At 41.4% G+C, this 288,358-nt stretch overlaps 1 protein-coding gene and 1 non-coding gene across 4 annotated transcripts; both read right to left on the bottom strand.

Annotated features, from left to right (window-relative positions):
- Nucleotides 1–123,367: 123,367 nt before the first annotated feature.
- On the bottom strand, nt 123,368–123,442 carry Trnat-ugu. The gene has a single exon. It is a non-coding gene; the product is annotated as a tRNA-Thr (tRNA).
- Nucleotides 123,443–149,846: 26,404 nt separating this feature from the next.
- LOC124799289 (caspase-8) lies at nt 149,847–279,944 on the bottom strand. Of its 3 annotated transcripts, none has more exons than XM_047262873.1 (11): nt 279,701–279,944; nt 274,344–274,436; nt 246,237–246,384; nt 244,422–244,634; nt 216,572–216,735; nt 195,283–195,495; nt 173,543–173,858; nt 170,239–170,452; nt 158,148–158,288; nt 156,277–156,395; nt 149,847–150,364 (listed from the first exon to the last, which is right to left on the bottom strand). In XM_047262873.1, the coding sequence occupies exons 1-11, from the start codon at nt 279,730–279,732 to the stop codon at nt 150,053–150,055; spliced, it is 1,965 nt and encodes a 654-aa protein (XP_047118829.1). In that variant the 5' UTR covers nt 279,733–279,944; the 3' UTR covers nt 149,847–150,052. The 3 variants fall into 3 exon arrangements, with proteins under 3 accessions (XP_047118829.1, XP_047118843.1, XP_047118836.1); XM_047262887.1 differs by having other exon boundaries at nt 279,790–279,944; XM_047262880.1 differs by lacking the exon at nt 279,701–279,944 and adding an exon at nt 279,375–279,527.
- Between the last annotated feature and the right edge of the window lie 8,414 nt (nt 279,945–288,358).

Here is a 288,358-nt window from a genome sequence, read left to right as displayed (position 1 = left end):
TCTTCCGTTTTCCCTGCATGGTGCACAAATCTTCGTTAGGGTGTCTCAAGAGACACCAAATTCTTCAGCTGTCTTGGTTACTAAGCACTCACTGTACGGTCCCCGAGAATTTACTGTCCTTTGAAATCGCGTAGCTCCCATATAATGCACTCACTACTACACAGAACACTGCTATGACCACGACTGACACTTGCAGTGTATTAAAAGTAAAGTCGTAGTGCGAGAACCCGGAGGGCAGGTTTGGGTGCCTAATTGGAAAGATTTTTTTTTCTATCCCTCGATCCTGCAGGCACCTTCATTTCGCGAAATATGATAGCTGTGTTTGTAAGCGTATCTTTTGAGTGTAGGTGACTGTAATAGGTGTGTTTGTAGTGTAGTGTCAAGTTCGAGTTGGAGACGATGAGAGAAGGAAGGGGGTGAAACCCGATATAAGCACATAGCCTGATCCTCACGAACACAAGGGCACCGTCGGTCTTAACGTCCCCATCCGACGAACGGGTCACCATTAGCAGTGCCAAATGCCCTCACTTCATGAGACACTGCATTGAATCCAGGACATTGGCGCAAAGACTACTGCTGAGAGACTTTACCCCTCTTGCCCCTCTGCTATAAAGGCTCAGGGAAAACAGCACGCGGCTTATTGAGACGGTCACCCGTCCAAGTACTAGCGTCTTTAACATCGGTGATCTGATGGGAAACGCTGTATCCACGTCGGTAAGGCTGTCCAACTGCAGCGTATTGAGGACACGCCACTGGTGCTGTTCATAATCAAAGACAACCGCGCAGCCTCCAGGCTTGGCTAGCACCTGCATTTATGTTCAAGCAAGCATTTCTGGTCGTGTTTCCATATTTCGTCCAACCTCTGTATACTAAGTAAGTTACACAGTAAGTAGATCCTAATGCTTTAAAGAAAATAGTGTGGTAAAATTGGTGGACGGATCTCCTCGCACTAGGCTGTGTGTCATATGTTTTGAAGGGATATCGAGCGACGTGCTGCAGTTGTTAGGCAAGGTAACCGCATTCGAGATCATGGTGGTTTCAGTCCCCATCGGCCATCCATATTTAGTTTTCCCGTGGTTTCCCTAAATCGCTTAAGGTAAATGCTTCCTTCCCCATTCAAGAACTTGTGATCCGTCTCTAATGACTTCGTTGTCAGTGGAACGTTTAATCCTAATATTCCACCCTTCCTTCCGTCCTTCCTTCGAAAGGAGGCAGGCTCACCGCTGGGAACCGGGAAATCTGGACCATGTTCCGCATGCTATGTACAGTTTCTGCTCTTTACTCTTTAAAACAATTTATATATACGAAGCGCTACAATTCTTCTTTGTTCTTGTCAGATTTCTTGTATTTCTTTTATGCTACCCTCAAAGAACCAGAGATCGGCGACATAACACCGCCTATATTTCACTAAAACCAAACGCAGCCCTTGAAGCCTAATGTGCGTCTAGTGGCACCTACGACAGGCAGCAGAGTGGCGCTATTGGCTGATGTGTTACATCGTAAGCTCACCGAAGAAAATATTAGTATCCTTATTAAAAGACCCCAGTGGTAAATGCAGGTGGAATGAAACTGGTACCAAGCGGTCACGTGAGCCTCCGCCGCTAAGGTCGTCATGACACTGAAATTGTTATTACGTGGCAGTAAGTTGTGCGGAATAAAGGCAATAAGGGGGGTTGACGTGCATACGTGACAGAATGGCAGAAAGCAGTTAGCTTGTTTGCATGCAAACACGATCACATGGCCAGTGAAGTTACCCGATTTGCTACTGTATCAGTGTGGACTGTCCTCCGTGTTTACAAGGAATGGTGAACCACACTCGGTTTCTGTCCAGATATAAACTGATAAATTGCTGCTCAATCAACGTCCGAGCGGCAGTTCTGAAGGCAAATGCAGTCAATGGACATTCAGAGTTGGACGCCACGCAAAAGGTCATTGCATACAACGGCACATAAATTCGTAAGTCTTCATTGGCCTAAACCATACATAAAGTGGACAGTTACTAACTGGAGGGCCGCAGTGTAGTTCAGTGAGTCGCGACTTAGCAAATTATCAGATGATGCAAGCCGTGAAGCGTACTGGCGGCCCAATGAGGCGCTTGATCCACAGTATTCTACATCTACATCTACATTTATACTCCGCAAGCCACCCAACGGTGTGTGGCGGAGGGCACTTTACGTGCCACTGTCATTACCTCCCTTTCCTGTTCCAGTCGCGTATGGTTCGCGGGAAGAACGACTGTCTGAAAGCCTCCGTGCGCGCTCTAATCTCTCTAATTTTACATTCGTGATCTCCTCGGGAGGTATAAGTAGGGGGAAGCAAAATCGATACCTCATCCAGAAACGCACCCTCTCGAAAGCTGGACAGCAAGCTACACCGCGATGCAGAGCGCCTCTCTTGCAGAGTCTGCCACTTGAGTTCGTTAAACATCTCCGTAACGCTATCACGGTTACCAAATAACCCTGTGACGAAACGCGCCGCTCTTCTTTGGATCTTCTCTATCTCCTCCGTCAACCCGATCTGGTACGGATCCCACACTGATGAGCAATACTCAAGTACAGGTCGAACGAGTGTTTTGTAAGCCACCTCCTTTGTTGATGGACTACATTTTCTAAGGACTCTCCCAATGAATCTCAACCCGGTACCCGCCTTACCAACAATTAATTTTATATGATCATTCCACTTCAAATCGTTCCGCACGCATACTCCCAGATATTATACAGAAGTAACTGCTACCAGTGTTTGTTCCGCTATCATATAATCATACAATAAAGGATCCTTCTTTCTATGTATTCGCAATACATTACATTTGTCTATGTTAAGGGTCAGTTGCCACTCCCTGCACCAAGTGCCTATCCGCTGCAGATCTTCCTGCATTTCGCTACAATTTTCTAATGCTGCAACTTCTCTGTATACTACAGCATCATCCGCGAAAAGCCGCATGGGATTTCCGACACTATCTACTAGGTCATTTTTATATATAGTGAAAAGCAATGGTCCCATAACACTCCCCTGTGGCACGCCAGAGGTTACTTTAACGTTTGTAGACGTCTCTCCATTGATAACAACATGTTGTGTTCTGTTTGCTAAAAACTCTTCAATCCAGCCACACAGCTGGTCTGATATTCCGTAGGCTCTTACTTTGTTTATCAGGCGACAGTGCGGAACTGTATCGAACACCTTCCGGAAGTCAAGAAAAATAGCATCTACCTGGGAGCCTGTATCTAATATTTTCTGGGTCTCATGAACAAATAAAGCGAGTTGGGTCTCACACGATCGCTGTTTCCGACATCCATGTTGATTCCTACATAGTAGATTCTGGGTTTCCAAAAACGACATGATACTCGAGCAAAAAACATGTTCTAAAATCTACAACAGATCGACGTCAGAGATATAGGTCTATAGTTTTGCGCATCTGCTCGACGACCCTTCTTGAAGACTGGGACTACCTGTGCTCTTTTCCAATCATTTGAAACCTTCCGTTCCTCTAGAGACTTGCGGTACACGGCTGTTAGAAGGGGGGCAAGTTCTTTCGCGTACTCTGTGTAGAATCGAATTGGTATCCCGTCAGGTCCAGTGGACTTTCCTCTGTTGAGTGATTCCAGTTGCTTTTCTATTCCTTGGACACTTATTTAGATGTCAGCCATTTTTTCGTTTGTGTGAGGATTTAGAGAAGGAACTGCAGTGCGGTCTTCCTCTGTGAAACAGCTTTGGAAAAAGGTGTTTAGTATTTCAGCTTTACGCGTGTCATGTAGTTAATGTCGGAGGTTATTTTTCTGTGCCATGGCCTGGGCTCACTTATTCAGATTACAGTGGACGTAAATAAGGATATTCAGTTCTACATTCTCAATGACCAGTTGTCAGCAAGTCTTCCTCGCCGGTTAGAGTGGCCGAGCGGTTCTAGGCGCTACAGTCCGGAACCGCGGGACCGCTACGGTCGCAGGTTCGAATCCTGCCTCGGGCATGGATGTGTGTGATGTCCTTAGGTTAGTTAGGTTTAAGTAGTTCCAAGTTCTAGGGGACTGATGACCTCAGAAGTTAAGTCCCATAGTGCTCAGAGCCAGCCTTCTACTTCCTCATGATTAGTATGCTGCGAACACTCTCGTCTTCCAAGATGACAACAGTCGTGTTCACAGGGCTACGCACGTACTTTTCTGACCTGACGAATGCTCAGGCACTCTATTAATCCTTGACTGACTCGCTATATCACCCGATATAGTCCCATATGCGTGCATGGGACTAACTGCGGAAGTGGATGAAATGTAGCAATCAGTATCGCCACGATCATCAATGAGTGGCTTCAGCTGGACGTTGTATACCTGAAGACACTTATAAACTCTATTCCTTTCTGAACTGAGGCCATTATCACGGCAGGAGGTGGTGATGCACTACGTTAGCGTGGTGTCTTCCAGGAGGGAACAACTTTTTTTTCGAGTGTGCGTATATCCTCTCCTGCAACATAATACCAGAGCATTATCTGAATACGTGCCTCCTTGGGTGCTCACCCTCTAGTTCAGTGGGAGAATGGATCATACATCCCATAGATGTAAATGAAAAATAATTTCTTCTGGCTCCAGATGTCTGTACACCTTTAGAGATTCGTTCAACATTCTGTGAAAATGAAGATCTATAATGCAGTTATACACCCCGATATCCTCTATGGTTCAGAAAGCTGGGAGCTATCTAAAAGGGAGGTGCAAATGCTTCTTGCATTTGAAACAACGGCCCAGTGAGAGACGGAGATACTTGGAAGAGCAAGAAAGAATAATGAAATTTATGAGGTCATGAATCAGCCAGACGTTTTACAATATCAAAAGGACAGACGTGTCCAATGGACAGGTCACATAATCCGTATCCCAGAGACATTACTTCCTCAGCAAGCTTTCTTTGGCCACACTAGTAGGCAAGGAAACAAACGGGAGGACGACAAAAAGAGATGCCGAAATTTTGAATGTGGTCAAGTGGGACGAAAGAGCAACGGACAGAATGCAGTGAAGAATAGTTGTTGATCCAGGGCATGGTCTACAGGGCTGGTGACTGCTGGATAACTAAGTAAGTAATTAAGTAAATAAATAAATAAGTAAAGGAAACTTAAATTTACATTCCTGCTAGTCTAGAGTGCAACGTACCATCCCAAGCCTGTTGAGACTAGTAACAATTCTCCGATGCGAATGTGATATCCATGTTTCGATCAACTTGCGAGTTTAAAGACATTTTTCGGTTAAGACACTAAATAAGTCACGGTTATATGGCAACCTGACTGAGAAAATCCGCGAAGTTGCCTGTGTCTGTCGGTCGGCGGACAATTTGTGCCAGATATAAACCTTATTATGTCTTCAGCGCACCAAAAATAATTAAACAATACTAAAAATTTTGTTCAGAAATATGAAACATGAAACAAAGCTGCATACTACACGTGGCACTTTTCAGACAGACAGCGTGTCAAGATTAGAGAGGAAAGTGTGCACTCGGGAGAGACAGATTGGCATTCGTCTACAAGCGGCAAATTTGAAAAGAGTTCTTACCTGTCCCTGAATTAAACCCTGAGTGCTGTCAGAACCTGCGAAGCTGGCTTAATAGCCAGAGATCCTCCCACAGTCAGAATTTTTAAAGCAAATTTTAAGTTGGGAATAAATTTGTGAGAAATCCTAGCACGAAGCAGCACTCTCCAGAGAACTGCTATTAGCGGGAGAAGGGGATAACTTTGCTGCGAGAGTCATTTCCCTACGTAGGTTGGTTTTATTTTTAAAATAATCACTTTTTTTCATGATTTTGCTGTGTGCTAATTTCGCCACCTGGTCATTTTCAAACAGTATGATATTACAATAACATCAAAACTTACAGGAGCTTGAAGAACAGAAGAAATAAAATAAAAATATACATACATCAAAAATTTACACACGTCTGTTACTTGCATCACTGTAAAAATTGTTATCATACAGGATCTTACATTCCACATATCTGTGTGGAGGAAGCAACGTCTGATGGGATCCATAATAACGGTTTCTTATGTTCATGACAGTCACGGGCACAACCTGTATATACATCACTATAAAGCACAATTGACAACAAAAACGCAAAATATGGAATTCTTATGGGCTTACCGCCAAATTCTGTTGTGGCCTACTGTGACAGACGTGAATGCCGTATGAAAAAAGGGAAAAACGGGACCGTTAAGTAGCTTTCATCACTGCACCAGCGTACAACGTATTTAAACGTGTTATTGTCACATTTCAAATAAAACTGCAGATGGTGCGGTCAAATTCTTAGAATTAAATCGAGTTCATGTCAACGAATTTAACAGTGCGACTGTGTCATCAAACATGCAAAAAACTTAAAGAAAAAGAAATACAGTTTTGGCCACACACATTAGGGCAAAGGGGTTAAAAAGAATGGGATATAATGGTCGAGCAGCTCCTCACAAGCCATACATTTCTGTAGTCACTGCTAAGCAACGCTGGACAGTGGATGACTGGAAATGAATGATTTGGAGTGATAAACGCTGTGACAATCTGATGGAAAGATTTGGGCTCGGCGAATGTTTGGACAACGTTATATGTCATTATGTGTAGAGCCGAAAGTGAAATACAGAAGAGATGTTGTTACGGTATGAGAGTATTTTCCGTAGTTAGGATGTGGTCTCCTTACTGCGCTCAAGCAAAGAGGATGATTGTATCAGCTTGACAATGCACCCTCTCATAATGCAGGATTTGCAGGAAATGGCTTGTGGACAATAACATTCGCCGCGCGGAGTGGCAGTCAGGTTTGAGGCGCTATGTCACGGATTGCGCGGCCCGTCCCACCGGAAGTTCGACTCCTCCCTCGGGCATGGGTGTGCGTGTGTTGATCTTAGCACATAAGTTAGCTTAAGTAGTGTGTAAGTCTAGGGATCGCTGACCTCAGCAGTTTGGTCCCTTAGCAATTCACACACACACAATAACATTCCTGAAATGGACTGACCTGCCAAGATCCCGACCTGAGCCCAATAGAACGCCATGGGATGACTTAGAAAGTATACTTCGTTTCAGATCCCATCATCCAACACCAGTTCAAATGGATCAAATGGCTCCGAGCACTATGGGACTTAACATCTGAAGCCATCAGTCCCCTAGAACTGAGAACTACTTAAACCTTACTAACCTAAGCACGTCACACAAATCCATGCCCGAGGCAGGATTCGAGCCTGCGACCATAGCGGTAAATAAAGGGCTGCCGTTCCTCCACAGACATACAGACACTTTATTGAAAGTATCTCTAACGGAGTTTAAGCCGAAAAGTGGACACACGCAGTATCAACATCTAAGTCATACGTCTCTGGATGCGTTTGATCAGACAGTATACTCTACTCGCACTCATCATAGTTATCCACTCGAGGACGGCGGTTCAAAACCCGCGTCCGGCCATCCTGATTCAGGTTTTCCGTGATTTCCCTAAATCGCTTCAGGCAAATGCCAGGATGGTTCCTTTACAAGGGCACGGCCGACTTCCTTCCCCAACCTTTCATAATCCGACGGGACGGATGACCTCGCTGCTTGGTCTCTTTCACCAAATCAACCATCCAACCTACTATCCACTCGAACGAAGCGACTGAATCCTCCCTGCTATTATGTCAGAGTTTATTTAGCCCGTGTGCCGTGTCAGGTGATTATGTTTTCGACGAGACACTAGTCTGTCACTTTCGGTCTCGATATCACGGCAATTTCGTTGTCACAAGCGAGCCACAGGCAGAGTTCGCTACGTACAAGGCTGGTGGCAGGCTAGCAGGCAGATCGCTGCCGCAGCCTCGCGGCATTTCCCCATGCAAATTGCCCCGGCCCAGTCACCCTCTCACTGCTCCGCCGCGGAATGCAGCCTTGGATCCGCGTCACGATAGCGTAGCCTAGCGCACATCCGCATCTCACTCGTGGTTGCCCTGTCTCCCAGCCTCTCCTTCCATTCACAAATCGCGTCCAGCGAGATCTTGTGAAAGTAAACAAGGTATGGAACTAATGAGTCTAGAAATATCTGTAACTTCTTTGTCCTATCATCTTTACTTGCGTGCTTTATTATGCTTATAATTATCACTTTAGGTATGTCTAATTACAACTGTGACATGTGCATTTCGCCTTCATTATGTGAACGGTATCATCAGATGACTGAAGTATGTACATATTTGTGTTTGTACTATGTTACTTCACATAATGGAAACTGGGCACCGGATATTCAGTTTATAATCAATAAGGCACATTCCGATTTTCTATGACGTAATGATAATTTAAATTTCTGTTTACAAAAAATGGTTCAAATGGCTCTGAGCACTATGGGACATAACTTCTAAGGTCATCAGTCCCCTAGAACTAAGAACTACTTAAACCTAGCTAATCTAAGAACATCACACACATCCGTGCCCGAGGCAGGATTCGAACCTGCGACCGTAGCGGTCGCGCGGTTCCAGACTGTAGCGCCTAGAACCGCTCGGCCACCCGGCCGGCTTCTGTTTACAAATTTCGTATGTACTGCTGCATATTTACTCTTGTTCCGGTATTAGACCTGTTCTTAGAAATTTCATTTCTAAAATGAACACTCATGTTCTTGATTATGTATTTTGGTGCTGACGCTAACTGTTGTCCACTGTCAAATAGTTCAAATGGCTCTAAGCACTATGGGACTTAACATCTGAGGGCATCAGTCCCCTAGACTTAGGACTACTTAAACCTAACTAACCTAAGGACATCACACACATCTATGCTCGAGGCAGGATTCGAACCTGCGACCGTAGCAGCAGCGCAGTTCCGGACTGAAGTGCCTAGAACCGCTCGGTCACAGCGGCCGGCTGTCCACTATCAAATGCGAATTTGTGGTACCTATGATCCTTCGTGTGTGTGTTTGTGTGTGTGTGTGTGTGTGTGTGTGTGTGTGTGGCAGAGACAGAGACAAAGAATTTGAGCCAGAGACAAAGAATTTGTATTTGATTTAGTATGGTCAGGCTTGTGTACCCATACGTCTCTTTATTTTCTTTTTTTCAAATGGCCTTAAGCAGAAGTACAACTCCAATACCGGAACCAAACACATGTAGATCACCATCCATGAAATTTGTAAGTGGATATGCAAATTACTATCACGTTGAAACTTACTGGCAGATTAAAACTATCACGTTATAAAAAATCGTAAAGTGCCAGAACTGTTTATAACCTCAGTGTACAATACTCATTATGCGAAACCAAATATTATAAACACGAATATGTACATATTTCAGGCTACTAGTGATACCTTTCGAATAATACGTACGGCGCGAAAAAATCGTTTTACGCTGTTCTAATTAGACGGACATAAAGTGATGATTATCAATATAAAAATGATTCCAGAACTTCTCTGTCCACGGTGTAAATAAAAACTTAAAGATGCAGAATAATCCTCTTTCTGAGTTTATAAACTTCTGTTTCTGGTTTTCCGGGTTTGCAAATTATGTTTTATTTCGAAAAACTCCACTTCTTGCAAGAACAGAGTACTTTCAATTTCTTATTCTTTATGCCTATGTATCGTCTTCAAGGTGTTTCGTTGTATTTCTGGAAAATATTATGAAAACTTTTGGTTGATTCTCTATTTTAGGCCTGAAAATTATAAGGGATTCATTTTTTTTATTTTTATTACTACTCACCTGAAACTGTGTTAATTTGAGTTATTGTATTGTACAAATTAGCCTGGTCTCATGCGTTTTATGGCGTGCCAGCATCTCGTATGTAAAATAGCCGGAGAAACACAGTGATCAGTCAGAACATCATGCCCACCAATCTACTATCGATATAATCCCATCCAGGCGATAGCAGTGTCAGCTGGCGAGGAATGACTACTATTCAGATATACACACGGTGCATGTAGTATCAGAGAGCATGCTGTCCGCGTGTAGAATGAGGAAGCCGTGCGATCTATCTAAGTTTGATCAAGGGCAGATTTACATGGCCCGGAGGCTTGGCACGAGTATTTCGGAAACTGCACGACTTGTCAGGTGTTCGAGAAGTACTGTGGTGAGAGTCTTCAACACGTGGCAAAACCAAGGTGAAAGCACGAAAGACGTCGTGGGGTTGGGCGGTCATCCCTCATTACAGACGTCAGACTTCGTATGCTGGGCAGACTGGTAAAACGGGACAGACGGCGAACTGTGGCGGAATTAACATAAGATTTAAATGCTGGGCAGAGTAAAAGTGTGTCTAAACACACAGTGCAACGAACACTCCCGGCTATGGGCCTCCGCAGCCGACGACTCATTCATGTGCCAATGTTCAGCACCACGACATCGGCAGCTACGCCTGAAATGGGCATGTGACTGTCGGCACTGGACGTTGGCGTATTGTCAGAGCGTTGCATGGTCTGATGAATCCCGATACCTTTTGGTTCAAAATGGTTCAAATGGCTCTGAGCATTATGGGACTTAGCATCTATGGTCATCAGTCCCCTAGAACTTAGAACTACTCAAACCTAACTAACCTAAGGACATCACACAACACCCAGTCATCACGGATACCTTTTGCATCATGCCGATGGGAGGGGCGCGAATTCGCCGTCTTCCAGGGAAAAGGTTCCTTGGCATAAGGATTGCGGGACGAAGACAAGCTGGCGGCAGCTCCGTTATGCTCTGGGGAACATTCACGTGGACAGCTTTGTGTCCAGAGAAGCTCGTGCAAGGCACTATGACGGCCAAGGAGTATTGTACACTGGTTTCAGACCACGTACAACCCTTCAGGACGATCATGTTACCCAACGGCAGTGGTATTTTTCAACAAGACAATGCGCGATGCCACAAGGCAAGGAGTGCGATAGAGTGGTTCGAGGGACACAGTGGCAAGCTCCAATTGATGTGCTGCCACCCCAACTCGCCAGATCTGAACCCGATCGAACACATCTGGAATGTGGCGTCAGAGTTCATCTCCCTCTTCCCGAAATTCTTGGGAATTTGGTGATTTGTGTGTGCAGATGTGGCGCCAACTCACTCCAGCGACCTACCAAGGCCTCAATGGTTCCCTGCCACGACGTGTCGCCGCTGTTATCCGTGCCAAAGGTGGACACACAGGTTATTACGTAGGTGGTCATAATGTTCTGGCTGATGAGGGTATATTTCTTTGCTCAATAAGATATTGTTTTCGATATTATCCCGGGGATAACAGTGCTGGTGGTTCCTTGCTTACATCTTTCGTCACGTTGTGCGTCCTTTGTGTATTTTACAAGTTCTGCATAAGAACAACATTCCTTTCTGCAGAAGACGTAGTTTTTAAAAACCGAAGGAATTTCACAATTCACTGTGCTTATTTACAGAATTTATGTAAGCAACACACTAGACAAACGTTCACGAAAGAAATAAAATAATTTTAGAAGTAAATAAAATAAACTCTCGGTTGTAACTTTTGATGTTCCTCAGACAGTATTTCTATTTTTCTTTTTTTCTCTTTTATGGCCCACACTGACTGCTTCACGATGTTACGTCGGTATGTGTTAGACTTGGTAGTCCAGCATTCCACTCTGTCCAACAAGTCAGAAGTGCCTGATTTTCATGGAAGAAGTACTGGTGGAGTTCTTGGAAGGTGTACCACTGAATATGGAAGGTGTACCACTGAATATTCGTGATTAAACACGACGGAGCGCCAGATAAATTCACGGTTCACTACAACTTCGACGCAACATTCGGGAAAATGTGAAAATGTCAAAGTGGATGATATCGCCAGCAGCCAAAATGTTCTAAATTTAGTTACCCAAGACCTTTTCTGGTCAGGATACATTAGGAGATTTTTTTTTACAACGCTACTTCACGTACTAGGACTTTATACAGGATGAACAGTAATAAATCCGACAAAATTCAGGATGGATTCCTGACTGTAAATGGAGGGAAAAAAGTCCTATGAACATGTTTTTGGAAATACATCGTTGCCACGGTAGATGGCGCTGACGAATGATAGTTCATCTGACCATATGCCACGTGTTCCTTGTGTGTTGCAGGCTGTGTGATTGACGCAGCGTGGTTTAAGCAGCAGAATGGTCTGGTATTCATGTCGGGAACAAGCCGAGATAGTGATTCTGTACGGACGGCCAAGCAGATGGAAACAGTCGAAAGGCAACACGGCAATACAAAAACATGTAGCCTCACAGACTCCAACCATATCTCACAACATTTCACTTTTTGAGCATTTGTGTGATCATAGATTCTTTCAGACACACGGACGTGCAAGGAGCTGGCGGATTGTGCGTACACCAGATTTGGAGGATCGGGTTCTACAGGATATGCAGACGAATCCTAGTAGAAGCTCCAGGCAAGTGGCCCGCCAACATGTTAAACCCAAAATACGATTATGTACATACTGCATGACAACCGCTACTATCCCTATCACCTGCAATGAGTGCAAGGATTATAATCAGCGGATTTCCCTCAACGGGACGGATTTTATCGATGAATTTTGCACCAAACCATCGTAATTATGGGATTCCTGTCATTAGTCCTCTTTGACGACGAAGCAACCTTTACCAGAAATGACATCATCAATCTGCATAATCTCCATCTGTGGACTGCAGACAATCCTCGAGGAATGCTTGAGGCGTCTCATCAGCGTCGGTTCAGCATCAAACTCTGAGCTAGGATTTTTGGCGACGATATCCGTGGACCGTTTATTACTCCACAATGCCTCGACGAAGGAACGTACCTGCTCTGCCTGGGCTGCTTGAGAATGATCCTTTGGCAATGTGACGTATTATGTCGTTTCCACATGACGGAGAACCACCCCACTCCCTCATTACAGTTCGACGGTACCTCAACAACTTCTTCCCCGGGAGCTGGAGAGAACGCAGACGCCCTGCTAGATCACCAGATTTAAGCCCCTTGGATTTTTATCTATTGGGGCAACTGGAAAGCATCGTGAGTGCTGAACCAGTTCCTGACGTACAGGCCCTTCAACAGCGTGTTCACGACGCCTGTGGCGCTATTCGGAGAGAGACTAGAATGTGCGAAAGTGTGTGACTATCCATGAAGTGACGTGTGAACGCGTGCATTGCATCCCATGGAGGCCACATTGAACATCTGTTGTAACGTGGATGCGATGCAGCTCTGTACTGTGTTCTGGTATTGGCAGCAAGGCGTCCGCCTCCATAGCTGCGTGGTCAGCGCTTTTCCCTGTCATGCGTAGAATTTTCGACACTGCCAGGGATTTTTCTTTGGTGGGAGGTATAGAATGGGACGCACTTCGTCTCATGAAACCAATTGATGACAAGATAATTAAAAGAAAAGTAGCGGTGCAAAGATCTGAAAAGCTGGTAACGGCGAAGAGAATAATGGGCTGAAATGGTCCCAACCACATCGCATACATATGACGTCATATGAAAGAGGATGACAAGGCGGCCAGTCGGCATCACGATGGAGTGAGGGCCTGATCGCGGCGTTATCCTTCACTGGGCCAGCGCAGGATCTGTGTGACGATCCGTTTTCACCTCGTTTTTCCTTTGTTAAAGTAATCATACCAACAAAGAGATAAGTGAATTTTGCTAAAGATGTGTGCCCACATTAGCTGCGCCAGGGCATACAAAATCCACTACACGCGCTGTCATGTGTGCACAGAACATTAAAAGGAGCATCGATACGTGTCTCGAGAAGGAGAAAAGCCTGGGCAACTTGGATAAAATGGCAGTAACAGAGCTTTCGACTGGGACCTGGGGACTACAGATTACTATGTCACACCAAAGAAGAGACTGAAACTCTATTAACACGAGAACAACGACAAAACAACACAGAAAAAAGTATTTAAACTAGACAGATCCTTTTCTTGCCATCGGAATCGTGGCTAGTAAGTCATTTTGTACAAGATACTGAGCAAGCTGAAGCAACAAATTGACACTAGTATCACCAATATTCTCGCATTAGAAACTGCATCTACTTACCGCAAGATCATGGACGTTTGAGTGATCAGTACCTGTAACTAAGTTTTTGTGTGCACGTACAGCTTCTGTACCATCCCTGGTATTTTGCAGGTGATAGGGCCATATCTACGTGCTGTTAAATCTTTATCTTATGGAGAGCGTTTTATGATTCAGATGTTATGTAATAATTTCACGCCGAAAAAAAATTAGTTCAGTTGATCTATTCTCTACACTTTTCAATTCTAAATAAAATTAGAATTGTGTTGATTGGCAGTTACCATGAACTCTTATCAGCTACGTATTATAGGCCCTGTATATCTTTACACAATTTGTTTGAAAAGGTCATCGTACGTTTCCCCTATGTAAACAAGAGGTGACTGTAAAGTAGGTAAACCAAAAACACACATATCAAAAAAAGTTTTGCATCACCCCGGTTCCCAGAATTCCTGACGTTGACTGTGGTTATTGTATCACAGACACAGTCCGTTTGGCTGTTCAGAGATGTCACTAAACCTCCAGAAAGATGTAAACAACTACGCATGAACAGCGCCTACTAGACGGAGGGGGTCCGGTATCCGATCAGTTCCAGTCATACCACCAGAAAGAAGGTATGCGGCTCGTGTTGTCTGTAGTTCAGCCATGCCTAGACAGTCAATACCGCGCTTCGATAGCCTCCGAATTGTTACTTTGGTCCAGAAAGGGCTCTCAACAAGGAAAGTGTCCAGGCATCTCGGAGTGAACCAAAGCGATGTTGTTCGGACATGGAAGAGAAACAGAGAGACAGGAACTGTCGATGAAGTGCCTAGTTCAAGCCGCCCAAGGGCTACTACTGCAGTGGATGACCGTTACCTACAGATTATGGATCGGAAGAAACCTGACAGTAACGCCACCATGTTAAATAATGCTTTTCGTGCAGCCACAGGACGTCGTGTTACGACTCAAACTGTGCGCAATAGGCTGCATGACGCGCAACTTCACTCCCGACGTCCATGGCGAGGTCCATCTTTGCTACCACGACACCTCGCAGCGCGGTACAGATAGGCCCAACAACATGCCGAATGGACTGCTCAGGATTTGTATCACGTTCTCTTCACCGATGAGTGTCGCATATGCCTCAAACCAGACAATCGTCGGAGACGTGTTGGGGGGCAACACGATCAGGCTGAAGCCTTAGACACAATGTCCAGCGAGTGCAGCAAGGTGGAGGTTTCCTAATGTTTTGGGGTGGCATTATGTGTGGCCGACGTACGCTGCTAGTGGTCATGGAAGGCGCCTTAAAGGCTGTACGATACGTGAATGCCATCCTCCGACCGATAGTGCAACCATATCGACATCATATTGGTGAGGCATTCGTCTTCATGGACGACAATTCGTGCCCCATCCTGCACATCTTGTGATTGACTTCCTTCAGGATAACGACATCGCTCGACTAGAGTGGCCAGCATGTTCTCCAGATATGAACCCTATCGAACATTCCTGGGATAGATTGAAAAGGGCTGTTTATGGACGACGTGAACCACCAACCACTCTGAGGGATCTACGCCGAATCGCTGTTGGGGAGTGGGACAGTCTGGACCAACAGAGCCTTGATGAACTTGTGGATAGTATGCCACGACGAATACAGGCTTGCATCAATGCAAGAGGACGTGCTACTGGGTATTAGAGGAACCGGTGTGTACAGAAATCTGCACCACCATCTCCGAAGGTCTCGCTGTATGGTGGTACAACATGCAATGAGTGGTCTTCATGAGCAATTAAAAGGGCGGAAATGATGTTTATGTTGATCTCTATTCCAATTTTCAGTACAGGTTCCGGAACTCTCGGAAACGAGGTGATGCAAAACTTCTTTTGATGTGTGTAAATTACAAAAAGAGACTTTGTCGCCGAATACGACATACGGCGGCGCAGCACAATTATTTTCTCATGTAATATTCGATGATGTCATCTCACTACGTCCATTGCGAGGGTACGAATTATCAATTCAGCTGTTTTATTTTTAATGTGTGGACAGCAGCTGAAACGTCTGACAGAAATATTTGCCTTGGTCCACCAACAATAGCAAAAAAAAAGATAGTTGTCAATTAGAATATAAATACGCGGCTTTGAAAACCTGAACTCTAGAAACGTTGTTAGATATTCTTCAGCCATTCTTCTTACAGCTTTCAAGAACTTGCGTGACTAAAACTGCATGGCCTTGGACAGGATCAGTGGATGAGACGCAGGATCATGTAAAGTGTCCACGTCAGCGATGGTGTGACCTAACAAGCGTCTATAAATACCCCGATACCCGTACTGCTGAATCTTCTTGACTAACCCATCGCTCTTTAAGGTTGCGCAGTAGGACTTGTGCTCTCATCAAACATAAATGATTCATTAGATAATGTGAGCGGAAGTATGAGGCTATACGCTGACGAAAGTATCGTCGGTGGACGGTCGTAAGTCAATAAGGATTGCGTAAAGGCTTGAACAAAATTTCCATCTGCGCTGAAGAACGGCAAATTCCTTTAACTTTCATTAAATACAAAAAAATGACTATAGTGTAGAAAAACAACCCTGCAGTATCTGATTCCCGGATAAATAGAGAAAAATAAATGGAGAAAACCAGGTGTCACTTCGTGTAACTGTTTATGGATAATAATAAGCATCGATATGAAATGGAGTGAAGACGTAAAATTAGTAGTAGGGAAGTGGAATGGAAGACAGTGTTGTTGCAAGAGTTCTGGGATACTGCAGTGCAGCGGTGAAATGCAGCCGCGTACTATATGCCACGATGGTCGATTCTAGACTGCTGTTGCAGTGTTTTGGGTCCTTATCACTTAGGAATGACCACATCCATCGAATGACTTTCCAGATGCTCTCCTAGGATTGTAAAAGATCGGCATTATCTGTATACAACTACAGGGGTGGGGAAAAAACAAGTAAACACCGCGAGATATGCCTGCTTCAACATTAAAACAGTTGCTAGCCAAGTCTACAGGCTGCGCTGTTATAGGAAAATTGGAAATTTGTGGTAAGGTCTTATGGGACCAAACTGCTGAGGTTATCTGTCCCTAAGCTTACACACTACGTACGCTAACACAAACTAACTTACGCTAAGGACAACACAAACAACCATGCTCGAGGGAGGACTCGAACCTCCGACGCGAGGAGCCGCGCGAACCGTGACAAGGCGCCTCAGACAGCGCTGTTATATTTGACAACGAACGACACCTGTACAATGGTCTCAATAAGTTATTAGTGTCATTCGTGTTCAGAACAGTGTTGTGAGTAGCTGTGAGTGTATTATATCGGAGCGCAATGCAGTAGAACACGGACAAATTATTGGTGCTAGTGTAGATGAGTGCGTCGGCAACGAAGATAGCCGATATGTTTGGTGTTGCGAGATGGACCTTATCGAAGATTTATATCGCATGCGAGGAAAGCGGGGAAACATCATTCCCCATGCCACAACGTGGACGAAAGTGTTTTGAGTGATCGTAGCAGACGCTCATTGAGGAGGACTGTGACGAAAAATAATAGGACGACAGCTGCAAAAATCACTAAATAACTGAACGTTGCACTAGCGAACACTGTCAGCATCAAAAGACAGAAGGAAGCTCCAGAAGCAGGGAACTGCAGAGCGAGCTGGAATTCCAACACCAGTCATCAGTGATGAAAATGACTGTAAAAGGAAAACGTTACGCCGAAGTCAAAATTCCTGGACTATGGAGAAGTGGAGGAAAGTCATTTGGTCGGATGAGTCTTGGCGGTGATTCGTGGATGGCCTGACAGTCATATTGTTGTATTCCATGGGTGCCATGCCTACTTTGCAAGATCGCATTACTGCCATGGATTAACTGACCATTTTTTCTGATCAGGTCCATCCCTTGGTAAAATGTTTGTTCCAGAATGAGGAAGCTGTGTTCCAAGACGACAAGGTCTCCGTTCGTACAGGACACATATTCCAGGACTCGTTTAGTGAGCACAGCGATGAATTGTCGCATCTCCTCTTGTTACAATAGTCAACTTATCTTCAATATGATTGAGCCTTTGTCGTCTAGTTTGGAGAGAAGGGGGTGTGACCACTAACCACCTACATCATCATTACCCGAACTTGCCACTAGTCAGCAGGCTGGCTCTGAGCACTATGGGACTTAACATCTGAGGTCATCAGTCCCCTAGAACGTAGAACTACTTAAACTTGACTAACCTAAGGACATCATACACATCCATGCCCGAGGCAAGATTCGAACCTACGACCGTAGCGGTATCGCGGTTCCGGACTGAAGCGCCTAGAACCGCATGGCCAACGCGGCCGGCCTAGTCAGCAGGAAAGATGGCGCAAGATTCCCTTCAAAACCATACGGGATCTGCGTTTATCCATTCCTAGACGACTAGAAGCTGTTTTTAATGCCAACGATTTTCCTAAACCATATTAGGATATTAGGCCTTTTAATGTGTTTGTGGTGTTTCATTATTTTGGTTCAACCTCTGTACAAAAGAAATGCTCAGGAAAATTAAATAGGAATCCTTGTAAGAAAGTCGGCGTTGTTCTCGCGATAACATGTTGGGGAATTTAGAGAATCGACAGAGTAAATATGTAGGAATCAATTGAACATTGTGTACTGTCACGCGAGGCGTAGAAAATGGGATGCTGCCCCGTCACACATAACGCACATTCGTTGTATTTCAGCAGTGGTACAGTTCTCCAGTAGCATGAGTGGTTTGTCGCTCAGAAATTCTTGATAAATTACACATCCCAACGTGTTCGGTAAAAATAAATAAATAAATAAAAAAGGCAGAAGTATTTATTTTTATGCTTTTAGAAGGAAAATGCCTGCATCATCAGAAACGTATTAACATAAGAATCTCCACTGTATAGAAAGCGTTGCAGGGATGAACTTTCGTCATAGTTTTATTATTAATTTTGTAATTTTGTTATTAATTTATATTATACACTTCGTTTCCAAAATTACTTCTTAAAAAACCACTTCAACTCCCGAACAAATCTAGTGTTTCTAACTATCGCCCAGTACCTACAAACAGAAACAGAGTTCTTAGAAAGTGGATCATCTGGAAAATGTAGGTTTAGCCTCCCAACATAAAAGCAAAAATTTTGCGAGTTTATAAGCTACATACAATCACAGAATTACCTTGGCACATGAATCTGTATTACATGGAAAGCGCTGGCGAAAGTTTATCCGTATAAAGCTTTGCATGTAATGCAGATTCACGTGCTAAGGCAATTCTCTGACTATATGTAAGTTATAAACTCGTAAAAATTTATGCCTTTGAATTTTGGGTGGCTGAACCTACATTTTAACTTACAAGCTTTCCACATGTTACACTTTCTAACTAATGCTGTTTCTGTTTGTTGGTACGGAGCGATAGTTAGACACTTAAATCGTTCGAGAGGAGAAGGGTCTTCTTTTTTATTTCTTTAAAGAAATAATTTTGGAGACCAAGTCTATAATGACACTCAGATTGGTTACAACTGCTACCATTAATACTTTTAAAAATCCGGATACACGCTTGCTTGTGAACAGTACAAGAGATTCTACAGTACATTGATACAGGCTTAGGTACTATTACCTAATTTCGATACTCTGTAATGCAAATAACACAATGTTTTCTACCATACGTCAATTTCAACGTTACTTAAATGATTCTTCATTGTTTTGTAATCAGAGTTATCAGACTAGTTGTTAGTCCAAAATCCAAGTTTATGAGCGTTTCCCTGTCTACGTATTATCATTGATATTCGCTGTGATTTTCCTAAAGCGCTTCAGGCATGGTTACTTTCAAAAGGATACGGCCGATTTACTTCCCTAATCTTGTTCAATTTGAGCTCGTGCTCTGTCTCTAACGAACATGACGTTGACGGAACATTCCTCTCTAACATTCCTTCCTTCCACTTCTGTGTGGCCTCTATCCTCGTGTGCGGCTGACAAACATGGCTATTTCCAATACGTTTGTGTGTCACTTGGAAAATATTCCGTTGTCAGCATTCCCTATTTCGCTGAAGTACGTGCTCGGATTTAGACATAACTGTCCGGCATTCGCCGCTGTTCGGCCGTGGCCAATGGACTCCACGGTTCTGAATTGCAGCCGACTTCGAAAGCTCTATTGGCGAACTGGTTGAAAGCCCTACAGTAAATAAATACCCGTATCTTTCATAATGTATTGCGAGGTGGCGCAGTGGTTAGCACACTGGACTCGCATTCGGGAGAACGACGGTTCAATCCCGTCTCCGGCCATCTTGATTTAGGTTTTCCGTGATTTCCCTAAATCGCTTCAGGCAAATGCCGGGATGGTTCCTTTGAAAGGGCACGGCCGATTTCCTTCCCCATCCTTCCCTCACTCGAGCTTGCGCTCCGTCTCTAATGACTTCGTTGTCGACGGGACGTTAAACACTAATCTCCTCCCCCTCCCTCCTCCATCATTTTATCATCATCAGCAGCATCTCGAAAGGAGATCAAAATCATTGGTGAAGAAGACTGTGACATGATGGGAAAATTTGTTTACCTCGTGTACTTGTAAGAACATTTATAACTCGTCTTCTGCAACGGACCTTTATATTCTTTCTTAGCCATACATGTTTCGCACAATTATTTTAGAAACCTTCAGTTTTACTTCTCCTATGTAACATGATTCGAAGTCCACGTTAAACTTAAGTCCCTCCCAAAAATAGCTGTGTAAACCATTTCAGACGTCGGATGAAGCTAACGGTATACCACCTCCAACGGACAAAGTCTGTGGCGTTCAAACCTGTCTATGAATTGACAGTAGTTTTACTATATTTTATGTGTTGAACCAGGAAATGAGGAAAAACGGCAACAAAGACTACCGACTGAACAGATATGTTGAGGCTCTGATCGGCCTCGTACCATACCGCAGTGAGATAGGTTTTCCAGTGAGACACGCTTCACCCAAAAACGTTGAGTATGCAAGTTAAATCCGAATCTCTTCTCGAAATATAAATAGATTTCGGTGCCTTCAGCTCAAGTTCTCTTAGCATTTGCACCATCAGAAGTGGATAAAATAGCGTGTACACACGTTAATACAAGGTGAACAAGTTCGAGTAAAGAAAACTGGCAGTTCGGTTTTTACAAGTATCGTCTGTTATCCGACGACTGGCGTTTCATTATCTTATATAAAAAAAATCGTAACATCAAGAGGAGTTGGTAGGCGTTTCTCTATATCCGAAAAATGATGGCTATTCAAATCTCGCAGCAGGCGCATAAGAGTGGCGCTAGCAGCGCCACGAGGATACAAACCAGGTTTCCTGTAAATAAACGCTGCTCGTCGTGACACCTCTCTTGAATTGATACTAGTCAAGAAAGCCTTTAAGACGACAAAGACGCCATTATCAACACCTCACTGAGTTTGAAGGAGGTCGTGTAACAGAGCTACAAGAAGATGGATGTTCCTTCTGCGATACTGCAGAAATACTTGGCAGGAATGTAGCCGCTGCAAGTGATTGCTAGCAGCGGTAGTCACGAGAATGTACAGTCACAAGAAGACCGGGATGGCACTACCGAGAGAGAAGACCATGGCTTTCGGCGTATGTCTCTGGCGTATAGTACTGCGTCTTCAGCAACAATTTGAATACCAGTTGATACCAAAGTGACTCAATGCATTGTTACATATCGATTACTTCAATGAGAGCTCTGAGTCAGTCGCCATATAGCGTGCATTCCACCGACCCCAAACCGACGCCATTTTCGACTTCAGTGGTGTCAAGCGAGAGCTCATTGGAGGGCACGGCGGAGGTCTCTTTCTCGGTTCTGCGTCGGTGCCAGTGATGGCCGTGTTGGTTAGGAGCAGACCAGTTGAGGGCCTGCAACCAACCTGTGTCCGTGCTAGACACGCTGGACCTGCACCTGTAGTTACGGTCTGGAGTGCTATTTCGTATGGCAGCAAGAGCACTCTCCTAGCTATCCCACGCCCCCTGACTGCAGATTTGTACGTCAATCTGATGCTTCGACCTGTTGAGTTGTCATTCATGAACAACATTCCAGGAGGTGTTTTCTGCTCGATCACCAGATCTTTCTCCAATCGAGCACATATGGGACATCATCGGACGACGAAACGGCATTAACCGTCACTGTATTGACAGAGCAAGTGCAGCAGGGACGGAACTGCATCCTACCAACTGACATCCGGCACCTGTACAACACAATGCACGGCAGTTTTTATGCTTGCATTCAACATTCTGTCTGCTAGACTTGTTATTAACGTCCAAGCATTTCACATTTGCATTGGCTTATCTCGTACTTACATTAACCTGTGATCTTGCAGTGTTAGTGACTTAAATAAGTTATCTAGACAAAAATATTCCCAAAATTTCGTTACCGTACAGTAATTATTATGTGGTGTTGCGATTTTTCCCGCCAGTGTATTTCACTACATTTGTTTTGGGAAGAAATATAAAAAAAGAATATGTTACTTCATTATTTACACGAGCAAAAATTATTTTATTGTCACCATTATTACTTTAACTGTTACTATTACTATTATTATAACTATTATTATCATTATCACTCACCGTGCCACTTTCCTATCTAAACGGCACTGGGAACAGATCCGATTATTCAGCTGTGATCCCCAAAATATTTGCAAAATATCGTCAGCTATGAAAGAACAAAATCGGTACTCTTTTTGCTATTTGAAATGTAAGACACTCAAGGTTCGTATTACATTATGTGGAAACGGATGCACCATTTACTTATCACAAGCTGTCGCTCCCACGACTCATATGCCTGTAATCATTCTTTTAAGTTTTATTTCCACTGACGTTCCCTTCAGAGGAAACTAATTGAATGCCACGAATTTTAAACCTGCTGTATTAAATTTATTGTAATTACTTTTGAGCATACACAATGAGCTCTCATTTATCGTCATAGTAAGTTACTTATATGTTGTCATTTCATGTCCTTTCCGGAAGGCAATAACATTATGCTATGATTTTAAACTTATTTCGATTTTAATTGATAAGTAATTTAAACGTGATGCAGGAGATTAGAAATCATCTGTCGAATATTAGAACTCGGGAAACTCATGGAAGTGAGAAAGAAGCTAAACTAAGGTTTGTTACATAAATCTCTGCACTCGCTACCTAATTCAACTTTCTTGCAGGAAAGCCAATAGAAACGAAGAAAGCGGAAAGAAATAATATTGTGACAGACAAATAAATTGCACGAGATTTTCTAATGATCTGAAATTGTACCTGAGCAAATTCCGAAAAGTGTGAATTATATGTTAGACTAGATGGGATACACGGCTTCGCTCAGGGAGTTGATATGTGATTGTGTGGTAGTTGGAATAAAAGGATAAACTTTAAAGTATATGAGTTAAAAAAAATATTGAAGACATATTCTAATTATTAACAATACTTGTTTAAGTATAAGGGGTAACAAAAAATTATTGAAAACTTATTCTATCTATTTGCTATACTTGACTATAAACAAAATTTTTCATTTTGTTATCCTGGCTATAGATGTACAAATTTTTCGAATTTCCTGTTGGAGAGCAAGCTACGTGTAATTCACCGTGAGAGAAGCAGGAGGCTTTGAGATTTATGCCACAATATTTCAAAGTTTTTCCTTGCGCTTTGTTAATTGTAAAACTGTAAGCTAATTTGATTGGAAATTGTACTCTTTTAGATTGGAACGGCAGTTCAGTAGAGATCCGTGGTGTCTGGGATTAAATAGTATGTGGACTTCGTACTTTCCAGTCATAACTTCGGTTTCGATGATGTTATTCGATAGCTGTTTGACGATCATTCTTGTTACATTACATAGCTTTGGTGAGGTGAGATTTCTGGGTAGTATGATCGTAAATCCAACTTTAAGTCGACGGCAGAGTACTAGCATTCCTGGTACTTGCAAAGAGTTAAGAAATTCTGTAGGGAAGTTCACAATTTCTTCAACGTTAACATCGTGTCGATGTTCTCTCTTCACCGGGTATTTTCTTTTGAATATTAAAGTTGATATCGTCCACAATATTATTTTTAATTTGCAAAAGTGCTCTTCCAAATAGCCAGTCCAGATTGACATATTTGTAGACTATGTATGGATAAATTTGGTCGATGAGTTCGTTTTCAGCAGTGGCTATGTTTTCAGCAGTGGCTGTTGAGTTTAGTGAGGTCGGTCGTCTGGTCAGTAGGATATGTGCCTTCGCCTACTTGTAAAAGTTGTTGAGCAAAATGTACTGTTGTTTCGTCTTTCGAGAGCTCAACTATCGTATTTTTTGTTGATCGCAGTATTTCTATGTGGGAACAGAGATGTGACTTTTTGAAGCATGCGTTGATCTCGTCTGCTGGTGTTGACTTGGGGATAACTGGAAGTGTTTGTAGAAAATGTCCTGAGAGTATGAGTAGAGCTCCTTCCACCACTTCAGAGTTTCCTTGCAAGTCTTGTAATGTTCTGTCCATGCCTTCGAGTGATTTTTTATGTGCCATTGTGCATTCGTCCCAGAAGATAATTTCAGCTTTAGAAGTTCACCTCGTCCAGATGCTCTTGAAATTTTACATACCAGGAATTGTTCTTCGGTTATATTCAACGGCAGTTGTAGGGCGGAATGGGCAGTTCGTCCTCCTTGCGCAAGTGTGGCTGCAAAACGGATGATTCCAGTGCAAATGCGATGTGTTGTTCAGCACGTGTTTCCGCCAGCAACAGATTTATTAGAAACGCTTTCCCAGTGCAGCCTGGTGCCTCCATGAAAATAATTCCGCCAGTGTTGTTGTCGATACGGTCTATGACAATGTTGTAAATTTCCTTTTGACTGTCATTGAGGAGTGGTTTGTTGTGAGCAATGCATAGAAATAGTTCGTAAATATCGTAGCTTTTTTCATTTTTAATTTGCAAGTTTAGTACACAGATGGCATCTTTTCGTGGTGCTTGCATTCCACGATATACTAAGATCTGGTTGTTTATAGTTAAACATTTATCTTCTAGACGAATAAATGTTTCATTGACGATGTCAGTGGTCCTTTCAGGATGATCTGTCGGATTTGGTACAGTATGCCACCACTCATAGACTCTTTGAAGGAGTCCCTTAGCTGTTTTGGATTCGATGGATTACATGTTGCTAGAATTGTGGCGAATAAGGCTCTCATTTGTTCTGCTGAGGCTGTGAGTCAGGCTTCTTGTAATATTAATTCCCAGTTGTTGTCGTTTCCAAGTTGTCCTAAGCGTTGGCGTGTTTCTCTGGCATGGGTAACCGTCGTCAACAATCTTGAGATCTCTGAAACTTGTTGGTCCCCGTATTTCGTGCAGCAACATCTGGAGATAGAAACATTCGGAGTTGTTCGGATGTGTGGTGTATATTCGGCGTAGTACTCCAGATTTCATGATTCCTCGATGATCTTCTACTGGAATTCCTTGTTTTTGTCGTCGAAGGATTTTTCTTGTGTTGCACGTATATTAGGTAGGGACGTCGACATATAGTAATGTTTTCGCGAATGGATCCGTTTGGCACAGTTTGTAAAACACTGTTAATGTTGTGGGGTAGTTCGCTTGAATTTTTTCTCGCGGTGTCTTTTGTGAAGTAAACTCTCTGTCCTTCTCCGTATGTTGCACAGTTGGTTCATGTTCGTGTAAAGGAAAACCGAAAATCCGCCACGCTGCTTCTTTACTGTTGATGCATCATCCTATTTCGTACATGAGGATCTCTAATCGTTTCTGTTTAGTTCGCTGTCTTTGGCTATTTGAATCACTGCCTTGTCACGGCCTTTGTTCACATACTTACAGACATATTTGATGGATTTCATTGAATTGCAATATTCTACGTTTATGTGTACTTGGAACCCTTTAGAAAGTAGTGTTTTATATGGTACTATCCATCGATTATCTGTTTCCAGTTCATCACTGCCGTCCGCAGCTCGTGGTCTGGTGGGTAGCGTTGCTGCCTCCGGACCAGGGTTCGCGGGTTCGATTCGCGACAGGGACGGGAATTTTTCTCTGCAAGGACTGTGTTTGTGTTGTCATCATTTCATCATCACTAGTGAAAGAGGTGGGACTGGACCATGAGAAGATAGGGGATCGCTCCACAAATCAAGTAACATCATCATCATCATCGTCGTCGTCGCTGCCTCTTATTCGTATTACTGCTGTGAAGCCGCCGTTTTTAGGTGATCTTCTACTGTATTTCAGATGGCTATCAACTCCGATTTGTGTGTCACCCAAGTATGGTTTTGGGCACTTTCTTGTAGACTGTCCATCACATCATACGTGGCGAATTGGGCTTTACTGACCCGCATGATCCGCGAATCACGTTTTTCTTTACTATGTTGTACAGTTTCGGAACTCCTTGTAGATTGGGAAATTCAGTTTAGATGATTTTGCCGATATCCGTTGGGTGAATTCTGTCATGTAGCCACATGAGGTTGTGTGTGTGAGGCAGTCCTCGTTTATGCCGTTCGATTGTGCACAACCAGCATCTAACGGTTCCATAGATGAGGTATTTTGTGATGACTTTAATAAATCTCGTTTGGCTTTGCCGGAAAACGCAGGCTATTACGTCGTGTCGATGCATTGCGGATTGTCCGTATCTCAGTTGTTCTTTGATTCCTGCCACGACGACTTGCATATGAATGTCACGAAAACGTCAGGTGTCATGGCACCTTGAGTCTATTCGTGCACATGTCTCTGACTTCCTATGTATGATGAAGTAAAGATTACCATTGTTCCAAATTCGTCAATGTTTCCGTCATTTATGATTGCGTCTCGAAGGTGGGTGTATTCATCCGTGCGTAGTTTCTTCTGATTAAGTCGTAAGTAAAGCATCCATTCCGCTTCTGCTTTTCCATACATATCTACCAAATTTTCAAAACAGAAAACGCGTCTCTAAATAAAATGAATTCTGCTACTTCGATAATTCAGTGAAAAGTGAACATTAAGAAAGAAACTGAAACTTGAGACAAAACTACGATTTTAAAAGGAACTACGCAAGCCTAAAATTAAGAAAGAAATGTGTCAAGACGTTTGTTAGAGAGTTACTAACTTATGCATAGTCTCTTGGAATGCTGTTGTTGTTGTTGTGGTCTTCAGTCCTGAGACTGGTTTTATACAGCTCTCCGTGCTACTCTATCCTGTGCATTTTTCTGTAGCACCACATTTCGAAAGCTTCTATTCTCTTCGTGTCCTAACTATTTATCGTCCACGTTTCACTTCCATACATGGCTACACTCCATACAAATACTCTCAGAAACGACGAAACGAGTTCCTGACACTTAAATTTATACTCGATGTTAACAAATTTCTCTTCCTCAGAAACGCTTTCCTTGCCATTGCCAGTCTACATTTTATATCTTCTCTATTTCTACCATCATGAATTATTTTGCTCCCCAAATAGCAAAACTCCTTTACTACTTTAAGTGTCTTGGAATACAGAAGACAAAAAAAATTGTTTTAGTAAAGTGCAACGAAGAAAAATGAAAGAAATATCTTCGTAGAACAATACTTCGATTGGCAAGTACTGAAATGTATAAATGAACAATTTTAGGAAAGAGATAAATAAAAATTATTGTACATCTCATTCAGGGGTACAGTTTCTTCATATTATGCGTTCTTAGACGGAGTAGCCGAGGGCAGTAAGACAACGAGTAAATCCAAAAGATCATTTTGAGAGCACCACAAGCTACTATGTAAAAATATCTGTATTGTGACAGTTATGAGGGGCGACCATAAAGTTTCCGTTCGAAAATGGTTCAAATGGCTCTGAGCACTATGGGACTTAACATCTGATTTCATCAGTCCCCTAGAACTTAGAACGATTTAAACCTAACTAACCTAAGGACACCACACACATCCATGCCCGAGGCAGGATTCGAACCTGCGACCGTAGCGGTCGCGCGGTTGCAGACTGAAGCGCCTAGAACCGCTCGGCCACAGCGACCGGCTTTCCGTTCGAAGGCCGTACAGTGCAGAGTCCATAATTTCCTGCTTCACATCCTTGTCTGACAATATTCGTCGATCTTTCAAGGCCTTGTTTAAGGTACCGAAGACGTGATAGTCGCATGGGGAGAGATCTGGAATATAGGACGGGTCCTCCCAATTGAGCTGGTGAGCGTTACAGTGAATCAGTACCTCCCCTTGTCGCAGTTTTTCACAACGATCGTTTTCGACAGACAAGCTGCCCCATACACATTCTTCATTCTCTGATGGATGTCTATCGCAGTGTGTCCTTCTGCAGCTAAGAAAAGAACAGCAGCACGATGTACGGATTTGGTAATAGGTCACATTTCCGCATTTACCATCTTTCCGCATCTACCACACGCACGTCAGAAAGACTCGAATGTCCCACTAACCCCATGGCTACATCTCGGTGCTTAAATACCCGCATCGGAGTCGCGCTACTACGCTTATACGCTTGAGCAATGCCCCCAAAGGAAACTTTTTGATTGCCTGTTGTACTTTCGATTTATACTGGTCATCATCTGGTAGATTTTAGTTACAGCAAAGGAACATGTAACAAAGTACATAGGTCTGAAGAGTCATGTATATGTTCGAGCGGAAGAGTACCTACAATCTCATAACATAAAAGATATAACTACGAAACATCGCAAAAATATGGAACAGACATTTCGATATTGGAGATGTGGGGATGGGGTACATAAAACAGAATGTCAGATAATGCGTATAACACTGAAAGCAATATTGAAACGTAATAGTTTATATAGTTCGAGTTATAACTTGCTGACTGTGGAAGTCGCTTACTGGTACTAATCGATTCTTTTATCCTCTTTCAGTTTCTCAACTTGAAGTGTTACGCTTTTATACCTACCCACGTAACCAACTGTAGCAGACCTTGGCTATCAATGCCACTGAAGATCCTTAAGTTCCTGTGCTTTGGAATTAAATAGTCCACGATTATCCTAAGTCTTTGCTCATTCTAGAACATAAACAAATAACAGCCATTTCTAAAATTAGTTGGCAGTGGAAGTTCGACGGTGTGGCAGCATTATGGCTCATGTTCGTAACAACAGTTGGTTGCACGAATTGTAAATAGAGCACTGATATGCTCGAACATATGTGGTATTACGTGTCTATTCGATATTTTCGTGACGTTTCGTGATTATAGTCTGGATATCAATAGGTAAGCAAATGATATTGCTATGTTCTTGCAAATACTGTTTCATTAGTACATATGTCTGACACCCCAAACGTGTACTGTTTCTGCTCATTCTTTTACAACTTGCGTTTACGTTGACAAGATGATGGCCAATACAGGTCGAAATTAATTCTCATAAGAAATCAGCTCACGATGCTCCTGAAATGTAGTCTTTAAATTTCTTAAAGCTTTGGAGTACCGTCTATATGAGACGTCCTGAAAGCTTATGACACGCATTTGAACTATATATTATATTCGTAGCTTAGTAACAATAACCTATTGAAAACAACTTTCACTTGTAAAAAGCCAATAGTGAAACAACTCCTTAACCCTGTAGTGCAAAGAAATACGAGTCACAGAAAAATCTACTGATTTCAACACTTTGCGAAACGTGCACTATGTTAAAGTAGTTATAAAGCACAACAACGATCACATGGCCACAATCGCGTGCAGTCACAACCATGTAAATAATGGACAATTGCTGCTTATATCTGAATTCCATTGATGTCCGAGAGTGGAAATGGAGGCACGACAAAGACTTCCAAGTGGTTCGAGAAAAGTGTAAGACATTCCCACTCACGCACATCTGTTGCATAATTATCGAGCACGTTTCACGCTCGCGGATTACGACCGTTTTGGAGAAGAGAAACCTTCTGCGTAGAAATCAGTTTGGGTTTTGCAAACAAGGATCTTACGACTCAGCTCACTCTGTTTGCCTGTGAAATCCAGAGCGCAGTAGATAACGGTGAATCCGTAGTGATTCGATGAAGTTACGCTATGTCATTTAGTGACCAAAATACAACATATCGGAATACAGAACTTCCTAGCAGATGGAACTTAACACGTCGTTCTTAGCGGGCAAAGTCGTCCACATGTGAAAGTGACTTATTTTGACTATCCCAAATGATTGTTATGAGGCCGTTACTGTTATAATGCTGTTGTATACAGAAAAGTTACAACTCCAAAAAGCAGCTGCGAAATGCTGGAAGATCGGCAGTTGACATTCAACGTAAGTAAATATATATTACTGCGCATAAACTTGAGGAAAGACCCATTACTATTGGATTACGCTATAGGATTCGATCGCTTGAAATAGTACTAATCAGAAAATATCTAAGAGTGTCCGTTCAGAGCGAACTGGAGTGGATCGGTCACTTAAAATTAGTTGTGTGAAAATCAGATACCAGGCTTAGGTTCACAGAAAGAATATTAAACAACGTAATTTATACACAAAAGGAGTAGCTTACAAACCCCCCGATTACCGATTTTTGAGTATTGTTTACTTTTCTGGAATTTTTTTCAGAAAAGGGCAACAGAGAGGACAGAGAAGACCAAAAGGAAAATCTTGTTTCGTTACGGATTCGTTTAGGAAGGTGAGAGCGTTAGGAAGATGCTAATGAAACTACAGTGAATGACACTGTAAGAATGGACATTTTCCCCCTTCATCTCAGAGCAGCAGATCCACCTCACGTCCTCAATTATTTGTTGGATGTATTACAGTCTCTGCCTTCCCTTACGGCTTTTGCCCTCTACAGTTCTCTCTAGTACCATGGAAGGTATTCCCAGATGTCCTAATACGTACTCTATTATCCTGTCCCTTATTCTTGTCAATATTTTCTATATAGTCCATACTTTGCCGATTTTGCGGGAAACTTCCTCATTTTTTATTTTATCAGTCCAGCTAATTTTCAGCAACCTTCTATAGCACCACTTTTAAAACGCATTTATTACTTTCTTTTCCGGTTTTCCCATAGTCTATGATTCGCTATCGTACAATGCTGTGCTCCAAGTATACATTTCCAGATATTAGACAGATTATAACTAATGTGAAGGCATACCGATAATCATTTTTTCCACGCACCTTTCGTGTAAAGCTCGAGAAAGATACTAGACTGAAGAGTCAAAGAAATTGTTACACCTGCCTAATATCGTGTATGGCCCCCGAGAGCACGCAGAAGTGCCGCAGCACGACGTGGCGTGGACCCGACTAATGTCTGAAGCAGTACTGGAGGGAGCTGACATCATGAATATTGCAGGGCTGTCCGTAAATCTGTGGGAGTACGAGGGAGTGGAGACCTCTTCAGAACAGCACATTGCAAGGCCTCCCAGATATGCTCAATGATCTACATGTCTGGGGAGTTTGGTGGCCAGCGGAAGCGTTTAAAGTCATGAGAGTATTCCTGGAGCCACTCCATAGCAATGCTGGACAAGTGCGGTGTCGCATTGTCCTGCTGGAATTGCCCAAGTCCGTGGTAATGCATAATGGGTACGAATGGATACAGGTGATCAGGCAGGACGCTTACGTACGTGTCACCTGTCAGAGTCGTATCTAGACGCATCAGGAGTGCCATATCACTCCAACAGCAAACGCCGCACATCATTACAGAGCCTTCACCAGCTTGAACAGTCCCCTTCTAACATGAAGGGGCTATGGATTCATAAGGTTGCCTCCGTACCTGGCTCCGAAAGCCGATATCGATGATGTTTCGTTGAATGGTTCGCACACTGACTCTTGTTGATGGCCCAGCATTGACATCTGCAGCAATTTGAGAAATAGTTGCAATTCTGTCTCTTCAGTCGTAGTTGGTCCCGTACTTGCAGTATCTTTTTCCGGTGGCAGCGGTGACGGAGATTTGAGGTCTTACCAGATTCCTCATGTTCATGGTACACTCGTGAAATGGTCGTAAAGGAAAATCTCCACTTCATCGCTACCTCGGACATGCTGTGTCCCATCGCTAGTGCGCCGACTATAACACTAGATTCAAACTCACTTTAATCTTGATAACCTGCCATTGTAGCAGCAGTAACCGATCTAACAACTGAGCTGACACTTGTTGTCTTATATAGGCGTTGCTGATCGCAGCGCCACATTCTGACTGTTTACATATATCTGTATTTGAATACGCATGCCTATACCAGTTTCTTTGGCGCTTCACTGTATAAGGTGGACACTGTCTAATCTTAGGATAACGTTCTCAAAATGGTTCAAATGGTTCAAATGGCTCTGAGCACTATAGGACTTAACATCTGAGATCATCAGTTCCCTAGAACCTAGAACTGCTTAAAGCTAACTAACCTAAGGACATCACACACATCCATGCCCGAGGCAGGATTCGAAACTGCTACCGTAGCGGTCGCGCTGTTCCCGACTGAAGCGCCCACAACCGCTCGGCCACCCCGGCCGGCTAACGTTCTCAGATTGTGAGTAAATTTGCTACTGTATTCGGGACACAAAGCGAGGAATTTGAAGAAACTTCTATTAAAATTCACTATGTGCTACATCGTTATGATTTACGATGGTCATTTCCGCGAACCAGCACGCCATAAGTATTATTCCTTTCAGATTCAGTTTTACACCTTTCAAAAGGGCGACAGAATTTAGTAAACAAGGCATACTATTTCAATTAAAGCCTTAGGAAATGAGAAATACAGTTCGGCTACTCATAGTATAGCTACAGGATAAACAAGATATAAACTATTGAACGGCTGATGAGAGAATAGCAATAGACTAAGTAACAAAGGTGTAGAAAATGCAAACGGAGGCAAGGTAGTGGAAGGAAATAAAAGCTTTTCGTGTCTTTGATGGTGGTTTTATTAGTTTCGGAGCAGGATCTCTCATACACTTTGTAGTGTTAAAAAACAGTATTAGCATTTTTATGAACAATCCTGACATTCAACTCTATTGTTTTAAGCTGACAAGAAGTAGCGAATCAATAGGGTATTTGACTGTTTTCTAGAAATCGTCTTAAATGGTTAACTATACCATTTTATGCTCATAACATGCTTATTTCCTCTTCAATTACAGTATTTAAAAAAGCCGAAATGAATTTCAAATAGTTTAGAAGCTCGATAAAACGCTCCATCTGAGTCATGTGATGCCTGTGTCGTCACTGGCCGGCTCGCTGCTCCTACTGTTGTGAAGCTTATTCACAGCGATATCTTGTTTCGGAATTTAATTTTCGGAAAATGGATTATAAATGGTGTACATTGTACAAAAACATCTATAAAAATTTCTGAAGTATTGTTTCTGAATATTCCAAAGAAAGATAAGATACATAAAATTTGATTTCACTGTACCGACAATATTCTATCACGTCGATGCACAAGGTCACTAACATAATTATAAATGTCTCTCACTCTGAATCTGATATTAATTTACCTCCAAGATATGTTTTCCTTCTCTTGCTAGGAAGGATAGCATCATTCAATGAAATTAAACTCGCAGTGAAAATTGGGAGAACTGAGTACTGAACTGTAATGGGGTGTATGTAGATGTTGATAGGTCGGTGATATAAATCGGGCCCGGACGAATATTTTAACTTATTTATAAGCGACTCGACAGTTCTCTCATATGGAAGCCAAATCACAATTACAAAAGTGCACCAGACCGATCAGAAACATAGTATTGTTGAGTTTTCCTTCAGATTATATGCGCTTACATTTGCAATCGCTGTTCAAACACATCACCTTCAGGAATTTAGTCAACGTGACCACACACTTTTTAGTTTATTGGAAATAATCCTTTTTCTATTGGTACTGTGCAACTAGGATCCTTATTGTTTAAAGTTTCATCATCTTACATAAAGATGAAATAAGTCTGCTTCAGACAGTGACGTTATTTTCCACTCAAAAACTTAACAGCCCTCACATTTGTGTTATCAGCATATTGTAGATGCTTTATATTTCCCCGCATACAAAACATCATCGTCCTACTCGTAGTTGTACTGCTGGCGTGTGGTGAAACCTTCACCACAAGCAATGCTTTCAAATAATTTAACTTTGTGTACGCAAATTAAATGCATTTACTCTCGGTTGTCCGTTTCTCCGACAAAGATTAATGTGAAGCTATATATAATATATCCCACCGTGTAAACAACTGCCACAAGGAGTTCTTGCTAACGCTATTTTCGTATTTCGTGTAACACTTTCAAAACTTTACGACGCTGCCAGGGTTCAAACCTGGGAGCTGCTGATCCGTTATCCGTTTGTGTCACAGAGCCCATGCACGCTGCGTTATCTCAAGTGATTGCCTTGTATACGAGGATATCATCACTATGTTTTGCCAAGCATTGCATTGTGCTTTGGGTAGTACTTCATGACTAATACTCGACGTCCTAGATGCAAGATACGGACCCAGTTGCAAAACGTCCTAAAATTCCTTAGTTTTGAGCGAGTTTAATGATGTTGCAGGGAGCGGGGAAAAGAATGTCCATCCTTGCACATATCGCCGCTCTAAATCGGTGGAGCGTAAACGCATCAACTTACGAAACGCATCAACTTACGGAAGGTTTCTAGTATCAGCATTCACAAATTTCCTTTCTATTGTTACGTAAAAGTTGTAAAGTCGTTTTCCATCGTTAAGTAGCTGAGCTTGAGCCAATAGGCGTTTTCGACCACGTGATCCACAAATCTTCAAATTTAAACATTTTTAAGCTTTAATTACATTGACCGAAAATGCTGTTCAAATATTATAATCATTCAGAATAACAACAGTCCGAACCATATTTTTAACACAGCCTATTGTAATCAGTGGAAAGTGAGATTCGACAATATCATCAAAATCAGGAAGTTTGAAGTAACAGATTGGCATAGTGACAAATTGTTCTTCAATAAGACTATAGAGGACGCAACAAAATCTAGGCAAAAGCTTCTGAAACTATGTTTGGACCACAATGTGAAAGTAGAACATAGGCTGTGAAGAAAAGGAAGGACGTAGATGGTTCAAATAGTTCAAATGGCTCTGAGCACTATGGGACATAACTGCTGAGGTCATCAGTCCTGTAGAACTTAGAACTACTTAAACCTAACTAACCTAGGGACATCACACACATCGATGCCCAAGGCAGGATTTTAACCTGCGACCGTAGCGGCAGCTCGGTTCCAGACTGTAGCGCCTAGAACCGCTCGGCCACTCCGGCCGGCCGGAAGGAGATGGAAGTACTGTACGTGAAACGCTACAGAATGGTGATAAAGACGTGAACAGGTAAGCTTCGATATAAAGAGGTATATAAGAGAATAAACTAGGAGAGAAATATGTGGACAGAATTTAATAGAAAAAGATACAAGTTGGCGATTTATATCCCAAAGCGTCCAGGAATTGTTCTCCTGGAAGTGCAGGAAATGATAAAAGGAAATAATAGGAAGCGCTGATGGCGATTGCAATATGCATTGCGAGTGAATTGTAGCCATGACGTTATTCCACCGCGATTTTTACTGCAAATGAAAAATTCTCTTACACATCTTGTACTAGCAACAGAGTTGACATACCATAGATAGACAGATAGATAAAAGACATCTACGATACATAGAAATAAATAAAATGCGACATCTAAAATTAGAAATGAAATAATTGTCGCACAATGTACTCTTTACGATAATGTTGAACAATTACACAATGAAATTTCTAAAAACTCTGCCTGTTCAACGAATAAGTAGCACCAGATGATCTTAGCCTCATTGGGAATGGAGCGAAGACTCAACATCGCAACGTGAGGCGCAAACGAAAACCCACTGTCTTTTATTGGTGATATAAAAATGTCAAACAATGGAAACTTAGAGCACATGAATTTGCTGCTTGTGACTCGCTCACTAAAGGCACTCCACATTCTGACGATAGTGGCGAAAACGTGAAACAACCAGCTGAACGCCTACTGTTTTACGTGATTTCGCAAAGCAAGTATCTCGCACAGAGCGAGGTGGCGTGGCGTAGAGTCGGTACACTGCACTCTGGGTCGGTAGGAGCGGGGGTCCTAACCTTGGCACAATCGAAATTTAAAGTTTTCGTGTTTTCCTAAATCATTCAAGAGGAATATAGGATGGCTCGTTTGAAAAAAAACACGGCCGATTCCCCTTTCCCCGACCCCTAAATGTCCCTAACGACCTCATTGTCGTCGGGAGGTTTTGATCTTATCCTCTATTCTATCCACTGTTTGGCTGGTTCCGTTCTCCCGATCAGAAAATATAGACTGCAGAGAACAGTGCTAATCCTCAGCTGATAAAACCGATACAAATGAAGGGAGGGGGGTTGGGGGGCGGCGGTCTTAAGAGCATCTGAATGTTGGTCCGATTGAAGGAAGAGGGTTCCAGAAAATTGTAATTGTACAGTTGAAACACCAATAGGAAGAACATTTAAACATAATACAGAGGTCACAGTTCGTAGTAATTGACGGAAAGTCATGCAAAGTCATGGAAAGTCATGCATGCTGACGTTCTCCGAGGTAGTGCTATAGGCCCTTTGCTGTTCTTTATCTATATAAACGATTTAGGAGACAATCTGAGCAGCCGTCTTAGGTTGTTTGCAGATGATGCTATCGTTTATCGACTAGTAATGTCATCAGAAGATCAAAACAAATTGCAAAACGATTTAGAAATGATATCTGTACAGTGCAAAAATTGGCAAGTGGCCTTAAATAACGAAAAGTGTGAGGTCATCCACATGAGTGCTAAAAGGAATCGGTTAAACTTCGGTTACACGATAAATCACACAAATCTAAATGCTGTAAACTCAACTAAACACTTAGTGATAGCGATTAGGAATAACTTAAATTGGAACGATCACCTACATAAAGTTGCGGGGAAAGCAAACCAAATCTTCCTTTTATGTGCAGAACACTTAGAAAATGGAAGGTGTCAACTAAAGAGACTGCTTACACGCCGCTTGTGCTTCTTCTTCTGAAGTATTGCTGCGCGGTGTGTGACTCGCATCAGATAGAACTGATAGAGTACATCGAAAAAGGTCAAAGCAGGGCAGCGTCTTTTGTATTCTTGAGAAATAGGGAAGAGAGTGTCACAGACATGATACAGGATTTGGGGTGGACATCATGATATATGGTTTGGGGTACACATCATTACAACAAAGGCGTTTCTCGTTGCGGCGGGATCTTCTCACGAAATTTCAGTTACCAAATTTCTCCTCCGACTGTGAAAATATTTTGTTGACGCCAATCTACACATGGTGAAACGATCATCAAAATAAAATGAGGGAAATCGTAAATGACACGGGAAGACATAGGTGTGAGTTTTTTCCGTGAGCTGTTCGAGAGTGGAATAAGAAAGAATGATTGTGAAGGTGGTTCGATGAACCCTCTACCAGGACTTAAGGGGGGTAGGACGTCAAACGGGACGACTTGGAGCAGGAGAGACACCACAGGACATTTTAATTCCTTCTGTCTATACTTTTACAAATAAATTCATAAAACTTTTTCAGCATGACCAGGAAGGATTCAGGATTCACACTCATAGCAGTGGAAGATCGGAAACATAACGAAATGATTTTTTTACATGTGAAATTTCATCATTTCTTTCACTTACTAATGGCAGTATTTGTTGCTATAGGTACACTTTTCTTCATAAGTAAGAGAGATTCTTCGATGAATTTTGCACAGCATACAAACCACACTTAAAGGTAGATGAAACTCTGGAATTTTCCAAATCTATCAAAAACTGTGGTAAAAATTGAAGTAATTAACTACAAGATTTGTGTTTTTTCTAAACATGAAGTTTAAAATATAAGAGCTCATTCGTTTTTTCATAAATTAAATAAATTCAAGAGTTTCATACACTTGTAAGTATGGTATATATGCTGTGCAAAATTCATCGAAGAATCTCTCTAACTTATGAAGAAAAGTGTACCTACAGCAACAAATACAGCCATTAGTAAGTGAAAAAATGATGAAATTTCGCACGTAAAAAAAATTATTTTGTTATGTTTTCGAACTTCCACTGCAATGAGTGTGAATCCTGAATCCTTCCTGCTGATGCTGACAAACTTTTATGAATTTATTTATAGAAATGTCTTGTGATGCCTCTCCTGCTCCTAGTCGGCCCGTCTGACGTCCTACCCCGCATAAGTATGATTTGCAAAGCAGCTATGTAGATGTAGATCTGTAGCGTAGTCCGACGTCTAGATTACGTTGAAAGGTCACAGTCTGGTTGTGAGTTGCCGATGCCAACGAATGTGGATACTAAATAATGGTTACGGTAACAGACTGACGTGTAGCGTAGCGTATGATGTTGGCGCCATATTTAGCTGATGTGTTTGAGCCTAACGTCAGCTGTACGGTTGTCGTTTTAGTTTCTCGTGGCTATCAGGAGGAGGAACGTGCGAGTGGGACGGCGGTATCCCGCGGAGTGCTGTGAGGCAGGGCAGCGCAGGCGAAGCTAGCGGCCGTGGGCAGCGGGTACTCACGCAGCGCATTCTCCGGCAGCCGCTGATGTCTGGGCCGCGAGCCGCGCGCAGACTGCGGAGAACCGCGAGCCCAGCACTCGCTGCCCTCGGAAGGGGGGAGGGGGGGGGGGGCGGCGCAAGAACTGGAGCTGGAGCGGCCACCCCCGGACAACACAGGTGAGGCCAGGACGCTGAACTTGCCGCCCAGCCGGCAACGTGGGCCCCGCGAGGGGCTTCCGGCGAAGGCGACCTCACATCCGTCCGCTAGGCCCCGTCTCGGCACTAACACACTATCACTCATTTTGAACCCTTCGCCTCTCAGTTTTTTGGCAACCGCGTTCGCACTGCCTGCTGGCGATTACAGTTGCAACACCATAAAAGCGGCAAGCAACAAACCGCGAATTTCCATGAAGTATATACACTACTGGCCATTAAAATTGCTACACCATGAAGATGACGTGCTACAGACGCGAAATTCAACCGACAGGAAGAACATGCTGTGATACGCACATGATTAGCTTTTCAGAGCATTCACACAAGGTTGGCGCCGGTGGCGACACCTACAACGTACTGACATGAGGAAACTTTCCAACCGATTTCTCATACACAAACAGTAGTTGACCGGCGTTGCCTGGTGAAACGTTGTTGTGATGCCTCGTGTAAGGAGGAGAAATGCATACCATCACGTTTCCGATTTTGATAAAGGTCGGATTGTAGCCTATCGCGATTGCGGTTTATCGTATCGCGACATTACCGCTCGCGTTGGTCGATATCCTATGACTGTTAGCAGAATGTGGAATCGGTGGGTTCAGGAGGGTAATACGGAACGCCGTGCTGGATCCCAACGGCCTCGTATCACTAGCAGTCGAGATGACAGGCATCTTATCCGCATGGCTGTAACGGATCGTGCAGCCACGTCTCGATCCCTGAGACAACAGATGGGGACGTACGCAAGACAACAACCATCTGCACGAACAGTTCGACGACGTTTGCAGCAGCATGGACTATCAGCTCGGAGAACGTGGTTGCGGTTATCCTTGACGCTGCATCACAGACAGGAGCGCCTGCCATGGTGTACTCAACGGCGAACCTGGGTGCACGAATGGCAAAACGTCATTTTTTCGGATGAATCCACGTTCTGTTTACAGCATCATGGTGGTAGCATCGCGGTGAACGCTCATTGGAAGCGTGTATTCGTCATCGCCATACTGGCGTATCACCCGGCGTGATGGTATGGGGTGCCATTGGTTACACGTCTCGGTCACCTCTTGTTCGCACTGATGGCACTTTGAACAGTGGACGTTACATTTCAGTTGTGTCACGACCCGTGGCTCTACCCTTCATTCGATCCCTGCGAAACCCTACATTTCAGCAGGATGATGCACGACCGCATGTTGCAGGTCCTGTGCGGGCCTTTCTGGATACAGAAAATGTTCGACTGCTGCCCTGGCCAGCACATTCTCCAGATCTCTCTCCAATTGAAAACGTCTGGTCAATGGTGGCCGAGCAACTGGCTCGTCACAATACGCCAGTCACTACTCTTGATGAACTGTGGTATCGTGTTGACGCTGCATGGGCAGTTGTACCTGTCCACGCCATCCAAGCTCTGTTTGACTCAATGCCCAGGCGTATGAAGCCCGATTACCGCCAGAGGTGGCTGTTCTGGGTATTGATTTCTCAGGATCTATGCATCCAAATTACGTGAAAATTTAATCACCTGTCAGTTCTAGTACAATATATGTTTCCAATGAATACCCGTTTATCATCTGCATTTCTTTTTGGTGTAGCAGTTTTAATGACCAGTAGTGTACTACATACGCTACCTGTCCAAAAAATTAGAAGCACCCAGAAGGCGACGAGGAAAGGCAATGAAATTTAACGGATTAAGATGCGATTTGCTGTTACTTCAGTGATCACAATATCGAGTGAAATTTCAAGAACTTGGCAGTATGAGCCCACTCAGCATGAAGTTCAAATGGTTCAAATGGCTCTGAGCACTATGGGACTTAACATCTGAGGTCATCAGTCCCCTAGACTTAGAACTACTTAAACCTAACTAACCTAAGGACATCACATACATCCATGCCAGCGGCAGGATTCGAACCTGCGACCGTAGGAGTCGTGCGGTTCCGGACGGAAGCGCTTAGAACCGCTCGGCCACTGCGGCGGGCACAGCATGAAGTTTCAGCCCCTCTGCCCTGCTTCCCGCATTGATAATCTGAGAGGGTGTTGTAACGTTGTTGTAGATATTCCTGAGGTAACATCTCCCACACTACACTGAAGTGACAAAAGTCATTGAATACCTCTTAGTAACGTGTCGGATCTCCTTATGCCTGGCATAGTACAGAAAATTGGCGTGGCACTGACTCAACAATTCGTTGGAAGTACGCTGCAGAAATATTGAGCCATGCTGCCCATCTAGCCGTCCATAATTGCGACAATTTTGCCACTGCAGAATTTTGTGCGCTAACTGACCTCTCGATCATATCTCATAAATGTTCGATGGGTATCATGTCGAGTCATCTGGGTGGAATAAGTATTCGTTCGAACTGTCGAAAATGTTCTTCAGACCAATCGCGAACAATTATGGCCCCCTGATACGACGCATTGTCATCAATAAAAATTCCACCGTTGTTTTGGAACATCAAGCCCGTGAATGACTGAAAATGGTCTCCAAGCAACCGAACATAACCATCTGCAGTCAATGATCGGTTCCATTGGACCAGAGGACCCAATCCATTCCATGTAAAAACAGCCCAGCGCATTATGGAGCCACCGCCAAATTGCACAGTGCCTTATTGACAACTTCGGACCATTGCTTTGTGGAGTCTGCGCCACACTCGAACACTACCATCAGCTCTTACTATCTGAAATCGGGACTCATCTGTCCAGGCCACGATTTGCCAATCGCCTAGGGTCCAACCGGTAAGGTCACGAGCTCAGGAGTGGCGCTACAGGCGACGTCGTGCTGTTAGCAGAGGCACTCGAGTCGGCCGCGTGGTGCCACAGCCCATTAACGGCATATTGGTCGCACTGTCCTAATGGTTACGTTCGTCATACATCCCACATCGATTACTGCGGTTATTTCAGGCTGTCTTTCTTGTCTCTTAGCACTGACTATTCTACGCAAACGCCACTGCTCTCGGTTGTTAAGTGAAGAACGACGGACATCGTGTTGTCTGTGGTGAGACGTAATGTCTGAAATTTGGTGTTCTCGGCACTCTCTTGAGACTTTGGATTTCGGAATATTGAATTCCCTAACGATTTCCGAAATGAAATGTCCCGTGCATTTTCCTGTAACTACCATTGCGCGTTTAAAGACTGTTAATTCCCATCGTGAGGCCTTAATCACATCAGAAATCTTTTCAAAAATGTCTCCAAGCACTGTGGGACTTAACATCTGCGGTGATCAGTCCCCTAGACTTAGAACTACTAAAACCTTACTAACTTAAAGACGTCACAGAAATCCATGCCCAAGGTAGGATTCGAACCGTAGCAGCAGCGCGGTTCCGGACTGAAGCGCCTAGAACCGCTCGGCCACAGAGGCCGACAGAAATCTTTTCACGTGAATGACCTTAGTACTAATGATAGCACCGCCAAAGCACTGCCCTTTTATGTCTTGTCTAAGCGCTACTACCGCCATCTCTATATGTGCATATCGCTATCCCATGACTTCTGTCACCTCAGTAGTTTGTCATTGGTTCTTGATAACCTCCATACCAGCACCATATTGGAGCTGACGTCCGACATGGTCTTACAGCTGTTGTGTCGCTGCCAGATGTGGGCATATTTTTGGGCGCTGAAGTATCTCAACATCACACACGCAGTTCACACAGACACAGGTCACGTGTGGACGAACGTTGTCCTGTTGAAAAATGGCACCACGATACAGCCGCAAGAAAAGTAACACATGAGGAAGTGGAATGTCCTTGACGTTCCGATGTGCGGTCAGAGCTCCCTGAATCATTACTATCCGTGTGACCTTCCGTAACACCAAATGGCCCTCACCACGACGCTAGTAATAACACTGCTTTACCTCTCCAAACATTCAAAGAATGTGACCAGCCACCCAGGTCGCCGCCAGGGTACTGCGGAACCGTGATTATTCGCTGAACACGATGCAATGTCATTCATCAGCAGTACGCGCTTTCCAATCACAGCACCACTCCGAATGCCGTGGTGCTTACGGCATCCTGTGCGTTGGACGATAATTAACTAGTCTAGCTGTTACTAGTCTTTAACCAATAGTACAGGATGACACAGAATATCCAGAGAGTCCATAACTTGTTTTCGGATGGCATGTGAAGATGTGAAGGGGTTACAATGTGCAAGGTGCATAATCGATCGTTCCTTGTGGTACACACATAGTTGACCGGAACCTTGACGACATATATGCTTACTCTCACATTCCTATGCAGTCCTAGATTGGGCGACTGCACGTCCAAATGCCTCACAAATCTGGATGTTGGAGGATTCGACTACCTGACAAAATGGAGACACATAATCAAGCCCTTTCAAACTCTGTTAGGTGCTGATAACGCTACCTCAAATGAGTACGCAGCATCTCCCTGTCCTCCACTGTGATGACTCAAAATCTGACACTGATGACGCACTTAATATACTCTCCCAGGCCAGGTTACAACACTAAACACAAACAACACTGATGGACCCTCGTGATCTTTCTACTTGTCAGAGAACAGCAACTCTTATTAATCATTTACATTCTTGCTGATGGTGTATACATGTACAATGTCACACTGACATCTGATAATGTCTCCTGGAAGCTTCACTTTCTTTCTCAGGGAGTGTACTTGGATATTTTATTTATTTATTTATTTATTTATTTCCTATTTTCTTTTAGACTGTTATCTAGATCAAATATTGCATATGAATTATTATGTGTGAATATAGCTCATAATATTTTAATATAAAATTTTAAATATATTACTATAACTCAGGATTCTGGTGTTTAAGAAAAAGAGAAATATCTACATTTTAAGAAAATCTACCACTACCCTAGTGCAGATATGTGCTCATCGGAATCCAGAAGACACATTTTACTGCTCTACTGTACTAGAGCCCATGGTTACATCACATATTTTGTAATTTCTAATTTTAGACTAGACACTACTCTATATGATACAACACTACACTGTACAGCACCCTATTACTGCACTTCGTACTAGAAGAAAAAGTGGACTTCCTCATTTTCTCTACATTGCTAGCCATTAGCTAAGATATAAACCGCTTTGTGTGCTGCTGTGCAGCAATTTCTAAGCTTTCAAGAACTTCCCTATTACTTTCGTCTAATTTTGCCCTTGTGCTGGTAGACACTATAACTAGCAGATTATTTGCATAGGAGATGGAGTCCTTCATATTGTGAAGGTGGATCAGAGGCGGCTCTACGCCAAAATCTCAGAACTTTGGAGCACAAATCAACAAAATTTTCTTCCCTGGGCATCGTTATTGGTCGTAGGTGTTGTGGTATTGAAGCGATACTACGAGGGCGGCCCAGAAAGTAATGCACTGCATTTTTTTTCTCAGCCGAAAACAGGGCTACGAATGCGAAACGTTACGTATGTATTATTTGAAGTCTCCTGAGTGAACACGCCAAGTTTCCGTCACTTCCAACAGATAACGTAGGTGAAGTACGTGCCGTCATTGAATTTCTCACCACAGAGAAAGAAGCTATGGCGAAATTCACAAACGCTTGTGCAAGACCTATGGAATATCTGCTGTCGACAGAAGTACACTTAGTTGCTGGGCACGGAGGGTGTGGTCATCAGAAGGCGGTTTGGCGGCGATCCACGATTTGCAGTGGTCGGGTAGACCGTCCACGGCTGTCATACCTGACATGTTGCAACGAGTTGATGTTGTCATTCACGAAGACAGACGCATTACGTGGAAGACATTTTTAGGACGATGAGGAGGTGATTCACACAGTGAAGCAGTGGCTCCGCCACCAGTGCATGGATTTGTACCGACAGGGCATAAATGGTTCAAATGGCTCTGACCACTATGGGACTTAACATATGAGGTCATCAGTCCCCTAGAACTTAGAACTACTTAAACCTAACTAACCTAAGGACATCAGACACATCCATGCCCAAGGCAAGATTCGAACCTGCGAACGTAACGGTTGCGCGGTTCCACACTGAAACGCCAAGAACCGCTCGGCCACACCGGCCGGCGACAGGGCATAGCGCCCTTGTTTCACACTGGAGGAAGGCCATAGAACAGGATGGAGATTACGTGGAAAAATCCGGTGTGTAGATAAAACCCGAATCTTTCGTGTGTTAAATATCATTATTTTCAGTAAAAAATTGTTGCAGAAAAAAATGCGATGCGTTACTTTCTGGGCAACCCTCGTAGTAGTACGTTTTATTGACGAAACTCACTTGTGAGCAACATGAATGACAGATGCGGATAGATAATGAATTATTTTGTTAATTGCAAGTTACTATTAACGTAACACCAGTCTTTATGTTTATTTCCTTATTCGCATACTTTAGTTTTTGGACATAGGAATGGAACAAACCAGTGTTTTAATTCAATAAAAGTCGTGCTGGGTCACATTTCTCGATCCTTTCTATGACCTCCTACTATGTGTGAGAGAGTAATGATGTGTGAAAGAAATAAGAACTAGAAGGGTGTATGTAGCTTCAAAGATAGGTAGTAGGGCAGTAGGCTTCTCAATGCAGAAACTAGCAAGGCTCAAAGCAGGAATGGCCTGGGATGCTTGAGAGAGATCAGTTTGGTTAGAGGAGAGAAGGCACCGGTCGGCCCTCACCCAATGAGAACGAGAGATTCGAGCAAGGGAGGTTGGGTCCGGCCAGGATCCCTCTGGGGTGACGGTTAGTCTAGCTGGAGCGCGCTAGACAGAGGACAAGCCACGGAGGCGCTGCGGCTGCGGTATCGTAAGATGTCGTAAATATGCAATATTCTACTCGAGTCGTTTCTGGGCATTGCAGTTAGGTTCAGTCTGCTTGTAGAAGTACTGAACGTTCCAAGTTTGGCAGATTGAGGGCTTTTCTAGATCATAGTCATTACGGCTTTGTACTAGAGCTTCAGGGGCGTTAAGACGAACGGCAGATAACGGTACGATTCTTTTTCGTTACAATATAAATGATTTCAATTATTGGTATAAATTTTGTGGGGAGAAATTAATATTTTATGGTATTTCCTTTGTGATGTGTATCGGGGCGCACGTTGGCTCGCTTTTCCACGTGGAACCTTCAGTGTCCAGAGGAATGCATTCTGTGAGCAAATAAGGATAGGAAGTGGTGTAGGTCAAGGATAGGAACTGTGTTGCGGTAAGTTTTACGTAATTATTGTGTGAATTTTGATGTGTTTCTTTACGCGTTGTGTTCGCGCCACGTGTCGTTCAGACAGGGAATGACCGCGGCAGTAGTAACAGTATTTCGCTTTTCTAATGTTTTTTCGTGTTAAACCATTAAAATAAACTTTATGAAATGAGAGGGACGCGTTTTCTGCAAGTTTTGTAAATTTCGAGCAGATTTTCTTTGTGCGGACATCGACGGTTATTACTCATACACCACGTGGCATGTGAGCGTGGCTCTGGCTTAGTAGAGACATGAGCATTATACTTAACGTCTCCGAGAACTCGTTAGTGCAAGTCTTAGTGTAACCATTTTATCGTCTCTCGTAGTTTTTGGAAATTTTGTGATAGTTTTGTGTCCGAGTCGGCCACGTTTACGATACTGGACGTTCTGACCGAATGATTATGGCCTTCAGCCATCCATGTCGTGTTCAATCCAGAGCTTTTGCCATAATATTTCCGATGAGAGAAGCGTCTTTGTTCGTTTATGCTAACTTGCGCTGAAATCGACTAAGCCGCGACGGCACAGATTACGGCAGTTGCTGTAGAAACGCACTTTAATTCGGTTTACTGACTTATAACGTGTAATTCTTTTGGTCCGGTCTTTGATTATGCTTGTGGAACTCTCAACTTGCAGCCCATTGCGTAGCCTATCTGGGTTTTTTGCATTTGCGCTTTGCTAGGCAAATAGAATACCGGCGCTGTGAGTAAATTTATGTGTGTGTATGTGTGTGCGTGTGTGTGTGCGGTTGGGGGGGGGGCGGCGGGGGGGGGGCATGTTTCAAATGAAGTTATCTGGTTGGTTAGAAAGAGATCAGAATGTTCATCCCACCAACTTCCGCATAATGTGACCCACAGTAGTATTAAATAAGAGACTATTTCTATAGTTCATTTAGATTTGTGTGTTGAATCAAACGAACGAGAGTTTTGTTTAGACAATAAATATCAGATCTTTCACAGTCAAATTTATGAAATAGTAACCGAAAATGATACCCCCTTACTTATCAAATCCACTTAATAACCAACAGTAAGCAATGACAGATCGTTACTGCCCCTATAAAGGATGTTCAATGATAGTAATTGTCATAGACAGTATTCTCATCATGTTCAGACAGTAGTTATATCCCCAGCTAAGGCATGCTTATAGCATGCGATTACCACCTCCCCCACGTATGCGCCGGCTTGGTGTGTAAGGATAGTTATCCGTTGCGCACATTGTTTCCTTTAAAAGTTATCAGATTCATTTGGAATTTAAATAAATTGCCTTGCACCCGTAACCTCAGTATAGGGTACGAGAGACACTTGGTAGCACAGTATCATAATTAAAGAGAATTAGAACCATCCAATGAAGGCACAAGCTTTTGCTGTGCGGCAAATTTAAATTTCAGAACCACCCGCATGGACGTGCAATATTTCAACATTAAGTAAGGTACAACAAGAAATTCGAATACTTTAATGAGAAACAAGAGTCGCTAATAGCATGCTTTGGTGCATTTTAGGTCATACATTGCGCATGGGAAATTTAGCTAACATACTGAATTTTTTTTATTGTTTTTTAAGCTTGAGACGAGATCTACATCCATCTCCAGTCCCGAGACAATAGATTACAAGTAGTGCGATATTCATAATATCCCTCATACCACATTAACTAATTAAGTTATCGAAACGAACTTTTGACAAATGATGGCACACATACCAAAGAGTATTCTGGCACATGTTTAACAGGCGAAACTTTGTCTACCGCGACATACGAGCAACTACAGAATTTTTCGAATAGTGTAATTACTTTGAGGGCCATCGGTACCTGCTGCAAATAGAATTAGTAAGGGTATGCAACAACGTTAAGTTAAGAAATTAGACGTTTATTTTTATACCGAGGCTAAGTTTTTCATGAGCTACTAACCTGACGTTTCTTCAGTTGTTTGTTTAACACTTACTAAGCGGAATTATTGAACAATCAAGGAACATGCACATTATGTCTGATATCAGTAATTCAGAAAACAGATGTAAGGGATGATTCACAGGTAGCAAATATATGTAACAACCATTCCTGAAATGTAGTAGAAAATAGAGAGACAAACAGTCCAACAGAAAAAACGCAGCAGTATGTGTAAAAAGCAACTCTCACAAAATTCATATGAATGTATCAACAACTTCTCTCTCTCTGAAATTAAGAAAATTATATATTCTTTTAAAAAGTAAAAGCTCATATGGTTATGATGGTATTTCTAACAGAGTACTAAACAGTTGTTCCCATACAACAAGCCCTGTCTTATTTGAAATACGTAATGCATCACTTACTCAAGACATTTTTCCAGACAGATTAAAGTACACCACTGTTAAACCCTTCTATAAGAAAGGTGATAGAAGAGATGTCAATAACTACCGATCTGTTTCACGACTGACGTCATTTTCCAAAGGTGATGTGTTCTAGAATAGTATCCAACCTGAGCAACAATAATATCCTCAGTAAATCGCAGTTTGGGTTTCAGCAGAATTTTTGCAGAGTATGTTATTTACATACTTACCTAGCAAATTTTACAAGCATTAAATAAGAAAATAGCAACGTTTGGAATCTCCTGTGAAGGCATTTGACTGTGAACCATGTCGTCCTCCTAGATAAACTGAGATTTCACGGAACTGATGGTACAACCAACCACTAGATGTCATATCTAACCAAAAGAATGCTAGAAGTTATACTTAGTAATTCAACCAATGTGAGCATGGGGGATTTGTCTGATTTGGGAGAAATCACGTATGGAATTCCACAGGGCTCAATATAAGGTCCATGACCGATCCTCATATATGCAAACGGTCTTCTGTCTAATATGCAACTAGCAGCATTAGTTCTCTTTCCGAATGACACTACGACTGTACTCAGCCTAGGCATGTATAAAGCAATAGAAGAAATGGTAAAAAATGTTCTTAAGAGGGTCATTGACTAGTTTATGCGTACGGTCTCACACTCAATTTTAAAAAGACACAACATATTCAGTTCTGCACATCCAGAGGCACTATACCAATGACAAGTGTAGCACACGGCGAGGAAGTAATAAACTGGGTGAAAATTTCAAAATGTTTAGGCATCCATACTGATGAGAATTTAAACTGAAAAACACATTTTGGAACTCCTAAAACAATTTAGTTTAGCTACATTTACATTTAGAATCATTGCAAATTTTAGCGACAGGCAAATCAGTAAGCTGTCATATTTTGCGTATTTTCATTCAATTTGTCATATAGAATAATGTTCTGGGGTAACTCATCTTTAAGCAAGAAAGTCTTCATTGCTCAAAAACGTGCTGTAAGTATATTATGTGGTGCTTATCCGTGATTATCTCGTAGACATCTGTTTGAGGAGTTGGACATTCCTACTACTGCTTCACGGTATATTAATGTCCTCATGAAGTTTTTGTAAGTTATCCACTACGATTCAAAAGGGACAATGATGTTCATTACAGTAGCAGAAGAAAAAATTACATTGATTAAGCCACATTATGATTTTCTTTAGAATAAAAAGGGGTGCACAATGCTGCTACTAAAATTTTTGACAGCAAAATAAAATTGAAAAGAAACTGAAAAAGTATCACTTTGACAATTCCTTATGTTCCATGCACGAATCTCTGTTATTGTATTGTATAAAAGGTTGTGGCTTTGAATTACTAACTCACATCTGTATACATAATAATGATAATAATAGAAAACAAGAAAGAACAAAAAAGTTATAAACGTTGAGCTTGTAGCCATAGCTACAAATTAATTAGATGTGTGAATGTAAAATGGCTCATTCCATATTATCATGATTTACCGAGCAAATGATCCATGCAACAAGAAACTAATTAACTAACTAACAGACTGTTTCAAGATTCTGTCACAACTGCAACTGTATTTTCGTGACAGTAAACCTCACTGTTTTTTGGCAAAGGAAGCTAATTTTAACATGGCAACAAGAGAAACAAAAAAAGGTCTACAAGCCAGGCGAAAATAAATCGCTGCTTTTGTTGCAGTTTCAGTATAACCCCGTAACCATTGCGTTTTTTGTAATTGGTTGACTTGTAGAATTATTGTTCGTAGTGGCATAACATGTTAAAACGATCGTTCGCGGGCTCGCTAGCTGTAGCGTAGAAGTTCCCTGAGATAGGCGTTCGTGTGAAGGCTTCAGTTGTAGAATTACGCCACCGCTAAAGCGCCGCACGTCCGCAACGGAACCGCCATCACTACCGTTTTCCCTCTTCTAAAGCGTCATCTGCACAGCTAGCAGCCAAGTAATTTTGGACATATTCTGCCTGCTTGTACATGCAGTAATCTCATAGACACACTTAGATATGCAAATGATTGTCATTGCTATGCAACCATGCAAAATAGATAATAGTTACAGCATCTACATTCAGCATAAAACGAAAGATTATACAGTGAGTTTTTATTCTGACTCCCCATTTTTATGTCAGTTGTTTGTGAAAATATAGCATTACGCCTCATGTATGAAGGAGAAATGTGTACTAGACCATGTAGGAATTTGGTAGCGGCAGGAGCGTGGCTCATCGAGGCTGTTGCTTATCGTTCAGCGATACTGCTGTTTGCGTTGGCCAGGATCTCGGTACTGCCACACGAATATGGAATCAAAAGATTCAAGAGGCTACAGTTAACATCATGCAGTTTTTCAATGCCCCCCTTGCATATAGCGCATGAGGCGACAGTCATATTGCTCTTTTGGTGGAGCAGTGTCGCAAAGTCACGTCACATAGATTGAGTCTAGAAATAGGCTTCTTTGCAGCAAAACAAGTACTCACCGACAGTGCGACATGGTTTGGGGCGCCAGCCAGTGATGGTATACTAATATAACGAAAGTCATACGTTACCAATGTACAGCCGGCCGCGGTGGTCTAGCGGTTCTAGGCGCGCAGTCCGGAACCGCGCGACTGCTACGGTCGCAGGTTCGAATCCTGCCTCGGACATGGATGTGTGTGATGTCCTTAGGTTAGTTAGGTTTAAGTAGTTCTAAGTTCTAGGGGACTGATGACCACAGATGTTGTCCCATAGTGCTCAGAACCATTTGAACCAATGTACAGTAGATATGCAGATGGCGGTAGTATCGTGTACACGAGGTATAAAAGGGCAATGCGTTGGCGGAGCTGTCATTTGTACTCGGGTGATTCATATGGAAGGGTTTCCGACATGATTATGGCCGCACGACGGACTTTGAACAGGGAATGGTAGTTGGAGCTAGACGCAAGGGACATTCCATTTCGTAAATCGTTAGAGAATTCAGTATTCCGAGATTCACAGTGTCAAGAGTGTGCCGAGAATACCAAATTTCAGGCGTTACTTCTCACCACCGACAACACAGCCGCCGTCGGCCTTCACTTAACGACCGAGAGAAGCTGAGTTTGCGTAGAGATGTCAGTGTTAACAGACAAGCAACACTGCGGGAAATAACCGCAGAAATCAGTGTCATACGTACGACGAACGTACCCGTTAGGACAGAGACACAGAATTTGGTGTTAATGGGCTATGGCAGCAGACGACCTACGCGAAAGCCTTTAGCTAACACCACGACATCGTCTGCAGCTCCTCTCCTGCGCTCGTGACCACGTCGGTTGGACCCTAGACGACTGGCAAATCGTGGCCTCATCAGATGGGTCCCCATTTCAGATAATAATAATAATAATAATGGCGTGTGACGAGGGCCTCTCGTCGGGTAGACCGCTCGCCTGGTGCAAGTCTTTCCATTTGACGCCACTCGGCAACTTGCGCGTCGATGGGGATGAAATGATGATGATTAGGACAACACAACATCCAGTCCCTGAGCGGAGAAACTTTCCGACGCAGCCGGGAATCGAACCCGTGCTCCTAGGATTGACAGTCCGTCGCGCTGACGACTCAGCTACCGGGGGCGGACCCTATTTCAGATGGTAAGAGCTGATGGTAGGGACCGAGTGTGGCGCAGACCCCAATAAGCAATCAACCCGCAGCTGTCGATTCAACTCGAAGCCCAGTAAAGTCAGAGCCATTGTTGGCACCAGAAGAACGGATTCTTGTATACTACATTCCATATACTCTATAACCCCAAACTACTTGCAGCTTTAATAATGTAAGTAAAATTTCGTCGTTTGTTATCCTTTCCGGTGTTACAGTTTCGAATGCCAACAGTATATTAATATTAGTAGAGATCTCGAAAACCTGGAGCCGAGAAAATACTTGGTTGTACAATGGGCTTTTGCCTTGCAGTCTCCGGTAAAACATTCACGTAATTTTTCCTTTTAACTTGGAGCCATGTTCAGTATTAGGCCAAGGTAGTCCTAATGCTGAATTTAGTTGATGAAAGAAGAAAATATAAAAGTGCTGCAAATGAAGCAGGTGAAAGGGAATACAACCGCCAAAAAAATGAGACTGACAGGTAGTCGATATGGTTAAAAAGGGATGGCTAGAGAACAAATGTGGAGACATAGAAACATACACAGGGTGTGGCGCAGACCCCAATAAGCAATCAACCCGCAGCTGTCGATTCAACTCGAAGCCCAGTAAAGTCAGAGCCATTGTTGGCACCAGAAGAACGGATTCTTGTATACTACATTCCATATACTCTATAACCCCAAACTACTTGCAGCTTTAATAATGTAAGTAAAATTTCGTCGTTTGTTATCCTTTCCGGTGTTACAGTTTCGAATGCCAACAGTATATTAATATTAGTAGAGATCTCGAAAACCTGGAGCCGAGAAAATACTTGGTTGTACAATGGGCTTTTGCCTTGCAGTCTCCGGTAAAACATTCACGTAATTTTTCCTTTTAACTTGGAGCCATGTTCAGTATTAGGCCAAGGTAGTCCTAATGCTGAATTTAGTTGATGAAAGAAGAAAATATAAAAGTGCTGCAAATGAAGCAGGTGAAAGGGAATACAACCGCCAAAAAAATGAGACTGACAGGTAGTCGATATGGTTAAAAAGGGATGGCTAGAGAACAAATGTGGAGACATAGAAACATACACAGGGTGTTATAAACAGAAAAAACGTTAACATTACGGACAGGTACCTTACACCAAAACAAGAAAAAACGTCTAGCAAACAATGGCTCTGAAGCGCATACCTTAAGAGATGTGAGCACTTGTTCATCTTCGATACTACGAAACACATCTCTTCTATTGGAATCTCTTTGCTTTTCGTATTTTGGAAGGTGGTAGCATGGACCACAACAAAAGAAAGAGAGCAAGAAAAATGTCTAGAAAACATGGGCTCCAAAATGCGTAACGTAAGAGCTATGAACACTTGTTCAATAGAAGGGATGTTTCACATTAGCGCAGATGAACAAGTGCTCATAGCTCTTACAGTATGCATTTTAGACCGCTTGTTTACTAGACTCCTTTCCTTATTTTGGTTAATACTTCCTCCTCCCAAAATACCGAAAGCAAAGACCTCGCAGTAGAAGAGATCTGTTCATAGCACCGAAGATTAACAAGCGCTCATACCTCTTAAGGTATGCACTTAAGAGTCCCTGTTTACTACATATTTTTTACTTGTTTCTGTGTAAGGAACCCGTCCCTAAAGTTTGTCGACGTCTTTTTGGGTCACCCTGTATAACTAAGGGTAAGATAGATACTGGCTATAGCAAAACAAGAAAAGCAGTGGTATGAATATCAAGAGCTCTGATTGAAAACTAGTACTAAGCAATGAAGGCAAATGTGACAGATGGAAAGAATATATACAAGAGCTCTGCAAGCTAAGTGAACTTGAGGGAAATGTTATAGAAAAAAAATACGACGTAGGAAAAGATGAGATAGAAGATTTGATACTCAGAGAAGAATTCAAGAGATCACTCAAAGACGTAAGTCGAAAGAAGGCCCCAGGAGTACACAAAATTCCGTCAGAACTGCTGATATCCTCGGGAGAGTCAACCAAACAAAACTATTTCATCTCGTATGAAAGATGTATACGACAAGCAAAATACCCTCAGACTTCAAGAAGAGCGCAACAATTCCAGCTCCAAACAAAGCAGATTCTGACAGGTGTGAATATTACAAAACTATCAGTTTAATAAGCCATGGTTACAAAATACTAACACGAATTATTTACACAGGAATGTAGAAACTCGTAGGAGCTGACCTCGAGGAAGGTCAGTTGAGAGTCCAAAGAAATACTGAACACACGAGGCAATACTGACCCTATAGCTTAGCCTAGAAGATAGGTTAAGGAAAGACAAAACTACGTTTATAGCTGTTCTAGGTTTGGAGAAAGGTTTTGACAATGTTCACTGGAATAAATTCTGAAAGCGGCAGGAGTAAAATACGGAGTGAGAAATATTATTGACGATTTGTACGGAGAACACACGGAGTCGAGGGGCATGAAATGGAAGCAATGCTTTGGAAGGGACTGAGGCACGTTCGTAGCCTATGTCCGACGCTATTCAATCTGTACACTCAGCAAGAATTGAAGCAAACCAAAGAAAAACTTGGAGGAGGAATTAAAGTCTAGAAAGAATAAAAAAAGCTCTTAAGAAATAAAAACTTGTAATTCTGTCAGAGACAAGCAAAGGACTTAGAAGTTCAGTTGAACGGAATGGACTGGGTCTTGAAAGTAGAGTTTAAGATTAACATTAACAAAAGCACAAAGAGGATAACGGATCGTAGTCGAATTAAGTCAGGCGATGCTGTGCGAATATGATTAGGAAATGAGACGCTAAAAGTATATATGATTTTTGCTATTTGGGCATTAAAATAACTGATAACAGCCGAATTAGAGAGGCTAAAAAGTATGGACCAGTAACGCCAAAAAAGCGTTTCTGGAGAAGAGAAATTTGTGTACATCGAAGACCTGCAGATGTTTTGCATTAAAGCTCCTTCTTACTCTGTTGAAATGTAGTTGACACTCACACCTTATGGGCTTCCTTCAACTTACAAATTTAAGACAAAAATATGAAATTTAAGTTAATTTTTCCACTTAAAAAATGTTTTTCTTCTAATTTGGAAAGTCACAGCACACCATCTTTTCTGTCATATTACCAGATACCTTTGATGTAATTATAAACAGTATCTTCTCTGCTCTAGATATCTGTATTACGTAAATATTTATTGCTAAAAATGTAAAAAAAATGCATTATTACTAAGCTTTTACGAATTATTTACACGAAAACCCCCCATCCGAAAACCTCTGAGAATTACACAAAATATTGTCTGGTTAATATTTTACTAATCAGTGCTAACACAGTGGGCAATATTTTTTCTGTGTAAAGTGTTAAAAAATTTTTCAACATTCTGCATATTTCGCATCACTGAATTTCTTGTTTAAAATATGCATGTTGGCAACACTGTTTCCAACGCTATTCTGTTTATATCAAACGAGTGAGAACTTGCATATAAACCATTCTGTGTCGAGTTTTGCGTTTGGTTTGAACCTTTTGTTGATAGAATGTCAGTGAGGAAATACAGTAAGGTGTTTGGGCTATGAAAAAAGGCACAAGTACGTGTAGTGTTTAAGAAAAATCAAAAACACTTCACAGTTGTTGGAAATCTGTCAGTGGTATTGCAGAAGTGTTTGGTCCTCAAGCAACGGTATTAGTATCACATTTATATCCGCCTACTTAGCTGAGTGGTTACGCGCTTGACTACCATCCAGCGGGCCCGGGTTCGATTCCTGGCCGCTTTGGAGATTTTTCCCCTCTCTTGGACTGGGTGTTGTGTTATCCTCATCATCATCTCATATTCACCGACGCACAAGTCGCCCAATGTGACGTCACCTGAAATAAGACTTGCAACCTGACGGCCAAACTTTCCCGGTTAGGGTCTCCCGGCCAACAATGTCACACGATTATTTCATCACATCTACTGTGCAGGAATTGTTAATTCACTACAAGAAGATATTTAGTTGCAACCGACCTGAATGATCACTATCACCCGAATGTGAGACTGAAGAAGACCGAGCAAATGTTTGTATTCCTGGGTGTGAAGTTATTGATACATTGAACGTTGACATTTCTGCTGTAGCCCCTGCTATATCCCCCTTCAAAGTCCAGGAAAGATAAGAAGCTCAAGAAGAAAACAGTATGTAAAAAAGGTGGAATAAATTGAAACAACTTTTACACAAGCAACATCTTCAAAACTTTGTGAAGTTTATAATGTAGATGCACTTGGTGCAGAACCTGAAGATAGTGATGCGAGCACGAAATGTTATGTGTGGTTTCAAAACCTATATACTGCAGTCTCAGCAGCCACCTATACTGAGAAGGTACAGTTACTGAATCTAATACCGGGCAGCTACTCTAAGCAGCAGATACAGAAATACATACCCACTTCCTCACATTATTTGATTTCAAAAGTTCGTAAAAAAAAATAGTGAGCAAGATATTTGGGCATACCCAGATTCTTACTTTGGGCATCCGCTGCAAGGTGATATGCTTACTGTTGCTCTGGAATGTAACCCAAGTGATGACGAAGAATGCAGCAGACAAAGCACTAACCAGGCTGATCTTGTCTCTGTCAGTGAAGATGGTGAAAAGGTAAAAAGATATAAGACAGGAGCAATAGAGAAGCATATCTCCTAATGAAAAAGGAGAACCCGAATTTAAATCTACTCTTTATGACCAAAACGGATGAAATGCCAGCCAGTGAAGGAAGTATGCACATATATTTTCTGCACTAATTTGAAACTTGTTTCTTTCGCCATAAGCAGTTTCACAGGAAAAAAGTACACAGAGGTGGGCCTGATGCTTTTGTGTATATGACAACAGCCGCAGGATAAATGTTGGCTGCAGGAGTGTTCAATGTGTCCTGGTGATGAAGTGATGACTTTTGAAGCATGACACCATCAGGATACTGACAGATACTGCATTGTGGGAGGGAGGAAGGTTGGTGAAGAAGACAGTAGAGCCAGAGAAGTTTGTTACAGAAGTTAGGCATTGGGTCATGAAAGGAATAGCTCACCATCATATCTGGAGGCTTCAGAGACAGGCCATAGCAGTAGCAAAATCAGCCACATTCCAGAATACTGACACATTAATTCTTCATTTCGAATTTGCTGAGAACTGGTCTGTTGCTTTGCAGAACGACATTCAAAGTTAACACTGGCACACATTACAGGTATCAATACTCACAAGTGTTGCTCACTTCATTGGAACATCACACTGTTTTGCTATTGTCAGTGATGATCTGGTTCATGACAGTGCATATGCATGCTACGCTGTCAGCATGATGATTGATGACATAGCGTTCAGAGACCAAGCGTTTCCTAAACATGTGTATATGACTGATGGTCCAGTATCTCATTTTAAAAACCGCTTTTAGCTTTATGAGCTTGGTCAACACTGTAGTCCAGGAATTTATACAAAAAACGGATATTTTCAGCAACAGATCATCGAAAAAGTATATGTAATGAGGTAGGAGGTCTCTGTAAACGTCTTGCAACAGGATTTAGTCTCCAACATGAAACTGTTGATGCTATAAGAGATGCTACTGGATTTGTACACATCATATCAACATTAGTAACAAGTTAAGGGAATTCAGTTTAAAAAAAGAGAAGAGTGGTCTGCTATGAAGCCTGTGGTAGAAATTCAATCATGTCTCTACTGGGTCGCATCCCGGAGTGGGACATACATTGCTAGAACGGTTCTCCACGAAGTGCAGCCTGTTACTGTGTGTGAAATTCAGAGTTCACAGAATACATTAGATGACTTTGTAGTGAGCCACTTTATTTGTTGTGTGTATGACAATCAGTGTTGGGTAGGACAGATAATAACTTTCTCGCACGAGCTGCAAGATGTAACTGTCTCCTTTATGACACATCATGGTCCTGCTAATACTTTAAAATGGCCATCATCAAATGATTAGCGTGCAGCTCCCATTTCCACTGCTCTTGTTCGATCAGTCCTTGTCCGTGAGCAAATTAAGCTCGGCTATACAAGTTCAATGAGAAGCAGATGAAAAAGCAAATGAAGTTTCAACAGTGCAGTGGTGATAGTTACATTGTAGACACTTTCAGTATATGGAAAGTCAGGAAGAAGTAAAATCACGACAGAAGACAATAATAATTTGTGAATAATATCAAAAAAGAAAAATGGGTACAAATTTTCTACATCTAATTTTTCTTGTAAAATGCTTTCGAACAAAATTATGAATTGTTTTCCCACTCACTTATACAGTTGTAAAGTAATTACTGTGATTTAGAAATACCAGTTTTGCATGACATTTACTTAAATTCAGTGATCAATTTAAACATTTAAGTGTCCATGATTTTTGACCTTTTGAGAATAGGGCTAGGAATACGTAAAAATTACTCACATTTAAGTATTGTCTACTCTGATTGTACATTCCCTAAGTACAATGACCAATTAACGTACCATGAAATTTTCAGAACATTTAGGATGCGAGTTTTGGAGAAAATAATTTCTAAATAACCAAAAAGTTTAGATCCTTTCATCTGTATGTAGCAATATTTTGATGGTTTAAGAATTTTATGCATTAATGTCACAGCTGACAGTTAGTAGCCCTTCCACTTTATCATTCCTCAAAACAATTAATCCCTGATTATTCATATTTTCAAAACATAATTTTGAAATTCGCAAAAAGTTACGAACTTTTGTAGCTTATTGCTCGAAAAAAAATTAAAAAAGCTTACAAATATGGATGTATTAATCATGTCTCATACTATTGGGAGCAAAGTATTTATTTAAAATAAATTCAGTTCTCTATCATTTTTGTTTTCTCTATTACAATATTTCAATTTTCCCTTTCGTTGTGATCTTTTCGCAATTATACTCTCATTTTGAAAGGTCTGTAGAACTTTAACAAATCATCAGAAAATCAAAACACTGTAGTTGTGGAGAAGTATCATGTGGAACTTCAACATATATTTTTTCCAGCAACCTTTGAAATAGTGATGTGACACATTCACTTCTGTATGATTTGAGATGAAATCGCCCTCTTTAACTAGAGTCGGCTGCATGAGAAGTGCGGCCTGGTAACTCCATTCCATTCCAATATCTATGCATCATCTCTTGGCGAAAGCGCGTGCACTGACTTCAATTTTGCAGGAATGAACTTGCTGGCGCCTAGGTAGCGTTGGTTCGGATCTAGCACAGAATGTAAATGCAATCATTTTGCTGGCTATAAATAATAGGAGTTATGCTACCAGAAGCCACTTCTGTTCTAGTCTGAGCTGTGGTATTAACATCAGTTTCTGCCTTGTAGCAGTGGCGAAATGCCAATCTGGTTCAGTATGCAGCAGGGGCTAGCGAGAATCCTCAATTTGATTCTAGTGCTACCATAAGTATGAATGAAAGATGATTTTCTGTATGTGTATATGTTTGTGCGTATGTTCTCTGTAAATAACTGAACTCTGATGATTTCGTTTTGTTCCCTGATGGGAGTAGACCAATGCAGGATAGTGCGTTCTTTAGTGGCAGTATAATTCACCCCTTTCTGTGCCAAAGTTAGACTTAGTCTTGAATAGTGAAGATCATCCTTTCTCCTAGTATTGTAGTTATGCACACTGCTACTACTTTTGAATTGGTTTTGGTTGTTAATAACAAATTTCATAAGAGAGTATATATACTGAGAAGCTACTGTGAATATCCCTACATCCTTAAATAAATGTCTGCAGGATGATTTTGGGTGGACTCCAGCTATTGTTCTGATTAAAATAAATGTCTGCAGGATGATCTTGGGTGGAATCCAGCTATTATTCTGATTACACGCTTTTGTGCAATAAATACTTTATTCCTCAGTGATGAATTACCCCAAAATATGATGCCAGTTGCGTGAAAATAGGCGTAGTAAGCTAATTTACTAAGATGTTTATCACCAAAATTTGCAATGACCCTTATTGCATAAGTAGCTGAACTCAAACGTTTCAGCAGATCATCAATGTGTTTCTTCCAATTTAATCTCTCATCAATGGACACACCTAAAAATTTTGAATATTCTACCTTAGCTATATGCTTCTGATTAAGGTCTATATTTATTAATGGCGTCATGCCATTTACTGTAAGGAACTGTATGTACTATGTCTTATCAAAATTCAGTGAGAGTCCGTTTATAAGGAACCACTTAGTAATTTTAATTAAGATTAAATAGCAAACGATTAACAAATGAGAAGGAACTGAATCGAACTGGAAAAAAAAAATTATGGCCCAACATGACCAAAAGAAGGGGTCGGTTGACGGTACAAACCCTGAGTCATCAAGGAATTACCAATTTAGTAAGGGAAGGAAATGGGGCGGGGGAAATACAATAGAGGGGGACACAGGGTTGAACAAAGTAAGTAGGTTCAAGTGGGTGTAGGTTGCAGTATTTACCCACAGATGAAGAGTCTTCTGCAGGATAGACTGCCGTAGAGAGCTGCATCAAACCAGTCTTAGGACTGAAGATGCCAGGAAGAATAAATCAAGTTTAGTGACAGCAGTCGCTTTCATAGAAGAATTTATACAAAATTAGTGTACCCTCACCAAAATACCAGGTCCATACATCTGAAAAGTAGGGTATACGTGGTTCTGATTCCTACAGCAACAAAAATGGCATTTCGAATGTCATACCCCTGAATGCTGCGTTTACACTTACAATGAGGTAACAAAAGTCTTGGGATAGCAATATTCACATAGACAGATGGCGGTCATATCTTGTACACAAGGTATTCGAGGGCAGTGCAATGGCGGTGTTGGCCGTCAGTTGCACTCAGGCGATTCATGAGAAGAAGTGTCCGACGTGATTAAGACTGCACGACGGGAATTAACACACTTTGAATGCGGAATGGTAGTTGGAGACTGACGCATGGGACAGTCCATTTCGAAAATAGTTAGGGGATTCAGTATTCCGAGGTCCACAGTGTCAAGAGTGTACCGAGAGCACCAAATTTCAGACATTACTTCTCATCAAAGACAACGCAGCGGCCAACGGCCTTCACTTAACGACCAACAGCAGCAGCTCTGGCGTAGAGTTGTAAGTTCCAACAGACAACCAAAACTGCGTGAAATGACCGCAGAAATCAATGTGGGACGTACGACGAATGTATCAGATAGGACAATGCACCGAAATTTGGCTTTAATGGACTATGGCAGCAGATGATCGAAGTGAAAGCCTTTGCTCACAACACGACAACGCCTGCAGCGCCTCTCCTGGGCTCGTGACCGTATCGGTTGGACCTAGACAACTGGAAACCGTGGCTTGGTCATATGAGTCCCGATTTTAGTTGGTACGAACTGCTGGTACGGTTCGAGTGTGGTGCAGACTGCACAAAGCCATGGACCCAAATTGTCAACAAGCCATTGTGCAAGCTGGTTGTGGCTTCGTAATGGTGTGAGATGTTTACATGGACTCGACTGGGTCGTCTGGTTCAACTGAACCCATCACTGACTGAAAATAATTATGTTCGACAACTTGGACACCATTTGCATTCATGGACTTCATGTTTTCGGAAAACGATTTCACTGGGCCACAAATGTTCACGATTGGTTTGAAGAACATTGTGGACAATTCGAGCGAATGATCTTGGCCCCAGATCGCCGACATGAATGCCATCGAACATTCATAAGACATAATGTTGTGGTCAATTCGTGCACAAAATCCTGCACCGGCAGCGCTTTCACAGTTATGGACGGCTATTGGGGCAAATGGCTCAGTGTTCCTGCAGAGGACTTCCAAAGACTTTTTGAGTCCACGCCCCCTCGAGCTGATGCACTACGCCGGGCAAAAGAAGGTCTGATTCGACATTAGCAGGTATCCCTTGACTATTGCCAGCTCGGTGTATTATTCGCCTTCCGCATAGACTACCGTCGTAGCAGTAGCATGTATTCTATTGCCTGCACCAAGGGGCTGCGTAACCTGACGGTAAATTCATGAGCGAGCAACGCTCTTAGTGGTGGAACTGGAAGTTGCCAGGTTATTCCTGGAAGAACCTGGCAACTGCCCTACAGGTACACCCAAAATCAGTTGCCCGTTTCCTGTCCATCACCGTAGTGAAGCGCACGGTTACGTTGATTCTGTTCATGTGATTTTACCTGCCAGAATCAGTCAATTTAGTTATTATATTTTGTAACATACTTACTTATTCAGAAGTGATAGATAAGCCTAAAATATCACAACCAATTCTGCGCGATACAAAGAAGAGGTAATTCGGCGAAAAGAACGCTCGGTCACCTCTAACTTAATTACATCTTGTGTTAAAGAGTTGGCTAATATTGACAGTCCTTATCAAAGGGCTACTATTTACACAGAAATCATCCTTGCCACAATAGGACGCGTCAGAAAGGAATCCGAAAATAGACCACATGTTTTACTGGAATCTACAAGAAAGAGCGTTAATAATTTTGGAAGGAAACCCGTCGTCATATACAGCTCTACAAAAATTGGCAAGTCGACAAGCAATGGAGAACTTTTGCATACCTTAGAAAATAGTGGCGACACTATACGAACTACTTATTATTGTAAAACAAAAAATCGATTTTCCTTGGGAGAAATATATTTTGTACAAGACAATGCGTGAAATTGGATTTATCTGCTAGAGTTCTGTAAGTAAAAGAAAGATTCTGGTAATGAAAAATTATGCAACTGAATGGCGATACAAATACTTGGTACTAGTAAGGAAATTAAGAAAGCGTGGTGGAAAGTTCTTTTACATAGACTAAACTTGGATGGACAACAACCTTACTTTTAGAAAATGTTGTCAGTGACCTGTCGTTGACGGCATCCTAGACAATGTTAGTGGAAGCAATAGGATTATTATGGTGAATTACTGATCTAATACTGGGTTTATTTGTTAGCCTACATCAGTGTTATCTTCTTGAAAATATTCCCCGTTAAATATTATATACTTATGCCAGCTTGTTTTCCAGTTTCAGAAACACTTCTTGAATTCTATCACTGGCATAGCTTTTAGTTCTGCTACCGACCCGTTTTCAATCTCATCTATGCTTGTAAAATACTATCCTTTAAAGTTTTTTTCATTTTTGGGAACTTAAGAAAGTCAGTAGAGAGATTGCGGAGGTTACGGCATCATTACAGTATTCTTTTACTATAGATTATCTGTTCTGAGCTGACTCCAACCCAATTAAAAAGAATTACACCAGACGCGTTTCGCTTTTATTTACAAAGCATCTTAGGTGGTTATTGGTGTTTATTTACATAGTCTGCTCCTTCCCTTCTTGCTAGCAGTGGTTGGTGTCGACAGGATTCATTTCATATCTGCACATAGCAGTTTTTGGCATTCTGCGTTATTTCCAGCGCTGCACTATTTGCAGTTGAATTTCTTAGCTGTTTTTCATTCTTCACTGCCACAGGATTGAAGTTGGCGACGTGTGGCCTTGGAACATTTTGAGTAGTGATTTGAACATAATTTTCCCATTTGGGTATCATCAACGCTGACGTACGTTCATAAAGTTCTCCTGAATAGTGAGCCCGTCACTGTGTGGTGTGATTTCACAGCACTATTAATAACTGTTTCATTTTCCTTTAGGAACTAGGAATCCGCGTGAAACGGAAATATTACTCTGATCCGCTTCGCCAACATGTAATCCCTGCCCTGCGGGAAAGAGGTGTTTTGGACTCAACTGCTTTGATTCACGATGGAGCTCCACCTCATACTGCTCGTGAGGTCACTAGGTTACTCCGTAACGCGTTTAGAGAAATAGGATCATTGGCCGATCGTTCCAAACTGCGTGGTCGCAAAAATGGTCAGATTTGAACTCGTATATTTTCTAACTGTGGGGTTACCTGAAGTGCAGGGTTAATCACTGCGACACTAACACGTAGGAGGCTGAAGATGACCATAGCGAGAGAGGAAGCAAACATACCGCTTGAGATGTCTCGGGCAGCAGTACAGCAGACTGTCTTGAATGGAGACGGTCGTCACATTGAGTAACGTTTGTAGCCTGAACGTAAACAAGGTACGAAATTAATAAATGTTATCTTCTCATGCGGAAATTAAAATTGTTTCTTTCAGCGGTTTATTCGTATTTCTCTGCCGCATGCCCACACAAATGTTGGCAAATAGTTTAATTGTCTTGCGATCAACTCGCTTTTCATTGGGGGAGAGGGAGTCCTCTCAAATAGTGTAAGTTTATTTATAATCACCCTACAGCACTCATTATTGTTCGCTTCACCGTGTAGCGAGAATCAATGGCGCTGCGAGCTAACATCCCAAAGATGTCCCGGCTCACATGCGGTTCCTCTTCGTCGTAATGTCTTGGCTCAAACTCGTCAAGGAGTTGAACCGCACGTGTCGCATTACACGCCCTAAATTACACACTTGAGACCCTTTGGTTAAATTGTCTGGCTGATGGCAAGTTTGCGAAATACAAAGTTAACATAGCATATAATACAGTAATAATAATATCGGGAACTAAATTAACGGCCTTATAAATGATGGGGGCCACACAGTTGCGATTTGGTTAGACTAATGTTTATTCAGAAAGCAAACTTATAGCGAAAGTGGTCGTATTTAGAGTTGCTATTACACTTGAGTGCATATCCATTTGACACAGTTCGATCATTCACAATCTCATCGCGAAATACAAGTTATCTACGCGAGAGGGCGCGAGGCTGCTCACCGCTCAGAGACTAAGTCCCGCGATGCCACACAAGGCGAAATTTTCTAAGTCTTTTCACTTCCTAGCTGCCTAAAGACCGACCGTCCGCTTTCGCGTCTGCACCAGAACTGTCGCTCTGCCCGTCCCCGGCCGCGCTTCCCGCGCGCCGAACATCTTCGCTCAACTGTTTCTTCATGAACAGCTTTGTCTCTGACCACCTGTTTGTTTCTTTCATCTACTCAGGCCACGTAATTCCTTTTATTTTAGTCTGTGCACTGGTAAGCATAAACTCCCGCTTAATCGTTACTTCATAACAAAACAATGCTGAATTGGTCAAAACAGCAGTTGTTTGTTATGACAATACAGCGTCTGCACCATGGACGTCAAATAAAATAAAGCTCTGTATTACATCGACACTATCTTTACTGACATTACTGATCTTTTCTTGTACCAGCTATTGCCTACTTCACTGAAGCTATTTCAATGTACTCCTTACTATACCTGGTACAGACGTTGCGCTCTACACTATCCAGCTGCCACCACAATGTATTTTAAATAAAGTTAAATGGGGTATGGTTTCTTCAGAACTCAAGTGAAAGCCCATAAAACATCGTTACCACTTTGCTTCCGTCGATCTACATGAGAGCACCATACATTGATAAACAAAATTCTCCGACAGTTCACTGTCTCACATTTTCTACATGAGCAACCCAAGCATGAACACAGAACAGTCATAAAGGTAGAATAATCATAATGTACTAGTATATTCAGTTTATATGAGTATTTTATTTAGTAATTAGTGACTGAACGTAATGCATTAATGTCACATAAGAATTTCTATTATGTATAGATTTCTTATTATCTCGTACACTCTGTGGTCGGCTTGAGTTAGTACAACGTCAAAGTTGTCACAAATCACTAGCGGTACTAATTACTCTCTAATCTAAATCTGTGATGGAAAATGTACAGTGCGGTCAGAAATAGTTTGTAAAGCTTGCAAGGGCTGGTTGTGCTGAGAAACAATTGTTAAGAACAAAATTCGATACGTTGCACCGTTCCCTAGCTGATTAGCAATAAAATTAGCTGACCAAGCCATTTCGGCCGCCCGATGCAATTAGTGTCACTTGCCATAGCGTAGGTGGCAGCACACGAGATTGCTCAGAATTTGGCTCGGGTTCGATACTTACTGCCGTTCCGTGTTCGATATTTATACAGCTTTCTTATTCGGTTTTAGGAAACCAAATGAAGAACATATGAGGGGACTCTGTCTCCTGCAGTCAAACTGAATTTGTATGCACAACGGGCTGATTGCCGAACTTCAGTGCTAATGAACTCGGAAACAGCGCAATGTATCGATTTGTTTTTTCTTAATAATTATTTCTCAGCACTACCCAGCCAGCAGCACCCTTACAAGCTTCCCAGGCTTTTCTGCCCATCGTGTATAATCTGTCTCCAAACTTCGTCATGAATAACACAGATTTAACTGGTTATACATATACAGAAATTGTATGGCACTGGACTACAGGAGAAATTACAGTGTCTGTATATTCTTCTAGTCGGACCAACTACTATTTGCAAAGTTTTGCACTGGAAGCTAAATTTACTTTTTTGTATCATTTTCTATTGCATACAAATGTTTTAAGGTTCAGTTAATTCACTTGTCTCAACTGATTTCATGATGATCGCGGTGTTCGTAGTCATAAGAAATACAACTTCTGATCTCCTACTTGTGGATATTTGTGACAGCTTGAACGTTCTATGTGGTACGTCATAGTCTATGGAGGAAAGGCAGCCCATTTTCCCTAAGGGACCAAAATCAGAAAAGAGCGTGATTTTAGATGCTTGGCCTAGAGAGTAAACGACATTCTAAAGCATCCCAAACGTGTTGCACAGTCGTCAGAACGGGAATCTGGGCGGGTCAGACCATTGCAGGAGTTTTGTTATCCACAGAGCATTGCCTCAAAGATGCTGCTTTATACCACGTTGCATTGATATGCTGATATAATCGTCGCTGAACTGTTGCTCTACTGTGTGCAGTACACAAAGCTATACAATGTATGTATATCTTTCCGCATTTAGGGTTGTCTTAACGGGGACCACAACCTGTCTATCTAACCCATGATAATTTAGGCAAGTATTTGACCCATTTCTGAAAAAAACTATTTGATGCAGGACCTTAATACTTTTACTGTATATTACATGATGCTAATAGAGTCCACTGTACTAAACTCTATTTTATCCATTTTATAGTTTTTAAGAAATACTTTTTTAAATTTATTAACAAAAAATATTAAGTTTTTTCTGCAGAAAATATTTTTGTGAACTTCCTAATGGGGGAATATTAATGAATGTAGTACCAGAGGTGGCTTTTTATGTTATGCAGGGTCTCTGAAAATTTCATTCATTTATCTATGATAGTTTCTGATATAATGAGGCATATGTACTGAAAATTTTAGTTTGTGGGAAATTTACTTTAGAGAAAAACTTTTGAAATTTGTTACTTACAGTTAATTAAAACTGTCCTGCTGCATATGATGGCCCTTCTTTGGCCTCTAGCAGGTCTTCCAGCTTCTTTTTCACCTTCCTGGATTTTTGTCTTGCTTTCTTGGCCTTATTAGATGCAGACCCGTCTGCATCGGCTATCCTCATTTTATCGCAATGTTGCAGTCCAGTGATCATATTTTCACCAGGATTAATTCGCAGCTTTTTCAGTACCAAACACTTTCCAATATTACCACAATTGAATGTGATAACAGCATCATGAACGCCTAGTTTCATTGTATGCATGCCTACAAATATAGTTTTAGGAAGGCAGTTCCAAATTATGCTGCTGAAACATTCATTTGGGTTCCGTGTCTGCGCATGGAGACTTTTCCTTGGAAGGTCAGAATGAGCCAAGTCTCTGAAAATAGGTTAATTGCTGCAATAACAGCAGCAAGAAGGGAACGCTGGTGAGAATAAGATTCTCGTTACCTGAGCGCTATTGTATTTGCACCACGAATTTTCTCCTGATGGACACAATCCATGACATGGTTTATGATCAGCAGAGGACTTACGGAAGAATATGGCCCAGACATCTCTCTTCATTGCCTCCAGATTTTCTTTATTTCTCCTAATTGCCTGCCCATAGTATACCTGCAAGTTTTCTATTTCAGTTTTAGTTAACCGACCCTGTCCGGTCAACAATTTTCCATTTTCTAATTTTTTTCCCTCTCATATCAACAGTTAATTTTCTCAGCCTTGTTCTCAAACGTTTTTGAACGTGCCCTACACATTCTATTTTGCTAATAATGGCATCTCCATATGGCTTAGAGTTAACAGTGGGTGGGTTGACAGTAGGTGACAGAAAAGTGGGCGTGACACATAAACACACGTGGTAGGAAAAGGCTCTCTAAAAGCTCGAAAAAAATTTTTCAGCAAAATCCTTTTTAGAAATATGATGAAAACCGAAAATCGATTTTTTTTCGACCTGAACCACGGTGTGGTCCCCTTAAGGGGAATGGCCACACAAAACTGTAAAAAACCACATATCATGCCTGATTCATTGGAAGAATATTAAAGAAATGCAATTCATCTACGAAAGAAGTGGTTAACAAAACAAACTTTCGACCGAGTCTTGATCATTGTTTACCTCCCTGGAACCTGCTATGAACACTTGCTCAGTAGAGGAGATGTGTTTCACATTAGCGAAGATGAGCGAATGGTCATAGCTCCTCAGATATGCAATTAAAGCCCACGTTTATTGGACATTTTTTCTCGTTTTTGACCACACTACCACCACTGAAAGTTACCAACCCTACACTCTTCGCAAGAGCCGGTACATGTATTCAACTGTCAGAGGTATCAGAACGGTTTTCGTTTATAACTTTCGACTCGTTCGCTACCGGTACATGGATCCTTACTTCAAATTAATACATTTATCGTTCCCCATCATCCAAGAAAGTCTGTAACATCATCTCGGAATCACTCCGCGTATACGTACGTTTACAGACGACCGCGCCTATAGCTTTGACGCCCTGTAGTCTCGCTGGATGACGTTTCCGGACATGGGTTCCTATTCAAAATACAATGTACTCACTCCCCTCTACAAGTCCTAGAAGTCTGCAACGGGAATTTCCGACCACCCTGTATAGGCGTTGCCGACCGCAGCGCCGTAATCTGCCTGTTTACATACCTCTGTATTTGAATAAGCATGCCTATACCAGTTTCTATGGCGCTTCAGTGTAATTCGGGGTGTTTTGGTTCATACTACAACTACATACAACGTTTGCTACCGGTCTGAGGGTCCGACATCTCTGTAGGTTTGGGTGTGAGCTCTCCTGATGGACCTACTCTGCTGTTACTACTTCTCAACTGAAGCTTCCTGGCAGATTGAAACTGTGTGCCGGACCAAGACTCGAACTCGGGACCTTTGCGTTTAGCGGACAACTGCTCTACCATCTGAGTCTCGGTCCAGCACACAGTTTTAATTTGCCAGGAAGTTTCATATCAGAGCACACTCCACTGCAGAGTGAAAATTTCATGCTACTTCTCTACTATAAACTCAGTATTACCTAACGCCTTTTATACCGGCGGGTCCTTCTCTCGTGACATCTAGTGGTCAGTCCCGCATTACTCAGCGGTGTCTGGTTAGCTGTCATAAGATAGTGTGCTTTTGTTATTGTTTTGTGGCTGCTGTAAAAGATGTGTTTTGAGAAACCTCCTACCTCTGAGTGCAGAGTGTCTTCTTTCGCCGGATGATGTATGATGTATTACTGGATCACTCTGGCGTCACTGTGCTCAGATAGCTGTGAAAAGATGGAGTCTCCAACTCAAATTACCAAAACTAAGCTGAAAATTAATACATTCGAAACTGCTCCGGAGAACAGTCTGGTGAACATTAAACATCTTGGATAATCCACAGAAAGCTCCAGAAAGGATTTAGATGAGGTATACTGGTAAAACACAACAGTTATTTCCTAACAATCAGGACTCGCTCTATTGATATATTTGAAGAGGCAAAGTGCACATTTCACATTTATTGAAAACTTTACTTTCGACAAACAAAACGCATATTAAGTCCTCGCAAGTGATGAAACAGTTCTAACTTTGTTTGTAAATGTTAACTGTGCATTTAAAATGTAATTTGTCCCACCAAAACACTGTCCGTGCATCCTTTCACAATTCATGCACACGGCTTCCTCTCTATTGCCAAGTAATAACATTCTTGGTTGCTCTTGCCAGTACAATCTTCAGTCACTCTTTCTGACCACACGAATTCAAGAGTTCAAACAGTTGATAATCTCTTTCAAACCTAAGTAACTGATGCATACCATTACAGGAAAGTCTGATATCTCCTGGTCTCTTGTTTCTCGAAAAATCTTCTCCATGTCATTAACTCATCTTCTCCTGTCTGTCGATCCGTCTATCTTCTTTCTTGGTATGTTTTCTGAGCCTAACACCTGAAGTTCACCAACACATTCTACCACAACGCCATTACTCGGTGTCCGACAACACTCTTCGCTACACTCACAAATTTTCAAATTGTCATCATTTCATCTGCATCTCATTGCAACATCTCCTCTTGTATTATTCTCATCGTGTCACAGTCTAAACATTTCTACAAAATACTTCTCCTTGACCACATGATCATCCCTCCAATAACGAACTTCCATCATCTTTACTCGTCAGTATCAACAATTTATTTCTCCTTCCTCAAATACAAAACACAGATATTAATTTTGATCTAAGGGGCATAGTACCTTGCTACTTATATCATAAAATTTACATTCCATAAATTTAAAAGACTAGAATTCATTTACAAATACATTTTCACTACAACAGGATATAACAATTAAATTTTTATGATTGTATGACCAAACATAGGTAAATAAATGTGCAGTAACTTCACATTGCAAGCAAAGTCAATTAACAAAAACAGAGACTGCTGTCAAATTAACGCATATAAACTACATGGCGAGAATCTTCATCACAAATGGACATGAAAGGGAAGCGATAGTTGAGAAGTGTAGTAGCCTGTCTCCGATGTTACTTAATCTGTACACTGAACAAGCAGTAAAGAGAAGCATGGAAAAATTCGGTGTGGGTATCAAAGTTCAGGGAGAAGTAATAAAAATTTTGAGGTTTGCCAAAGATTTTGTAAATCTGATGGGGACAGCAAAGGACTTGGAAGAACAGCTGAATAGAATGGGTGGTTTAAGAGGTTATAAGATGAACATCAGCAGAAATGAAACAAGAGTAACAGAATGTAGTAGAATTAAGTCATATGATGCGGAAGTAATTAGATTAGGAAATGAAAAATTTAACATAAATTTAAGCGTTATGAAGTCTTTATGATGATGTTTGTCACGATTATAGCGTTTTACGGAAGTAAAACATGAATGTTAATCATTTCACACAAGAAGAGAAACAAGCTTTTGAAATGTGTGACCTACAAAGATACTGGAGATTATTTGGCTGGATCTCTCAGCTAATGAAGAGAAACTGGGCCGAACTGGCGAGAATAAAATTTATGGCACTACAGCAAAATATCGGTTAGAAAGGCATCAATCAAATATCACCTTGGTACTGGAGAGAAGGTGGGCGGCAAAAAATTGTAGAGGGAGATAAAGGGTGACTACAATAAGCAAGTTCAAATGAACGTATGTTGCTGAGGTTACTCAGACATGAAAGGCTTAGATGGGATAGACTGGTATGGAGAGCTGCAGCAAACCAGACTTCAGTCTGAAGACCCCAACCAGGATTTATCATGACTCGTAAAATGTAATATTTTCTCATGAATCAGTATTTTCCACAGTGAATGGTGGTCCATTATGAGCTATTGCCGCATTACGTTGATTTCAACCTCACAGTGACTGTGTTTCTGTGGCGGTTGGGGACTGGATGTGTTCCTATGGACTTGGGATGCTTTGTAAGACAGATATGCGCACGGTGCACTTATACTGTGAGTAATACTCTCGTCCAATCAGTGTGACAACCTATCTTTAGGAATCCAGCTAGATCAGTCTCCCACACGCACAATAGCTATGGCGTAACTCTGTTTTGCAGAACAGAGCAGAATGAGATTTCTCTTTTCTACTCACATCTTGCAACAGACCGATTCTCCATTGAAAACATATGCGAAATGAAATGTACCATGCATGAAAAGTGGCCTCACTCCATGCCAAGAACCCGCAATGACCTTTGGAAAGTAGCCCTGTCTGCCTAGGAGGAGGTGGCATAAAATGATAGATTTATAACTCACTTCTTATCTCCCCCTTTCTCACAGGACGGAGATGGTCGTCGAAGCGGAAGGCCTTCTGACAAAATATTAATTGGTAAAGAAACCATATGTTGTGTCATTTTGGGGCCTGAAAAAGTCTTATGAAGGACATCGGACTATTTGTTCTCTTAATCTCTAGTTTTCTATAGACTAAACAAATTAACAATGAAAAAAAGAAGACTGGCGAAAGAGGGATTTGATATGAATTCTGTTGTCAACTAATTTTCTTATCAATCTGTGGACTACGCTAACAAACTATGAGGTTGCTATACAAACTGCCATTACATTCAGGTATCTGTTTCACCACTGACTCCAACTCACGACTTCGAGTGCCTCTTCAATCTCTGAAATCTTACTAATGACAGGGAGCGTGATTCATTGTCTTTGATGGGTGCATGATTTGTGTAGAGTGTTAACAAGCCGTAGTTTTCTGAATTACTATTACAAAGTTATCTACTTTTATGAGCAGTAATATGTTCTGTAATGTGATTGGCTCATGCGTAACTTGTTAAATATATTATTGTTATTATTATTACTATTATTATTATTATTGGTTAGTTAATTAAAAATATTCTTTATTTATTTACTATCATAAATAATTATTCTTAATGTGTGCTTTTATTTTAATTGTTGGTTTAGTTATTGGTTTTAGTTGGTTCCTCGCAGCATCGTTATCTGCTCCACCAGAAACCTCTAAAACCTTGACTCACTGCGCAAGTCGTTCGGCGCAAATGTGTTCTATGCTGTTTGATGAGTCTGGATGACAGGTACAACAATTTAGCAAGTTAAAGTTTAATAATTCGGAGATAATCAATCGACGAATTCTGACGGTGGAAAATGCAGGTTCGCGTTTTCGTGTGTGTGTGTGTGTGTGTGTGTGTGTGTGTGTGTGTGTGTGTGTGTGAATTCCTAAGGAACCAAACTGCTGAGGTCATCGGTCCCTAAACTTACACACTACTTAAACTATCTTACGCTAAGAACAACAAACACACCCATGCCCGAGGGAGGACTCGAACCTGCAGTCCGGCAGTCCGTGACATGGCGCCTCTAACCGCGTGGCCACTCCGCGCGGCAGTCGCACTATCGTTCCAAACTTCACCTCCGAGCGATCTACGTCTCCTAATATCTGTACCGTGATAATTAACTAATTTCAGTAAGGAGATATACACACCTTGAATACTTTATGATAGTTATTGGAAATTATTTTGTGCAAAAAAACTATTTGAACTTTTACTATACACCGTAATGGCGTCTCACAAAACACAATCTCTCTCCCCCTCTCACACGTCCGATCTCTCCATCCCTTCACAAAGAGTCCCTAAAACAAAACCTTTGGCTGGGTAAGACACAGAGATGCGTTCGTATCACGGAACGTTCGATTCTCGCAGTTCGTATACGCCGTTCATCACAATATCAATTCGTCGCACCCAACTTAGAATTGTGCATATATTGATATATAATGCTATAACGCAAAGATCGATTCCTCAGTTGACGATCCGTGACATTTTCGTCAGGCGAGCTCTCCTTGATACACCATTTCCAGGTGTCAATTCTAACTTCATCCCTCGCCACTTTCAGTTCCATCACATGCACAGCCTTATATCCAGTAGATGGCCATATTCTTTGAGAGTACACCTACCTAATGCAAAGATCGATTCCTCAATTGACGATCCGTGCTTGTTGCATTTGCGTCAATCAAGCGCTCTATGTCTCCACCTACATGTTGTTGCATGGCAGTTTTTCTCCAAAACTATCGAGCAACATATTTCATGACACAAAATGCTCATCCCCTTGCTCAATGTAGTTGCACTCTTACGTTGCTTCATAACTTCAGACACTATTCAGTACTTCCAGTGACTGCTCAGCTTATTGCCTATTTTTTACCATTTTCTTTTATGGTGAGGGCTTGGTATTTTCCGTATAGTTGAAACCGTCCAAGCTGGCATCCGAGCAGTTGAGAATATGGCGGAAATAAAAAGTTCGCGAACTTTTCGCTCTGTAAATTATGCCGATAACGAAAATGTTCCGTGTGAAGAATGTGTAAAAGTTAGTTTACAGAATCCTGGAATGTGCCACCGTTGTTATTTGAAAGTTAAAAATTCAAACAAAATCGTAACTAGGTCAAAATCGAAAAGCAAAACAATCACAGATGCAAAAACGCGAGTTATTCATCCTTGTGACCAATGTGTCGATTATCACCGCATGTTAACGGTAAAAAGCAGTAAAATCGACGAACTAAAAAAGTTAGCTGGCGCTTTAAGAAGTCAACTGCGAGAGAAAGAAGTCATCAATGGGACATGTGAAGACCATAACCTCAAGCAACCTACCAACTGCAACGTAAGCAACGATCAGAACAACAGAGTCCACATAGGGAAAACGAGTTCAAAATCTAACCTGAACATAAGTCTTGCACAAAACTACATTTCCCAAGCTAAGACCGCAAATATTATAACTAAAAAATGTTCACTTTGTTCAAGCAATAAAGAACAGTCAGTGTTGTGTAGTGAAAATTGTCCAGATCCCAGTATGTCAATAAACACCACCACCTAAAAATGCCCATCTGTTTCAAACAATAAAAAATATACAGAAACGTGCATTTCGGGTACCGCTATGATAAACAACACAACAAAACAATACAGACCAGCTGAGACTGTGCAAAAAAGATCCACAGGTCCTTATACTCGCCGACAGTCACGGTCGTCAAATTGCAGAAAGAGTGTCAAGCCTTTTACCGAGCTACAATGTCATGGGTTTCGTGAAACCAGGAGCTCGTTTTTCAGAAGTAACAAAACCAGTTGAAAACTCTCGTAAAAACTTTAGACCATCAGACTACGTGGTAATTTTTGGAGGTGGAACTATGTTGCAGGGGATGAAGCCAACGAAATAAAAATAGCTCTTAAATGTGTACTGCAGCAGACAATCCACACGAATGTGTTAGTTATTAACCAACCACACAGGCATGACCTACCTTCCTGGTCATGTGTGAATAAATTAGTGATTAAGATAAACTCTGACATAAAGGATGTTTGTGGAAAATTTGAGCATGCAAATCTAATAGATGTAAGCACTCTTGAAAAATCCATGCACACCAGACATGGACTTCACCTAAACTATGCTGGTAAACAATACCTAACAGAGAAAATATATAATTTTGTTAAGCATTACACTAGAAAACTTACCAGTACGTTGGATAATTGGCTCATAACAGGCAATGAAAGCCCAAAAAACAAAGCAGAACATGGTAAAGGGGTCCAAATTGACTCACATGGAAGAATGAAAGCCAAGGAAAGAACGAATAACACAAAAATGGTCCAAAACACATTGGATAAATGGCAGGGAAGAAACACACACCAAGGGACAGGTAGATGTTTTTTAGACTAGCTGAGGGTGCCTCAGGGGAATGTGTTACAGAACAAACTTACACATGCACTTTAAAAGTAGTTCACTAAAACGTACAGTCTCCACCAAACAAACTTGATGAAATAAATGTGCTTCTTAGCAATGAGTGGAAGGAGGTATCAGTTTTATGTTTTTGTGAGCACTGGCTAGAGAAGGACCTTTTACAGTGTTCAGACATAACCCGTTTCACTCTGGCAAACTACGTTTGCAGATCAATATCAAAGCTTGGAGGAAGCTGCATTTATGTAAAAGAAAACATGGACTATAAGATAATAGACTGTGTAAATCAGTTAGGAAGTGAAAAACACTTTGAAGCCTCAGCTATTGAAATAACATCAGGAAAAGATATAATAATGTGTGTTGACAGATCACCCAACAGCAATGTTAATATTTTCTTTAAAAAACTTGACCTTACACTAGGGAAACTTAAAAATACTTGCAAAACTATAGTTCTGTGTGGCGATTTTAGTATTGACCTCTTAAAACACAGCTCCCAAAGAGAAAAATTCCTTAATATTATTCAAGAATATAACCTGTGTACTAAAATAAACTCCCCTACACACATAACAAAAACTAGTGCTACACTTATTGATCAGGTCTTTGTAAACATAGACATTAACACCTCAGAAAACTTTAATACTGGCTACAGTGACCACAATGCACAGCTACTTGCCGTATGGGGAAGCAGCGACTTGTCTAGGAATGGAAGTGTTATCTACAAGAGAAAATTCAGCATACAAAATATTGAGCACTTCAAACATATGCTAAGTACCCACTCATAGAATAAAATCTACAACAGTTACAACACAGATGAAAAGCTGGATAATTTCATGGTTATTTACAGGCATTGTTTTGAAATTGCATTTCCTAAAATTAAAATAACTTGCAAAGGCCCCAGCAACCCAAAACTTGGATTACATCAAGGATCAAAGTATCATGTAGAAGAAAAAGAGAACTTCTTGCACTATCAAAAACAGATAGCAGCCCTGAATAGGCTCACTACTTCAAAAAATACAAGTTAACTCTGAGTCATGTAATAAGGGAAGCAAAATTAAGGGAAAATGACAAACTTATTATGGAACCATCAAACAAAGCTAAGACAATGTGGAACACGGTACAGGGACTTACTGGAAAGTTGGAAACACACAAAAATGTTGTATTGTCACAGGTGGGCAACAAGATCACTGATCCAAAATTAATTGCTAACCACTTCAGTACATACTACACCAATATTGCTGGTGAGCTAGTGAAGAAACAAATGGGAAAAACATCAAACAAAATACTACAGGAAATTTCTGGAAATAGTGTAACAAATAAATCCATGTCCCTTCGACCAATAAGTAGGGATGAACTGTTAAACACCATAGTGTCATTAAAAAATAAATATTCAGCTGGAGTTGACGATGTGCCAGATTATATTATAAATGTATCAGCTGAACCAATACTCGCACCACTGCAATTCTTCACTATCAAGTGGTATTTTCCCACAACAGTTAAAAACTGCAAAAGTTGTACCCCTTTACAAAAAGGGCGATCGGCCACAGATGGTCAACTATAGGCCTGTGTCACCCCTCTCAGGTTTTTCAAAAATAATTGAAAAACTAGTTCTGTCACAATTAACTGATTTCTTCAACAATAAACTATGATCTCAGGATGTCAGCATGGCTTCAGGCCTCAGTGCAGTACTGAAACAGCGACTTTTAGCCTCATAAATCGTATTTCAAATTCAGTGGATAATCACAAAAATGTTTCAGGGATTTTCCTGGATTTAACAAAACCATTTGATTTAATAGGCCATAAAATTCCCCGAAAAAAGTTAGAGTGGTATGGTGTAAGAGGCCTGCCACATGAGTGGCTGCAATCCTACCTAGACAATCGCTCTCACATAACAGAGGTAAAACATATGGGAAAAAACGAACTCCAAGCTTATCAAACGAAACCTTCCACATTATCCCACGGTGTACCACAAGGCTCAATTTTAGTCCCTTTCTCTTCTTAGTTGTCATAAACGACTTCCCCCTACATGTTCAATACTCCAAACCAGCGCTATTTGCAGATGACATGAGCATATTAATTGAAGGTGGAAATGAAATGGCTCCAAGTTTAAATGCTAAAGTAATAAATGAAAATGTCACAGAGTGGTTTATGAGGAATAAATTTCTGAAAAACCCTCAAAAAACAGTCGTCTTACACTTCCATACACAACAAAATAAAATCCCATTAAAACCAAACATGTCCATGGAAAATCAAAGAATTAACAGTGTCACTGAAACAAAATTTCTTGGCATCTGCTTACAAGACAATCTTAAATGGAATTCCCACATCACATCATTAAATTCTAAACTATTGAAAATGAATTATGCAATGAGGATTATATGGAACAACACAAGTCCTGAAACAGTTAGAGCAGTGTATTACGCTTGCATACACTCCCTGTTGAGATATGGCATCATATTCTGGGGAAATATACTAGAAGTTGTCACATACCTAAAAAAACATGCTAAAAATGGAAATGTATTTATTCAAAATAAATCTGTACGTGAACACCATACAAGAGCAAATAGTGACATACACAGACATCATTGTTATACCACACTGTGCAAGTTAAGTGTATATCACTCAGGTTCACATTTGTTTAATAAGCTGCCAAGTAACTGAAAGGCCATAAACAAAATCCATAGCTTTAAAAAATCTGTAACTTCAAATCTCTTGGAAAACTGTTTTTACTCAGTTACACAGTATCTTGAAAAATAAGTTAATTTATGTTGTAACAATATAAAAATGTAATTTAACAATATAGCAATATAACAATGTAACAATTTAGAAATGTGATGTATACAATCAATGTAACAGTATATTAATGTAATGTCATTGTGTCCAACATCTAGGGTATAGTATATGTACCTCAAAATTCAGGACGTAAATAAACAAATAAATAAATAAAAAGGAATAGGACTCACAAAGTTGTAGGGCTGAAGACTGAGTCCCAGTGCAGGTAGGAGGGGTGAAATCCGCTTCACCCATCCCCCACATTCCAGGCGGCCAGAAACCTCTCAAAAATACTGTACTGTTCGAAGAATCCTTTTAGGAAGATAAAAATCGAAGTATGTGGTAAGATTTCAGAGACACATCAATGTGAGAAACACCATTTGCCTTAATAGCCACACTATGAAAGAAGTTTTGGTTTAACCTTTTAGAAACAGACTTCCTCATTAGTTCATAGTATTATTTTCTGTCCATCACGAGAATTTATGTGCACATCTATGTGTGAGATATTCTATTTGTCAGCTTCAGAATCGTACTGTGGAGTGGGAATGTTCTGTAGCCTCCACACCACTCCACAGCATCATTTGTTAATAACAACGAAATTTGCACGAGTACAAGTTCGTTCAACGTTTCACATAACTATTACTGGACAGAGCCTACAATGACTGATGCAGCTGGCTGTCGATATTCCTCCTCTGACATAAACAGCCAAGTTCCAGAGTGTTAAGTTTACAGGACACTTGCTGCTCAGGCAAGGAAGGATAGTCACTTGCCGCTGGATGCTTGAAGAGAACGCTTGTGGGTCAATGGTGGAAGGGTACAGACCTACTGCCAGATGAACCTTGCGGTCCTAGGCCAAGATGACTTCGCTTTAGCAATAAGTATAGAGGGAGGCTGAACTAAGAATCTCCAGCCACTACTGCAGCTGCTGACTGCCGCATTCATGCTGCACGAGTGTGGCAGGAACGGGCCCTGCACTGAAGTCACCAACTCCATAGGTGTGCAATGTTAGTTAACCTCCTTCAGGAGCCAGCTGCACGGTTTTAACATCTCGCAGCCAGGTAGTTGCATTTATCATGTGCTTTGGCAATCTTACTGATATTCGTACACATTTTCCTCTGTTCATTCTTTAACCATTAATGACTCATGCTGTCATTTATTCTCATAATCGTGCTTTCATCGCTCTCACCCACCTATGTCAAGGTTACATTTTTCAGCGTAGTCTTTTGTCCAGTTGGCAAATCTTCGTTCAGTTATATCAGCGGCTAATTCACATGTTGATGGTTTATGACGACAAATCTGATTGTTATAGTTGTCACCTGTTTGTGACACACATAAATGATCCCTCCTCTTGTTAACATAACAATGTGCATGGCGTGGTAACCATATTTTCAACTTGATTGGACCACTCCTAATAATTATCATTTCAGTACTGCGTTTCCATTTCCAAGACACTATTATTTCCTCAAAATTAATTTACATGGTCCTATAGAGTACCTCCCTTCTCCACAGATACAGAATTTTACAGGAAATCTAAAGAGCACAATTGACACCCCACAGTATATTCAACAACTAGAATCGTATACATTGCTCCAGTCTTAATACACTGATGGAATAAATTTGCAACACAAAAAAAATTAATGTAGAGTTACGAATTTTCTGGAGTACATTTGTCTAGGTAACATAGATAAGCGATTGCAAATGCTAAATCCTCGTACATTAATAACTTGTGTAACTGACAGAACGTTAAATGGAAGCATCCATTCCATTAGAACGTTCTAAATGGGGTACTAGCAGTAATAGGCAGCCCAGGTGGCTGACTAGTGGGATAAGTGTATCATGTAGAACAAAGCGGGAATTATATCAAAATCTTAGATGTAGTCACAAACAGTACGGTAAGGTGCTTAAAAACGTTATTAGGAAGGCAAAGAGTATGTGGTATACAAATCTAATAGCTAATTCACAGGATAAAATTAGCACCATATGGTCAGTTGTCAAGGAAGTGTCTGGTCAGTAGCACAAGGTCGACGATATGAAGTCGGTTCATAGCAAAAATATTTCTGTTACCGATAAATAAGATATATGTGCAGTATTTAACAATCATTTTCTGAGTATTGCTGGTGAATTAAATAAAAATTTAGTTTCTATAACTTTCTTGGCAAGTGCCTTTCCGAGATTGATGTCTGAAATACTCCTCTATGATAAAGACGAGAGAGAGATTGACTCAATAATTAAATCAGTGAAGACTAAGGACTCTCATGGTTATGATGGAGTGCCTATAAGAATATTAAAGTAGTGTGCTGCACATGTTAGCCCTGTATTTAGCCATATTTGTAATTTTTCCTTTAGGAATGATCAGTTTCCTGAACGATTAAAGTACTCAGTAGTAAAGCCGCTTTATAAAAAGGGAGAAAGGGATAATGTAGACAATTTTAGACCTATTTCTATGCCATCAGTTTTTGCTAAAGTTATTGAAAAGGATGTGTATCTAAGGATAATTGATCATTTTATATCACACGATTTGCTATCAAATGTACAGTTCGGCTTTAGAAGTCGTTTAACAACTGAATATACTATATTCTCTTTTCTCTGTGAGGTACTGGATGGGTTAAACAAAAGGTTTCGAACGCTAGCCATATTTTTTTATTTAACTGAGGTGTTTGTGTTGATAACAAAATATTGCTCCAGAAGTTGGACCATTACAGAATACAGAGACTAGCTCACAATTGGTTCACCTCTTACTTTAGCAACAGACAGCAAAAGGTCATTATTCACAATGTTGAGAATGGCTGTGATGTGGGGTCTGAGTGGGGTACTGTCAAGTTGGGGGTGCTCCAGGGATCAGTGATGGGGCCACTCCTGTTCCTTGTTTATATAAATGATATTACAGCTAACTCTGAATTATTTCCTTTTGCTGATGACACTGGCTTGGTAGTAAAGGATGTTTTGTGCAACATTGGCTCAGTTTCAAATAATGCAGTTCATGACCTAAGTTCAGGGCATGTAGAAAACGAACCAATGCTAAATCACAGTAAGACTCAGTTTTTCCAGTTTCTAACACACAATTCAACAAAACCTGACGTTTTAATTTCACAGAATGGGCATATGATTAGTGAAACTCAACAGTTCAAATTTCTAGGTGTTCAGTTAGACAGTAAACTGTCGTAGAATGCCCATGTTCAGGATGTTGTTCAAAGACTTAATGCTGCCATTTTTACTATTAGAACAGTATCTGAAGTGAGTGATCGATCGGCACGAAAATTTGTCTACTTTGTTTACTTTCATTCGCTTATGTCGTATGGTATTATATTTTGGGGTAACTCTTCCCATTCTAAAAGAATATTTGTGGCCGAGAAATGGGTGGTTTGGGCAATAAGTGGTGTAAGTCCACGAACATCTTATCGACCCCTGTTCACGAGTCTGGGTATTTTGACACTGGCCTCTCAATAAATATATTCCTTACTGTCATTTCTTGTTAACAGTATTAGCTTGTTCCCAAGACTAAGCAGCTTTCTCTCAGTTAGTAATCGGCAGAAATCAAACCTGCATTTGGATCGGACTTCCTTACCTCTTGTGCAGAAAGGTGTGCAGTATACTGATGTAATCTTTTTCAGTAAGCTACCACTCGAATTCAAAAATCTTAGCAGTAATCCTCGTGCTTTCAAATTGAAACTGAAGAGGTTCCTCATGGGTCACTCCTCCTATTCTGTCGAGGAGTTCCTTGAAAAAGTAAGATGATTCTTGTTGTGTTGTTGATTGCATTTACTTAAACTGATGACTGACTTTTTCGGGTTCATAAACACTTGATTTTTATCTGTTATACTTTTATGTTTTATTTACTGTTAAAAACAGTCTTGATCACGATTTATTTATCAAGGTGACCGGTTTCGACCACTACTGTGGTGGTTATCTTCAGACCTACAAGTCATATACAAAGCTTTAATTAGAGGGCTACATACATTAAAGAAAATACATAAAGTTATAAAGCTATAAAACGATGAATTACCATTGAGTAGGTTTGGCAACCTATGTACTGCCAAACTGAAGTTCATTTATCCTACATATTTAAATATTTTTAACGCTTCTTAATTGACAATAGCTGTTTGATAACCTAAATTTTGTGTGTGTTTATTTTTATTTTTTGACAATGTTCTTTTTAATTAAGAAATTTTACATTGTTATTCGACTTATAACTCATTGGTTAGTAATGACATCATGCCGTCAGATGCGGGCGGAGCCTCCATTATATATAGTAAGACGTGCACTGGTTTCTTCTGTAGTGATTCTCTAACAGAAAGATGTTCCTACTCAATGGCAATTCATCGTTTTATAGCTTTATAACTTTATGTATTTTCTTTAATGTATGTAGCCCTCTAATTAAAGCTTTGTATACGACTTGTAGGTCTGAAGATGACCACAGTAGTGGTCGAAACCGGTCACCTTGATAAATAATTCGTGATCAAGACTGTTTTTAATAGTAAATATTTGTAAACCATTGATCACTGTCACTCCCATAATGTATTCAAAAGTAATTTTATGTTTTAATTTCATGTACTGACACGTTCCATGACCTTGGAAATTTGCTCCTCAATTTGGTCCTACGGAACTTAACGTGTGAATAAAATAAATAACAAACGTGCATGCATTATGATATACAGATGCCGAATGTCTGTTTGTGGGATGGAGATCCATGCCTGTTGCACTTGGTCAGTCCATACAGGGACAGTTAAGGTTGTTTGTGGATGATGCTGGAGTTGTCATCTGATGATATCCCGTAAGTGCTCGACTGGATACCGATCTGGTGATCGTGCAGGCCAACGCAACATGTCGACACACTGTGCGGCATGTTTGGTTACAACAACAGTATGTGAGCGAGTGTTATCCCGTCGGAAAACATCCCCTGGACTGCTGTTCATGAACGACAACATAACACCTGGAAATCATCAAAATGCCTTACAAATTTGCAGCCAGGGTGCTTGCAAAAGCCCTGGAGTGCTCATGCTGTCATATGAAATCGCAGCCCAGTCCTTAAATCCAGGCATAGGTCCAATGTGTCCAGCAAACAGACAGGTTGGTTGCAGCTTCTCAACTGGCCCCCTCCTAACCAACACAAGGCCATCACTGGCACCGAGGCAGAACCAGCTTTCATTGGGTACCACAACAGACCTCCACCCTGCCCGTCAATGAGTTCTCGCTTGACACCACTGAAGTCACAAATCGCGACAGTTTGGGGGTCACCGAAATGCACGCTAAAACGGGCACCTGGCTCAGAGTTCTTCTTGAAGTAACCAATTTGTTACAGTTTATTCTGCCACTGTGATGCCAACTGTTGCTAAAACTGCAGTACAGTGTGCCAGACCCATACGCCTAGTACACTGATGTCTGCAGCCCAGTATTACTGAGACCTTACATTCTCGTGACCAGCTGCCAGCAATTACACAAAGTGGTTATGCTCCTGACCAGTCTTCCTGCAATATCACGGAAGCAACAGCCAGTTCCTCGCAGCGCTATTACATGACCTAATTCAAACTCAGTGAGCCTGTTGATAACAGCGTCTGTCATGTTGAAGGCATTCTTGACTAAAACTGACTCACCACATCCAATGTCAAAATTGACTAATGCTCACACCCATTACAATGTGTATTTAAAGCAAACCTGTTCTGCATCCACATAGCGCGCTACTAGCGCCACTTTTATGTGACTGGCGCAAAATTTGAACAGACATCAGGTTTTAGACGTAGAAACACATCTACCAGCTTTCATTTATTTTGCACAACTACTTCTTGGGGTTACGATTTTCATCCCATGCGCTTAGATCCAATATGTGATATAACGCTGATAACTGTAATTTCTTAGAGCAATCCCAAGGATTTGCAATTCGCCTTCTGCCTAATGCTTCTCCATTCTATTCATATAAGGTTTACTGGGTCTTCAAAGCTGAATGTTTGAATGCTCAATTTATTTCCCAGTATTCCTACTGTCGACATTCCCTTCTTATATAGTGCTATGTTCAAAGTGAGTCTCAAACTTGCTTCGCAAGCCAAGGCTAATGTTTTATACCATTAGATCTCTGTAGTTGAAGGCCTTTATTGTAAGCATCATCTCATTTCCAACAGATGTGCGTTGTCTTTCACTTCTATGATGTCAGTCAGTTGATGGTTCGATCCCCCACATTCAGTTTCACCTTTTTCTTTGTCCTGTTAAACACTGAATTGAACTGAACTGTGTACCAATCAGACTGTCCATCCTGTTTAAAAGTTCTGCCATGATGTTTCCTTTCCTTTCCTTTCCTTTCCTTGCTCTCAGCAAAATGGTGTTTCACTACTATTACCGGTGCTTTTCCTTCCTCTCAAGATTTGCTCTAATACACACTCATAAACAGCTGACTTGGAGACAAATGGCCATCAGTCCCCTAGGACTTAGAACTACGTAAACCTAACTAACCTATGGACATCACACACATCCATGCCCGAGGCAGGATTCGAACCTGCGACCGTAGCGGTCGCGCGGTTCCAGACTGAAGCCCCTAGAACCGCTCGGCCACACCGGCCGGCCCACATGGAAACAGCAGCTCTATTTCATAGTGTTTCTGTCACAAAAAAGTTTAGTTAATGACGTTCCTGGGGTGTTTTTAGCCCTTGTGCCTACACTTCACGTGATTCTCTACCAAAAGGTATAAGCACATTTGACCGCAGCCACGCCATTGGTATACCACACACCTTCTCCATCAGTGCCACATCAACTTGTTCGTTGGTGATCTCTTTCATGTGTGTGCATTTTGTCCAAGATCCCCACTCACAATTAGAAATGTAAGTAGCATAAACAGCATATTCGAAACACTAACATACTCTACGCATATTTTCTGCATTAATACTATCCCATTGATGTTCTTTGCTGAAATCCTTGGTCTATTAAATTCTTACCTGTGAACAATACACTGAGGTGAGATAAGTCACAAGATAATATATGCACATATACAGATGGCGGTAGTATCGCGTACACGAGGTATAAAAGGGCAGCGCATTGGTAGAACTGTCATTTGTACTCAGGTGATTCACGTGAAAATGTTTCCGAAGTGATTATGGCCACATGGCGGGAGTAAACAGACTTCGAACGCGATATTGTAACTGCAGCCATATGCATGGGGCATCCCCTTTCGATAAACGTTAGAGAATTCAACATTCTGACATCAAGTATTAAGAGTGTGCTGAGAGTACCAAATTACAGGTATTACCTCTCACACGAACAATGCAGTGGCCGACGGCCTTCACTTAATGACTGAGAGCAGCAGCGTTTGTGTAGAGTTGTCACTGCTAACAGACAAGCAATACTAAGTTAAATAACCGCAGAAATCAATGTAGGACGTACGACGAACGTATCCATTAGGACAATATGGCGAAATTTGGTGTTAATTGGCTGCAGCAGCAGATGGCGGAACGAATGCCAGCACATCACCCGTAGCACCTCTCCTGGGTTCCTGACTGTATCAGTTGAACCCTAGATGACTGGAAAACCGTGGACTGGAAAACAGTGGCCTGGTTAGAAGAGTTCCGATTTCAGTTGCCAAGAGCTGATTGTATGGTTCCAGTGAGGTGCAGACCACACGAATCCATGGACCAAAGTTGTCAACAAGGCACTGTGCAAAGTAGTGGTTGCTCAATAATGGTGTGGACCGTGTTTACATGGAATGAAGTGGGTCCTCTGGATGTTCGGCTTCTTGGAGACCATTTGCAGCCATTCATAGACTTCATGTTCCCAGAGGGTGATGGCATTTTCATGGATGACAATGTGCCACGTCACTGGGCCACAACTGTTCGCGTTTGGTTTGGGGAACATAGTGCACCATTCAAGCGAATGATTTGGCCATCCAGGCCAGCCGACGTCAATCCTACCGAGCAATGATAAGACATAATCGAGAGGTCAGTTCGTGGACAAAATCCTGCACCGGAAACACTTTCACAATTATGAACAGAATAGCTCAATATGTCTGCAGGTAACTTCCAACAAAATGTTGAGTCCATGCCATGTCGAGATGCTGCACCACACCACGCAAAAGGACGTTGGACATGATAGTAGGAGGTACCCCATGACCTTAGTCACTTCACTTTAGTGTATTTGAGAGAGGAAAATACTTGAAACAGAAAACATCATATTAACAAACAACGGATAAAAAGGTTGATTAAAAAAATGGAAACCAACAAAAATGAGTGTTTTTAAAACTTCATTATCAACATAATTAATAATACACAGAATATAGCAGCAACTTACGTTTTACTGAAGACTGTTAAATGTGATGAAAACGGCCCATCCTGGAGGAGGTTCGAGTCCTCCCTCGGGCATGCGTGTGTGTGTTGTCCTTAGCATAAGTTAACTTAAGTTACATTAAGTAGTGTCTAAGTCTAGGGATCGATGACCTCAGCAGTTTGGTCCCTTAGAAATTCACACCCATTTTTTTGTGATGAAAATGATTGCTTATTCTTGCAAAACAGCTCGAAACGTGGCTTAATACGCATCACTGAAGTTCTCATGACACACTTGATGGTCTTAAGTCTTAATTGATGGTTGATTTAATGACACCATTTTTAAAGCGATGCTTTGCACAAAGTAAATCGTAGTAAGCGGCACAATAAAAGTCATTGTTAAATCTGACAGTACCACAACTTCTGCCCAACACCAAGCCAAAAAAAAAAGCTAGTCATGATTTGTCTTCGAAATTAAAGTTTGCGATATAAGATACAACACAGTTCTGCAAATTCTTCCTGAGATTTTAGCAAGATGTTTCACATATTTCGTTCTTATGGCAAAAGGATTCTGATTTCAGTGTAATCACTTATTAAAGCCTGGATTTTTATGTCATTACATACTCTCGTCCATCACTCCTATGCACATGAAAAATGTAAATCTTCACAAACGAGTTTATTTCATAACATATTTCACCGTAATTACATGCTTTTACATATTTTTAATTTACTTGGGTAAAATTACTTAGTTTCGCGTGAGCTACCGAGGCCCACTGCACGGTGTCCATGGAGACGAGGCGCTCGCCGGAGCTTAAGTTAAGTCTTGGTGGTGACTTAGTACCTATGTACCCCATTTTTAAAATGTGACTACACCTATTCAGGCTGTTTTAATTTTATTTCTAGACCATGCCCTCGTAAACATATTATAGAATCAGGTATATCTTCTGAAGAAGGATCAATTACTTGGGCTGAAACCTAGGTAAAGATTGATTTCAATACCGCAATCGAGGCTGATAGTTTCTTATATATTAGATTATTACGATTGCTGACTAGGCTGCAATGTTGGCAGTATTTAAAAATTATATATTAGTCTATCTTTTTTTTTTTAACTTTCCATTTTCCCCTACACCCTCGATAGGCCGTCAGGAAGTAAATTACTTCCAAAAATAATGTTCTAGTCCAAATCGTTATTGCACTTAGAGTTGGATTATGAATGTTCTAAGATTCAAAATCTCATTTCTCAAAAGCATAGCAGATACAGTTACAATACTGTGTGTTAGCATTGCAGCAGCCACTATTATACGTAGATAGCGGCTTGATGTGCTGTCGTTATGGGAGAAGATATCTTCAGGGGCAGTAGTTGTACACTCATGAACAGCTATCCCTACTTCCACAGAACTTCAATGTCCAAGAAAATAGACAAACATTTTCACCAGTTGACAAAAGTGCTGGACAATTACGAATACATGTCATTTTGACCTACCTTCCTACTAAGATTCAGATGAAACTTTCCGTATCAAGATTGTCAGTGCGATGAACAAATGACCGAGATCTGCAGAAAGTGACTAACGGCCTTAAGTTTTCCAACGGCTAGCGGCTTCTAACAATTCAAAGTAGAGAATTCGTGCATCGAGGAAAGATAGTCAAATAATACTTCTGAAGAATTCACACCTGTTTGTGTTCATGATGGTGCATCGGAAATATACGAAAATAGAAGCAGTAACCCCATGGACACCTCGGGCATATGTATTTTCCTACGAAGCTCGGACTGGTGTTATTACACACTAGAAACATTTAGACGACTTATAGATAGCAGCTCTGTCAAGCCTCTGTCATGATGCCTTGAATTACAAAACTATCATCTAAACTAAGATCTTGGGCGACGATGAAGGACGCTTTCAGTACTCATGGAGAGATTGTCCTCTTCTTGTAGTTAAGCACAATAGGTGCTCTATGATCGCCGGCCGTTGTGGCCGAGCGGCTTTAGGCGCCTCAGTCTGGAACCGCGCGACCTCTACGGTCGCAGGTTGGAAACCTGCCTCGGGCATGGATGTGTGTGATGTCTTTAGGTTAGTTAGGTCCAAGTAGTTCTAAGTTCTAGGGGACTGATGAACTCAGATGTTAAGTCCCATAGTGCTCAGAGCCATTTGAACCATTTTGCTCTATGATCCCAACCTCAGCAACATATACTTAGTGATGTATACTCAAATAATAAAGCAGTACGATCATCAAAGAAACAAATGTTAGACGCAGAAGCAAAAGACTAAATTCCACAAATGATTTTCTTGACGATGTGTGTTCCGCCACGGTTGCTGCAGACATTTCATAGCACAAAACTCAAGAGACGGAGCGAAGCACGTTTCTACAAAAATACAAGGAAAAAATTACTAATATTTTTGTAATCAAGAGGTTCTGAAAAGTGTTTTGTGCCGTATAAGCAACGAATAAACAAACACGTGCGGACACTTGATTGGCAAGCTCTGAGACTAACTCTCGAAGCTATTACAGATTTCCTGCAAAGTGTTGGAACCACAAATGAACAATTGCTCGTATTACGAATGACTGTCTTAAAATTCTGTGTCCTGAGGTAATTCAAGAATAATTTTTCGATATGTTTTCGGATGCTGTGGTCTACAAGTTGGAGGCGACAACTACCCTGCATGTACTCTATCCACATTTAACCCACTTCAGCTGCATGCCCCAAGCAATACAAGGAATCGCCGAAGAAGTGCGCAGCAACTACCCAGGAATAAATAAAAGTAACTGCATATACCAAGAAAGTTTTCTCAAAGTATTACATCGTTTGACGCCCTCTAGAGAACAGCTGCCAAACCTAGCATTGCCATCAAGTCTGTTCTAACGAGAAGGTGAACATGAACTAAAGTTGCTGGTTTCCACGATAAACAATTTCAAGCTTTGAAATCTGTAATTCTTTAATTCTGAGAGAATCTTCAGTTTCAGTACGCAAGGCACAAATTTTCACTGAACCTAAATTCGAAAATGCTCTGGCATAGGATCCATAAACCTTCAGCTCCCCTGCAAGCAGAATTAACCAATTATAATCTATTGTGTTGCCTTTTCCAGAAATCGTTAGAAATTGTTGCGAATGTTGATTGCAAGTTGACTGGCCTTAGGGGTTATACAGGACAGAGGGTGCATAAGTTTACCACTGTTTTGCAAGATATCCTGGCTACTCGAAGTTTGCCATTACCTGCAATATCGCCAGTGAGGAGGACTCCGACACTGCATTGGACATCTCTCCAGGATTTTTTATCTCCAAAAATTTGCACCATCAACGTCCAGTGACATGGAGAGATCATTTCCTTCCTCAAAAATATTTTTTTCTGATTGGTGAGACCTTCTTAGAAGTACCCTGCGGTTCACTGCACTTCAAAATGAAAGGTAGGGTGAAGATTGACATTCTAGTAAACACATGAGTTCTTTATTAGCAAAGTATACACTCTCAAAATAAATTAAATACTGTGAAATGTACCTTTCTAGTGTACTTTGTGTGTTTCAGTAACTATTTTGAGACAAAATTAGTACTACTTAATTTTTCAACTCCAAGAACAGCTTCATAGCTCATTCCCTTGACAGCCATTGCGCTTCAATATGCAGAAGGAATATCATATAATTCGATTCCATTTTGTTATGTGTCTGTGAATAGATGGATGCTATATCACAAAAAATCAATTCAAGTTATGACTCTTAGAAACATCAGGACCGCAGAAATTTTAGTCGAGACTAAATCTTGTAGCCGAACCACGTGAGCAACAGTAATAACAACAGTACCATTTCCTACGTATCTAAACGTAACATGAAATCTAGCTATTATTTCTGTCAGTGGCCGGCCGCGGTGGCCGTGCGGTTCTAGGCGCTGCAGTCCGGAACCGCGGGACTGCTACGGTCGCAGGTTCGAATCCTGCCTCGGGCATGGATGTGTGTGATGTCCTTAAGTTAGTTAGGTTTAAGTAGTTCTAAGTTCTAGGGGACTGATGACCTAAGATGTTAAGTCCCATAGTGCTCAGAGCCATTTGAACCATTTTTTCTGTCAGTGTCACCATACTATCTGTCACACTTACTCCATTCAAGGAGTGTTGCATTGAAAAATTCGTTCACTTTTTTAAAAATCTTGTCACTCCAAACAGGACATGCTAATGGCTGACAGAGCTTTATGTATACACTCAGCAAAACAATAACCGACGTATGCCAACAGATGTTTGAAGTTTCTAGCACAAGCCGATCCATGATGCTGAATTGCAGATATCGAAGTTCCCTTAATTCTTGCTTTGGTATCCCCGCCAGACACTGGAACATCAGACAATGACTTGCTCGCAGTTAAGTCACAATGATCCATAAGCAACAAGAGTATTGCATATATTAGTTTCATACTAACTTTCGTTGTTCGCTGTGCAGAAATTCGAAGTCAGACACATGGTAGTCATTAGCCATGATTCTAGTTTGCTAGGCTTACGCTTGTTAGCATAGTCATCCTATGATAATCTTTGTTTGTCCCTGCCCACACTTGCAGACCAACTGCTTGACAGTTGGGTTGACTCTCGGTGTTTAGTGTATATTGTAGGCACCATGCGACTTTGACTTCCATGCTCCTTTCCATCTCATTACACAAGACATAGGAGTTCAGGACGAGCACGTTATCTCGTAAGTTCCTTCAGCAACGTCAGCTGCTGGCCCCACAGCCAGTGACACGAAAGTACACTGTGCAGCCTCTGTCACCAGCCCCATTTCCAGGTTTTCGAGGAACCACGAAAAAATGCTAAGAGTATTTCACTATTTTAAACTATCCTGCCACGTAAGAGGCATCACCGAGCCTGTAGACCAGAGCTCTTTGTTTCTGTCGAGTAGCACTACCTTGTATGAGGTACTACCACAGAACTCGAATTTGCAGAGTGGTGTCAAATACTGAAACATTACTATAGTCAGCAGATGCATGTGGTAGCTGTCCACTTAGAGTTTCTGAAGCGTACTGAGCATTCATATGCAACATAATTAGCAGGACTGTAGGGGTTAGAACACAGATGTTATTTTGTGTGTAAACATTGAAGCACTTCCTATGCGTACTCGATACATTGTGATATAGTGGTATGAGTGATGCCAGGCAGGGCTGTGCAGACTAAAGCATTTGCACATTATATGATGCAGCACAAATTCCAGGGTCGAATGAGTTGATTGTTGTAATGCAAAATGTTCTTTCGGACGAATGGCAGGTAGCAAAACATGAAGAGTCACACAAGTAGCGTGGGTCCATATTGGAGGCTGTTCAGTCTTTTGCGACGCAGAGGTGTCTGGACAGGTATAGTATCAGTATGAGTACTCAATCATCTTGGGGCATGATTGCTGCAAAGGTGGAGGCCACACTGAAGCACTCACAGTCTCTGCTATGTTAGTCTTCCACTGAGTTCACAGCAGGTGTAGACCACCATACTTCCACAGACCCACAGCCAGACTCTCCCTCGTGGGCAAAATAGCTGACATTGCATCGGTGCACCATCACCTTCACCTTTTCACGCAATTAATCACCCTAAAAGGCCAAGATGAAGATACCAGTAGCAACCCTATTGTCCTTTGCCCCCCTACGTACACAATGGGCGAAGTGTACACCGCGTCGCTCCAAGTTGGCGTGTAGCTCATCGTCGGATTGTAAGAGCAGGCCTCTGTGTAAAATGATGCACTTAGCTAAATTTAGACTGTGATGTGGAGTGACAGTCATGGGTATGTCATCTAGCTTGATACAAGCGAGCAGTGCCTGTGACAGGCCTGGGGATGCCATCTTGTTTAGGATTTTTCATTTTAGAGATGGCTTCCACTTCCCCAAACATGTCATTTAAGTTCTCCACACAAAATAAGGGCTTTGTGGTCAAGAAGAAATCACTCAGTCCTTATACAAACCAAGTATTGTGGGGAGTACTGCTCTGCTTGCCGCTTAGCCCTACATTCCTCCTGTGATATAGTTAAGAAGGTGAACATTTTAGTGCCATCTCTCTCTGCTTTGAAAGAGAACTTTTGTTTCACAGAGACTGCTAGGCCATATGGCCCCCAGCGGGAGACAACATCTGCTTCATTTGCAGCTGATCTGCCATGGTGCCACCCACTGTAAATGGGGCTCTCACATGGGTATCACCCAGCCTCAGCAATGGGTACATGGCTATTAACCCGTTGCTCAGAGACCCCGTGCCACAGTGACGAAGAACACGTACTCTCTGGCGTGCATGGAGAGTTCCCAGTTCAGGCACCAATAGTGCCATCCCTGCTTGGGTCAGGAGGCTAGCACCATGCAAGTACTAAATGACCCCCTCCACATCTGGATGGCTACCAAGCTGGGTTTTGGGTGTATTACTTTATTAAAGGGAAAGTTACACAAAGATGGAGCACACACCTCATTAGGCGACCTCAGGTCAGACTCATCTGATGGAGAGGCAGAGGAAGGATGGGATAGAGGAAGTATAAGCACACAGCACAAAAAGGAAGTAACGGTACAAATGCTGGGGCTCTGTTGTAGCCAAGCACATGCTCGCAAGAGATTTCTGAGCCCCCTGCGCGGTGCTTAAAATCTGATGAGTCAACTCTGGTTAACTGTACTGCGTATTCAGTGCAGGGTGTAAACCCAGACAAGGAAAAAAATTACCCAATTTCCCAGTTAAAAATACACTTTCTCCTGGGTGAAAATACACTTTTTCCGTGTTAAGTGACAGTATACTTTTTCTTGGAACTGTAAAACTTATCAATTCTTTGAATGGTTATAGTTTTACACACTGGCATAGAATTTCCCGGCACTTTAGAAAACGTAACTCAGGGAGCAAATACGTTTTGGGAAGATCTTTGATGTGCAGCAACATGTATACTGCACAGTTTCTTATTGCGAAAGCATAAATTCGAATTCCACCAATCACCATCACCACATGTTACTTTCCGAATCATTGAAATCGAGATTGCAATGCGCTTTTGTAAGTCAGTCATACCTCATGTCACGTGATCTCGCCAGCCGATGACAGCGGATATTCAGAGCATGGGACACGCGATGTAATCAGCCAATAGCAAATCACTGTTAAGTAGCGCGAACACAGAAAGAGGAAAAGTTAATAGTTTAAATTAATGTACACATACTGATACAAGAAAAAAAAAACTTTCACATACACTCCTGGAAATGGAAAAAAGAACACATTGACACCGGTGTGTCAGACCCACCATACTTGCTCCGACACTGCGAGAGGGCTGTACAAGCAATGATCACACGCACGGCACAGCGGACACACCAGGAACCGCGGTGTTGGCCGTCGAATGGCGCTAGCTGCGCAGCATTTGTGCACCGCAGCCGTCAGTGTCAGCCAGTTTGCCGTGGCATACGGAGCTCCATCGCAGTCTTTAACACTGGTAGCATGCCGCGACAGCGTGGACGTGAACCGTATGTGCAGTTGACGGACTTTGAGCGAGGGCGTATAGTGGGCATGCGGGAAGCTGGGTGGACGTACCGCCGAATTGCTCAACACGTGGGGCGTGAGGTCTCCACAGTACATCGATGTTGTCGCCAGTGGTCGGCGGAAGGTGCACGTGCCCGTCGACCTGGGACCGGACCGCAGCGACGCACGGATGCACGCCAAGACCGTAGGATCCTACGCAGTGCCGTAGGGGACCGCACCGCCACTTCCCAGCAAATTAGGGACACTGTTGCTCCTGGGGTATCGGCGAGGACCATTCGCAACCGTCTCCATGAAGCTGGGCTACGGTCCCGCACACCGTTAGGCCGTCTTCCGCTCACGCCCCAACATCGTGCAGCCCGCCTCCAGTGGTGTCGCGACAGGCGTGAATGGAGGGACGAATGGAGACGTGTCGTCTTCAGCGATGAGAGTCGCTTCTGCCTTGGTGCCAATGATGGTCGTATGCGTGTTTGGCTCCGTGCAGGTGAGCGCCACAATCAGGACTGCATACGACCGAGGCACACAGGGCCAACACCCGGCATCATGGTGTGGGGAGCGATCTCCTACACTGGCCGTACACCACTGGTGAACGTCGAGGGGACACTGAATAGTGCACGGTACATCCAAACCGTCATCGAACCCATCGTTCTACCATTCCTAGACCGGCAAGGGAACTTGCTGTTCCAACAGGACAATGCACGTCCGCATGTATCCCGTGCCACCCAACGTGCTCTAGAAGGTGTAAGTCAACTACCCTGGCCAGCAAGATCTCCGGGTCTGTCCCCCATTGAGTATGTTTGAGACTGGATGAAGCGTCGTCTCACGCGGTCTGCACGTCCAGCACGAACGTTGGTCCAACTGAGGCGCCAGGTGGAAGTGGCATGGCTAGCCGTTCCACAGGACTACATCCAGCATCTCTACGATCGTCTCCATGGGAGAATAGCAGCCTGCATTGCTGCGAAAGGTGGATATACACTGTACTAGTGCCGACATTGTGCATGATCTGTTGCCTGTGTCAATGTGCCTGTGGTTCTGTCAGTGTGATCATGTGATGTATCTGACCCCAGGAATGTGTCAATAAAGTTTCCCCTTCCTGGGACAATGAATTCACGGTGTTCTTATTTCAATTTCCAGGAGTGTATAATGTTGATCTTTTTTGCGGTTGTTACACTTTATGATACATCACACACATGTGCCAGTAAAATTTTTAACGACATAAATCTCTTATCTTCTGGGCTCGAAATTCTTCTAAATGGCTCGTCATCAAGGAGTCAATTTTTAAATGAGAGTCAAACGCTCTCTGATTTAAGAAATTCGTCGTACATCATCGCACATAGTTCATCTCGCGTAAAGGGAAATTTACTTCGAAAGTAACGCTTTTCAATTATGCACAGTATTTTCCCGCGACCCATTAGAAATAGGTTCGTTTCAACAGTTGCCAGAGAGCGCCAGAAAAGAGGCGTCACCGCGCTTGCGCAGCTACGATGACGCAGAAAGCCCGTATGTGTAAAACATTAAAAGATCTTTCATTATGTCATAAAAGAAACAAGACATTAGAGGACACTCTAAGAACATCAGAATTTCGTGAACCATACTAAAATGCATAATTCGGATTAAAGTGCACATTCGTATGTCAAGATTCGGATGTAAATTTTCTTGAGTACCAGTACCGTATTAATCTCATGTTTGGTTCTTTATTATGTCATAATGCCATAGTGCTAGAAGAGGAAAACGTGCACTTGAAATGCAGCAAACAGTTGAAATTAGCCAATAATGTGGAATTAAACACTTCAGCGGAAAATTTTAATAAAAGCCAAATTTCTTTGGCAAACCAACAAAAATAACTTCATTGTTCTACAAGGCGATTAATAATCGACTGTCACAAGGGCGTACATAAAATTAAATCTGAAACTAATACCATAACATATTTTAGCCTTCCGTAATTATGTGAATGTACTTCAATTCACTTGATAGCTTCTGGTCACAGAAATGCGTTTTGTTTTCATTTGACGTGAGAGCAAGAAACGAAGAGAAAATAGCAAATTCACTAAACGTAAACACGGGTCACGTGGATACTACCGGCTCCTCAAATACAACTCACTCTACTCGCGTTTGAAGTAGGACACCAAAGATTTTAAAAATAACTTTTCATAAATATGTTCATTTTGTAGCGCAGAGTCTGAAACACAAAATGTGTGTTCGAGGAAATGTAAGACACGTCACCTGGCCTTAAGTGTGCGAAAGTGCAGTGCCACGCCTCTTCACACAGCATTCTTCTATATTACCTGTGGTGCCTCTCTTGCTCACAGTCGGCCGGTTTGACATCCTGCTCCCCTTTTTAAAAAGTCGCAATTAATACTGGATGGGATTATTTGTAACCGAAAGAAAAAGAACTCTCCAGAACATTTGCTCTCTTTGTTGTCTATTAGGTAATAACTTGCCGTTTTGTATGACAATATTAAATACAGGATACATAAAACAAGTAAAGACAAGAGACAAACAAGACAGAACACATTTCTTCAATCCTTAAGTCCTGGCATTTTTCTCTCTCTAATCTTGCTACAGCTTGTGTGATTTCCTTTCTGTGAAAGTATCACCTCATCAAAGTCCGTCAAACGTTTGTTATATGAAAAAACGAAATTTCGTCGTCTAATACTGAAAAAGCTGTTAATAACAAGAGTACCTCAGATTGATTACACGTATTTTGTCACTGTCTGTTAGATAAAACGAAACAGGCCTGTCTAATATTGCAGCAATTTTAACACCACCAAATAAACGAGACTGTTTTGGCACAAATGGTCATTTTCATAACACGACAGAATATAATCCACGAAGTACCAAAATCAAATGCCTATTAGGCCTACTACAAACAAAAAGCTTTATATTAGGGAATAGCTTCACATTTCATTCATATGCTCCAGCCTCTCAAGTATGAGATTGAAAGGTAGAAGTAGTAGTAGTAGTAGTAGTAGTAGTAGTAGTACGAAATTTTTATATAAATTTGGAATCGTTCTTATTCTTCCATAATTTGCGTGATGTCCCACTTGTTCTTCTTCCTCGTTCTAATAAACAATCTTATCACTTGTACTACTCCTGCGAGTGCCAAAACTTATTCTCCGGTTAGTTAAACTAACCCTGCCACAATCACCAGTTTAGTTATCCCGCAATTACTCTGCAGTTAGGCATTATTACGTGTTCGTAAAAGCGTTTTCCACGCTATTCCCAGAACATAATTTAAGTGGCTGCTGGCTGGGGACTGTACAACTGGCCCTTATTAGTGTAGCAGCGTGGGCAAAAATTCCCTGTCAACGTTTCATTGTCTTGGATACAACGAGAAGATAATACGTTATCTCTCTCACCTGTTATTTCTGTTGGTCGTTTATTTCCACTCAGGTAGTCCGAATTTATGGATTTCGCTAGTAATTATGACAACGCTGATGATTTGCAAACGCAGTCAACCACACAGACCAGGGATTCCCAAAGTGGTCGATATCGACCCCTTGGGGTCGATATCGGTTTCCTAGGGATCGACATAAACGAAAACTGATTTTGGGGGTCGACAGGGTCTAAAAATCGACCCCTATTAAATTAACACAAGTTCTTATTTAAAACTTTCAAGATAGGTAGGTACTGTATTATTTTGTGTTACGTGTAGTAAGAATAATTAATATATTTGTAGGAAATAGCATTGTTGTAGTAATGTCAAGTCTCAAGTTCGTACAAGATGAATAACTCGGCAAGTCTGTGTGGACAAGTTTGTGCAAGATAATGAGTTCGAGCGTACGTCTTTCAGGCGCGTTTTGACTTGCTCTCTATTTGACGCTTACGCGATTTAACACGAACGAATTCATGATCAAGTTCAAACATGTTCCTGATATTTTACTATTTAAGCCAATGTGATAATGCAAGAAGAGTTGATTACCATCAGCACAGACGAAGAGCTTAAGCAGAAGTTCAACCGAGGCTATCAGAAGATCTGGTTGCAACGCAACATTGAAACACAGTATCCTACATTGTGGAACATTGCTGAAAAATACCTTATCGCTTTTCCATCATCATACCTAGTTGAAAAAAGCTTCAGTGTGGTAACAAACATTTTGACGAAACAAAGAAACCGTTTGAAAATCAACGAACGTGGAGATTTAAGGCTGCAACTCACCAATATTGAACCGGATGTGGCTAGATTGGTAGATAGTCACCAGGTTCATCCATCACACTGAATGTTTTACTTTCTCTTTGCGAAGTAATACTTTTTTAAATACAATTTCCTACCTACTTAAGATTCTTTAAGCACTTAATTTGTAATAATCATTGTAAATTAAACTTGATATTTACTGAATTGTATGTCTTTTTATTTTGTTAAATTTTGATGAGAAAATTAATCAACTTTACTCACATGACCAAGTGCAAAGTTTTCCAATTGGTACCTTAGTACCTAGGTATTTTGTATCAATAGGAAAAAACTAAAGATAGGCCCCCTTATTCATAATAGTCTGCTAACTTAAAGCGTTCCTAATTCTTACTCTGTCTTCTTCTATTGACCTAAGTCAGAATGAAAAATAACGCTCTGTAGCAGCTGTTTTAAGTTAGCGGACCATTATGAATAAGGAGGCTGATCTTAAAGTGGGTAATTTGGCCATGGGGGTCTGAGGTAACAGTTCATTTTGGAAAAGGGGTCACTTGTACAAAATAGTTTGGGGATCCCTGACACAGACGAACAGCGACTGGCATTCATCCGTTCGGTTTTATTCCGCTCAGCTCGTATAGCCCCAGCACTCTTTGTGGGCAGGAAAGTTTGTTTCTAGGCGCGACGAGGATTCCCCTGGCAGAGACATCACGTACACTATGGACGCATTCAAAAATCAACTTATGATTCATTCAGAAATCAGCTTAGAATGAGTTCAAAAACCAGCAGGGATGCATTTCAAAATCATGTGAATAGTCGTTAGACCAACATGCGCTGGATAGTAAGTGCTTTGTGAAACAAGGTTTTTTTTATTATTATTCAAGAATATAACAGCGCCATCTTTATCGTTATTTATGAGAACGTAACTGTTTGCTCCTATGGGATCTTTAGAGTGTCTTGCAGGCATTGCATTTAAATTCCAATGTTCATCTCCTCCAAAAAAGGTTTTCTGGTGTTGTTGAGTTTGTCGTATGGCCAGTTTCACACAAAGTCCAACACATCAAGATGCTGCTGTAATTCACTCTTTTATGCTAACTCTGTTCACGAGAATGGAAGACCATACTGCATCGAGTAGTGTCTTGGAGAAGTTGGAGGCTTAGTTACCAGACACCCTGGTAGCTGTATTTTGCTATGCTAGGACGATATATGCGGCAGGAGTATGGTAAAACTAGGTGGTTGACAATTTGGAGTGGACAGCACTGCGATTTGTAGAGATGGTCGATTCTGCTTTGCCCTCGTAGGTAGTGAACTCTGTATTGGTAGGTGGCACTGCTGCCATCTGTCTACCTCGTGAAATTTGCCCACCAGTCTGCAGCTCACATTTGACTGCTGTTGATACCTGGTCTTCTTCAGACAGCACACAGTTCAAGTTGCCTCCTATGGTGGTACGCTCAGTGAGGCTTTGAAGCAACTTGCAAATTTCTCTACTGAAGAAACAATCACACACTTCTCTGTGCCCAAGATGTTAACAATGTGTGTGTTTTCAATCATGCATGTAATACCTCATCCACTAAGTAAAGAAGCTGCTTGTGTGACTATGTCCGATTTCACCAAGATTACTGTACCACATTGTTTCTGGGTCTATATTTGAGTAAAATAGCCCAATATCTTTCCTACATAGTTACTTGTCATTTCCTGTAATCGTGGAATCAGTTCAGGTATAGCCTAAGTCTGCTAGTGCAAATATTTTATAACGGATTTTCATTTTGTTGGCGTTTATTGGAAGGCTATTACACTCACATGGTTGAACTTGAGACTGCATTAAAACTTTGCATTACAACTCTCAAAGGAACAAAATTTGATGTCCGAGATGAGATGAATGATTTACTTGTCCATAGTTAGTAGTTACTTCACACTTTGTATCTGACATTGCCTTTATCCACGTATTTTATCACAAATAAAATGAAAAGTACGTAAAACACAATACAGAACAATCCATGTGTTGATGTTAACACTTATTGACAGTCGCATTAAGGGGCAATGACCTCTCTTCAGGCTGGAAAGCTCTGGAATGTCTTTGGTGTGGTGGTCAGTGGCGTGGGGCAAGCTGGAAGCAGGGCGGGTAAGGCACTGTTGGTGGGCCGAGGGAACTGGGCGGGAACTAGTGGTGCACTTGCAGTCCTGCTCAAACAAGCCATTGCAGAAAATGCGATACCTGCATTTTATGGTGTTGCAAGTACATACAGAGTTGATGTCTGAATTAAGGTAGGATTGTACCACGCCTTGCTGAGAGTATACAGAAGGAGCCACTACTGCTGTCAGTCTCTCTCTTGTGAAATACCAAGAACTAATTATGGTTTAGCGACAAGGTGATGAATTTAATAGTGGTCAGTCTGCTGCAGTATGGCAACACTGTTTTAAAAAGGAACACTAAAGACATCCTTACAAGGCACCGAAGTAATAGACTGGTGTTTCTCCAATAGTATTGGTAGGTCTCTTACGCTACTGACCTCATTACAGGTGCTTCCGTATTATTTGTTATGTTGATGAAATGATGTTTCCAGCGTGTAACAGACACTGGTTTCATTAACCTGCAACAGATATAAGTCGCATATATATGAGACATGCCAATAAACTAAATGTAATGATGCTGCCTTACAAGGAAAACGTGCTACTCCCAAGTTCAATGATGCTGAATTACTAGACAGGATAGTGGCAGTAGTTTTGGCATGCTGCAACGGAAGGGAGCTATCATTTTGTATTCATTACAGATTTCTGTAATGAGTGTTCATATACACATTTCTAACCTGGATTGAAAGACCAGTGAGCTCCATGATTATGGTATATTAAATAAATTAGGGCTTTATAAAATTAATAACTTTGGGCTTGTTGTTTTTAAAGACGTTTGTCTTAACATCCTGTTTTTGATTAACAGAAACTGTATTATGGAAGTTAAAGGTTGTAAACTATTTTTCATAAGATTTTGCTGCAACAGTTAATTTTTTATTAGTTTTATCCTGATCGTCATTCTTATAGTAACTTGCAGTTATTATGTTGTGCTAAGTATGCTAATTACAGCTGAAGTCACTTTTGTGGATTTGATAAAAAGTTTGACATTGTATTGTATACAATGATATTCAATCGACTCCACGAGTAATTATTTTGGGCCCCAACTCCCTGCTTCCATAACAATGTATAGAGCAAATATACCTGCAAATAGTGAAATTACTTTTAGATTTGAAATTTTGAATAAACTTCTGGATTGTTCTGCCTTGACCTCATTGTTACCAGTGCATCACGTCAACTGACACACTGTCTCTTGTCAGGAGCGGTATTGACAGGACCCGGTCAGAAGTATCTTCCTCTGACAGCTGGGTGGCATTTTCTTTGTTCATCAGAAATGGCAGTTTTCGCTATTCTGTGCTACCGCTTCATCTTCCATAGTTAATAGTTTGCTCGTTCTTTTTACATCTGCTGCTTCACTAATTTTAGGCTGACAGTTCTGTTTTCATCCGCAATCGCTATTCTGGAGACTTCCAGAACTTGTTTGGCTTTAACAATATATGAAGGTTCAGAAGTTGTGCAGCTGCCTGTGCTCTCATTGTTTGCCATGGTGCAACGTTTTGCTGCCTGTATGTTGTGTGCACCACCATCAGAGTGCTTGCCGGTACTGCTCCGATGGGTTTGTGACTGGATTTTCCTGCATTGCAGGTCCCTGTGTCGATTGCCTGCCTGTCTGCAATGGGTGTGACTCCTTGGGTGTGTAGCAAGTGTCCCCACAGCCATTGACATATGTTCGTTGCACTACTGTCTGCAGTGTTGTGAGAAAATTGTACAGATTATTTTTCTTGTAGTTTCTAAATACAGGGTGTATACGTGGACAAGGAAGAAAATTCCCGGATTTCCCGGTTAAAAAATACACTTTCCCCTTGGTGAAAATACACTTTTTCCGTGTTAAGTGACAGTATACTTTCCCTTGGAATCAGAAAACTTATCGATCCTTTGAATGGTCAAGGTTTTATACATCAGCGTAGGAACTCCCGCCCCTTTAGGAAACTAATCACAGAAAAAAATGCGTTTTCGAAAGATATTTGATTTGCAGCAACATGTACGCTGCATATTTTCGTATTACGAATGTATATAGTCGAATTCCACCAAACACAGAACGCTAGTTTCCGAAGCATTGAAACTGAGATCGCGATGCGATTTTGTAAGCCAGTCATAGCTCATGTCAGGTGATCTCGCCACCTGATGGTAGCAGATATTCATCGCGTTTACATGGGGCACCCAAAATCGGATTTCGTAAAGCAATCTCCCAATACCGGTTCTCGGTGGTCACGTAAGCACTTCAAAATCGAATCTGGAAATCCGCTTGTGGTTGCCGGTTTTCCAATTCCGCAATCGATTTTCGCTCCCATGTAAACGCAACCGGTATTAAAACGTGCTTAGGCTGTCAGGTTTAGTCTTGTTCTCAAAAATTTCTGCTAATATTGACGGAGTGGCTTTTTGTGCAGTGAAGGACAAGTAGAAATATTAGACTGAAGCTGTTTATACCTCGTCTAATTGAAGAGAAATAGCGATTGTGCTGACTAGATCAAAAACTGTATCTGCTGTTTTCCAGGCGCCGTAGTTAACTGGGCTAGCAAATCCGCTTCAGACAGCGAAAAACGATTTCCGAAATTCCGTTTTCGTCCTTCAGAAGACGTGTCGCATGTAAACGTAGTGATTCAGAGCATAGGACACGTGATGCAGTCAGCCTATAGCAACATCACTGTTAACACACAAATAGGAAAATCTAATGGCATAAATTAATGTACGCACTGTAGCTGCAAGAAAAGCTAAGCTTTCACATAATATATTTGTATTTTTTTGCGTGTGTTACACTTCGATACATCACACAAATGTGCCAGTAAAATTTTAAGTTCTGGGCTCGAAATTCTGGCCCTCAAAGTGTTAAGCTTTAAATGAAAATCAAACGCTCTCTGATGTACGAAATTAAAAGCACGTTCGCACACGTAACGTAACTCATATTGCGTAAAATAAAATGTACTTTGAAAGTAACGCTTTTCAAACCATCGATCGTAATATTTTCCCGTGACCTATTAGAATTCATTCCAGCAGTTGTCAGAAAGCGCCAGAAAACGGCGTTACTGTGCCTGCGCAGCTACGATGACGTAGGTAGCCCGTATATTCGTACACATGTAACATTAAGAGACCTTACATTACATCATAAACTAAACAGGACATCAGAGGATGCTCCAAGTGCATCGGAATTTCGTAAACGATAGTAAAATGCATAATTAGACTTGATAGAACATTCGTAAGTCCAGATTCACAAAGATGTATGCACACCTTTCAGTGTGGTTTTTGGGACGCAAATGTTCTTGGACTACCAGAACTGTATTATCTCATGTTTAGTTCTTTATTATGGCATAATGCCATACATCCCAAAAGATACCAACTCGCACTTGAAATTCCGCAAACATTTGAGACTAACCAATAGTGTTACCAATTAATTGACTGCCTTTGAGGAAAAGATTAATTAAAGGCAACTTTTTATATCAAATCGAAAAAAATCAGTGTTCTGCAAGGCAATTAATGCCTGACTGCCAAAAATCTGAAAATAAAATTATGGCGTCCTTGGCGCAGAGCGCTCTATCTTTGTGACTTTTCTTCTTTGGACTGTTTTGTTCCAGTGTCAATTTTCGGCGCGTAACATGTTCAACTGCCATATTTGTTATATACAAGTTGTTAATAAATGTGTATTGACTACTCAGTGTGTTATCTCTCTGCTAATCCTACCTGATAACCACAGTGGTGACCCCGACACCAACGTCATCTCATCACAAGTTATTTTGTGCTTGTTTCCGTCATTTACGAACTTCGTGTGTCAGCCCGCATTGCTTCCGCCACAATGGACCTACCTGTGACTTTCGGTGCAAGCGTAATGGGCCCCATTAACTATGACACTTGCGACCACGAGTGGATAAGTGTACCTACTTCGAATTTGGTTAAAAGTGAAATATTATTTACGCCTGGCCACCCCGGTGGCCAAATAACCTTACCCGGCTCAACATAGCCGCTAACCTTCAGAATGGCTTGATGTGCCAACAAAGTTCCAAACTGTGAATCTAAAATTTTTATGCATGGGGGTAGCACATTCTAATATACATGGTGTTGCAGTACTCCCCACAAGCCGTCTCGGCGACGCAGGTCGCCTCGACTATCAGTTTCCCCAACCGTTGCACAGTGGCTGCACCACGACTGCCTTCTGCTCACCTTCACAACGGCGCCAGCCATTCCACCGGCGATAGTTAATGGGTCATCCGCCCCATCGCTCCACCACGACCACCCCCCGCCCACTGTTGCAACAGCACCGGCCATTACACCCACACCGTGTTCTTTGTCAGGGTTGCAGATTGTACACACCATGCCAACTTATACGCCCGCACCACGTACTGCATGCAGCCACCACCCCACACATACCTCGGGCGACGCACAGTTTACCGCTACCACACTTCTGGCATCTGAGGTCTCCTGCTTTATCTGCACCGATCCCCATCTGCCGGTGCTGCCTCAACATGTGTTACCTGACAGGTTTCCTAAACTACCTGCATTACAAAACGACAATCCCAAAACTCTGTTTGCATTATTGGACCACCTACTGGATATCCACAGCATTTTGGATGACTCCCATTTCGTCTGCCTGGTGAGCCACCTACACACACATATGGACCTCATCAGTGACTTGCTTCTCTCACCGCCCATCTACAAATATTTGACGGCAAAAGCACTGCTTATCAAGTGCCTTTCCTACCCTCTGGTAGAGCCTATTCGTCACATTATTCACGAGGAGCACCTCAATGACCGTACCCATTTGCAAGATTTACCTGATGCTGTGCTTTGGACATTGTGAATGGTTAAAATGCCTCCATCTACTGTCTCACATTGCTGGCCCACCTGGGGTTTGGTTACGCATGGCGGATCAGGCTTATGCTGTCATTCATCACTGCCATTGCCTATTACAAACGTCTCCTCCATCATCCTCAGGTGCCCTGTTGGCAGGGGCCAGCGCACTCACCTCTGCTGCCTGTCAGGAGCTGCCACCTAGTGGCCTACAGGACAGTCCCAGCTGACTCCTGACAGCCACCGACCTCTCCTGAGCAGCAACCCAATTGGCTACTGGTTCCAAAGCAGTTAGCTGCAACCTCCTCCCTTACCGCACCACCACGCCAACCGACATACGCGCTGTTCTGGTTCCATGCTACTTACAGAGACACTGCCCGCAACTACCATGGGCCTTGTGCCTACCCAAACGAGACCAGCGAGCTTATTTAGGCGCCTCATATCTTCACAGCGCCTACCGTCTGACACTCCATCGTTTTAGCGATGCGATGCCTCTATACCACAGACATATTGATGAGCATCCGTTAGCATAATTCTGGCCAAGCATGCTGTCGACTCCTTGTCCCCTTCTACCCCGTGCCTTGATCACCGCCAATCGTTCTCCTATTGAGGTCCATAGCTCCATCAAGATGTTGCTTCACTTATCACCGGTTCACACCTTCTCTTGGAGCTTCCACACTGCCTATGTGGATGAACCTGTGATCAGTTTGGATTTTCTACACCATTGTAAACCTTTCACCAGACCTGCAGGACGCCATGCTCTGCCACACGTCTGACTCTACAGTTCCGTGCTCACATGAGTTCAGCACGACGTCGCTGTCTGCCTCCTTGGATACGCTTTCCACGTGTGCGTCCCTGGTTGAGTGCATAACACGGTTCTCTGATCTGTCGTACATGCACTCAGAAATCGACGAACTCCACATCCAGAACAAGGCCTTACACACCCGCATCAGCTCTGCAGAATAGTCACATACACGGCATACCATGCATCGCCTATCTGCAGTGCCACAGCGAGGCGGACCATCATATGTCTCTACAGTGTCTTCTCACCAATCTGCTCCTGTGTCGATCATTCCACCACCTGCTTTTTTTTTCCACACCGCCATGGACGAATCTACAAGACACACCTGCATGTGCCCCTCCAGATCCTTCACGCCGCTTTGCTCCTGCACCATGCCTTCCATCGCCGACGCATTGCTTATGCCACCCCGGTTCACCAAGGTCAGTGAACCAACGTTGCCTGCAGATACCTTCTCGACCCTTCTTGCCAACCTCCTACTCGAGTATCAGCCATCAGTAATGGCACTTGTCATAGGATTAGCACCATCAATGGTCCACCTGTTCGTTATAAGGCCAGGCATCTTAACACTTCCAAACTTCTGCATGCTAAGGAGATCTTTTTTTTTTTTTTTTTTTTTTTTTTTTTTTGTGGTTTTAGGGCGCAAAACGTCTATGGTCATTAGCGCCCAGCCCGTGACATAGAAAACAGGAAAAAACGAAATTTAAAATCAGCAGCAATGGGAACAAAATCATAAAATTTGAGTAACTAAAGGCAGAAGGAATGCTTAAAAATCCACTATAGAAAGGGGTTGGTTGTCCCCCAAAAAAAAGCTTCAAATGACTGACGTCATTTCACTGTCACTAATAAACTGTAGAACGCGGTCAGCTGAGCGCGTGTCATCTGCTAAAATCGACGATAGATCAGGCGATAGCTGTAGACGGGAGCGTAACGGATTAAAATAGGGGCATTCAATTAAAAGGTGTCTGACCGTCCACAGCTGAGAGCAGTGGGGACAGAGTGGGGGAGGATCACCGCTTAAAAGATGTCGATGACTAAAAAGACAGTGCCCTATCCGGAGTCGAGCTAAAATTACCTCCTCCCGACGACGCGTTCGGGAGGAAGAGGTCCAAGCGCAAGGAAGGGCTTTTACTTCCCGCAATTTATTGTGGGGAAGTGTTGACCAATGCGCATGCCATAAATGAGCAGCTTGGCGACATAAAACGCTCCGTAGATCGGTAAACGGAAGAGACTGAATAGCTGGCCGAGGAAGAGAGACTGCAGCCTTGGCCGCTATATCGGCCGCCTCATTTCCACAGATACCAGCGTGTCCCGGGAGCCAGAGGAACGCCACTGAGACGCCCCCCAGGTGGAGCGAGCGCAGACAGTCCTGAATCCGGTGGATCAGAGGGTGAACAGGGTAAAGAGCTTGGAGACTTAGGAGAGAGCTGAGAGAATCTGAGCAGATTACGTACTGTATCCGCTGATGGCGGCGGATGTAGTGGACAGCCTGGAGAACAGCGTAAAGCTCCGCAGTATAAACCGAACACTGGTCGGGAAGCCGAAAGTTATTTGGGGTGTCGCCAACAATATAGGCACTCCCTACACCTAACGATGTTTTCGAGCCATCGGTGTAAATAAATGTGGCTTCCGTCATTTGTGCACATAGAGCAGCAAATGCCCGACGGTAAACAAGTGTAGGGGTACCATCCTTGGGAAATTGACATAGGTCTCTGAGCAAGTTGATCCGGGGACGGAGCCAAGGCGGTGCTGTACCCCAAGTTGTCAAGAAGGTTTTAGGAAAGCGGAAGGAAAGAGAATGGAGCAGTTGACGGAAGCGGACTCCCGGGGGTAGTAGGGAGGAGGAGCGGCCTGCATACCAGACATCAAAGGAGGCGTCGAAAAAAAGGTCATGCGCTGGATTAGCAGGCATGGAAGACAGATGGCTAGCATAACGACTCAGAAGGACTGCCCGCCGATTGGACAGCGGAGGTTCAGCAGTCTCAGCATAAAGGCTTTCCACAGGGCTGGTGTAAAAAGCTCCAGACACTAAACGTAATCCACGGTGGTGGATAGAGTCGAGACGCCGAAGAATAGACGGCCGAGCAGAGGAGTAGACTATGCTTCCATAATCCAATTTCGAGCGCACTAAGGCGCGATAGAGGCGGAGAAGGACCACTCGGTCCGCTCCCCAAGAGGTACCATTCAGGACACGGAGGGCGTTAAGCGAACGCAGACAGCGAGCCGAAAGATAGGAAACGTGGGAGGACCAGCACAGTTTTCTGTCAAACATAAGACCCAAGAATTTAGCGACGTCGGAAAACGGAAGGTTGACAGGACCTAGATGTAAGGAGGGCGGAAGACACTCCTTACGTCGCCAAAAATTTACACAAACGGTCTTACTGGGTGAGAAACGGAAGCCGGTTTCGATGCACCACGAGTGGAGGCGATCGAGACATCCTTGAAGACGTCTTTCAAGAAGGCTGGTCCGTTGAGAGCTGTAGTAGATCGCAAAATCGTCCACAAAGAGGGAGCCCGAGACATCAGGAAGGAGACAATCCATAATTGGATTAATGGCGATGGCAAACAGTACAACACTCAGCACGGAGCCCTGGGGTACCCCGTTTTCTTGGGAGAAAGTACGGGAGAGAGTAGTGTTCACCCGCACCCTAAATGTGCGCTCTGCCATAAATTCGCGAAGAAAAAGGGGCAGCCGGCCTCGAAAGCCCCAAGAGAACAGTGTGCGGAGAATGCCTGTCCTCCAACAGGTATCGTATGCTCTCTCCAGATCAAAAAATATTGCTACCGTTTGGCGTTTCCGGAGAAAATTGTTCATGATATAAGTGGAGAGAGCAACAAGATGGTCAACGGCAGAACGATGCTTTCGGAATCCGCATTGGGCTGGTGTTAAAAGACTGTGGGACTCCAGCCACCAAGCTAAACGGTAATTCACCATACGCTCCAAAACCTTACAGACACTACTCGTGAGAGAAATGGGGCGATAGCTAGAGGGGAGATGTTTGTCCTTTCCAGGTTTCGGAACGGGAACGACAATAGCTTCCCGCCATCGCCTGGGAAAGGTACTGTCGGTCCAAATTCGATTATAAAGGCGAAGGAGGTAACGCAGGCTATGGGTTGATAAATGCAGCAACATTTGGACATGGATACCATCCGGTCCTGGGGCGGAGGAGCGAGAAGAAGAGAGTGCATGTTGGAGTTCGCGCATGGAGAAAACAGTATTGTAGCTTTCGCGATTGTGAAAGGAGAAAGCAAGATGTCGCACTTCCGCTGCACGTTTCTTCGGGAGAAACGCTGGCGGGTAATTTGAAGAGCTTGAAATCTCAGCAAAGTGCTGACCCAATGAGTTAGAAATTGCGACGGGGTCCACTAAGGTATCATGCGCGACAGTGAGCCCAGAGACCGGGGAGAAACTAGGCGCGCCTGAGAACCGTCGAAGCCGACTCCAAACTTCCGAGGAGGGAGTGAAGGCGTTAAATGAGCTAATAAAGTATTTCCAGCTTGCCTTCTTGCTATCGCGGATGACGCGACGGCATCGCGCACGGAGCTGCTTATATCGGATACAGTTGGCCAAAGTTGGATGGTGACGGAAAATGCGAAGAGCACGTCGCCGCTCATGTATTGCGTCACGGCATGCCTCGTTCCACCAAGGAACTGGAGGGCGCCGGGGCAATTCGGAGGTGCGTGGTATTGAACGTTCCGCAGCTGTGAGAATAACGTCGGTAAAATGTGTGACCTCATCGTCGACGCTGGGAAAGCGACGGTCATCGAATGTCGCTAGAGACGAAAAAAGTGTCCAATCGGCTTGGGCAAACTTCCAGCGACGCGAGCGCATATATGGCAGTTGAGGCTGCAGTCGAAGAACACATGGAAAGTGGTCACTCGAGTGTGTATCATCAAGGGCGAACCATTCGAAGCGCCGAGCTAGCGGAACAGTACCGACCGCAAGGTCCAAATGAGATAAATTTGCCGTGGAGGCAGACAAAAATGTGGGGACCCCAGTGTTGAGGCAGACTAGATCCGCTTGGTGGAAGACGTCTAGCAATAGTGAGCCACGTGGACAAGGATGTGGAGATCCCCAAAGCGGGTGGTGGGCATTGAAGTCCCCAACCAGCAAATAGGGGGGTGGAAGCTGATCAAGAAGATGAAGGAGATCAGCTCGTGCCATTGGTGTTGATGATGGAATGTATACCGTACAAAGAGAGAACGTGTATCCAGAAAGGGAAAGACGGACGGCGACAGCTTGGAAGGAAGTGTTTAAGGGGATTGGGTGATAATGGAGAGTATCATGGAGCAGAATCATGAGTCCTCCATGGGCTGGAGTGCCTTCAACAGAGGGGAGGTCATATCGGACGGACTGAAAATGAGGGAGAACAAAGCGGTCATGGGGACGCAGCTTTGTTTCCTGAAGACAGAAGATGACCGGCGAGTAGGATCGTAAGAGGATCGACAATTCCTCCCGATTGGCGCGAATGCCGCGGATATTCCAGTGGATAATGGACATAGGGTGAACAGAAAATGGAGGAACGTGACCAAGGGTGCTGTCAACTCAACGACTGCTCAGAGCTTGCGACCGACAGCATGGAATGGCATTCAGTCGAAGGCAGAAGATCCTGATCCATAGGTTGGTCAGGAGCAGCTCCTGCCACCAGCGATCGGCCAGTTGACCGGCCACCAGCAGTGCGCCTCGGCGACACAGAAGATGGCCGAGGGCGATTTCCGCCAGGTGGTGCTGTAGATGGGACACGCCTTGGCGGAGAAGGAGAGGAACTGTGTTTCTTCGTAGCCTTCTTAGAAGTATGATGTTTAGATGAAGGAGGAACCGATGGTTGTGAAGTTGCGGTACGTAAAAACTCTTCACGAGAATGCTCTTTTTTCGAAGACTTGGCGTCTGACTTTTGGGCTCGAGATTTAACAGAACCCGATGAAGGGTGAGCCATAGAGTGGGCAGGCGAAAGGGGTGAGGTTGAACGGGCGATCTTTGCGCTGGCCGATCTGACGACCGTGGTACTAAAGGTGAAGTCTCAAGTCTGCGTGGCCGCCTCCTTTGTTGGTCGAGGAGAAGCAAGGACAGCGCTGTATTTACCTTTCTGAGGCACGGTGGGCTGTCGACTGGCGAGTAACTTTCGAGCAGCAAAGGTCGACACCTTTTCCTTCACTCTTATTTCCTGGATGAGCTTTTCATCCTTAAAAACGGGGCAATCTCGAGAGGAGGCAGCGTGGTCACCCATACAGTTGATGCAGCGAGGGGATGGAGGTGGACAAGCACCCTCATGGGCATCCTTGCCACAAGTAACACATTTGGCCGGATTGGAACAGGACTGGCTGGTATGATTGAACCGCTGACATCGATAGCAACGCGTAGGGTTTGGGACATAAGGGCGAACGGAAATTATCTCATAGCCTGCTTTGATTTTTGATGGGAGTTGAACTTTGTCAAATGTCAAGAAGACAGTGCGGGTTGGAATGATGTTCGAATCAACCCTTTTCATAACCCGGTGAACAGCTGTGACGCCCTGGTCAGACAGGTAATGCTGAATTTCTTCGTCAGACAATCCATTGAGGGAGCGCGTATAAACGACTCCACGCGAGGAATTTAAGGTACGGTGCGGTTCCACCCGGACAGGGAAGGTGTGGAGCAGAGAAGTACGCAGCAATTTTTGAGCCTGGAGGGCACTGTGTGTTTCTAACAACAGGGTGCCGTTCCGTAATCTGGAACAAGACTTTACAGGACCCGCAATTGCGTCGACACCTTTCTGTATAATGAAAGGGTTGACCGTGGAAAAGTCGTGACCTTCGTCAGACCGAGAAACAACAAGGAACTGTGGCAACGATGGAAGAACAGTCTGTGGCTGAGACTCAGTGAACTTACGTTTGTGAGCAGACATAGTGGAAGGTGAGGAAACCATTGCGGAAGAATCCCCCATGATTACCGGCGTCTCCGATGGTGCGCTCCTCCCTTGTGGGGGCCCTCGCCGAGGGCACACCCGCCTTAGGTGATTGTTCACACCTCAGGTCACACCTCCCGACAAACGGACGGAGGGACCAATCGGCACTTTCGGAAGGTATCAGCTCGGGTAATCACCCCTCCCTGGGCCTGGCCGTTACCAGGGGGTACGTACGTGTCCTACCTGTCTACCCGGGGCGGGGAATTACGCGTTACCCCGTCACCGGCTACGCATGGAAGTGCGTGGGTCGGCCTTCAGACACGCACAGGGAGGAAAGAAGAGAAAGGGAAAGGAAAGAAGAGGGGGTCTCAAACGCCGTAGCGGAGAAAAGGGCAAGGAAAAGAGGGAAGGAAAAGAGAAGGACAGAGGAAGGACGAGGACTGGCAAGTGTAAGAGCAAGGAATTTGAAACAGTTTCGAGCGTCCGTCTCCAGACGTAGGCACAAACCATACTCCCAGAGGGGGAGAAAGGAAGGAAAGAGACAGAGGTGAGGGGGGGGCGAAGATGGGGGACGGGGAGGGATGCGGAAAGGGAAGGGAAGGTATGCAGCCCGGAAAAGGAAGGAGGGCCACATTAGCTCGGGGTCCCGTGCTCGCTACGCACGTGTCCACAAAAGAGTTGTGGACCCCCTGGGGGGGCTAAGGAGATCGTTCAGGATCTGTTGGCTTCGGGTGTTGTCTGTCCTTCCGACAGGAACTGGTCTTCACCTATTCACTTTGTTACCAAAAAGGACGGCACCTTACATATGTGCGGGGACTACAGGTCCCTTAATGCCTGCACCATTATCGATAACTATCTCATTCCACATATCCAAAATTTCGCAGTTACTCCATGGTTGCACCTTTTTCTCCATTTTAGATTTTTCGGAGGTATCATCAGATTCCTGTGCATCCACTAGATATTCCAAAGACAGCCATCATCACACCCTTTGGCCTATTTCAATACTATAACATGCCTTGCGGATTGAAAAATGCTGCACCGACATGGCAGCAATCCATTGATTCCATTTTGTTCCCTCTGACATTTGTCTATGCTTACTTAGATGATATACTTATCTTTTCGTCCTCCGCTGAAGAGCATCAAGTTCACCTTGATGCAGTCTGTTCGGCCCTCACTGTCAATGGCATGGTGAGAAACCACGATAAATCTCAACTGTTTTCCACATCCGTTAATTTCCTAGGCCATTCTGTCTCTGCCGATGACGACACACCGACGAGTTCTCATGTCGAAATCATACTTAGCCTTCCTCTTCCCGAGGATTATGCTCAGCTCCATCGTTTTCTTGGTATGGTAAACTTTTACTGCCGCCATATTCCTCAAGCTGCCTCCATGCAAATGGCCCTCACTGATGCTCTCAGGCAAAAACACCTCTGGAAAATGGAAGTTGGAATGGATCGCTCGATGCTTTTGGTAATCTTAAAACTGCCCTCGCCCAATCCATCACACTTGCCCACCCTGACCCTGAGGCCCATGTCTCGATCATGACTGATGCCAGTGACTCAGATGTGGGCGCCATTTTACAACAGCACACCGCTGATTGCACCCAACTCCTCCACTCCTTTTCCAAAAAACTGACTAAGAGCGAGTGCAAGTGGTTGTCTTTCGACCGTGAGCTACTCGCTGTGACTAGACATTTCTGTAGCGACCTCAAGGAGCGACCCTTCACGATCTATCCAGATCACAAGCCACTCATGGACGCTATTCCTAATACTGCTAAGGACCTTCCATCGAGGTATTTCCGCCATATGGACTACATCTGTCAGCACTCTTCCGACACATTCTACATCCGTGGCACAGAGAATGCTGTGGCATACTACCTTTCCGACATCTGCATGCTAACCGCACCACTGAATCTGGAGGAGCTTGCCCAACTACAAGCCAATGATGATGATGATGATGATGATGATGATGATGATATACAGGAACTCATCGCTCTCTGTCCAGCCTCATGTTCGATGATCCCTGTCCTTTGCGACACCTCTACATGGCCACACTCCGCCCCTGGTCTCTGCCGCCCTTCGTTATAGGGTCTTTACACCTTGCACAGCTTAGCTCACCCTAGGATGTGAGCCACGACGTGGCTGCTTATGGAGCACTTCATCTGACCTAGCATGAAGCACAACTGTCCCATTTGGAGCCATGCGTGCATCCGGTGCCAGCGCAGCAAGGTCGGCAGGCATGCTCAACCTCCATTGGGCAAGTCTGGCACTCCAAAGGGACATTTCCGGCCCATCCATATTAATGTCGTTGGTCCCTTCCCCCCTTCCTAGGGTTACAGATACATCTTATCGATATGAACCGTGTGACGCACTGGGTCGAGTTAACAAGTGATGCCAGTTTGAGTCTGCCCTCTTCACTCGCCTCTACAAACTCTCCGGCATCACAGATTTCATACCACAGTGTACCACCTGCAGGCGAACAGCCTGGTCAAGCAGTGGCACCGTATACTCAAGGCTGCCTTAATGTTCTACAGAAGCCTGTGTCCGGAAGCCCTTCCATTGGTCATGCTAGGTATTTGCTCGGCCCATGAAGATCTTAACACCTCGCTCACTGAGGTTCTATATGGCGAGCCTCTCCTTCTCCCCACTTAGTTCATTGAGGATTCACCTTCAGCTGCATCCGAGGATCTCCCCACACTGGTTGAGCAGGTATGCCCACCTCCACACGCCCTTGCTCCGCCCTCACACCACACCACCTGTGTTTATCCACAAGGACCTAGCTACGTGCGACTGTTATGCTGCGGGACGACACTGTGCAAGCAGCCCTAGTCACCTTATTCTGACCCTCACCGTGTGCTACGTCACGGTACAAACACGTTCGTGATCCACCTCCACGGACGGCCACAGTGTCTGTTAATTGACTGAAACCAGCGTAGTCACTCACCAATCTGCCTCCCAACGCAGCCGACCTGCCTATGGCTGATTCGTCTCTGCCTATGCAGCTGTTGGAATCACGGCACTGCTGCACAGCAAACACTGACGCCCCCACTTCCTGCACCGGCCGCCTCCTACAACCGTTGCGTTGGTACCATGATTACGAATTCGTGCAATGAGGCTTCCCGCCAACATGCTCCGCACTATCGGCGGACGGAGGTGGGGGGGAGGGGGAGGTGGGAGGTGCTCTGGGACAGAGCGCCATTTGTTTGTGGCTTTGCTTCTTTGGACTGTTTTGTTCCAGTGTGTAACATGTTCAACTGCCATATTTCTTATATACAAGTTATTAATAAATGTGCATTGAATACTTAGTGTGTGTTATCTCTCAACTAATCGTATTAACCACATAATAAAATCAGGAAACTGAAACTAATGCCACATTTTAGCTTTCCATAGTTAAGTGAATTTATTTTAATTCACTTTATTGACCCGGCCACAGAAACCCATTTGGTCACTAAACATACACATGGATCACGTGGAGACTACCCCTCACCCACTTCAACTCTGACAGCTCTGCGCATGTGCTAATCTGGCAGCTTTGGCACACAAACATGTTTCCGGGTAGCATCTGGCTGCTTGTTGCTACGGCTGGTACAGCTCGTGTCTACTTACCTTGAATACAGCTAACAGCTGCACTTCAAGTAGCCAGAAGCGGGAGGAGGTACTGCTCATACGCAACTCAACTGCTTATGTGCACAAGCCCGCTGATTATGAAGTATTGCATAGTCCTCGTCCTAAAGTCTTTGACACATTTTGCTGTTGGCAGACACTTGGATGTGCATTGCATTTTGTTGCTGTAAATGGTGCATTCCCTTTGCAAATTAGGGTTTCTTTTTTTTTCTCGTTTATGTTTTATTGCTGCAGTATTATATTGTAGTAGTGTGCTAAAGTAAAATTCTTTGTTAGAGTTTCAGTTCTTACCAGTCAAAACTACAAAAATTTAACTGAAAACTAAAACAACGGAAAATTTCTGGAATTCTACAAAATTCCTGTTTTTTTCTGGCTGTCCCGGAGCATATACACCCTGAAATAGTCAGAAAATGGCTTAGGTCTGCAGTTCTCTATTACATTCAGCCCCGATGTACAGCAATATTAAGGAATGAGGGAATTTTATTTCTTGAAATTCATACCAATGTCTCTGACATCATTGTTACTTTATATCTAACTGTAGCACTCTATTTTTCGTTGGTTACCAAAAATACTGTTCCAAACTATCTGGCAACTGCCTCATTTGGGAATTTCAAATTAGAAAACCTCACAATTCAAATTCTGTATCCAGCAAACAATAGAGCTACATTAGTTAGAGAACTGCCAGTACATCACAATTGCCTCTTTTTGCTGTTGTCTATGATCTGTCTTTCACAGAAGTCTGTTGATTTTTCATAAATAGAGAATTTTGCATGAAATCCATTTTGAGTCCTACTAGGTTATCTCAGGTTACCTTTGGTTCCCAATTTATTCATTTGTGAATTTTGTAGACAGGCGGGCCATGCTCCTATCAAATACACACTGAACAGTCATTCAATTTTGCAAGCAATGACACACCCAAGCAGCTAACTTCCTGGCCATTGCAAGATGGCAGAGATAACAATGAGTTGTACACAGGTTCAATTAGACACAGAGGACTGGCAGTCTAATCAACTTGGATACTTAACACCAGCTGGATCCCCGCCCCCTCACCTTACAGCACTCTCAGCACGAGGTTGTATCTACGGTGGGCAGCAAGTTCCCTTGAGGAGACAACTACTACCCGCAGCCAAATACAAAAATGTGGAATGCCACTTCACACTTTTGGTTGTAAATCTGCAGTTGACAGAAAACATTTTCTGACTTAATGCTTTCGCTATTTATGCATTTGAAGTAGTCTATGAACTTAACCTGGTCTGTCAGGTAGGGCCATTTCAGAAATTCGAAGCATTGAAACTCTGGTTCGATCGACTATTTGGTAAAGATCTGGGTAGAGAAACTAGTCTTGAGTCCATACATGGGCAGTTCCGTCAAGCCTACCTCATGCTCCTTGCCATGCAAGAGAAAGTGAAGGCAGAATTTGACATATGGCAGAAGATCAAGTTGGTGTCACTGGTTTCATCAAGCACATGGGCCACCCCCATGCTCACAACACAGAAACATGACAGTGATGCTAAGGCTCTGCAACAATTTCAAGCACATGATCAATGCACAAAGTCAAATGGATATTTATACCATACCACATCCTGAGAAATTGTTGACCAAGTTGGCCAGCAGTCACCATATTTCCAAAATTGGTCTCAAAGATTCATACTTGCAGTCACCATTAGGTGCAGTGTCTTTGCAGATTTTAGTATTAATGCTCCTTTTGGGATTGCTGGTTGGGGTAGCAGACACACAAATACTCCAAAGTTTCCCCAGGCAATACTTCAGCCATTGCATGCTGTGTCAACTATCTCGACAACTTTTGACTCACTCCAGGAAACAACTACCTTTGCAAAATATGCAGGCAGTTCTTCAGTGGCGGCTGGAGAATACCCTGTGTTACAACCTTGAGAAATGGTAGTTTTTTGCTCCAAGAGTGCAATACTTAGGAAATGTGTTAAGTAAGGATGGTACAGTACCAACAGTAGAGCAAGTTGCAGCAAATCAATGAATTTCCAGTTATTAAGAATATTACCAAGTTGCAGTCATTTTTAGGGAAGGCAAATTACTGTGTGAAATGCATTCAACAGGATGCTCACCTTTGTCATCTGCTGAATCAGCTCCATACGAAAAAGAACGAAGTTTGAGTCGTTGGAGGCCTGCCAATCAGCATTCCAAAAATTAAAGCAACACCTCCACTCCTTGTCTGAGCACATTCACCCATGGTAAGCCTTTGACTACCTGCTGATGAATCCCAATGTAGCATCGGCACTGTTCGATCACAGAACTCCTGATAGTTCATTGCAGCCTACTGCATTTGCCTCCAGCACAAAGGAATTATTTCCTGACTGAAAAGGAGGCACTTGCAATACGTGTGGCATTAAAAAGTTCCATTTCAACTTATATGGCACTAAGTTCCACCTTCTTAATGATCATAAGCCATCACCTCCTCGTTTGGTCCCCAGTCCACCCAGACACAAGAGCACAGCATTTACTGTGCTGAGCTTTGTTCCTGCACTCTTACGATTTTCACTACCGACTGCCTTCCATTACACGAATGCTAATACTGTTACAGTTACCAGTGTGTCACAACATCAACAAGCAGGAAGGAATTTGTTTTTCACTCGACAGAATCCATGGATACCAACTAATTTCCGCTGACATTGTAAAAAATCACATCAGCTACAAATGAGGATCTCCTGTGCAGTCATTGCAGTGGTCCTGTAGGGAATGCGGGAGCATTTTTTTGTAGGGTCTGACCAGGCGCTCCCAAAATATTTCAAATTTCATAATAATCACTACGTTGTCAGTGGTGTCCTAATGCTAGCTAAGGGAGAACGGAATTGCCACACTGTTATTCCACTGCTGACGCATCAACATGTTCTGCAGATGTCACGCGAATCTCACTGGTCAATGTACCGAACTAATGCACTCGCCCTGCGATCGATTGATTGACTGCGATTGACTGATTAACTTCGAGGTTTTATGGGACCAAATGGTGAGGTAATCAGTCCCATGATTCCAAAGTCACTCACAGAAGAAAGAGGGTCTGCTAAAAGTTGATGGATCCAGTCATGGGAGTCAAACTATAAAACAAGGACGTTAAAACACACACAGTAAAAGCCATAAAAGGTTAGAACAAACTAAAAACTGGAAAAAAGAGCAGTTTCTCTGCAGGGGATCAGTCATGGGGTCCCAGACCGAGAAAATATGGAGAGGCCCCAAACACAACCATCCTGCCCCTGCTCCAGGAGTAGAGCAAAACCTTATATCTGGAAATAAAAACCCACTTTCATGGAGGAAACTGAGGACCAGTTCAACAATGCGTGAATCGTCTCCTAATATTAAAATTGATTAATCTGGAAGACTATGCTTAGCACGAAGGGCCAAAAGAAGGGAACATTCCACCAATATGCCGGGATACCGTCAGTCTGGCTTCACTTCCACTTTGTGAGGGTGGTTCGTTATACAAAAGGAAACAATGAGCTAGCCTGGTATGACAAATGCGTAGACGGCATAACAGTGTACTCCTTTCGAAAGGAGTGGAAAGATGAGCATCAAACTGCAGTAGTCTCCCTGATTGAGTGGAGTTTATTACTGAGACCAGTAGCAGTGTAGGAGATGGTAGCACCCTGGAATGTACACGACCATAGGCGCGACAGAGACCTTAGGACCCTAGAATACATTGGTCCTAATCCTTGGTCTAGGCACCATCCAATTGGGGGGGGGGGGGGGGGGGGGCAGCGAGAGGAAATATACAGGGCGCATTCCAGTAAGTGGAGATGGAGATCCTGAGAGAGGGAAGTGAGATTCATTCCAACTGGCATTCCCACCCACAGGTGGTGATGAGGAAGGAGACATCCCTCACTTTGCAAAGATGACAGGGTACATGGGATGATCAAGGAATCTGTGAATGGTGATTGCATAAGAAACCAGGAGTTGGCTTCATTGTATCTGTAGAGGGGGAATCCCCACTTCTGTGAGGAGACTGCAAACGGGAGTAGAGTGACAGGCACTGATAGCCAGACACATCCCACAATAGTGAACAGGATTAAGTATTTTCTGAGTGGAAGGAGCTGCTGAGCCATAAACCTGAGTTCCATAATCTAGTCTGGACAAGACTAGAGCCAGTAAAGATGGGAAAGTGTAGCACAGTCTGCACTGCAAGATATGTGGACCAGGAGGCAAATAGCATTAAGCTTCTGCATGCATGTAGTCTAAAGGTGGCGAATATGGGACAGCCACATCAGCTTTTTATCAAAAATAAGGCCAAAGAAATGGGAGTTTGTTACAACATCTAGGAGCTGGTTGCCTAAATAAAGTTCTGAATCGAGGTGTACTAAGGGTTGACAAAAATTCATATCCCGCATTATGGAGGGAGAAAACTGGAAGCCATGGGAAACAGCCCACACAGAGGTCCACTGGATGGCGCCTTGGAGACGGTACTCAGCAGACGCTACGGAGTGGAAGCTGTGCCAGATGCAAAAATCATCGCCATTAGGTGCCAGGGTAACCAGAAACCCAATAGTGGTTACAAGCCTATTGATGGCTATGAGGAAGAATGTAACATTTAATTCAGAACACTGAGGGACACCATTCTTCTGAATCCGAGGGGAGCTGAGTGAAGTGCCAACTCTAACCCTGAAGAGCTGATGGGATAAAAACTCGCAAATAAAAATTGGAAGGCGGCCACAAAAGGCCCAGTCATGGATGGTAACTAAAATGTAATGATGCCAAACCATGTCATATGCCTTATGCAGGTCAAAAAAGACTGGAACAAGGTGCTGACGGTTAGTAAAAGCACATTGGATTGCAGCTTCCAATCTGAGGAAATGGTCAGTTGGAGATCATCGTTTCTGGAAGCCACACTGATACTGGGACAAAAGGCCCCAAGATTTGAGTACCCAATGTAATTGGAAGCTAACCATCCTCTCAAACAGTTTACAGAGTACGTTCATCAGGCTTATCAGGACGGGGATAAGTATACTGTCTCGCCATTGTGAGTGGAAGGCACCGTTGAGCTAAATGCATTTCAAGACTAAGTAGATATTGCCTCTGTGTAATGGCCAAGTGTTAGATCATCTAGTTGTGGAATCCGGGCCTGGGGCCTTGTCGCGAAGAGGTAAGAGACTGCAAGAATTCCCATTCAGTGAATGGTTCATCGTAGGGTTCAGCTTGATGAGGACTGAAACACAGCGGGGTCTGTTCAGATTGGTGTTTCTGCTGGAGAAAGGTAGCACAATAGGAAGAAGATGCCAATGCTGTCACAAAGTGTGTCACAAGCTGTTCTGCAAACACCAATGGACCAGTAGACAAAGTACCTCTGAAGATAAGGCCTTGGAAATTTGACTGTTGCTGGTGGCCCAGAAGGCTATGGGACTCGGACCAAGCCAGCGATGAAGAGGCATACATCCTCAGGGAGGAAACAGAGTTTCCAGCATTCCTTTCTACTCTGCTTAATAAGGTAATAAGCCTTAGTATGGAGACACTTAAAAGCAAGGACATCCTTTGCACACTGCAGTACCAGCTGACGATGAGCAGGACCTGTGGATAGCAGGACAGCAGTGCCAGCAGCATGAAAAATAGTGGCAGAGATGCCCTGCATGACCGCATCAATACAATTTGAGAAAGGGATGTTGAAGTGCACAGCAGACGTACATAATGGCCAACTGGTCCTGCGGAATCTCTGTCTGGCAGTGGCAAGGGAATGATAGAATCACATCGGAAAGTTGTCACTGTCACAAAGATGATTATGGGGCGACTAATGAAGCGAAGCCACCAGAGCAGGGGAGGAGATTGTGAGATCAATAGCAGTAAAGGTGCCATACGCGGCACTGTGGTGTAGGGGAAAGATTATACAGGAGACACAAATCAAAGTCTGTAATAAGTTGGTTACGACCTCAACCCGTCGAAGTGGTACTCCCCTAAAGGGGTTGGTGTGCATTCAAGTCCCCAAGGAGAAGATGGGAGGTGGGAGTTGCTGTATTAAGGTAGACAGTTCAACATAAGGAAGTGGGCTGCCTGGAGGGAGGTAGACATTGCAAACAGTGATTGCCGGAGTCGTCTCCACTCTAACCACTATCGCTTCCAGGTTGGTGTGAAGGGGGGGGGGGGGGGGAGGGGGGGGTTCAGACACTAATGACATCAGTGCAAACCTAAGGGCAGACCCCTCCAGATGCTATCCTGGGGCTGGCATGTTTCCAACAGAACACCATATAACCACAAGACGTTGGAGAGTGGTCATCACAAAATTGTGTTTCCTGAAGAGCAAGACAGAATGAAGAGTAGGAGCAAACAAGGCACTGTATTTCCAGTACATGACGGTAATATCCATTACAATTCCACTGGATCATCATGTGGTGAGAGTCCAGGTGAGACATGAAGGCGAGGGGTTCTCATATCACTCTACTGGTGGTCATTGCCAACGAGGATGGGGCGACATCCATAAAAACTGGATCTGATTCAGGATGAGGAGGAGGAGGAGGAGGAGGAGGAGGAGAAGAGAATAAAGGCTGCAATAGCTTGAGGACCCACACGCGCCACATACATACCCACAAGAGAGCTTTGGGCCCTCTTTGGGGCTCGCTGTGTGACATTTGATGGCCTGACTTCCATAGTACAGGCGATAACAGCCTGTACAGAACTAAAAACATGTCATGAAGGCCCAACAGTAACATCCGGCCACCATGTCATCCTTAGCCCACTGGCATATGGAGTTGCATATGGTCAGCACACCACTCTCCCGGCCATATGTCGGTTTACAAGACTGGAGCCACAATTAAATAGCTCCTCAGTTTTCAGCCTGTACGGAAAGTTCCCCACAACCAGGTGGTGCTGCCACAAAAATTTACTCCCTAGTCTGTGCCAAAGCGTCCATGGGAACAGTGCCACCTGCATTTTTCCAGTCCTTCCTTATATGCCATATGGCAGTTAGTGGTAGAGTCCGGTCTAATTTCCCAGATGTTGCCAAATTATCCTCCATGACTTAACATACTACATTTTGGGCTTTAGCTGCCATGTCACCACTGAGGTAACATGATGTACCCATGTCTCATTCAATGGTCACCAGTTTGTGTCAGAAGAATGGAATCGTGTTCAGCATGTGAGCACTGTACTTTTCCACCCAGAATTTTAATGCAGAGCTCTAGCAGTTGGTCATGACAGCCAAATTGCAACTCAAGGTAAGTAATGGAAGCCCTAGTGAGGACGCTGTCTGGTTTTTTGGTGTCTTGCAGATCAATTCCAAGCCACTGGCATAACCCAACTGAGGTACTGCATGGTGGTCAGCCTCACATTCATAACTATTACAACTAACACCAAACACCCCTCACCCAAGGACAGTGACACATCACATGCACATTCAGGTGGACAGTGGGACAGATTCAAGGCACTGTGGTGAGGAATAAGGGGCAGCATCTTTATATTGTTGCATTGGGTCAATAGAACCAAAACTCAGTCACACAGGCAACATTCATGCAGGCGGGAGGGACCAACCACTCCTTGCCCCGAAGCACTAGGTGGCACCTGCCAACATTCCCACTGCCTCTGCACCTCTCGTCGTATAATCTGTGTCCTGATCTGTGAAACCCACCACCCTGGAGAACTGTTTGCAATGTGGGATCTGGTAGAGGTGAAGTACTTCCCTCCCTCATTGCAACTGGCAGGAGTTACCATCCCACCATCGATGCGGAGCATTAGCTTGTCACCACCCACAGTGTCGCCCTTGACGTCCTTGTAGAAAGTGCCCAGGCAGAACCCATGGCACATATCTCCATTGTCTCCCATCCTTTCATCCTTTGAATCAGCAATTCCGGCACAGCCCTGGGCATTTTTCAGCCCTAAGTGCTTCTTAAGGAGGGGAGGGGAGGGGGGGGGGGGATTTGGTATCCCAGCCAGATACTTGGGGTGTCAAGTGAGTTGTTGTTTGCAGTTGAGAGTGAGTGACCCATGACTCCACTGTAAGCAGTGTGTCACATACACATGGAGTGTATCTTCACAATTGTAGCTTTCTTGGTTTGTCTGCATAGAATCCAAGAGTTATTTGCATGCTAGCCATTAGGCAAGATTTTATTTGCTAGGATTATGGTTAACTGCATACTCATGTTGCGATTACTTCAGGCTGTCACACTTTTATAATTCTTCAGACCATCTGTTTGCCAGTTATGTCACTACAGGTGTATCCATCATAGGTCTCCGCACTCATTCCAAGTATTTTCCTGAAACTAATCATCTCACTACAAGAGATATAACAATAGCATTAAGTTTTTCACATTTCTCACATGTCTATCTACTATAACATCTGACAATGTGCAATTTTTCTCATAATTTTGGCCTTGAAAATTTTCATTCATTCTCACTGATACAATCTTCACCTCGTGTGTTGTTTCTTGGACTGTGATTAAGTAAGATGCTTTCTAGGCTATGAAGTCCTCATTGACCAAATGTATGGGATTCAACTGAATTTTTTTTGTGTTTTCCATAATTATAATAGCTGTCAAAAACTTTATAGGGGTACTGGAATAGGAGCAAATTCTGTAAGAATATTTTTTTCTAATTTCATAAGTTTCAGGATTACAGTCCTCTAGCATTCATTCAAATCAAGAACACTGACCTTCAAACTGTCTCCAATACTTATGGAAATAAAAGTAAACCCATACTGTAGAAACATTTAATTTCAGTTTCATTCTTTTGCATGCAAAGACACATTTGCAGTTTTATGTACATACCTGTCACAGTTGGATGCTTCCAGTGTTGCAGGAACTGTAGCTTCAGTAATACCTGTTTTTGACAGGGAGATTTAAACACTTATTCATTGCTAGGGTCTTATGGGTTATATATGAAGGTAGTATCTGTTCCCAAAAGAACAGTTACTGTTGACGACCATGCAGCTTTGCTAGAAATGAAATGACAATTAAATGGACACCCTAGCTGCAAACAGGCATTGATATACTTCATTGGGGACATGTTGAAAATGTGTGCCCCGACCGGGACTCGAACCCGGGATCTCCTGCTTACATGGCAGACACTCTATCCATCTGAGCCACCGAGGGCACAGAGGATAGTGTGCCTGCAGGGACTTATCCCTTGCACGCTCCCCGTGAGACCCACATTCCCAACATGTCCACACCACTACATTTGTAGTGCACCTAATAGATGTTTGCCCATCATACTCATTACTTGTGGCAGATTAATCTACCAAGCCTCGTATAAGTTTGGGCATAGCGTGTGTGTTCGCACAAGAAGGTCAATGGCCAGGAAGCCATATTTTAACTATATATGACAGTAGTATCTGTTCCTGAAAGAACAGTTACCGTTGATGACCATGCAGTCTGATGGGCAAACATCTATTACTACTCTGTGCACTCGCAGAGTATGCTGAAAAAAATATTAGTTCCACTTTCTGCCATCTGGTGAAAATATGGTGCTGTAAGTAGTCAGTCTGTGGCGTGTGTGTGTGTGTGTGTGTGTGTGTGTGTGTGTGTGTGTGTGTGTAGGACAGGGTGAGCAACAATCAAACACGTGATAACTGTGGTTCTGGCATGTTTGTTAGGATATGGTCTGAAGTTACATTTTGCTTAATATTTAGTCCTGACACAGCAACATGCTGTGTCCTCATTGTATGCTATCCTTCAGATCAAGAGTCCAGGTACACCCCTGACAAGACACGATCCTACATATATCCCACAATCACAGTTACATGAATTTACGTCAGGGGTTCTGGAAGGCCACACACCTTTAAATTGCCTACAGATGACGCATCATTACAGAAAGTTTCTTGGAGCAAATCTTTTGCTTGGCAAGTGATGTCATGAATGATGATGATGATGATCACTATGACAACACTAACACACAAGTTCCCAGGCACAGAAATGCCCAACCCGGCCAGGAATCGAACCTGGTACCTCGTGATCCAAAGGCAGCAACACTAGCCACTAGACCATGAGCTGCAGATGCATTCTTGCAAAGCTGGAAATCATGTGTTGCACAAGAAGGTCCTTATTAACGAGCAGATGTGTCTGCACACCTAACAGGCCTTCAAGTCATCCGCTCCTACATCACGCAGTCATGTAAGCTGAGTATAGTGGGTTTTCCTCCACAGCGTGTGTGGAGTAAAACCCCCATATGCAACCACTCTGTGCGTTCACAGGAACATGCAGAGTAAAATGCATTTCACCTGTTAAAAGAAAATTCCCCAGCCACATATCGTCTATTTCCATGCGTGCCAAAAAATGAAGAGCAAAGTCATGGCACTGTGGCCTATCATGAGGTTTCTTTTGGTACGCATTATGAATCTTGTAGGGATACCAGTGTAAAATGTGCCAAAGTCTTTTGAACTGTTGACCAGGGGAGGGACGTGATGCACCTTTCGCATTTCTTGCTTTTATTTTTTCGTTTTCTTTAAAGGCAAACAGAAAAGGTGAAGCGGTAGCCCAGTGTAGAGCCTGCACCTATCATCATGTGTTTTTTTTTTTTTTATTTTCATGTGGTAAAAAACATAAGATGTTTTTCCTGTTCCTCGATGAGAGGAAGGACTAGCTCTCTGCTAATGAACGAAGGCAGATGCTCGTTAATTTAGAGTAATCAGTGGTAGCCATTTTGGGTTGAGAGAACAACTTTAAAAAAATCTGTATTTTTTTATGTGTGTAGAAGAAATAATAAATTTGTATTTCACCAGTGAAAAACTGAGTTGTTATTCCAAGTAGCACTGTAATATAGAAAAATTCAGGAAACTCACCTGTGTACTTTGGAGCTACTACGAAGATCCGATTACAAAAGGAATGATGGACGTGGACAAGATTTTGCAGGTGCAGGTGCAGCAATCAGACATAATATTATTAATTGGTAAGCATAAATCTACAGCAAGAGAAAGACTATTTCGTCCACGCAGAACTAATATGAAGCCATTTACAGGCATAGCCCAGCTTCTTGTGCTTGTTCGAGCACTGAACAATTAATCTCATTATTTCTGTATATCTTAACATTTATTATTATATATATATTTTTTATTATGTTATAAAGTGGTCACAAGTGACAGGCATGATACGCAGTGGGCAAAACAGTGAGTACTAGTATTGTTAAGACAATGAATATATGTTTATGTTAATAATTTCTTTACGTTCCATGTATTCTGATGACATGAGAGAGAAAATGATGTAACGCTGGAAAAAAACTAACTCAAAGAGAAATAAATACTAAATAAATTAGAAGCAAGAAAACAATAACACCAAGAGTGGACAACTAGAAGTACAATAGAGGGAAGTACCAGTTACAAAAGACAACAATAAGGTAGGACCATGCAATGCACATAGAAAATGCGTTCCTAGTAGACATATTAGAAAATCCAAGCACCTATTTCCTAAAATCCACAGCCTAAAGCATCAGAGGTCAACACAACTGCAATCAAGTAGAGAGAATGAGATTTCTTCATCAGTATGAAAAGCATATTGAGTGAACAACAATTGACGTTAATATTACATACAGCTGTATATGCATTCTGTTGTGCGTGAAATAGCGCGGAAGGAAAATCCAAACAGAGAAAATATTAATTTTGATAACTGCAGAGGCATAAAGATTTCTGTAATGGATGGACAAAACAATAAGGAAATGTCGTTACAAAATCAAAATGCCAATGTAGTAGAATTGCATTTGCAAAATGTAAAAATGAGTGGTTTGGAACCGTCAAGCGGTGATTATTTGGATGGCTATGCCACTGTTGCATTCAACACCTGTAAATACAGAACATTTCATTACAAGTAATACGTTGATTACAGTGGACGAAATTAATGACACCTCAAGGCAAAAGAATATTTTAAATGAAAGTAGTACAGCCACAGATGCTGACAGGCATAGGCCAGAAGTGACTAGGGAAGATATGCAAGCCTTATTTTGAGCCTAAACAGAAATACAGACAGACATGAATGCAATGAAAACAGACCCAAATTCAAGAATGTCAGGTTTAGAGACTAATTTGAAGACAGTAAATTCAAAATTATCGGATTTAGAGACCAAGCTGAACACAGTAAATTAAAAAATATCAAATTTAGAAACAATACAAGCAGACATGAACACAATCAATTCAAAGATGTCAAGTTGAGACAATACAGACAGACATGAATAATATGAAAGCAGACATGACCACAGTAAAGTCCAATATCGGGAAGGTAAATACAAATGACACACATTTCAGGCGAGGTAAAAAAATTTGCGCACAGAACTCAATAATCTGGATACGAAGTTCACTCAGCAGATTTTGCTGATCTCCATGGAGGTGGATAGGAAAATTAACGAACAAGCACAAACTTCAGGTCATGATATGAATGAGAAATTAAAAGGCACAGTGGAAGAAAACTTTGAAACAATCACACGTACGTATCGACAGGAGCTATCCAAAATCAGAGAAACTCAGGATAATTTACAGGTAATGCAAAAGGGTACACAGGTTAACATAGATAATGTACAATCAGAAGTAGCGAAGCTGCATTCTTTCTGTGACGACTTACCAGAAAATGTAGAGAAAATCGCTGTGGATATAGGATTACTTAAGTTAGAACACAAAAGAATCAACACAGTTATTGTCCAATTTTACGAAACAGTAAAGGATAATACAAAAGATGAAAACAACGTTCGCGGAAAAATGCGTAAGCGAACAGCGTACTTATGTGGAAGCAGTAAAGGAAGTAATGGGGGACAAGGAAGAAGAAATTCTAAAACGCATAGAACATGATATCAAACAGTTAGAACAAAGATTAATGGAAGAAATAATAAGCAAACAAAGTATGATAATATCATCACCAGGGGTGGTAAGGGGAGCTATTAACAGCCGTCTGCCGGTGAGAGAAATCAGTGACATGGACTACAATGCCCAACCCACGTCACGCGAGCGCATGCAGACGCACAATGCGAGCAACAGGCAAAACTTTTATGAGACAGATATGCACGTAAATGCTGCTCCGTCCTGCTAGACAGTGTTGTTAATGGACAAGAGTTTCTTGTATTTTCAAATGAAATGAAGTGAACATAGCCAGTAGTGTTTATGCAAGCCTCTCAGAATGTATTGTCTAGGACTTGGACAGAAGCTCAAAAGATCAAATATGTGGTAAGACGCATAGAAGGCGATGCCCTTTTGTGGGCTATAGAGATGTCAGAACTCTGCGAGACATATGATCAATTTCAGAATGAATTTTTAGATAAATACAGGTCAAAGGCTATCCAGGAGAGACTAAGGCGAGAGGTATTCAATCCATTATCGTATCATCCAAAATTCGGGGGGGCTAAGAAACTATTTTGAAACAGATATAAACAAGACCCACTACTGGAATAATCACATCTCATGTCGATGTATTGAAAATCTTAAAGAACAAGTTGCCTGCAAATATTAGGGAAAAATTAGTAACCATTCCCAAATATGACTGAGTATTTTCTCTCAGTGCTCGACTCAATAGATCTAATTCATGGGGATGAGCAAGCCATCCCTAGTTATCACAACAGCAATGAACACAACCCAAATGGGAAGAACAGCTACGGTAACGGCAATGGCTTTGGAAACTATAATGGTCATGTGCGTATGAACGAATGGCATCCTTATGCACTGCCGCACCGCAATGGAAATCCGTACAGTCAGTTTATCTATCAGCCACAGGATGACTGAAGATACAAAAATAAATATTAGCCCCATTGGTATGACAGTGGCCGAGATAGGAGAAATTCAAGAGAAAACTTTGATACTAGGCCACAAGGAAATGCAAATTACCAGGATCAGAATGTGGAACAAGGATTTGAGAGAGAACTGGCAGCCCGTACAGTCAAACCGAAACAACCAGGACATGAACTGGCGAGCACGCGAACATAGTAGAAGTGACGGCACAAAATGAAACAATACCTTTACCACCCCCAGGAAATAATAATAATTGAGCATGACTAGAGGAAGAAGGTAATGTACTGTCAGTGTGCCACAGTACTAATATTAGCGACATAAACACTAACATGAACAGAAACAGAAAAGCGGAAGTAGACACTGAAATAAACTTACACGTACAGCATATACGTAATCTATTTTTAAGGTATGATAAGCAAACATAAATGAAAGAAGATTTGTTCACTGAAAAGAAAGAAACAACACGTAAGATAAGTGAAATTATTCAAGCAACAATAAAGGTAAAGGTGGGAAACATAAATATAAAAGTTGTTTTGGATACTGGTGCGTCAACAAGCCTGATGTAAACCAGCTTGTTTAAAAGGAGAGTGCGGGAAGTAAATGTACCTACGCTACCCGTAGAGAACTAAGATTGTAACAGTGATGGAAAGTAAATCTAAAGTTATAAAATTATAGGCTAGCATACCCATTAGCATATGTGGTGTAATTTTGCAGTGTACTTTCTTGTTGGGAGAAAAACTTATAGTGAACTGTATACTTGGTATGGAGGTATTCAGAAGATATGGGGTAAAAACAGACATCGGCAGCGGGGAATGTCAATTTCACATAGGAGAGCGCACACTGACAGTAGACTTAATAAGAACTACAATGACATATCAGACTAGGCAGGCACCTGACACTAATGTCAAACTTATCTACCCTCAAATTTTAAGGGTAAATGAAATGGAACATCATGATGTTGGCAAGGAGATCCTTGATGAGCAAACAGTAGACAGCAAAATAAGTAAATCCACTGGTCTTAACAATGAACAGTGAAGTGAATTGACAAAATTACTCTTTAAGTATCACAGCATTTTTTGTAAACAAACCAGTGTCATTAAGTGATATGAATATAAAATGGAAGTGTATCCACATGAAATCTATTGTAGAACATCATATGGCATTCCTTGGGCCGAGAAAGAGGCAGTAAGACAACAAATAGAGCATACGATTAGATGAAAGGTTAGTGAAACATCGCACTAACCTTACTGCAGTCCGATTCTCGCAGTTGGTAAAACTGATGGAACAGTGCAGTTGGTGTTAGGCGCGACAGAAATAAACAAAATCATCTTTCCTATAAGAACAAGGCCAGAGAATTTAGAAAAGTAGTTAAACACCCCTCAAGTTGAAGCCTTCATACTGGCAAATTTTATTACATGAAGAGAGTAGGAAGTATACAGCTTTCATAAATGCCAGAAGGAGCTACCAGTTTAGGTGTTACCTGTCAGATTAAACGTGAGTGCTGGTGTATTAATTTAAGCATTAGATGGAACTGCTTAACCAGGTTACACTCTATGTTGATGACCTATTAATTGCAACCCAAACCTGGAATGAACATGCAAGTATTTTGGAGAAGATTTTTCAAAGATTTGATGCATATGATGTCACAGTTTACTTTAAAAGGTTTGAATTTGGGAAAGACAAAATATAATCCGTAGGGCATATCATTTCAGCAGTAAACTAGATGTGATACGCAATTTCCCAACACCACACACAAAGAAACAATTGAAAGGTTTTCTGGGACTGGCCTCATTTCTCAGGAAATTTCTGCCACAACAATTGTTGAACAGTAGTTCACTATTAAACTTACTGTGTAAAAACCACAGCTGCTTGTGGACTAAAGAATGCAAAAATGATTTTCAGCAGGTTACACAGGCACTGATTAATGCACCTATCCTTAAACACCCAGATATGGAGTTGGACTTCTGTTTAAGTACAGATGCTTGTTATCACGGGCTCGGTGAGTGTCCGTTTCGTAAAATAACAAATGATGATAAAGAAGAAGTCAATACAATCAGTTTTACTAACAGAACCACTGTGATCATCAAGCTTTGTCCTTTCCTCTCACGTATAAGTTGTTACATAAGAGGATAGTGAGGTGGCGCATGTATGTTCAAGAGTCTGATTTTGAAGTAGTGTACGTAAAAGGCAAACCAAATGTTTTGGTACATGCACTATCATGGTTACACCAAGGCCTCACTGATTTCCACAAGTTGGAAGAACAAACATCAGATTTCAGGATACTTTTAATAGAGGATAGAAGTTTCAAACCAGATTATACCAAAATGTGCAAAAACATGCAACACTTGCAGGAAGAAGATCCGAGATGGAGCAAGGTAATAAAAAATTTGCAGTCTAGAATACACCACATGAACATTTAGAGCAGCATTATGTTATACATAATGGTGTACTTTTTCATAGAAGAGATCAACAAATGGATAAGTAGTGTGTGTGCATATCTCAGGAATATGTGAACAACTTAATTCAACACACACACCGCACATGGTGTGGTGAATTGTGCTGCCAAGATTTCTACGTAGTGTTACTTCCCTAATATGAGGCGACGTACAGAGCAAATTATCAGATGCTCTGTGGTTTGTCAAGAGGTCAAGCATCAGAATAGGACACATATTAACGTACTAAACCCAATATTACCAAAGCAACCACGGGATCTTGTATCTACTGACGCTGCAGGACTTTATTCCCAAGCCCGCGGCGGTGTCAAATACATCATAGACCTGTATGACGTTTTTAGTAAGTATCTCCAGCTATACATAGTCAAAACAGTTAGGTCTGGACCAATTATAAGGCGGATTCTGGAAGACTATGTATCACGTGTTGGGAAACCCTGTACAGTAATAACTGATAACGCATCAAATTTTACAAGTAACCAGAGGAAATCATTTTTGAAATCACAAAACATACGTCATACTTTAGTATCGAAGTGAATGAGTGAAAACCATTAGATGACTTATTATACTGCATCAGGCACAAAAACTTGCCTGAGAGTTATGGAAAAGGAAGGAATTCACAGCGCACGAGGCTCAAGCAAGTCAAGAGCAGTGAAATGTGCTGAGACGCGCAGCCGCACTTAAAGCAGAAGCAAGTCCCATCGAACAATGCTTTCGTGAATTTAATAGATTTATTCAGACATATACACCACAGAATCAAAAGAAATGGATAGAATACCTGGGTCAGTTTCAGCACATAATAAATTATCTACTGCATTCATCAACAGGGTACACACCAGCCGAACTTATGTTTGAAAAGGTAGAACTAGATGAATGGGCAATACCGATACCTAAATTAGGGCACAAAGATGTAGTCTTAGATGAGTAAGTACAGCGAGCGCTAATAACATTGGAAGGGCAAGCTCAAATTAGGAAAGGAATTTACAACAGAAAATTGAAAAACTTAACAGAATTCCAGATTGGAAAGGGGGTACTACTAAGAACTCATCCCAAAAACATCGAAGTTAAAAGCACTGAATAAAAAACCAAAAACATCTAAGTTAAAAGCACTGAATAAAAAACCAAAAACATTGAAGTTAAAAGCACTGAATAACAAAATGGCAATTGTTATATGATGGCCCATATATCACTGTTCACAAGCCACATCCTGGGTGCTACTTAATAGGAAATGTAAAAAGTGGTGAAATGAAAGGCGTGTATCCACATAAGATTTGTAGAAATATATTAAATGAAAATTCGAGTCTCATTCTTTCCCTATCTGTTGTATCAATAAAACACAAGAATGTAGGAGGTGTGTCGCCCTTTGATGAATAAATCAACTGGCACTCGGTACCTCTCCAGCTGGGGGTACAATATTTACATTTCCGGTACCCTCTCCCTCTTCTACTATCCTGTTTGCCCAATAAGGAATGTTCCATTTTCTCTTACTATCTACTCATTCTTTTCCTTGTATTTTGATATTGTACGTTATTAAGACTTAAATATCTATAGAAGCAAAGGAAACTTTCTGATATTCCTTAAGGAAACACAGAATATACTACAAGAACTAAAATAACTATACATAATACTGAACGAGTGAAAACCATTAGATGACTTATTATACTACATCAGGCACAAAAACTTGCCTGAGAGTTATGGAAAAGGAAGGAATTCACAGCGCACGAGGCTTAAGCAAGAGTCAAGAGCGGTGAAATGTTCTGAGACGCACAGCCGCACTTAAAGCTGAGCAAACATTAGCAACTGTATGTGAAGCGGCTAACAGCTGATCATAGGGGCAGAGTAAGCAAAATGCAAACTTGAGTTCAGTGTCCCCTTTAAGATGCACAAAGACACACTACACACTGCGATGGAAACCATTTTAGAATTTAAGAGAATCGGAATCCACAGCACGCAGCCAACTGGACAAACCAGAAATGATACGAAATGGAGTAACTATCAACTGATTACTGTAACATAAATCAGTTACACAAACAAAATGAATAGATACATTTATTCTCAAGCCGGAGACTATACTGTAAAGAACACTGATTTTAAGAGTATATCATTAGATTAGGCACATGTAGTTTTAAAAAAGGAGCACATCGACACAAGTAAATTGTAAGGAGCGTAGAGTACACTAAATTTGTGAACTTGACATAGGCTATTGAATGTAGATAGTTAGGTATAAGGACTCAAAGCAGAAGAGAATATACACAAGAAATGACCTATCGGACTATATACAACAGGATTAAGAGAAGTCTGAAAGAGAGGTACACTTGAAAGAAAACAATTGGCACAGAACTTAAGAACTATGCGACTTACATACAGTATGCAGGTAAGCGACAATGAGAAAGGTAGAATGAAATATACACACAGAAAAATATGTGAAAGATGTAAACTATAAAATAACAAAGTACAAGATTTAGCGACAGGAGCAGTTGTGCACTTCCAGAGCTACACTTCTCTACAGACAGCGTTAAAAGTACTGAACTTAATGTACATGGAGAATACATACCCACAAATTTGCTATTACAGAACTCACTTTTGTTAGTTGCTATTAATTACACAGTACCTTATAGGGGAAGCAGAAGCAGCATAATAAAACTGTGAACATGAATTGTACAACACATGGGAGATAAGCCAATATGCACACAACATAATTACACGAACTTAAGCAAAATAACTGAAGTAAGTACTGTATGTTTAAAAAGCAATATAGAAAAATAAATGAAATTTCACTGCTGGATGATACTTGGAAGTAGAGAGAGTGTGAAAGATTTTAGATTTAACTGGAGGTATTAATTGATGTTTGCAGTGACATATCATACAGGGAGTGAAACTAGGAAGAGAATGAAAGTGTATTAGAGCAATATGAGATTATTTATATTTGTGGGAAGAAATAAATAGGGTGATGGTGCCAGTGTGAGAACCCCACAGGTAATACATGGATATAAAAGGAGATTTATATGGAAGATTTTTAATGAATAATTGTATGGGTACATGGCGATGAATCTGAAGGTGAATATTACAGGGGTACCTAGGAAAGGGTCACAAAGGTGACGTAGGAAAGAATAGATTATATGGTTTTAAGTCTTAGAATGAATGATTGTATGAGCGTGGAAAGTGAAGTATGACGATATATGTATGATAAGTAATTGTGAAAATGAACATCTTGAAGAAGCAGTGAAGAGTAAACAAGAAACAGTGAAGTCAATAGCAACAAAGGTACATGGTACATTTAACATACACCACAGCACAGTAATTTGCTACACATACACCAGAATGAAAAACAACTTAGAATGAAAACTATTTCCTTAGCGGGTAACTGTTACAGCTTGAGCAACCATAAGTTGAATATAAATGAAAATATGATATACAATTCGTACAAAGGATGAACACAAAATGCAGTGGAACAATATTTTCTGCACCGAGTTCTTGACACACGCAGAAGCAAAAATGGTACATTTAGCATAAGCACCTTTTTCTTTAGTGGGAATGAATAATTAGTGGAACTACACATGACAAAAACAAAGTAAAATTACCCATCACACGTTATGAAGGTAAACATGTATACATTGTCACACCAATAAGGCAGATATACAGCTTGAAATACGTGTACATGAATGTGAAATATTACGACAATCAACAAGTAGTGATTAAGTCGGGATTGTCAAGGGATAGAACATTCCTCATACTCCCCCACAAACGAGTACTTATAGATACTGTACATAGTATGAAGATTTATCAAATGCCAAGGATAGAATAAGTACACTAACGATTCACTCCAAGTAGCAATCCTACAAGTAGCCTGATCTCTGAAGCAGACCCTAGCAAATCCTCTTTTTCCAGTGCTGTGTGCGGCGTGTAGTTGTGAAGGTAAAAATGCACAGGTCAGTCCTACAAGACAAGAAAAAAAAATGCACATATTCAGAATAAATGCAATTACAATTTACATATTAGTGTGTAAAATGGTGCATGTCATGGAGTCCACATATGAAATTTGAATGAGAATTGTACATTTCTTTGCCAACTTTATTATCGCCAATGTCCATGACTATGTAAAATGTATGTATTAGTGTCAATTTTATGTGGAATTTTATTCTTGAAGGAGAACCATTTATGTATGTATGTATGTATGTATGTAAAGTGCAACACACCAGACGAGTAAAATACTTGCACATGTGAAGTTACACAAAAATAGTAAGGCCTAATAATAGTGAAAATAATGGTTGTTGCTAACGGTAAGTACAGCGAACAATGAGATAGCGTGTGCTGGAAGGACACATTCTCAGAATTGCCAATGAACCGAAAGCAAATGAGAAACACAATTTTTAAAACATGATGGGCAGTTTAAGAAATTTAATTTTTTTCCCCTGTTCACACCATACAGCTTAACAAATGTAAGGATAAATAGCAAATCATGACAGTAGCGCAACATGGACATGCAATTATGTAATATAAATACAAGTGAATATATTAATGTGTACGAATTTGCAATGGACAAAGAAATGAAGCTTCGTAAATATACTTGTAGTAGCATAAGGGTATTAAAACTGCACTGACTTGTACCAAGAGACCAAACTACGAGCCCCAATGTAAATAAGGCTACTGTATACTATCTCCCTACATAAAGAGACTTATTTCCGGCAGTATACAGGAGGGGGCATTTGTGATGTACCTTTTGCATTTCTTGCTTTTATGTTTTCGTTTTCTTTAAAGGCAAAGAGAAAAGGTGAAGCGGTAGCCCAGTGTAGAGTCTGCACCTACTGTCATGTATGTTTGATTTTCAAAATGTATGATGTTTCTCCTGTTCCTCGGTAAGAGGAAAGCCTCCCTCTCTGCTAATGAACGAAGATCCATCCACATTAATTTAGAGCATAATCAACAGTAGCCATTTTCATTTTAGATAATAATTAAAAAAACTGTATTTTTGATGTGTGTGGAAGAAATAATACATTCATATTTCACCTGTGAAAAATTGAGTTATTATTCCAAGTAGTACTGTAATATAGAAAAATTCAAGAAGCCCACCTGTGTACTTCGGAGCTACTACGAAGATCTGATTACAAAAGGAATGATGGACGCAGTCAAGATTTTGCAGATGGATACAGTGATTGCACGTAGTATTATTAATTGGTGAGCATAATTTACAACGAGAGATAAGACTATTTTATCCATGCAGAACTAATATGAACCCATTTACAGGCATAGCCCATCTTATTGTGCTAGTCCGAGCATTATTATTATTTCTTTCCTTCCTCAGACGTTATGTCTGGTTAAAAATGGAAAGTGACGCGGACCTTGATCAAGCGTGACTTCCTTTTAACTGTACGGTATATGCTACATTGCATTTACGAACTTTCGGGTAATTGAACAAGTATCAATAATTACAGATTTCTGTAGTTGTATATATAAGTTTGGATGTAGCTGTATTGCTTTGATGTACTGGTGGATATTGTGTGGTATGACTCCTGTAGTTGATAGTATAATCGGTATAATGTCAACTTTATCCTGATGCCACATGTCCTTGACTTCCTCAGCCAGTTGGATGTATTTTTCAATTTTTTCTCATGTTTTCTTCTGTATATTTGTTGTATTGGGTATGGATATTTCGATTAGTTGTGTTAATTTCTTCTTTTTATTGGTGAGTATGATGTCAGGTTTGTTATGTGGTGGTGTTTTATCTGTTATAATGGTTCTGTTCCAGTATAATTTGTATTCATTATTCTCCAGTACATTTTTTGGTGCATACTTGTATGTGGGAACGTGTTGTTTTATTAGTTTATGTTATATGGCAAGTTGTTGTTGTATTATTTTTGCTACATTGTCATGTCTTCTGGGTTATTCTGTATTTGCTAGTATTGTACATTCGCTTGTTACGTGATCTACTGTTTCTATTTGTTGTTTGCAAAGTCTGCATTTATCTGTTGTGGTATTGGGATCTTTAATAATATGCTTGCTATAATATTTGGTGTTTATTGTTTGATCCTGTATTGCAATCATGAATCCTTCCATCTCACTGTATATATTGCCTTTTGTTAGCCATGTGTTGGATGCATCTTGATCAATGTGTGGCTGTTTTAGATGATAAGGGTGCTTGCCAAGTAGTGTTTTGTTTTTACAATTTACTTTCTTCGTATCTGTTGATGTTATGTGATCTAAAGGGTTGTAGAAGTGGTTATGAAATTGCAATGGTGTAGCCAATGTATTTATATGAGTGATTGCTTTGTGTATTTTGCTCGTTTATGCTCGTTCTATAAAGAATTTTCTTAAATTGTCTACCTGTCCATAATGTAGGTTTTTTATGTCGATAAATCCCCTTCCTCCTTCCTTTCTGCTCAATGTGAATCTTTCTGTTGCTGAATGTATGTGATTTATTCTATATTTGTGGCATTGTGATTGTGTAAGTGTATTGAGTGCTTCTAGGTCTGTGTTACTCCATTTCACTACTCCAAATGAGTAGGTTAATATTGGTATAGCATAGGTATTTATAGCTTTTGTCTTGTTTCTTGCTGTCAATTCTGTTTTCAGTATTTTTGTTAGTCTTTGTCTATATTTTTCTTTTAGTTCTTCTTTAATATTTGTATTATCTATTCCTATTTTTTGTCTGTATCCTAGATATTTATAGGCATCTGTTTTTTCCATTGCTTCTATGCAGTCGCTGTGGTTATCCAATATTTAATCTTCCTGTTTAGTGTGTTTTCCCTTGACTATGCTATTTTTCTTACATTTGTCTGTTCCAAAAGCCATATTTATATCATTGCTGAATACTTCTGTTATCTTTAGTAATTGGTTGAGTTGTTGATTTGTTGCTGCCAGTAGTTTTAGATCATCCATGTATAGCAAATGTGTGATTTTGTGTTGGTATGTTCCAGTAATATTGTGTCCATAATTTGTATTGTTTAGCATGTTGGATAGTGGGTTCAGAGGAAGGCAGAACCAGAAAGGACTTAATGAGTCTCCTTGGTATATTCCACGCTTAATCTGTATTGGCGGTCATGTGATATTATTTGAATTTGTTTGGATATTAAGTGTGGTTTTCCAATTTTTCATTACTATGTTTAGGAACTGTATCAATTTAGTATCTACTTTGTATATTTCCAATATTTGTAGTAACCATGAATGGGGTACACTATCAAAAGCTTTTTAGTAATCAATGTATGCATAGTGTAGCGACCTATGTTTAGTTTTAGCTTGATATGTCACTTCTGCATCTATTATTATTATTATTATTATTATTATTATGAATATAATAGAGGGAAACATTCCACGTGGGAAAAATATATCTAAAAACAAAGATGATGTGACTTACCAAACGAAAGTGCTGGCAGGTCGATAGACACTCAAACAAACACAAACAAACACACAAAATTCTAGCTTTCGCAACCAACAGTTGCTTCATCAGGAAAGAGGGAAGGAGAGGGAAAGACGAAAGGATGTGGGTTTTAAAGGAGAGGGTAAGGAGTCATTCCAATCCCGGGAGCAGAAAGACTTACCTTAAGGGGAAAAAAGGACAGGTATACACTCGCGCGCACACACACACACACACATATCCATCCGCACATACACATACACAAGCAGACATTTGTAAAGGCAAAGAGTTTGGGCAGAGATGTCAGTCGAGGCGGAAGTACAGAGACAAAGATGTTGTTGAAAGACAGGTGAGGTATGAGCAGCGGCAAATTGAAATTAGCGGAGATTGAGGCCTGGCGGATAATGAGAAGAGAGGATATACTGAAGGGCAAGTTCCCATCTCCGGAGTTCTGACAGGTTGGTGTTAGTGGGAATAGGTTGGCGTGATGGGTCGCTTAGAGGAGGCGTTCTTGGTTACCCAGGCCCGCCAACCCAAAGTTTGGTACAGATTTATTGACGACATCTTCATGATCTCGACTCACAGTGAAGAAGAACTCCAGAATTTCCTCTCCAACCTCAACTCCTTTGGTTCCATCAGATTCACCTGGTCCTACTCCAAATCCCATGCCACTTTCCTTGACGTTGACCTCCACCAGTCTGTCCACATCAAACCCACCAACAAGCAACAGCACCTCCATTATGACAGCTGCCACCCATTCCACATCAAACGGTCCCTTCCCTACAGCCTAGGTCTTCATGGCAAACGAATCTGCTCCAGTCCGGAATCCCTGAACCATTACACCAACAACCTGAAAACAGCTTTCGCATCCCGCAACTACCCTCCCGACCTGGTACATAAGCAAATAACCAGAGCCACTTCCTCATCTCCTCAAATCCAGAACCTCCCACAGAAGAACCCCAAAAGTGCCCCACTTGTGACAGGATACTTTCCAGGACTGGATCAGACTCTGAATGTGGCTCCCCAGCAGGGATATGACTTCCTCAAATCCTGCCCTGAAATGAGATCCATCCTTCATGAAATCCTCCCCACTCCACCACGAGTGTCTTTCCGCCGTCCACCTAACCTTCGTAACCTCTTAGTTCACCCCTATGAAATCACCAAACCACCTTCCCTACCCTCTGCCTCCTACCCTTGTAACCGCCCCCGTGTAAAACCTGCCCCATGCACCCTCCCACCACCACCTACTCCAGTCCTGTAACCCGGAAGGTGTACACGGTCAAAGGCAGAGCCACGTGTGAAAGCACCCACGTGATTTACCAACTGACCTGCCTACACTGTGACGCTTTCTATGTGGGAATGACCAGCAACAAACTGTCCATTCGCATGAATGGACACAGGCAGACAGTGTTTGTTTGTAATGAGGATCACCCTGTGGCTAAACATGCCTTGGTGCACGGCCAGCACATCTTGGTACAGTGTTACACCGTCCGGGTTATCTGGATACTTCCCACTAACACCAACCTGTCAGCACTCCGGAGATGGGAACTTGCCCTTCAGTATATCCTCTCTTCTCGTTATCCGCCAGGCCCCAATCTCCGCTAATTTCAATTTGCTGCTGCTCATACCTCACCTGTCTTTCAACAACATCTTTGCCTCTGTACTTCCGCCTCGACTGACATCTCTGCCCAAACTCTTTGCCTTTACAAATGTCTGCTTGTGTCTGTGTATGTGCGGATGGATATGTGTGTGTGCGCGCGAGTGTATACCTGTCCTTTTTTCCGCTTAAGGTAAGTCTTTCCGCTCCCGGGATTGGAATGACTCCTTACCCTGTCCCTTAAAACCCACATCCTTTCGTCTTTCCCTCTCCTTCCCTCTTTCATGATGAAGCAACCGTTGGTTGGGAAAGCTAGAATTTTCTGTGTGTATGTTTGTGTGCCTTTCGACCTGCCAGCACTTTCGTTTGGTAAGTTACATCATCTTTGTTTTTAGATTTATTATTATTACTATTATTATTATTATTATTATTATTATTATTATTTATATATTTTTTATTGTGTTATAGAGTGAATTATACCCATGACACAGTTTGTGCACTGGGGACAGAATTTGAGCTATGTGCTGCACAGTCAGCTATAACTACAGCAACTTCATCAACAACTGCCATGGGAATGGGCTGTCTCCTCCTCTCTGCTGCACCACATAATTCACCTGTTTCATCGAACAGCCAATTTATTGACATGGGGGCTCTTCATGGCTGTTTTTGTTGGCAATATTCCTACAATGCAGTGTTGATATTGCCACTGTTCTGATAAAACAATTTTACCAGCAGTGCACTCTTCCTTCTCAACAACTAATGCATTTAGTACAGAGAATTTAAACCGTTTACACCAACAGTCACTTCACAAAAGAAATAAACAGGAGTCTCACTGTAACCCATGTCCTCAAGTAGTTAGCTCTACAACACTGCTTTGTAGTACTAGTGGAGACCACATCCACATATTTGACAGAGAAAATACTATTAACAGAAAACGAAGTTGGAGCTTGCAAATGTTATTAAGTAATGGTAATATGTGAATTTCCATACTTGGTTGCTGTCACATCTAATAACATTTTTGAATTTAATTGATGTTGCTGCATATTTTAACTACATAAGTAACTACTTTTAAAATTTTGCTCATCACTAATCAATACTGCTGTGATTCATTGATCATGGTATACTGCTACACCACTGAACATAGTTACTATTGTCTGATTAAAAGTACACATTATTTGACACTTCACCCTTTAGAATCTATTTTTTCAGATCAGAGCTCTCAACATCCCACGTCACCAGTCCGCCATTCCCATTGCACCACAACGGAGGACCAGATTACAGTCAGTTTTTAGTAGTGCAGTACACAAAATGCATTTGCTCAGTGACTGATGGTGAGTATGGTCAAGTTTCTTGAATTACAAAATAAAAGACAGAGACTGGAACATAAATTTTGTTGACATAGTTTGGATCAATGGTCAAATGCTGATCAGAATGTTACAAAAGGTTAAGACACAAGTTTAGCTTGAATTAATTTCTGTGTGCTGTTCTCTCATTGGCTGTTTAAAACCAGCTGTGAACATGTTTGTATTGCACCTCACAGAAGGTACTGCCAACATTGCTCTGGTAAACGTGTCCATGTGGACCAGCTAAGTCATTCTCTTATCCTGCACATGCTGATGTCGTGTGGATGTCAGTTGTGGATGTTCTCACAAAAGTGAATCCATTTACTCCGACAGGGAGACCATACATTCTTAATAAAAGTGATGTAAAACAAACCCAGTCAGCTTTATTAAAACGTAATATGTGAAGTTCCAAGACAGTTTATTGGGAAACTGCTTTCAACTCAAAACTTAATTATTGTCTCAGGTTAGTGTTAATGTATATTTTATAGAAAGTTGTTTCAAAATTATTGTTAGTACCTATTGTGTTAAATTTAGCTATGTACAGATACCTGTTACTCAAAAACAAGCATTACGTATTTAATTTGTTTAATAGTTCCATTTCAAACATCATGGACCAGAACTATTATGTAAATACTTGTACTTATTCATACTTTATATCAGTTTGTAATTAAATGCTCAATTTCTTGTTTTTGCTATATCGCTTAATATACTGTTAGTGAAGTTGTATGAAATTAAAATAAGTAATCAACTTAATTATAAAATATGCTGATTAGTTTTGGTTTAATAAGGTGATGTTTTGATATTTCTAATACTTTTACTTACTTTTCAGTATATTTTAAAGAAATTCCTGTTTGTTAAAGGTCAGTTTGGTCAAACTAGGGCCGTTAGTGAAAAACAAGAGTCTTGAATAATTTTTTTTTAACAATGGACCCATCATCATCCCAGATTTATATTTTGCCATGTGATTTACAATAGTATGCAGTAGTTATGGAAATATTTTGAAAATTTTCAATTATGTACTTTTTGTAAAAAAATTAAAATTAAATCAAAATATTAATTAGTATTTTGAAAAAGGTTATTAATTACAAGCTATGTTTTGTTGTATATCCCTGGAAAGAGCATGCAAAATTCTACAAAATGACACCTTTCCCAGTTCTCTAGCTCAATTAGGGCAGCTCCTAGGACAATTTAAGAAAAGTCCGTTCACACATTTTTGGCTGGTTTTTGAAAAGTTTACATAGCCATCTTTCAGGAATGGTTTGAGATTAAAAATTGAAATTCGATATTTTTCTTAGTCTCAGTGCCCACTATAAGTATACCAACTTTCAGCAAAATCTAAGAGGGTGAGGTAAAATAGGTGTGTTGATTTGACATGGAATGACACTCCTGTAATACCAGTTTTGAAATGACCCAAAAAATAAGTGTCATATGTACTCGCACAGTCGCTGACCGGCACAGTGGCAACTCTGTAGTGCACGACATATGTCTCATAAACAGTAAGTTTGATCAAAGTGTAGCTTCAGTTCCAATAAACTGTGAGCAGTCATTATAGTTTCCAAAAAGAGTAAATGCTGACTACTTTTGAGCACTATGTCATGCACTGATTAAAATTTCTCTCTCTGTCATTGTTATCACTACATTTTTGGTGATAAAATGAAAGAACAACATTGACATGGGGTAGTGACATACTAAGCATCTGACAAAACCTCAGAAAAATGTAGGAGCGGGTTAGATTCAGTATATGTTTACCATAAAAAATGAAAAATCATGGGATTAACTTACACATTAAATGTAAGAATGCAGGATGTAAACAAACTGATGAAACCACAGCAGAAATTTTGCAACTCCCATTACTCTCCAACTCTAGTGATAGGCAATATTGACAAAAAAAATTTCCTGACCAATGAACCTTAGGCCACCATTTTCGTACATTCCTCCTCCTTGACTCATGCTAGCATAACTTGACAGAGCAGTTACCTATGAACACATTTCACATTATTCCTCTTTTCTCATGATATATGCACAGAACTTTAATTTTCACCAATTTGAAGAATTACTCAGTGTAATAATCAAACCCACACTGTTTATTATAGTAGCTCAATACATCAAATCTGCACAACAAATTTAAATAAAACTTTTACATAGGCAGCCTCACTAATCTCAAATGACTAAGGGCTACCATTTTCAGTACATCCTTCAAGTGCACCATCTTCAAGGAAAGTACAGCCATGTCCGAATTCAGCCACCGATTTCTCAAATTTCTGGTATAATGGAACAGATCCCTTATAGTCTTTCACCAACTTGGGATAAATTCCAGTGTTGATAAATAGTCAAAAATAGAGCAGTTTCTGGTGGCATAGTATCCCAGTTTATTAATTTGAATGGAACAAACAACCCCAATTACTTAAAAAAGATGTATAAATAAAGCAAAACAGCTTATCAAATAGATGTTATGAAAAAAATAAAATGTCACTGAAACTATTACCTTTATACCAAGTTGAGAATTCCATGTCCACTAAGTGTGTGACTCCTTTAGTTTTTATGGCAGTCCTCAGGTGTTAAGTGTAATATTTGTTGCGACTTTCAGTGCAGTAGGCCTTCAGCAAGTAAGTTGAACATTCTGGTGATTGTTGTACGGTATAGTTGGTAGTGTGTTTGTACATAGTCATCCAGCAGTGTCACTATTGTGATAAATCATAGCATCTTAGTTGGTCTGCGGTGGTCCAGGCAGAATAAGATGCATTTACTGCGGCTCATGCATCCCACCAACCACTGGATGAAGTTGGCACCTTTTGTGAGTGCTAGTAACACAAAAACACCTCTACTCTGGGAAGCCTATCTTGTTTAAGTTTTGTGTGTCTAGTGGCGTGAGGAGGTAGCCTTAGTGTTGTGTGTTACTCCTACATATTTAGTTCACCTTGCAGGAGAAACAGTGGCTCATTAATTTCCCGAGGACATGCAGCTTTACTGACATGCAGCTTTACTGTATGATTAAATGATGATGGCGTCCTCTTGGGTAAAATAGTCCCCCATTCGGATCTCCGGGCGGGGACTACTCAAGAGGATGTCGTTATCAGGAGAAAGAAAACTGGCATTCTACGGATCGGAGCGTGGAATGTCAGATCCCTTAATCGGGCAGGTAGGTTAGAAAATTTAAAAAGGGAAATGGATAGGTTGAAGTTAGATATAGTGGGAATTAGTGAAGTTCGGTGGCAGGAGGAACAAGACTTTTGGTCAGGTGATTACAGGGTTATAAATACAAAATCAAATAGGGGTAATGCAGGGGTAGGTTTAATAATGAATAAAAAAATAGGAGTGCGGGTTAGCTACTACAAACAGCATAGTGAACCCATTATTGTGCCCAAGATAGACACAAAGCCCATGCCTACTACAGTAGTACAGGTTTATATGCCAACTAGCTCTGAGGATGATGAAGAAATTGATGAAATTTATGACGAGATAAAAGAAATTATTCAGGTAGTGAACGGAGACGAAAATTTAATAGTCATGGGTGACTGGGATTCGTCAGTAGGAAAAGGGAGAGAAGGAAACATAGTAGGTGAATATGGATTGGGGGGAAGAAATGAAAGAGGAAGCCGCCTTGTAGAATTTTGCACAGAGCATAACTTAATCATAGCTAACACTTGGTTCAAGAATCATAAAAGACGGTTGTATACCTGGAAGAATCCTGGAGATACTAAAAGGTATCAGATTGATTATATAATGGTAAGACAGAGATTTAGGAACCAGGTTTTAAATTGTAATACATTTCCAGGGGCAGATGTGGATTCTGACCACAATCTATTGGTTATGAACTGCAGATTGAAACTGAAGAAACTGCAAAAAGGTGGGAATTTAAGGAGATGGGACGTGAATAAACTGAAAGAACCAGAGGTTGTAGAGAGTTTCAGGGAGAGTATAAGGGAACAATTGACAGCAATGGGGGAAAGAAATACAGTAGAAGAAGAATGGGTAGCTCTGAGGGATGAAGTAGTGAAGGCAGCAGAGGATCAAGTAGGTAAAAAGACGAGGGCTGATAGAAATCCTTGGGTAACACAAGAAATATTGAATTTAATTGATGAAAGGAGAAAATATAAAAATGCAGTAAATGAAGCAGGCAAAAAGGAATACAAACGTCTCAAAAATGAGATCGACAGGAAGTGCAAAATGGCTAAGCAGGGATGGCTTAAGGACAAATGTAAGGATGTAGAGGCTTGTCTCACTAGGGGTAAGATAGATACTGCCTACAGGAAAATTAAAGAGACCTTTGGAGAGAAGAGAACCACTTGTATGAATATCAAGAGCTCAGATGGCAACCCAGTTCTAAGCAAAGAAGGGAAGGCAGAAAGGTGGAAGGAGTATATAGAGGGTTTATACAAGGGTGATGTACTTGAGGACAATATTATGGAAATGGAAGAGGATGTAGATGAAGATGAAATGGGAGATAAGATACTGCGTGAAGAGTTTGACAGAGCACTGAAAGACCTGAGTCAAAACAAGGCCCCGGGAGTAGATAACATTCCATTAGAACTACTGATGGCCTTGGGAGAGCCAGTCATGACAAAACTCTACCATCTGGTGAGCAAGATGTATGAGACAGGCGAAATACCCACAGACTTCAAGAAGAATATAATTCCAATCCCAAAGAAAGCGGGTGTTGACAGATGTGAAAATTACCGAACTATCAGTTTAATAAGTCACAGCTGCAAAATACTAACGCGAATTCTTTACAGACGAATGGAAAAACTGGTGGAAGCGGACCTCGGGGAAGATCAGTTTGGATTCCGTAGAAATGTTGGAACACGTGAGGCAATACTAACCTTACGACTTATCTTAGAAGAAAGATTAAGAAAAGGCAAACCTACATTTCTAGCATTTGTAGACTTAGAGAAAGCTTTTGACAACGTTAACTGGAATACTCTCTTTCAAATTCTGAAGGTGGCAGGGGTAAAATACAGGGAGCGAAAGGCTATTTACAATTTGTACAGAAACCAGATGGCAATTATAAGAGTCGAGGGGCATGAAAGGGAAGCAGCGGTTGGGAAAGGAGTGAGACAGGGTTGTAGCCTCTCCCCGATGTTATTCAATCTGTATATTGAGCAAGCAGTAAAGGAAACAAAAGAAAAATTCGGAGTAGGTGTTAAAATCCATAGAGAAGAAATAAAAACTTTGAGGTTCGCCGATGACATTGTAATTCTGTCAGAGACAGCAAAGGACTTGGAAGAGCAGTTGAACGGAATGGACAGTGTCTTGAAAGGACAATATAAGATGAACATCAACAAAAGCAAAACAAGGGTAATGGAATGTAGTGGAATTAAATCGGGTGATGCTGAGGGGATTAGATTAGGAAATGAGACACTTAAAGTAGTAAAGGAGTTTTGCTATTTGGGGAGTAAAATAACTGATGATGGTCGAAGTAGAGAGGACATAAAACGTAGACTAGCAATGGCAAGGAAAGCATTTCTGAAGAAGAGAAATTTGTTAACATCGAGAATTGATTTAAGTGTCAGGAAGTCGTTTCTGAAAGTATTTGTATGGAGTGTAGCCATGTATGGAAGTGAAACATGGACAATAAATGGTTTGGACAAGAAGAGAATAGAAGCTTTTGAAATGTGGTGCTACAGAAGAATGCTGAAGATACGGTGGGTAGATCACGTAACTAATGAGGAGGTATTGAATAGGATTGGGGAGAAGAGAAGTTTGTGGCACAACTTGACAAGAAGAAGGGATCAGTTGGTAGGACATGTTTTGAGGCATCAAGGGGTCACAAATTTAGCATTGGAGGGCAGCGTGGAGGGTAAAAATCGTAGAGGGAGACCAAGAGATCAATACACTAAGCAGATTCAGAAGGATGTAGGTTGCAATAGGTACTGGGAGATGAAGAAGCTTGCACAGGATAGAGTAGCATGGAGAGCTGCATCAAACCAGTCTCAGGACTGAAGACCACAACAACAACATTAATGCTCTTTTGTCTCTGCAATCTGTGCTAGTAGTCTAGTAGTCTCCACCCCCCCCCCCCCCCTCCCTGCCCCCCCCTTTCCCCTACCTACTGCCTCAAAACAAATCAAATATAAATAAACTATTACAGGCAACAGTCTAATGTTTCAGTTAATGATAAAGAAAATCATTTTCAGTACATGAATAATCTTGTTTAAAGACATTTTTGTGTTGGTAGTTTCTGCAACATTTTCAGTTCAATGGCAGTTTTCTAGCATAATAGTAAAAGTTGACTGTAAAAGGATTAAAATAATAATGCGACAGATCTGGAATTCGAAAAAGTGTTTTGACACTAGTCGTGCAAAAATACTTTGTGCTCATGTATTATTTTAAATAATTTAAATAACTGTGACTGTATTCCACAATTATGTTAGAAATCTCCATACTATGATACACCAGCAACTGACTGCTGACAATCATTATTAAGTTTAAATATAACTAAAAAAACAAATGTAAAAATGCTTTTATAAACAGCCATTAAATTGTTTTACTGATTACACTGTATAGCACACAATTTTAAAAATCATTCCTGTGCATATATCAAAATGCTATAATGAAAAAACTGTTCACAAATATAAAATCAGTAAACAAGAACATGCAAAACTTTGAAATGATATGAATAATATTCCGAAATTTCACATCAAGTAGTGCCCAATGAACAACATTAGTACATGTGCAATGCAAAAACATATAAATATACTTGAGAATATGAGTTTCTCAGGTATTTCTTACTCTAAACTTCACAGTTTAAGCACAAAGGTATATATGTAAAGGAACAATCTACAAACAACATTACATATACACAAGCAAATTATTTTTCCACACAATATACCTTATTTGCCGACGCCAGGCCAGGCCAATGGGCAGCTGTGCTTGATGAGCTCAAAGCTATGAGCCATAAATAAACGAAGCGGGTTCTCTGTACTTTTGACGATAGGGTCCGTGATAAGGATGGGAACTGAAGTTATAAACAGTATTGCTGGTTAGATAGATAGAGATAGAGATAGAGAGAGAGAGAGAGAGAGAGAGAGAGAGAGAGAGAGAGACGAGAGGGAGAAAGAGGGAGGGCCTACTGGGCCTTCTGGTGGGGACAGCACTACGTTACGAGAAGCCAATACAGGGCTAAGGATGCAGTGTGTGACCATATTAAGAGGCGTCTCTACCCCTCCACCCAGCCTCTGAAGAACCACAGAAGAATAGTGCAACCATCACAGCCAATAAGGAGGCAAGTAGCCCTCGACATTATGTCATTGCAATAGACAGTGGGGTCGAAGAGGAAAAGGATACAAAACTCGGCAGCGAGACGCTCCAAAGCAGACAGTCTAGGAGTGAAGAAAATAGGCAGTAAGAGGTCAAGGGAATCAGGAGACGAGACAGAGGTCTGACACGAGGTGTTGCAGGGAGAGTCAGGGCTTGCTGTGGAGTTAGCACTCGGAGCTGATGATCAGATAGGCAGCAGCTGTGAGACTCTTAAGCTAGTCGTGTGGGTTGCAATCTAAGAGTAGACAGAACGGCAGTTGTCTTACACCATCTCTGCATCAGACTTGGCTGCTCATTGGAAACGTCTCACCCAGAGCAGTTAGGAAGTCATTCTGTATATTTTGAATAAACTTCAGATAGTAAAACAATTCTGGAGAATACTTCAATTATCTCCCAGCCTTCTTCCACTTTCACACCAAGGATTGTAACTTCTTAGCTAGGTCAAAGTCTCCCTCTCACTAAGGCCAAGCAGCTACTCTGTGGTTACAAACCGTGTCACGCAATCTCACGTGAAACCTGTACCTGGGATGCGACAGCATGCATTCTATGTGATGTTTCCTAGAAATGACATCAGGATATAAAATGTTCCAACGTTTCGGCCACTATCTTCATATATAGTGGGAGATACACTCAAAAATACATCAGTTAAACCTCTAAAATTTAGCTTCGTCATTGAAAACAATGAATATTATAGGTTAACACTCTGAGTACAACAACCTACCTTTAACAAAATACCATTTTCCATGTGAGCACAAAGAATCCCAGAGGCCCTGTGTACACAAATACCAATTAGTGTTAGTATTCGTGATCAACAGATCCAAAAGTGTTTTTAAGTATGTTGTTACTAGCCACTTAGTCATATTTGTGACTATCAAGGTTTTTGCCAGGAGAAAAAGTGTAGCATGTGGTATGGAAGTTATTGTACATATTCTACCACCAGCTTCAAAATTATGGTTAGCTACAAATTTAGCTGCTCACTGGCAACTTACTTGTTTGTAACAAAATGAAATCACCACATAATTGAGCTGGTATTCAGACTTATCTCTGTTTGGGATAGAAATCTGTAATAGCTATAAAACAGAAAATGTTTAAGCACTATATTCCAATAGAGATAAAAATATAAAATCATTAATCACTGACACCATGAATCAAAACTGAATTGACAAAGAACTACAGTAAGTTGGAAATCTGGAAATGAACTGATTTATCCATAAGGTGATCAACAGAGCACTCTAATCAAAAAGAAGTCTGTTTATATAATGGGATACGAACAAACCTCCTACCATGAAGGTACAAGACAAGTTTGATGATCAGATCAAGTTGCAATTACCATGTGTCACACTGATTTGAAGAATCAAAGCCAGAAATAACTGCAGAAAGTGAGTGAGTGAGTGAGTGAGTGTGTATGTAAGTAAATGTTGTCACTACAGCTTTCACAACAATATTTGGACTCTTAATTATTTCAGTTAGTATGTAGTAACAGCAACGTTGCTGGATTGTATTTTAATCACATTTGTCTAAAAACAGGTATCTGGCAACTTACTTGTTTATAACAAAATGAAATCACTGCATAATTGAGCTGTCACAAATGGGAAAAATAGTAATTTTTACCAATAGCTTAAGATGAGGGAGATAAAAACCTTTTATGAATCAGTTTAAATTCACTGTACTTTATCGTGACTCCATTTGCTCAGCAGCAGTTCCTTCTGATTTCTGATGTTTGTAGTACATATCAAGAACTTTCCAAGTAACTTTTTCGACAAGCATCTACATACATTACAAAAATAGAAGAACTACAGGACCTTCACAAACGAATGTTTATGATCACAACATTATTTCAAATACAGAAGAGAAAGTGTACAAAGATAAAAAAATAATTTCCATCTCAAAATGTAATTCTTCACAGCCATAAAATTAAGGTAACAACTGTTTCCCAAAGACCGTATCAGCACCTCTTAGCAGTTTTTGGCCAGATACGATTGTGGCCTAACAATGTCAGAAGTACTTTTTCAATGAAACATTTGTCGTCGCCTCTTTGCCAAATAAAAGTTGGCAAATTCATCAATTAGCTTGTAATACATAATTCTTTCTACTACTTTGTGTGCAGCTTCAGCATAAGACTTAGGTAGACAAGGAAATATTAAATCGCGACGTAAGGTAGAATTGAATGTTGGCATCATGGCTTTTCTTTCACCATCCATATTAGCATGGCGGTCACTCACTCTACCAATAACACGAGTGAATATTTTCGCAAGATCCCTTTGGGTTCCTTCACTCATCATTTCGTTCCACAGTGATTTGACGAACCATGAACCGTGAACCTGAAAAGATAATATGGATAAACAACAAAATGAAACAACAATAATGCATGATAACATTCCCAATGACAAGTTCTGGTTAACACATAATAAACAGAATCCACAGATAATATCAAGCATCACAGTACACAATTTTGTTAACCTTAGGAGAAGAATCTAATTACAGAAACTAAAATAGAAATTTCTAAAGCCATGGCATCAGTAGAAATTTATACAGGGAGATAGAGGGAGGGGGGTCTCTAAAATTGCCACATTGTTTTGTATAAATGAGTTGGGTCAGTTTCAAGATTTATTATGCCACATGGACTACATTTTTATAGGTGACAAAAAATTAATACACTGGAAATTTGTTATATTAATTGATTGTTATCCACGATGTATGAGAATTCTGTAACTAATAAAAACCTCTGTACACCAGGGAGGGGGGTCGAGTTGCCAGAAGGATTTTTCTGATTCTAACCTCAGGTTTCTCGATATTTTCTAGTGCATGTGTCCAGTCGACAATCAACATATCTGCCGCATACAAGGTGTCTGGTTCTGGCGTGATGGCACTGTTGTGATTTCTCACTTTAACAACATGTGATAGGCGTTACATTTCCAGTCTTCTAGTACGCTCTAATAATCTCCCGATTTCTCTGTTCATGAACTACTTTCTCTATCCCATGTGTCCATATCATTTGGTCAGTAACTGAATTTAAAAACTCTTGATCTCACAACATTTTTTCATAACCATTTTTCATGTGTATTTTTGGTTTCATATGTATTCTTTTATGGAGATTTGTAGACCTACCTTTGCGACTATCGCTTTCAGAACCTCTATTTGCTTTACTGTAGTTTCTGTATTATCTGCGAGTATGGCAAATTCATCAGCCTGGCAATTAATATCTAGTCCTTCAGTTCTCGACCTCAGCCTGATTGGTTTAATAAAGACCCCGTGTCTTCAATTCTTTTTCCAGTTCCCTGACAACTTTATATAATAGTAAGCTGAACAAGAGCAGTAAAATACTATTGCCCTGTCTCACCACTGTTCTAAACTTTAAGGGCTCTGATAACTATTCCATTAATTCCATTTTGAATTTGGTGTTTGTTAGTGACTGACTGATAATGTTCACTGTCTTCTCATCGATACAGCTCTCTTGCAGTTCTTGGATCAGTGATGGTGTACCTATAGTGTCTTGTGCCTTCTTGAAATGTGAAAGTATGCATGTGATCTCTCTGCTCTAGTCTTTAGACTTTGAACAGGATCTTCCTCGTCTGAAGTGTGCTTAGTATTCTCCTATCTTGTTTTCCAATTGAAATGTGTCCTATCTGACAGGCAGTAAAGATAGCCCTCTGAAATTGGTAACATCAGTCCTACCCTCTTTCTTATGTAGAAGATGTATAACTGCGTACATCCTGTCTGCAGGTATTACCATGTCTTACGATATTAGTTATGCCTCTGATGGTATTAGAGCCAGCTCCCTTTAGGCATTCAGCAACAATGCCACCTTCTCCTACCATTCTATCATTTTTTCAGTTTCACGATTTGTCTCTTTATCAACTCATTGGTGCTTTTGATTTATTTCTCTTTATCTCTCGACTCCTTGGGATCTATCTGCTGGTTGAGAACAATTCAGTAATTCATATAAATACTGCACCAGTATGCTGCAGTTCTTTTCGTCATCACAAGATTTTGTGGTTGGATCTGCACATCTGAGCGACAAGGAATTTGATGAGAAGCTGCAAATCCATCAGCTGAAGGGTCTCTGAAATGGGGAAGTGGCACTAAAATGGGCAGGCAAACTATCATAATGGTTCGCAAAAAACTGGTGTGTAAGGAGAAACTGACTACACAAAAAAGCATTTCCTCACAAGGAAGTGATGGGCATTAAAATCTCCAAGGGGGAGGGAGGGGGCGGGGGGTAGTTAAGGCAGCAGACGTAGGTGGCCTGTTATGAGGAAGATAGAGACTCGAAACAGTGACTACAGAGTCCAAGTGGACGAGGTCAGCAACTGTTCCCTCTTTGGGACAAAGGGTGATGCGTGTACTAACAATGTCCAGAAGGACCAACATGCAAGCACCACTGGGAGCCATCAAACAGTACACCCAATTCAGACAGAAAGCATGGAACCCAAAAGAATCAGTGAGTAAACATCAATACAATGAGATTCCTGTATGTAGAATGATACAAGCTGCAGAGTAAAAGGAAACTAAGAATTGCTACTCTGGAAGGTGACTGTAGTATCTGTTACAGTTCCACTGAATAAGGATAACATGGGGATCCAAATGGGAGGCAAACGGTCCGAGGACAGACACTCTGCTGGGTCACCAACTATCACCAACAAGGGTGGGGTGACATCCATAAACAATAGATCAGATTCAGGTTGCAACATTCTGGAGGCCCTGGAGGGGCCTTGTCCCAGAACTTACATTTCTTCTTCTTTTCTTTTGTATGTCAAGTAGTGCAGGGCCCGGACAGAGATCAGGTGACCTTGGTGTGCACAGATTTTGAGTCCCACGGCCAACGTGTGCAGCAGGCCTCTGGTCTGGACAACAAGGGGAGAGGAGGCATCCCGAGAGGGGGACCCAACATTGGGAGATGCTTCCCCAGAGGGGAGGGAGTGGGAACAACAGGAGAGGGGAAAAGGCGAGTGCAAAAGGAAAGGGGGAAAAAGGCGAGTGCAAAAGGAGAGGGGGAAAAAGGCGAGTGCAAAAGGAGAGGGGGAAAAAGGCGAGTGCAAAAGGAGAGGGGGGAAAAGGCGAGTGCAAAAGGAGAGGGGGGAAAAGGCGAGTGCAAAAGGAGAGGGGGGAAAAGGCGAGTGCAAAAGGAGAGGGGGGAAAAGGCGAGTGCAAAAAAGGAGAGGGGGGAAAAGGCGAGTGCAAAAAAGGAGAGGGGGGAAAAGGCGAGTGCAAAAAAGGAGAGGGGGGAAAAGGCGAGTGCAAAAAAGGAGAGGGGGGGAAAAGGCGAGTGCAAAAAAGGAGAGGGGGGGAAAAGGCGAGTGCAAAAAAGGAGAGGGGGGGAAAAGGCGAGTGCAAAAGGAGAGGGGGGGAAAAGGAGAGGGGGGAAAAGGCGAGTGCAAAAGGAGAGGGGGGGAAAAGGCGAGTGCAAAAGGAGAGGGGGGGAAAAGGCGAGTGCAAAAGGAGAGGGGGGGAAAAGGCGAGTGCAAAAGGAGAGGGGGGGAAAAGGCGAGTGCAAAAGGAGAGGGGGGGGCACAAGACTGGGATGAGGAGGGAGGAGGGGTAACAGAGGCAAAGTTAGATGTCATAGCCACAGGGTGAGTATGGTCAAATTTCTGACAAGCCTCAGTGTAGTATAAATAATCAAGGGACTGATCCTCCTGCCTCTTCTTTTCCTTCTCATTCACTTGACAATCTGGCGATCATGGAGTGTGATGGTTGCAACAATAAATGCACAAGAGCAGTGAAACACAGGAACTCTCCCCATGTAGTGTGTGTCCACATTCAACACGCAAATGGTCCACAGTACGGCAGGAAGACGCGCACAGAACTTGAACACCAAAAGCACCTCTTAGGTGACATGACGTAAGGCTTCACAGCACACCAATAAACGATAATCTTGACCTACTCCAGAACAACCCCCTCAAATGAGAGAATAAAGGCACCAGTATCTACATGATTGTTCTTACAGCCTTTCTGAACACAATGAACAAAATGAATGCCCCACCATTTCAGACTGGTTCGGAGTTCCTCATCAGTTTGAAGGATTAATTCCCTATTAAAAATGACTTGCGGAACCATATTCAAAGACTGGCGAGGAGTAACATACACCACAATGTTACCAAGATGGTCACAGGCATACAGATCCACAGGCTGGACAGCAGAGGGAGTTCTGATTGACAACGAACGTGCCTGCATCAGAGGCCAACGCTGGGAGTTCCAATGCTCCAGAATGACAGGTCACCACTCCTAGGCATACATGGGGAGGAAGCAGCTCAGGTATCAGAGCTGTAAAGGTGCTCAACCAATAATATTACATAACAATCCTTCACACAGACTGGCTACCGTGCTGGCCGTATAGTGTTAAAAGACAATGATGTCTAGGAAAAGATGGAATAGTTAGTAAGGCCACATGCAGAAGACTAAATAAGGTGTTCTTCCTCAACTGGCTCACACTATGGAGATGAAATTTGGATGAAGAGGTTGAAACCCAAATGGTAAGAAAAAAAGAAATTAGGAAGGGGGTGGGGTTGCACAATCTTCTTAATGGATAGCAGAATACAGGAGGATAGCCGGGGTGACGTAAGCAAGGACACCAAAAGAGGAGGAGGAGGAGGAGGAGGAGGAGGAGGAAGAGAGAGACAGCCGCAGGGAAGAGAATGCAGCCTGGGATAGAAGAAAGGGCTGCAATAGCTTGGTGGACCATGTGCACCACACATGAAATCATAAGAGGGTCTAGAGAGTCTCGTGAGGGGTGAGGTCCTGGTATTGATTCTGGTGAGATAATGATCTGAGCTTATGTCTTCCACTCTTCTGACCTCTACATCCCCGAGTTCTCTGTGGTTCTTGTGTATAATTAGTAAACGGTCAAATTTGGATTCTTCTCAGGATTTCAGCAGTGATCTCTACATCTTTGTTTTCTAAATCTCTTTCTTGAAGGGAGTTGACATTATCCTGATACTGTACAAGTAACATAGCAGAACCTGTCTGACCATTCTCATTACTGAATCTGTATCCTGGTTATTGACCTACTGTTCCTCTGAATCTCTTCTCTGCTGAAGAATGGGGACACTTCCCTGGTCAGGAAGGGGGAGCAGCAACCAGAGGGGAAGGAGAGGGGGAAAAGCCAAGGGCAAAAGGAGAGTGGGACAAGACTGGGATGAGGAGGGAGAAGGGGTAACAGAGGAAAAGTTAGAATGTCATAGCCACAGGGTGAGTACGGTCATATTTCTGACAAGTCTCAGTTACAACCTAACAGAATTTTAATATCTTTAGAAATTTTTTTCATGGTTTTCTCTAGTTTGTCCCAGCACGTTACTATTTTGTCCCTCTTGTTATCTTTGTTTCCTGGTGCAAGTGCATCAGTTATCATTTAAGACTTATTAGCAAATTTAAGCCTCATTGTCATCAGTCTGTATATTGGTTTCACTTCTATTACTAACTAGAAGATCCACTTGTTGATCAAAAAGGCCATTCCCAGGAATGCAGCTCCTTCACCTGTTTTCTTGTCCGCTTTGTTCTTGAGCAGACTGTAGTTACTGAAGCCTACAGTGTTGTCACCTGTTATTCAGGTCTCCGATTTTCATTATCAGGACCTTTTGATTGTTCACCGTCTTTTATAATTCACACAGTTTCCCTGCTCTAAATTAGAGTATGGTCGCCGAGTGCCCCTATGTGTCTTCACTTTGGTTGAAGGTTTTCCAGAGGAATCTTTTTTGTGGATTTCACAGAATGTTGAAGGACAATCAATTCAGATAAGACATTATGGTGACAGAAGCATCATTTAAAATTAGTGAGACATGGACGCTTCACTACTGCGGTCACATTTTTGTTCAATAATGCTTAGCCACACTGCATGGCAAACAAAACTTGTTGTGTCCATTAAAATGAACATTTTTGAAAATCCACATTGCAACCCAGACTCGGCCCCCAGTGACTTCCATTTCATCACTCACATGAAAAAGTGGTCTGAATTCCAATATTGAGTTTGATGAAAAACTTCAAAATGCTGTTTTAAATTGGCTGCAGTCTCTGGTGTCAGAATTGTGTGCAAAATGAATTTGTCAACTTGTTAAGAGTTACAATACATGCTTGAAGGTGAATAATGAGGATGTAGAGAAATAATACAAAGGTAGTATTTTAATATTCCTCTAACAGGTTTGCTTCTATTGTTCCAGTACTTTATTTATAGAGTAATGGAGGTTGCTTTTCAGATAATGATAATAATAATAATAATAGTGATAAACAGTTCTGATACCTTATCCCGGAAAGCAGCGTATCCTGGAACAGTTGACCAAAATGTTACCATATCACCAACTTCTGGTGCAGTCCTTACACATGCAGGTCCATCCATCACAATGTCTTCATAGGGAACAGCTACAGAAAACAAAAAGAGGTCACAATAAATATCCGATGCTGAGTTTTCTCATTAAGTCCAAAAGAATGTGCATAGTTACAAACTACTGTTATAATTTATTCATTCACAAGACAGACCAAAGTAATCACAGAATATTGTCAAGCCTATACCACACATCAGTAATCCCCCTTTTCAGTGGTAACTAATGCACATTTGATACCATTTATAGCTTCAAGCAATTTATGTATCTACATCTACATCCATACTCCGCAAGCCACCTGACAGTGTGTGGTGGAGGGTACCTTGAGTACCTCTATCGGTTCTCCCTTCTATTCCAGTCTTGTATTGTTCTGTAAAGAAAGATTGTCAGTATGCCTATGTGTGGGCTCTAATCTCTCTCATTTTATCTTCATGGTCTCTTCGCGAGATATATGTAGGAGGGAGCAAATACTGTGACTCCTCAGTGAAGGTATGTTCGCGAAACTTCAACAAAAGCCCATACCGAGTTACTGAGCATCTCTCTTGCTGAGTCTTCCACTGGAGTTCATCTACCATCTCCGTAACGCTTTCGCGATTACTAAATGATACCGTAATGAAGCGTGATGCTCTCCGTTGGATCTTCTCTATCCCTCCTATCAATCCTATCTGGTATGGATCCCACACCAGTGAGCAGTATTCAAGCAGTGGACAAACAAGTGTGCTGTAACCTACTTACTTTGTTTTCGGACTGCATTTCCTTAGGATTCTTCCAATGAATCTCAGTCTGGCATCTGCTTTACTGATGATTAATTTTATATGTTCATTCCATTTTAAATCACTCCTAATGCCTACTCCCAGATAATTTATGGAATTAACTGCTTCCAGTTGCTGACCTGCTGTATTGTAGCTAAATGATAAAGGATCTTTCTCTCTGTGTATTCGCAGCACATTACACTTGTCTACATTGAGATTCATTTGCCATTCCCTGCACCATGCATCAATTCGTTGCAGATCCTCCTGCATTTCAGTACAATTTTCCATTGTTACAACTTCTCTATATACTACAGCATCGTCTGCAAAAAGCTTCAGTGAACTTCCAATGTTATCCACAAGGTCACTTATATATATTGTGAATAGCAATGGTCCTAAGACACTCCCCTGCAGCACACCTGAAATCACTCTTACTTTGGAAAACGTCTCTCCAATGAGAATGACATGCTGCGTTCTGTTATCTAGGAACTCTTCAATCCAATCACACAATTGGTCTCACAGTCCATATGCTCTTACTTTGTTCATTAAACGACTGTGGGGATATGTATTTTTGCAATACGTTCATACTTTGAAACATGAACTCTTTCTAATTAACAATTACATCATTCTCAGGTTAATGTAACTAAATTTTGTTAACTTTCCAAGAAAATGCACCAGGAATTAGAAAAGAATGCAATATATGTCACACACACACACACACACACACACACACACACACACACACACACACTGTTCATGCATGATATTTATTATATCAAGATTGCCACGCAGGGTAGCTGTGCGGTCCAAGGCATCTTGTCACAGTTCGTGCAGTTCCCCTCGAGCGCGCGCGCGAGTGTGTGTGTGTGTGTGTGTGTGTGTGTGTGTGTGTGTGTGTGTGTGTGTGTGTTTTGTTGTTATTGTTAGCGTTAAGTTAGTTTAAGTAGTGCATAAGCCTAGGGACTGATGACCTCAGCAGTTTGGTCCCAGTCCTTACCACAAATTTCCAAAATACCAAGACTGACTTAAAATTTCTCACTCACCTTGTTGGCGAGTGGTACCCTGGCAGGCTTGGATGATTAAAATCTTGGGTTTTCTAAACAATGGCTTACACTGTGAGCCATGCAGCATACTTTCTATTTTATCAACATATACTGGTAAGCTATTGCTGCCATAAACAACATCTGAAATGAAAAATGAGAGAGAATAAATTTCATGTTGTCAATGGAATGAAATACACAAGAATGCTGAGTACTACAATCTAATGTCACTGCATGTTTCTAGCACTACTTATTTAACCATCAAGAGGGAGAACGGAGAGGGGAGAGGACTGTGCATAAAACCTGATATGCAGTATACGTGATAAGTCACCTGGTCCGTACTGCCCACTAGTGGGCATTTCATGGTAGGGTTTTTCAATATATTTTCATTTGCTTTTTATAAAATTTTGGCATAACATATTTGGTAAGTAATTATCATCATCATCAACTTGCTGTAACTCTACTTTCCAATTTTTAAAATTAATTTACTTCCCTATTTAATAAATCGCCATTACTGCATAACCATTGGGCTGTTGGAAAATTTTACTACTTACAAAGATACAAAAGTGGGCAGTAGCTAGAAAAGGTTTTCTACACCTGTGCTATATCTACATATGACAATATAAAGCATGTGAGTCATGAGCGGGAACCTAATCATAATTTCAAAAGTTTTGAATCTTTGTATGAAATCAGTGCTTGCAAGCAGGTGTGATGGATGAAGAAAGAAAGGGGAAGAAAAGATGGTGAGGTGCTCTAGAGCTTTCCTTAACTGTTCTTGAGAAATCTCAATGGGTCACAAACTTCCTGGAGCAAAAGAGAATGCTTCTACACTCTACAGGAACCAGAGAGAAATAATATCCTGTGAAGATTGAATTACTTTGCTGTCTCTGGTACCACGTCTATGACAGCTAAGGTACCCATACCTAAATTGGAACATTCATGGTTTGTGTCCAAAATGCTGCTGAATGGGCATTCTTTTTAAATGTTAGTGAGGTGTATTTTCCACTATCATTATCACAAATTAATCATGCTTGTGAGAAAGTGGCATTCACCAAGTGTGCTTGGTGGAAGTTTGTACCACATTTTTTCACACTTTCATGATGGATACCACCTCACGTGCTGTCAGCCTACCTATAATGAAGAATTCAAAATATTCACTTCATCATCATTTCTTGTTATAGCTCTCCATAAATGTATCATTATGATTGCATTATTAGTGTTGGTTCCCAAAGAAACTTGATCCATTAGAGAGATTCAAGTCTTTGGTTGAAGATTAGGAAAAAATGCAAGACCCTTACAGCAATGCATATAGAGTTCCAAGTGTGCAACCACAAACAGTTATGCTAACACTACTGCTCGCCAACTGCCACTTTCCTCTGCTATTCGACAAGCTTGTAAAACTGAACCTGAATGTATAGATGAAAACCCCTGAGAAATGCATCCTAATAGAGCAGCATTTGTTACATTTAATTATGCATCACAATCGTGTGAAACATGAGCAAAATCTACAACTTTTTCGGTGCACACTTCCCATAAAGTCTCTTACAAGCCCATCTTTCCTGATTACAAACATACCGTAATGCTTCCTTTGAGTGCGTCCTTCTGCAATATAGGTTATCATATCTCACAGCTATAAATAACCAACAATGATTAGGGGAACAAAGCCAACAGTGCCATTCCTAATCCTACAACCACTCCTTTCCCAATCTTATTTTCTTGGCTTGACATCATTAAGAGCACTGAGATCCACATCTCCTCATTTATTATGCAAGCATTGGCCAACGTATGGTGGGCAGTGCTTCGTACCAGTATTATCGACAATTCTGGTCAACTAAAAGTACAACACGGCCTATAGCTAACTCCTGACAACGATGACAACACACGATCATCAGATGCTTGAGATTTCATACAGATTTAATGTGGCAAGAAATCCGTGAAGCATTTATTCAAATTTGTTGTCTTATTCCATTTGTGTATTGAGTGAGGGAAAAGTGACACTATATGCCTCTGTAAATGCATTAATTTATCTTATATTACTCTCATGATCCCTACACAAGACATGCAATGGTTAGGGACATAAAAATTGCAAAAACTTCAACTGTCTTCTTTTTTCCCCCAAAATGGTCTGCTCATTTTCTTCTTCTGACCATATTTAAGCTTTCAACAAATGTTTTTTGTTGAGAATCAGTAACATTTTCCCACCAGGTTACCATCCTAGATAATCTGAGGACTCCAGGTTGGATAAGTCAGTGACATGGTGGATCACTCGAAAGATGTGGTCCACTCATTCCCGGATGCTGCCCAAGTGCTCAGACATAGCCAACTGGCTGACCAGTGTATAATTAGCTCTCAGCTGACCATCTATTTCAGCAACTTCCTTTCAAGTAATGCTCCATCTGGTAGGTGGACCCACAGTGGGAAGTGGTCACTGGAATGTAGGTCATCAGCCATTTCCAAATGAGCAGTTTGTGAGGGCCGGAGGGTTTAAAAGAGGTCAGTGACTAAGAAGACCCAGTAACACTCGAGAAATAAGGAGGACTGTCCATGTTGCTGCACAGCTCCTGAAACAGCACAAGGCTCTCCAAAACTTGACCCCTAGGGTAAGTTGAGTTCGAGCTCCATAATACATTATAGACACTGACATCAGAAGTACGAGAAATGGTCTGGAAAGTTTTTCTATGAGAGTCTCAGAGTTTATCACATCCTGAGTAGGTAAATACAGTGCACTTCAATGGCTGCTACTTGTAGGTCAATAACCAAGGAGAGAGAAAAGGAATGGCGTGTGCGCGCACACGTGCATGTGCATGTGTAACTGACAAACACAACAAACCTTCCCTTGGCTCCTCCCCTAGTCAGATCAACCTAGTGGTAGAGGGTACAGCCCCACAGCACAAGGCAACATAGATTTACAATGTGTTTCTTGTAAACACATGCACAGGGGGTATGCCTGGGGTAGGGGCCTCAGTTTTGGCATACAAGTTCTGAACCCATTAATGTTCCTCTGTAGTATGGTAGTCATATACCACACAGGTGCCATTTTCACCGTGTCTCTCTGCAAGGGTGGGGAATCGTCAAAGGGTGGAGGTTCAGTCTTGGGGGCAAGAAGGCTGCCCCAGCAGACTTCATAATCCATTGGCTCTAAAGCAGAAGCAGTTGAACCATAAAGTCAAAGGACACTGACATGGCCTGACGATTTACTGCCTGCTTTCCCCTGCAGTGGAAGCTTCCTGTTTGCTTTTTTTGGCTGGGAAGACTTTGTACTAACTATCGCAGCAATAGTAGAGACAGTGCTGGACTGTTTGCCAGCCTCTGGTGGCTTTTTCTGATGTTTTCAGGATTTTTTTTTTTTTTTTTTTTTTGGGGGGGGGGGGGGGGGGGGGGATGCAGTGCCGACACTAGCAACATCTGTTTGTGCAATGGCATCAGCTGTCGGATTAGGCTTTTTTTAAGAGCTGAGGCGAAAGATATAGTGAATGTGAGAGGCTGCATGGCCTTGCAGATCTTTTTCACTTCACCATACAGGATACACTTTGTTGCTTCAATCTCCTATACTCCCTTTCTTTGAGGAAGACACTACAGCCCCTACTCTAGACAGGGTGATCCACGGAGCAGTTTACACACTTCGGAGGAGATAAATAACCGGCACCTTTGTATGCAGCCTTACCATTATTTTCCACAAGTGGTTTAGACCTTACATCTTAAAAGTGGTATGCCAAAAGCACTGGAATTTAAAACAGTGCACTGAGTTGGGAACAGAAGGCCACACGTTTGAGCAAAGGAAAACGCCTTGATATGCTCTGGGAGTTTCATGCTATTTAAGGTAAAGATAAAGGAACCAGATTTTACCAGATCTCCATCCATCCTTTTCATGACATTTTCCACATCAAGGATACTTTCTTAAGCCCAATCATCTTTCAATTCTTCTTTCAGAATATTGACAAGATCTCACAACACAAAGCCTTTGCTGTAGTTCAAGGTGGTGTATAACTCCATTTCAGTGCTGTATTCATCAAGGCATTTAGATTTCTGGAGGTTTGTCATTTGTTGGGAACTAGAAGTTTCAACCAACAGTGTTCCATTACAAAATCTATTGTCAGGTTTTGATGTGCCAGCAATTTCCTTATTCATTTTTTGATATAAAAAGGTGAAACTTTCTCGAAGCTGCCCTCTTTCCTCTTAAACATCAAAAACCTTCTGATTACCAGCACACATTCTGTTACTACAAATACAAGAACTCTGAAAAATTCGTAAGTCAGGAGGACTGCTTACATGACCCCTCTTGTTAGATTAGGTGTTGATGCATCCATTGTAATAAAAGTTTTGGAGTTTAAGGTTGAGGGTTCCATCTCAGTCCCGCGAGCAGATAGGGGAATGAGGGTCCACACAAAGAGCTACACTAGCCTGGATAGGCCTTATACAACTGAGGTGCAGCAGGTTCCCTACAGGTTGCTTGCTAACAACTGTTCCACCTCAACAGCCATGCATCTCACCAGCACACAACAACACTTTGAAACCAAGAATTTATTTTAGAGAGTTTTCGACAGGCAGCTAACCAAGATCCCTGGCCCCTGTGACACTGAACCTTCCACAGACATGCCGCACAGTGGTTGTTTAAACATGTCCAGAGCTTATGGTTACAGAGGACTGGCGCCACCTATCTGTCACCTGCTCAGAAAACCAAGGTTCGCCAAGCCCACACCCAGCAAGCCAATGCTGATCTCTCTGAGGTGATCACAATTTAGCACAACATGGATGACGTGTGGTTCATCCAATGCCATGGAAACGGTGACGAGTACCTCCCCCACCCACGCCCTCAGTGCAGTCAAAACATGCAGAAGGCTTCTGGTCAGAAGAGTGCGGAAACAATAAACTGGCAGTCTGAACAAACTAGAACTAACATTGCTACGGGGAAGGTGAGAGAGGGTACCAAACCCCGCCTCCCTCTTGCTGGACAACACTGTGTTCTGCACAAGCAGAATGGACGTATGGTCACGGGGATCAATGATCCCTTCTAGTGTTGTAAGATCTGTAAGCGAACTCTGTGAGTCTCTTCACTCATTTCAAAATACAGAAAGGAAACAAGAAAAAACACTGACACAAATCATTCAGCAAGAGCTACCAGCACAAATGCTTACTGATGTCGGCAGTGTCATAAACGAGGTGGTTCAGGCTCAGCCTCTACTAGTATTTGATGCAAACACAGTTCAGAACATTTTCAATCTTAATCTGCTACCTCACAAGGGTTCGTATGATACCAACTTTTGAACTCTAGCTAATAGACATACATATGTGTTTATTTTAAGAGAATAGGTCTCACAGCTCGGTAGCAATTTGCATAATGCAGCTTGTATCTTAACTCAGACCATTCAACAGCCGGTAATTAGTGTGGTAACATAGCATCGAGTCCACTGATGTGTTGTTGCATTCGTGCACTTTTTATTTTGCAAACACAATATGACACACATTATCTTTCCAAATCTGGCTTCACCACATATGCAACACCAACAACCGAAAATTGGTTACATTTTCAATATCTATCTGCACAAAATAAAGCTATTTCAAATCATCTCTGATAAAATAATTCATCTAGACAATTCACTGTGAAACAACATCTATTGACTAATTTCACGCTTTCGCATTTTGATGCAGAATTTGCATCCGTATACACATTCACCATAAAATGGGAATTTTTCAGGCACCTAGCAATGTCACAGTGTTCTTTGAACACACATTTTCTTAAAGTACTGAACAGGGTTTTGGAAAACTTATGTTATCTTTCTTCTAAAGAGTTCCATTCAAGCACCATGAGAATTCTTGAGCTGCTACAATTTCACATGACCTATACCATTCTGTTACAGTCCTAACAGTGTATCTCTCAATAGACAACGGATGGGTGGGCAGTTGGATGGACGGACAGATGGATGGGCGAGTGGACTATGGGCATTTCAGCGTTCAAAGCACTGAGGACTGACATATCCACTCTGAATATGTCAGAAACATGACAGGATTTTTTTTTTTTTTTTTAAATGACAAAGGAGGGTAAAAGATAATTGGCATAGGACAGCCATGTGAGGTATTAAGAATAAATTATTAAGAAATCTGGGGGAGAGGGTAAAAGGTAATAGTACTGGGTCGATGTCAGCTGGGAACAATTCAAGTTCCACAGCTGGTTATCATGCAGTGGAAGACATACCCCCAGCCAAGCAGGCTTCCCCACTCAGTCAATAGTTAAGTAGGCTGTCTAATAAGAGAAGCAGTAAGACATTTTTAAGAACAAACTAAGAGTCAAGGTAATGGCGTAACTGAGCTGAACTGAGCTGGGACGTCAGGAATCAATCAAGCCTCATCTGGGGCAGCCACAAGTCCCGAGGGCTGAAATGCAGCAGGAGGTAACACTCCTCTGCTGTGTGGCAGCAAGTATGATCATAATGAAGCTTTTAAGTACAACTATGCAATCCAGTGAAACGGATAAAATTTAAAACTATTTTTTCCATCTTGAGATTATCTGCTAGCATTTAAAGGAGTGACTCAGCCAGTCATGAAGTCTGTCATGTAGCACCGGAGGAGAGGCACTCCAAATGGATGTAGACAACTGCTCCACGAGCATCACAGCTACAATAGGGTGAGAGAGAGCTTCTTGTAGACTGTACACATAGGTCAGACTGGTGAGACCGATATGGAGCCAGCCGAGATTGCGGATACACAGTAACATGGTTGTAGCAGATCACCACACAGTCAGTAACTTTTTGATTGTGGTTGTGACACGATTTGCTGTTTCATGCTGCTGAGAGTCAATGAGGTGATGCTGTCCTCATGGCAGATCACAATATCTGTATTTCCAGAGCACTTTTCCAGTCAGCCCCCTCGGCAAGCTGAGCCACGAGTTTATTCCCTGGGATGCCAATGTGACTCAGGGGACAAAAGGAACACAACCTACCTCCTATTGTTGTTGATATCCTAAGAGGATATCTTGTATTTGTGTTACCAATGGAGGCTGAGAATTTTCTGTAGGCTGCTCATCGAGTCCCTGCAAATTAGTAAAGCCTCATGTGAGTGTGGGTGTACTGAAGGGCACACATGAGTGCCATCAGTTCTACCAAAAAGTTTCTGCTTAGTGTACGCAGGAGTGTTGCTTTCTGCTTTCTTGTTCTCTTGCACATAAAGATATAGTGTGTCCAGTATTCAGCTCTTAATCAATTCGTATAAATGATATTTAAATTGGGGTACTCACCAAGTACCAAGATGAGCAACTAAAGAAAAACCAATGGGTCTAACACATTGCCTGGGCCAAGAGAGAAAGATCAGAACAAATTTGCGGATAAGGCATAGAGGAGGGCGACATGGTGAGAGGACAAAGGGTAAGCAGAAGTAGGAATTGACGGGTTGTAACTGGGACAATACATGAATGACCAACTGAGGCTGCTTTTCTGGAAGTCTTACTTCCATATCAGGAAGCAGAAGGCATTGATTTGAATGTTCTGAATGGCTATGAATGTGCACGGTGTAAATGAGCTATAGCTTCTGGCATCTCATCTGTACAGGGAGGGGGAGGGGGGGGGGGGGGGCACAGGATGCCTGCTGTTACTACGAGCTTGCCCTCCAGGCTCGTGCGAAAGACACCTGTCACATACCTGATTGCTGATCCCAGAATGGTGGATCATTGCCAATGGTGCTGCTGGTCTATAGGGGCAGGCTTCTGTATTACAAATGTGATAAAATGAAAGCTTTGTAGAGTTGATAAATGGTTGAAAGATCCACATCTCAGGTGATGTTACTAAGACAATGTAGGACAGTAATTTTTAACTTAAGCTGTCACATATGGGGAAACAAAATTAACTTGTCAGGAATACAAGTCCTAAAAATTGCCAAGTCTATATCACATCAAACAACCTATTATGTAGATAGGATTCTGGGTGCAGATGAACAGTTTAATATTGGCAGAAATGCGCTATGTAAGTATGGTGACCCTCACACTTTAAGAACTCTAGTAGATGTAGAAGTCATCAACATGTGAGGATGGTAAAACTAAAGATCCCACTGTTTTTCTGAGAGTTTATTTAGTATCATTAAGAAGAGGATCACACTCAGGGAAGAGCTTTATGGGATTCTGTTTTCCTGTATGTAGGAAGCACAGTAGGAACTACCAACTTGGACTCTGAAGAATCACTGAGAAGGAAAAAAAAAAGTGAAAATTGGAAGAGATCCATTGAAGGCCTACTCATGTAAGGTGTTGAGGGTGCAGTGGCACTGTGTGGTGGCATCACAGACTTTATGCAGGTCAAAGAAGACAGCAGTAAGATGCTGATAAGTAAGAAGTCATTCCAATATGACTCCAGGTGGAGCGCGTGATCACTAGTGCACAAGGCCTCCCAAAACCCAGTCAGACAAAAGCTATTCCTCCAACCACCTCCAGTTATAAAGAGCTAGATTGTGGTGCTCGCATTTTATGCATGGATGACATAACAACTGATATGTATTCAATCACAGCTGTATTTTGGCACAATGATAAGTGTGCTGAGGAGTTTCCATTACAAAAAGAAGTTTACAGCACTCCCAACTACATACCTTGAAAGACAGGATGACACACACTGCTCACATTTTGTGGAGACAAAAGACAGGGGTGGATGTCAGGCACCGATGTTTGGGCAAAGTGCACAGAGCAAGAGGATGTACTCCCTTCCAATGGCAGTGTGAAAAAGATAAAATTCTCAATCACAATTCTGTTTGGCTTAGCACCACGTGTTGGATGATTTTGATAGTGGTGGAGGTGGTAGGGGTGGGGCCCAGGGCAGTCATGGGTGCCAAGTCTGTCTTCACATCTGATTTCAACCCCCCCCCCCCACCCCCCCCCCCCCCCCCCGCCCGTCCTCGTCCTCCTCCTCATGGATTTGAATTCGGTATGAGTAGTATCCACATAGAGCAGTACAGACAAGTAGCATGCTGCTCTGAGACCTATGGCCACACCTCTCTGTTGGAGGATGATGATGAAGTGGTTTTGGTAGTGGGGCTGGAAGGGAGCAACCCTCAACTAGGGTGTGTCAGTCAGGTAGTCTCTCTTACAGGCATGTAGAGGGCCAAGGTCCCCTGTGCAGATGTAGAGATAAGGGGAAGGGGGAGGAGTCCTTCCCTTAAAAAGGAAGGGACTACAGTGGTCGCTAGGGCAGAATGACAAGGAAGGAAAGGGGGTATTCAGGGAGCATTTGATGGAAGCAATACCTTTTGGGAGAAGTTTGTCATCTGGACAGAGAAAAGGCAATTGCACTTGTCCCTAGATGCCTAGTGCATTTAACAGCCAATATTGGATCTCATGTTCCCTTCTTGAGATAAGGCACACTGGTAATCGAGAGGAGTGATCCTCTCCACTATTTGTGCAATAAAGTGACTGTACGTAGGGCAATCTACGTGTAGTAGTAATTTGCAATCTCTGCAGATGGATTCATTAAAAGATTTTGCAGATGATATCACCAAATTTCTTACATTTGAGGCACCTCATGGCAAGTAGTACATCAGCTTTCGTGTCACAAAGGCAGAACATTATCTTAACTTGATCAGGTAGTAACTCACAGTCAGAAACCAAGAAATTACTCCGGTGCTTACTCTTACATCTTTAGATCCTTGTTAGACCAAGGAGATAAAACACATGCCCATTACAAAGTAGCGGGTAATTCCTCATCTCTTTGAAGCATAAGGTTCCTGTGGAAGATTTTACTGTTGACTGTATTTAGGTTTCTGTGTGGAGCAAATACTTTAAGAATTTTGCCAAGTATGTCACAGCTTAATAATTGTATCTGACTGAGCAGGAGAGGCCTTGTTGTACGTGTGTGTGATATCCTCCACACAAAATAATAGCTTGGTATTTAGGAAGCACCCACCGTCAGACCTTATGCAGATCAGGAATTAAGGTACATAACGTGCTTGCCTACCAGACAGTGGACCTGGGTTTGATCCCCAGCAGGGTTAGAGATTTTATCCGTACATGGACTGGCTGTTGTGCTGTCGTCATCATCATCATCATCATCATCATCATCATCATCATCATCATGCAAGTCGCCCAATGTGGCATCACCTTAAGTAGGACTTACACCCAGCGGCCGAACTCCCCCAGAAGGGGCTTCTGGCCATCAACGGCACACTATCATTTCCATTTCATTTCTGATGAGAACTCAAGAATTATATGGCGAAAATCATGGTTCACCATGATTGGTCCTCCACTATGCCATTCGTTCTAACAGGGGGCGCTTTCCATGTATGCAACCGAACATTGCAAATGGCTCTCATGCATGTCCCAAGTAAGATAGGCACAAGCTGCTTGGCATTTGCAGGGAGGAAGCAGCATAGGCACCAACAGTGCATTCCCTGCATGGTCTGGTGGCTACCATCATACAGGTACCCGATGACTGTCACATGAACTGGCTAACGAGTAGGGTATTTGGTGACCACCTGTATGGACTGCACTAATGAAAAAAATTTGAAGAGGGAGATCACACCCGTTAATGGTGGCCTGTTGTAAATAAATCGAAAGGGGTATAAGATTTAACAAGAAAATATAACTGAGTAACAGAAAGCAGAGACCGGAGATACGACCGAGTCAGTATCGAATAGGACATTCATTAGATTGGAGCACAGGAAGAGGAAACACCAAAATGGCTAAGTGTCCTGAGCTTGCCATGCACATGCACATTGTTTGCCACCTAAGGGACACATCTCTATTTGTTAATTCGTTCAAAACCCGTTCTTGTGCGAACTCCTAACACTGGACCAATACTCTGAAACTGGTTGCACTAACATTCGAACACACTATTTCCTTTACAGATGCTCTGCACTTCCCCAAAACCCTTCCAATAAATCTTGATTATTCCATTCCTTTCCCTAATACTGATTTTGTGTGATTGTCCCATTTCACATCACTTCATAATATTACCGCAGGAGAAACTGATTAGCTCCATGGTGTAATGGTTATGACATTAAATTGTTGCATGGAGGGTTGTGAGTTCAAAACTCACCTGGACTGTACAATTTTAATTTCTAGATTCGGTTCGATTACATTCTAGAAGTAGCCCCAAATGTTAAGAATCATTGTACTGCAATGTTCTGTAGGTGTAAATATACTGTATGTGTTCTGGCCCGAGGCAGTTTGCTCCGCGCTCTTGTATGTGCAAGTGCTAAATAAACCTTCGTTAAGTCAAGTCAGTGTTTGTCATTCATCTAATTACACCTCCTTCTTCGTGACAATATTACCCATAAATACTTTTACAATGTGACATGCTTAAAATGTCCGCAACTTATCTTGTCATTAGATATTATCTGGCTCTTTTGCTTTAATAAAGACATTATCTTGTACTAATTCCCATTTAAAAAGAGAGCTACCATTCATTGCTCCATGTGGGAACTTTGTGTGATTCTTTCTGATATTCCTCATGACAGCCCAACAATACTCTCCCGTAGACAACAGCATTGTCAAAAGTCTGTTGGTGCTGCTGATTCTACACAATAATTCATGTATTTTTTAAAAATTTATTTACTTACTTACTTACTTTCTTTTTAATTACTTACTTACTTACTTATTTGTTTGAGATTTCAGTGTGCTTAATGGTTTAGCAATATGCCAAAGAATATGAGAGCATCACAGAGGTCACCCAATGTTACTTTCTTTTCTGTAGAACATTCCCCATCCCAAAGACCATACAGTACTGGGTTTTCTAAACCAAATATTAAATCATACATCTGCAAAGATACTACGTATTACCATAACTTGGTTAGAGGTTAACAGTGTGGTACACATCTATCTTAACAATCACCCTTCAGGCTGCTTGCAGACGTCTGTCAGCAGTCACAGTGTGGCTTGTCATTAAATTTATAAGCCGTTCAAGGAGCAGGTGATACACGTGTTACACTACCTCTTAGTGAAATGGAAAAAAATGACATTTCTGATTTTCATTTATAAATACATAAACTAGACTCACTATTTTTCATTGTTCTAAATGAAACACAAAATCTTTGATAAATCCTTTCACAGTCTCTCTCACACTGCATTAATTGCTAAATATAAGGTGAACTCAAAATATCAAGATGTTATCTGGCTTCTCATACTCACTTTTCTTTCCATGACTCAGAATGCAGAGAGCAAAACACGAATGATATGGCAGGACTTTATTGGCAATGGTCTTCACCTCTGCCTCCATTGTTACATCTGTAAGATTCTCACGAACAAGCACAAGAAATCCTAATTTCGTAAATATTTCAATCAGGCGATCCCTGTCGAGATCTGTACCCATACGAGTCTCCAGGGGCTCTTCTGGCAAGAGATGCTGTCAGAAGATAAGTTCGAATCAGAAGTATGAAACCAAAACACAAAATATTATATTCCAAATGACAATTTTTGAAATGTGGGAAGAGGATAGGGGATATGGAGAGTATGCTGACTTCTGCACCATCAACGATGGTACCCTTTGCAGTGTCATCTGGCAATGCTGTAAAGTTCAAATTCTTTTAACCACAAGTAACAATGGTGATGACGGCATGTGAAACAATACATAATTAATACTTCAATTTCCCATGATGCTTTTACAGATCTGAAATTCATAGCAACCTAGAGCATTTTATGATTCAATTGTTCGCTGCAAAATTCAAGTTATGGTCCTGAGCTCACTAACAATCTGTATTGGAAAGTTAAATAAGCATGGCAACAAACTTAGTACAAGTCAACCAACAGATATCCAAGTGTCTACATGCATGCCATGAAACCTCATTACTCTCCAAGTCACTCCTCTATCTTTCACGAGCTTTTCTATCATATTTTAAAAATAATACAAACAAAATCAATATCAATGGCAAGGAGGTGCATGTCTCTGAGTAGTTCTGGTGATATCCTGCATGAATGGGCAGAAAATGTTATTTCCTTGGTCCTGACTACATACTGCCTATTGCCAACAAATATCACTTCTTGTTAGTTTCTTCCTCATTGGCAACTGCTGTTATTCCTTTCATATCCACTAACCCAAGTTTAACTTCTAATACTGCAAATGCTCATTAAGTGACTTTTTATTTTGTTATTTTGTGAATGTGAACATGTATAGCGGTGAAGTTTCAAAATAAGTAATTTACTTCAATGATATTTGTTCCCACATTTGTTCTGCATCTACTTGCCCATAACGGTCTTCTTCCATTAAGAAGTAAATCTACCTATAACTTTTGTTTATGCCTTTCTATGCTAAAGGAGACTTACTTTATCAGTTCAGCATCTCATTTATTTTACTGTACTTTTTCATGACCTGTCATACTTTTTACAACATTACAACAGATTCTAATGTACTTGGCTTCTACTGCAAGCTAGGTCATGATCAGTACACCAAAGACACCAGTGTTCTGAAACAAGGAATCTCTATGATATGAGAACACAATGATTATGAGCTTTGGCAGTAATTTCTTCCCTTCAATCAAGAATGGAAGGAAGGACGTTAAGACTGTGAAACATCACAAACATCTGGATTTTTAAGAGAAGTGGAGCAGTAACTCAGAAAAACTAGGATTTAGAAGCAAACTGGCAGTGGCCTTTAAGCAAAAATCCAAGCATTTACATGAAATTATTTAAGGCAACTGCAGACATAAAGCAAACACAAATCTGTGTGATGTTTCTCCCAAGCACAAGTTCATTACCTTAACTATGTGGTGTTTGGTGCTATGAAGGAGTGTAGTCTGCAGTGTGGTGGATTAAATAGTTGTCCACTGAACTGGACTGAAAGCAGTGATGAAAACTGGAAACTTCTGAGTTGCAAGAATGGTGTATTGTGGCTGTGTCATTACTTACAGAAACTGCATCTAAAACTGCTAGATTCACCTAGTTCAACAAGTTCATGACACCCCAGCAAATCACATAATTTAAAATAACAGTGGACAGTAAATTATTCCTTTGAAGATTCTGCTAACAACATAACAGTCATGAACACAGAGATGACAAATGTTGTTAGAACTCAAATCAGCATCTCAAGCAACACAGACTCAGTCACAAACAGCACACACTGCAGTTACAGTTTTCCACTTACAAATTTCCCAAACACAAACTCAAACCCAAACCTGCTGACCACTAAAATGAATGCAACAACACAACATAAATACATGATGGAGATGAAAATGATAGTAGTAATGTGTGATAAATCATCCCTTAGCTCATTCTCCACCACGGATTTGACTACCTCTCACTATGTCCTGAAATGAGGAATTTCCTGCCCACCATGAACTACACTCCTCCCATCATGGTATTCTACCACCCACTGAATCTACACACTATAACTATCCATCTCTAACCCACCCTTTGTCCCAAACCCTTGCCTCATGGCTCATTCCCTGCAATAGAGCTAGACCCGAAACCTGTCCCATATATCCTCATACTAACATCTATTCCAGCCTTCTCCATGCTATCTCCTACTCCTCAAAGGCAGGCCTACAAGTGAAAACAGCTATGTGATCTACAAACTAAACTGCAACCACTGCGCTGCTTTCTACGTGGGCAAGTCAACAAACAAGCTGTGTGTTCACATGAATGGCCACTGCAAAACTGTGGCCAAAAAAAAGCTGGACCACACAGTTGCTAATGCCCCGATCCGCCCCACCCGCACATTTGAACAAATAATTTCTCCTTGATACTATGCCCACCATACTTAATTACAAGGGTTAAAGCAAATATCTTTTTTTATGAACTTGGAAAAATTAGTCCTAAAATGTCACCGTATCACCATTTTCTGAAAATGGATTGCAAATTGTAAGCTGTTGCGGTTAGAGCATTAGCAGTGGAATTTAAATCAAAATATGTAGTAGAACTTCAAACCAGATTGTTTCATTAACACTAACATAGAATATTATTGGGGAATCCTGTTCTGTAAGACAACTGATAAACTGTCAAATTAACATGACAGCAAGATCTCTCACTAGCAAGACAGTCACGCACAAAATCCTTGGCATTCTGCCAAAGGTATGTGCGTTTCCCAACTGAAAGCATGGTTGCAAATAATAAAATGTGAGACTGAGTAAGGAAAAAAATTAAACAATATGGGAAATCCAGGATGGAATATAACAATATCAATTTTTGTAATAAGGAACAAAATTAACTTATCAAACAAACAACTGAAATCAAACATTAAGAAGAGCCCTGGTAAAATAGTCATTTGGGGGGGGGGGGGAGAGGGAGAGAGAAAGAGAAAGAGAGAGAGAGAGAGAGAGAGAGAGAGAGAGAGAGAGAGAGAGAGAGAGAGAGAGGGGGGGGGGGAGGGGGAGGGAGAGGGCTCAGGGGGAGGGGAGGAGGGGGGGGAGGGGGGGGGAGAGAGAGAGAGAGAGAGAGAGAGAGAGAGAGAGAGAGAGAGAGAGAGAGAGAGAGAGAGTCTCTCAGAACGGAATATACTAACCTGGGATGCTGGAGTCGTATCTCTTGTAAACACTTTCTGGTTTATTATTAAACACATCCCAACATGCTTTGGGTTAATGTAATATCGGAAATCGTCATCACAAACTGAAGGCACCGCAGATATTTCATTCTTCAATTTGCTGGGGCTGGTAGACGAACTCTTAAAACTCATTTCACTGGCAGTTGACAATGACTCTTCACCTTTCCTTGAACATAGTGACTGAAAATTTTCAGCCAGTTCAGGGGCACCAACAGCTTTTAAACCATACACAAGCCCAGCTGCATCTGTGTCTGTGCAGCTGCCAACATTCAGGAACCTATAAAAAAATGTGTTTCATATGAATAATCATATCACAAAATTCACTTTTAGTGAGTGAATTTTTTTTGACATGGTAACTTCAACCAGTAGCAGAAGGAAGTGCTAACCTTTATCAATTAAAAGATATGAATAATTGAACTTCATATTATGGCATGCCAGAGTGGACTTGGGCTGAGCTAACATTTTGTTTTGAAGATACTGAAAGTTCATAACTCCATGTAATATGTTTGGCTAAATCCAAAAGCAACATAAATGAAACCAAGCAATTTACACAGAGGACTGTACTTTCTAGTGGTACATAAAAAATACTTGTAACCAGCATACAGCGCATGAGAGAAAGTTATCACATTAATCCTTACTAAATTAAAGGTTAGCATATTTGTCCAACAACCCCTCACTATGCTGTGAAGCACAATAAGACACTAAGAAAGACCGAGAAAATAGCAGAAAACTTGTCTAGGATGGATACATACATTTTTCTGCAGACTGCACTTGTCTTCCAAGGTGTGATAAAATTTTGGTGAACAGACTTGCTGCTAAATTTATTAAAACATAAATCAGACTTTGCTTCACTTGAATTTATTGACCAGACTACTTTACTTCCCTATATGCCAATTCCAGTAGAGTATTTATTTTTCACAGACACCTTATTAATTAATAGATACGAATAATTGAACTTCATATTGTAGCATGTCAGAGTAGACTTCGGCTGAGCTAACACTGTTTTGAAAATACTGAAACCATTCATTATAAAGTCCAAGATTCCAACCCTTGAGTAAACATCCCTCAATTTGTGTGAAACTAACTTACCAGATAATTGATGCTAAATTTCAAAAGTATCTAGATTCTCTATCACTGATTGAGCCAATATAATTATTAGATTCAAGAGTTTACTGCTGTAGTTTTGTTACCCTATTTTAACTGAATCAGATGACTCCTTTCACTAACTGATTGACCCTTTAAGGGATTACATAAATTTGCACTGATTATAAATCTAAAGATGGCGCCTGTACTCATAAATGGATTATTCCCAATGCGATTGTACAAAATGGTCCCATGATGACCTGCATTTTCCGAAACCACTACATATTTTATAAACCAAAATAACTGTCATAACATACAGACCATCCAAACCTAGCTGTTTTTCAAACCAAAACATATTTTGCAGAATTGGAATATGCTCATATGCAGTCTTTATAAGGGTAACCCATAAGCTCACAAGCAACCCCTAAGTGGAAGTCTGCTGCTGGTAATCACAAGAATAACATCTCCAAAAAAGTCTGTCACCCATACCACACATCATGTAATCTCATATGTGGTATCTTCGTTAAGTTGGTTGGTAAAGTTTAATTTGCATCTGAACTTCAATCCTGCAGTACTTCCAGGTTAAGATCTCTGCAGAGTATGATGAAAATTTTTCCATGTACTCTAAACACATTCCTGAGCATTTTTTTCTGGAAGTGTATCCATTTAACAGTATGATCTGATACAAACTTCGGACTGTCCATGCGGATTTCAAGTACAAAAGCACACTGTTTCTTGGGATTGTGAATGTATCTGTATAAATAACTGTTTCATTTGGAAACTGGAACTGCTCACTGTACCAGATATAATGGCAATAAATGTTGTAATAATCTAAGTTAGTTAAAAAGTTGTGTGGAGTACATCATCAGAATATTTCCCATAGTAACAATTTTACAACAAATCTACAACATCCTTCAACCAGACACTGAGGGCAGAATAAAGGTTTGCAGATGTATCACATACCATATGACAAAAGCAGCATAAATTTGAGCATCAATTGAGCTGTGGCCGACCACTAGCAGCAGCATGGTCAACAAAGGTAATATGATCTATCTGATCAGCTAAGACTTAGTCAGTTTGGAGTTTTGGTTTGGCCATTTCTCACTGACTTGTACAAACATACTTATAGGACTCTAGCATTTTTTTGATAATTATGCATTTTCTTAAAATCTCCAATATAATGTAGGGCTAGACATTCCCCAGGGGATTGCTTGGCAGCAGCTCAGGCAAAGTCTGCGACCATGTTAAAAGAAGACATCATCCAACCATGAAGTGGTCCATGGTCTTTCCACTGACCCTGGTTCCCAAGAAGAGTGGATCATGGTGTCCATGTGATGATTACAGAGCACTTAATGCAAGAATTGTACCAGACATTACCCAGTTCCATTGCTACAGGATTATAATTATGCTTTACACGGTGCAACAATTTTTAATGTGCTGGACTACTCCAAGGCTTATATTCAAATACCACAGCCAGAAGATACCGGCAACCATTATACCATTCAGGTTGTTCGAGTGCATGTTTATAACCTATGGTTAATGCAACGCAGCCCAAACATTGCAACGATTTATAGAATCTGTACTACAGAGCCTGCCCTTCTGCTTTGGTCACCTTGATATCTCTAACTTTTCGAACAGTGAAGAAGAACACCAACATCTCTGAGAGGTATTCAAACAATTGGAACAGTACAGTGTCAATTTGAACACAACCAAATGCATATTACAGTGACCTGAATTTAATTTTTTTCTGCAGGCTGCCCTACCAACAACATTGAAACTACACTCCTGGAAATGGAAAAAAGAACACATTGACACCGGTGTGTCAGACCCACCATACTTGCTCCGGACATTGCGAGAGGGCTGTACAAGCAATGATCACATGCACGGCACAGCGGACACACCAGGAACCGCGGTGTTGGCCGTCGAATGGCGCTAGCTGCGCAGCATTTGTGCACCGCCGCCGTCAGTGTCAGCCAGTTTGTCGTGGCATATGGAGCTCCATCGCAATCTTTAACACTGGTAGCATGCCGCGACAGTGTGGACGTGAACCGTATGTGCAGTTGACGGACTTTGAGCGAGGGCGTATAGTGGGCATGCGGGAGGCCGGGTGGACGTACCGCCGAATTGCTCAACACGTGGGGCGTGAGGTCTCCACAGTACATCGATGTTGTCGCCAGTGGTCGGCGGAAGGTGCACGTGCCCATCGACCTGGGACCGGACCGCAGCGACGCACGGATGCACGCCAAGAACGTAGGATCCTACGCAGTGCCGTAGGGGACCGCACCGCCACTTCCCAGCAAATTAAGGACACTGTTGCTCCTGGGGTATCGGCGAGGACCATTCGCAACCGTCTCCATGAAGCTGGGCTACGGTCCCGCACACCGTTAGGCCGTCTTCCGCTCACGCCCCAACATCGTGCAGCCCGCCTCCAGTGGTGTCGCGACAGGCGTGAATGGAGGGACGAATGGAGACGTGTCGTCTTCAGCGATGAGAGTCGCTTCTGCCTTGGTGCCAATGATGGTCGTATGCGTGTTTGGCGCCGTGCAGGTGAGCGCCACAATCAGGACTGCATACGACCGAGGCACACAGGGCCAACACCCGGCATCATGGTGTGGGGAGCGATCTCCTACATTGGCCGTACACCACTGGTGATCGTCGAGGGGACACTGAATAGTGCACAGTACATCCAAACCGTCATCGAACCCATCGTTCTACCATTCCTAGACCGGCAAGGGAACTTGCTGTTCCAACAGGACAATGCACGTCCGCATGTATCCCGTGCCACCCAACGTGCTCTAGAAGGTGTAAGTCAACTACCCTGGCCAGCAAGATCTCCGGATCTGTCCCCCATTGAGCATGTTTGGGACTGGATGAAGCGTCGTCTCACGCGGTCTGCACGTCCAGCACGACGCTGGTCCAACTGAGGCGCCAGGTGGAAATGGCATGGCAAGCCGTTCCACAGGACTACATCCAGCATCTCTACGATCGTCTCCATGGGAGAATAGCAGCCTGCATTGCTGCGACAGGAGGATATACACTGTACTAGTGCCGACATTGTGCATGCTCTGTTGCCTGTGTCTATGTGCCTGTGGTTCTGTCAGTGTGATCATGTGATGTATCTGACCCCAGGAATGTGTCAATAAAGTTTCCCCTTCCTGGGACAATGAATTCACGGTGTTCTTATTTCAATTTCCAGGAGTGTATTCTGCAAATACAGAAAACAAGCACAGTCAAGGAGCTATGTCAGTTCCTCAGGATGCTAATTTTTTTTTACTGTCGGCAACTACTGTGGGCAGTACAGCTAAAAGAACAACTGCAGCAGTTTCTTGCCCTAAGATTAAAGAAAAACTCTTCTGTGCGTTGGACTGAGGCGATGAGCTCTGCCTTTGATGCTCCTAACTAAAGTATGGCAAGCACTGTACTTCTGGTGCATCCTAAGCTTGATGCACCCTTGGCAATGGTGGTTGATGCAAGTTTAACGGCTATAGGTGCCGTATTACAACAATGGACAGAGGGCTCATTGCTACTGCTAGCCTTTTATTCTCAAACTGTCACTGTCACAACAGAAGTGCTCACTGGGTACGAAGCAATCACACACCTATAGCAACACCATAAACAGTTAACATATACATTTTCAAGCAGAACAGCAACAACTGTTCACTGCAATTATATCAGGAATTTATCGCACAGTTTACCACCAACATCAGGCCCGTCTCTGGTACGGGCAACATGGTAGCCAACTGGCTTCCGCGAATGAACAGTGTGTTGAAGCCCATGGACCAACACACTCACCCAGGTGCAACAGACTAACCAAAAACCAACAGACTAAGCAAGAACTTCACACTTTCCTGAACGATGCCAACTAACCAAGAACCAACAGACTAAGCAAGAACTTCACACTTTCCTGAACGATGCCAACTTGGCATTACAGCTAAAACTTGTTAATGTCTCTGGCACATTTGTTAAAATATTTGTGACATTTCACAACTAAGAACCAACCATTCCTGACGGCTCAATTTCACATGCAAGCCTTCAATAATGTGCCATCCCAGAGCCCGTCCAATGTGCTGTCTGATGTTTAAGCACTCTCTCTTGCCAGAAATTGAGAAGGACTGCCACGAGTGGATGTGCATGTTTATGCTATGCCAGCACAGCAAAGTGTCTCCCCATGTACACGGACCAGTGGGACAATTCCCCAACATCACCTTACATTTTGTACAAGTAAATCTGAATGTCATGGGTCCACTACCTCAGTCACATGATCAGCAATACTTACTGACTATCTTACATCGTTTCACTCTATGGCCAGAGGCAGTAACATTGGACAACACCCTTGCAGAAACACCAGCCTCCACCTCCATGTCCACATGTCTATCAAAATTTGGTTGCCCACTGCACATACCAGGTCACAACAGGCAATACGAATCGGAGCTATTCGCCAAGCGTAAAAGTTTCTGCAGGTACTTCCATCATAAAGCCATAAGTTACCACCAACCAAGCAAGGATTTGTTCACTCAAAGCTGCTCTCAAACGCCATGAATTGACTTGGACGATTGCTCTACTGATTGTATTACTTGTACCACAAAATACTTATGAACCAGACACAGACGCTTCATCCGTTGAACTGGTTTTCAGCGAAGCAATATCTTCCTGGCGAATTTGTCGACGTCCATTTCTGCAATACATCACGCACGATCAGACAGACTTTCTGCAGCACTTGGACAAGCATATTGCTTGTTTTCATCCGCATCAATGTTCCAGACTGGCATCACTCTTTTGCATGTATCACGACTTGGCCAGTTGTTCACACATTATGCTGTGCTGTACATGGGCACACACCATGTGTTACAAAGCTGTGAACTGATGTTAAGATACTGCCGTCAACGGCAAGTTCACAACTGTCTCCACTGACTGCATCAAACTGGTGTACATCTTTAAAGGCACATCACCAGCAAAATTTTCACTCTGGATGGAATGGTCACTTCCCTGCACATTTCAAAGATGATGCTCCCCTTCCACCATGGCGGCTGATGTAGCAGTAAGTCACCACCATCTGCCGTCACCTGCTGTGTGTTGTCATGTCCAACAAGTGGAATTGCATGCACCACCACAGATAATGTTTGAGTGACAATGCTCTGCATTCCTTGCTTTCCACTTACTCTCAGGGAGACTATACATACAATGTGACTGGATAAAAAATCTAATCATCAAGCGGCAGCAGGAGAAAACACACACACACACACACACACACACACACACACACACAGGGTGTATGTAAAGTCCAGGAACACTTTCAATTATTTATTGCACAAGAACCAAACATTGTACAGATATCATACCTATGTCATTTTGAAGAGAAACCCTGAAAGTTTTTTTCATGTATAATTCCACAGTGTAGTTTGGTAATATGCCGATAGTCAGCGCTAGTAGCAAACGTGGCGAGTTGGATCGGCCACGGAAGCGACTGCCACAGTTGACCATGCCATGCTGGGATGGATGTGGCAAGAATTCAATGGCCAACCGAGGTGAAGTTCATTTTTGCAAATGGTAACCCCTATTATTTATTCCATATTCGTATTCTATGTGAAAAAACCACATTAATTTTAGGGAACATTTTTTTCGAAAAACCGACTGTTTTACCAGTAGACCAAGAATGAAGCAATTCTGCCCAATGCTGGCAACGAGATCACCGAACGCAGAGATGGTGGTCAATCAATGTCTGGGTGGGCATAGTTTGTGATTACGTGATAGGTCCTGTTTTTTATGGTGAAACGTTGAATGGCTTGCGCTATCTTCATATTCTCCAGAATCTGGTGCTTCATTTACTAGAAAATATCCTCCTAGACATACGAGCATGTATGTGGTTTCAACATGACGGCGCCCCTTCACATGAGGCCTTACCTGTCAGAAGGTACCTTAATGCAACTTACCCAAGTCCATGGACTGGTGTTGGTAGTGCAATTCCTGAATTCCCGCCAAGATCACAGACTTAACACCACTGGACAACTACTAATGGGGAGCTGTGAAGCAGAAGGTGTGCTCAACTCCCACTGACGATGCCAGAGGATATGAGAGAAAGGACTGTAGTGGCTTTCCAAGCAATCACCCACCAGACATAGAACGATGACGAGACCAGTTTCCAACAGTGTGCAAATGTGCATTAGCAAAATGGGCAGTTGATCCTGTATATGAGATCTTAAGTCCACTGCGCAACCTCCACGTGGTTCACATTGGTTTCCGCTAATGCCAACAGTATTTGCTTTCCGGTTAATCACTACTGAAGAATTTCAAGGTCATTTCAAGTTCACAAAAACAGTGGACAGAGTTCAGAAATCAGATAAGATTTTCACTGAAAATTTTTCCCACTCTTGCTTCATTCTCGAGACACTGGTAACCCGGGAAAGTTACAATGAAGTACCCCTGGTGACAAACAATTAGTTTTTCGAAAAAAATGTACCTTACAAACAATGCATTTTTTTCATGTAGAATACGAATATGGAATAAAAAATAGGGTTACCATTTGTAAAAATGGACTTGACCTTGAAAACAGGGTTCAAGGTCATTTTGAGGTAACCACTCCATGATCCCATGATCCCCGTAAACATTACAACTTTTATTAGATACTTTTTCAGAATTGTGCCGCTCCAGAGATATCGGCCAGTATAGATTAAAATGGGACACCCTGTATACAGGTATTGAAATTTGGAAGCTTTCAGAGCAAGCTGCTGCTCCTCCTCCTGACAGAAGGATTGAAGGGGAAGGAAGACAGGTGAAGGAAAAAAAAAACTGGTGAGGTTTAGGAAATGGGGAGAGTTCAGGAAAGTCACTCAGAACCACTGTGTCAGAGGAGACTTGCTGGACGGGATGAGAAGGAAAGACTGAGTGTTGGGCACTGTGCAATTTGAAAACCTAAGAGCATAAAGGTGGAAGACTAGGTAATATGCAAGACAGTGATTACTAACAAAACATTGTGCACGAGTTAATAAGAGCTGAAAGCTAAGTGCATTGTATTTGTTAGAGGTAGGACAAAATAGACAGGTCAGCAAATAAAAGACACAGAATACTAAAAGGTAGTGAAGAACGGAATAGTTACTGAGAAGGAATGCTGAGATGGAAGAAATTAACGTAAATTAAGGCCAGGTGGATGGCAAGAACCAAGGACATGTTGTAACACCAGTTCCAACTGCGGAGTTCTGAGGAACCGTTGTCCGAGAGAAGAAGACAGATGGCGAAGTCCACTGGGCAACCTCCATTTAGGTCATGACTGTTCAGTTGTTGAGCATGCTCTGCAACATGATTCTGTTTATTGTTAGTATAAACCCCCCTGCCTACGCCCATTCATCGTAACTGACAACTTGAGGACAGTCATGCTGTGAAAGACCCAACAGTGTTTATTTAACAGCTGCTACACAACATGCATGTCATTTCACAGGTGGCTTGTTTTGCCAGTTACAGGGACGATATAGGTGATGGTAGGAGGGTACATAGATAAGTCTGAACAAAGATGTTTGCCTCAAATGCTAAAGCTGTATGGGTGGGAACTTTTAACATGGAAAGGAGGCAACTGCAAAAACGTAAGTACTGTTGTTTGGTACATCTACATCTACATTCTACATTTATACTCTGCAAGCCACCCAATGGTGTGTGGCGGAGGGTACTTAACATGCCACTGTCATTACCTCCCTTTCCTGTTCCAGGCGCGTATGGTTTGCGAGAAAAACGACTGCCAAAAAGCCTCCGTGCGCGCTCGAATCTCTCTAATTTTACATTCGTGATCTCCTCAGGAGGTAGAAGTAGGGGGAAGAAATATATTCGATACCTCATCCAGAAACGCACCCTCTCGAAACCTGGACAGCAAGCTACACTGGGATGCAGAGCACCTCTCTCGCAGAGTCTGCCACTTGAGTTTGCTAAACATCTCTGTAACGCTATCACGCTTACCAAATAACCCTGTGACGAAATGCGCCGCTCTTCTTTGGATCTTCTCTATCTCCTCTGTCAACTCGACCTAGTACGGATCCCACACTGATGAGCGATACTCAAGTATAGGTCGAACGAGTGTTTTGTAAGCCACCTCCTTTGTTGATGGGACTACATTTTCTAAGGACTCTCCCAATGAATCTCAACCTGGCACCTGCCTTACTAACAATTTTATATGATCATTCCAGTTCAAATCGTTCCGTACACATACTCCCAGATATTTTATAGAAGTAACTGCTACCAGTGTTTGCTCTGCTATCATATAATCATACAATAAAGGATCTTCCTTTCTATGTATTCGCAATACATTACATTTGTCTACGTTAAGGGTCAGTTGCCACTCCCTGCACCAAGTGCCTATCCGCTGTAGATCTTCCTACATTTCGCTGCAATTTTCTAATGCTGCAACTTCTCTGTATACTACAGCATCATCGGCAAAAAGCTGCATGGAACTTCCGACACTATCTACTAGGTCATTTATATATATTGTGAAAAATCATGATCCCATAACACTCCCCTGTGGCACACCAGAGGTTAGTTTAACGTCTTTAGACGTCTCTCCATTGAGAACAACATGCTGTGTTCTGTTTGCTAAAAACTCTTCAATCCAGCCACACAGCTGGTCTGATATTCCGTAGGCTCTTACTTTGTTTATCAGGCGACAGTGCGGAACTGTATCGAACGCCTTCCGGAAGCCAAGGAAAATGGCATCTACCTGGGAGCCTGTATCTAATATTTTCTGGGTCTCATGAACAAATAAAGCGAGTTGGGTCTCACACGGTTACTGTTTCCAGAATCCATGTTGATTCCTACAAAGTAGATTCTGGGTTTCCAGAAATGACACGATATGTGAGCAAAAAACATGTTCTAAAATTCTACAACAGATTGATGTCTGAGATATAGGCCTATAGTTTAGCGCATCTGCTCGGCGACCCTTCTTGAAGACTGGGACTACCTGTGCTCTTTTGCAATCATTTGGAACCTTCAGTTCCTCTAGAGACTTGCGATACAGGGCTGTTAGAAGGGCAAGTTCTTTCGCGTACTCTGTGTAGAATCGAACTGGTATCCCGTCACGTCCAGATGACTTTCCTCTGTTGAGTGATTTCAGTTGCGTTTCTATTCCTTGGACACTTATTTCAATGTCCGGTTTAATGTGAACAGAAGTGTGTAGCTGACCCTTGGTGAGAACAAGGTCAGCAGCAAGGGAAGTGGCATGGGATTTGGAACAGATCACTGAGAAATATACTTGGGAGAATGTACATAGTTACACATAGCTTGACTACCAACTCATTGTTCTGTTTCAGCCTTTTAAGAGACAATTTTACACTCAAGTAAAATGTATCCGAACAGTTCATAAGCAAGTTGAGTTCTGATAAATAAAGTTATTATTCTATGTAATTTGGAGAGTGGATTATTTACACACTAGCTGGCTTGGAAGATGCACGTCTAATAATTCTAACAGTCCTAATCACAGCTGCACTGACAACACTATCAATTATACTATAGTTCCAGCACAACAGCAGTACTTTATGTGGCATACAATTTCTACAAATGGCTAAGGGCTGTAACCACAGCTGTCATTATCTGATATTTAATTATAGCAAATCACACCAAAAATGATGCACTTTTGATAAATAATCACTGCACTGTACATTTGAAATAGCATACTGTCATAGCATAGACAAATTTAATTTCCTGTCACTTTTTTTGCAACAAACCATACCATAAATGATGTGTGTGGGAGATTTTCACTGTGCAGGTCCATTGAATCAGCTCATTTTCATAATACCTATGTCAAAATACAAAAACCACCAAATACAAAGTTCATTTCCACATAACTTAATCCTATATGGTTTTTCCCAAGTCCTGCTAATGATGTAAAACATATGTAGCACCTCACTGGCTACATTTCTCTCCATGAAGCAAAAATCTAACTTGGCAGATACTACTTTTCTAAATTCGCAATGTAGTGGAATGTGAAATTTCTCAGCGTGACATCACAAAACTCTACTAGCTCCTCATTCAGAAATGCTTTCACATACTATGGAAAGATGCTTTTGCACTGCTGCCGCAACCACATGTTTGGTGGATTAACTTTGATGGGAAACTTTACTACCCATCTTGCAATCCAGAACTTATCACTTAATGATTTTCTTTTTTTTATGAAGCTTTCCTGGGTGGTAGTTAATGTTTTTCAAGTGATGCCAATGTTCAAGATGCAGTGAAAACACAGGAACTCTACAGTTCATGGAAAGATCTCTCAAATTTATAAATAAATTAGGTATTGCATGGATAAATAACGCAAGCTTCAGTTTTGTACAGGACATGCTTTCTGTTAGTGAAATATTTGGCGTTTCAAATAAATTTAACCAATTTCACACATCTTTCATATATCTTCTACATGCATTAAGGTAGAACCTTAGACAGAATTAAGTTACACATGAAAACTAAGATTTACTCTGGCACAAGTTGTAAGTTGTCAGTTGATTTGGTTGCCATTAAGGGTCTCCATGGTGCAGCGAGTTCAATCACTATCTCATTCATTCTTAACCCTGTATCTATCATATTGAGATGGCAGTAGACAGCAATTTTGTTTTGTCAGTTTCAGTAAGCACAATTCATAACCACACAGCACATAAGTTTGCTTTGCGGAAGTTTGTGAAACACTATGCTTGCAGTATTGCATTGAGTATACAATCATCAACTAAACACTAGTTTGACCACGGGCCTGGCACAACAGCTTATATAAGGCTGTTTAGCACACAGCGCAGCACTTCTTGTGCCCTCTATGCCAATGTGCAATGACCTCTTTAGACCAACAGAGGAGGCATGCACACACGTCAGCAGTGATAGACTGCTGGTATCCACTTAGGGAACCAGTCAAACCCTCGATCCCAGACTGAGCCTAGTCAAAATAGCTGCGAGGCGATCATTTGTGGGTGGCCGAGCTCTTCCCCTAGCAGACGAGCAATGTACGAGGCTGGCAGCTGCAAATCAGCTCCAACTGGTTACAGTCACGAACAGGACTCCGCCTATGTGAATTCAAGTTTTGAATGTACAGACAAACTGCACCATCTCACTGTTGAACTGGGGATGAAAGGGAGAGACCGTAACATGCCAGATACGACTCTGTACAAAAAGCTTCAAAATCTTAAGAGATAAACTGTGGCCTATTAACAATCACAAACATATGCGGCCATCACTAAGCAAAAAATCTTTGAGAGGGCTGTAGGTGTAGCTCCCATGGATGTGAACAAGTAATGAACCACATAAGGAAATTTTGAGAAAGCATCAACTCCAGAAGCCAAAAGGAGTTAAAGAATGGACCCACAAAATCAGCAAGAATATGCTCCCAAGAACAGTGGGGGACAGGCCGTGGAGAAAGAGAGGCCCGTGGGTCGCTTGATGGGTGGCGCACTGTGGGCAGGCTGCCAACTCATGATCTCATTGTCAATACCCAGCCAAAACATGTGGCTGCGGGCCAGCAATTTTGTACAAGAAATACGCCACTGGTCCATGTGGAGAACAAGCATAAAATCTCACCATAATGAGGGTAGGATCACAACCCTGGGTGCCAACTCTTCAGTAGCTGACAGTAAAACATCATCAAGTAATGATAGGCATGCAAGGGATCCGACACTTGGCCTGGTGGTTTATCCAAGACCTCTAGAACTCAAAGAGCTGATTTTTAAATGAGAGTCAAATGCTTTGTGATTTAAGAAAGTCATTGTACATTCTTGCACATAGTTCAGCTTGCATTAAAGGAAATTTACTTTGAAAGTAACGCTTTTCAAACAACCATTCGCAATATTTTCCCGCAACCTGTTAGAAATAGGTTCGTCTCAGCAGTTGCCAGAGAGCACAAGATAACAGGTGTCTCTGGGCTTGCACAGCTACGATGACAAAAAAAGCCCGTATGTTTGTATGTGTAAAACATTAAAAGACCTTACATTATGTCATAAAAGAAGCAAGACATTAGAGGATACCCCAAGAGCATCGGAGTTTCGTGAACCTTATTAAAATGCGTAATTCGGCTTAAAGTGCAGATTCGTATGTCCAGATTCGGATGTAAATTTTCTTGGAGTACCAGCACTGTATTCTCATGTTTGGTTCTTTATTGTGGCATAATGCCATACGTGCTAGAAGATGAAAACCTGCACATCAATTACTTCATTTCAAATAAATTGACTGCCTTAGCAGAAAAGATTAATGAAAGCCAAATGTCTTTAGCAAACTGACAAAATAACTTCATTGTTCCGCAAGGCGATTAATGCTTGACTGTCAGAAAGATGGAAATAAAATAAAATCTGAAACTAATAACATACTTTAGCCTTCCGTAGTTATGTGAATGTATATTCACTTGGTAGCTCTCGGCCACAGAAATCAGTTTTGTTTTCATTTGACGCGAGAGCAATAAACAAAGAGGAAACAGCAAAATCACTAAATGTACACAAGGGGCACTTGGAGACTATCCACCTCCCAACTACAACTCAGATTGCTCTGTGCATAAGCCCCGGATCAATTATATTTCCAAATCGTGGCAATACTAGATAGAAGTGTCTGCAAATGTAATACAACTCTAAACTTTTCAAGTGACAAATTTTGGGAAAAACCTCATCTTATAATTGGATAAATACAGTATGTAGAAGATACATTAAGGCACCGCAACACTGCACTCCAACTATCACGAGACTGAATGCAGCCTGGTGGGTGACAAACTGACTGAAGTATGTAAGAGGAGTAGAGATGAATCTGGAATTATTCTGGCAATGATTAGGGCCGCAAATGAGAAAGTCCACTGAAATAAGCAACTTTGTGAAAGGACTGATTGTCACGTCTTAACACCTCTGTACGAGCATCTCCAAAAATGGCAAAGCTGGTCAGCTGATTACATGTTACTGTCATGAAAATCCATGGAAAGTGGTTGAAGGATAGTAAATCCACAAGCAGGCAACAAAGAGTTGGATATCCACACTTCATCACAGATTGTAGAGGTTATTTGTCCATTCTAAAGCAGAATAGGTGGGAACCTGTAGTAGAAATGATGACAGTACAATGCTGGTATGGCAGTGTCCACTGCTCAAGGGACACAGCTGAACTTGGAGTTCAGCAGCAAATAACCCCTGTGTGCTCCATTTGACCCGCCGGGTTTTGGGTACACTTTCTTTGGAGCGAACAGTTGCTGGAAACATTCAACTTAGCACAGGCTGGTGGGTGCAGTATTATGCTATAGGGAATATTTATCTGGGTTTCCATATGATTGGAGATAGTAACCGAAGACAACAACTGCTGCTGCTGACTATGCGAACATTATTATAGACCACCTGCATCCCTTCATTCGTCTATTTGATGGGGCTGACCAGCAAGTTTGACTCTCAATGATTTTTTTTTTCCTAGAGGGGTGAGGGTGGGAGTGACTGGTGGGGTGTACGTGCTATCCCTGCGACAACTTGGGACATCCTTGTCTGCTAGAATCCAAAACAGAAAGAAGCTGATGCAATGGTGTAAACAAAAAGCTCTACAAGCTGAATCTGAATGGTCTATAACAGAAAATCAGTGCTTGTTATATAACTAAGCAGGGAGACTGCAAAGCAGGGAGACTGCAAAGCAGGGAGACTGCAAAGCAGGGAGACTGCAAAGCAGGGAGACTGCAAAGCAGGGAGACTGCAAAGCAGGGAGACTGCAAAGCAGGGAGACTGCAAAGCAGGGAGACTGCAAAGCAGGGAGACTGCAAAGCAGGGAGACTGCAAAGCAGGGAGACTGCAAAGCAGGGAGACTGCAAAGCAGGGAGACTGCAAAGCAGGGAGACTGCAAAGCAGGGAGACTGCAAAGCAGGGAGACTGCAAAGCAGGGAGACTGCAAAGCAGGGAGACTGCAAAGCAGGGAGACTGCAAAGCAGGGAGACTGCAAAGCAGGGAGACTGCAAAGCATTAGGCAGTGGGAGAAAACATTTTGGGATCTGTAGCAAACAGACTATAAGATCCTTTGGAAACAGCATCAGATAAACAATTTTTAATATACTGGTCAGACCGGACACTCAACCAATGCTGGATGATGCATGAGACATACAGGACACTTGCCACCACCCCAACAAGGAAGAGCCAGTGCCATTGCTACTTGGCACCTGGCCACAAGGGCCTGCCTGAATCGTGGAACCAGAGGCCATGAAACACGTGACACCACACCCTCTCCCCCTTCTCCTTCCCAGCAGTAATTGCTCTACCATGTGGCCAGACAGTGACCAGGTCAACATGGGCACTGCTGTGGCTCCTGATACAATAAGAGCCAGCAATTGGGAATGCTATCTGCAAACTCTCGTGCACTGCTTGGGTTGTCCCACAAAACTTTAACACCATCACTGCCTAGTAACAGCATGCATTTAGGCATTGTCACAACCCATACGACAATTCCCTTTATCTCTGAACAACAATTAATAAAAACCATGGTAATGAACCTGAGGCACTCATCAATACAACTCGCATGTTACTGTTTTCTCACTTATAACAGCAATAGTGTTGTTGTTGTTGTTGTTGTGGTCTTCAGTCCTGAGACTGGTTTGATGCAGCTCTCCATGCTACTCTATCCCGTGCAAGGTTCTTCATCTCTCAGTACCTACTGCAACCTACATCCTTCTTAGTGTATTCATCCCTTGGCACAATTTTTACCCTCCACGCTGCCCTCCAATACTAAATTGGTGATCCCTTGATGCCTCAGAACATGTCCTACCAACCGATCCCTTCTTCTGGTCAAGTTGTGCCACAAACTTCTCTTCTCCCCAATCCTATTCAATACTTCCTCATTAGTTATGTGATTTCCCATCTAATCTTCAGCATTCTTCTGTAGCACCACATTTCGAATCTCTTCTTGTCCAAACTATTTATCGTCCATGTTTCACTTCCATACATGGCTACACTCCATACAAATATTTTCAGAAAAGACTTCCTGACACTTAAATCTATACTCGATGTTAACAAATTTCTCTTCTTCAGAAACGCTTTCCTTGCCACTGCCAGTCTACATTTTATATCCTCTCTACTTCGACCATCATCAGTTATTTTGCTCCCCAAATAGCGAAACTCCTTTACTACTTTAAGTGTCTCATTTCCTAATCTAATTCCCTCAGCATCACCCTACTTAATTAGACTACATTCCATTATCCTTGTTTTGCTTTTGTTGATGTTCATCTCATATACTCCTCTCAAGACACTGTCCATTCCATTCAACTGCTCTTCCAAGTCCTTTGCTGTCTCTGACAGAATTACAATGTCATCGGCGAACCTCAAAGTTTTTATTTCTTCTCCATGGATTTTAATACCTACTCCGAATTTTTCTTTTGTTTCCTCTACTGCTTGCTCAATATACAGATTGAATAACATCGGGGAGAGGCTACAACCCTGTCTTACTCCCTTCCCAACCACTGCTTCCCTTTCATGCCCCTCGACTCTTATAACTGCTATCTGGTTTCTGTACGAATTGTAAATAGCCTTTCTCTCCCTCTATTTTACCCCTGCCACCTTTAGAATTTGAAAGAGAGTATTCCAGTCAACATTGTCAAAAGCTTTCTCTAAGTCTACAAATGCTAGAAACGTAGGTTTGCCTTTGCTTAATCTTTCTTCTAAGATAAGTCGTAAGGTCAGCACTGCCTCACGTGTTCCAGTATTTCTACGAAATCCAAACTGATCTTCCCCGAGGTCGGCTTCTACTAGTTCTTCCATTCATCTGTAAAGAATTTGTGTTAGTATTTTGCAGCTGTGGCTTATTAAACTGATTGTTCGGTAATTTTCACATCTGTCAACACCCGCTTTCTTTGGGATTGGAATTATTATATTCTTCTTGAAGTCTTGCTCACCAGATGGTAGGGTTTTGTCAGGACTGGCTCTCCCAAGGCCGTCAGTAGTTCCAATGGAATGTTGTCTACTCCGGGGGCCTTGTTTCGACTTCAGTGCTCTCTCAAACTCTTCACGCAGTATCGTCTCTCCCATTTCATCTTCATCTACATCCTTTTCCATTTCCATAATATTGTCCTCAAGTACATCGCCTTTGTATAGATCCTCTATATACTCCTTCCACCTTTCTGCTTTCCCTTCTTTGCTTAGAACTGGGTTTCCATCTGAGCTCTTGATGTTCATACAAGTGGTTCTCTTGTCTCCAAAGGTCTCTTTAATTTTTGTGTAGGCAGTATCTATCTTACCCCTAGTGAGATAAGCCTCTACATCCTTACATTTGTCCTCTAGCCATCCCTGCTTAGCCATTTTGCACTTCCTGTCGATCTCATTTTTAGACGTTTGTATTCCTTTTTGCATGCTTCATTTATTGCATTTTTATATGTTCTCCTTTCATCAATTAAATTCAATATTTCTTGTGTTACCCAAGGATATCTACTAGCCCTCGTCTTTTTACCTACTTGATCCTCTGCTGCCTTCACTACTTCATCCCTCAAAGCTACCCATTCTTCTTCTACTGTATTTCTTTCCCCCATTGCTGTCAATTGTTCCCTTATGCTCTCCCTGAAACTCTGTACAACCTCTGGTTTAGTCAGTTTATCCAGGTCCCTTCTCCTTAAATTCCCACCTTTTTGCAGTTTCTTCAGTTTTAATCTACAGTTCATAACCAATAGATTGTGGTCAGAGTCCACATCTGCCCCTGGAAATGTCTTACAATTTAAAACCTGGTTCCTAAATCTCTGTCTTACCATTATATAATCTATCTGATACCTTTTAGTATCTCCAGGATTCTTCCATGTATACAACCTTCTTTCATGATTCTTAAACCAAGTGTTAGCTATGATTAAGTTGTGCTCTGTGCAAAGTTCTACCAGGCGGCTTCCTCTTTCATTTCTTAGCCCCAATCCATATCCACCTACTACGTTTCCTTCTCTCCCTTTTCCTACACTCAAATTCCAGTCACCCATGACTATTAAATTTTCATCTCCCTTCACTATCTGAATAATTTCTTTTATTTCATCATACATTTCTTCAATTTCTTCGTCATCTGCAGAGATAGTTGGCATATAAACTTGTACTACTGTAGTAGGTGTGGGCTTCGTATCTATCTTGGCCACAATAATGCGTTCACTATGCTGTTTGTAGTAGCTTACCCGCATTCCTATTTTCCTATTCATTATTAAACCTAATCCTGCATTACCCCTATTTGATTTTGTGTTTATAACCCTGTAGTCACCTGACCAGAAGTCTTGTTCCTCCTGCCACCGAACTTCACTAATTCCCACTATATCTAACTTTAACCTATCCATTTCCCTTTTTTAATTTTCTAACCTACCTGCCCGATTAAGGGATCTGACATTCCACGCTCCGATCCGTAGAACGCCAGTTTTCTTTCTCCTGATAACGACATCCTCTTGAGTAGTCCCCGCCCAGAGATCCGAATGGGGGACTATTTTACCTCCGGAATATTTTACCCAAGAGGACGCCATCATCATTTAATCATTCAGTAAAGCTGCATGCCCTCGGGAAAAATTACGGCCATAGTTTCCCCTTGCTTTCAGCCGTTCGCAGTACCAGCACAGCAAGGCCGTTTTGGTTATTATTACAAGGCCAGATCAGCCAATCATCCAGACTGTTGCCCTTGCAACTACTGAAAAGGCTGCTGTCCCTCTTCAGGAACCACACCTTTGTCTGGCCTCTCAACAGATACCCCTCCGTTGTGGTTGTACCTACGGTACGGCTATCTGTATCGCTGAGGCACGCAAGCCTCCCCACCAACAGCAAGGTCCATGGTTCATGGGGGGAACAGCAATAGTACAAAGAGCATTTTATGGTAAGAAATGATTCAGTGCAATCTATTTACTTTCCCCTCAGTTGGCACATCCAATCCTTTTATTTATTATTAAGATGCTGATGCTACACTCAAATGCAATAACATGAACATTAACATTAATAAAATACAGTCAGGAACACTAATAAAATACATCACTATTCAAGTGAAAGGCAATCACCTTCACCAAAAGAAGCTGTTGGGAACCCTGAATTACCAGGGTAAGGTTGAAAGAAATGCCTCCCGCAGATCACAGTATTAAAATCCTAATGGTAAACTGCTCAAGCACTCTCAACAAAGTGTCAGAGTTTGAAGTACTCATGAAAAGCAGTGAAGTTCACATAATACTAGGTACAGAAAGCTGGTTGAGACCTGCTATCAAGCAGTGAGATTTTTCGGGAAAATTTAAGTGTATATTGAAAGGATAGGCAAATGGGAAATGGTGTATTTGTCACAGCAGAAAAAAAGCATCAAAATAGAAATTTAAGCTGCATGCAAGACAATTTGGGCAAGCCTCTACCTGGGGTGGGATAACATTATAATCAGATCCTTCTGTTGCCCACAAGACTCATCTCCTGATGTGATGAAACACTTTAAAGAAAACCTCAGTTCACTTGTACATAATTTCCCCAATCATCAGCGGAGACATTCATCATGAATCAATTAACTGGGAAAATTACAGTTTTGTTAGTGGTGGGCATGAAAGCCACCCTGTAAAACATCACAAAACATCTTGTCCGAAAACTATCTCGAATAGAAAGTTACGGACCCCACCCATAATGGAAATATATTGGATTTAATGGCAACAAATAGACATCAGCTTCAGGTCTCTGAGGATGTCCACATTGAAACTGGTATAGTGACCCTGACACGGGCATGGCAACAATGACTGCCAAAGTACAAAGAACAACTAAAACAAGCAGAAAGATACGTGTGTTCATTAAGCAGATAAAAAATCAGTAGTGTCACATCAGCTCGTGGACGAGTCAGGGATGAAACTGAAGATAGTAAAGCAAAAGCTGAAATGCTTAACTACATTTTCAAATGTTCCTTAACAAAGGAAACCCAGGAGAATCACTCCAATCTAATCCTCATAAAACTGAAAAGATGAATGAAACAAGTATTAGTGTCAGTGGTGTTGAGAAATAGCCGATTTGTTAAAATTGAATAAAGTTCCAGGTCCCAATGGAATCCCTGTCAGATTCAACACAGAATTTGCGGCGGAGTTAGCCCCTCTTCTCACTTTAATCTATTGTAGTAATACCATGCCCAGTTCTTGGAAAAAGGCATAGGTCACACCCGTCTACAAGAAACGTAGTAGAAGTGATCCACAAAACTACTGTCCAGTAGTCTTGACATTGATTTGTTGTAGACTTGTAGAACATGTTCTGAGCTCAAATATAATGAGGTATCTTGAACAGAATGACCTCCTCAATGCCAACCAGCATGGTTTTTGAAAAAGAGGGTGAAACCCAACCCGCACTTTTTTCACATGACATACTGAAAGCCTTGGATAAAGGCAACCAAGTAGACGCAGTGTTTCTTGATTTCCAAAAAGCAAATGACTTTGTACTGCATCCACACTTATTGTCAAAAGTATGATCATAAGGGGGTATCAAGTGAAATTTTTGACTGGATCAAGGACTTTTTGGTAGGGAGGTTGGGATGGAGAGTCATTCATCAGATATAGAAGTACCTTGGGCTGTGTTCCAGGAAATGTGCTGGGACCCTTGCTGTTGATGATGTATATTAATGACCTTGTAGACAATGTCAATATGCTTTTCGCATATGTTGAAGTTATCGATAATGAAGTACTCTCTGAGAGAAGCTGCATAAATATTCAGTCAGATCTTGACGAGATTTTAACATGGTTCAGAAATTGGCAACATGTCTAAAATGTTCATAACTGTAAAACTTTGCACTTCACAAATCTAAAAAAAACTTAGTACCCTACGACTATAATATAAATGAGTTACTGTTGGAATCTTCTGTCTAATACAAATACCTAGACATTACACTTTGTACAGATATGAAATGGAAATATCACATAGGAGCAGTTGTGGGTAAAGTGGGTGGTAGATTTTGGTTTATTGGTAGAATACTAGGAAAGTGCAATCAGTCTATGAAAGAGATTTCTCACAAATCACTCGTGCGAGCCACCCTAGAATAATGCTCAATTGTGTGGGACCCGTACTGGATAGGTCTAACAGGGGATATTGAATGTATACAGAGAAGGGCAGCTCAAATGGTCAAAGGTTTGTTTAATCCATGGAAGTGTGTCACAGAGATACTGAAGGAACTGAAATGGCAGACTCGAGTTTCAAAAACCAGCTTTAAATCATTATTCTAGGGATATGTTACAATCCCCTAAATATCGCTCCAACAGGGATCATGAGGATAAGATTAGAGTAATTACTGCACACAGAAGCATTGAAACAATCATTCTACCCATTCTTCATATGTGAATGGACCAGGAAGAAACCCTAATAACTGGTACAATGGGATGTACCCTCCGATATGCACCTCACTGTGGTATGCAGGGTTTAGACGTAAATGAAGATGTAGAAGCAGCTTGGGAGAAGGTAGCATAACCAAGATAAAATTAAAGTTGTAAATATATTGGACCAAAGAGCTGACTTATGAATATTATCACATATTACCATAGTATGAAGGCAGTGAACAGGCTTACTATCGCAGTTGTGTACCTTCATTGTTTTAGCCCTATTTCTTGCAAGCACAATGGATTCCACACCCTGCAACCCGCACTGTGCATTTTAACTACATTGCAGCAGGCACATTATCAAACCAAATTATAATTTTTATTAGGCACTAGGGTCCTAGTTCGAATAATTAAGTTTGCTTACCGCAGTGACATCATCTGCAATAGCGCTATCTCCAATAAATCTGGATCGAAGGCCCACAAATCTTCTGGTGCATGTCCAGATTCCACTAACTTCCTTTTCAAGTGATTTAAGAGTTGGACTGATTGACTTCCATCAAGTGACTCACACAAAATGTACAGAGCCTTGCGAACAATATGCACATATACTGAAGTTTCATTGTTGTCCGGAAGAAATCTGTAAAAAAAAGTATAATACATATTTTTAAATAAACCCTGGAATAATGGTTATGACAACATAAAATATCTTTTAAATAAATTTGGAAAAAAACAAAAGTAATCAATTACTGGTACTAATATGTCACGCAGCAATTAAATAGCCTTGATAAGGGTGAAAAAAGTTATTTTAAATAATTCTGTAATTATTAAAGTGTTCTGACACACCATTAAATGTTAATTCTATCAGAGAACAGAATCTAATTTTCTTTAAGAGTCCCTTTCCCCTTTCAATCTCTCAGAATATATAGCAGATTCCTGCTTATCAATATTACCAACATTTTTACACCTCTTTCCACATGAACAGACACCACTGTATACATATAAAACATTTTTAGTCCCTTATACTTGCACATGCCTGCCCTAAAATTTAATCCATGAAAATTAGGATTGCACTAATCGTCGTCGTCGTCGTCGGCTGATACTCGTATCTGAGTTTTCATTTCTCTCCTGAGATTTCCTTTGTCACGGTTCGGGCGTGGAAGTGTCGTTGATGGCTTAGCAATCCAATCCTAGCATGGAACAGGCGGCCACAGACATTACAGCTGATGGAAGGTTGAGGACTTGGCTGAGCCTGGAGGAGTTTACGTCTCTGGAGTTTGTCATTCTCCATTCTTCGACGTTCCAGCTCAAAGTTTTGAAGAGCATTTGAGGTAACTGAGCGCCAGCGACTTCGGTCTTCTGCTATTGTGGACCAGTTACTCGGATCGATGTTCAAGTTTTTCAGATTTTTCTTGTACTGATCCTTATAACGTTTGAGAGGGGCACCTCGTGGCCTTTTACCTGTGCTCACTTCGCTGTACAGCATTTGGCGTGGAAGTCTCATTTTTCATCCGCTGGACATGTTCGACCCATCTGAGTTGATGCCCAATGATAAGAGCTTCCATGCTATGCATTTTTGCTTTCTCTAGAACAGCCGTGTTGGATATGAAGTCATCCCATTTCAGGTTCATGATATATCTTAGCTTCTGTTGGTTGAAGCATTCTAGTTTCTTCAGATCGCGGCGATATAACGTCCAGGTTTCGCAACCATATAGCAGGGTGGAAATGACTACAGCTTTGTACACCATCAGTTTGGTGTACAGTGTTAGGTCTTTATTCAGGAAGACATGGTTTGTAAGACGACCAAATGCTACATGTGCAGCACGTAATCTATTCTCCACATCTTTTCCAGATGAGCAGTTGGATGACAGTATGCTTCCCAGGTAGAGGAAATGGTCCACTTGTTCCAAGGGTGTATCATAGATGGATATGCTGAAGTCAGGAACGAAGGAGCCAGGAGTTGGCTGCGCCATCACCTTTGTCTTTGGAATATTGATGGAGAGACCAAATCGTTCGTACGCCCTGCTGAAGGAATCAACTGACAGCTGCAACTCTGCAGGTGAATGAGCTGGAGAGGCATTGTCATCAGCATACTGCAGCTCTGTCACACGAGTGGTACTGGTGAACCTTTTTGAATGGAGTCTGGACTGGTTGAATAATCCTCCATCAAACCTGTACTTTAGTTCTATTCCTGCATTGTTTACGGTTGTCTCGTAAAGCATAGCTGCCAGATACAATGCAAATAATGTTGGTGCAAGAACGCATCCTTGTTTAAGCCCACTTGTTATTGGGAATTCACCAGTCATTTCATTCTGGCAGAGGACCTGTCCAGTCATATCAACGTGGAGAGCTTCAATCAGGTCAACAAAATGTTCAGGGCAGCCGAAGCGTTTTAAGACCATCCACATGGCTTCTCTGGGAACTGTATCAAAGGCCTTTTCTAGATCGTAGAAAACAAGTAGTAAAGGCTTTTGCTGTTCTCTGCACTTCTCCTGTAGTTGTCGTGCACAGAAGATCATATCAATTGTCCCTCTTGAAGGTCGAAAAAACCCGTATTGAGACTCAGGTAGTATAGTCTCTGAAAGTGTCTGGAGGCGATTTAAAAGGATTCTTGCAAAAAATTTTCCAGTGACAGAGAGTAGAGATATTCCCCGGTAGTTACCACAGACGCTTCTGTCGGCCTTTTTGAAGATGGTGACAATTGTGGAGTTCTTCAAGTCAGCTGGTACCTTGCGGGTTTCCCACATTAATATAATAAGTGAGAAGAGTCTAGTTTTTAGAGGCAAGCCGCCACCCTCAATAAGCTCCATCGGGATGCTGTCAGGTCCAGGAGCCTTCCCAGGTTTCACACTCTTGAGTGCCTTGCAAAATTCTTGAAAAGTTGGAGGATCAGCCAGCCAGGGTTTTGGAGGGTGCTGTGGGACATTTTTGAGAAAATCTCCAGTGGCAGTAGAAGGGCTGTTTAACAGTGAGCTGAAGTGCTCTTTCCAACGATTTAAGATGTCCTGACTTTCAGTAAGAATGGTGGAGTTGTCAGCAGCTTTCAGTGCTCCTGATGAGGAGCAGATAGGTCCATACAGCTCTTTAATACCAGTGTAAAAGCCACGCAGGTTCCTTGCATCAGAAAGATTTTGGAGTTCTGTGGCTTTCTGTTGCCACCATTTGTTCTTGATTACTCGTATTTCACTTTGACATTTCTGCTTGAGTTCTTGAAAGTGTGCTTTCTTTTCTGCGCAGGATGGATCTTGAGCAAGGGATAGGTAAGCATCCCGCTTTGCATTGATGATGGCTTGGATTTCTCCGTGGTTGTCATCAAACCAGTCACTTCTTTTCCGTGCACTACAACCAACAACATTCTCAGCAGTTTCTTTGATGATATTCTTTAATGTGGTCCATTCTTGTTTGACGTCATCTGTGGTTGCTGGAGCTTTGTTAAGTTGTTCAGACAGTATGTCTTGGAAGTGTGAGAGAACGTTTTTGTTGTTCAGGTTGCTTATGTTGAATTTTCTGCGTGGTGGGTTTGAAAAGTGGGATCGTGGCTTGCGATACTTTGGTACTCTCAAATGGCTGACTAAAAGTCTATGGTCCGTCCAGCACTCATCGATGTTTAGTGCTGCTTTTGTGATGAGAATGTCTTTCTTGTCACACTGTCGCGTAATAACGTAGTCTATAAGATGCCAATGTTTGGAGCGTGGGTGCATCCATGTAGTCTTATAGCGGTTACGCAAACGGAATTGGGTATTGGAGATGAAAAGCTCGTGCTCAGCACATAGACCAAGAAGTAGCAACCCATTTGCATTGCAGTTTCCCACCCCTTGTTTACCCGTGACATCTCTCCAAAAACGGTTGTCCCTTCCCACACTGGCATTGAAATCACCAAGTAAAATTAATTTATCTTGAATGGGTATTTTAGAGAGAGTACTGTTCAGTTGGTGGTAGAACTGATTCTTTGTGTCTTCATCACTGTCTAAAGTAGGAGCATATGCAGAGACGAAGGTGATGAATCTGTCTGAACCAATGGGTACTCTAAGAGTCATCAATTGCACTAATCAGTTCCATGACAACCTTCAACAAACACCATATAGCACTATCTATCAAATTCATACAGAGAGTTTGTGCACAGGCTTCGCTGTAGCTACGACATTTCCCCTCTACATTCCCTTTTACTACTAGTGGTCGGTTGTTCCGCAGCAATTGGCAGTTTTCACTTACCAAGTGTTCGCCATCCCTCACCAAGTGTCAGATGCCCACAGCATCAAGCAGTGTACGAGGGGTATTCAATAAGGAGTGCAACACGTTCTTTTCTGAAGGTAGATTGGTTTTATTCAGGATTCCAATATTAATATTATTCTGCACTCTTTTGGCTACAAAACCTTGTTCTTCAAATCAATCTCCATTCGATGCAATGGCCTTACACCCACCTTACTGGGATGGCTTTTATGCTTGCATGGTACCAACCTACCAGTCAATGCTGGAGTCAACGTTTTCTGTATCATCAAGTACTGCTTGTCACAGAGTGCATCATTCATTGGGCAAACAGTTTGAAGTCTGGAGGTGTGAGAGCCAGGCTGTAAGGTTGATGAGGAGCAACAGACCAATAAAGTTTTATGAACTCGTCTCAGGTGCGTAGACTTTCGTGAGACCTTGTGTAGTTTTGGAGAAGGAAAAGTTAGTTTGCAGTTTTGTGGTAATGAATACACTGAAGTCGTTTCTCCAATTTCCTGAGGGTAGCACAATACATGTCCAAGTCAATTGTTGCACCATGATGGAGGAGGACAACAAACAGAATAATCTCTGAGTCCAAGAAGACCATTGTCATCATGTCACTGGCTGAGGGCGTAGGTTTGAACTGTTTCTTCACGGAAGACGTGGTGTGCCACCACTCCATGGACTGTTGTTTTGTTTCTAGTTCGAAGTGATAAACCTGTTTCACCACCTGTGATGATATTCGACAAAGAATTGTCACTATCAGCCTCTTAACACACAAGCACAGATGTTTCTTCTTTACTCATCAGGACCTCCTGATAGGCAGCGAGGAACGCAGCGGGCACACACCTTTGAGTACCCAACTGGCAGACGACTCTTAGCTCTACCAACAGAGATGTCCAGCTGTGCAATGATATGTTTCATTGCGATTCATCCTTCACCTCAAATGAGATTGTCTGCACGTTCCAACATTGCAGGGGTCACAGCTGTGTGTGGCCAGCCGGCACATGGGAGATCAGACATGTATGTCTATGCAAACCTGGATTGCAATGATGACAGATGCCTCACCCAATGACTCATCATGCTATTGTTCACTGCCAGGTCTCTGCAGATGATGGAGCACAGTAAATTGCTTTTTCTAGAATTCACATTGTTGCAACACTGTTGGTTGAATAGAGGGGAGAATGGGTGTGGTCGATAGGCGCTGTCATTTTAAGACATGTGTATTTCTCAAATTCCCATTCAATCATTGCAGTACAGGGTGCTTTTCATTTGTGATTTGTAGTACCCCCACACGGATGGCAATCAATTTTAAATTGGGTAAACACATTCATGACAACAGGAGATGTGTCATCTGTACGAAGAGGACCCGAGAGAAACGTTACAGCACCACAAAATGAAGAACAAGTTAGAGCAGCAGTACTGCGATGTCCGAAACGCTCAGCTCAGAAACACGCATTTGCTCTTTACATTTCACGACATTCTTTCCACCAGCTTCTTCAGAAGAACTGAATTTTCACCTGTATAAATTGTGTGTGGCCTATAAATTGTCAGTACACGATTGTGTAACACAAAGAACATCTTGTGAAAACATGCTTGCAACCATACCCCGTGACGCAAATGTGTCCTTTTCTGATGAGGCACATTTTCATCTCAGTGGGTGTGTAAACAGAATATTCACTACTGGCATGACACAAACCCCAGGCAAATTCATCAGAGATCCCTGCAATCGGATCATGTCACTGTGCAGTGTGCCATATTATGAGTAAGCGTCAGTGGCCCTTACTTTTTCCAGGAAAATCGTCACGCTGTAACTGTGAATTCGGATTGTTACTTAAATACGCTGCAAGAGTTTTTCCAGCCAGCTTTCAAGGCTATGCAATTACAGGATACATGCTTTCAACAAAATGCTGCCACTGCACACTGAGCAGGCTTACCATGAATTTTTTGAGGCAAACATTTCCTGAAAGGCTTATCTCTCAGATGAGGGATCTCAACTGTACAATCACTGGACTTAGCCCCATGCGATTTTTTCCTTTGGGGCTACCTGAAGTCAAAGGTGTATTGCAACTGTCCCAACACCTTGGAAGACCTACAGAACAATACTGAGGCTGACATTGCAAGAATACCAGACGACATACTTGAAAGAGTGCATGAGAATTTCAGAAAATGACTACAGCAGTGTGTGAACTGTGAAGATATACTGTTCGAACTATGTAGTTAGAAACTTCCATTATTGGCCAATATGATAAAAATAAACCTGTAAGTTTCTAAGCGTTAATTATTTTTTCATTTCACTCCCAAATCAGCAAATTACAGTGCTCCACCTTGTACAAGCACAAAGAATATCTATGATTCTCTGTTTTTCTGCCAAAAGAAACTTTTTTAACACACCTCTGTAACAGATGCCATTTTGTAGGCTATGTACTCCACCACCACCACCACCACCACCACCACCTATCTGAACTACCTGAAACAATAGTGGCTGAAGCAGGAATGTTCCATGATGTTCCACAACAAATTCTGCATTTTGTCAACCAAAGAAAAGAAAAGAAAAATGTGTTGCATTACTTATCGAATGCCCAACGTAGAGCAGGTGACATGGTTGCCCACACAAATGTTCTCTTGTCTGTAGAGTTCTGCTCACACTATTCTGAAACAACCTGGGAGCAATGGGGTAATTCACTAAATTACTGCAAGTCCAGGTCTTCTACTGGTGGTTGTAGCCAAACAAATTATTCACAATTGCATACTAGGTTTCCACACAGTTTGCTAGCTAAAGACAAAGATACATGCTGTCTATTTCATCACATATTAACATCCAATACACGGAAATATTTTGTCATATACCCTAATAGAATATTATATCAAGCAGGGCACATCGCATTGCTCCAAAGGGAATTCAATGTACTCAGACCCAGTTATTAGTAAGCACCAACATGTAAAATGACCAATCATCCAGGCAAACTTTTGACGAGCTTTCCATGCTCAGCAGTAGCATTCCTGAAATAATGTTTATGTTGGCTCCCGTTAACATATAGTGAGCACTAGTGCAAGAATGAACTGGCTACAGTATTCTGTAACAAGATGGTAGTTCTATATGGTATGGTCCTCACTAGCTACTGCTGTTCTTCAATAAATTAACAACTGGTTTGCTACACTAAGGAATATTTATCTGCTTGAAAACAATTAACAGTTGTCAACAGCAAGTGACAGGCTGCAACTGCTTTCCTCTAAGCGAAGTACTCATCTACATCCACAACACAGCAGTACACGAAACTCTAATGCTTCTGCAATCTTTGAAATTTGAGAGGCTCAAGTGTTAAGACACTCATGATCTGATAACAATAAATCTAAATAATAAAACAAACCTTACCCATCTTGCACTGTCATGCTGTGTGTGTGTGTGTGTGAGAGAGAGAGAGAGAGAGAGAGAGAGAGAGAGAGAGAGAGAGAGAGAGAGAGAGAGAGAGAGAACTACTGTAAAACACAAAAATTCAGTAAATAAATGATAAATATACTATTACAATGAAACGTAGGCCACACCACACAAGAAGAAGACTGTGTCTTCCCCTATGTCTACATGGTTACTCTGCAAATCGCACTTTAAGTGCCTGGCAGAGGATTCACTTAACCACCTTCGCACTAATTCTCTATTTTTCCATTCTTGAACAGCACAAGGACAACATAAACAGAACTTGGACAAAGCAGACACTTATCTCTTTCTGTGAAAACTCTGATTTCCCTTATTTTATTATGATAATCATTTCTCCCTCTGTAGGTCAGCATCAACAAAATATTTTCGCAATCTGAGGAGAAATTTCATTACCGAGATCCTGCTGCAACAATAAACGTCTTTGTTATGTCCACTCCATATTCTGTATCATATCTGTTACACTCTCTGCCCTATTTCTCAATAATACAAAGCATGCTGCCCTTCTTTGAACTTTCTCAATGTACTCTGATAAACCAATATCTGGCAAGGGCCCCATGCGATGCAACAGTACTCCAAAATAAGACGTAAGCATAGTGTAGACAGATTCTTTAGTAGGTCTGTTGAATCTTCTAAGTTTTCTGCCAATAAAATACAGTCTTTGGTTTGCCTTCCACACAACATTTTCTGGGTATTCTTTTTGATTTAAGTTTTTCATAATTGTAATTCCTAGATATTCAGTTGCAATTACAACCTTTAGATTTCACTGATTAACCCTGTAACTGAAGTTTAATAGATTTCTTTTAGCACTCACACTTCTCGTTATTTATGGTCAACTGTCAATTTTCGCACCATACAGATATTTTATCTAAATCATTTTGCATTTAGTTTTGATCTTCTAATGGCTTGACTGGACAATAAATAGCAGCATCATCTCCAAACAACCTAAGATTATTGCTCAGACTGTCTCCTAAATCTTTTATATAGATAAGGAACAGCATAGGGCCTATAACTCTACCTTCGGTAATGCCAGAAATCAATTCCATTTTACTCAGTGACTTTCTGTCAATTACTATGAACTGTGATCTCCAACAGGAACTCTAGAAATACAGACTGAGTTTGAAATCCTTTGTTGAGTGTATGTCAAGAGACCATTCCCCTCGAGGTAATTCATAATGTTCAAACACAATGTGTGTTTCAGAGGGCTGCTGCATATCGGCATTAATGATGTGGACCTGTAATTAAATGGATTATTCCTACTGCCTTTCTTGAACAAGTGTGTGATCTGTGCAACTTTCCCATCTCAACTTTCCAATCTTTGAATACAGATCTTTTGTCGAACGAGCAGTTGTATATGATCGTTAAGTATGAATATATTGCATCAGCATACTCTGAATGGAACATAATTGGTATACAATCGGGAGCAGAAGACTCTTCATTACTCTCAATATATCTACTTCTAAGTTACTGATGTTGGCAGCTATTCTCGATTCAAATTCTATAATATTTACTTTGTCTTCTTTGGTGATCTAATTTCAGAAGGCTGTGTTCAGTAATTTTGCTTTAGCATCACTGTCATTGATAGTATTTCCATTGTGATCATGATTTCCATTGTTATCATGCAGACAAGGCACTGATTGTGTCTTGTCACTACTTTACATACAAACAGTATCTCTGTGAACTGTGTGTCAGGTTTCGAGATAAAGTTTCGTCATGGAAACTATTATAAACATCTTGCACTTAAGTCCTTGCTAAATTCTGAACTTCTGTAGATCACCAATCTTGGGAATCGAGCATTCGTTTAAATTTGGCATGCTTTTTTCATTGTTTCTGCGACAGTGTTCTGACCTGTTCTGTGTACCATGGGGGATCAGCTCCGCCATTTGTTAATTCATTTGGTATAAGATTATAAATTTGAATGAAATATCTTTTAGATTGTTTACTAGTATTTGCTCTAGTTCCTGTACCCACTGTGTTTTGTTGTTCTGGCCTTAGTTAATACTATCTTTATCTATTTGATTTACCTGTTTCTATTTCAGTGAAGGAAATTCACTCACGTTTCTTTCTTCCATACAGAATCATAAGTAGGTGCATTTTTTTCCCACAAAAACCTGCCCTGTAGTCTTAGTAGTATATGTTACTGTTTTTTATATGATGGTCTCCTAACCACTGATTACCATTATTTTCTTTGTTCTGTAGGAACAGCCAAAGTTTGTCCATTTCCAATAAATTAATGTTTAACAAAATTAATGCTTTGTATTCGAGGATATTTCAATCTTCATGCACATTACATACTAGAAAAATCTAGATAATAACATGTCTTTAACTTAATGGTAACTGACAAAATAACACAACTTCTCTAATTCAATATAAGTAATTTTATCACCCATATGCCCTGTAGAAAGTCAGAACCACAAACTCACAAAAACTACTTTAAACTGTTTTGTATTACAACTGAAAAGTAGTTGCAGATTACAATTATGAATGAAAAAGTTCTCAACAATGAAGGCCCGAAAACATGCAAGGCATGAATAACTACTCTGAGAAGTTTAATCACAAAGATATTGTCAAAAACGCATATTCTTATGAAATGAAGATAAAAGTGATTACATATAATTCAATGGAGTAGTCTGAAAAAAAAAACCATACCAAGAGCAATATGAACTATTCTGTAGATAAGCTTCAGTAATTTACAAGTACATTATTAAAATTTTTAATGTTTCACAAGACACTCTTAATCCAACTCCACAGTTGAATGGTAGTGACATTTTAAATAAATTGGAAGACCTGCCTATGAAGGACCATCTTCTATCATGAATCAGTGACATACCATAAGAGAAAGAAGTTAGAGAATGTACAGTGTTTCATGAGAGCTTTGATAAAGTTTTTTTCAAACACTGTCTCACTAGAATCAATAGCCAAGATGGTGACAAAGGAAGAGAGAGACACTCTTAATGACACTGCATCTTAAGGCAGGTACCCATGGAATGTACTTTTATTCTTTAGCAACCAGAACCATCGCCATTAAGCAATTAATGCATTATCAGTTGTTTTTTTCAAACTGCAATAAATATTAATTCTCATCTGACTTCCCTATTCAGGACTAAGGCTACTAAGCATGCCAATGAAAATTACCGATCAGTATTCCCAACAGTAGGTAATTGCAGCCAGTAACTCAATAACACAAAAGCCAAGAAATACTAATACAAAAACTGAACATCTGCTGCATCAGTACCATATCTGCACAGAACAATGCCAGAAGCCAGGAAGTATATTGAGTCAAATTCTCATAGTGCGGTTCGAGTACGTACAGCTGGAGTATGCACAACTTACTAAGCACAAAAACATCAAGTCCACAACAGTATTTGTTATGTTGTAAGAATGGTCTGTTTTTCAATAATCCTGCTGTAATTGTAAACATTGTATAAAAGCTAGAACAGTGTCAACACATACAGTTCAAGAAATTCAACATCAAGCAAGGTGGACTTGCAGGGGGTTAGATTGTCCTGAAGAAGATCCACTCATCACATGGAAATGTCAGCCAAAGCACCTGACAAATTTTAACAGATTTATGTAGCACAGAAATCCCAGAAGACTAATCTAAAATGTCTATCATTACCTCTTATTAAAAATAGCAGGCCTGTACTATAGGCAAAGGTAGTTGTTCCACATCCTCAAATTGTTACTGAAGATCACAGCAGAATAGGTGTATGATGTGGTGATTATGATCATATACTGGGTGTTTGAAAAGTGTCAAGTATTTTTACAGGAGATTATCAGACCAAATTGACTGTGCTGAGAACAGCCAGTACTCAGTGATGAAGGCTGTATTCCTATCGACGTTCATTTGTTATTTATTCAAATCACATACAGCGTGTGCTAGTTCTCGGGCCACAAGACTACCATGCCATATTACAGTTTTGCCAATGGATTCTAAGATGGAGCACTAGATTCACAAAAAATGGGATAATAAAGTACCACAGTAATCACAGACTGACAAATTCAAATCCTTGAGAATCATGGCAGCAAGGTCATCAGATTCACTTTAGTACCAACGTGGTGGCAGGAACTGTTCCTGCAGAATCTTAGAAAAATTAATAGGCACTATTTATCAACAACTCCTGCGCAACAATCTCACGCATTATTACAAAATTTTATTCTAGCAAAAGATAGTGGATAGTTTTATGCACAATGGAGCTCCACATTTATTTTCTATGCCTCATAGAATAGTACCAAATGCAAATATTTCATGAGATATGGATTGGTTGATGTTGGACTGTTTGGTTTTAGGATGCAAAAACAACTGGGGTCATATTCAGCCAACTCAAAGTATAGAACACGAAGACAGAGAGGAGTTAAAAAACTACTACACATCAATCCCAATCAGCGTAAGAGAAGACAGCTAAAAACAGAGACGTGGTGAAAGGTATATAAAATACACCACAGAGAAACAAAGGGATAGAAAAGGCTTTCACCACATTGCTGCAAAGAATAAAAAATAAAATGCGGTCAGCAACCCATGCATCATTTGCTAAAATGGCAGATAACTTTGATGTTTGATGGCAAACCCAAGTGGGAACATAAATGGTTAAAACGTGGGCATTCCATCAGGAAATGGAGGACAGGTAAAACTTGGGCACAATGTGCATGAAGTGGTGGGGGAGCACCGCTTAAATGGTGATGGCTAACATGCAATCTAGTTAAAATGACCTCTCCCAGCGGGAGGGCCAAGAGTTGGTCATCCAAGCCACTCCAAGAGTCTTAATAATCTGGAGCTTCTTCCCATGAAGGGAGGACAAATGCCAACGCCAAAGTGACACCACCTCCTGACAGATGGCAATGCAGATATCACCAGAGGGAATACAGGAACTAGTGGGCAGAGGTATGAGGACTGCAGCCTTGGCAGCAGCCTCATTTCCTGGCAGATCGACATCACCAGGAACTCACATAAACATCACAGTGCCTCCATCAACAGTGAGCAAGTCACAGTTTTATTGGACTTGTTGCACTAAGGAATGGGATTGTACACCGCACAGAGACTTTGAATAGCGCTGAGAGACTAGTCTGAGCAGAGGACACCACAATTTAAAGCTTGTGTCACCAGATGTACTCTGTGGCCTGATGCAAGTCGAAGAGCTCTGCTGTAAATACTGAGCAGTGTGCGGGAAGCAGATACTGAAAAATGGTGGCACCAATGATGAAAGCACACCTGATACCACAGCCAGTCCGAGAGCCATCAGCATAGACAACGGTACTATTGCGAAGTTCCATGCAAAGGCCATGTAATTGAAGAATATAGAGTGAGGCTGGAGTAGTGTCCTTAGGAATTGAATGAAGGCCAAGGTAAACATGAGCCACTGCACGAAGCCAAGGTGGTGAAGGGTTCACACCCACCAGAAAAGTTTTAGGTAGTGTACGTTAAGCCCCCAGAACAAGAGCCGAAAGTGGACTCTAGGAAGTAACAAAGAAGAGCGATGCACCCCATACTGGTGATCAAAGGAGTCATCAAAGGAGGCGGCACAGGGTGTGTGGCCATGTACGGCAGACAAACGGCATGCACACGTGCTGAGGAGATAGTCATGGCAGTAGGACAATGGTAGATCAGCAGCTTCGACTTACAGACTCTCAACCGGGCTAGTGTAAAAGGTGCCAGTGGCCAGACAGATGCCACAATGGTGGATAGTGTTGAGACTATATAAGAGGGTTGGACGTGCAGACGCATTAACAAAGCACCTGTAGCCTAGTTTCGAATGGACAAGGAACCAGTAAAAACAGAGGAGGGTGGTTCGATCTGCTCCCCAGGAAGTACCATTGAGGGCACGTAGGACATAAGGGGACCTCGTACAGCAGGCAGACAGGTAAGACACATGGGAGGATCAAGAGTGTTTCCTATTGAGCATGAGTCCCAGGAATTTTTTAGTTTCAATGAACTAAAGAGCAATAGGCCCAAAATGTGAAGATGGTGGGAAAAACCAACTGCACCGCCAGAAATTCAGACAAACAATTTTGATAGTGAAAAAACAAACGCCATTATCGATGCTCCATGAGTACAGACAATCTAGACATCGTTAAAGACGTCACTCAATGAGACAGCTCTGCAGAGAACTGCAATGGATGGCAAAATCGTCAACAAAAAGGGAGTCAGAGTTGCCTGGCAGGAGACAGACCATTACAGGGTTAATGGTGACACCAAAGAGGATGACGCTCGGGACAAAACCCTGAGGCACATCATTTTCCTGGCTAAAGGTGTCCAACAAGGCAGAACCCACACACACCTTGAATACTCAGTCTTTTAAAAATTCCTCAAGGAGAAGGGCAGGCTGCCATGAAAGCCCCACATGTAGAGAGTACAGAGGATACCAATTCTCCATAAGGTGTCGTAGGCCTTCTTCAAATCAGAAAGCACAGCCACAGTCTAGGGTTTCCACAGAAAACCATTTGTGACAATGGTGGACAAAGTGACGAGATGGTCAACTGCAGAACGGCACGCTCAAAATACACACTGTGCAGTGGTTAGTAAATTGCAATCCAGGCATGAATCATACATTCCATCACCTCGCAAACACAACCGGTGAGAGAAATGGGGCCTTAACTGGAAGGAAGGTGTTTGTCCTTACCGGACTTAGGTATTGGTATGACAGGGGCTTCATGCCAGTGTCTGGAAAATGTACCCTCTGCCCAGACGTGGTTGTATGTATTAAGCAGAAAGTGCTTGCCTGTAAAAGAAAGGTACTGCAACATCTGAATGTGAACAGCGTCTGGCCCTGGGGCAGAGGATCGGGATGAAGTGAGAGCATGATCTAGCTCCCTCATAGTGAAGGCGGCATTGTAGCACTCAAGTCTGAGAAGAGAATGGTGTCGCCTGGGCCGCCTCCTTCCATTGGAGGAAGGGAGGGTGATAGTGTGAAGAGCTCAAAATTTCCGCAAAATGGCAGCCCAAGGTGTTTGAGATAGCAACAGGGTCCACAATGAGATTGTCTGCTACTGTCAAGTCGGAAATTGGGGAATGGATCTTGGTCCCAGAGAGCCGTTGGAGGTTGGCCCACACGACAAATGGGGGCCGAAGGGGGGCGGGGGTGGGGGGGGGGGGTGGGAGGGAGTGGAACTGTTAAAAGAACTAGTGAATGAAATCCAGCTAGCTTTGTTGCTACCCCAAAGAACAAAATGACACTGTACACAAATTCTGTTTTATAATGAATGCAGTTTGCCATTGAAGGCGCACAAATCATGTCACGGCATGCCTCAGTCCACCAAGAGATTGGGACTTGGGACATGTGGTAAAGAGGGAGTGTGAGGAATGGAACATTCTACAGCAGTAAGGATAACATTAGATGGGTAGATCACATAACTAATGATGAAGTATTGAATAGGATTGGGGAGAAGAGAAGTTTGTGGCACAACTTGACCAGAAGAAGGGATCGGTTGGTAGGACATGTTCTGAGGCATCAAGGGATCACCAATTTAGTATTGGAGGGCAGCGTGGAGGGTAAAAATCATAGGGGGAGACCAAGAGATGAATACACTAAGCAGATTCAGAAGGATGTAGGTTGCAGTAGGTACTGGGAGATGAAGAAGCTTGCACAGGATAGAGTAGCATGGAGAGCTGCATCAAACCAGTCTCAGGACTGAAGACCACAACAACAAACAAAGGATAACATTTGTAAGGTATTCCACCGAGTCATCACAACTGGGGAAATCTTGTTCTTCGAAGGTTGACATGGAGGAGTAAAGCCGCCAGTCAGACTAGAAAGCTACCATTTGGGTGTGCACGCACGTGGGGTAGGAGTCAGCAAATGGATAGCACATGGGAAATGGTCGCTTGAGTAGATGTCAGAAAGAACGGGTCACTCGAGATGATGGGCAAGTTGGGCAGTGTGGAAAAGCAGGTCCAAATGGGAATAGGTGTGTCAGGAGTCGGTAAGGAATGTGGGTGCTTCTGTGTTAAGGTAGAAGAGGTTATTTAAGTTTATTAAGGAGGTCAGCCAAGAGGGCACCTCTGACAGGTCCTGGGAAAACCCCAAAGGGGATGGTGCACATTAAGGTCACCGAGCAGCTGAAATGGATGAGGTAGCTACCCAATAAGCTGGAGGAAGTCTGCCCTGGTGACATCGAATGATGGAGGGATATAAATGGTACAAAGGGAAAACGTCACATAAGGAAGGAAAAGGCGAACTGCAGTAGTTTGAAAATGGGTAGGCAGGGAGATAGGCTGACTGAATGTCATCCTGTATGAGCAGCATTACTCCCGCATGTAATGGAATGCCGACCTTCCGCATGAAATGGAATGCCGACCTTAGGGGGAAGATCTAAACGGACCAGGAAGAAATGCAAAAACTCAAAGCCATCGTAAGGACACAATTTTGTTTCCTGAAAGCAGAACACAAGGGAACACTGCAATTGTAAAAGCAGTAATAAATCCTCTTTGTTTGATCAAAGGCTGTGAACTTTGCATCAGAGGAAAGTCATGATGAGGAAAAAATGAAGAGGTTTAAATTCGGCAGCTGTCGAGTGCCAGACTGCAAAGACTCACTGCTATAGGGCACAGAGGCAGGAGAATCCTGCTCCATGAGGCTCACTGAAGCAGCAGCTTTCTTGTGCTGTTTGTCTGTCCAACACAGAAAAACGATTGGTGGTGCACACCAGCGGCAATGAGGCCGGCTGGGTGAAGGTGTTATGTGGTGACACACTGTTAAAGAGGATCTTCGAGTCAGGGAAGTAGAGGACCATTTGCCTTTGTTGGGCAGCTTTGAACTTTTCCAGTTAGCAGAGGAGTATTCAGGTTTTGGTTGGCTGGAGGGACGTAGGAAGTCTTCACGAGAGTACTACTACTGTTCTTTCCGGCCTACTGGTTGTGAAGCAGCTGACTTTGCCCCTCGAGGTGAGAGTTTGATGGCTTGTTGCACAGCTGGACGAGGGGATGGTGATGCTACCTTGACACTGGGCGATTTCACAACCTCGGAGCTGAAATTCAGGTCGCATGTCTGTGTGGTCATGTCCTTCATGGAGCGAAATGTAGCAAGCACATTATTACAAGTCCCACATGGTAGAACACAGGGTTTGGGACTAGCCAGTAACTTGCGAGCAACCGGGTAAGTAACTTTTTCTTTTACTTGCATCTCCTGGACAGCCCACTCTTCGAGACACAGGGAAAAATCTCCGGAGCAGGCAGTATGGTCAGCACTGCAGTTGATACAGTGGGGAAGAGGAGGCGGACAACCATCCTCGTGCGCATCCCTACCACATGATACACATTTGGCTGGGTGTCCACAAGACATTCAAGTGAGGTTGAAATGACGACACTGATACCAGTGAATCAGAGTCGGAATGTACAGTTGGACTGTGATAATTTCTTGATCTGCTTCGATCTTTCATAATGGACGGCAATGACACTCTGATCAGAGAGGTACGATTGGATTTCTGCCGCTGGCAGACCATCAAGCAGCCTAGTGTAAATAACACCACAGGAAGAATTCGGAGTTCTATGGGCCTTGACATGAACAGGATAGCCATGGAAAAGCAAAGTGGCATGTAGTTGTTGTGCTTGAGAACCAGAAGTAGTCTCCAAAAGCACAGTGCCATTCTGTGAACAAGAGCAGGATTTCACAAGACCAGCAATTTCTTCAACTCCTTTCTGAATAATGAATGGATTTACCATTGCGAAGGACTGACTGTCTTCAGTATGTGAAACCATGAGGAACCATGGTGTAGCTGAAAGGATATTTGAATCATTAGCCTCATTCATTATGTTTCATAGACATTAATTATGAAGATGATTAGCTCATTGTGAGAAAATCCTCCATGATTGCCAGTGTCTCCAATGGTGCGCGCCTTCCAACTGGGAGCCCCCTTCACAAGAGGGGGCACCCGCCTTAGGTGACCGTTCACACCTCAGGTCACAACTCCCGAACAACTGATGGAGGGACCATTCGGCCATTTAGGAAGGTAGCAGCTCAGGCAGTCACACTTCCCTAGGCCTGGCCTATACTAGGAGTATGTGCGAACCCTACCTGACAACCCGGGACTGGGAATTATGCATTACCCAGTCACCTGTAACATGTCAAGACACTTGGGCCGGCCTTCAGGAGCACAGAGGGAGGAAGAAGAAAAAGAGGAACCTCAAACGCCAATGCGGAGGAAGGGTAGGAGAAGGTGAACAAAGAAAGGAAAAGGGAATGGGAACAAAAAATAGTGGTGAGACTGTTCTTATGTCAGCGACGGACAATGTGGAACATTCCCAATAACACCCCAGACATGTTCCCCAAGGGAGGGGAAAAAATAGCAAGAGGATGGACATGCAGCATGGAAGGGAAAAGATGCTGCAAGGGCTGGGGCCCTGTGGTAGCCAAGCACGAACCCGCCAAAGAGTGGTGAGCCCCCGGGAGGTGGATTGGTTGAGGAGACCGAAGAGAATAGTTTCCCTCATTCACCTGATATTAATCCCTTAAATTTTTTGTTATGGGGTCATTTTAAGGCAGATGGCTATCAGAGTAGAACTACCCATTAGTCAAGAAGTATTTCTTTCTGAAAACATTTAGTTTTGACCAAAGGCTATCTCTTGCAAAAAAAGAGGACACTATTTTTAAACATTCTGCACCATTTACAGCCTGTATAAAATGTCCTTTGCATGGAACAGTTGGTACAGCATATCTATTTTTCATTTTCCATAACTGATTTTTTACCCTGACACACAGAAGTAATTACTACAGCTAATGATGGTTCCACAATATACTATCTTTAGGTCATCAATATGCTAAAAACTAAACTGAGTATTAATCACCTAACCGTTACCTCGAGATACAAGGTGGTTATAATTACTGTTTTGCTACTTGAGCCAGTGTAAATAGAAAACTATTTACCATATGAGTACCACACTTCATAGACATGATGTTCATATTGTGTACTGCAGGATTTGCTTGTGTAGTAAAATGTCATGACACGGTATTTGTATGGAGACACTGGTTAAAATGTGTCAGAACATATTACAGGTGCAGACAGTAAACATGGGTCTGGGCAACATGAACAGCAATTTACTCATCATGCTTTTTTATCAAAACAATAGCAGTAGTGCTGTTGCTCTTCAGAAGTATCGATGGGTTAAAGGAATATGGAGAGGTCCTCTTTCCACACCTAAGTTTAAGAACATGGTTCCGAAGTTCAAATTAACTGGAGATTTGAGACTTGCTCCTGGGAGAGGTAAATAGCCAATTGCACCACGAACTGCTGAAGTTACTGTTGGCATTGCTGAGAATGCTTGATACAATGTGCAATCTTCAAGCAATACATGAGCTGTGTCACAGCAGCTGAACATTTCAGGGTCCACCATTGGAAAAGTGCTGCGAACAATTGTGAAATGGTATCCCTAGTGTGATTCCAGGCTGTTGTGGACACAGAAGGTTATCACAGTGAGCAATGTTTGTAATCTGATGTGTACACATTGTATGCAATTAACAAATATTACCCTCATGTACAAACAAGTTTCTTTCAATGCTTTGTTCGTTGTTTCTCTTCTGCATGTCCTTCGAACGTTTCCAGAAAGTAAAACTGTCCTTCAATCACTCTTTTTTGCATGGGAGGCCTCATAAATAGCAGAAATGTAATTATAAACACCCTGTACTGTACTGTACTGTGTGTGTGTGTGTGTGTGTGTGTGTGTGTGTGTGTGTGTGTGTGTGTGTGTGTGTTATAGCAAAAAAATATTTTACTTGAAGGGAGTACCAATTATAATAAAGTGAAAAAGGAACATAAAACTAAGAGACTACCCAGCCAAAACCATCTCAATCTACACAAATTGTGCACTACAAAGAAGGTACAAAGAGAGCTGATAATTACAATGATTGATGTGTCAGGGCATTAGAACCAAAGCAAAACACTACGTTTCCCATTTCTGTAAGAAAGGAAAATGTGACTTACCACAGGAATCCACTTCATCAAAAAGCAGTATTTCATGTGTATGAACTAATGTTTGAACACACAACAAAAACTGAGCTTCCCGCATATGTATTATCTCTGCTGATGAAACCTATGAAAAATTGATTGAATGTTTGAATTTGAAAGAAAGTATAGAATCCAATATTCCAGCACAGAAAAAAGATGGCTCATTTCATCACACAAATTGTGTTAGAAAGGGACTGGTGCAACATTTTAAACTTCTATACATTTACAGCATGTAGTCTCTGTGAAATGTGCAATTAAAATTTAACTGTAGTAATTTGCAAGTAGTGTGGCTGAAACAGGGGTTAAGCAATGAAAATGAAATTGGAAAATCTGGATACACAGAAGTAAAATTTTTAATTAAAATTAATACACTATGATACATCAAACTCGCTAAAAATGGAATAATAGCTGAAGCTCTCTACAGGTACAAGAAAATTATTTATTGCATTAACATAGAAATCAAATTGGCATCTGCCTGCTATAATTTAGTAGAATGCTTAGGCTACATTCTACAAAAGCTGAAATTTAATTAAGTGTTAGCTTATATCATCTCCATTAAAAAAATAAATTAAAATATGTAAATGCTGCCTCTCACCTGTAGATGAACAACACTTGGCTGACAAGCTCACCTTAAAAACAGAAGTCTGAAGCTTTCATTTTTTTCTGCATCTTAGAATTCCTGTTTCCACCACAAATTTTATGAACTTGTATAGGACTTAGGAGTAGTTGTCCACGAATTTTTTATAGGGGTATATTTAATGCATTTGGCATGTCTAGCATTAAATATGCAAACTATAGTTACTTTTCCTCAAAGTATTAGGAATTCCCTACAGCCTTCATGACTCCAAAGTCTGGGAAAGACTGATTTAAGAACTTCAGTTAAGGTATACACATAAAACTTTAATTCCATTTCATCTGTACTACCAGAAGAGATTTTTTTTACTGTGACAATTCATTCATAAATTAACTCTAAAAGCATTAGTTTAACATAATATTCCCCTAAGAGTTGAAACTGAAGAGGGGCCCGTTTACTGATGATACAGAAAGAAGGAAGCTGTAAACTGAGCAGAAAAGATGGTTTAACTTTTGACTGACAATGAGGGTAAGAGATATAGAGCACCAACTAGGAAAGCAATAAATAGGTAAAAATCTAGTTCTCTCTTATTGAAGAAACTATCTATCATTTGCCTGAAGTACTCTAGCAAAAGCACTGAACATGTAAATCAGGATGACTCCTGAAAACAAGATTGGCATTTATACTATATCATCTTCCTCACAGCATCACAATACACTGACCCTCGAAACAAACATGACATTATTACGATACCAGAAAGTCCCAAGGTGGAACACACAATGGAAGGACTAGTATAACCACTCGCTCTATAGTGGCAGTGTTGAGTAGTCAATAGTCTAATCGAGGCTGCAGTTCCAGAACAATGTGTCTCATTGGGGGAAGTGGGACAGGGTAGTGGCAGGGGGGGCGGGGGGGGGGGGGGGGCATAAGTGTGCACAGTATGTAGGACCACTTCATCCTAAAGATCAACAACATTTTTCATCTGCTTTATGTTGTCTGTCAACCATTCAGTGCCTCGAACTGAGTAATTACTTTTATTATTATAAAGCACATTAGCACAGGGAACCTAATACAATCATCTGTGTGTAGTTTAGTGAAGGTAAGTATTAACCATCAGAAAGTTAGAAGGTGCTAGCCATTTAAAATAAAATAATTTTTATGGTTGTGTAATTATCATCATATAAAATTAAAATTTAAAATTATTTAAAACAAAAATATTAAACATCAAATATTGTTAAGAACTTCCTACAAAATTTCACATTCTGCAACCCTTTCACAGTTCAAGGTACAAGTCAGCACACAATTACATTTTGTTATAAATAATCAACCAAATTTACACTCCAAAAGAATGGAATGTCCATTCAAATTTCTCGCAAAACATCCTTTTCTGTAAATTGTGTGTGATATTGCTCTCACCATTAAACCTTTTTTATTTTCTACTTTCTCAATCTCTTGATGAAAGATCAAACCGGTATCCTCAAATATTCTCCAATATACTTCTTTTTTTCCTCTGTAAATAAAAGAACTTAAAAACTAGTAGCAAAGCACTGAAACCATTTTATTTCTCACCTCAGATCAACATCTGATCGAGAAAATCCCAACTTCCGAATCAATTTATAATTCTGAATAATACATAAAGCTTCTAAAAATTTGTCATGCCAATGTGGATTGGTGCTGCTTTCCAACCTGGCCCAATCAGAGATTAGCCCAATTCTATAGGACTGCTTAGCAACCTAAAAAACAAAACAAGAACAATGGCAACGCATTTTCATTTGTGCACTTAGGTGAAAAACTTTTTCACACATACCTAATTTACTTCACGTTATGATAACAACATTATTTTCCTGCAGATTTATCTTTACACTAAGTAAGACAACTAATGAATACTACATATAATCCTGTTTCAACTGAATCAGAAGGATGTTATATTAACAAACAACAGTCTGAGCAGGAAGAGGTTTACTAGTTGTCGGGAGCTCCAACATTAGGCACATTATGAAGACCCTTAGGCATTTGTCATTCAGGTCTGGAAAGTTAAGTCAATGTAAGTTCAGTATATCTGCCAGGGGCTCTCATCTGAGATGTGGAGGCAGCCTTACCTGTGACTACAGTGTGTGCAATGTGCAGATGTCTGCAAGCTGCAGTTCACATCAGTAGCACAGACACCTGTTGCAGGGGTTCTGAGGCCATCCTTTGTTCAAACAGATAGCTGGCAGAAGTGACATCTGCTGGCCTCATGCATGGGGTGCTAGCAGAGCTTGCAATTTGCAGCATCGTTCCCAGAGTTATCAGACTCCTTTCTAGACCTGCGATATTGGTTTTGTGGAATTCCCCTGGATAGGTCAGGGATGCAATACATCAAGGAAGCAGCTTCTCGGGTAAAAGAGTACTCATGGATTGCACATGAGGAATTTTTATGCTAGGCGGTAGTCTGAGGGAAGACAGATGGCATTTAAAGTAATGACACTTCAACTGTCAAAATTTCCTATGTAAATTGTCTAAGTATTCGTAACAAAGTTCCTGCACTTACTGCCCTCCAGGAAAGTTCTTGTGCTCAAATTATTCTCAGGACCAAGAGCTGTCTGAAACCTCAAGCGGAAATCTCCAAGATATTTAGTGAGTCATGGAACATACATCAAAAAGACAGATTAGAGGCCATAGGAGGGAAGTATTCATTTCAGTTGACAAAAATATTCTCTATTGAGGTCAAAGTTGAGGGTGACGATGAACTTATCTGGTCACGTATAACAGGTCTAGATGAGATGTTTTACCAGCCAGCTGATACTACTGTGAAAGTTCTACTGTTATTCAAAGAGTCTACAGTCAGCAGTGCATAAATATCCAGATTATGCAATACTAGTTGGAGGTGACTTTAATCTTTATAGAGTGGCATATCTGTGGATTCATTGCAGGGAACAGGCAGACAATTGTGTGAAGTACTTTTGAACACATTTTCAGTAAACAGTCTTGGGCAGCTGGTTTGTCAGCTCACACACAATGGAAATATCTTAGACCTTGTAGCTATACATAGGCCGAACCTTGTCAACAAGGTCAGTACAGAAATGGTGATAAGCAATGATGATGTCTTTATAATGAACTTAATAAATCAGTTAAGAAGGGTAGAAGAGTGTTTCTGCAAAAAGGGGCACCAACTGGCAAACAGTGAACAGACATAACTTAGTTAAATTATGATGGACATAGAGGAATTATGTGCAAAGTTTAAACAGATTGTAAACCATGGTCTGGAGAACTATGCACCTAGTAAGCAGATTAAGGACAGAGAAGACCCACCATGGTCTAATAACATGATTTGGAAAAGGCTGAGGAGGCAGAGGCTGTTGCACTCTTGGTTCAAAAGAGAATGTGCAAATGATGACAAGCAAAGGTTAGTAGAGATTCACACATGAAGCACTGAACTACCACCACCATCATACACCAGCAAAAGGTCTGGTGGAGAACTCAAGAAAATTCTGGTCTTATGTAAAATTGATTACTGGGGTCTAATGTTTCCATCCATTCACTGGTTGAGCAGTCTGGTGAGGCAGTCGAAGATAGCAAAACAAAAGTGCAAGTTTCAAATTTCACGTTTAAGAAACTTTGCACGCAAGAGAATCGTACAAATGTGCCGTTGTTTGACCATCGAACAAACTTCCACATGGACGACATAGTAAGAATATCTCTGGCACAGAGAAATGGCAAAAGGAGTTGAAAACAAATAAGTCTAAGTCGCCAGGTCCTGACAGAATTCCAATTCCGCTTTACGAAGAGTGTTCTACAGCACTGGTCCCTTACCTAGCTTGCATTTATCATGAATATCTCAACCAGCACAAAAGTCCCAAGCTACTGAAAAAAAAAGCACAGGTGACTCCTGTATACAAGAAAGGCAAATAAATGGACCCACAAAATTACAGACCAATATCGCTAACATACGTTTGGTACATAATCATTGAAAGCATTCTCATTTTTCTTGAGACCAAGAATCTTTTGTCCACGTATCAGCATGGTTTTAGAAAGCATTGCTCATGCAAAACTCAGCTTGCCATTTTCTCATGTGATGTACTCACAGATCTAGATTCATGGAAGGTGTCCGACATTGACCCATTGCAGATTGTTAAAGTAGGTACGAGCATATGGGAGATGTTTACAAATATGTGAATGCACAAAGACTTCTTATGTTATAGAACCCAGTGTGTTGTCCTCAATAGCAGGTGTTCATCAGAGAGAAGGGTATAGCCAGGAGTGCCCGAGGGAAGTATGATAGGACCACTATTATTCACTATATACATAAACAATTTGCAGGGCAGGGTGCGCAGCAATCTGTGGTTGTTTGCTGATTATGCTGTTGTAAACAGTAAGGTATCAGCATTGAGCGACTGTAGGTGGATACAAGATGACTTGGACAAAATTTCTAGTTGGTGTGACGAATGGCAGCTATCTCTAAATGTAGGACAATGTAATTTACAGTGGATGAGTAGGAAAAACAAACTCATTATGTTCGGATACGGCATTAGTCATGTCCTGCTTGACACAATCACATTGTTTAAATATTGGGCATATTGCAAAGAATTATGAAAAAGAACGAGTATTTAAGGATTGTGGTAGGGAAGGGTGAAAGGTTGACTTCAGTTTATTGGAAGAACTTTAGGAAAGTGTGGTTCACCCGTAATGGGCACCACATTTAGGACACTAGTGTAACCAACTCTTAAGAACTGCTCGAGTATTTTGGGTCTATACCAGCTCTGATTAAAGGAGGACATCAAAGCAATTCAGAGCTGGACTGTTAGATTTGTTACTAGTACAGTAAAACAATACCCAAGCGTTACAGACGTGCTTCAGGAACTCAGATTGGAAACCCTGGAGGAAAGGTGACATTCTTTTCGAAAGCACAGAGAAAATTGAGAGAAACAGCATTTGAAGCTGGCTACAGAATGATTCTACTGCCTCCAACATACATTACATGTAACGGCCACCAAGATAAGATACGAGAAATTAAGGCTCATACAGAGTTGTATACTGTAGACAGTTGTTTTTCCTTTGCTCTTTTTGCAAGCGTAACAGAAAAGGAAATGATTAGAAGTGGTATGGAATACCCTCCACCACATGCAATATGGTGGACTGCAAAGTATGTAGATGTAGAAGTAGAGATCCCTCAGGAGGACATCCAACAGCTCTATCAATCAATGCCAGGCTAGATAGCTTCTTGTGTAAGAGCCACAGGGGGATGAATGCGTTGTTGACTTGCTCAATTTGTGAAGGTATTCCTCTTAAATACATCATCCAATTTTTCTAAAACTTAATCTCTTGTTTTGCTGTATGTGTACTTCACATCTGCAATTTTTCCATTCTATTCGGACAATTCCTCCTTAGTTTTTGTCCGAGCATATTACACTCTTTGTTCTGTAATATTTACGCATTCCAGAAATCTGAACTCTCCGTATTCATATTCTCTTTTCTACATAAATCTCTAATTTTCCTACAGGCAGTATTTATCTTTTCAGTAATCGTGCATGCATTTACAGGGTCGCACTTCTATTCTGACATTTTGCACTTTGTCAATCTTTTTTCGACTATTCTCTCTCACTCATTTCATTTGCTACATTTTTATATTTTCTCCCTTTGTCAAATAAGTTCAATGTGTGTTCCCATTGATTTTTAATAGTCTTCTCTTTTTGCATTTGTGACTCTTTCCTGCCACTCTTTAAATGCTATCCACTCATATTCCACTGTATTCCTTTCCCCGTTTCGGTCAATTGTTGCCTAGCACTACCATTGGAACTCTCAACATTCACTTCTCTTAATTTATCAAGATCACATCATCTTAATATCCTACCTTTTTGGAAATTCTTCAATTTTAAACTGCAGTTCATAACCATAAAATATGGATGGAATCCACGTCTGCCCCTGGATATTTTTTCAATTTTAAAATCTGGTTTCAAAATCGCATTCTTACCATGATACACTGAAGTGCCAAAGAAACTGGTATAGGTATGCAAATTCAAATACAGAGATATATAAACAGGCAGAATACGGCACTGTTGTCGGCAATGCCTGTATAAGACAACAAGTGTTCATTTCACAAGTGTACTGTGAACATCTGGAACTCAGAAAACATCAAACCCCCAACATTGTTGCAGCCAGAAAAAGATCTTGCAAGAACGGGACCAATGACGACTGAAAAGAATTGTTCAATGCAACAGAAATCAGTGTGTGAACCATTCAACTGAACATATCAATATGGGCTTTCACAGCCGAAGACCCACTCGTATATCCTTGATGACTGCACCACACAAAGCTTTATGCCTCGCCTAGGTCTGTCAGCATTGGACTGTTGTTGACTGAAAATGTGTTACTCGTCGGATGAGTCTCATTTCAAATTGAATTGAGCGGATGGACATGTACTGGTATGTACACAACCTCATGAAGCCATGGACCCTGCATGTCAGCAGGGGACTGTTCAAGCTGGTGGAGGCTCTGTAATGGTGGGGGTGGGGGTGGGGGGGGGGGGGGGGCAGTTGAGTGATATGGGACCCCCAATACGTCTAGATACGACTGACAGGTGACGTGCACAAACATCTTGTCTGGTGACCTGCATCCATTCATGTCCATTGTGCATTCTGATAGACTGAGGCAATTCCAGCAGGACAAAGCAACACCCCAAACATCCAGAACTGCTACGAGTGGTTCTAGGAACACACTTCTTATTTTAAACGCTTCCCCTGCCCACCAAACTCCCCAGACATTAACATTACTGAGCATATCTGGGATGCCTTGCAACATGCTGCTCAGAAGAGATCTTCATCCCCTCATATTCTTATGGAATTATGAACAGCCCTGCATAATTCTTGGTGTCAATTCCTCCAGCACTACTTCAGACATTAGTCCAAGTTCATGCCACGTCGTGTTGTGGCACTTCTGCATTCTTGCAGAGGCCCTACACGATATTAGGCAGGTGTACCAGTTTCTTTGGCTCTTCAGCGTATAATCTATCTGAAACCTTCCAGTGTCCTTAAGTGTGTTAACGTACACAACCTTCTTGCATGACCCTTATTTCATGTATTAGCACTAATTAAGTTGTGTTCTGTGCTAAATTCTACCAGATGGCTTCCCCATTCACTCCCCTCTCCCAGTCCATGTTGTTCTTTTTCTTCTCATCTGCTGCCTACTAACGAATTTCAGTCCCTCATTGCAATTACATTTTCATCTCACTTAACTGATTAGTTTCTTTTACCTCATCAAACAGTCTTTCCATCTCTTCATTATTTGTGGAGCTAGACAGCATTTAATCTTGTACTACTGTGGTCAGTGTTGACTTCATGCATCTTTGTTATGATTAGACATTTATTATGCTATTCATACTATCATTCCTATTTCTTTATTAATGGTTAGATCTACAACATTACCCCAATGACATGTGTTGATAACACACTTTTCAGCCCACTGGTAGTACTGTTCTTCCTGCCACTAGACTTCAATTAATTCCAGTGCACATAACTTCAACCTATCCACCTCTCTAAATCATCTAGCCTATCTAACCATTTAAGGAATTAAGTCTCCATGCATTAACCCACAGAAAGTAAATTTTGTTTCTCCCAATAACATCCCAAGTAGAACCATGCAGACTACTGTAACTCCAGAATATTTTCAGAGGAGGATGGCATCATCATTAAGCCATGCACTATAGCTGCATACCTTTGGTAAATGTGACGGCTGTAGTTTCTCTTTGCTTTCAGTCATTCACAGTACCAACATGTATGACTGTGTTGGCTTATGTTACAATCCACACTGCAACTACTGAAAACACTACTGTCCCTTTTCCACAACCACTACGTTTGTGTGGCCTCTTCAATGATACACAGCCACTGGACTTGTCAATGATACACAGCCACTGGACTTGTCAATGATACACAGCCACTGGACTTGTCAATGATACACAGCCACTGGACTTGTCAATGATACACAGCCACTGGACTTACTTTACACATACTGTGTTTTTCTTGATTTAATCAAGTGTGATTAGTTATATAAATAATAGAAACAGGTTTGTATTCCATCAGGGTTCTTAAGGACAATTCTAACCTCAAAATGAATGAAAATCATGTTTATATCAAGTCTTTAATCCATAAATTTTAAATGGAAAGGAAATAGAACTCTGAAGTGGCATGACACTTTTCATAGCTGTATTGGCTTGTCTGAAAACAGTATAAGAACAAATTTCAAGTTTTTAGGAAGTAAACTGGAAACAATGTTTATGTCGTGTATGGAGAATAGCTCTCTCGCTCTTCACTTTTTCAGCACTTCTATAGCAGTGTGGGACACCATAAACCTAATTTCACATTAATAAAGACTCAATATTTACATAAATGATCACAGGTGTTCTTTGAACTACAGAAAACCTCTTCATAATACTATACGTGCTTTACATAGGATCACAGTGCCCTGTTAATTGGTTTCAGAGACATCTTCAACATCAGGCCACACAAATGTGTATGTTGAGTCCTGCATCATCTTCAGGAAATAGTCTCATCACAAGACATCACTGTCTACTTGTCCTATAAAGTTCTTTGTTTTCTTCTTTTTTGCTTTTTGGTATCTAATGACCTGTGTAAAGCTACCTCATGAAGCACCGAGTCATACATCTTCGGTTGTTTTCAGCTCACTAGTAACATGCCTCAACAAGAAACAACTTTTGTCTACAGTTCCCAACTCTTCAGGCCTTATTGAAGCACATTTCATACAAACAAGAATAACAATTAGAACATAACTATGACATAGCAATGAAAGCTTTTAGGGAATATAAAACACAAAGATACTCACATCCAGTTAAATGCATTTATCATCAAGCAGGACGATGTACGAACAACGCAATCGCCAATAAAGTTCACTATGTCTTACTGAGCAGCCATTTTACTCAGAACTTCCAAAACTGAACATGTGTGGCGCCTGACGACTTTGTGTGAAGTGTGTAAAGTAACCCCAGTTGATGGTGCCAATCAAATATATTGTCACTCATAGTTCGGTTATGCGTAGCTTACCAGCATGTGAACCACACCACCTGAGCGAGGTTGATTAACCAGTGACATAAAATAAAGAAAGGTGGTACATTAAACAAAAATTTAAAATATTGTAACTCTATTGCAGATATGTAATGACTTAGGTATAAGAAAGTTTTTGGACACAATTTTTAGACTCTGCAGGTCACCCAGGGACAATTAAATGCACTTACGCACACAAAACATACTGGTGCAATTCCAAGAATTGTTCACACACAAAGACACCCTGGTCTTTAAGAATATCTACAGAAAAGTTATGCTGAAAGATGAATAGAAAAATAGGGCACTTCAAATTCTGCATTGTAACAGAATGAAGCATCATTATCACATGTAGTGTAAATAATCACCTTGGTGAATTGATGAGATGTACAAGTATCTACCAAACCGACTAACAATGTTCACTGCCATAAAAAGTTTATTTAACTAATGAATTGGTATAGCCTGCTGTTCAGAAGCTTGTTTTCTTTATGTACACTTATCCTGGAATGGATGGACGCAGCATATCTGCAAGTCAGGATGACAATAGCAATCTTACTACATTCACAATACCTGCTTGTTGGGCAGCTTATTCCCTGTATCCAGTCCTGCCTCGACATCATCATGGGAACACAAGAGAAGCTGTTATCTGTTGCTATTCAATTGGAATCTGTCAGCTTGGACAGGAAATTTTGGACACAGTCCATATTAATGTATTTGTGTGATGTTCTGATTAATGAGCAAACTTTGTTATGCATGGTCATTGTAAATCAGAGAACGATGTACAACACATTGTTTCTGAGAAGCATCTTATTTATTTTGAGAATCTCTATACTGGACTGTACTCTTAACTAAGAAATGAAGTCTGACAGATATCAGTGAGTGTGAAGAAATAACAAGGTGAGCAAATGATAGTAAGAAATCTTAGCTGTAAAGCACACTTTACAGTACCACTCTATATTATGATAACCAGTGGGACCATCACACAGTGTTCCACAAAGATTCAAAGAAGGCTGAAGCAGCCTCATTCAGTAACAACTGAAATGCTGTATCATTACCTCATTCATTAACTGTAATATGTAGAATACTTAATGTGTCCTCATGGAGCAAGTACTTATTTTACTGCAGTCTAAGGAAAAAATCTTAAATGATGTTATAGATGTCTCCTGCAGCAGGTTCAGCATTAATGGAGTGAAAATGTTGTTATGTGATTCACAATGAATGCTGGTGTATACTAGTGATATCACAGATTGCCAGTATATCTAATTCACCGTACAGCACATTGTGACTAATAGTGCCCAAAAACACCATTACATACTGGACACCTAAACCAAGTGACTTCATAAACTTTCCCAGAGTAGTAACTTTTGACACTTCTCTCTGGTTTGTAGCCCTATCACATCAAAGCTCCTGATCAAGGTATAATTCTGAGTCAGGAGAGCAGCTGCTACATTTCTGTGCACTTTCCAACATAGTCACTAAAAATAAATAATTTCTATAGATTTTGTATTTTATCTTGCAAACAACAAAATTCAAGTAACAGGAGTCACTACCAATGGCCCTGCAGGACTACTCAGTAAAGGATGAGAGGGGTCACTCGGGTGTTTTCATAGCAGGTAACCGATAAAGTAATAACATTCTATTGTTGAACACCACATGTAGCTTACACACAGGTCTGCAGCATCCAGTGGGTTAGGGGTGATAATTACTTACAGATGTAGCTGACATATGACTCGACATTTGACATCATAATCTGAAAAAATTAAATATAAGGGTGAATAGGAATGCAAGAAGGCACAATTACAATTCTGAGACAAGTGTTATATATACTGAATACTTCTGATGTGACTATGAGCCACAAAGCTTCAGTAATTCCTGTCTAAATTATACAGGGAATTCAGACAAACAGTATCTCAATGTCTCAAAGTGGCACAGAAAGTGGCCAGGGAACACTAAGCATTTCAACAGGGAATACTGCATTCGTCTCCGAACAGACAATAAAATTAATTAACAAAGAGATGAACTGTAGGAAACTTTGCAAGAAGCATCAATGATCTCAGTCAGTAAAAATTAGGCACTTGTGTAATCTAAACCAGAATGGCTGCATGGCATTTTCTAGCTAAGTCAGAAAATCATTTCTCCAAGTAACAAGCCTCTCAGAAGACCAACCCCCCATCCAAGTTACGAGAGGAAGACAATGCTGCAAAATATGTGAAGGCCTACAAGGGTGAAGTATACAGTGAGGGCTTCAAGTGCACTGGAGCCAATACAGTAGCTGTGAAGGCCCTGCAGACACTCCAAAAATTAGCAACTAACAAGGCTCTCGTGAAGCTGTGATAGTGCTAGATAGCCAACAGTATATCAACAAGCAGCCTTCAACAAGTGACTTAGCTTCAGAAAGGATGGTTATAAAAGACAACTATCCAGCAATACAAATGGACTACAAATTGGAACACTGAACATTGCAGTGCTGACAGGAAAGGAAGAGGAGGTAGTGGATACGATGTGAAGAAGAAGCTGGATATGTTAGACATGGGAGATAAGATGAAAAGAAGAAGGCAGCAGGGAACGAGGACAGTTTACAGATTGTACTGAAATGGAAATGAAGAAGAAAGACAAAAGGGAGTGGGAGCAGTTGTGGGGGATGCACCAAAAGAAGAGGTGTAGAGATTAAGCAACAGGATAATAAAGATCAGAATAATGGCAAAGGGAAGAAGTATGAAGGTGGTTAAGGTGGTTAAGTGAGATATCTCATAGGAAGAAGACTGAAGAAGAACTGCATTAACAATGGAATGGTCAAAGGATAATAGTCCTGCAGCCATTCAATTGCTTTTTTAGTTCGTCCTCAAAGTCGTCCTCCCCTTGAGATGCACAGCCCACTTAAAAGCACACATAGGGAAAGAAAAACAAGGGTATGAAAATGTACTGGGAACAGAAGGATGAGTAACTGGAAAAGAAGAAAGAAAGATTGCCCAAATTCTGCAAGAGAAATGGTTTAGTGATAGGTAATTCCTGGTTTCAAAAGAAAGAGAAAAACAAAGTACATCTACATCTACATCGATACTCCGCAAGCCACCCAACGGTGTGTGGCGGAGGGCACTTTACGTGCCACTGTCATTACCTCCCTTTCCTGTTCCAGTCGCGTATGGTTCGCGGAAAGAACGACTGTCTGAAAGCCTCCATGCGCGCTCTAATCTCTCTAATTTTACATTCGTGATCTCCTCGGGAGGTATAAGTAGGGGGAAGCAATATATTCGATACCTCATCCAGAAATGCACCCTCTCAAAACCTGGCGAGCAAGCTACACCGCGATGCAGAGCGCCTCTCTTGCAGAGTCTGCCACTTGAGTTTATTAAACATCTCCGTAACGCTATCACGGTTACCAAATAACCCTGTGACGAAACGCGCCGCTCTTCTTTGGATCTTCTCTATCTCCTCCGTCAGACTGATCTGGTACGGATCCCACACTGATGAGCAATACTCAAGTATAGGTCGAACGAGTGTTTTGTAAGCCACCTCCTTTGTTGATGGACTACATTTTCTAAGCACTCTCCCAATGAATCTCAACCTGGTACCCGCCTTACCAACAATTAATTTTATATGATCATTCCACTTCAAATCGTTCCGCACGCATACTCCCAGATATTTTACAGAAGTAACTGCTACCAGTGTTTGTTCCGCTATCATATAATCATACAATAAAGGATCCTCCTTTCTATGTATTCGCAATACATTACATTTGTCTATGTTAAGGGTCAGTTGCCACTCCCTGCACCAAGTGCCTATCCGCTGCAGATCTTCCTGCTTTTCGCTGCAATTTTCTAATGCTGCAACTTCTCTGTATACTACAGCATCATCCGTGAAAAGCCGCATGGAACTTCTGACACTATCTACTAGGTAACGTAGTAAAGCAGGAATCGGAGCAGAAATGTTTGGGAAGATTATAAAGGAAAGATTACCAAATGGGGAACCAAAAACAGGAGAAGATGAATGGGTAGCAGAAAATGGTGGAAGGAGATATCATGCTGCAATGAAAGTGTCAAGGAGGTAATGAGAAGGAAGAACAAGGCCTTCAGACTGTGGTTTGAAGAAAGGACTATGGTATGTTAGTTTTTGGAAGCTCCAACATTAGGCACATTGTGGAGCCCCTTGGGAAGACAGCTTTCAGGGCTGAAAAGAAAGTCAGACTGCACTTGATATGTCTGCCAAGGTGCTTCATCTGAGATGTGAAAGTGGGCCTTGCCTGATGCTATCTAGCATGCAGGGTGTAGTCATCTGTAAGCTGTGGCTTACGTCGGCACCAACGACACCTGTCTCATGGGTTCTGAGGCCATCCTCAGTTCATACAGGCAGCTGGAGGAAGTGGTGATACCTACTGGCTTCACACGTGGGGTGTGAGCACAGCTTGCAATATGGAGGGTCTCAACCAAAGGCTTTGTCGAATCTGAAGCAGCACTGATTGTAGATCTCAGGACCTGTGTTATCATATGGAGACTTTTTAAACTCTTCATGATTCGTTACAGGTACACTACACAAAAGAAGCAGCTCCTTGGTTGGCAGAATACTTGGGAAGTGCACATGGGGCTTTTTTAGCCCAACAAAATTCCTTAATTTACTGCACTCCAGGAAAGTTCTCATGCTCAAATTAATATTGGGACTGAGAGCTGCCTGGAACCTGAGGTAGAAAGCTCTCAGATAGATAGTAAGTCATGGGACATATATCGGGAAGAGATTAGACATCATATGACAGGGGTGTTCATTGCAGCTGGCAAAACAATTGCCTCCAACGTCAATTGTGAGCTTGACTTAGAAGTTACCTGGACATGCATAACAGGTCTATTTGAAATCAACTTAATTACTGAATGTTTTTACTGGGCTGTGACAGTTCTAGAATCATTCAAACAAAGTCAATCTATGGTTAATAGAGAGGAAACACCCAGGTACGCAGTATTAGTTGGAGGCAACTTTAACTTACAAAGTATAGAATGGGATGTCTACGGATTCACTACAGTAAAAAAGCGAGGGGGGGGGGGGGGGAGGTGGCGAGTACAGTCAGTTTTGAGAAGTACTTTTGATAATATTTTCCGAAAGCATGTCTTTGGCAGCTAGTTTGGCACCCCAGATGCAATGGAAATATCTTAGGCCTGGTAGTTACAAACAGGTAAGACTTTACTGACAGTGTTGGTCTAGAGAGTGATCATGATGCCGTCATAGGGACTATAGTGACCAAAGCTAATAAATCACTCAAGAATGAAAGGAGAGTGTTTCTGCTAGAAAGAACAGATAGCAGTAGGTAGGATCTCACTTAGATAACGAATCGGCATCACTTAGTTGCAGTAACACGGACATAGAGGAATTATGGGCAAAGTTTAAACAGTTTGTAAATTGTGGCTGGAACAACAGTGTGTCTAGTTAGTGGATTAAGGATGTAAAAGACCCACCATGGTATAACAGAAGTAAGAAAAATGCTAAGGAAGCAAAGGCTGTTTTACTCTCCGCTCCAAAGAAAATAAACAAATTATTAAAGAAAAAGGTTAGTAGAGATTTGTGCGCCTCTGAGAAGATCTGTACACAAACGACCACCACTGTTATACCTTAACAAAAGATCTGCCCAAGATTCGGAGAAAATTCTGGTCCTACATAAAATTGGTACCCAAGTCCAGTCGCTTGTTGACCAGTCTGCTGTGTCAATAAAAATAGCAAAGTTAAGATGAAGTTTCAAATTTCCCATTTAAGAAATCATTCATACAGGAGAATCACACAGACATACCAGTGTTTGACTACTGAACAGGCTTCCGTATGGATGACATAGTAATAAGCATCCCTGAAGTAGCAAAACAACTGAAAGAGTTGAAAACCAATAAGCCACCAGGTCCAATGGAATCCCAATTCAGTTTTACAAATAGTACTCTAAGGATTAGCCCCACGTTTGGCTTGCATTGGTTGGTTGGTTGAAAGGTGGGTCGTCACAGTGCAGAGGGTCGGCAGAGAACCACAGAGACCCTGCCAGAGGCCCACATGGAGGACAACCACACATTCGTAGTCTCCTTAATGGCACGCAGTTAGTTGTGCATGCTGAGGTTATGCCATTTTGTCTCCCAAAGCCACAAAACCTTGCAGCGTAGTACTGAAATCAAGTACAGTTGCAGAGAAGCTGATCTCCATAACCGGTTTCCACATAGCCCGTATCGCCAGCCTGTCGGCAAGTCCATTGCCTGGGATTCCGACGTGACCTGGGGTCCAGACAAACACCACTAAATGACTGGATCCTTCCAGGGCATGGATGGACTCCTGTATGGTCGCTACCAAAGGATGACGAGGGTAGTGCTTGTCGATAGCTTGTAGGCTGCTCAAGGAGTCTGTACACAGAAGGAACACCTCCCCAGGGCATGAACGGATGTGCTCAAGAGCACGAGATATAGCCACCGGCTCAGCAGTGAAAACACTGCAGCCATTGGGCAACGAAAGCTGCTCAATATGTCCTCAATGGACATACGCAAAGCCGACGTGACCATCAGCCATCGAGCCATTGGTGTAAACCACTTTGCGGCCTCAGTACTTGTCAAGAATTGAGACGAAGTAGAAGAGGAGAGCCACGGGGTTAACTGAGTTCTTAGGGCCATGTGGAAGGTCCAGGCGAAGCTGCACCCTAGGTGTACACCGTAGAGGTGTACGTGAATGGACCTCAAGTATAGGTGATAAAGGCAAGGACTCCAGTTCAGAAAGAAGGGATTGGACATGAACTGCAATTGGAAAACCTGATCTGGGCCGCCGATACGGGAGACGAACTGCTGTGGGAGGGAAAAGGAGACGGTGATTCGGATGTGCAGGAGGACTATGAACGTGTGCTACGTAATTGGCCAACAGTAGTTGTGCATGCCTAACCATCAATGGAGGCACTCCAGCTTCCAGAAGGGCGCTGGTCACCGGACTCTTCCTAAAAGCTACTGTCGCTAGGCGAACGCCACATTGGTACACTGGGTCGAGTTAACGCAACGCTGATGGCACCACTGAACCATAAACCAGACTCCCATAGTCAAGGTGGGATTGAACAAGGGCTCTGTAGAGCTGCAGCAGTGTAGAGCGATCTGCATCCCAGCTGGTGTTGCTCTTTGTGTTACTCAGGCAGCAGAAGGTATTGAGGTGCTGCCAGCACTTCCGCTTAAGCTGACAAAGGCGAGGAAGCCAAGTCAACCGAGCATCAAAAACCAGTCCTAAGAATTGATATGTCTCCACTACAGTGATTGGATTATCATTAAGGTAAAGTTCTGGTTCCAGATGAATGGTATGGCACCAACAGAAGTACATAACACATGACTTTGTGGCCGAAAACTGGAAACTGTGGGCTAGAGCCCATTATTGCGCCTTGTGGATCGGTCCCTGTAGGTGCTGCTCAGCAACACCGGTACTGGTGGAGCAATACAAAATGCAGAAGTCATCTGCATACAGAGAAGGTGAGACAAACAGCCCTACAGCTGTTGCTAGACCATTAATGGCCACTAAAAACAGAGATACACTCAATACAGAGCCCTGTGGGACCCCATTCTCCTGGATATGGGGGGGGAACTATGGGAGGCACCAACTTGGACATAGAAAGTATGAAGCAATAGGAAATTCTGGATAAAAATCGGGTGTGGGCCTCAAGACCCCACTCGTATTATGTGGCAAGGATATGATGTCGCCAGGTCATGTTGTATGCTTTTCGTAAATAAAAAAAGGCGGCAATCAGGTGTTGGTGTCTGGAAAAGGCTGTTCAGATGGCAGACTCTAGGGACACAAGATTATCAGTGGTAGAGCAACCCTGGTGGAAGCCGCACTGACATGGAGCCAGTAGGCCACTTTACTCCAGGACCCAACCCAACTGCCGACACACCATATGTTCCAGCACCTTACAAAGAACGTTGGTGAGGCTGACGGGCCAACAGCGACCCACATCAAGTAGGTTTTTAACGAGTTTGAGCACCGGAATAACGGTGCTCTCCTGCCATTGCGATGGAGAGATACCACCACACCAGATCTGGTTGAAGATGGTGAGGAGATGTCGCTTGTAGTCAGATGAGAGATGTTTAATCTTATGACTGTGGATCCAAACTGGTCCAGGAGCCATGTCAGGGCAATGTGCAAGGTCACTGAGGAGCACCCACTCTGCAAATGGGGCGTTACAGGATTCACGGTGGCGCATAGTGAACGAGAGGACTTTCCCTTCCAGCCACCGTTTGAGAGTGAAAATGGCTGGGGGGTAATTCTCCGATGCAGAGGCTCCAGCAAAGCGCCCGGCAAAGTGCCCGGCAATCGCGTTTGTGTCGGTAGATAATACGCCATTTACATCAACACCGGGAACATCTGTTGGGGTCTGGTACATGAAAACACGTTTGATCTTTGGCCAGACTTGGGAAGGTGATGTATGGCACCCAATGCTTGGGACATATCTCACCCAACACTCCTACTTCCGTCGTTTGATAAGTTGGCGAACGTGAGCACGGAGCCGTTTAAAAGCTATAAAGTGCTCCAGGGAAGGGTGCCGCTTATGCCGCTGTAGAGCTTACTGATGCTCCTTAATAGCTTCAGCGATTTCTGGCGACCACCAAGGGACGGTCTTTCGCCGGGGGCACCCCAAAGAGTGAGGGATCGTGTTTTCTGCCACAGAAACAATTGTTGTAGTCACCTGCTCAAGTATCACATCGATGTTCCCATGTGGGGGAGATTCAATGGTGACAGCAGAGGTGACAGGTTCCCAGTCTGCTTTGTTTAAGACCCATCTGGACAGGTGTCTGTGGGCTTGACACCAGGGCAGTGACAAGAAGGTGGGGAAGTGGTCACTACCACACAGGTCGTCATGTACTCTCCAGTGGATAGATGAGCATGAAAATCTCCCAAAAGTAGCAAAGGTTTAGGGAGTTGATCCATCAGTGCAGTTAATACATTGAGCGATACGATACGATCGGTAGATAATACGCCGTTTACATCAACACCGGGAACATCTGTTGGGGTATGGTACACTTCCCCATCTTCCTGTCACTGCCCTGGTGTCAAGCCCACAGACACCTGCCCAGATATACATTGCAGACAGTTATTTCCTGCGTTGTTCTTATTCTGACAGCCACAGCTTCAAGAGGGGTTGGAAGGGGCACAGGTTCACTACAGACTGAGTTTAGGACATAAACACAAACTCCACCTGACACTCTATTACAGTCGCTATGGTTCCTGTAGTATCCCTTATAGCCACAGAGGACAGGTGTCTGCATTGCCGGGAACCAAGTTTCCTGCAGGGCAATGCAGAAAGCAGGTGTAAAGCTTAACACTTTCGCTGCGGCTGACGCTTATTAGCGTCACAACAAGCCAAGAGCCAGTGCGGCGTCCGCGCTCACTGTCGGATTACTCAGTCTAGTTGCAGTGTCTAAGCTAGCACCTAAGCGTGTAAACTTTTGTTTTGTGTGGTCAGTTATCGAATGTATATTGTTCATGATGGCGGCTAATGAACCGATACCTGGACCTTCCAATGTGAAAAGGAGCATAAAAAGTGTTAAATTGACAGAGGAACAGTTACTTAGTGTACTAGACGACAGTGATTTTCTGTGTAGTGAGGACGAGGCATACCACGGAGTTTGTCATTTCAGGGCAGCAAAAGAAATTGCAGAGTGATGATAGCGTGGAAGCACAGCTTTCGAATCTGTTTCGTGACCGTTTCAAATCTGATGATATACGGATCACGGCGATTGTGTGGAAATCTACGACGAAAAAGAGCCCGACCTGTCACACGGAGATAATCCAGGTGAGTCCTGGCATAAAGAGCCACATAATACGCAGTATCATCCATTTACGAAGGAAGAAGGTTTGCAGATTCATCCTGCTAGCAATTCTCCTACGGATTTCTTGAGATTATTGGTAACAGATGAATTGTTGCAACTTGTAGTTGACGAAACGAACGATAATGCACTTAACATATTGCTGAGCGAAAATACAAAAGAGGTATCTACGATCTGTAAATGGAACCCTCTAAGTATAGGCGAATTACTAACTTTTCTGGGTGTTTCGTTACATATGGGTAACGTTAAATATCCGCGATTACAAAACTACTAGAAGAAAGAACCGCTGTTTGAGAATAGAGGAGTACCAATGAGTATAAGCAGAGACCGGTAATTGATCATATTACGCTCTCTGCATTTTGCAAAAAATCCACTTCCAGGAAACCCGAAACCAGACGATCGTTTGTATAAGATACGACCTATATTGGATTATTTTAACACGAGATTTATCAATAGATGAGTCAATGAGTTTTTGGAGGGGAAGATTGTCATTTACACAATACATAAAAAGCAAACGTAGTAAATATGGCATTAAGATGTACATGCTCAACGTAGGGTGTGTTTCACTTACTAATTTCTACACGTCCGGGCCTCCCCTGGGCGTCTATGATAAATGTAGATTGCTAATTTTCTCATACCAGGAGCAAACATGCTACTAAATTGACGACCTCTATCAGAGTCAATCTTAAAAACGCGGATTTGAAGTAAATATAATTTAAAATGAATCCAGTTTCCTTTTTCCTTTTTTTCCTTCTCAAGAATTTGCATTTTGGAATCCAAATTTTTCCTGAATGCAGTGGATTTGTTGCTTGTTTGAATTGTATTTTTTGTTACATTATCAACAAATCACGAACATTTGAATGACACCTGTGACCCCTATTGGTGTCAAACAGCAAACAGACTTTAAAACATGACCACAATACAGTCTAAGCTTATTTCAAGTAATGCATCTAAGGTGTCATCATTAAGTCAGTATAGAACATGATTTTACAGATCTTACAAGGTCTTAACGTCAGACTGTAGCTCAGGTGTGCTTTGGAGCGTCGGCTCCGAGCGGTGCCTGCCGTTTCAGAGCGTTACCGGCCCACACTCTCACGTTGCCCGGCCGCACTGGAGAGTTGCGCGCCTGCACCGATGCCACAGCGAAAGTGTTAACAGATGCCGTAGCTCAGCCATATAGTGGAAAAAACTGCCACAATTCCACTTGAGGATGACATCATCGTGAGACTGGGAAGGTATGAAACACGACATGAGGCAGTTTACATCTCAGGGTCACCTGCTGCCACCGACTTTTTGCCTGAGCAGTCCATATCCATTTTGTCTGAGGGTCCGACAAGATCTAGATCCTCAGCGGATGCCAGAATCTTCACCTGACCCGCAGTCACAGAGCTCTTTCCCACTAGCAGAAACCTGGGAAGGGAGTGACCCAAGGGACTCCTTCCTAGTAAGAGCAGCAAAAGAATTTGAACGCTTCTCCGGCTTTGAAGTGGGGTCGGACATCCCCGGAGGTTGGGGAGGGGGGTGTTGTTCCTGAAGTAGGTGGTGCAGGAGCAACAGGGAGGGAAGTGACTGCTGTGTAGTGCTGGAATGGGAACAGGGAGAGGGCTGGATGGGTGAGGACAGTGACTAACGAAGGTTGAGGCCAGGAGGGTTATGGGAACATAGGATGTACTGCAGGGAAAGTTCCCACTTGCGCAATTCAGAAAAGCTGGTGTTGGTGGGAAGGATTCATATGGCACAGGCTGTGAAGCAGTCATTGAGATGAGGGGTATCATGTTTGGCAGCATGTTCAGCTACAGGGTGGTCCACTGGTTTTTTGGCCACAGTTTGTCGGTGGCCGTTCATACAGACAGACAACTTGTTGGTTGTCATGCCTACATAAAAGGCAGCACAGTGGTTGCAGCTTAGCTTGTAGATCACATGACTGGTTTCACAGGTAGCCCTGCGTTTGATGGGATAGGTGTTGTTAGAAAAAGTATTCAAGAATGGAAGGATTGTAGAACCTACAAGGAAGTCACACTGCTACCACACTGTGCAAAAGTATACAAAAAGAACCTCGAGGACAGAAGTTGAAAAAGTGTAGAGAACAAATTCAGATAAGAGCAGTATGGCTTCAGTCATGGGACGTCAACTATTGACTTCACATTTGCAGTGAGGCAGCTCGTGGAGCAGGCAGCTCGTGGAGTATCGCTATGAATTTGGGGACCTTGAAATGGCCTTTACAATGTAGGAAAGGCATCTGATAGTCTGTAGAAGAAAGGTCTGAGAAGCACTAGGAAAGAGAAAAGTGGAAAAGAGAGATAACAAGCAGGGTACTGTGGAAATCTGAGTTGTGTCTAAGTGGGATATGAAAAGATAGATTGGTTCCAGCAAACAATTGAAGTGAAACACGGCAGTGCATTGTCACATTTCCTCTTCACTGTGGTCTTGTATGAAATAACGGCAAAGTTGGCAGAAAAACTGGAGAAGACAAGATGAAAGCAATGGTGCTCGTGGACGACGAGATGATCTGGGAAAACAGAGATGCCTCTGAAACACAGGTAATGAGAAAAATAGAAGTAAGCAGGTTTCTGGCATGTGAAATGAAGTTCCTCGAAAGCAAGATAGGAGTAATGAAGAAAGAGAGGATGAGGAATGAGACAATAAGGAAAATAGTGAATGAGAAGCCCTTGCAGAACAGGATAGTAACATGCTATGGGCACTTAAAGGGAATGGAAAACAAGGAATTTTCAAGAAGATACATGAAACAGAGATGCGAAGGAAACTACCAAGAAGAAGACCAAAGGGTATATGGCTAAAAGGTGTGGAAGAGTATGTTGCATGGGGGAAAAAAGAAAGAGAGAAAGAGGGGAGGACTGGCAAGGATTATGTTCCAAACATATCCAGCCTGAGACTGGAAACATGATGATGTGATGATGACGATGACACAAATAAGAAAAAAAAAATTAAGTGTAGAGACGGCAAAACATGGGAAACATTTAAACAGGAGGAAAACATAACTACTAGAGTTTATTACTTTTACACTTATAAGAAGATATTAAAAGAATTTAAAAAAGCAGAACAACAATGCCACGGGCTGAGCTTGTGTTGTACGCATTTCTGCTGCTAGGCACATATAGCACAACTCATTGCCAGTTCAGTGCCGCAAGTGGTGTCGACCTGGCTTGTTCTGCTCATCTGCAGAGATCGTTTTTGCTAGAACTGTTTTGTTCTTATTTCATTTTTTATGATGGCAAGTTTAAGTGAACAATGTGCAGCTGTGAAATTTTGTTTCTACTCAGTAAAAATGCTGCTGAAACTTAATTCTGAAAACAGCATACCAAAATGATACTATGGGAAAAACTCAAGTACACAAGTGATTTGCTCGATTTAAAAATGGTGACACGTCGATTGATAACAAACCTAGTTTCGGACATCCATTACCTACCTGTATCAACGAAAATACTGAAAAAACTTTGAGAGCTTGTGCTTAAACCTTTTATTTAGAAGTTTTAGGAAGACTGTGCAACAGTGTTCATGAAAAAAGATCCGATTTGTGTCAGACAGGAGACTGGTTCTTCCACAACAACAACACACCTGCATATACCGCAATCTCTGTTAGATAGTTTTTTACTAAAAATGGCATAGTTCCATTGCCCCATGCACTTTACTCACCTGACATGGCTCTGTGAAACTTTTCTTATTTTCAGACATGAAAAGGGGCATGAAAGGACACCGACTAAGTCAAGAAAAACATTAGGGAGGAGCTGTCGGCCCTTTGTTAACACTATGTCGTCCGGCGACACCATAGTGGTGTTGTGCACAAAATAGTGTGCCAACGGCCAGAGACACAGTGGTGTCATGTGCGTAGTATCGCGCAGTGGCCGGTGACAGCATTTTAGTATCTTTTGCATTCTGTTGGTGTTTTGTTTAGGTAACCATAATTTACACACCTGAACAAGTTTTTTGTTTTTAAAAGTACTTGTGCCCTTTCATCATGACAGACGAAAGAGACGATACAATTATTTACAATGAATACGTAGATGTCTTGTCTGACGTTCCAGATGACTTGGCCAATTGGGAAGAATACACTGGACATTACATATTTTTTTAAAAAAAAAAAAAGCAGAATCTTCGGAAAATAGTGAAATACGTCCAAGAAGAATTCGGCAAACGTTACAGTTGCGAACTGATTCCGATGAATCAGACAAAGAAGACAGTGCACAGTGATCAGACTTTGATTTACCAAGGACCAATAATAAATCTGAAGGATCTCATGTGTCCAAACATATTTCCCAAAGATACACAAAGCATCGAGAATATTGTAGAATTATATATTGGGAACAATATATTTGAATATATTGGCAATGAAACCAACAAATGCTACAGTAAAAATTGCAACAGGAGGAAACTGGATAAAAAAAAATGTCAAATTTGTCGACGTTATGGGACACGAACTTAGAAAACGGTTTGGGCTTGCTATTCTTATGGGAGTTGTAAAAAAAGCAAAACCCAATGATTCTTGGTCAATGAATCCATTGATAGACACATCGATATTTCGCAAAACGATGTCCTGCAACCCATTCAGACAAATATGACCATTTTTGCATTTTTGGATAACAACAATAAACTGGATAATGCCGACTGGCTTTTCAAACTGCAATTTGGATTGATTATTTTTCCAAAAAGTGTAAAGAAACTTTTAATCAAGTCGAAACATCTCAACTGATGAAGGAATGATACGGTGGCATGGATGGTTAAATTTTAAGTTTACAATCTGTCGAAAATTACGAAATATGGCATACTCATTCAGATGCATTTCCTCATTCTGCCTTTAGTAAAAACAGTGATGAAACTATTGACATCATCTTATGCAAAGTGGCATCACCTCTAAATGAATAATTATTGTAACAGTGCAGAACTTGCAGAGAAGTTACTTGATAAGAAAATTCAAGTTTGTGGAAAAATACGGCAAAATAGAGAATTTCCGGAAAAAGTAAAGTGCACAAAAGTCAGTTTGTTTGAAGCTTGTCATCAATGGAAAGGTGAAGTACTCTGACAGGTACGGAGAGCTTTGAAAACTAAAATGATACAAATGATCTGTACAATACACAATGCCACTTTGACTGACACTCAAAGAAAATGTAGAAAAACCAAATACACAATTTAAAAAAACCTGAAAGTGTATTAGACTACAACAAATACACGAAAGGAATGGATCGGGCAGACCAATATTTGATTAATTACCCTATATACAGAAAAACTATAAATGGTCAAAAAAGGTTTGCATGTACCTCTGTAATTGTGCATTATTTAATGCATTCCGTACATGTCAATATTTCAATATATAACACAAGAGTCTCCGGTTTCACGATTTTTTACTGAACGTGTGTGGTTCATGGATGAACAACCATGTACCTGCTTCTGAGCAAAACTTGCAGGTTGCCACTACATCACATACATCTCATCACAATCCAGATGACAGACTTTCTGGTCACCAATAACACCAACTAATACTTATTTCTGAAACAAATAAATGAAAATGAAGAAACTGCCATGTATGTTCCAAATCAAAAACGGGAGAACAATGAGCTTAATGTGCAAGTCTTGTAGAGTTGCGTTACAACTTGGAGACTGTTTTGCTGCATATCAGATAAAAGAGAAATACTAAATACCAAAGACAATGCAAATAAACAAATATATGAAACAAAAAAAATTATATTTATTTACGTATGTATATCTTTGAAATTTCATGAATGTACGGGAACAGGGTTGTGAACTTATGAGAAGTAACGATGAGATTAGTAAAACTTAACAATTTATAATTTCCTGATAATGTCAAGAATGCCAGCAACAAGCCAAGTAATCCGAATTGGCACTGCCAACGCCAAGCGAATAAATTTGTACAAGACCTGCAGACGGCAAAATGTTAAGATGACTGCAAAAAATGTTTCGAACAGTGAAAGCACCAGTGGGACAAATGTACAGGGTGATTCAAAAAGAATACCACATCTTTAAAAATGTGTATTTAATGAAAGAAACATAATATAACCTTCTGTTACACACCATTACAAAGAGTATTTAAAAAGTTTTTTTCACTCAAAAACAAGTTCAGAGATGTTCAATATGGCCCCCTCAGACACTCGAGCAATATCAACCCGATACTCCAACTCGTTCCACACTCTCTGTAGCATATCAGGCGTAACAGTTTGGATAGCTGCTGTTATTTCTCGTTTCAAATCATCAATGGTGGCTGGGAGAGGTGGCCGAAACACCATATCCTTAACATACCCCCATAAGTGAAAATCGCAGGGGGTAAGATCAGGGCTTCTGGAGGCCAGTGATGAAGTGCTCTGTCATGGGCTGCCTGGCGGCCGATCCATCACCTCGGGTAGTTGACGTTCAGGTAGTTACGGACAGATAAGTGCCAATGTGGTGGCGCTCCATCCTGCTGAAATGGAATCTCCATACAGTTGATTGTGGAATTTGCAGCTCTCTGCTAGCTCTGCGAGTCGATTTTCCTGGGCTGCGAACAAATGCTTGCTGGATGCGTGCTACATTTTCATCACTCGTTCTCGGCCGTCCAGAACTTTTCCCTTTGCACAAACACCCATTCTCTGTAAACTGTTTATACCAACGTTTAATACACCACCTATCAGGAGGTTTAACACCATACTTCGTTCCAAATGCACGCTGAACAACTGTCGTCGATTCACTTCTGCCGCACTCAATAACACAAAAAGCTTTCTGTTGAGCGGTTGCCATCTTAGCATCAACTGACGCTGACGCCTAGTCAACAGCGCCTCAAGCGAACAAATGTACAACTAAATGAAACTTTATAGCTCCCTTAATTCGCCAACAGATAGTGCTTAGCTCTGCCTTTTGCCGTTGCAGAGTTTTAAATTCCTAAAGTTGTGGTATTCTTTTTGAATCACCCTGCATTACATGTAATGGTGAGCATTTTGAATGGTATAAGATAGTTCTTGAAAATATATAGCCTTTAAAAAACAATTCCTTTTTTTGGCAGGGGGGGAGTGGGTTCCCCTTTGTACAAACATACTCTGCAAGCCACCATATTGTATGTTGTTGAGGCTACCATGTACTACTACTAATTGTTTCATTTCCATTCCATACGCAAATGAAGTCTGGGAAAACATGTCTATATGCCTCGAAATGAGCCCTACTTTCACTCACCTTGCCTTTCCAGTCCTTACACAAATTGTATACTTGTGGCAGTAGAATCATTCTGCAGCCAGCTGTAAATGCCTGTTCTCTAAGCTTTGTCAACAGTGAAAAGAACATTGTCTTTCCCCCAGCGAATCCCCTTCGAGTTCACGAAGTATCTGTATTTAGCACATTTCGCTGACGAATCTGGCAGCACCCTTCTGAACCACTCCAATGCCAACCTTTAATCCGACCTGGTGGGAATCCCAGATGCTCTAGCGATGCTCAACAATGGGTTGCACGAGTGTTCTATACATGGTCTCCTTTGTAGATAAGCTAGTTTCCAAAAACTGTCACAATAAAGCAAAGTTTACATCTACATCTACATCCATACTCCGCAAGCCACCTGACGGTGTGTGGCGGAGGGTACCCTGAGTACCTCTATCGGTTCTCCCTTCTATTCCAGTCTCGTATTGTTCGTGGAAAGAAGGATTGTCGGTATGCCTCTGTGTGGGCTCTAATCTCTCTGATTTTATCCTCATGGTCTCTTCGCGAGATATACGTAGGAGGGAGCAATATACTGCTTGACTCTTCGATGAAGGTATGTTCTCGAAACTTCAACAAAAGCCCGTACCGAGCTACTGAGCGTCTCTCCTGCCGAGTCTTCCCCTGGAGTTTATCTATCATCTCCGTAACGCTTTCGCGATTACTAAATGATCCTGTAACGAAGCGCACTGCTCTCCGTTGGAACTTCTCTATATCTTCTATCAACCCTATCTGGTACGGATCCCACACTGCTGAGCAGTATTCAAGCAGTGGGCGAACAAGCGTACTGTAACCTACTTCCTTTGTTTTCGGATTGCATTTCCTTAGGATTCTTCCAATGAATCTCAGTCTGGCATCTGCTTTACCGACGATCAACATTATATGATCATTCCATTTTAAATCACTCCTAATGCGTACTCCCAGATAATTTATGGTATTAACTGCTTCCAGTTGCTGACCTGCTATTTTGTAGCTAAATGATAAAGGATCTATCTTTCTGTGTATTCGCAGCACATTACACTTGTCTACATTGAGATTCAATTGCCATTCCCTACACCATGCAGCAATTCGTTGCAGATCCTCCTGCATTTCAGTACAATTTTCCATTGTTACAACCTCTCGATACACCACAGCATCATCCGCAAAAAGCCTCAGTGAACTTCCGATGTCATCCACAAGGTCATTTATGTATATTGTGAATAGCAACGGTCCTATGACACTCCCCTGCGGCACACCTGAAATCACTCTTACTTTGGAAGACTTCTCTCCATTGAGAATGACATGCTGCGTCCTGTTATCTAGGAACTCCTCAATCCAATCACACAATTGGTCTGATAGTCCATATGCTCTTACTTTGTTCATTAAACGACTGTGGGGAACTGTATCGAACGCCTTGCGGAAGCCAAGAAACACGGCATCTACCTGTGAACCCGTGTCTATGGCCCTCTGAGTCTCGTGGACGAATAGCGCGAGCTGGGTTTCACATGACCGTCTTTTTCGAAACCCATGCCGATTCCTACAGAGTAGATTTCTTGTCTCCAGAAAAGTCATTATACTCGAACACAATACGTGTTCCAAAATTCTACAACTGATCGACGTTAGAGATATAGGTCTATAGTTCTGCACATCTGCTCGACGTCCCTTCTTGAAAACGGGGATGACCTGTGCCCTTTTACAATCCTTTGGAACGCTACGCTCTTCTAGAGACCTACGGTACACCGCTGCAAGAAGGGGGGCAAGTTCCTTCGCGTACTCTGTGTAAAATTGAACTGGTATCCCATCAGGTCCAGAGGCCTTTCCCCTTTTGAGCGATTTTAATTGTTTCTCTATCCCTCTGTCGTCTATTTCGATATCTACCATTTTGTCATCTGTGCGACAATCTCGAGAAGGAACTACAGTGCAATCTTCCTCTGTGAAACAACTTTGGAAAAAGACATTTAGTATTTCGGCCTTTAGTCTGTCATCCTCTGTTTCAGTACCATTTTGGTCACAGAGTGTCTGGACATTTTGTTTTGACCCACCTACCACTTTGACATAAGACCAAAATTTCTTAGGATTTTCTGCCAAGTCAGTACATAGAACTTTACTTTCGAATTCATTGAACGCCTCTCACATAGCCCTCCTCACACTACATTTCGCTTCACGTAATTTTTGTTTGTCTGCAAGGCTTTGGCTATGTTTATGTTTGCTGTGAAGTTCCCTTTGCTTCCGCAGCAGTTTTCTAACTCGGTTGTTGTACCACGGTGGCTCTTTTGCATCTCTTACGATCTTGCTTGGCACCTACTCATCTAACGCATTATGTACGACGGTTTTGAACTTTGTCCACTGATCCTCAACACTATCTGTACTTGAGACAGAACTTTTGTGTTGAGCCAACAGGTACTCTGAAATCTGCTTTTTGTCACTTTTTCTAAACAGAAAAATCTTCCTACCCTATTATTGTCCGTATGTGCTTGTTCAATTTCATATCGCTTTGTAACATTATGTCCAGATATTTAATAGAAGTGAATGCTTCAACCAAAATACCACTAATACGATGTTCAAACATTACAGGATTTTTTTCCCCACTGTGTTAACTCCTGTTTTTTCTACATTCAGAACAATCTGCCATTCATCACACCAAATTATTTCTAAGTTATCCTTCACTCCTGTATCAGTCACCTGAAGACTGTACTTTCCTGTACACTACAGCTTCACCAGCAAACATTCACCAACTGCTGCTCACCCTATCTATCAGATCATTCTGCAACAAAAAGTTATAAAGAAATGAATATTCAAATTACTCTGATCCATTCCATGGACATCCCTTGTCTAGAAAGTAGATGAGGAAGCTCTTCTCCCTTTAAGTTTTATCTGGATCTATTACAGTATTCAAAACCTCTACAACTGTAAAATTTCAGTATCACCAGGAGGACAATTGTGTTTACACAATCATCAGATTAAGTAAAAAAAATGGACATAAGGTAATTTGATTTGCAAATAAATATCTACAATGAATATTAAGGTAGTTGTATCAGTCACAGAAACAATCACATTCTAGGAAAGGTGTTCCTGCTTCACAGTCAGTCAGCACATGACAGACTGGCAGAAGAGAAGCGTTGTGGCTTGATACCAGTACCCAGAAAACGCCTTACTGGAAACTAAAATGACAAACTTGCTTCTGTTGGCAATGACCTATCTTGTTGTTGGGTATAAATAATTTGTGATAATAAAACAAAAATCAGAAACTGACTGGCAATCTGCATTCACCATAAATCACAACTTTCAACATTTAATATTTAGGTTTAGCACAGGAAAGAAGTGACAGGTAACAAGAATGAGTTAAATATTCCCACAAAATTTACAATTAGGTAGGTTGCACTTTACAAATAACAATAATTCAAAGTACAAATCACTTACTTTTATTCTCTGAAGAGCGAGGTCTTCATTATCATAAAGTAAAAAGACAAGTGCAATCTTCTCATAGAAGTCCAGTTCTTTCTCAATATCAGACACCTGATCTGGTGTTATATGATTGCCTGTTAGTTGCCATCGTGGATTCACTGTATTCCTTTGATGACCAACATGTTTCACAGGATTTTCATGATCATTTGCAAGTTTTATATCATTTGGCTGTAACATCAATAGCAAAGGCAAGTGACGATACTCTATGAATACCAGTAATACATAAAAAGTAAGTATGACAAAAATTGAAAGAAAACAGTATGCGAGGGTATAATATTGACTAATCAGGATGTATACATGGACAAGAAAAAAAATCTTACATTTCTTGGTTAAAATACACTTTTTCCAGGATGAAATAAAACTTATCAATCATCTGAAGGGTAAAGATTTTATAACCCAGCGTAGAACTTCCCGACACTTTGAGAACCAAAACCACGCAAAAAGCAACGTGTCTTGAAAGATCTTTTGCACATACACTGAATATTTTTCTATTTTTCCCAGTCGGCAAGACTCAGCACAATCAGGAGCACCTCTGAAGATGTCCAACGTAGCTTTGAATGAAACATCAGGGATAGAAGAGTTCCATAGACCAAGACCATACAACCCAGAAGAATTCTCAGCAGCTGAAACATACGGTCATGAAAGCCTTCATTGTATGACCAAAGTTAATGTTTCCGGATTTACTGTACACATGTCAGCAATGTGTGAATGCCACATCAGTCCCTTGCTTAGATATCAGTGCTTATATACCCACATCAGGATCACACTAGATTGCATATATGTTGCAACAACTCTCTCGAATCTGAATGGGGAACTTATCTCCATAATGTTTTACCCAAGAGGATATCATCATTAAGACAGACAATAGGCTAGAAATCCTTATTTTAAGTGATTTGAGTTACAGGTTTGTCCACAAACTGCACATTTCTTATCAAACTAATTTAAAAAAAAAAAACACACACACACACACACACACACACACACACACACACACACACACACACACACACACAGAGAGAGAGAGAGAGAGAGAGAGAGAGAGAGAGAGAGAGAGAGAGAGGAAATGAGCTAATGTTTCAAGGGATTTTTCTAACATTTCACCAACACAGTGTATTGTCTTATGGTGACACTGCTTGTTGACTAACCACTAATTCTACAGAATGAAATCACAGGAGTTACTCAAGAATGGCCAAAAATTGTTTCCAAATACAAAGTAATGCATAGATAGCCAACCAGAATCTTTGTCTTGAGGCAATGGCATTTATTTTTAAGGTACGAGAGTGAGCTGATAGAACTGGAGTATATAGTTAAAAAAACATGCAAGAAATGCTTTCTATTTTGTCACTGGAGATGACATCTCCTCACCACAACACACATGCACCCATCGCCCAATGCGCATTTGCGCCATGCGATATCCTGCTGAGAATGGACTAAAATGGTTTAGATTCTTAAAAGATAGTTGGAGAATTCCCCATTATGACTATTGGTGCAACACTTAATTTTGATCTGTCAGGAAGTTTCAAATCCAAATACACATTGTTTATCTTGTTGTACAGTAAGCAATTCTGTTTCAAGTTACATAAGTAATCAGGTTTTTATAATCCACTGCTCTTGTATGCATGGTAACCCCCCCTGCACACACACACACACACACACACACACACACACACACACACACTACAGAACAACCAAATGTTTTCTTTTTCCTTTCACTGACTGCTTGTTGTTAAACAATCACTGACAAAAAGGACCTGGAAAAAAAACACTTACCTCCACATTATCTGTTTCTATATCCTCATCAGAACCATCCAGAAATTCTGATGAATTATGATCAGATTCTGCGAGGTCAATTGCCTTCTTGACAAGAGATGCTACTTCGGTACTAGAGGACTCTGAAGAACAGTTTGGTATCTCCATCCTGTGACAAAGACAGTCATCATATTGATATCATTACAACACTGTACATATCAATAAAAGTTTCTAAGACATTTTAATTAAAAATGTTTATGAAATTAAACAGCTGACACGACCGATATCCAACTGAGAATGGACTAAAATGGTTTAGATTCTGAAAAGACAGTTGGAGAATTCCCATTTTGAGCATCAATGCGGCACTCAATTCTGATATGTCAGGAAGTGTCAAATCCAGATACATATTGTTTATCTGATTGTACAGTAAGCAGAACCGTTCCAAGTTACACAAGAAATCAGGTTGCCACAATCCACAGCTCTTGTATGCATGGTGAAGTAGTTAAGTTCCTGCATTGTTCTACATTAACTTTCTAAAATCAGCAGGAGTTAAGAGTGAGTTGCTCCAACAGGAAATAAATATGAATTAAATGTGCATTCCATGACACATACGAGCTGAATATAACTCATGAGCAAGGGAAATGAATTGCCGTGAAATTTCTACAACAAAGAAGTAGCAATGTACAATTTCCTGCCACTGAATCCCCTGTCGCTACTCTTCCAGGTGCTTTCCTTCTTTCCTTCTAGCCAATTGCCCCTTTCTCTTCTCCTGGATTTTCTGCCTCCCATCTCTAACTTGTGCGTCTCCCATGCATCTTCACCACTCTGATTAAATGCCCATACCATGTTAATCTTTTTTCCACAAATCATCTCTTGTTGTGGGTACTCTTGTGTTACCTCCCTAACCCATTCATTTCTCATTTTTTCCCTTTTTTGTTACACCTACCTGACTTCTCCAGGATTTAAATCTCACTAGCTCACACCAAGTTGTTCTCTTTCCTTCATGTCCCACGTTGTAGCAGAATTTAGGACAAATTGTATAAACACATCTGGTATACCACCTATTTACTTGTTTAAAGTTCCATACCTTCCTCTCACACTTCACATAAAGCTCTCAGCTTGCTTTGCACATTAACTTATTCCTTTAACATTTCTTCCCTTTTCCTGTATTATGCTCATCAGATACTCTAAATTTCATCATTTTCAGCTGCTCCCCACCCAGTGCTATGTTTAGTATAGATCTACACTTTTTGTTATTGTGACCAACAGCTCACACTTATTTGCATTAAATTTTAGATCATATTCTTATACAACTCCTTTCCAACTAATTGCTCCTGAACTTCATCCTCATTCTCCCAGACACTCCCAAAATTCCTCTTCATTCTCCCATACCATAAACTCATCAGCAAACAACACTGGTGTCATCTTACCTCCATTATCTCTCACCATTTGTGTCACTACGTATATCAATTATCAACACTTTGAATAGTAGTACAGATCACTTCCAGATACAGTGTCACACTTTTTCTAAATCCAGGATGATGATCAGTAGATTTATCCCATACTCACAGCCATGTTTTTGCAGCTATCTCACCGAAGTATGAGATCTAGTCTACTGTTTAACTCTCCAGTCTGGAGCCATACTGTTTCTCTCCCAGTTGCTTTTACATTGCTCTCCAGATTCTTATCAGATTTTCGCATAGTGGCACTAAAGGATGAAGCCCCTATAGTTCTGAAGAATCCATCTATCTTGTCAAATTAAAATAACATACTGAGAATTTTGTCAGATAGGATAGATTCAAATGATGTAAACTGGACACACAATGAGTTTTGAAAGTGTTTCATCCCAATTTATTTGCACAGTATAACACCTGGTGGCCCATTCTGGTAAATAGATGCACATCACCTTTGTGATCCCATAAGGAAGTAGAATCATCCAACTACTACGCACACCATGGATTTGGTTAACATTCACGGTGCGGAAAAAATAACTGAATTATGGTTGTTCAGTTAGAACTTCTGCACTGAGAAGCCATGGTCAGTATAAAACTGCTTCTTGATGTTTCATCTCCAATTGCGGGAGACATCTTCTGAGGTAAAAAAAGGCTACTGCCATTAAGGTTTGAGGGGCTCTAGCTTTTATATAGTGCACAGAGGGTACCACAATATGCCATGTAATGCTGACTGTGTGACTGCATTTATGAATCTCTATAGCTTTTCTATACATGTGTGCATGATAATGTGATGTCTTTGTTAAAATGCTCATCTCATCGGAGCCAAAACATCAGAAAGCAATTTTGTACATTGACAATGGCCACTCAGCCCAGAAGTTTTAACTTGAGACAACTCTGGCTATGAGAGCCTACATTGTATAATTATGATTGTGTCAGTGCCCAGTGTTCAGTTTGCAGATAATTAGGACTTTTAAGGTTAATATTTACTAGTTCAGAGATTTCCAGACACAAAGTTATTATAAAGTTTCATATTCTTTATAACAGACTATTTATTGTGCATGTTATTTTAAGGTGAAGAATTTCACCTTAACCGACACTGGGCTAGCAATATGCAAACTTTCACACAAACCAACACGTTTATGTTTTATGTATGATTGCTAATCACAAACTATAATGTGAACTGACATATAGACGTTACAAGTGTACCAGTCTAATGCAATCTGGCAGATGTTAGTCGTATACTGATCAGACAAGGACTTTCTTATTCAAGCCGACAAAGATGTTTAACGCTATGTGGGTTCAGACACTTACACAATCTGACATAAAAGTTTTTGTCTGTATGCTGGCTGGTCAGGGAGTGCAGACTCTGAGACAGGGGTCACTATAAATACACAGGCATACGAGCACATTTTAAATTCTGAGATTACATAATACTTTGAAATTCTGTAAGGTTTGATTTTACTATTTTGCACATATTCTTAAGACTTAACTATTGTTTGGTTTACGTAAAATGTTCCAGGTTAGCAATTCACAGCAGTATACTGAATACAGTTATTACTTGGTTTCTGAAATCCCCTATTTACAACTATGGCATCCATCTTTAAGTAAATACTTCATGATTCTAGATTAATCAAAATCTTAATTATTGACTGAATTAGAGAGTTGTATTGTCAGATTTAGGGAAAAATGCAGCAGTAAGATCCTACTGTCAAAGTTCCGAATCTTGCAGTCATTAAAGCAAAATAGGTGATTGAAATCTGGAGGTTCTGATCTTTTGAGTCAATTATTTCATAAGTTAATTACTTTTAGGTAATTCCAAGTATGTTCTCTTGACGTTGGGAGTGTCTGCTTTTGGATCAGTGGTAACAATACTACTTCTGTTGCTTAATGGCTCACAATGTTTCTCTCATTGCATGACATCACTAATGTTAATTATATGTATCTTTCAATTACTAATGCTTTTAATAAAAAACTTTGCATGACTATATTCTTGAACAAAAATATAAACAACTGAGCTAGCAATTTACATGACATTTTACATGGACAACAATTCAACATATTCCTATACATACCACGTATTAAACATGCATCTGCATTAATATATAGCACAAAAAAGTTCAAAAAATTGGTTATTCTTAGGAACAAAAAAACAAATAGATGGATAAATCCCAACTCGCTACATCTCAAAAGGCTACCATTATTCCTTTCTCTCAGTCTATTTCAGTCTTCATTTTCTTTCACACAGCTCTCATAACTCTATAAAGCCTCTGTCACCATCTCTTCTACTCTGATCCTGAGTAGTACCATTTAGATAATAGCACAGACTGTAACCACAACAAACATGAACAAGTTCCACATCCCATATCCTGTGATGTATGCATAACATGGATCACTGGAACACAAAATAAATAAATGAATAACATAATAAATAAAAATAAATTTCCACAGTTTATCCAACCCCAATGCTTTTCCTCATTTCATATTCTTCAATGCCTTTTCAACTTCTGTCCTCATTAGTTCTTTTTCCCATTCCACCTTAACTTTTATGTGCTTTAACCCTAAATACCTGTAATTCCTGTACTCTTCCACCCAAATTCAGCAAATTAAAATATGTTCTCCATAGCCTTTTGAGGTCCTCCTCCTCTACCTCAATCTCATCTTTATCAATGATTTTTACACTCTCTGCTTTTCTTCTTCCCCTATTTCTGATCATTCCATATAGTATTTTCTTATTTCCTTTACTACCCTGCCCACGTCATGACACATTCTTCCATCCACTTTATCTTTCCCTCTATCACCTCTTATTGTGCCACCCTCTTCCTCACTTTATATTATTCTCTCACCTCTGATGTCCTTTGTTGAAAGCATACTCTAAATGGCGTTTTCTTTAAAACTGCTTCTTTAACTTTAAAATTCCACCAATGTCTCCTCTTATCTGTTCCTATTACCAGATCTTCCACAAATCATCTCGGCTGCTTCTCCAAATCACTCTTCAAACTTGTGCATTCTTCTTTCACAGTTTGAAGCCCATTTAGTAGGATTTTGTTTCTTCTTTTCCTCTGATACTGTTTCTTGAACTCCGCTCCTTTTACATGCTACGCCGTATTTCATCTACCTTACTTCTGCTTGCCAAGCCATTTGCTCTAAGTACGTTTTGACATTCATGTCTCTATACTAACATGTACACTAAGATTTCCCACTACAATTTCTGCCTCGTCACCTGCGGGAAAGCCATTAAATTGGTACAGCGGATTTAATTCCAGCAAAGCTCAGGTACTTTTTACGATCTTGTTGACTACCTGGTGGTTCAAAAGAAGAATAAAAAACAGGAGGACGAGGGAGGGACCAGAGTAAAGAGCACCCCAGAGCCACCAAACATGTAGGGACACCCAGCACTGTCATCTACCAATTCCAATCTCCACAGCATACAACAATCTTGACACAACAGAGGTAACACCAGGGAAAGAAATGACAAGAAAAGGCAACCCAAATGACCAGACAATATGTACGGAAGAGGGGGGGAATCCGGGGGCGAGAAACTGACCGGGGAGAAGGGGGGAGGTAGTGTTCAGTAGAGAATGTAGGAAAAAGGACAAAGAGGGAAGACAGAAAATCCCAGCAGCAAGAAGTGAGGCAGAGCCCAGCCATTAAACTCAGTCGAAATGAAGCAGCAGACGGGCGATGTCCTGAAGCTGACGAATGAATAGAACAGGAGGGGTGAGCAGGATAACAGCAGATACAGATAGAATAAGAAAGCAAGAGGTACTAATGGCCATATGAATACCATGCTGGAGAACTGGGTCCAAGAGGGGCAATGTCGAAGGGGCAACTGGGCCATAAACTTGACAACCAAAGATGAGACGGGACAGACCTAATGCCTGATAAAAATGGAGGAAAATCTATTGATGCACATCCCAAGAGGTGCGGGCAAAAAAGTGAAGGATACCCAGTTTCCAGAAACAACCAATCTTCAGAAGGCAGTTATGGGGCAACCAAGTAATCTACTTGTAAAAAAAAGACCCAAGGGATGGAACTAGCAGATCATGGTCAGGTGCTGGGAGTCTGGTGTAAAGCTCCAGATCGATGTGGACTGGAGGATTGTATCAGAAATATGCCACCCAAGATACAAGGGGGAGAGAATTTAAAAATGTTTGAGTGTCCACACGAAAGTGCACCAGATGGCACAGGAGTTCACGGGAGTTGTCACTTGGCAGAGGCAACTGGGTGGGAACTAGCCAAGATAGAGAAATCATTCACATACAGAGTAGGTGTGACCAATGGATCAACGGAGACCACAAGTCTGTTAATAACGAGGAAGAGGACACTTAATACGGAACCCTGTGGATCACCACCCTCCTGGGTCTGCAGAGAACTGAGGAACTGCCAAACTGAACTGAGAACAACCAGTGTGACAGGAAATGGTAAATAAAAATTGGGAGGGGCCCCTGAAGATCCCACTCATGGATTGTAAGTAAGATGCGATGGCTCCTGCCTTAGGCCTTTAAAAAAAAAAAAAAAAACTGCGATGAGATGGCAATAGTGAGGAAAGACCTGCTGAGCTGCAGTTTCCAACCAAAGCAGATGGTCTATCAGAGACTGTCCCTTCGGAAGCCTGCAGTAGTAAGGGTACAAAAGGTCCCAAGATTAGGGGACCCAACAGAGCTGATGAGCCACAATCCATTCAAATAACTTACAGGGGACACTGGTAGACTGATCGGCCAGTAACTATCAAGGGACAACAAATCGATAATGGACTTAGAGAGGAACCACAATACAGTCCCTCCATTGAGAGGGGTAAATCCCTTGGTGCCAAATACAGTTTAATGCCCGGAGAAGATGATGTGGAGGACTGAGGCATTTAACTTATTGGTTGTGGATGGTTTTGTTTTGTTTTGCTTTAGGGCGCAACTGGGGTCATACGCACCCAAGTCAAAACTATAGAACACTAAGATCGAGATGAGTTAAAAAACGTCTATCTTCAGATCCAATTCACATAACAGAAGATGGGTAAAAACAGGCACATGGAAAAAGGGCTAGAAAAGACACCATACAGGAATGGAGGTCCAAAACTAAAACTTAAATGGCCTTTGCCATATTGCTTTGATGGATAAAAAGTAAAACGCGGTCAACAGCCCACGTGTCATTTGCTAAAATGGCCGATAACTCAGACGTCAAACCCAAGATGGAATGTAAACAGCTAAAAAATGGGCATTCCATCAGGAAGTGGTGGACAGCTAAAACCTGGGCACAATGTGTACAAATTGGTGGGGTAGCACCACTTATCAAATGACGATGGCTAAAAAGGCAGCGCCCAATACACAGCCTAGTTAAAATTACCTCCTCCTGGTGGGAGTGCCGAGAGGTGGTCATCCAAGCTGCAGGGAGAGGCTTAATAAGCCGGAGCTTACTCCATTGAAGGGAGGACCACTGGCAATGGCAGAGGGGCACCACCTCCTGACAGAAGGCAACACAGAGATCATCTGAAGGAATATAGGAACTCAAGGGCTGTGGTACGAGGACTGCAGCCTTGGCAGCAGCCTCTTTTCCTGTAAGACTGACATGACCACGAACCCACAAACATCACACTGGCTCCACCAATAGTGAGCAAGTGACAGTTTTCCTGGACCCGCTGCACTAAGGGATGGGCAGTGTACAGCACACAGACTTTGAAGGGCACTGAGTGAGTCCGAGCAGAGGACACAATTGAAAAGGCTGTGTCACCAGATATACTCTGTGGCCTGATACAGGGCAAAGACCTTGGCTGTAAATACTGAGCAGTGTGACGGAAGCCGATACCAAAAGACATGGATGCCAATGACGAATGCACACCCGACACCACAGTCTGTCCAAGAGCCATCAGTGTATACAAAGGTACTATTGCTAAGTTCCTTGTGAAGGCTGTGAAACTGAAGGCAATAGATCGAGGCTGGAGACGTGTGCTTAGGAAGCAAATGAAGGCCAGGGTTAACATGGGTTGCTTCACAAAGACAAGGTGGTGAACAGTTCCCACCCACCTGGAAAGTTGCAGGTAGCGTGAAGTTAAGCTGCCGTATCAAGTACTGAAAGTGGACGCCAGGAGGTAACAGAGAAGAGGGACATGCCCCATACTAGCAATCATGGGAATCATCAAAGAAGGTGGCATAGGATGAGTGCCCATGTATGGCAGACAAACGGCATGCATACCTGCTTAGGAGAAAGTCACAGCAGTACGCCAGTGGTAGTACAGCAGCTTCAGCATACAGACTCTACCGAGCTAGTGTAAAAGGCACCCTTGGCCAAACAGATACTACAATGGTGGATAGTGTTGATACGGCGTAAGTGTGATGCGCAGAGGAGGGTGGTTCGATCAGCACCCCAGGAAGTACCATTGAGGACACATAGAACATAGAGGAACCGCATACAGCGGACTGCCAGGTATGACACATGGGAGGATCAAGACCATTTCCTATCGAGCATGAGGCCTGAATGACCTGCTCTTTCTTTTTAACCTTCCCCAATCTGTCGCTGTTACCTCAGTGAAGAAGGAAGTTTTAGTTCTGAACGCCACATAGTGCATCATTGTAACAACCATATAAGAAGTAATTCCTTTTTAAACACACAGAGGGAGGTCAATGCAAGTGAAAAATAGACACCAAAGTGCAAAACAAATATCGGAAAAAGATGTGAAAGATAACAAAAGTGAAAGGAATGAGCCCACAGGCAAATAGGGCACGCACAGCCAAGGGCACCTCTGGTGTTCAACATGTAACTTGACCCACACATATGCTGAAAGCTACAGAGATCTTAGATACCCAAGGCTGTTGTAACATGCAAGCATGAAACATACTCTCCCTCCATAATTCTACAACTGATCAACATCAGCAACATGGTGTCTAGTTATCAGGTGACCTTCACAGAGAAGTGAAGCACGCTGTGTTTTCTTACTATCACTTGTCATGCTTTTTAGTCCAGTGACCTATGATACACCACTGCTAGAATGGGCTAATGCTTGTCATATGATCTGTATAGTTGCGACAGTTATCAGTTCAACTCCATCAGTTAGTGAGCTACTAAAGATTATTTGCAATTTCAGAATCATTCTATCTCAGTGTCATTTTAAAAAGTTTTAAAAGTTGATGTGCTCACAGTAAACAGGAGCATCTTCCTTGCAGGAAAGAGTTATGGTATACAGAAGTCAGTATTTCAACTTGCACTTTGCCAATACGCATTTTAGTGCCAGCACAATGAACGAGTGATTATACAGATAATTCTGAAATAGAATTAATATTTCTCACACTGTCTCCAGCAAATCATTCAGCTTCTGTTCATATTCTAGGCTTCAACTTTGTTCCTGACTGCCAAGAATCTCTGTGGTTTTCTAGCAACTTTAAAAGACGGCTGCTGAACCACAACCAGACTTTCTTGCTCCTCATAACACTGCTCAAAACAAATGTTTCTTAAGTGTGTCAACTCCTGCTCCACATTTTCAGATCCAGAGATGGATTTCACACTTCCGCTGTCTACTTAATCGGTAATATGTTTCTTGCCGCACTTGCCGAGGGAAAATTGATTCATATTGTTCTTAACCATCCCTTTATCACCTGCAATCAATGATGCTACAATAGCTGTTTTTCTCCAGTAAGGTAACTAAATTGTGGCTGTACCTGTAAGGAGAAGGGGGGGCGGGGGGGAACAACAACAACTAACACAACAATCTCACGGTCTAAAAGTTACACCAATTTTCATTAAGATATTTAGTACAATATCACACACATTCCTGTCTCTGCTGCCTATGCTGAATACATATTGTTGGAAGATGTGGGAGTAAACAGGTTGTTCATCAGCCCCTCAGTCAAGAGATCATCTGGAGTTAGTGAGTTCCACCAGAAATTTTACCGAGTTATGAAAAGAAGTAGGAGTGATAAAATCGAGGCATTGAAAGAAATAGTGATGCCAAAGATGTGAAATAATTTAAGAAGTGAAAGTACATTATCTGATCAAAAGCATTCAGGCACCTATTAGTAGACGTTAATATGGAGTGTGTCTACCCATTATCTTTACCATGGCTTGAATTCTGCTGAAAAAATTTTCAATTAAGTGTCAACGTCTGAGGAGAAATGGCAGCCCATTCTTCCCCAAGAACTGAAACGAAAAGGTAGTGCTTAATTTCAATTCAATTCACTTGGAAAAGTGGGCATATAAGAACAATACAATCAGCACAGCCTTCGTCTTCACATTCACTGACTGGTGTGTTACTACAACTCACTTGATGCAAATGTTTGGGATATGGACTGTGACCTGTTAACAGGTGCACCATACCTCAAGTAGGGGTGATGTCGCACAGTTGAGCCTGTTCTTGATGCATGGGAATACATTGTAAACCCACTCTGCAGTGCTGCTAAGTCAGACTGCCATTCATCCAACTTCCAGGTAGTGATGCTGGACACTGGAATCTGGAAAAAAGTCGTTTTACCTCTTCGCAAATGCGCTCCGATGGGTTCATGTCTTAACTCTGCGAAAGCCAGTCCATTCCAGGAATGTTAGTCCACAAACCATTGCCTCACAGATGCTGCTTTACAATAGGATGCACTGTCAAGTTGATGCAAATAATCACAGTCTGTTCCTTTGTTGTACACAGAACGCAATGCTGTAAAATGTGTTCATACCCTTATGAATTTAGCATTTTCTCAAGTGCAATAACAGGACTACACCCTAGCCATGTAAAACACCACCTCTGCAGCACTTCACTGTTGGCACTACACTTGATGGATCCAATTTCCATAGGGTACAGTGTGATTCATCACTCCAAATAACTTCTTTCCAGTCACCTTCCATCCAGTGACATTGCACTTTATACCACCTACGCCAGCGTCACTAACCACTGGCTATAGATATGCATGGCTTATAAGGACATGCTCAACCCTGTACCCCCCATTCACTTTTACTCTTCACGCACAGACAATGTCTTTTTCTACTGGTGGGTCAACCTCTCACGACTTTTAGCAGTCATTTCTGTATTACATAGGGGTGTCCAGATACTTTTTATCAGATAGCGTACATTGGTTGAGGCAGTATGAAGCTCAGAGCAGATGAGGTGTCTCCCAGTGCTTAAATACACTCCTGGAAATTGAAATAAGAACACCGTGAATTCATTGTCCCAGGAAGGGGAAACTTTATTGACACATTCCTGGGGTCAGATACATCACATGATCACACTGACAGAACCACAGGCACATAGACACAGGCAACAGAGCATGCACAATGTCGGCACTAGTACAGTGTATATACACCTTTCGCAGCAATGCAGGCTGCTATTCTCCCATGGAGACGATCGTAGAGATGCTGGATGTAGTCCTGTGGAATGGCTTGCCATGCCATTTCCACCTGGCGCCTCAGTTGGACCAGCGTTCGTGCTGGACGTGCAGACCGCGTGAAACGACGCTTCATCCAGTCCCAAACATGCTCAATGGGGGACAGATCCGGAGATCTTGCTGGCCAGGGTAGTTGACTTACACCTTCTAGAGCACGTTGGGTGGCACGGGATACATGCGGACGTGCATTGTCCTGTTGGAACAGCAAGTTCCCTTGCCGGTCTAGGAATGGTAGAACGATGGGTTCGATGACGGTTTGGATGTACCGTGCACTATTCAGTGTCCCATCGACGATCACCAGTGGTGTACGGCCAGTGTAGGAGATCGCTCCCCACACCATGATGCCGGGTGTTGGCCCTGTGTGCCTCGGTCGTATGCAGTCCAGACTGTGGCTCTCACCTGCACGGTGCCAAACACGCATACGACCATCATTGGCACCAAGGTAGAAGCGACTCTCATCGCTGAAGATGACACTTCTCCATTCGTCCCTCCATTCACGCCTGTCGCGACACCACTGGAGGCGGGCTGCACGATGTTGGGGCGTGAGCGGAAGACGGCCTAACGGTGTGCGGGACCGTAGCCCAGCTTCATGGAGACGGTTGCGAATGGTCCTCGCCGATACCCCAGGAGCAACAGTGTCCCTAATTTGCTGGGAAGTGGCGGTGCGGTCCCCTACAGCACTGCGTAGGATCCTACGGTCTTGGCGTGCATCCGTGCGTCGCTGCGGTCCGGTCCCAGGTCGACGGGCACGTGCACCTTCCGCCGACCACTGGCGACAACATCGATGTACTGTGGAGACCTCACACCCCACGTGTTGAGCAATTCGGCGGTACGTCCACCCGGCCTCCCGCATGCCCACTATACGCCCTCGCTCAAAGTCCGTCAACTGCACATACGGTTCACGTCCACGCTGTCGAGGCATGCTACCAGTGTTAAAGACTGCGATGGAGCTCCGTATGCCACGGCAAACTGGCTGACACTGACGGCGGCGGTGCACAAATGCTGCGCAGCTAGCGCCATTCGACGGCCAACACCGCGGTTCCTGGTGTGTCCGCTGTGCCGTGCATGTGATCATTGCTTGTATAGCCCTCTCGCAGTGTCCGGAGCAAGTATGGTGGGTCTGACACACCGGTGTCAATGTGTTCTTTTTTCTATTTCCAGGAGTGTATTTGTGGTGAGAGACCTCATCTGCATTTGGGTTTTACTTTGTTTTAGACTTTGAACAACAATACTATATCACCACTCGACAGGAAACCCTTTCTAGACAAATAAAAGTCAAAGATCAAGTAGATGGAGTTTGAGTAACATTCAGACGTTGGATCATCCTTTTATAAATCTAATCAGGGCCTGGGGTTGTGTTGTTTGAAAAGTCAAAAGCCTGAAACAGTGCTCAGTCACTGAAATGTTCACTATACAATTTGGCATGATTGAGTTAAAAACACAGAGATGTCTTCAACTTTCTACCTTCCAAAGAAAGCCGGAAAAGAAGACACAGATTCTGTAGCAACATAGGTTACATGGTGCTCACTAAAAACTTCATGCATCTGTACAAATTTCATGAAGAACGAGACCCAGAACAGCTGTTGTTCTTTGTTACCCAGAAGATTACAAAGCTGGGTCCACATCTGGGATGAAGAGGCATACGTTCTCAGGGAGCAGATGTAGCACTCCCAGCATTCCTTCTTACTACTGAATTAGATAGCAAGCCTTAGCATGAAGCTGCTTAAAAGTGAGTAAGGTGGTCTGTGAAGGGTGTCATTTGAGATATTTCGACACCCTTTGATGATCCTGAATAGCTGTTGCAATGTCTGGTCCAACAAAGCATTGGTCAGTAGTGGAGTGAGCCTTTAGAAAGGGGAATAGCAGTTCCAGCAGCATTGGTGATCACATCAGACACATATCTCACAACTTCATCTATACAATCTGACAGAAGGACGAATGTGACAGGAGAGGTATGCAACTACCAGTTGACTGACTGAAGAGCCCAACATTGTAAACGGTCCATTGGACAGTGACAAGGAAGTAACAGGATCGGTGGAAAAGTCGTTACTGTCACGAAGATCATTATGTGGCAAACACTGGAGGGAAGCCATGAGATTAGGGAAGCAGATCATAAGGTTAACAGCCAGAAAGATCCTGTAAGTAGCACAGAACCAGTAAGAGGACCACCAGATAATGTGTTACTTCCACACAGGGGGTGGTACACACTGAAATCTCCCAAAGAGGAAAGGGCACAGGGATGAAGGGGGTAGGGGGGGGGGGAGGATTTTTAGATTAAGTTGGTTATTTCAAGGTATGTAAGTGCCCTGTCTGGAGACAGAGAAATGTCACAAACAGTGATCACTGGGGTGATTTGCACTCTCACTATTTGCTTCCAACATGGGAAATCCATTCACTGATGACATATACACAAACCAATGTATAGACCCTTCTAGATGTTCTCTCTGAGCCAGTATGTACAGTAATCTCTCAGAATTTGGGAATTGTTGTCAGTAATATGTATTGCTTGGAGAGCAAGAGCAAATTAGTTATTGTAGTTCTGGCAGGTGACAGTAACATACATTGCAGTTTCATCTGGATTATCACATTGCAGGTGATCTGCTCATGAATGAAGGGGTAGGGAAGACAGGTCATATACCAGGATCACTGCATCACTGGTGGGTATGGATCAACAACAACGAATTCTGGATCGGAAACAGATGTGTGAGGGGGATCTGATGCCTCCGAAGTCACCAGAGTAGCCTTGTCACACGGTTTCCAAGTCTTCCTCCTCCTCTTTCATCAATGGCAGAGAATATGGTATGGACTTATTCGCTTTGAGTTTCAGAACAGAAGAGAGCAGGCAGCCCTGCGGGCCACAGCCCATGGCTCCATCAGCTACTGGTTCGTGTTAGACTTCTGATCTGTGGATTGCTGCAGAGATGGTCCCAAGTGGAGGAAGCTGCTTTTTGGGCAGGTCCGGAGAGTAGTTCCACGTGAGGGGATGGCCTGTGCCACCATGCCCAACTTTATTTGTGCAACTACTAGAAGTCAGTTGTGAGGGATTAAGTACACTACGTACTGCTGATGACCTGACCATAATAGCAGCGAATTTTGATACCACTGCAACTGGATACAAAAATTTCTTCCAAGCTTCAAAATATGAGAGATACTTTGTGAGCTTCAGTTCCTTGATTTTGCATTCCTTTAGTAGGTTAGCACATTTCTGAGACTGTGAGTGGTAGTCATTCATGCAACTGTCGCAGGTAGGTGGTAGCATAGTACTGCATTTGGGTCATTCCTCACTTCAAAGGTACCAATATTAAAATATGATGAAATTTGGTGTGAAGGTTCTATATGGTCTGATGGTTATATACCAAATTTCAGCCCAGTACGTTCAGTGGTTGAATTTTTAGGAGCTTTTAAAGAGATGCTACTCATCTCCGCACCACATACGAAGCTGCAAATGTGCAAAGTTTGCTAGACTTTTAAAAAAAGTTCTAGCAGACTTTTGATCCTTTGCTTTAATATACATAGACAACTTTTTATGCTGAATTACACCTCGGCAAAAAATCAGGGATTTAGCCACACCTAAATATAGATACAAGCCTCTGAAGTGGCTAAAAAATTCATCACGCTATTTCGAGAATCCAGGTTTGACCACCACTGCTACTTTTCATATGAGCCAATCACACCAAAACTTCAGAAGGTTATTGCCACCTATAATGTCTATATGTGGATCAAATTTAATTAAGATTGGATGCCTAGACGAAAAGATATGCATCTGCAAAGATGGCTAAAATTATCTACGTGCAAATTTTAGGCTATTTTTGTGGGCAATATCTCAACTGTGTCTTATTCAATCCTTTTTTTCTTACCACAGCTGGAAAGAGCATGCTTTAAGCTTTCCAAGCTATATTGTTTAATTTCTGGATCTTGCATACTGATGAGTATGAATACCTATCAAAATATGGAAAATGAATTATCGATAAATTAAAAAAATTGATATAATTTCAAGCTGTAAATAAAAAAAAAGTTTAATTGTAGTGTCTTAATAGATTTGTCTGTGGTTTAGGGAATGTAACTATGCTAATAAGAAGTGTTTTTGCATTATTTTCCAGTATAGAATGTAAATATAGTAAAACCTCAGAAAATGGTCTTCAGATAATAAAATCTGGAAGATCATGACTGAAAGCAATCTAGCTTTAGAACATTTTAACCCTACAAGGCATGGTGGTGCATATATGCCTTGTCAGCCACTTTCCATTGGCATTATAAAGCAGCAATAGTTTAGTAAGGGTCTATTCTTGCAGCAATGATCCATTGCTGGATCACCACTTTCAGTTGTTGCTTTCATTATTGGCAGTTTTCATAGTGTCACTCTTATGTGCGGTGTAATTTTTGGTGTCGACATTGTACAATGTTAGTGTTGAATACTGAGTGTTTGAATAATCAATAATCGTTGTAGCTGAAGGTAAGCTCTAAAACAATATGTTTTGATTCACTAATTTGTATACTTTTTGTAGAAACAAATCTGAATCTGCCACGCTTCAAACCAGGACATTCATGAGCTTTCAAAATTGTTTGTTATAGGTTAATCAACTATTGTATAAAATGAACCAAGAGATCCTTGCACCCTGCTCTTCGGTGGATCAGATGGAGCTGATTGTCATTACGTCATCACCATTCTATTGTGGGAAAAGTCAACTACGATCAGTTAAGGAAATGTCACCAGTGGACAAAAAGCTTCTACAATGTAGGTCTGGTCTTGATTTTATTGAAGATGCCCAAATTTGTCCCTACCATAAAGTCTTGTTGATGAAAAATTTCAATTTCTGCAGAAAACTTGCTGCAACCCATTTGGTAAATAGAAACATGAAATCAAGAAGGCTTTAACAACAGTAACCACTGCAATGTCTGATAGGTTGAAGTTACTGACTAATGAAGTTTTTAAACCTGGTCAGAAAATTTGTACCAAATGTAGACATGAAGTGGCCCAAAAAGAATCATCCCACCAAGATAAGTAAGAATCACCTCCCACTGAAGATATGGATGTTGATGCTTGCTTTACAGCTAGAGGTCATTATCACCACTTGGAGAGTCACCATTAAAGCTTCAATGGATCAGCAAAAAGGGATTCAATGGGATACATAAAGCGCAAAGTTCTAAAAGCCTAAGGCAGTATTACTAATGTAATTGCCACAGCTGCTGGTGTGAGCCAAGTAGATATTGTGCAAATACAAACAGAAGAGTGCCAAAACAGTAAAGATGTCCATATCTTAATGGAAGAACTTAGGATTAAGCTTCAGACTTCACGTAATTGCAGTAAAGTCCAAATTTTGACCCCGGCCCCAAATAGCTGGACTATTGAAAAAAATGGCTAAAGAATTTGCTGATTGAACTAAAGTGGTGAAGAAGGCTAGGAAACTAAAGATAGAAGATGGGATTTTGGCAACACCTGCAGACTGGAAAGGGAAAAAGATCAGTGTTGATATAAAACAAAATTTTCTTTTTTTTTTTTTTAAGAAGAAGATGAGTTTTCTCATTTATGTCCCGGCAAAAAGGATTGTGTTGCAGTATGAATAAATGGGGAAAAGATTCACAAGCAGAAATGCCTGCACCTTTGTAACCTGAGAGAAATGTTCATTGCTTATTGCAAATAACATGGAAATCAACTAAGCTTCTCAAAATTTTGTGAGCTCAGGCCAAAATGGTGTACTACAGTTGGCGCTTCTGAATCACACTCAATATGTGTTATGTGCAATTCATGAAAATGTCACATTACTGCTGGCTTCAGCAACATACATCCAAGTTGACTACAATGATTTGGTGAAAAAAACTGTATGCAGTTTGGAATCAAAAGACTGTATGCTGCAACATTGTGAGGAATGGCCAAGAAAAATGCAACTAGAGGCTTTTCTTGAAGATGCTTTAAAGGTATATGACTCTGAAGAAACAGTAGAATACAAGCAATGGGTCCACACAGACAAAGATACATTAGAGACACGTCAGAACTGTTGAAGATTTCGTGGAGGCACTAATTTTGAAAATTACAGGTTTGAGAAGCCACAAATTTGTGTCAAAACACCGAAGTTTATACCTTAAGCAGCTGAAGAGAAATCTTGCAGAAAATGAATTTATTATATTGATGGACTTTGCTGATCATTATTCATTTGTTGTTCAAGATGCTGTGCAAGAATTTCATTGGGAGAACAGTCAGGCCACATTATATCCATTTGTTGTCTATTTTGGCGGCAAAGAATGCCATTGTATTAGCATTTGCATGATCAGCAACTGTCTCCATCATGATACCACTGCTGTTCATGCCTTTCAAATAAAGTTAATAGCATATTTAAAGACAAATATTGAAAACATTAAGAACATTTATTACTTTGGTGATGGTTCAGTAGCCCAGTATAAGAATTTCAAAAATTTCATCAATTTATATTTGCACAAGAAGGATTTTGGCATCACTGCTGAATGGAATTTTTTTGGAACAAGCCACGGTAAATCGCCTTGTGATGGCATTGCGGTTAACAGCAAAAAGACTAGCAGCCCGTGCTAGTCTGCAGACGCCCTTAGATAACCAAATATTGACTCCGTATGATTTATTCAAATTCTGTGATGTCAGTATTCCGAGCATCAAGTTTTTTTTATGTACCAGAAGAAGAGATTGAAAAAATTCAGCATAATCAAGAAACAAGGTTTGCCGTGGGACATACAATACGTGCAACAAGAGAAAATCATCAATTTAAGGCAATTAATTGTAATCAGCTGCGAGTAAGCAATGATGCTACAGAATTCACAGTTCATGCCTTTGAAGCAGATGAAGAAACTCCAGCAATCTCAATTCCAAGTTTACAACCAGGAAAATATGTTGCATGTATGTATGACAATTGTTGGTGGGTTGGAAATGTGTGTGAAGTTTCACATGAACAACAAGACGTCATCAGCTTTATGCACCCACATGGTTTTGCTCATTTCTTCCACTAGCCAGCTGCTAAAGACACCTACTGGATTCCTGAGCAACATATTTTCATGACTTTAGAAGCACCATCAACATCATCATCAGGAAGACAATACAGTTATCCACAATCTGCCCTTGACAAAATTTTAGAACTGTTTAACCAAAAATGGACTGACTCTTAGCATTTTTGGTTTGCAAATTTGCTGTGTAGTGCATTACACTTGTTTTTATGACATGTGTTAAATTAATGTTTGAAACTGATTTATATACTGCAATAAAAAAAATTATCACGGGACTTAATCAGCAAAATATTTCACTTTTCAATCTTCTCAAAGTGCTAAAATAATAACTTTTGAAACATGTTCTTCCTCAAGAAAATGCAAGATCCAGAATTTAAACAATGTAGCTTGGAAAGCTTAATGTATGCTCTTTCCAGCAGTAGCAAGAAAAAACAGGATTGAACAAGACACAGCCGAGATATTGCCCCCCAAAAATACCCTAAAACTTGCATGTAGAAAATTTTGGCCAACTTTGGACAAGCAAATATTTTCATCTAGGCACACAGTCTTAATTAAATCTGATCCATATATAGGAATCACAGGTAGTAACAACCCGCTGAAGTTTTGGTGTTATTGGTTCATATGAAAAGTAGCAATGGTCGGTCAAACCTTGGCTCTCAGAATAGTGCGCTGAATTTTTTAGCCACTCTAGAGGCTTGGATCTATATTTAGGTGTGGCTAAATCCCTAATTTCTGCCACGGAGAGATTCAGCATAAAAATTTGTCTGTGTATATTAAAGAAAATGATCAAATGTCTGTTAGAACTTTTAAACAAGCATAGCAAACTCGGCACATTTGCACCTTCGCATGTGATGCAAAGATGAGTAGCCTCTCTTTAAAAACCCCTAAAAATTCAACCACTGAAGATACTGACTGAAATTTGGTACACAACCATCTAAGACCATACACCAGATTTCATTAGATATGGAGAGGGTCGAGTGGGGACCCCTGTGCAGCGTGGCGGGGTTTGAAAATTCCATGTGCTGTGCAGGCTGCAAACTAGAAACTCACTTACCTCAGAACAGCGTCTGCTTGATGTCCCTTCACTTGGCAATGTAGATACTTACAAGAGAATGTAAAAGCAGTGTTGATAAGAGACAGCATCTAACACAACTCTAGTAATGAAATAAAGTCCTATAGAAAAACTATCAATGAAAAGTTTATCGGGCAGTAACATAATGGATTGGATTCTAGTAAATAATGTCCAAAATTTCCACACAAAAATATTTATTTATTCTTATAACGAAAGAAACTGTACTAATAACTCCAGTTTAAACCATTGGTTATTTTCATCACGTTCACAATTCATACACTCACTCATTTCGTACGCACAGCAACCAGAAATCTGTCCAAATCCGACCCAAGTTAAACATTTCCTCAGTCATTAATTCCATCACTAACAAGAGTTATTACATTCAGTCCTCCTGGTGGATTTCAAAAAGGAAATTGCTCACCAAAAATGCTCAGTGGTTGAATACTGAAACATGCCACGCAAATACTACAACGGCCAAATTTTCACACATGAATATCATTCCAACAATACAGTTCTGAAACTTTCAAACTTCACAAAACTGTCCGTAACTACTTCAGCATTAGTCACGACATGTATCAAACGTGAGGAACTCAATATTACTTCATTTTACACATTATTTTGACTAACACTAGTAACATGACAGTCCATGTTCAAAGCTATCAAGTCTCCCTTCTTGTGGTCTCACTCCCAGTATAACTATCAGGTAACGAGCGGGAACTGTCTCAATTCTGATTGGCTAACCATACTCACTGCCAATCGGAATGCTCGCTCATGATCATACTTGTGCCAAAACTGGCCTGCACCGAACCTTACATACAGACGCATCTACGTCATTCTGATATAGAAATATTAAGGTAATGTTTAATACATGAAACCGAAAACGCAATAAATCTGGAAATATCCTTTAGATACAGATAATACTCCAGCTGACATTCTGGCTGCTCTGTTACAATAGCAATCACACCTAGACATACATCAGCGAAGTGGGTAAATTCCCTATGTACATTTTCCCCACAACAGGCTTGCGTAGCTCTTGCAGGTTACTTAAGACGGTGTATAATGCAACATTAGAATTTGGTGAATGTCCCACATACACACACTCATTTGCTCACATATACTCCCACAACAATTTTAGACACCAATGATAATTTTGTCTGATTTTTATATTATAAAAACGAAAAATTAAAGTTTTAATATGAAAACCTCAATTAATTAATTCTGCACCCTGCAAGTTCTGTTTATGTTTTTAGATAATACCACACGATGAATTATTATATTTCCTAACTGAATTTAGTTTCCTAAGTGTTGGTTTTTTACTTTTTTAGCAATTTTTTCTATCTCTGAAACTGTGATATTTATGAAGCTTAAATTTGGATACAATCTTCTCCTGAATGTCAAAAGGTAGTGTACCAATTTTGAAAATGATTGAATAATATTTAATATTTGTTTAGGTTCTTATAAGTGGTGAATGTACGTGTCCAGTAAGACACACTGGATAGCTTTCCCATGGCAAGTAGTGACAGACGCACATGTGTCTCCCAGTTAGGCCGGCAGTTGTCAGCCCCTGAAGTTACGTGCAGCTAGCTATCCTAAAACAAATGTTTGCTCAGAACAAACTTGCGACGCTACATCTGGTCCCCTCGACGTGGAATGACCCACTTAAAATACTATATCAGGGGTGGTAAATACAGCTTCGTACTGCACTGGTAACAATTTTGACCTTTACTGGAAGCAAATCCCCCTCAAATGAAAGGATGAATGCACCAGTGTATATTGTTATCTGATGGATATTTCAATACTTGGCGTATGCAGTGGATCCTTCACCTCTCCAAGTGTGTGTGTGTGTGTGTGTGTGTGTGTGTGAGAGAGAGAGAGAGAGAGAGAGAGAGAGAGAGAGAGAGAGAGAGAGAGAGAGAGATTGATTCTTTGCCTGTTTGCAGAATTAGGTCCCAGTGAAAAATTGATCCCTCTACCTAGTTCAGGTTCTTATGGGGTACTTCATTAAGTTGTTTACAAGACAGTAACACCAAAGACTCGAGAGGATTGGTTGACTTAAGACAGAAACTCTTCGAAATTTGCTAAGTGAGGAGAAAACCACTGTATGGTGCTTGGCTGAGGAAGCCTTATATTGGAACTATTATTTTTCTCTCTTGTTCTGCTCACAGATGGAGGCAAGGAAAAATAACTATACGCCTCCATACAAGCCCTAATTTCTCCTCTTGACTGTCCTCACACAAAATGTGCATTGGCAGAATCATTCTGCAGTCAGCTGCAAATGCTCATTCTCTAAAATTTTTTAATAGTCATTTTTCCTCCCAGGATTCCCATTTGAGTTCATGAAGCACCTTCATAATACTTGCTTGTTGACTGAACTTATTGGTAATAAATCTACAGCATGTCTCTGAATCACTTTGATGTCTTCCTTTAATCTGACCAAACACTAGCCATACTCACGAATGGGTCTGACTAATGTCAGATAAGCTATGTTTTTCTAGCATTCTCCCATTAACAATCTTTTGTGCCCTTCCCATTTCATGTCACTTGGGAATGTTACACCTAAATATTTAATCAATTTGACTCTTTCAAGCAGCACACCACTAATATTGTGTTCAAACATTATAGGATTGCTTTTACTACTTGTTAATATTAATTTACATTTTTCCATATTTAGGAGAAGCTGCCACTCATCACACCAAATAGAAATTATATGTAGATCATCCTGTGTCACCCTAGTCACTCTACAATGACATGTTCCTGTATACTGCAATATCATCAGCAAATAGCTGAATATTGCTGCTAAATCTATCCATCGGATCATATATGTATACAGAGAACAGAAGTAGTCTTATCACACTTTCCAGGGGCACTACTGACAATAACTTTGTTGCTGACAAACACTCAATGTACTGGATTCTATTTCTTACGAAATCTTTGACCAACTCTGATATTCTAAACACTCAGACCTTGATTAACTGTCTACAGTGGGGTATCGTGTCAAACGCTTTATGAAAATATGGGATCTGCTTGCTGCCCTTTATCCACGCTTTGCAGGGTATCATGTGAGAAATGGACAAGCTAAGTTTTTCACGAGTCATACTTTCTAAATTCTTACCAATTTGTGGACAGAAACTCTCCTCCCTAAATGACATTAATTATACTCAACTTTGAACATGTTCAAGAAAATGGCTCTGAGCACTATGGGACTTAACGTCTGAGGTCATCAGTCCCCTAGAAAGGATTCGAACCTGCGACCGTAGCTGTTGCACAGTTCCAGACTGTGGCGCCTAGAACCGCTCGGCCACCCCGGCCGGCGAACATGTTCAAGAATCTGCAGCAAAAGGTCACTCATATGTAATTTAGCGGGTCCATACTTTTACCCTCCTTGTATACAGGAATCACCTGCGGCATTTTTTAGTTGCTTCAGATCTTACACTGGGTGAGACACTCATGATAAATGCAATCTAAGTAAGGGGCCAATGTAAAAGAGTATTCTCTTTAAAACTAAACTGGGATTCCATCTGGACCTGTCAAATTACTTGTTTTCCACTCTTTCAGCTGCTTCTCTACGCCATGCCTGCTTATTACTATGTACTCCACAGGAAGTCTCTGTAATGATCAAACATGAATGCATGAATTAAAAAGTTCATGCTTCTGTTGCCACAGCAGACTGGTCAACGAGTGACTGGACAGAAGCCTTCAACCTGCTTAGTGACTTTACACAGAGCCAAAATTTTCTCAGGTTCTTCACAAAACTTTTTGCTAAGGTAACGGTGGAAGTTGTGTATTTCACATATCAATATTTTATTTTAGATGCATGAAATTTTACTAACTTTTGTCTGTCTGATGAGACATAAAGCCTGTGACTACTGGTTGATAACTTTGGCTGTTTCACAATGACCCATACCTGCCATGATGCCACCTTCTCTGAACAAGGGTTTGTGCCACACCACCCAGCCAGAGCAAAGGCTGGAGAGTTATTAGGGGGAATGAACTGGACTCAACACATGAATTTTTACATCTTTAAGGAGATCAGTTCTTGGGGTAGTATATAATAAAGTAAAGTTTATATTAAGCAGTTCACCTTTAGGTAGTATTTTTAATTGTACTATACTACTGCAAAAAATTAAAAAGTTTTTCTCAAACACTGTGCCTAACTCCAGCATATTTTTTTCAAATTCTGAGGGCACTTGAAACACTTGTCAATATGCTTTTCCATTTTGTTGGTGTGTGACTGTATTCCTTAAAACAATATTTACAAAATACTCCTTTCCCTTTTAAATTGAAAATAAAAGTCCCAAAAGGGTCCTCCTTTCTTAATCTTCTAGCAACTGTTGAGTAGCCAATTTTCTACAAAAACTGTAAATAACACAACAACGAGGTTATGTTTCTGCTCACTCAACCACATAGCAATAAATGACTGTCACACAGTCAGATCTCTGTCGTCAATTCCAATTAACTAAATAACCCAGAGAATAGGCTATTTTCCTAGGTAAAAATATGATCTGGATTTTGTTATTCTGATTGATTATAACATATAAATAGCATTTATGGTCAATATTCTCACAAAATATCTAATTTTTATGTAATTACAGATTGAAAATTATTAAATATCAATATCTGGTCATGTGATTGAAAACACACTGTTATTGGCTGACGTCAAGAGACTAAGAGTATGACGAAGCTATACGTAAGTTAAGAAGCGTAAGTCGAAGTTATGAGGTTTTTTACATACTTTTTTCCTGCAAACAGTTTAGCTGTTTAGAGATGGAAAACACAATTACAACTTCACAATACACAGGAATTTTGTGAACGCTGATATGGAAGGTCATTTACAGCGATGATATGTGCAACGATACACATTCTTTTCACTGCTCCTTGAAATATCATTAAACTTGCTCAAAACTAAGAAATTGTAAAACTTTTGCAAGAGGGTTCCCATATTGCAACTAGATTGTCTACCATAGTCATGAGCTATGGCCCAAAGCACAATAAAATTAATTTTGGCAAAACTTAATGCTGATTTCCTTTGCAGAGAACCCTCAGCAGGTATACTGCCTGTAGCAGGTGTTTACTGACACAATGAATAGCACATTCAACTGCATATTAAGAGGTTACATGTTCGAATACTTGAAGCGTCATATCTTTTAAAAAGTTGTACATGAAATATGAAAATAGCATTAGCAAGAACTGACGTGGCAGTTGTTTCGATTGTGGGATGTATTGTATACAGCTTCACATTAGTATCAATCTGAGAAATTGACAACAGAAGATACATGCATTTCCTGTGCAAACAGGCAAGTCACTTTTTTGGAAAGCATTGCTAGTAATGAAGATATCACCATACATCCAGAGTACAACATGGTGTACAGCGATGAGGTTATACAGAGAGATATAAAGCATGTACAGCATGCAGGTGACACAAACTTAAGCGCTGTGACGATAGTGAGAGTAAACTAATTTTAGTATCTGAAGCAGACTTACTTCATATTTATGCAAGATGATGAAACAGCAAATGTTTAAGAAATATGGATCCCAGCTGGACAGTACGATGATAAAAGCACTGTTTCTAATAAAGTAAAAGGTGCGTGGTCACGTTAAGCAGAAAATATCTTTTCGAACATGACTTGTGTGAACAGCAAATGCAAATGTAAGTGCATGTAAACAGCAAGGAAATTACAATAATATTCAGTTCCTGATCAGTGTGATGCAGTTTTGTAATTGAAATTAACCGAATTACCGAATAATTGAGGTGTAGTTGGGTAAAACAATTTTCACTAGGTGCTTAATTTCGCCAAATGATGCAACCCTTCATTGTAACTGTGGAAGAGCATATCTCAGAGGCAATTTAATGTTAACTTCACAGTGTATCATGTTTTGGGTAAGTTAGTGAATGTGTGTGGCGACATGATGGCAATTTGTCGGTACAGTGCAACCGCATTTTAAAAACCTTATTCTCTGAAATGCACAAACACAACTCTTCAGTTTTTATAAATGTATTTGTACAAGATGGTGCTACAGACCAATTTAACCAATTTTCCAAAATGTAAATTCCAAAACAAGATATCACTGTGAATTACCATTAAGATGGTGGGAGCAGCAAGCTACCTAGTTACAACACACGTCGCATGATTCGAATGGAGCATTTTAGCAGGCTTTCAAACCATTTGTACTTCATTTCCGTTTTTATAAAAGAATACTGAAATTCAAGCGGGGAGAAAGGATGTCAGGAGCATAAACCATAATTTATCATTTAAGACCATTTCCAGAAAACAATCAAATATCCAATTGCATGAATTACCTGGAATTACCATCCACTCACTCACTCAAAATTTCATTTACTACCTATCTGCAACAGTAGCAATAGCACTAATATTTACTTAAAATAATTGTAAAGATTACCCATGTTTTATTTAGGAATGTGTCACATACTGATTCTGATTCCACAATTCCAAGAATCACGGATTCTCCAGGAATCGACTAGTATCAGAATCAAAGAATTCCAACATCTCGTGCATTGATTCTTTGTTATTAAATCTTTTTTATGTCAGTGTTCTCACTATCTTCAAAGTAGTGCACCCATACAAAAGCAGATACAGAAAGGAGCAAAATAGGAAACTACAGTCTGTCTCAGATGTCACTACATCTGGCAAAACTTTTTTTCCCCAGTTTAACATTTAAGAATACATTTACCATCATGAAAAACATGCCAGCTGTTTAATACACACAGTAACAATTCGTTGTCAATAATCATTCTTCAATAATATTCAGAGATTTGACACAGATTATAAAGTGTGTTACATTACAAAACGATGACCTAAGGATAATGATTTTTATACTGGCTTTATCACTACACAGCCATTCAACGTGTGTGTGTGTGTGTGTGTGTGTGTGTGTGTGTGTGTGTGTGTGTGTGTGTGTGTGTGAATGCAAGAGAGAGCCGAGAGTGAAGAGCAGAACTGGTAAAAGTAACAAGAAAATTACAAATAAAAAGAAGCTGTCAATAACACGTGCCCTTCCTTAGTACAGCAAGTTGGAAGGCTGGTAAAAAAAAAAAAATTAAACTGTTTTTCTCTTCTTTCCTTTCATTCTCAGTAATAAAGGCAAGTGTAAACATCTAATAACTTTTGATATCTGGAATATCATTCCATTCCCTTATTTTAATTGACAAATTATACATTCTAGAAATAAAAACTTTAAAATTACTTTTTTATTTGATTTTGTGCCTTTAAAACTGCTCTGGGCAAATGCCATTTATAAAATGTCCCACCAAATGGGCATCTGACTGTCTCAGCCCACACCACTCACTACCCTTGCTGGACAGTGGGCAACCTTTCCCGCATGACCCACAAATCTATAGGAAGTTCTGAAAAAGGTGGAGGTCAAACATTAGCTGTGGGGGCCTAGCATAAATTAACCGAAGAGCAAGGCCAAAACCGACATCTTACAAATGAACTACATTTTCAATAGAGAATCTGTCCTACAGAAAGTGAGAGAGAGGATATAGTCAGAGAGTAAGATTGCAGCACCAAATAAGAAGTACTGCAAAGGCCTGGGGTCCCAGTTCACTGCACTCATACACAACAAAAAGAGTTGTGAGCCTCCTGATGGATAGACACATTCATTTGAAAGCTCCCAGCACACAATGAGATTGTTATGTCAGCAATCTCTCAGTTCTACCTGAAGTTCTGGTACTACAGCACGTGCAGCAATGATATATGCAAGCCTTAAACCACATTGCATGACGTACATTCACTACAGTATTTGCATGTACATTATTTTGCTGTTTGAACTGGTACAAGTGGCATTCAGAGACCTTATCCTGGATATTCCTGCTTTCCTCCCTACAATTTAGACGAGTGACCTACACATATCAGTGTGTCAGTTATTTGACATGCTGCTCTAAATAAGAAACCAATATGTACACACCATACACAATATGCTACCTGAGCAGCTTTTTATTGAGTGCACAGCATACAAGACAAAGTGAGGCCCTAAAACTGACACCCAATAGCACAAATTTTTGAGCCACTGATTTCAGCATTTCTCAGTCTAAAGCAGAGGATGAATATAACTTCTAGGAACAATATGCAGTTCACGAGCTCTGCTTCCTTGCTGCATGCCATTTCAGACAGCCATCTAAAAAAAATAAAGGAAAGGCTCTGAACTCTGATGTCAGCCACATATTAGCCTTTCCCACACTATGACAGGACAAATTAGCGTCTTTAAATGTACACATTATCCCTAATTTTTATACTATTCTCAATGACTACTTGCGAGATATCTAACGGTGGCAAAACAATAAACTTTAAGGATGACTAAAAAGTTCACATAGGACGTAACTTTGTTACCAATAACCAAATTAAATTTGAAGCTGCAAACAATTCTGACCACTCATACACAGCAATATTTCACAACTAAACATACAGATCACTTAGATAAGTTATCAATGTATCAAGTACCAGTTCTTTAAAGTCATCCAACACAATTTCACTGTAAAATTGTTTATCACTCCAACAACTTCCATTCAAACAATGAGCATTTCAATTACACTGTTACAGACTACACTGCCTCATTAAAAAACCTAATAGCTTTACTTTAAGCTCCTTTGGATGTCTTTTGCATGACAAACTTTACAAGAACACAAAATACTCTAACAGTACTCTAAAGACTGTATCACAAGAGCCACATGAGTGGTCTCATACCAGAAGCATGACATTTTGTCATAATTCCCTCACAAATCTATGTCTTACTTATTCTTCCTCAGTATATACTGCAAGCATAAGTTCCATTCCGTGTCAGTCTGTAGCAAACCATACATATTTAAATGTGACGGACAGCAAGTTTGTTTCATTACAGTCGTTGTGCAGTAATAGTCTGCTGATACAGCAAACAATTCAGTTTTTCTGCATCGACCTGATTAACTTACCAAGTATACTGCAATCATTAGAAGATATTATCACTATCTTACAAGCACCCAATGTTGCTTTTATTTATACCAAATTTTTGCTCCCCAAAGAGAATACAGAAAACATTGTGCATGAAAGGAAAGGAAAGCTGCATTTCAAGTATGTAAAATTTCCTGAAAGTGTGACACGTCCTTTGAACAAATAAAACAAATGTAACAAACATACAAATTATACTAAATTTACTCAATAATTAAGTCAAAATTTTCCTGATAATTTATTAACTGAGTTACTAATGTTTTCAAACAAGCCATAAATTGAACTGAGCACATATCTTGGTTTAACACACAAATTTTGTACTATAATTACATATAAAAACACACCTCAATGGCAAGTATCTGAGGACCCAAGAAACTGAAGCAGAACTGCAGAAGAAAATAAAATCCCACAGCGTAATAAAAGCCTGGCTTATGAACCTGCAACATAAAACAGTCTTTTATCCTGGATCAAAAACAAAAACATATAATAACAGAAATATTACATTACATAAACGACTTTTCCAAAGAAATGTAGCCTCTAACATGACACCTGTTATATATTTGAGCATTCTGTACATAAAACTGGAAACTGCTTAAACTTCCTTTACACATGTTCCTAATGTAAGGTGTCAATGATTAGAAGGGGGGAAAAATGATCAACTGCCACACCAATAGTGCTTTCCCCCCTCTCCCCCATTATCGACCTTCCTTCATATCTCTCTCTCTCTCTCTCTCTCTCTCTCTCTCTCTCTCTCTCTCTCTCTAAGAGATCAGGTTTCTGTATCACAGATACACAAGGCAGTTTGGGTATGTAATTGTATTCTGTCCCACTAGAGATGACATTTTCCACAACTAAGTACACAATTATGATTAACAGGAGTTGGTTATGAGGTGCTTAGCATTTTATAAAAAAAATTATATTTTATAACAAGAATTGCATGACTACTATGACATCTAGTCACAGAAAAACATCTGAAGACACCTAAAGGCACTACACATACTAAAAACAGTGTTACAGAAAATCACTGTCTTTGGAGGTTTGTCATTAATGACATAATGGTGCAGAAAGAAAAATGATAAACTTTAAGGATGACTAAAAACTTCACATAGGATGTAACTTTATTGTTACCAATAACCAAATTAAATTTGAAGCTGCAAACAATTCTGACCACTCATACACAGCAATATTTCACAACTAAACATACAGATCACTTACATAAGTTATCAGCATTTAATTTCACAAGGACTTAAAAGATTGAGAATGTAAAACAAACTTCAAGATCAAAGTAAGACACATTGTAAATCAACTACTTAAAATATCAATGTCTGCACTACAAGCTACACATACTGCAGAAGTAGAAATCAATTAAAAAAAGAAACATTCATTGGCAAGATGGAAGCCTATAATTTATTATTACAAGACAAAAACTGAACAGTGAAGAAGACTGCAACAGCAATAGAAATTCATGGATGGAGCAATAAAATAAGGGTAAGGAAACCACTCATCTACAGCAAACTGATATGTGGGGGCACAGAAACATGTAACAGAAAACAATGTTCACACTAGTTATTGAGCACTAGCTAACATATACATATTCATGCATACAACCACACAAGACACCCCAAACATATTTTTCACCTTAGATGCCCTGCAACATACAATTATGTCACACTGTCATACCGACTCACGATTTGCCAAGTATGCCAAATATCCTGTCAGCATGTCAATACAAAGAGAGAGAAAGAATGAAAAGCCAACTAGATAATGGAAAATACTGTAATTGTGACCTAGTGGTAAAAAGTCAAAACCTGATCAGTCCTAGGACTTTTTCCTCTCACTTATCACTGTATTCCCTTCTCGCAATGTTTGTTAATGTGAAAAATGCTGAGTTGCACCCTGATTTGGAGTCCATGTTGAATGCCAGGTCTCTCTATTATTGTAGACGCTCCTTTAACTTATTCTCATTTTCCAGAACATTTACTGTTTCAGGTCTAACATTAATTACTACTGTTATGAAATCATTTTCAGCTTACCGATCTACATAGTCACTGTAAAAGAATTATTTTCAAGGTGCCACCAGACAAAGCAACAAACTTTTATGTCTCAGTGATTCAAAGGAAAACTACATAAATTTAACAGCTCCACAATTAAATAGATCCTAGAATGGAAAGTCCCTTTAAAAAAAATCTTTAGTAATAATGTCCCACCAGACACACATCTGAACATTCTTAGCAAATAAACCTATTGCTAGATTACACTTGCCAGAATATGCCTAAATTCTAAAAGTAAATCAGCACCAGTTTTATTTTACCACAAACATCCAAAAAGCATGAGGAAAATTGCTAGACAGTAATACTTTACATAGACATTCTAACTAAAATTTCTAAAAGTAAAAAGATATGAATTAAACAAATAGGACTTTAGAACAAGCAGGTAATGCATTTGGTAGTAACAAACAACTCTGCAGGAGGAAAGAGCATAAACTGGGTGTTTTTGTCAGCAGGGCAATCCCAATCACATGCCAGCCTAACTGTGTATTCTAGTCGTTAATTTCAACAGTACAGTATACACTTCACTGAGGACTGAAGCCTATATCCTGAATTTGATTTTTGTGGTCATATGAGAGGATGAGATGCACAATATTTTCATGTTGGTGTGGTACATGGCACAAACCTAGGAGTTACTGCTGAACACTCAAGTTATCAGACAAACCATTTTACAATACAAGAGTTTTGTGCCATGAGTAGTGGTAAGGTCAATTTGCAAAACAGCAACTATATTCACCAGTTATTCACCTAACATAGGCCAATCAACTAACAAATTTATAAATACGTTCGGATTAAAGGAGACCAGTCCCCAAAGAAGAAGTGTTGTGTGGTCGATCAGCACACACAAAAGAATATGTCTGTTCCTTTGATGAGCTAGGATGAAAAAAAAAGCAACAAACGCGCACGCACACACACACCTACCTTACACAGTGCCAACTGGACTAACGTTGTATTTTGCCAGCTTAACTGCTTGGAATGAGGACGTTATATGACGGTATAGATATAGGGAGAGATACTGGGGCTGAGTGGCAGCCAGTATGCCAGCTAGGAATGCAGGTGGGGCACATCGGCCCATCCCTCCACCACCAGCTCCTCTGAACTACACAGATGGGAGTTATCCTTACAGAACACCCACCACTCCCATAATTGTCCTGGCCTTAATCACAGGTTACCCCTTCCTTCATCCTATCAACACTTCCAATTCTGGTCCTATGGGCCTCTCTCCACCTGCCCCCAACAATCATGCATTACACGTCGAGCCCACATAATCGCACCCCCCCCCCCCCCAATTCCTAGCTGGCAAACCAGCTGGCTCCCTCCGAGCTATTAGCCAGTAATTCCCAGACCCTCTCCCTCTACCTACCCCACACAACACTAACCCAACCACAACCACTCCACATTCTGAGATACTGTGGAAATCCAGCCAGCACCATGTAAAAGCATAGGTATGTCCATTTTACTCAAGTTCATCAAAGAGTACCTCCAAAACTTGGCAAGTTTTCTTTCTTGTGTATGTGTGCCTATTAACAACTCAAAACTTCTGCTCTTTGGTGAGAACTGTCCTTTAATCAAGAAGTATTTACATTCTACAAGAACTTTCCTGTTTCAAAATAGGCCTATATTGTAATTTTGGGTGCTAACTGCATTCACCCAGTAAAATAATTGTGTACTGAACACTACATACACAGTCTTCATATTTATGTTATTTATAATTTTCCTGTATTTTAACTACATCTATTCACTGTATACAATGTCAGCTATTTTTATTAAGATATATACAAAATACGGCAAATTTCACCTCATATGATCAATGAAGGTTCTTAATTTTTGAAAAACAATTTTTGTATCAGGATAATATGTCACGCAGAAAGCTGGGAACTGATACAATACGAACTACGAGGTTCAGTGTTCACCATATGGTAGTAGTTCATCCACGGTACCTAAATGTTATCACCCTCTTCATAACATATATAAAAAAGGAAGCACAATCTATAGATTTCAGACAGTAAAGTGTTAGCTTCCCAAAAAGCATACATGAACTTTTATTGGGGTATTCTGAAGTTTCGTAATCAAATGCATCACAGTGAAGATTGTTTTTAAATGACATGTCTCCTTTTTCTAGAAAAGAATTCTGGATTTGTGGTTAATTTACATCTTCTGTTTTTGTTTACCTTTTATTACCGTGGGTCTTCATAACATTACCACATAACTGTTTATTAAGGCTTTAAATAAACACTAATTAAGAATATCAAGTTATAAATACCACACCATCAAAGCAGAACATGAAACAGGCACTAAGATTATATGTACCTGCATAAAGGAAACGAAGAAATGTTCCACAGCAGAGTAACAATGACAACAACATTCTCAATACACCCAGCCATCCTTTTTTTTTCCTTGTGTCACCGCATAACTGGGTAATATCACTCTGTACACTCTCTCGTGTGTTAGTATATCACAAATTTTGCAACAGATAAGGTATTTATACAAAAAATGAAATGTGAAAAAACGAACAGGCATTCTTACATGTAATAACACTTGGGTTTCTCAAGCAAAAAAGTGAAGCAGGGATAAGAAGAATGTTCCACATACTGGCCGAGCATCTCAGGAATTTGCATACACGAAATGTAGTATCAAACTAGTAAACAAAAAGCTTTAACACAAATGCCGTAAGGCACTCCAACATTTGAGTACTAAAATGGTAATGCTAATTCCAGAATGCAATGTTAGCTGATACATAAAAAACCACACTTAAGTAATGACAAAACTATTCATAGTGATTAAATTATATACCGAAGCATTAAATCTGAATTGCTTAAAATTACAAAATGTTGATAGGAAAATGATTCTATCAAGGTCAAAGCTCAGAACACAGGGAACGGTCCAAATGAATGAAAGTGGGAAGTGTAGGGAAACTGAATTAAAAGTAATGGCCTACATATCCCACAAGCTTACAACACAAATGGTTGCTGAATCCAGACGTTATCATGGCTATAACGCAAATGAAGGAACTAGCATGTCAACCAGTGACACAGTTAAGTGAACAAAACTAGTCATTAAAAGAAACGAACGGATACCCTATCATTGATGAGATTTTTTTTTTAACAACATCGAGATTGTTCCCAACAGAATCCAATTTAGAGTAAACTTTTAAACACGATATGGTAGGATGTTTTACACATCAACGATAATGCTGTTCAGGAACGATTTGTGAGTGTAAATCAATAAAGTCGAACATATTGCACTTTAGGGACACCAACCGTATTTGTGCATACCTACTCAATGTTACAAGCTACAGTAAAACACACTAGTGTAAAGTATATTTACTTTGGACTCGCGCGTTTCTCCCAATTGCGTTTCACAAATTGTCACAATTTGCAAACAAACTCTGATGTCGCTAGACACAAGCTCCAATCATAAACAAACTATCTTTTCATGCTGCAGCCATAACTCGACGTCACTGCAGTAACTATATATCATAGCACAGGCTAACTTTCGCGATTAAAACTAATTTTGTGTTTTTGTCATTTAATTAATAAAAAAATATTTAACACTGGCCTTCTGTTCTAAAACAATAAAGCTACTGCATTACATGTTAAAAGTAAAACTGTAATATTACATATCTTCGATAAGGATAAAACGAAAGTTTGTACCTGAGAACCAAACTTCCCCGCTCACCCAACATGTGCGTCACCACTGTGTACACACTTCCTCGTAGATTGACAGTACTACCATCACTCACCAAAGACACCCCGCAATTCTGCGATGCCAAGCCGGTACGGTACCTACGGTGAATAAGTTGCCCGGTGCGGTAAAATGTGAAATGAAACGGCCATCACAAATGGGAATGGAGAGCTGTAATCCGATGCACCTATTGCTCGTGTTGTTGCGGGCGAATCGCAGATCGCAACAATCGATTGGTGATCGCATGGACCTCTCTTACATTATGATGAATCGCACGCGATATAGGACAATCTGTCGGCGAATCGTTTTCTAGATATTAAGTGTGGTTACAGTTCAAGTAGTTTCGTTTCACTTCGTTGTACGCACGTAGAATAATAACTGTACTTTACAATTTATAGTTATTCGGAGAATTCTGGAAAGTGAAGCTGAGGCCGGAGTTACTACTTTTATTAAGAAGAAATACAAGTGTAAAAACCTCAGATTTTGCAGTGATGAGCATTTGTAAGTTCGGGCTGTAGAAGTAGAAAGTCATGCAGAGGTCATAGCTGTTGTCACCAAACACAGAGAAAAAAGCTGCAATGCATCTTCATACCGTACAGAACAAACAGCAATTAACCTCCCACTATAAATCTATTTAAAAAACAATTATAAATCGTAAAAGTAACAAAATTTCTAGTAATATGGATTTAGTTAAGCACGAAAAAGTACATGGACATCAGCTGCATTAATAAGAAGCTAAGCAATATATGCTTTGGCATAAAAATAGCTAGGAAGTGTATAGCAAAAGAAAGGTTAAAAAATGTAAATGGCCAAACAGAATCATTACTGTGATAGCCATTAGGTGATAATTTTTTGGAGTAACACGCAAACAAGAAAACTCTTTTCATAGCACAAAAGCAGGTTATAATGGCAACAAAAAGTACAACCCCGAGAGACTACCATTGTCACGAATTGATGAAGTTACTTATAGATAGGAAATTTCAGAGGCTAAAGCCAATTTAGTGTGCACAGATCAAGCAATCTATACACATGACATCAAGCAAAAATTGGACCTTCACAGTGAGCATGCAGAGTCAACTCTCAGACAAAATGGACCACTGAAAACTGGGAAAAAGTTTCACAATAAACTTCCATACCACATCGAGACAAAAAAGGAATAACAAAAATTCACAGTGGTCCAAAAACACATTTGCAAGATGGTTCTAGTACAGTGTAAGTGAATGTTTGTTGACATAAATTTAAATTATTTTCTTATTTCTATTTTGTTTCTGAAATCGCTTTTGTTATCTACTGCGCTATACAGGGCATTTGGAAAGCGGGAAGCAAGTTCATAATATTTTGAATAGGAACCCTCATTCAGAAACGCACCATATCCGTTCTACGACGGTTTCAGTTCAGATGTGTAACGTGGCCACGCCTACTCAGAGTTGACTGTCATGGCATGCAATGGGGTGCACAGGATGATGTGTATTACTTACTGTGGGGCGATACGCAACCTTTGATCTTACAGACTCCTATAGAGACAGAGGAAGATCTGCTGCCACGGGCCCTGGCTGCTGCACTAGAAGTTCAAGAGAGACCTGGTGGAGTGGGGAGTGTGTACCAGTTATTATTTTTGAATTAGGATGGGTTATTCATAGCAAACGTCATAAGTGAATATATGTACTGCAAAGGTACTGTGAACAGCCCGAGTTCCTTAAATAAATGTCCACAGGGTGATACTGGGTGGCCGCCAGCTATTATGCTGTGAATCCCTTTTCTCTTAATGACGAATTAGCCCAAAATATAGTGTCATATGAAAGAAGTGAATGAAAATAGGCATAGCTGGCAAATTACTGATAAGTTTATCACCAAAATTTGCAGTAACGCTAACAGTGTAAGTAGCAGAACATAACTGTTTCATCAAATCATCAATGTGTTCCTTCCAATTCAATTTCTCATCAATACAGACATGCAGAAGTTTTGAATGTTCTGCCCTAGCAACAGACTTCTATTCAAAGTCTGTATTTGCCAATGGTGTTACGCCATTTGCTATACATACATATTTTCTCAAAATTTAGTGAGAGTCCATTTCCTCAAGTAGAAGTGGCCGAGTCTAACATCTGAATTGAAACCGACTTACAACAGAAATGGTACTTTTCTCGACCTGGATTCCTCTTAAAAATATTACGTAATCACTCCCTTCTACAAGTCCTGGAAGTTTGTAACAGGAATTTCTGAACACCCTGCACAGAATATTAGGTTATACTATTACCTTCGTAGTAGAGCTACAGGGGTGTCGCTCCACATTCCATTGTTGCCAGATCTATCCAAGATGGCAGTGATGACGTCATCCAAGATGGCATTATGTAGACTTGGCAACAGTGCATGACATCATTCAAGATGGCGGGAAGATAGGTCAATTGGTCTACCTCCACTAACCTAACCCTCCAGAAACAATGGCGGGAAGTTTAAATTGCAACAGGATAATGCGTCACTCCTAAGAAAATCGTTGGAAGGTAAGTCACTTGAGGTTTCGCTGCTAATCTAAGAAAATCATGGGAAGAAGGTAATTGGGCTACCTCCTCTAGCCTAAGTCACCCGACCGCCACTTCCTCCTACAAACTGGTGCCAAGTTTGAATTTAGGCAGTAAAGAAAGCTCACTTGGGGTTTCGGTACCAATGCAAGAACATTGTTGCAAACGAAACTCACCACCACCACTAACCTAAGTCACCAGGCCGCGACCTCTTCCTAGGGGCAGGTGGAAAAAAAACTCTCCCGCACTATGCTAGATGGAGAGAGGAAGGAATGTACTTTATTTATTTAGGGATGGAGTATATTTATCACAGAACACATGCTCTGACATGCTCCACACCATACAGACCTGCAAACTACTCCTGCATAACTCATGTTTAAGACTCCACACACACACACACACACACACACACACACACACACACACACACACACACACACACACACACACACACACACACACACACACAAAATTGTAAACTGTCAAAAATAATCAATTGCACAGCTGACAGACATGCGAACCTCTCGTAAATAATGCAATATAATTACGTCCATAGAGCCAAACAACTGGTAAATAATAATAAGAATAATCCTTCTAAAAGACTGCTTGCTAATCATCAGCTGTCTAAATCATACAATAGTCTTTATTTAGACAATTAGATGCACCACCACCACCACCACCACCACCACCACCACCACCACCACCACCACCACCACCACCCAGTGTGTTCGCCACTGAGTCCACGGCCCAACTGTCTTAGTACATTTTGTCGCCATCAGAGGACGCTGTAGTGACGTCATGTGATGACTCAAGTACCATGTATCTGCCACGAGCTCCAGAGCACAAGTGGTATAGTTCATATCACCATCACCAGAGAGCACCACCTTCACATCAGATCAAGCCGCATGAACCGTTATTCAAAATGGCGGCATTCATTATGTCCACCACGTGGTCTTGACCTAGTTCCTATTGGCGCCAGCACGTCAGGTGATGACTGAAGATCGTCAGCTTTCTCTCTCACACTGCTGACATCACAGCCAGGGCCTTATACTTGTGCCAGACATAGTCTTCTGGAAATATTCTCTGAGACTATGATCATACTACTCTTCATGCGTAAAATATATACTTGTTTCCTTCTTGTAGTCAATATAGCTCAATCGGTTAAGTGATGGAACTATACTGACTGTACACACAAATATTATTATTATCCTTCCAGTTGTATTTTCTATATATAGCTCAACTACATGACCATACTAATCAGATATCTCTGTGCCGCAATGCTTTATATATCCAGTCATTTTCTTCCTCCTCTTACTATGACCCTCATCGCCCTTCCCTTGAATAGCATCAACCTTTTTAGTTAAGTCGGTTACTTTCTCACTGACTTGATTAACTAGCTCATTTAATGCCATCACCATTCTCAGAAGAGTCCAGTAATATGTCTCTAGTTCCCTGCGCATACCTGCAACTTTATGTGCCGTACCCTGAATTTTCGCAACCAACTACAAGCGAATGTTCTGTCTGTGTACACCCATCCTCTCGTGTTGAGAGGTGGACGTACGCGCGAATTTGTCCATGATATGGCGTAGGCTGATGTCCTAACCTCTCTTACCGTGCTATATATGCAAAAACTCTTGAAAGTTTCGCCTGTACCTATCATCATTAAGTTTTCTTATTTTATCAATAACTAGAAAACCATACTGTGAATGGCCGGCCGGGGTGACCGAGCGGTTTTGGCGCTCCAGTCTGGAACCGCGCGACCGCTACGGTCGCAGGTTCGAATCCTGCCTCGGGCATGGATGTGTGTGATGTCCTTAGGTTAGTTAGGTTTAATTAGTTCTAAGTTCTAAGGGACTGATGACCTCAGAAGTTAAGTTCCATAGTGCTCACAGCCATTTTAGCCATACTGTGAATGGTTCCACCAATCTGCACATATCGTTGAACAACATGTCCATTCCCAGATGTGCTTGGTAAATGTGCTTTAAATTCAGATTGTCTTGCTTGAAGACTAATGAGGTTTGCGTTATCCCTAACAAGCTGTTTGGGGATTCTTGAATATATTTGACTTAGATAAAATACATCAGCACCCATATGACGACCGAAACACAAATATTTTCGAATTTGGTCTTTCTTTTCCACGCCAACATCATCAAATATGAAGACTGTTTGGTTTTGCTTTTTCAGTTGGGGGGATATCACCGCTTTCACTGAATGTTGTGTATGTAACACCACCTACACCTCGCAATATCTCTTGCAATAACTGATACTTGGGTTGAAGGAGTGTTTTTGAGAATACAGACATGTTCGAATCACACAACGCCTACATGCGTTAGCAGAGTCATGAGGACACTAGTCTTGCCGCAGTTGGATGGACCTACAATAACTGCTTGTATATTATTCGGAAGGAGAATTCTGTTCTTCTTCTTGTTCTTCTTCTTCTTCAGCTCTTCACTTGAATCTTCACATGACCAGTCACTGACAACAAAGTCCTTGTGGCGAGGGTGCTTTACCCAAGCCGCCATTATACTAAATGAGTCATGCATGGTCATGTAGATGAGCTATATATAGAAAATACACCTGGAAGGATAATAATAGTATTTGTGTGTATAGTCAGCATAGTTCCATCACTTAACCGATTGAGCTATATTGACTACAAGAAGGAAACAAGTACATATTTTACACATTAAGAGTAGTATGATCATAGTCTCAGAGAATATTTCCATAAGACTATGTCTGGCACGAGTATAAGGCCCTGTCTGTGATGTCAGCAGTGAGTAAGAGAAAGCTGACGATCTTCAGTCATCACCCGATGTCGCGTCGCCGATTGGAACTAGGTCAAGACCACATGGTGGACACAATGTATGCCGCCATTTTGAATAATGGTACATGCAGCATGATCTGATGTAAAGGTGGTGACGGTGATATGAACTAAACCACTTGTGCTCTGGAGCTTGTGGCATATACATGGTACTTGAGTCATCACATGACATCACTATGTAACCTCCCCCTCACTTATCGACCTGAATAACAGTGAAAAATGAAACCTCATACACCTAATGGAAATTTGGGAAAAGTAATTGTCACCAAAGTTAATTTGTCGGTAAAGAGGAAGGAAAGGGTTACATCTAAATGAAAGGAAAAATGCAAATGAAATTGCTGGAAATTAGTTTTGAAAAGGGGTAAAGTTAATAAAGAAAGTGAATGTGCAGTCGTTACATTAACAATTAATTGGCGTTAATTAGATATTTGAGATTTGGGGAAAATTATGGTCGCCAGTCCCATGGACAACTACTATAATAACTGAAAATGAAAGATTAATGCACATATATTTAGCACTAAAAGCATGGCAACTGAAGGTTGACAGGTATTGTGTGGAAAACTGAATTTTTGTCAGAAGTAATAAATTTCGCTACACTCTGACTTAATTTAGCGAAAGAATTAATAAAACCGGAAAATTGAAAGTTAATTTAGTGACTGAAATTAATAGTGAACTTCGTTTCTGAAGCACTACGAAATTCAATAAAATAAGGTTAGTCTTGGGCTACCTCAACAATCATTTCAAAAGCTACTTGAATCTACACAATTTAGAAATAAGAGATTTAACTTTGAATTTGAGTTAAATGATTCTGAACAATTAACAATAGTAAAATTTAGTACGTACCAAGCTGAGCTGCAGTCACAGGTAAGCTAAAATATGGTAACAAAACTTGCACTCTTAATTTGTGCTTGTGTAATCTAAATATTGTAGCGAGCTATGAATACTTTAACTGAACTTTGAAATTAAAGCAGTGAAATGGAATGATATTACTTTAATGCTGGCGTTTGAATTTCAACGACACTCAGGTTCATTCCGGAAAAGGAAGGGACCCTGCATGGTAATGCAATTGGGACAATGAGCAACAAAGGTTCATCCTACATTGCTGCAATTTGGTCACACAAATTGACCAGTTTGAAAAGCTGATATCTGGCATACAGTTCTAAAACTTTACGTGGTTCTAGTCTTCCTTGTTGGTTGATTGAAGGTTTGCAGTTGTCGATCAAGGAGGTGGCGACAGTCACTCATTATCGGCCGCCGCTGTTGCAGAAGCTGGATGTTGGAGCGCCTTCTTCTCGATACGGTCTCCAGCCGAAACGGGCTCTTGATGTGTGCCAGCTAACGCTTCCCGTCCGCGACACCATGTCAGAAACTAACATAGCAAGTCGAGCGGAATTACATGCTGTCAAACGCCGAAAGTACAGCAACTCGCGGGAGCGTCACACAATACACCTGCACCACTGCCCTACTCCCCCCAGACTCCCTCTGCTCTGCCCGCGCTCCACGCGGCAGAGTTCACACTACCAAAGAACCTAAACACTTTGGTTTATTATTATTATTATTATTATTATTATTATTATTATTATTATTATCATCATCATCATCTTTCCTTTCTCAGATCTTACGTCTGGTTCGGAATGAAAGTGACGCGGACCTTGATCAAGCGTCACTTCCTTTTAACTGTACGGTATATGTTACATTGCGTTTAGGAACTTTCGGGAAATTGAACATGTATCAATAATTACGGATTTCTGAAGTTGTATATATAAGTTTGGATGTAGCTGTATTGCATTGATGTACTGGTGGATATTGCGTGGTATGACTCCTGTAGTTGAAAGTATAATTGGTATAATGTCAACTTTATCCTGTATCCTGATGCCACATGTCCTTGACTTCCTCAGCCAGTTGGATGTATTTTTCGATTTTTTCTCCTGTTTTCTTCTGTATATTTGCTGTATTGGGTATGGATATTTCGATTAGTTGTGTTAATTTCTTCTTTTTATTGGTGAGTATGATGTCAGGTTTGTTATGTGGCGTTGTTTTATCTGTTATAATGGTTCTGTTCCAGTATAATTTGTATTCATCATTCTCCAGTACATTTTGTGGTGTATACTTGTATGTAGGAACGTGTTGTTTTAAAAGTTTATGTTGTAAGGCAAGCTGTTGATGTATTATTTTTGCGACGTTGTCATGTCTTCTGGGGTATTCTGTATTTGCTAGTATTGTACATCCGCTTGTGATGTGATCTACTGTTTCTATTTCTTGTTTGCAAAGCCTGCATTTATCTGTTGTGGTATTGGGATCTTTAATAATATGCTTGCTGTAATATCTGGTGTTTATTGTTTGATCCTGTATTGCAATCATGAAGCCTTCTGTCTCACTGTATATATTGCCTCTTCTTAGCCATGTGTTGGATGCGTCTTGATCGATGTGTGGCTGTGTTAGATGATACGGGTGCTTGCCATGTAGTGTTTTCTTTTTCCAATTTACTTTCTTTGTATCTGTTGATGTTATGTGATCTAAAGGGTTGTAGAGGTGGTTATGAAATTGTAGTGGTGTAGCCGATGTATTTATGTGGGTGATTGCTTTGTTTATTTTGCTAGTTTCTGCTCGTTCTAGAAAGAATTTTCTTAAATTGTCTACCTGTCCATAATGTAGGTTTTTTATGTCGATAAATCCCCTTCCTCCTTCCTTTCTGCTTAATGTGAATCTTTCTGTTGCTGAATGTATGTGATGTATTCTATATTTGTGGCATTGTGATCGTGTAAGTGTATTGAGTGCTTCTAGGTCTGTGTTACTCCATTTCACTACTCCAAATGAGTAGGTCAGTATTGGTATAGCATAGGTATTTATAGCTTTTGTCTTGTTTCTTGCTGTCAATTCTGTTTTCAGTATTTTTGTTAGTCTTTGTCTATATTTTTCTTTTAGCTCTTCCTTAATATTTCTATCATCTATTCCTATTTTTTGTCTGTATCCTAGATATATATAGGCATCTGTTTTTTCCATCGCTTCTATGCAGTCGCTGTGGTTATCCAATATGTAATCTTCTTGTTTAGTGTGTTTTCCCTTGACTATGCTATTTTTCTTACATTTGTCTGTTCCAAAAGCCATATTTATATCATTGCTAAATACTTCTGTTATCTTTAGTAATTGGTTGAGTTGTTGATTTGTTGCTGCCAGTAGTTTTAGATCATCCATGTATAGCAAATGTGTGATTTTGTGTGGGTATGTTCCAGTAATATTGTAACCATAATTTGTATTATTTAGCATGTTGGATAGTGGGTTCAGAGCAAGGC

The sequence above is a fragment of the Schistocerca piceifrons genome, chromosome 1 (genome assembly GCF_021461385.2).
Source record: "Schistocerca piceifrons isolate TAMUIC-IGC-003096 chromosome 1, iqSchPice1.1, whole genome shotgun sequence".
Lineage (NCBI taxonomy): Eukaryota > Metazoa > Arthropoda > Insecta > Orthoptera > Acrididae > Schistocerca > Schistocerca piceifrons.
Note: the sequence above shows the minus strand (reverse complement) of the source record. Positions and strands in the feature narration are given on the sequence as shown.

Bases quoted from the DNA above. Each gene is read 5' to 3' on its own strand.
- LOC124799289 (XM_047262873.1), bottom strand. From the start codon at position 279,732: ATGTTGGGTGAGCGGGGAAGTTTGGTTCTCAG. The intron at 246,385-274,343 runs GTGTGTTTTTAT...TCTTTGTCACAG, and splicing joins CTCAGATACTTGCCATTGAG to GATGGAGATACCAAACTGTT. The intron at 216,736-244,421 runs GTAAGTGATTTG...TTTGTTTTTTAG, and splicing joins TCGCTCTTCAGAGAATAAAA to GTTGCTAAGCAGTCCTATAG.